The sequence below is a fragment of the Leptinotarsa decemlineata genome, unplaced genomic scaffold, assembly GCF_025532065.1.
Source record: "Leptinotarsa decemlineata unplaced genomic scaffold, Ldec_3_MD MMD2_tig00000035_RagTag_RagTag, whole genome shotgun sequence".
In the NCBI taxonomy this organism is placed as follows: Eukaryota; Metazoa; Arthropoda; class Insecta; order Coleoptera; family Chrysomelidae; genus Leptinotarsa; species Leptinotarsa decemlineata.
This window is the reverse complement of record NW_027412540.1, coordinates 1,416,732-1,705,089: the sequence shown is the minus strand read 5'-3', so window position 1 is coordinate 1,705,089 and position 288,358 is coordinate 1,416,732. Positions and strand designations below refer to the sequence as shown.

General features: G+C 34.0%; 4 protein-coding genes and 1 long non-coding RNA gene across 10 annotated transcripts; 3 read left to right on the top strand and 2 right to left on the bottom strand.

Annotated features, from left to right (window-relative positions):
- The first annotated feature begins 65,062 nt into the window (after positions 1-65,062).
- SMC1 (Structural maintenance of chromosomes 1) lies at positions 65,063-120,619 on the top strand. Its single transcript, XM_023167046.2, has 16 exons — positions 65,063-65,289; positions 65,347-65,467; positions 80,827-80,926; positions 86,192-86,340; positions 86,408-86,576; positions 86,670-86,885; positions 86,975-87,223; positions 95,477-95,691; positions 95,742-95,955; positions 96,064-96,561; positions 96,636-96,767; positions 96,824-97,145; positions 101,253-101,557; positions 103,785-103,909; positions 103,962-104,649; positions 120,385-120,619. The coding sequence occupies exons 1-16, from the start codon at positions 65,178-65,180 to the stop codon at positions 120,445-120,447; spliced, it is 3,678 nt and encodes a 1,225-aa protein (XP_023022814.1). The 5' UTR covers positions 65,063-65,177; the 3' UTR covers positions 120,448-120,619.
- On the bottom strand, positions 106,393-112,860 carry LOC141480952 (uncharacterized). The gene is made up of 2 exons (XM_074171704.1): positions 112,513-112,860; positions 106,393-112,387 (listed from the first exon to the last, which is right to left on the bottom strand). Exons 1-2 carry the CDS (start codon positions 112,858-112,860, stop codon positions 112,352-112,354), a joined length of 384 nt encoding a protein of 127 aa, XP_074027805.1. The 3' UTR covers positions 106,393-112,351.
- A 38-nt stretch (positions 120,620-120,657) lies between the features above and the next one.
- Positions 120,658-235,787, bottom strand: ago (F-box and WD-40 domain protein 7). 6 transcript variants are annotated; one of them, XM_074171699.1, is made up of 12 exons: positions 235,650-235,720; positions 235,378-235,451; positions 235,158-235,318; positions 194,444-194,673; positions 191,315-191,428; positions 185,497-185,778; positions 173,399-173,641; positions 169,820-169,999; positions 144,113-144,294; positions 141,190-141,415; positions 126,923-127,133; positions 120,658-124,281 (listed from the first exon to the last, which is right to left on the bottom strand). In XM_074171699.1, exons 3-12 carry the CDS (start codon positions 235,264-235,266, stop codon positions 123,989-123,991), a joined length of 2,070 nt encoding a protein of 689 aa, XP_074027800.1. In that variant the 5' UTR covers positions 235,267-235,318; positions 235,378-235,451; positions 235,650-235,720; the 3' UTR covers positions 120,658-123,988. The 6 variants fall into 6 exon arrangements, with proteins under 6 accessions (XP_074027800.1, XP_074027801.1, XP_074027799.1 ...); XM_074171700.1 differs by lacking the exon at positions 235,650-235,720 and adding an exon at positions 235,538-235,624; XM_074171698.1 differs by lacking the exon at positions 235,378-235,451 and having other exon boundaries at positions 235,650-235,787.
- Positions 235,761-235,999, top strand: LOC141480953 (uncharacterized). Its single transcript, XR_012464659.1, has 2 exons — positions 235,761-235,865; positions 235,921-235,999. It is a non-coding gene; the product is annotated as an uncharacterized lncRNA (long non-coding RNA).
- A 9,110-nt stretch (positions 236,000-245,109) lies between these two features.
- On the top strand, positions 245,110-287,246 carry Dis3 (exosome complex exonuclease RRP44-like protein Dis3). Its single transcript, XM_023168064.2, has 15 exons — positions 245,110-245,353; positions 245,408-245,572; positions 245,630-245,787; positions 272,037-272,212; positions 272,268-272,494; positions 277,321-277,569; positions 277,626-277,793; positions 277,842-277,988; positions 281,851-282,081; positions 282,131-282,396; positions 282,535-282,778; positions 285,583-285,827; positions 286,558-286,702; positions 286,753-286,908; positions 286,961-287,246. Exons 1-15 carry the CDS (start codon positions 245,300-245,302, stop codon positions 287,201-287,203), a joined length of 2,874 nt encoding a protein of 957 aa, XP_023023832.2. The 5' UTR covers positions 245,110-245,299; the 3' UTR covers positions 287,204-287,246.
- Positions 287,247-288,358: the final 1,112 nt, after the last annotated feature.

The window sequence follows — 288,358 nt, the reverse complement described above, 5'->3', positions numbered from 1 at the left end:
TCAAGCATCCACCACAAAAATATATTTTGTACCCATGAGCTCACATTTTTTATGAAACTGATCTGATAGATCTCTTATCCAGCAATAATACAAGATTCGTTGGTGACATTTTTAAAATTAACATGGCGTTCGAGTTTCCGCCGTGTATAAGAAGCCAACAATTTATATGTCACTTTGTTTTCAAAAATTGTTTCGAAACAACCCACCTGGACAACGAAAATAAAGCAAAAACGCACTCTAGAAATCATGTTATTGGTATCGCAGTTGGAGATAGTTCAAAGTGGCACTTTGAAAGGCATGTTAAGATTGTCGCTTGGTGGAGACTATGATCATGCGCTATCAAAAAAAATAAATTTGAAAGTTGATTCATTTCACGTGCGTCTACCAAACATTTAATATATAGAATAAGCGCTAGTAGCCTAAACTTCTTCAAATCCATTGATTTGAAGCTGTGATATGAACAAGATATATAATATGGCTATTATCACGGCAAGTGATACATTAATGGTATTCGACAAGCTCATGTTCGACCATTTCCTCATTAGCCTTCGTAAACATATATATAAACCACATGGTTCACCGTATTATAAGAATTTGGACGAAATCAGAATCCTTTTCAACTTTCAAGATCTTATACTCGATATAGCAGACAGTTACATTTATATCTAGGGAAAGTTCACGCCAAGCAATTTCACCGATTCTATAACGCTCTTGCCTTTCTATTCCAATAATTGAATTACCGTCAGTTCGTAATACAGCCTCAGATAAATGACCTGTAAAAACAACCAACAGCTACGAAAGACCGCGATACATTATCATCGGCTACCAAAACACCGACCAATCCGAGAGTATAACAAAGGATGTGACAAAATTCATATATGGAAGTATTAATAATATTCGTCTATCTTTCAACTCTGAAGTGTACTCATATGAATGTTGGAATCTGAATTTTCACAAAAAGTTAGCCTACTATGCATAAAAAAAATTCCAATGCAGCTACTACGATAGAGCTATGAGTGAACCAATGATGGATATTGGCAGTTTTCGCAACAACCCACCATTCATCATCGACTGATCCCTCCGTCCCGATGCTATGAAGATATCCACTGTCGACTTCAAAATATAGTTTGAAACACGTGAAGTCAAGCTTCCGGCACACACCAAAGTATAGGCACTCACCCTCCACGATGCTATTTTGTCCCTTAATGACTATTCAGTTCGTATCATGATAATATCGAAATGAAAATAATTATAAAATATTCGAGATTGGTAAATAAAACACTCAATTATATTTTCTGCTTTTTTTATTTGCCAAACAAATGGATATAAACAAATATTTATAATATATTAAACATATGTCAAATAATCCCAACGCTATTATCTGAAGCTACACTCTCCCTCTCTCCCACATTCTCAACTATCTCCTGCGAGTCATGACCCCATGGTCCATATTTCTCTCTGATATTATGCGACAGGTAGGTGTATATGTCGGAAAGGAGGTCCCCCAAGTCTGATGCGATCGTGTTGCAAAACTCACACAGATCATTATTTCCACAAGCACATTCATGACACAGTGCCGCACCAAGCTCATACTTCTCACTGAGCTTCAAAAGGTTTCGTACCTCTTCAGCATCATAACATACACTGAAATCGTAAATTTGATGAATGTAGAGCATCAAAACTCCACTCTTGCATCCACATATTCGTTCCAGAAAGAGCTCTGAAAATACATAAATTTCATTCAGTAGTTTGAATGAAATGTATGTTACAGAAAAAGCATTCACTTGAAATTTGACCATGTTTGAAGCGAGAGAACAAATTCATATTTCACATTAATATACCACATTTCTGCTATTAACAAATAGATCGAAGTTTTATTCAATATCGTTTTGATCAATAAGCGAGTTTTGACACCAGGATAATCCAGAAAACTTTGACCTATATATGTAAAAATTAATTTGACTTTGGACGAATTCACTTCGCGAATCATTTCTTTTGTAAAGTGTTCTGCGACACTTTCTGGAAGCCATTATTTGAAACAAGTATTACTTTTCGTTAGCGATAGTCAAATATTTTGTAGATCTAAGCGCCATAGCTTCAGATTGTTGAATTATTACAGAATTGATCTTTTCAATATCAAATTTCAAATGATCCATTCCGAATATGATGAAATTATGAAATGAAAATATTAAATATTTTCACCTGGATTGCTGGGTATACTCCTGACATAGTCCTCTGTCACTTTGCAACACTCCTTTTACTGATCTATTCGAATACGTTGGATTATTCAACTGAATGTGAAATACGGACCTTTCGAATATTTATAAAATTTAGTTACACTTTGCACTCTGTCACTTTGCAACACTACTTTTATGGATCTATTCGAATACGTTGGTTATTCAACTGAATGTGAAATACTGACCTGTTGTACATTTATAGAACTTGGTTACAGGACAGAGGGATGCTTTTTAAACACAGGTTTGGTGTTCATGGACAATCAATAAAATATCCAGCGCTGAAAATCTCAAAGTGATGTTGCTGAAGGTCGTTCAAAATCAAAGCAAATAGTCTAGAAACCACCTCGTCGACGCAGTTGAAGATTGTTCAAGGTCATTTCCTCAAAACTTCAACAAGTCACGTGACATGGCGTGTGAAACAAGGTCGTTCAAGGTCAAACACAAAACACTACTCCAAAGTCACTTCGTCCACGTCGTGAGACATAAGTCAAGGTCATTCAAGGTCAAACACAAACACCACCTCGAAGTCATCGTGGCTACGTTATGCGGTGTAGGTTCAAAACTACAAGATAGCCGCGTAATCACCGTATCGAAAATGTGGGGCGTAAATCAAGGTCATTCAAGATCAAACCCAAAACACTACACAATATTCACCTTATCTGCATCATATGGCGAAGGTCAAGGTCGTTCGAGGTCACACTCAAAACAGTGCCTCAAACTCACCTTGGCTACGTCCTGCTAGGTATGTGAAGGTCGTGTCAAGGTTAAAAGCGGTGGAGAAGGATCCAACATCGGCTTAAACCAACTACTCATTGCATAGTAATCGTTGAAACTTCTTTGATATCATAGAGCATCTTCACGTACTGGTAAAATATATTGCTTACGTTCAAATCAGATATAGTATTGCTTTAGAGTGATCGAATACATAGGTTTTCCACCCGAAGTAAGTTGAAGCTTTTTGAAAGTGAAGTTAGAGTACTACCTAACTATAATCAAGAACGTCACTCAAATTATCGGAAACATCTACATTTAAATATTCTGTTAGGTTTATATCTATTCCAGATAAAATAGAACTGGCCGATTCTTGATGAAAATCCATATTAAAAAACTAATTAATACAATTTATTGTATAATTTTCACTATAAAGGGTTTTTAATAAACCGTGACACGTGATTCGCTATACAATAGGAAGGTCAAATTTTAATTTTTAAAACTTTTCATCACTAAAACGTCACATACATTTATTGCTCCTTAATTATATTTATAATTTATATTAAACTCATCTCATCTCATTTCACTAGTAATGAAGCCCTTATTCTTATTGAAATATTTCGTGACCATGAATAAGAAATCCACCTGTGGCATATTACTTGAGTTCGCCTCAATAAAACTTTCCTGGATTGAGCACATCTTCATTCAAATCTCGAATATGAAATGCTTGGCATTTACGTGACGTTACACGAGGTATGTGTGTATCTTGATAACGGTAAACGCTATCAATTTGAAATGCACCAAGAGCAATTTGACTGACCCCCCTATTATTAACTGAAGTAGAAAGTTATTAACATTTAAGAATAATTATTAACTAGAACGAGAACGGTCCTTCTTTACTATTGTAGGAATATTTAATTTAATATTAACGAAAATTTTTGAAAAAGGAATAATTCATTTTCGAAAAATTTTGAAATACATGATCATTTAATCAAATTCTTATACGAACATAGTTCTATTTACAAGTGTAATGGAATCTTATATTCGGCCAGTATTTTGGTTAAAGTAATTTTTTTCTACTTTGAGCTTGTATACAAGTTTGCTTTTAAATTTTTCCCTATAATTCATTAAGCAAAAATCGAGAAAATTGTTTATGAGGTGAACAAAATTCAATTATCGTTTGTAATCGATATAAGGTGATCGACATAAAGCAATAAAGATATTTTCATTACTAACTTTATTGAAACAGTTTTTCGTTCCTTTTTTTTGTTTCATTGTCCGTGATTAATTGTTTATAACAAGTAAAAATACTTCAAGTTAATGGTCTTATATTGAATATGACTGTCGAATAAACTACAATTTGAAACATCTGGAGTAAAATGAATATATTGAAATTTTCTTCACTCATCGGAGCAAAAATACTGTCTCTCGGCGCGCGTTTCGCTAACTAATTTATCATTATCAATAGATGACTGAATCTCAGTCCTGATGATGCGTACTTGGTTGGCAAAACGCTTGTCGAGAGACAGTATTTTTGTACCTATGAGGAAAAATTGTTTTCAATAGATAATTTCAAGAGTTTTCATTTAACATTGGTACAACTTCGAATGTGAACGAGAACTCATCCATTAGTTAGGTAGTTTATTGTTGAATGAGTTCATTTTATTTAATAATCAAATTAAATTGAATTTTCTTCAACAATCTTGTGCCACAATTTTAATCGAATGGTTTGAAAAATGAAATGTTCATTTAGAACGATCGAGACAGGATACCTATATTTCAAAAAAGGTGTTGCACAGCTCTCGTAATACCTTGCAAATTATAACAAAAGTCATTATTATTTTTTATATTATTCACAATATAGTAACGAAAAATAGGAATAATTTGAAATTTTTCTCAACAGTTCAATCGTGGCACATGTTTCATTGTACAATAGCTTCATAAGGCGTGTTCAGAACTGAATGTGCCACTTAGTATAATAGTTATATCCTAAATGTATCAGTTAGTATTGAACACGTGTGAAGAAACTTCTGCAAAGTGAAACCCTTTTCGCGGTTTTATAAACTGTAAATATCTCACAATGAAGTGTTATTTTCATCAAGCATCGGCCAGTTCCGTCATATAATTATTTCCTGCATTTGTTAAAAAAATGAAGATGATTAATTCAATATCGAAACAAAATACTTAATTTCTCCATACGGTTTTCAACTATTGAACTTTTTTTTCTGAAAAATTTCGTATATACTTATATCAAAATGCATATGAAAAGCAAGAAAACACTAGCCTTGTTAAAGAAATACTTTCTATAATTTTGTACTTGATTGATACCTACTGATTAAAGTAAACATTTCGTACCAGACTGACAAACAAATCTTTCCAACACAATACATATAATTAGAAGAATAAAATTAGCTAAAAATTTATGTATTTTTAATATAAGAATAATCTCTTCAAAAACCTTTTCAAAAAATGGTTTAAATTTCCTGGAAAACATCATAACTTATAAGTGCTGGCAACACTGCTGTGCAGGCTTAGTGCGCATATGGCAATCAATAGCCTTGCCGGGGAACTTGTTCTCTTCTCTTCCAGTTCCTTCTTCGGATATTCCATTTTGGAGATCAGGAGAGAGAATTCTAATAAAGATAGCGTTACGATATATGAATAGGTTGAATCCTCGTCTTGGTGCTGAGGTACGCTACCAGAACTATCATATGAGAATATTATTTTGAATTCAGTGTACCGTGACACCTGACATCAGAAATGTATGTTATGACTCTACTTTGTGGTGCTGCATGCATTCATTCTGACATTGTAACTATAACGGTACATTAAGTATGCCTTCAAACAAACTTATGGATCAAAACTTGGGTTTGAAGTGCATTTCAAGAATTTTCAGGTTCCGTTTATTTCAAATACATGTTGAATTTGAAAGAATTATTAAATATTCATTTAATAGTTTAGAATCAGTTTAGATTTTTTATAAATACAGTTGGGACGATTATACATAGAATGCACGTCTGTCAACAGAATATGCGATAATCATACTTTCATACCTACCTATAAGTAGCATTATTTACTTCTACAATTGAGAAACGAAGACAAACGGTTAGCATTTGCGTTTGATCAGTGAGAGCTCTTATTTAGAGGATAACTTGCATTCAGTACATCGAAGAAAGATAGCTGAATAAATATTAGTCGAGTGGTTCATCATCTTGTCAAACGAGTATGAAATATCCAGTTTCCGCACAAGTTGTACACTATACTTTTTTACAGGAAACCAATTCAATTTACTGAAGAAGCATATAAAAAAGATGTATCACACAAAAAAAAACAAATTTTATTGAACATTTACCAAAAATATTTGAAAAATTATTATTGATGGTAATATTTGAACAATTATTCAGTACTAACAGAATACTATCATTTTCTTTCATCAAACTCTGAATGGCTTGATTATTAATTCCTCTCATATTACTATTAGTTTCCACAAATGTAGTGGAGATTGATGGACCCGTCTTGCAGTAGGAACTGAAAGTGATTCAGTGATTCCGTGCTAATTCCGGATAGTTCTGTTGAGAAGGTTGTTGCATGTTCAATAGATTGGGTTATTTGATTGGATATTTCCATTTTTTTATTGATTGACTATGCGACTGTGCTGCTTTTACAACCGCCATGCCTTTTCAGAGTCAATAAGCCACTGCCATTATACAGTAATATTGTCTGATGAACACCAGTGTAGTTTTCTGTGTTTGATAATTTCAAGAATGCAGCGATTTTGTTGGCCATTACACCAAACTTGGTAATTTCCACAACCTGGGAGGTACATTTGTCTTACCGGTAATTAACGACAATTCTGTTATTTTTATCGTCCATGGTTTTGGGACGTAAATCAGCATACTTTTTATATGTTTCATAAAATGTTCCCGTTAATGTGAAAGTTCGTGGTACTTCATTTTTAGTGTTCGGGACCTTTACAATCAATGCAGTTTTTGCATCATTCAGATCGTTCATTTTCACATTGGCTAATTCAGAGCTCCGCTTATAGCGGATGCTGAAGCAATCTAGAATTAAATACACATTCATTATTTCTCTAGTGGTGAGAACTGTATCAAAAAAATGATAATTTAGGCAATTTGTATATTTCTTCTATAAAATGAGTTTATAAATGACATTTTTAATTATGAAACATTCAAATGAGAAAAAAAAAGTTACTTCATCAGGATTCGAAGGGTATAACTATTTTGCAGGTCTGCAAGTCATCAAATTGTTCTCAGTAGACATTGCTCTCGTAATCTTCTAGGAGGACAGACATTCTTGCAGGTCGGGTCTCCCAGATATGAATCTCGACCAGATTATTCATTTTCGATAAAAAAATGTCAAACCCCCACCCAAACATTCCACAATTCTCAAAAAAATTGAAATACCTATATTTTGCAGGTCGGCAAAAACTCTTGCAGGTTGGGTCTGCCAAACATGGTCGGGTCTAGGAGACCCGACCTGCAAGAATTTCTGCCGACCTGCAGAGATTATATTCGTACATAGGTCGGGGAACATTCGGGCGGTAGGTTGGTAGGTAGGTACAGGTTAAATAAAGTAGCAAAGTAATTATCCAAACTCGTATTATTTGGTAGTAAAATTAGTAACGATGTAATAAACTGAATGACAAAACATTTCATCAACAAAACATAATCTTTTCTTTGAAAAATAAATCAATAAGTAGAAAAAACACAACATGGTGTATACTACAACAGAATCAGTCAATAAGAGATCAATATTCTAGTTATTTGATGTTGAAAACCTTTCAATATTTCTGTATATATTCATTTTGGCATTGAATAACACAAGAAAAATGTTGAAAAAAAATAGACTTATGATTTTCAACTTTTGATGTGGGTCATTAACGACCCCTTGGGCTGATAAATGTAATGAAATGTGAAAAATTCAGTAATTTTTCTCATTTATTTTGTGAAACTAACAGAGGGGTTATTATTTATGATATTTCAAAAAACATTTATCATGCAATGAAACATTGCATCGATCACAAGATTCATTTGTTTTGCTTTGACATAATGCACCTCTTCTTCTTTTTTGTGCGCATTTTATTAGATGCTGGCCGGATGAGCGAAGGCTTTGTGGTATCAATGAAGATCTTGATGGTCCTGGACATCGTAGGGGTTGACCATACTTTTTCAGTAAGGTCTGAAGGTCAAGTTATCATGTTGCATCCCAATTTTCTTGAAAGCACCCAAGCATTATTCATGGAAACGTCAAACATCCAATAGAGAATAGGTATATACCACTTTTTACCTCGGAAATCTATTCTATATTATGAGCAATGTTTCTGTCCATGAGATCGACCCTTCTCATATTTCTATTATATTGAGATATCAGGTATGGTTGAGTTACATCAATTTTAGCTTTTTGTTGTGCAGAATATATTTTTGCTGTTTGAAGCGGTGTAACACCAAATTCATTGGACATCAGAGTAACTACACTATTGTCATTCCACTGTACGGAAATGATATTATTCTTTCTGTCCGAAGCAAAATTATAAGCTCCTCTTTCTTTTTTCTTCATTGTCTTTTTATTTTCCAGCGGACATTTGTCGGTGCGATTTTCTCTTACTGTACCTATCCCACCAAATCCAATTCTTCCTTATTTAGATATCAAAGTGGCATTTGTGAAAAAGTTTTCATAATGATTTTTAAATATTCCGGAAAACAACAAAACCACAGATTCACCTAATCCTATATCTGAAACCTTAGTGTATTTTCTTATTCCCTGGTATATATCAAAATTGATACAATATAGCCACAAGGAGATGCTAAAACCCAAGCTTTGTACCCAAAACGAATAGGCTTTCAGAGTTTTCAGATTCCGAATCACTTTTTTTTTCATTTTTTTGGCTTAGATTCTGCAACAATTTTCAAAGTGCGTTTCCCTCGCTTTCGCTTTTCTTGTTTGTTCTATTTTCTCTAATTGTTTCGCATTCTGCAAATCTCCCAACTTATTCTAGCATATTTTCTTGTAATTCCGCACCATTTATGCGTATTTTCTGAAATGAAAAAAATGTTAATACATATACCTGTGAAATCAATTCGTATGCGTACGAATGTGCCCCTCAAGTAGGCGTACGAATCTGCCCCGAAGGACAAAAATGAAAGATTTTCACCTACACACAAATCATGTATAAAAACCCACAAAAAAGATACATTGTTATTATCGTGATCGAAGTTACTTAGGAGGGTCTATTCGACCCTCCACCGCAACCCGCAAGGGTTTATTGTGGCTCACACATATTCACACTAGACCATATAAACCTAGATTCTTAACGAAGCCGATTGTTTGCATGGTGAGTGGTCTTTCAGGTCAGATGGTAGCTCTGCCGAACTCTAAAAAACCTGATCAGGGTCCCCAGCGGGGCAGGCACAAAGTGCCTGTTTCATCGTTAATGAATTAGTGGGATAGTCAAGGTGCCAGATTCCCAACTTGATATCCGCGACAACCTTTCCATTTGAGGGTTTCTGCACGTCAGCTACTCCTGACGATGCCCCAGATTCAACAGTGCAGGGCCTTTTCGCCTCTGGTTCCGGTGAATCTTCACCTGAGCGCAAACGTTCGTTAACCTACTCATGGGGGTTTGTTCCTCCACCTGAGACAGATTCTGCGTACGCCGCTCAAGAATTTGGTGCAAGGCGGTTCTATAAGGTACCCCACTCTTGAGGAGACGATTCAGTCGTTTTCTGGCTGCACCGCCAGACCTTTTTTTTAGGTTCAGTTCTTGGGGAGTTGAGAATCTCTCCCAAAACTAAATTCACAGGGTGGTCAGCGGGAGTCGTAAACTCGACATCTATCTCCTCTCACTTCTCATGGAAACACCCCCGTATCTTCCGTAATATTCGAGGTAGAACGATGAAACTCTCTGGACTGATGGAAATGCTCAAAATGCACCTACCACCTGAATGGGGTTGGCCAAAGTGATATACACTGTCCGCCACTCGCGATGGAACACCCCATTTTTACGGTAAAACATATTAGGGGGCAAAATAGGCTCAGAATTCCTTCAGATTCGTGATCAGGAGTATCAACTTACTACGATTACACTTTTTCCTGAAAAAAATTCATTCCTGAAAAATCCGAATTTGTCTCACTTCTTATGGAAACACCCGTATCTTCCGTAATATTCGAGGTGGAACGATGAAACTCTCAGGACTGATGGAAATGCTCAAAATGCACCTACTACCTGAATGGGGTTGGACAAAGTGATATACACTGTCCGCCACTCGCGATGGAACACCCCATTTTTACAGTAAAACATATTAGGGGGCAAAATAGGCTCAAAATTCCTTCAGATTCGTGATCACGATACCAACTTACTACGATTACATTTTTTTCCTGAAAAAATTTCAGTCCTACAAAATCCGAATTTGTTTCACTTCTCATGAAAACACCCTCGTATCTTCCGTAATAATTGAAGTAGATTTTTTTTTGACATCAAAACATGAACGAAATTGTTTAAGAGAGACTCGACTTTTGTTTTCAGCTATAATATCCCAAGGACATTGATAACTAACGAAATAATTTTATCACAGTTTTCGAAAGCACGTTATTTGGTAACATCCCGACGCCGAAGGCGGAGGGATGTTACCTAAAATAACGTGCTTGAGGAAGTTGTGATAAAATTATGAGTTATTTATCAATGTTCGAGGGATATTCGGTGAGAAAATTTTTTGCAATTCGAACAAAATTATTTATTGAACACACAGTTATTAAAAGAACAATTCGTATAATGATATAACTCCATAAATATTTTCCAAGTGTATTTTTTACTATTGACAGTATTTTTTGGTGTATTTTCTTCAATGATTTTGTCAATTGCCGCATCATTTTGAATACCAAAGCGAGGAAGTGACATTTTCGAATTAAATTGAATTACTGAAATGTCAAACAACTTTATTGTGTTGGTTGCTTAGCAATGTCATGACATAAGTGATAACTACCCGTGAAAACTATCCATGGGTAGTTATCAGTGTAATGATGGTTTCATTGGTTATTTCGACACACATGACTAGAAATAGACAAATTTGATAGGATAATTTTTTTGGCAAAAAATTTTCACATAAATAATTTATTTTTTATTTTGTTGTCAGAAAAGTTATTCCTTCTCAATAAGAGAGAAAATGGTAATTTTGTAAGAGGAACGGAAACATGTAATCAGTGAGGTTTTAGGATGGTTAATGTTAGTTCATATTCTCATTTTCCCATTATTTAAAAAAAAACAAGGATATTTTGTGGCGAAAAATGTTATGTAGTTCAAAATTCTTTCGAAGTACTACTTTCAAAATCACATTTTCAATTAAAAAACAAAACAATCAATTTCAAATGATTTAACTGATGACAATTTTATATTTTCGTGCCTTCTATAAAATTTCCTTCCAATCGAAGACATTTTTCTATGCGCCTTCTATTATTCCCTCCAACTCTTCTCAGTTCTCTTGGTGTGATTTCTCTACACGCTTGTATAATTCTTGCACGGAGATCTTCCTTATTTGTTGGCCTATCCTTATAAACTTCATTTTTCAAGTTTATCCATAAATAAAAATTCAGTGGAGTTAAATCTGGGGATCGTGGTGGCCATACTACGAGAGGGCTATTGGGTCCTATCCATTTCATAGGTAGATTCCTATTCAACCAAACCCTTGTTATGCCACTATTGTGAACTGGTGAACCATCGAACTGAAAAATTTTGATGTGTCTCACATCCAAAGGTAGTTCTTCCAACACATCGGAAAATACATTTTCGAGAAAATCAACGAATAGTCGTTCGTTTAAATTTTGATCGAAAAAAAATGGCCCGATAATATTTTCGTTCAGGATACCACACCACACATTAACTTTCTGAGATATTTGGTATCTACAATTCATCACCCAATTTGGATTTTGTTCAGCCCAAAACCTCATGTTCTGGGAAGATACAACACCATTCGTGGTAAAGGTAGCCTCATCACTGTATAAGTTATACTTTAAAAAATTCCTGTCAATGAGATAATTTTCCTGCATCCACAAGCAATACTCCATACGGCGGATTCCATCTCCTTCGTGCAAAGTATGTGAAAATTTGGGTTTGAACGCATGCATTTTATGCCTCTTTAGATACCTTCATATTTTACTGCGGCTCATATTGAGTTGAAGCGATAAGTTCTAATTCTAGGATCAGCTTGATGAGCCGCCAATATCGTATCATCATCAATATGATGTTTTACAATTTTTCTGTCCTTTGTTACTTGGCCGGTGCTCACGAATAGATTATATATTATATGTACAGTTCCAGGGTGTACAGCTACCTCTAGCGGGTGTCTTCTATTAAATTCAGCGGCCGCTTCACGATAAGACCTCACCCCTTCACCAACAATTAAAACAATTTCAATTTTTGCTTGAAGTGACAGACGTGCCATGTTGAACTTTGTCAATCAAAATGAGCTGATATCAGTTAAAACGGGAACTTCAGAAATATTAAAATATGAACAGGAACTCACGAACAGAAAACAACTGGAACACAGGAACAATATCCAACACAAATACAGGAACAATTAACACAATGGGAACAAAAACACGGCAGAAACAACAGGAACAACGGTGATTCAAAGAACAACAATACTAGAAACAACAAATGCAATGACAACTGGTCTGGGGGTTAATACAACAAGATCTTTCAACAATATTGTCAGGTTGACAGTAAATATCAATGAGCAACTGTTTTCCTTGGTGATTTCAGGGCACCGCATGATTCAATGAAACTGATGTAATTCAATCCCTTCAAATGATTTCAGACAACAATTCAGCAATTAGATAAATTAATCTAAATTCTACCTGTTCACCGAGTGCGATTTTTTCTTTAAAAATTAACAGTTGTTTCGGTGCAATGAGTATGAAGATTAATTTTGTTTCGGATGGTAAAATGTTTCCTCAATATTGTGATGAATGACCCCTCACATTTCTTATGAGAAATGGCTTGCCTTGAATTTTGCCGAAATTTTGATATGTTGTAGTTGTTGATGTGCTGATTGAAAGTGACCACAGCCAAAGCTCAGAATTGTACAGTTTTCGAGATGTGAACCTTTGAATATAGATTTTTTTCCATTTTTTGCAGTTTTTGCTCATCAATCGAGAGCTCTCACTTCTGGTTGGGATAGAATTTGGATGTTCAGCAACCAGAATTAGTTTTACGAATAATCTTCTTCAGTTATAATAGATGCCGCCATCGATAATTTTTCATACACTGCTTCACACTATAACGATAATCTGAGAATGTGGTTCTGTGACATTTTCCTCAGATAGGCTCAAAATGGATGATAGCATCTTACAGCATCTGCATCTTTCATACCTGATAGAATGAAGGGGTTCAGGTATTGGAAGCGAACTATTTTGCGCCGTAATATGTTTTACCTAAAAATGGGGTGTTCCATCGCGAGATACGGGGGTGTTTCCATGAGAAGTGAGACAAATTCGGATTTTTCAGGACTGACATTTTTTCAGGAAAAAAGTGTATTCGTAGTAAGTTGGTAGTCCTGATCAAGAATCTGAAGGAATTTTGAGCCTATTTGGCGCTCTAATATGTTTTACCGTAAAAATGGGGTGTTCCATCGCGAGTGGCGAACAGTGTATATCACTTTGGCCAACCCCATTCAGGTGGTAAGTATATTTTGAGCATTTCCATTAGTCCTGAGAGTTTCATCGTTTTACCTCGAATATTACGGAAGATATGATGGTGTTTCCATGAGAAGTGAGGGTCCATGCAATTCATCATAATGTACTCCATCATAACACCAAAGGAGAGAAATCGCAATGCATCATAACGCTACAAGATCATAATCGTAAGCCGTCATAATCGCAATTCATCATAACGTAAAACATCAGAACGTACTTTGTCATAAAGTACAAAATCATAACGTACTTATAGAAACGTCAACCGATCATAATCGCAATGCATCATATCCACATTGTATCATAAAATCAATGTATCATATCGCTAAAGCGTAGAAACCGCATTGTACAGAATCCGTATTCCATCATAACCGTAATGTATAGAATCCGTAAAGTATCATAACGTAATCAATCATGATTTGGTTGCGCGCGCATCAAGTCTGTCTCACAATAGCTTACTGGTGTCATATTCGATGGGCCGAACACAAATATTCTAAGCAGAATAACCATCATATTCTTAGCGGAAATTTGCTATACTACGAAAGGTAGAATTTATTTCAAATGCATTTTACTTCGAGTTTCATGAAAGATAAACAAAGTTATTGAAAGGTTCAGTATAATTACTAGAGAGATGATTGATAATTATTATTATAATAATTAACTTTTTTCATTTCCATTAAACATATATAATAACAACATTTTGTAAATAGATATCAGGTACTTCAAAATGGCCGATCAGATACATAATTACATCTGTTTTAGTGTATATTGATTATAATAGACTTCCTTGTATATTAATTTAGTTCCTGTATTTCATCGTTTGTCATATTAGGTACTCTTCGTAGCGGTTCAATCTCAAAACATTGTTGATTTACGTAACTCAATAGAATCCATGTGTGTGTGTGATGAGTTCAAATGGCGTTGGTATAACCAATTTGCCAGTCTATTTTAACATGTAAAATTCCTACAATATTTTGATATTTTATAGATTTATAATACATTCTTATTTATTTCTAAAGGTTAGTATTTAGTTAGTACTAATGAGTTGTGTTTCTTTTTCTTTTCTATTTTTTATTTTTCTCTTACTATTTCATTCATTTTTCAATATTTGTTTTCATTTTCGTTTTTTTTTAACTTTTATTTTTTTTATTTTTTTATTAATTTCTTGTTTTATGTGAGTTATCTAAGAATTTCAATATGTACACATTTTTCTCTTCTCTGTTTAATTTTCCTTTTTTTTTAATTCTTTTTAATTTTTTCCCTTCTTTTTTTTTCCTTCTTTCTAAATTAACTTTTTTGATATATTCGAATAGAATTTTTAAAAGATTTGTATTTTTTCTAATGATTAGAAATTCTTCCAATCTTATTGGGAATATCATATTTTCACTTTTCAGTATTTCGTATAGGTTATCAATATGTTCTTTATTTTCGATACATTCTAGAATTAGATGATCTAACGTACCAATTTTTCAACATGAGCAATTTGGATTTTCGGCTAATCCTATTCTGAATTTATATTCTGGGTACATTGCGTGTCTAGTTCGCATTCTGCAGATTGATCTGATGAAGTTTCTGTTAATTTCATATCTGTACCACGGAGACTTTTGCGGATTCTCCTGAATTATCCTATATCTCTGACCAGAAGTTGATCCAGAGTGTAATTCCTGCCAGTGATATAACATTTCTTTCCTGAACACTTTCGTTAGATCCGTGTATGGTATTTTGATATTAGAAATATTGTTACCACCTGCTTTCTTCGCCATTTTATCCACAATTTCATTTCCCTCAATTTCTGCATGACCCTTAATCCATACAATTTCTAGAGTTTTGTTACTTTCTAGAATTTCTTCATTCAAACCAATTATATTCAAAAGAATGTGTGAAAGATTGCTGTCCATTTGTAAATTTCTGAATCTATCTACAGCACTTTTGCTATCTGTAAATATCATGAAATTCGTTTTATCATTTCCTTTAATATATTCAAGGGCTTTTTGAATAGCTACGATTTCCAAAGTATACATCGATGCCTTATCAGATAGTCTAAAAGTTTCTAAACATTTATTATTGGAATGGTAAAATGCACAAGTACATTTATCATCTATTATTGAGCCATCTGTATAGATATATTCTCTATTAGCCCATTCTTTGGACATTCGTTCTTTGAAGATATTTTGGATTGTTGAGTGAGGAAGTTCCCGTGAAGTGAGGTAGTTTGTACGTATGGAATAATTGTAATCTTGTGGTTTGCCCTGGAATAAGGGAAGTATTTCATTGGAATATATTATATCTGCAAAACTAGAAGCCTTGGTAGTGGCAAAACTTTCTTACGCCAATATTTATTGGTCAGTCCCAAAACGCTCAAGTCATGTAATTTGAGTAATAAATCACTTTTCTTGGCGTATAATTTAGTGATGAATTTGTGGCTGAGTAGTTGTCTACGCAGATGTAGTGGTGGTTCTACTGCTTCCGATTCAAGGGCTGAGATGGGTATGCTGTTGAGTAATCCTAAGCATAATCTCAGGCTTCTATTTTTTATGTTCTCAACTTTTTTCAAATTAGTTTTTGATGCATTACCGTAAAAAATACTCCCATAATCCAAAATGGACCTTATCAGGGTTTTATAAAATGTTAAAGCAGTATTCGGATCAGCGCCCCATTTATTTTTACAAAATGCTTTTATAATGTTCAAACTTTTTTCAGCTCTTACTGTAATTGTTTGTATATGTTCTTTCCAACTCAATTTCTTATCTATTACAATTGCTAAATATCTTACTGAGCTTTTGTATGGTAAAATGTATGGTCCTATTGATACTGTTGGATCTTGTTGAAAACGGCCTCGGGAAAAGGAGCACGCTGCTGATTTTTCATGTGAAACTTGCATTCCAAGATCTTTAATGTGAATTGAAGGGATTATATTTTTAGGAGTGATTAATTTTTTTGGGAAAGAAAGTTTTTGGCTTTCTACTACTCCATCTGATACAAAATATTGTATCAGATGGAGTAGTAGAAAGCCAAAAACTTTCTTTCCCAAAATCTTTAATGTATTCTCCAACTATATTCATGTTTGAGTCGAGTTCCTGTAAAGATTGCTCTATATTTTTTCCTTCGCTGTAGAAACAGAAGTCGTCCGCAAATTGAATGAGTTTGGTTGACATTGACAGAGAATGGTTTATATCTGCAGTGTAGATGATGAATAGTAAAAGGCTCAAAATACTGCCTTGTGGTAATCCAACTTGAGTATAGCGAGGTCCTAATATGTTTTCATTAATTTTAATATATATTTTTCTGTCTAGATAGAGGTTTAACATATTTTTTTAATAATGTGGGGAAAATCCATTTGTTCCATATTGCCTTTCAAAATATCCATATTCACATTATCGTATGCCTCTTGTATATCTAAAAATAATGCTGATATGGAATTTCCTTTGGTAAATGCTAAGTTTGCGTCTATTATCAGATTTGCAACAGCTTCCTTAGTACATCTTTTTTTCCTGAAGCCATATTGATTATGCGGAATGAGTTTGTTCGATTCTAACCACCTTTCAATTCTGTTTTTTATAAGTCTTTCATATGTTTTCATGACGCATGAAGCAAGAGTGATTGGTCTATAGGAGTCAACTTGATTCTCGGGTTTTTTTGGTTTGAGTACAGGTACCACTATATACTCGTGCCATTCCTGAAGGATTTCTATTTGCCCACTCCATATTCTATTAAAAATAGATAGTAATTTTTGTTTCTTTTTAATTGTCAGTTCCTCAATCATGGAGTAATGAATGTTATCCTTTCCTGGAGCTGTATTGTTATGTTGACGAAGAGCTACATTGAGTTCCATGAGAGTGAATGGTTTCTGTATTTCGTTGTTTATATGACTTTCATCAAATTCTATCAAGGGATTCACCCAGGCTGGTGCAATTTTGTTATGAAAGTCTTCTATCCACCCTTCTTCGACTATTGGATTTATATTACTTTGTTTCCGGTTTTTGAACCTATTAACTTTATTCCATATTTCTTTCATATTATTATTTCTGTTTAGCGATGAACAAAAATGTTTCCAGCTGTCTCGTTTCGCTTTATTTGTTATTTTTTTCACCATCGCATCTTGCTTTTTGTAGTTACTGAGATTTTCAATACACGGTTCATCTCTGTATTTGATATACAGTTCTTTCCTTTTCTTACATGCCCTATCACATTCATCATTCCACCAGACTTAAACAGTTTTCTTCATTGATTTATCTTTGTCGGGGTATTTGGGTATAGATTTTTCTGCGGCTTTATTCATTTCGTTTATTAGCTCTTGGTAATTCATCTCCCCTCCTTCTGTTTGTTCAAAATGGTTTGTATATTTTTTCCAGTTTGCCTTTCGAAGGTTCCATATTTTGTGTGTTCTTTTCCAAAATTTTGATGTCGCCTCCTCCATTGAGCATTTGATGAAGATTGGTAGGTGATTCGATCCGTGGGGGTCTGTACTTGTAGTCCAGGTAAAATATTGAGATATTTCCGGTGAACATAATGTGATATCTATTGCACTTCTTCTCTGGTTCAGATATGATACTAAGGTTGGTTCTCCATTGTTCAGGTATATTAGGTTGGTTTCCTCTAGGGATTCCAAAAGATTTTGGCCATATGAGTCCTTAACTTCACTACCGAATGCTGTATGGTGTGAATTAAAATCCCCTCCTATCAGACATGGTTTCGGTACGTTATTAAAAAACTGAATCCATTCTTGTTTTGAAATCATAGTTTCAGGTTTAACATATAGTGACACTATAGTTATGTTACCGATATTGCCCAATTGAACTCTCACACACACGGCAAGAAATGAAGTAATATTGGCTGGTATTTGTTCATAATGAATATTTCCTTTAACCAAAATAGCTATTCCTGCTTTACCATCATCTCGGTCCAATCGAACTACATTATAACCAGAAAAATTATAATATGTATTCGGTTTGAACCATGTTTCCGAAAGTAGTGCAAAAGAAATATCATTTTGATCAAGCAGATGTTCTAAATTGTTTTTATTTGCTACTGCTGAACGACAATTCCATTGACAAAAATTTAATTCTTTCTTTAATTTCTCGAATGTTGAATATTTGTATTATTTATTCCGATTTTTATCATTCTTAGAACATCTGCTTCATCAACCTCCAAAGAGTTTTTTCCTTCATTGTTCTTATTATTGAACTAACCAATTCTAAAACACATTTCACTAAATCCTTTTCTGTAATATTTCTTATAGTACTTATATCATGTAAATTATTTTTATACTGCGGTTTTTCTAAAATTCCTCCAACTGTTCTTGGTGTTTCAGTCGGTGAAATAATTTCTCTATGAGCCATTTGAGTATTAATTTCTGTTAATGAATACCTAGGTCGTTTTGCCCTATTCTGAAAAAGTGATCTTGATGGTCCCGCATTGGCTTCCGTCTCTATTTTTTTTAATTTACCGCTGACGGCATTTGCATAACTCTGTTTAGGATTTTTTTTTGCCACATCGTTATAGTTTATATTTAGTTCCATCATTGTAGGTTTTATGGATTTTTGTCTTTCGAACTCTGGACAAATTTTCATTTCATAAGGCAAATGTTCCCCATTACAATGCAAACAATTGATTTTTGTTAAACTTTGACATTCTGTACTCAAATGATTATTACCACATCTGCAGCATTTTGGCTTGCTTTTACACTGTTTGGCAATGTGTCCGTAACGATAACAATTATAACAAAGTAAAACTTTTTGGAAGTACTGGTAGACAGTTGTCACTACTTCATTGATATGAATTTCTTTAGGGAGCTTCTGTGTTTTAAATGTTGCCAAAACGGTTTGAGTAGATACGTAATTTACCTTTCCACTTTTCGATTGAATCGTTTGACATTTTCAACTTCAAGACTGTCGTACTGATCTAGGGGTTTGATTTTGCTCTTAACTTCCTCCTCTGTGTAATCTATAGGTATTCCCTTAATAATTCCCTGTCTATAAATCAAGAATTTTGGTAGGTATGATTTAATTTTTTTTCTTTGAACACTTTAGATTCATTCGCTTCTAAAAGATAATTTGCACTATTAAAGTCTTTGAAATTTATTCGTACTCGACTTCTACCAACCATATCAATATTTTTAATTTTTTTATCTAACAATGGACAAGTATTCAAAACAATTTCGCCAATTTTCATAGGATTTATACGCGATTCATCCGTACTCTCTATATATACTTGATACGGACCTGTATTCATATGACCATAGCGTAAATTTTGTATTTCTTTACTTTGTCCCTTATCGTTGGTTGTTGACGTTTTTTCACCTATACTCTGAATTCCATCAATATTATCTACTGTTTCCGAATCGGCTGCTAATTGTTCACCAAAATTTTCTAAAAATCTTTGTAATCTAGATGGTACTCTACTTACGTTGAATTCTGCTACTTTTGTTTTTTCTATTATTTTTTGGTTACCTATCGGGGTGTCCAATAACATGGCATCGACGTCTAATGTTATATCTCTGGATGTTGGGGTCCAATTTACATCAGGGGGTTTCCCCCCGCTATTGACACTCATAACTTCCGTAAAATTCAATTTAATTAGCGAAGTTTCTTTAAAAAACCACTATTAATGCACAACTCACTATCGAACGTTTCCGTTAGCTTCGGAGCAGGGCCGTACTGCCAATATAATCCATAATGTTAATATTTTCTACTATTTCATTGAAGCTTGTGGCTCACCGTCGTACTGTTGGATACTATTGCTTTGAAGTGACGTCATTTCTATCGGTTTCTTGAAATTGTTTGAAGAGCAGTTCTATCGAACCATTTGCCGAGACACGGGTTAATTATAACTTTTTGCTTTTTGTCTACCCTATTCGCGAAATTCGTTTTACTAGATTTGGCATCTGCCAAATTCCACAAACGACTATAGTGTTTTATTGAATTGTGATTCAAATTTGAACAAATTGTTGAAGATTGCGAGAGCTGAAAACAGTTTTTCAGATATTTTGAACTACGCTGACATTGCCAATTGGAAAATACGTATTTATGTATTAGTATTCTGAGCTGATCCTTTTTTTAAAGATGATAAAGTTTATGACTCCTGCCTACATTTCAAGTTGACCTCATTCTGAAACTATAAACAATAAAAAATATCATCACTCAATGAGAGAATTTTGTTCAAGTTGCCAACCAACATTTTTCATGAAAAATCTCTATCACTTTAATTGTAAAAATTTATATAAATTCTTGTACAGAAATGAAAACTATACCAGCTGCATATCTTATTTTTTTAAAAAAGGTCCCTATTACTATTTTATGGACACAATTAACTTTCTAGGGAATCTAGAGAATGTTGTGTGTTATGTTTGATTTCTAGGGATATTTTTGACAGATGCTATGCAATTCACCAATTTCACAACGTTCATTTTTGAGGATGGATAGAATCATTAGAATAACATGCAGTTTCTCATTTTTAATTGTTCTGGAATAATTTTTACAGTCATTAAACGAACATCTAGTTTCAGTGAGATGCTTAGCAGTTTAAGCAACCAACAGAACAAACAGAAAAAAACTAAATTCTATCTGAGCAATTATGACCAAAACTAATATGTTATGAATATATTTTCAATTTGTATACACAATTATATGAAAATTAGGACAATTGAAGCGATAGATGTATTTTCATGAAAAATGTAGGTTGACAACTCAGACGAAACTCTCCCAGAATGTGAATAAATTTTGCTGGCAAGTATTTTTTGACTACCATGAGACCTAATGTGGATCTGATCTGTGAATTATTTAAATTATCGGCTACTAGTGAGCCAATTTATTGTAAAATTCGAAATGAGATTGAGCATTTCCGACAGGAGTGTTACTTGACGCCTGACGTAATGTGGATGGCACTAATAACCGATGGGAGGATGATTTTTATTTTGAATCTGATACTGGTACTAGCTTTCGAGTTCAAAGACAGCGAATAGTAGCGGGAGGCATTTTGAATATGAAAAATATTTGCCGAGCAATCACGTAAAAAAATTCAAATAGAAATAAAGAAAATGAATCGAATGTGGACTAAATAAATATATTTGTTTGAAGGTGATTGACAATGTTTCGTGATGAATTTCACTAGTTCCGACTTCCATTGTCTATTATATAAAATGATTTGGAATCCCTGAAACAAATAAAAAGAATAATTAAAAAAGAATAGCTGAAAATAACAATTATATTAAGCAACAATAAACCTGAAATGAAATGATAGTGAAATAACCTACAAGTAAAAATATAATGATTGAATAAATAAAAATTAAAGGAATGAAAAAAGAAAATAATGAAAAAAATAAAAAAGTGTAGAGATTCCAAGTCACGTTAGTTCACGACGTTTCGATTGTTGGTATCTACAATCGTCTTCGGGTGATGACTGGACTGATTCCTCCGAGAGATGACTATTTTATAGGTCGTTGAAATACTTTCACTTTCTCTGCTTTCTATTTTCCGCTTCACTGATTCCGTGAGAGATGACCGTTTTGGCGGGAGTTGGCCATTTTTCGTTTGATGATGGGTCTCCATATGTTTGGCGTAGAAATACGAAACATATGGAGACCCATTTTCTAATTCTAGATACAATTTACGATAAAGTTTTCATGGTTGAAATCCATATTCTGGTTTGCTTTCAAATAATTGAATTAGATTTCAAAATGTATCTTCCGTTTCGTTGAAAACTTTTTTTTGTAGTGAATCACGGGTAATTGAAAATATTTAAATATTTCATCTGTAGTACAAAATTTCCCTAACACTTATAATTCTTAATATATGTTTTTATTTTGATTTTCTTTTGACCAACCTATCAAGGAGGTAACGTATAGCGCCATCTGCCCGCGAATAGCTCAAGCAATAATTGATAGTTACGTATCTGCCCGCGAATAGATCAAGAAATATCAATCTTTAGACAATGCAATGAGGTTACGTACAGCGCCATCTGCACGCGAATAGATCAAGCAATAATGCCGATAATTCTGTCAATACATATCTTGAGCTTGAGAGTTACAAACATAGGTTCAAACAAACATACATACATACATACATACAGGTGAAGCTAAAATAAAGCGTGTAATAATAATAAAAAACAAAGATAAATATTGTTCATTATCCGACAAACTTCTCATTAGATCACTTTGCATATTTGAAATATTCCAATTCTGAAGAGTTGTGATTAACCTGTCGAAATCAGAGTTAGCAAATTTAACGTTTTCAAAATTTATTGTTGTTCAGAAGTCTCATGATTTGCAGGATAGAAAAGTGATATTTTCAGATTATTACTGAAGTGTTGAAATAGCATTCTTTCTATACTTTTCAACTGTAGATAATAGCTACCTAGCAGGCTGTAAGTAAAGTTTATCGCCATCGTTACACTATTCGCGCCGAAGCCATAAACACCTATACGTTACGCCTTTGATGAATAACAATGTAAAAAGTGAGAGTTTGAAACACGAGCGTTGTTGAAACACTTCTCATCAGCCTATTTCTCTAGAAAATCTGTTTTTCCAGCTGTCGCACCCCTACGAACGATAACCCTCAGAAATCGAAACTTGTGCGAGCTACGAGGTCTTACCTTTTAACATGTGATTCCTAACACGAGTTGGACGATAGCAAGTGAAAATCGATCGTTCAGCCTGGTGCTTGAACCAACGACCACCACGGCGATCAATTCGAGTGAGTGAACAAAGCACCCACGTCGAACCGACCGGCTACCGATGTCTGTGGTAGCTATGGTTTGTAAGCTATGTAATGTTTTCACATGGTTACTCAAATGTAATAAAAATACCATGACGATATAATGAATTCTGACAAAAAAATGAATTCTGAAAAAACCCTTCACCAGAAAAATCCTGAGCCCATAGAAATAATTTCGACTAGTGCAAAAATATATTTACTTTTCATATTGGTGCTGTAAGGTCATGTTTTTCATATCGAAATCACAAGTGAAAAACAGATTTTAGTCGTCAGTATCAAAAACAAAGCTACTGTGGGAACTTGGTTATGGGTACTTATATTTGAACTTCAATGTGAACCAATTTTATTATTTGAATTTTGGAGCATATTCTTCTTAGTTGTTGACTGGACAATTTCAATAGCATTGAAAGGTTAATTATTTCGAGAGGAAAATTAATGACACAAAATAATAATATTTTATTGTTAACATAAAAAAACAGTTTTTCAAACAACGAATGTATATTCTCAGATAATAAAAAAACAACCTAAATGAAACAGTACAAAAATATTCTCAGGCAATAAAAAATCAACAAATTTGAAACAACTCAACCAGTATATATTATAAAAGCTCATCCACTTTCATAAAATTTTAAAACTAAATAAGACACAATTCATAAATAAATAACTAATGAATAAATAGCTTGATACTACAAAAGTATAAGAGTACCAAATTACAAAAGAGCACTAGTATGCAACAGTAAACAAAAGAATCTAAAAATCAATGATGTACACATGCCCAACACTTTGCTGAATTCTATCATGTAGATATAAGAAGGAATATTGTTAGAAATGAATTACTCATATTTTGAGGACTCCTTAGAAATAGCATCCAGAGAACCTGGTGTACTGGGTGATACTAATACTTCTCGTTGAAAAAAGTGGCTGTATCTGTTAGTTGACAAATTTTCAACATCTTTTAAGAGATCTTGGTCATCGGAGAAATTGAGTATTTTCTAAAGTTGGAAAGTATCAATATCATTCATTGACAAATTAAACAGTAAAGGTAAGCAATATGCATCCCGTGTGACTCCTTATGAAACCAATATCATTATTTCTCTCAAGGTACACCTCCTTCCCCACCTCATCATTTTCAGTTTGTGGTAACGATCCGTCATGAGACCTTGATTGTACCCAACACAGATTATGTGCTGCAACATATGCAGTAAAGAAATAGCAAAATGTTCTGATGTGAAAATCTCACAATAAAGTGTTTTTTGTATACGTTATAAATAAATATAATGAAATATAACAACTACACTAAATAATAATACTGAAAATCAAATAAATTCTAGTGAAATTGTGGTTCTTGGGTGAATAACACTTGTGTGGAATCATGATATTGTCTAGCTTTAAGACGGCAGAAATCTTAGCCTAACTAATGCAGAAAGTCGCTTTATTTGTATTTGGCTCACTTCGTCTTTTCAGAATCCGCAATTTCTGAGACCTAATACCATTTACAAGAATGGCACCACCACCCCGGAGCTTCAAGGGGAAGGCTTGACTGGAACTTGTCTAAGGGAAAACAATAATAATCACAGTTAATAGCAAAGTAAATAATAATTTAGTAAACATTGGTATGATTTTTTACTAGTAGAAGCATCACAGGTATATATGCATGTGTAAGTGTAAGGAATGTGTAAGTACAAAAAAACTGTAGTGTAAAAAGAAAAATACACATATTTTTTCTCAGCTAGCATCTAAAAATGTCATAACATTTGTTATAAAATATTTTCTTTGGGAATTACACGGTCATACTTGTACATACTATACAAATTGAGTGCCATTGTCAAAGAATATATCGTTGCCAGATTTGTTTTTATTTATGTATTCAGATAGAACCCAAGTTTAAATGCAATAGTCTAAAACTATATGTTGGGCAAAACTATATGTTGGGATTTTCTATTTCAAATAAAGAATTTCAAAAAAAAGTGCTCCTATGAACTAAAACAGTTATAAAAAATTCTTCAAATAACATACGTATTTGAAAACTTCAGACACAAAATAGAGGCAAATAAATCGATCTAGAATATATTCATATTCATGATAATAACCTTCAAACAGTTTTAAAGTTTAAAGAAAACACATATCGAATCAACCAATAACAATGGCTGATGGCAAATGGTTTTATGGTGTAAATGGCTCTTCAAGGCAGCCAACCGTCTCAAAATTTCACTCAACATTATAATGCAGAATTATGAAAAATTAGAAACAATGAAATAATAAATTCAAGTAATTCATCATATTCAAACTTCTTCACTGTCATAGAGCTCTTCTTAGATCTTCAATGAGTTCAAAACTTCAACTTCCGCCATTATTCCCACGTAGTATAAGCGGGCGCATGGACTATAGGATTATGAGAAAAGTAAGTTATGATACATTACGTTATGATGAAGTACGTTATGATGAAGTACGTTATGACGCATTACGGTTTCTATCGATTACGATTATGATCGTTTGATGTTATGATGCATTGCTGTTATGATGCATTGTGTTTATGATCGAATGATATTATGATGCGTTAGCGTTATGACGGAGAACGTTATGATGAAGTATATTATGATGAATTACGTTATGAAACTGTACATTATGCCGTTTCTATCTTGTACTATATGATCAATTGCGATGTCTATCGTTTGACGTTATGATGGAGTAAATTTCTGTGTATTACGATTTCTATCTTGTACATTATGATGTATTAGGTGTCCTCGAGAAGTAAGACAAATTCGGATTTTTCAGGACTGAAATTTTTTCAGGAAAAAAGTGTATTCGTATATTCGTAGTAAGTTGAGATCACGAATCTGAAGGAATTTTGAGCCTATTCTGCCCCCTAATATGTTTTACCGTAAAAATGGGGTGTTCCATCGCGAGTGGCAGAGAGTGTATATCACTTTGGCCAACCCCAATCAAGTGGTAGGTGCATTTTGAGCATTTCCATCAGTCCTGAGAGTTTCATCGTTCTACTTCGAATATTACGGAAGATACAGGGGCGTTTCCATGAAAAGTGAGACACCCTGTATAGACTCAGCGCCAGAAAGAATTTTTAAGTTTACTCTGTCCATAAAAGTTCCACGAGAAGCTAGGGAAAGAAGGTCAATCACGGCAGAGCCCCGCATTACCGTAACTAGGCGATGCTACAACGAGAGGGCGCCTGGTATCTTGAAGGTTCCGTAGAGACAGCTGAGAGGCTCAGTGTCATTTCATCCTCTCGGCACGGATACACACACCTTAGGATAAAGCCATCGTTGGGAATAGTTAGGGAATAACATACCACAAGTTATTCTTTCATTCCCGTATCCATCATAGTTACTTACCAATAATACAAAAAAAATTGCCGCTTCACATAACCACGAAACGCGAAAACATTGACAAAACATTTACTCTGAACGTGCAAAAACCTATTTCGGCCTCTCGCATCGCTCGCAATGGCCGCACAGGAGGCTAACTTTGTTGACAACTGACGGCCGCCCGAGCGTACTACACACGCAAAGCCGTAATAAATACGCCGTTTTAACAGGCGCACCGTATAGAAGTAAACACAAGTAAATTCGCTCCTCGCCATATTTGGGTCAAGATTCCCCACCTTGAATTTTATGCTCAGTCGACCTACAGCGCAACCGATTGAATCTGATCCATTTATTACCAAGCGAGCCAAATTGAGGCATGGACTATTATTACAGAGTGAGTCATTGTAAGTGGTGGTTTTGTATTTGTGGAAAATTTGTGTCTAGTTTCAAAATGAACAAGTGTCGAGCTGTGAGTTGCTGTAATTTGCAGGGTTATGTCGGCATTCATTTTTTTCGATTTCCAATTGACGAAAAAAGGTACCTTTTTCTATTATTCATTATTTAAGATTGAAGTAACGAACATATAACGAAAATCACAAAATAAATGGTTGTAGACCATATATAGTGGAGTCATTAATAAGCAGAATTTCAATTATGAATTCAATTTGATGAAATTGAACTCTACGAATAATAGGTATATGCCTCCAGTTCCACTGAAAATCCACAAAGAAAAATAATTGTTGAACCACATCAATTTTTTATTTGTATCAGTCGGAAAACAATTACTTCCACTACTTCCACACCATCCCAAGCGATTCTTTCCATCCAGACAGTCATGAATTAGCAGCCTACAATTCAATGCTGCACAGAGCATTCTCACTGCCTTTGTCTGCAGACAATCTAGCTAGGGAAATTGATACAATTACACAGATAGGACATAATAACGGTTTCAACGCAGATACTATCCAGAAGTTAGTCAGGAAACAAACTCGGAAATTCACTTGCAGATTAATATATCCTCAGGTCAAACAACCAGAAATCAAGAAATGGGTAACGCTAACATATTTTGGAAAAAGAACAGAAATTATCGCAGGTTTCTTCAGAAAAAACAATGTGGAAGTAGCATTCAGACCACATGCCAGGTTATCTCATTTTCTTTTCAATGCCAAAGATAAGGTCGACAAGTTGGAAAAATCTGGGGTTTATAAGCTTTAGTGTCCGGAGTGTAATAGTGTTTATGTGGGACAATGCGGACGAAATTTCCAAAAACGGTATGCTGAACATGAAAGGTCCTTCAGACTGGGAAAAAATGATTCGACGTTTTCAAACCATTCCTTGGCATGCAACCACAAGTTTCCGAATCTAAACGATACGGAAATTCTGCACTATGCAAGGAAGGGTTGCAAATTCAATTATTTAGAATCCTTGGAAATTCAGAAGCATAAATATTGCGAGTGCAACCTGTTAAATGACCAAATCGATTTAATTTACTCTCCGGTTTTTAAATTGGCACATGCGCATTGTGAACTGTAAATTCAGGTACTCAATTAAGTACCTGAATGGTGTATATTAGCGAATGTAATGAATCATTCTTAGTTTATTGTTTAAGTTTGAAAATGTCCATATAGGACGAAACTGCAGTAACGTTAGTTACAAATGAAAGTGGTAAAAAACATAGAAATTTTCATTTCTCTTTTAATCTGCTTTCCGTTGTTTTTCTATTGTTTTAATTCATTCTTTTGTTTTTCTAGAATGTTCTGGAGATCTTTTCTCTGTTCTTCGAGAATTTTCTGAAGTGCTTCTTCTCGATCTTTCTTTTCATTTTCGAGAATTTTCTGGAGCGCCTCTTCTCTTTCTTTCTTTTCTTTCTTTGCCCGGTACAGCTGTTCTTTGTATTGATCGCCATACCGCAACTCTAGTGCAGATATCAGATCCTCGTATTTACTCTGTTGTTCGGTGGGTATCGTTTGCAACATACCCAAGGCTAGCTCTCTCAGAGCTACGATAAGTGCTGTAGCTTTCTCTTCTTCACCCCATCCATTCGTCGTTGCCGCAGCCTCGAATTGGCGGCGGTACATGGTCCAAGACGACCGTCCATCAAAAGTCGGTGGTTTCACGGAAATTGTAGATGTGCAACCCTGTCTGGGCGATCTTGATTTTTGAGAAGCGCTATCTGTTTTTCAACTCTCTTTTCTAGTCCTATCATCTCCTCTCGTACTGTATGCACTTCTCTTTTAACCTCGTCGTCGATTTTCATGACGCTTTCCTTCAGTTTTCCTTTTAGATTTTCTTTTAGTTCTTCCATTCGTATTTCGGTTTTATGAAGCACGTGCTGGAAGAACTTGTCTTGGTGTTCTCGAACACCAAGACAAGTTCTGGAGATCTTTTCTCTGTTCTTCGAGAATTTTCTGAAGTGCTTCTTCTTGATCTTTCTTTTCATTTTCGAGAATTTTCTGGAGCGCCTCTTCTCGTTCTTTCTTTTCTACTTTTTTTTTCTCCTGCCGTCGTCTTTCCTCTTCCTGTCGTCGATTTTCCTCGACTTCTTTTTCCTCCTGTCGTCGTCTTTCCGCATCCGCAAATTAGTTTTAAATAAATTGTAACATGCCCTCCATCGTATCGTACGATGTACTTCTAGTATTCACCATAAATGCCTTATAATTTTCACAAAAATGTCTATTTATTGTTTTTATTTATCAGTAAAATTCCACTTCCGATATTTACTTGGGGTTTGTTTTTAAAACAACAACACTAATAATACTTAACAACTTTTATTTACTAATATACACAACTGCTGCACTGATTATAATTTACTTAGAATACTCGCTTGCTTGAGACTTCGAACACTCTCTTATTACTACTCCCCTCTGCCGAAGGAACTCGCTCTTTTATAGTAAGATCGATGCATCTAGAATTTCTAGAAATTCCATATCCATCGAGATGTTTCGCTCTCAGGATTGACGTTGGAATTCTTTGATCGAGACTTTTCCCGTTACGGCCTAGGGAGGCAACGCGCGTGTGACGTCATGCTCAGGTAGAGGCCAATTTTGTCAGTTACACCTTTAATATAGGGAAGAAAAGCTTTGTGGGGAACGTTATGATCTTTGGGACTGGACGAAGAAGTTTGTTGACGACGGATGGATCTGTCAATTTGATGGTCTGTGAATCCATTTTGGAGGAGAGCTGTTTTGAGTTGGGCTAGCTCTTGTGGTTTGTCGTGGTGGTCTGCGAGGTTGATAGATCTATGGATGATAGAATTCAAATCCTTTTTGTAACTTACATTAATAGTAAAATACTGAAAATGAAGGAAAATTTGTTGCATCATCAAAAAAATATATATATGTATGTGTATGTATATATATATATATATATATATATATATATATGGTATGTGGAGAGGAGAGTTTTCACATATTTTTCACTTTCCGGTCACTTCCAGTTTCAGCGGAAATGGCTCCGGTTCTGAATTTTTAAATGGAACACCCTGTATATTGTAACATTTTTGGATTTCTGAGACAATTCTGGATCAGAAACTGACATTTCCGGAAGTTTTTCAGCCTACTTGATTTTTTCAGAGTCACTTTTAAAATTGCATCTAGGTGGCCATGATCGGACGTAAACTAATCTATGGACCTCAGGTGATATCAGAAAATTGCAATAGCGGAGTTTTAGTGACTAGTGTGTTGAATATGAAGGAGACAAGTTTACAAAATAACATTTTCGTGTCTAACTATTATTTTTCAAATGGCGACCATTTTTTGACAAGCACTTTCCGGAAAAAGGATTTTTTGACGAATCTAACGTTACTAATTTATTTGCGATTGGATCAACAAATTTAACAAATTCAACTAATAATTTCAGCGATGCACTTAGATTTTTTGCAATATCCTAAGTTCTTGAATATATATATATATATATATATATATATATATATATATATATATATATATATATATATATATATATATATATATATATATATATATATCAGGGTCTCCCTGGACTTCCTCTTTTCCTCTCGGGAATGTATAGATGGGGTGAAAATATCACCAGTACTTCATATAACTTTTTTTCCTAAAAGTCTTCGTAACCAAGTTACGGGCCCTCGAAGTTACAAAATGAAAAATGTTTTTCTTTGATAACTTTTCAAGTGAATATTCAAAATCATCTAAATTTTGGTAATTGACTAAACAAATGAATTCCGTCGATGAGCTTTCATGCAGGAGTCAGTTGTTTTGCTACAAAGTCAGGAACGGACTACCCCCGATGGTCCACACCCCAAAACTTTGAAATGACAGATATTTTTCAATATTTTTCAACAAAATAAGGTTACTTGGACAATTTTATGAATAAAAGTACTCGTGTGGAAAGTCGATCGGAGCAACGAGTCTTGATAAAAATGTAGTTCTACTCGACGACATCAAACCCGCTCGTCCACCATTATTTGAAATGAATAATTATCAAAGCAGAAATAATAATGATAACGTTAATTCAACAACATTTATCCTGAGATGTCTACCATTATTCGAAAATATTAGTTTTTAAGGAAAATGAAAATGATAGGTAAAATATTCATAGCGAATTTTTATAATGCAAACACGTTTAACTAACGAAACTCAAGAGCCTCAAGAGCAAACAGAAATGAAAAATCCGCTACAGAAACTGCTCGATATGACCACCTTCTCTCTCTATACATTTTCTTAGTCTGCGAAGACACCCTCTCTGTACTTGAAATAGCATCCAGGGTCGTTTCGTATGGCTTCACAATGTAATGTTATTCTATTCAACAATGCATCTCTTGTGTGAATAGGTGTAGCGTAAACAAGGCTTTTTAGATGCCCCCACAGAAAGAAATCCAATGGATTTAAATCCGGAGACCGCGATGGCCATGAATATGGCCCACCTCTACCAATCCATCTATTGTGGAAAATATGGTTCAGATGGTCAAGCACAATCAAACTAAAATGAGGAGGAGCGCCATCATGCATAAACCACATATCTCTTCGGGTTTGCAATGGAACATGTTCCAAAAGTCCATTCAAATCGTTCTGAATGAACTCCAAATAACGTTCTCCATTCAATCGGTCCTGTAGAACGAATGGTCCTATAAGATGGTTTCCTATGATACCAGCCCAAACATTCACGTTGAATTTCCGTTGGTGTTTGGTTTGCAATATCCCATGGGGATTTTCTTCGGCCCATATATGGAGATTATGAGAGTTGATAACTCCATCTCTACTGAAACATGCTTCATCAGTGAATAAAACTCGATTAATAAAAGTCATATCATCTCTTTGCCTATCCATGAACCAATTGGCATATTCCAGTCGTGCTGGAAAATCTTGAGGTGTCATGGCATGTACCTTCTGGATGTGAAATGGGTGGAGCAGTTGTTCCCTAATTATTCTATGAATAGTGGACTTGGATGTATGGAACTGTTCTGATAGATTTCTGATGCTCATTGAAGGATCATCAGCGACGGCTTCCAAAATATTTTCCTCCAATACAACGGTACGTACAGTCCTAGGAGCGCCCTCACCACCTCGTTTTGGCAAAACTGTACCTACAATAATATCGAAATAAAACGACGTGTTCAAATTAATTATCAATTATTACATACCTGTCTCCCTCAAGCTGCGATCGACACGCTCGAATGTTTCTCTTGACGGTACCGTTCGATTGGGAAAATGCTCGGAATACAGACGACGAGCTTCTGCAGCATTACAAAATGCTCGTCCATAAAATACATGCATATCTGCATATTCATTGAATGTAAACTGTTCGGCCATATCAAAAAAATTCAAAATATCCTATAGAATATTGACAATACAATGATAGTCATATGACAACGCACCACTCAACAAAACAAAATCGCATTCAAGTTTCTCATTTTTTATCAAAACTTTCTAAAAGGTTTTTTTGTCAACATCTGTGAAAGAAATGGAACATAATTATTCCCTGGATATTTTTCACCTGATCATGTGCAGCCGTTTTTGTAGTTCATTCGTTTGCTTTTTATTAGTATAGTAAATATTTTTTCCGATGTGCGTTTTTTCAGCTAAATTTAGATTCGTGTTAAAGAATTTCTCCCATAAAATTATAATTATCAGTGAAACTCCTCAACAGTTTAGCTGTGAAGAAGAATTTGAAACATTCGAATGTTGAGTTTCATGAGATTCAGATAACTGATCAACACGAAACGTGATTATTCCACACGTATTATGTACATACAAAATATGGAATGAATTCGATATTTCATAGTAGAGTAGCTTGTTAGTTTAAAAACACCACGAATCTACAGAACTTGATATTTCTTTTGAAAAAATATCTGCTATCACAATTGTGACTTAAACTTCCATATAGGTACTGTACTTTTTGTTTACGACTTCATTTTAGCATACTTTGTATTATTCCTGTTATAAATGTTGTTGAATTAACGTTATCATTATTATTTCTGCTTTGATAATTATTCATTTCAAATAATGGTGGACGAGCGGGTTCGATGTCGTCGAGTAGAACTACATTTTTATCAAGACTCGTTGCTCCGATCGACTTTCCACACGAGTACTTTTATTCATAAAATTGTCCAAGTAACCTTATTTTGTTGAAAAATATTGAAAAATATCTGTCATTTCAAAGTTTTGGGGTGTGGACCATCGGGGGTAGTCCGTTCCTGACTTTGTAGCAAAACAACTGACTCCTGCATGAAAGCTCATCGACGGAATTCATTTGTTTAGTCAATTACCAAAATTTAGATGATTTTGAATATTCACTTGAAAAGTTATCAAAGAAAAACATTTTTCATTTTGTAACTTCGAGGGCCCGTAACTTGGTTACGAAGACTTTTAGGAAAAAAAGTTATATGAAGTACTGGTGATATTTTCACCCCATCTATACATTCCCGAGAGGAAAAGAGGAAGTCCAGGGAGACCCTGATATATATATATATATATATATATATATATATATATATATATATATATATATATATATATATATATATATATATATTTTCAAGAACTTAGGATATTGCAAAAAATCTAAGTGCATCGCTGAAATTATTAGTTGAATTTGTTAAATTTGTTGATCCAATCGCAAATAAATTAGTAACGTTAGATTCGTCAAAAAATCCTTTTTCCGGAAAGTGCTTGTCAAAAAATGGTCGCCATTTGAAAAATAATAGTTAGACACGAAAATGTTATTTTGTAAACTTGTCTCCTTCATATTCAACACACTAGTCACTAAAACTCCGCTATTGCAATTTTCTGATATCACCTGAGGTCCATAGATTAGTTTACGTCCGATCATGGCCACCTAGATGCAATTTTAAAAGTGACTCTGAAAAAATCAAGTAGGCTGAAAAACTTCCGGAAATGTCAGTTTCTGATCCAGAATTGTCTCAGAAATCCAAAAATGTTACAATATACAGGGTGTTCCATTTAAAAATTCAGAACCGGAGCCATTTCCGCTGAAACTGGAAGTGACCGGAAAGTGAAAAATATGTGAAAACTCTCCTCCCCACATACCATTTATCTGTACTAAATCTCGTTTTGATACACCTAATAGTCTAGAAGTTATGACTTGTCTAATAGATTCGTTGACACCCGGTATATATATATATATATATATATATATATATATATATATATATATATATATATATATATATGTGTGTGTGTGTGTGTGTGTGTGTGTGTGTATATAAAATAATGAAAATTATCAAAATTTGACTGACAATGTCAAATGGAAAAATTTTGAATATTACTAAATTGGAAAAATCGAAAGAATCTTTAATATAGAATTCATTTTCATAATTATAAGCATCAGTGAGAATTTTAGTGACCTTTTGAGCAATTTTACTATTTGGAGCATCAATGGAGAAAATAATGGGTCCCAGTTTCAAATCAGGTTTATGTATTTTAGGTAGTCCATAATATTTGGGTGATATGGAATTATAAATCATTTATATTTTTGCTTCATCTTCCGATACCATTTTAGATTTTTTAAAATCCGTTATGATTTTATTTGCCTTTTGTTGTATTGTTGAAACGGTATCTCTATTAAGTTTAACATAAGACTCACTATCATTAATAATCTCAAGAGATTTCTCAATATAATCAGATTTCTTCATAATAACTGTCACGTTACCTTTATCAGATCTTGTAAGTCTCAATTCTGGATGATTCTTCAAAAACTTTTTTGTTTTTTCAAATAGGAAATCAAGATGATTTTTATTGTCATGAGATTTTTGGAAAAAGTTAGTTACGATATTTGTTATCTTCGCTCTGAAAATATTCTTTTTACTATCACAAAACCCAGTTATCAAGTTTTCAATATCTGAGAGTAAATTTGGTATATTCACCTCTTTGGTAGTTGGTGGTAAGCTGAAATTGAATCCTAAGGCGAGAAAATGTTTTATATCTTCTGGTATAATGATATCTGATAAATTTTGTATCCAATTTTCTTTAGTTTTGATATCTGATTTTGAATTAAATAAATTTGAGTATATTGAGTTTATCGATATTTTTCTTTTTTATGTAATTGAAAATTTTATTGTATTTAATAGTTTGTCTCTTTTCAAATTCTCGCCAAATATTGATAGGAATTGATTCGGTAACAAATTTTGTTTGTTTGTTTGAAAGGATATTTGAATTTTTGGTATTATTTTCTATATGTGAAGGTACCACATTGTTTTTTCTGCATTGAAGGAGGAAAATTCTTCTGTTCCGATAAGATGCCAGTTTCTTGTTTGTATTACTCCATTCCTTCATTGCTCTGCTGATCTGGAAACCGTAGTTGTGTAAAGCACATGTGAAGGTATGACTTTTGTCAAACCCACAAAAAATCCTATACATGTATAACTTTCTCGTCAATTTATATGTTCAATTTATTGTTTTTCTCTTATTTTTACTGTAAGTATAATTTGTAATGTTATACAATGGCGAAAATATTCACAACTCATTAAATTATAGGCCCTAGAAGCTTCCCATTGACATTGACAATGTCAAATGGAAAAATTTTGAATATTACTAGATATTTTATTCTTCTCATCATATTTTAGTGAATGTGTAAATTTTGCTACTGTTTTCAATATCACTTTTTTCATTCATTGAGTGTTCCTCGTGATTGATATGTATCATTTCTGAAATATTTTTTCAGCTGTATTTATGTCTCTATCTAAAATTTATGGGTTTTCAAAATTAATTCTATGATCCTCTGAATCAACATGTTCAGTTAACGCAAGTTATGTGAAGAGATTTTGCAGACTATCCAAGGAACGAGTTCCTTTTTACCCATTTCCCTGAATAGGAAAACATTAGATTTAGGCAAACATATATAAATATTTTTTCTTGATTCTCAAATCCAATCCTGAATAGGATATTACATTGAATAATAACGTAAAATTTCGATGAATCTTGATTCAGAAATTGAAAATTTAATAAATAACTTTAATACTACTGTGGTTTTAGAAGAAACAATGCCTAACGGAAACCCAGAACAAATTAACGTTAGTATGCTTAGATTATATGTAGATATGATTACGCCATACGATGGCAATCAAAACGGATTAAGTCAGTTAATTTCAAATTGTGATTTTCTAAATTCTACTTATTCGAATTCAACAAATCCTATTTTCAAACAGTATTTACTGAAGGTCATTCAATCAAAATTAATTGGTAGAGCCAATCTCTTAGTAGGAAGTAGAATAGAATCAAATAACTGGGCCTTAATTAAAGAGGTGCTCATTCAATGTTTTGGAGATAAAAGAAGTTTGGAGTGTCTAGAACAAGACCTTCTTGTAGCCAGACCTTTCAAAAACGAACAACCTTTAGATTTTGCGAAAAGACTACAAGTTCTTCGTAGTCATTTTTTTTTTATTCATCAATTCGCATCAACCGCTAGGGTTATTAGCGACGGATCAGTACCTATTGAAAAATGTTGGTAATGTTTGGTACAAAAATATTGTTTTAAATACGTTGCAATATATTAATATTGTTCATAAATGAAAACAGTTTGCTGAAGTTGCAATTTTCACCCAAAATATCTTCTATTGTCTCTGAAAACTGATGATTCACCCTCTCTTGATGGTACAGTGGGCACTCACACAATATGTGTTTCACGGTTAGAGTCGTATCACATAGATAGCACACAGGTTCGTTGGAGCGAGTGATGAGATAGTCGTGAGTGATTCTAGTATGGCCTAATCTCAGTCGTGTAAGCACAACTTGATGTTTTCTGTTCTTCGGGATGGATTTGTAAGGGCAAATACTCTTCTTCACTTCATGTAGTTTGGAGTTGGAGGTGTCCCATTCAAATTGCCTTGATTTGTTTTGAAGGTGTTTTAAGAAGACCTTCATGTCTGACGGTATTATAGCTGGAAGAGCTGTGATTTCGCCTTCAGTAATCGCTCTCTTAGCTAACAAATCAGCTCTCTCATTACCTATAATTCCACAATGTGAAGGGACCCATAAAAGTCTCAAGTTGATTCCGTTATTAGAGATTCTTCGGAGTTCATGTTTTATCGATATGAGGATCGGATGGCTGGGATAGAGTTCAGAAAGAGCGAATAAAGAGCTGAGGGAATCCGTGATAATAAGACATCGTTCAATATTTTCTTCATTTGCAAACTGCATGGCTCTCCATACCGCATAGAGTTCTCCCGTAAAGACTGTGGCTGTTTCTGGAAGTTTGAATAAAACTTGATGGTTGTCTGTGGTAAAAGCAGCTCCTGTCCCTTCTTCTGTTTTCGAAGCATCTGTATAAATGCAGGTGTATCCAGCATATGTCAAGAGATGGCGATGAAAAGTTTTCGATATTGTTTGGGTGTTTGTCTCAGATTTTTTCAGGAAAGTTAAGCTAGTGTCACACTCTGGAGGAGAAATGAGCCAGGTAGGAGAAGGGGGGTTTATTAGGTTCGTATTCGCTGGAATAGATATACCACTATCGGATAGATATCTGTTCACTCTTTCGTAGAGGGGTAAATCTGTTCTGGGGTTTCTCTGGAAAGTGTTTTTGAAACGGTTGGCTATAGTGTTGAAGTGAACAGGATTTGTTGGATTCGAGGCTACTGAGAAGGCATATTGAAGTGTAAGGTACTGTCTTCTGGAAGTTAAAGATGGTTCTCCAGCTAAGCACTGTAGACTGGTTATCGGGCTGGTACAAAAAGCTCCCAAAGCTATCCTTAGTGCATTGTTCTGTATCACGTCTAGATTTCTGAGCACTGTATTTTTAGCTGAGTTATAAACGATGGCACCGTAATCCAACCTGGACCGAATGAGGGTTTTGTAAATATTAAGTAATATTGTGGTGTCCGCTCCCCAATCTTTGGATGCAATTGTCTTCATGAGGTCGAGGCTTCTCTGACAGGATTTCTTCAGGTACATGATGTGAGATTTCCAGTTGAGTTTATTGTCGAATATCATGCCTAAAAACTTCATGTTGTCAACATATTCGATAGGGCTGTTGTGGAGAATAAAATCTTTTGGATTGTCCTGTTTTGTTTTTGAGAAAATCATGCATTTAGTTTTGCTGTGAGAGAGTTGTAGACCAGTTTCGAGTGACCATTGCTCCAAATTCCTCAAAGCTGTCTGAAGACCTGTGTTCATGGTTGTTTGGATTCGGCCTTTCGTATATATGACTAGGTCATCTGCGTATAGTCTTGCCTTGATTGGAGATTTGCATCTATCGAGTATGTTGTTGATTGCCACCAAAAATAAAGTGACGCTCAATGGGGACCCTTGTGGTATACCGTTTTCCTGGATTTTTGAGCTCGATAGGTGTCCATTGGCTCTCACCTGAAAGCTCCGTTCGTGAAGAAAGTTGGATACGAAACTCAAGATATTTCCTCCTATGGACCAGCTCCACAGGGTTTTAATGATATAATATCGCCAAACAGTATCGTAAGCCTTGGTTATATCGAAGAATATTGCGATGCACATCTGTTTATTGGCGAAAGCTTCATGAATGTAGGATTCCAAGTCCACAAGGTTGTCTACAGTAGATCTTTTTTTTCTGAAACCGCTCTGTTCTGGTCTGATTAGTTGTTTCTGTTCTAAGGTCCACATTAATCTCGTATTCACTATTTTTTCCAGCAACTTACATATAGCACATGTGAGTGCAATAGGTCGGTAGGAGTCTGGCAGATTTTTTGGATTGCCACCTTTATGAATAGGGATAACTATACACTTACGCCATTTTGATGGAAAAACCTTGGTGGTCCATATTTTATTATAGATATTCAATAGGAGCTCTTTGGCGTTGTTTGGGAGATTTTTCACGAACATTATTGGGATGTTATCAGGGCCTGGTGAGGAATTTTTGGTGTTGTTGAGGGACTCGTCTAGTTCATGCATGGATATTGGAGCATTTAATGGGGTATCTTGGTCCTCGTCAAGTGGAATGGGTTCCGCTTCACAAGTGAGTTTTCTTCGTATGAATTCTGGTGCATAGTTACTGTTCTGGGAATGATGTTGGTAAGATGTTGCCAATGTTTCAACTATGTCTGCAGAAGATATCATGGATTTATTGTTATACACCAAGTTGTTTATTGTGTTGCAGCAATACTTTCCTGATATTCTCTTTACTTTATTCCAAATAACGCTAACTGGTGTCGATGTGTTGATGCTTGATACGTATTTCATCCAAGATTCCCGTTTGCTTTTTTTAATAATGTATCGTGTTCTTGCTCTCAGCCTTTTATATTCAATCAGGTTTTCGTTATTTTTATCTCTTTTAAGCTTATTGAATGCTCGCTTTGACTCTTTGAGAGCTTTCTCGCAATCCTGGGACCACCAAGGTACAGGTTTATGCTTCCGTATATGTTCTGATTTCCTTATGAATAACTCAGCGGATTGTGTTATTAGATCTGTGAACTCATCCACCAAGGCATCGATGGACAGGCTTTGGAGAATGAATGGGTCTAGTTCTGTAGTTTTTGATTCAATAAAAGATGTGAAAGCAGTCCAGTCGGCGTTTTCTAATTGCCACTTGGCAGTAGGGTTACTATCCGGAGATGGGGTGCCATCTTTTATGATTATGGGTAAATGATCACTACCAAAAGGGTATGGGAGCACTTCCCAGTTGAGAGATAATGATAAGGTAGGGTCACATAAAGATAAGTCAATAGCTGAAGATTCTCCATTATGTGCGTTGAAACGTGTGTTCTGTCCGTCATTCAGTAGATTGAGGTTTGAGTCATTGAGTATTTTTTCTATTTTTTGACCCATCTGTGTAAGTTTATTTGAACCCCAGATAGGGTTATGGGCATTAAAATCTCCTACTATAATCCTCGGTGTTGGTATTTGGTTGATTAGATCATTCAAATCATCACTACTAGGCTGTTGATCTGGTGGTATATATATGTTGCATATATGAATTTTTTGGGGTCCGTGGGTACTTACTGCTACTGCCTCCAGATCCGTTCTTAATGATAAAGGTTGTGCATCAAGTTTATCAGAGATATAAAGAGCGACTCCTCCACTTGCGCGTTGTTGATTTATTCGGTTTTTAAAAAAACTAGTGTATTTGGGAAGTTGATGTACTCTATGGTCTCGAAAATGAGTTTCCTGGAGGCAGATTATGGAGGGAGAGTGTTCTGATATGAGTAATTTCAGCATTTCCAAATGGGTGTAATACCCATTCAGATTCCACTGCATAATCGATCCGAAAATAATGGTGGTCTAGTAGGTTACTTGGGATGCGTCGGTTTCTTGAGATGCGTCGGTATCTGAAAGGGTTTCTAGAAGAAGCTGTTTTTTTATTCTGTTCTGAATTTTGGAACATCTGGCTTTGATCTTTCTATCAGTGAAAAAGGGATAAATTTTTGTCAGTATATCTAAGAGTTCGCTAACGTTGGATGTGTATGTCTTTGCTACACTCAGCGGATCTGAAGAACCATAAACATTCTCTAGAAAATGGCTGACTTCCTGATAGTTAAGAGAAAAATTTGACGCTTTATCTTCAAATACTGCTTTGGTGGGTTTCATAAGTTCTTCTATTGTAGGGAATTGTGCAATGGGTGGATTTGTTTTGACTTTTTTCTGTTTCTTCTGTTCGAAATTGGGTTTATTGAAAATTGGTTGTGGTGATGGAGTGGAGATTTCTGATAAATTGCGTTTTGAAGGTGTCGGTGTTGGTGTAGTTAATGTCATGGATATAGATGTTTCCGGTTGACTGCTAGTTGGGGGTGTCTCAATTGAAGGAGTGACTATTGGTGAAACAATTGTTGACTTGGTAAAGATTTCGTTCGGTTGGATTGATGGAATATATATGTCTCCAATCGTGTCTCCCAAAAAATTTTCATGGATGGTTGTTTGGGGAGTTTCGTTAATGTGGTTTTCTGCATCCTCATTTGGATTTTGGTTCGTCGGACAATTTTGTGCTTGGTGTCCTATCTGTTTGCATGTGAAACATGTCTGTTGATCCAACGATAAGAAAATACGATAGGAAGTTAACTCATGAGTGACTAGGATGGATTCTGGGACTCTTGCTTGGTCTGGGGGGGAAATATATGTTTGTCTGCGGAAACTGAGGATGTGCTTAAAGTCAGGATTGGTAGTACCGATTCGAAGGAAAGTAATTGGTGACACTAGTTTAATTCCCAAATTCTTGAGTTCTGTTTCTAAGATATCGTGAGGGATGGAAGGACTCACGTTTGATAAAATCAGTCTCTCGTTTGGAGTAATCAGTCTTCGAGCCTGGATAATCTGATGGTCTATTTTAATCGTTCCATGGTTGATGTTCATGAAGTTTTCTAGAATTTGTTCGCTCGCTAGATATATACAAATTCTGTTGTTAGATATTCTGGATGAGAAAATGATGTTATTTGGTTGTACGACTGCGCCGAGTGCCACAAGATAATCTTCCAGTTTAACATTTTCTAGTGCGGTGAAAATAATTGCTTGTTTCTTGGAAGGAAAAATTGATGTTGTCTGGTTGAGTACTGATGAATATGTTTTGGTGGGTTGTTGTCGTTTGTAGGTTTGTTCATTTTGAGAAACCCTGTAGTCAGAGTTTCCCTGCTGAAGGTTTGAGTCCATGTTTACAATGGGTAGGTTAGATTAGATTTTTGAATACGGTCCTGTTAGACAGTACCATATGTGACCTCGGAGCGCTGATAAGGCGCTGTCGGTCAGCCTTCGGATGAAGTATTTCGATACCGATTTTACTAATCAATGTAAAATATCTAACTCAAATAGACTTACACTTTTGGTGCTGGTTAGGTGATGTTTTAATGATGGTGTCGCACAATTTGATGAACTCAAAAACAGTTAATTAGCTATTTTCTGGCAGACTGATAAAGGCACGTACTGAAGTACTCAATATCAGGGCCGGACCGCCTTCGTAGTCATTTGATTCAAAGAATAAATTCTTATAGCATTCAAGAAATGGATGAAGCAACAAAAATTATCTATAGGCGACAATATCAAGTTATGTCATTGAGAACTCTTATCAGAAATCTCCCAGCTCCCTTACAACAAACAGTTAGATTTAAAAATCCGGACAGTATTGAAACTGCTATTAGTTATATGATAGAAGAAGAAAACTTTTTCTATGCACAAAATAATTTTAGACAACTCAGTAACCAAAACCATTCACCAAAAAATACCCCAGATCGTCCTAGACAGCAAACAACCTATTTGCAAAACCCCATTTCCAATACACAGCAATATTATCGAACATTCCAATCAAATCAATCAAACCCCCCAATACAGCGATACACGCAGACAGTCCCTAACCACCAAATTCCACCTAGTTTTCAGAATTTTCAAAATAACCCAAACAGATTTCCTAGTAAACCCATACCGATCCAACCTAGACCCACTGTCACAAAGTATCCGACAAATAGACAAGTATTCGGTCCCCCAGAAATGTACTTAAGCCCACCGGACACGTTCCGAATTATAATCCAGAACCAATGTCAACAACTTCAAGGAATACATATAAAACTTCCAACATTCCCAAATTTAATCAATTTAGACCCACGGGTCCTCAAAATTTCCAATCTGAGGAACTTTACCAAATTGACAGTAAAGAAACCTCACCCGAAAATGATGACTATTTTGACGAAACTAATCAAATTGCCCAAAACGAAAATATATACTTCGGTAATACCTAAAGCTATGATTATGAATATCCAACACACTACGATAATATCGAAGAAAAAGATATTGAACCCTCTCAACCGAACCCGGATGAAAATTTTTGGTCAACATCTCAAACCTATCCCCCTATATAAACGAGATTTTCTCGGATGCCCACTCAACCGACCTACCGTTCATTGAAATTAAAAATCCGCCTATCAAATTACTAATAGACACCGGTAGTATGAACTACATATTAAATCCAGCCATTGCAGAAAAATATTTTCCAGAATTTATATACCAAAATTCAACTAAAATCAAAACAGCTATCGGCGAGATAGAATCCTTATTTAGAGCCGAAATACCGGCCTTTCCTGAATTTAAATCTTCCAATAAAATAAATTTCATATTATTTCAATTTCATAATCAATTTGATGGGTTACTTGGCCTTAACGATATTCGAAATTTAAAATTTTCTATTGATTTTAAAAGAAACCTACTTGTTAATGAAAATCTATGCATTCCAATTTTTTATAAGTTGAATAGACAACATTTCACAATCTCAGTGGATTCACATGAAATCGCGGCTATTAAAATTCCTGTTAATTTCTATGAGGCCGATGTCATTATACCCGAGATGAAACTTGACACTCTTTATTTACCGGAAACCTTATCTACTGGAAACCTTATCTGTCTGCAAAGACAGAAATTATAAACAACACTGATACACGAGTTACCGTAGTAATAAAAACACCTATTGAAGTAATTCCTTTAACAGGGTGTCTCAAAGAAAAATTTGAATTTTTTCACGTTGAAATTTTTTTGCCTGAAAATTCAAAAATCACTTCAAAACAAAATATAGAACATCTAATTAGGGTCGATCACTTGAATTTAGAAGAAAAACAAGCAATTATTAGGCTATGTAAAGAATACACTGATATTTTTCATAAAAGCAATGAGAAACTTTCCTTTACAAATCAAGTTAAACATGAAATTAAAACAACGGACGAAGTCCCGGTCCATTCGAAATCATATCGGTACCCCTTTATTCATAAAGAAGAGGTGCAGAAGCAAATTTCAAGAATGCTGGAAGACGGAATAATACCACCCAGTCAGAGCCCATGGAGTAGTCCAATTTGGGTAGTCCCGAAGAAGACAGACGCAAGTGGTAAACAAAAGTGGCGAATTGTGGTAGACTACAGGAAAGTGAATGAAAAAACTATTGAAGACCGGTATCCCTTACCTAACATTAATGACATTCTGGACAAACTTGGACGTTGCCAATATTTTTCCACACTAGATTTGGCATCTGGCTTCCACCAGATTGAAATGGACCCCAACTCAGTTTCGAAAACTGCTTTCAGCGTTGAGCAAGGTCACTACGAGTATCTGCGCATGCCTTTTGGTTTGAGGAACGCCCCATCTACATTTCAACGTGTGATGGATGACGTCCTAAGAAATCTTGAAAAATGTTTGAAAAAAGGTGAAAAAATCGAACACAATCCTGAATTTTTGGAAACCTTCGAACTTTGCAAAAATATCTTGACTAATGACCCAATACTTCAGTACCCAGATTTTTCCAAACCATTTAATCTTACGACCGACGCATCAAATTTCGCAATTGGAGCAGTCTTAAGCCAAGGAAAAATCGGAAACGACCTACCAATAGCTTACGCCTCAAGAACACTCAACCCATCTGAGATAAATTACAGCACAATTGAAAAGGAACTTTTAGCTATTGTTTGGGCTGCCAAATACTTCCGCCCATACCTATTTGGAAGGAAATTCAACATTATAAGCGACCATAAACCACTCAAATGGTTGTTTAGTCTTAAAGATCTCAATTCAAAACTTATTCGCTGGAGGCTCAAGTTGGAAGAGTACGATTATGACATCCATTATAAAAGTGGCAAACAAAACACAAATGCTGATGCTCTTTCACGTGTTGAAATAAATGCTATTGAGAACGAATCCATTATTTGCAATCCAGGTGACATCGATGAAGAAATTGAAAATTATATACGGGATGCTTTATTAGGAATAGACCCGAATGAAATTCCACCACCAATCGAGAACAATACTAATAGTCAACCCTTAGACGAGAGACCGAACAACGAAGAAATACAAGAGATCCCCGAAAACCCCGTTGAGCAGGAGGTTACCACTGACGAAACGGTCCATTCAAATGCAGAGAATCCTGTTCTTGAAATACCGTATACAGAAAGTGTCACAAATTCATATAATAATCAAATAATGATAAGAAAGATCGATTCTAAAGCTTTCTATATGATGAAAAGCAAACCTTTCATTTCAAAATCTCGATTGACATTAAACTTCACCAAAAACCTCGAGAAAGAAATTATTGACACCTTCAAAAATTACATTGACCCGAAAAAATTATTCTGTATTTATGTCAAAGAATCAATCGAACATTTCATTCCAACGCTTGTAAGAACACTTCAAAATACATTTAAAAATAATTCCTATCATTTGGTTATTTCAAAGAAATTCGTCAAAGACCTAACAAATTCAGATGAGATAAAAAGAAATTTGAAATACCACCATGAGAGTAAATCTTGTCACCGCGGCATAAACGAAACATTCCAAGCATTAAGAAATAAATATTATTGGCCGAATATTAAAACGGATATCATCCGGTATATAAATGCTTGTGATATCTGCCAACAATCCAAATATGATAGACACCCTCCGAAAATAAAATACTCCATCACTCTCACACCCACTAAAACCTTCGAAATGATACATATTGATGTGGGTATTTCAGATTCTACAGACGAAATTTCTAACAATCTTCGATTCCTTCTCTAAGTACGGACAAGCATACATCTTAAATAGCGTCAACACCGTGAACGTAATAGAAGAACTATACCTTTTCATCACTCATTTTGGCGTACCATGTTCCATTACTTGTGATAGTGGAACCGAATTCAAATCAGAACTCTTTATGGAATTTTGCAAACTTCACAAAATTCAACTTCATGTTACTACCCCACGCAATTCGAACAGTAATAGCCCTGTTGAAAGATTTCACCTATCTCTTCTTGAAAATACTCGCGTCCTGAAACTACTACATCCCAACACACCCATAAAACAACTAGTCCAACTAGCGATTATAGGGTACAATTCGTCAATCCATTCCGTGACAAAATACTCCCCTTACGATGTAGTCTTGGATAATACAAAATCACTAGACCCTTTTGACTTAACGGACGAACACATAATCAATAACTTCATAAATGACAGGAAAAGTAGGTTGGTTACACCCTACGAGAACATCCAGAAATGTTGTCAAAATAATAAAGAACGTGTCATCAATAAAAGAAACGAGACTCGCGAAGACCCTGTAGAGTTCACAGAAAATCAAGATATATTTGTGCAAAATCGCGAAGCTGCTCGTAACAAAGTCAAACCTAGACACATTAAAAAACGAGTTTCGAAAGACCTAGGACTCAAAATTAAAACAACAACAGGAGCAATAATTCATAAATCAAAAATAAGAAAACCACCTATTCACTCTCGACGTTCTTTACAGGATGACAGAACGGACCACACCGATCCTAATAGTATCCCTTCGACTTCTCGTGATGACCCAGGTAATAACCAGCCAAGAAATTGAAATTCAACAACTCGACACTCCACTCTTACCATTAGAACTCGGAAAATCAAGAATCATTCAAACAAAACATACATTTTTACATTATATTGAAACCTCTCTCTTAGAAATGCAACTCAGAAATGTTGAATTTTTCTACAAGAGACTAATAATATCGATCAATAATAAAACTGAATTGAAAAAAGACCAGATCATTCTGAAGGATTCATTTAATCAAGCTAAATATTTCCTAACCACTACAAAAACTAAATTGAGTAATATAATTTCAAGTAATCGCAAAAAACGCGGACTAATTAATGGTCTAGGCATAACAAGTAAATGGCTTTTTGGAACGTTAGACCATGATGACGAAATTAAATACGATTCACAAATTGAAACACTATTTGAAAATCAAAATCTCTCAATCATCAAATTAAACTACATACTTCTCTTAATCAAAAACTGATCAAAAACTACAATGAAACCATAACCGAACTTCACGATAATCAAATCCTATTGAGAGATGAACTCAACCAACTGAGAGAAGAGCTCAATAACCGAACTAATAATTTATATTCATATTTTGCATCCTTCGGGGCCTTTAGCCAAATAATAGAAAATTGCCAAAGTTTGATAACATTAGTAGTGTAACAACGTATGTTCTGGCGCAATGGGAGTGGGGGTAACCTATCAACGTCATCGAAATCGACGCAGGATGGAACGAGTATAGTAGCGATTTTAGCGTGGAACTCCGCCCCTCGGCCCCCTTGGTACTCCACCTAACCTATCGGCCCCCTTGGTACTCCACCTAACCTATCAGCTCCCTCAGCCCCTTCAGTCACGTGATTTTAAATAAAAAAAGCTTATAGTTATGAGATTCGAACCTGGGTCGTCCGCGCCGTAGACTTTGTCCTTAGCCTCTACACCATCGTAAGATATTGAAGTTAACTGCGAATGTTGGGTATTTATAGCGTTAGTTTTGTCAGGACCGAAATTGACTCATTCATTATACTTGACAGCATTATTTTTTATTTCCGTAGATTGTAATCATCATTATCATATTGAAGATAGGAAAATATACTTAGATTTGGGAAATAATTAATATTTCATGTAAAGATGTGTATGTGTGTGTAAGAGCGAGAGGCGCGTGTGACGTAATCGATGCAAAGAGAGATGGAGATGGTATCGAGATTTACCGGTTGCTAGTGCAAGCAGGTGTTGCCAGTTGTACAATAAATCAATATTTATGGAGTAATGTAGCGTTGCCGGTTTGAAAATTAAGTTATAGAATACACAGAGTCATCTATGAGTCACTAGCTGAACTATCTATTGGTTGAAGAAGGACACTGTAGACACTAGACTCATGAGACTGCATCTGTCAAATGTCAATACATGCCAGCATGGCAGGTTCGGCGTTGCCAGTTGTACAATAAATCAATGTTTATGGAGTAATGTAGCGTTGCCGGTTTGAAAATTAAGTTATAGAACACACAGAGTCATCTATGAGTCACTAGCTGAACTATCTATTGGTTGAAGAAGGACACTGTAGACACTAGACTCATAAGACTGCATCTGTCAAATGTCAATACATGCCAGCATGGCAGGTTCGGCGTTGCCAGTTGTACAATAAATCAATGTTTATGGAGTAATGTAGCGTTGCCGGTTTGAAAATTAAGTTATAGAACACACAGATTCATCTATGAGTCACTAGCTGAACTATCTATTGGTTGAAGAAGGACACTGTAAACACTAGACTCATAAGACTGCATCTGTCAAATGTCAATACATGCCAGCATGGCAGGTTCGGCGTTGCCAGTTGTACAATAAATCATTGTTTATGGGGCAATGTAGCGTTGCCGGTTTTGGAATTAATCGTGAACTACTCGACGAAAATTGGAAGCGCGAAAATGATATATTTTATAATAATGAATCAGATTTAAGAAAAAATATGACAATCTGCGATCCGTCATTGTATACGGGGTGTCTCAAAATACATCATTGAAAACAAACATAACGTCGAAGTGTACAGGGTACGTCAAAATATATTTAAGAAAAAACATGTCGGTTCAACAGAAGTCTAGCATTCCAACATGTCGGAAGTCTCGTATCTTTGTTAACCAAGTTAGCATCATCAGGAGAAAGAGGAGATCCAAAAGTGTCGAGAGGTTAAGCTTTGTGGACTCAACGTGAGGGCAATGGGGGAGCGAAGTATTCGACAATGACATTTCAAAATACGTGGTTTTCCGTGCGTTTTCGATCGTTTTTCGTGCGTTCACGATCGTTTTTCGTGCGTTTACGATCGTTTTTCGTGCGTTTTCGATCGTTTTTCGTGCGTTTTCGACCGTTTTCCGTGCGTTCATTCGTTACCGTTTCATCGTTATTGTCGTAACGGTTTTTCGTGTTTCAATATGACAGTCATTTATCATTTAACGCGTTTCGCTAACCAAGTTAGCATCATTAGGAAATGATTATTTTGCGAATTTTCAGACTCTTGAACGGAACCTTGTGGAACACCCAACCTAACTTCTGTTACAGAGTAGTGTCGGTCAGCCAATCAGAATGGAGAAATCAAATATCGCTCGATTGATTGTGCTAGATGAAATTGAACTGGAGAATGAGGGTCGAATAATAATAATAATAGTGATAAAACATTAAAAGCTTGAAAGTGACGTAGTCAGCGTGATAGGTGGTGGCGTGTGTAATAATGAATGGGTTATTACAAAGAATAATAGCGCAACTGTCAGAAGGGCACTGAGTTGTATATTTACTAATAATGATCAGATCGTCGCATACGGCATGTCAAATGAAAGGATAAGAAATGGAGAATTCGTCGACAAAGAAAAAACAAATATGGCGTAATGAATATAATATCCAAGGCCGAATGTGAAATAACATAGGAAGAATTGCAAATTCAACAAACTTGTAATTAAAAAATGTTGGGTTATGAACAACTATAAGTTTATTCCAATTGCAGAAGCTTGATTCAAAACGCAGAATTTATTGACAAAGAAAATGAAAAAAATTATTAGATACTGAAACATATGATATATTTGGATTCCTTAGGGTGAGAAGGATTCGAATCCATCAAAAAACGACCACTTCCGGTTTTCACTTCCGGTCCTCCGATTTCGATGATTTCAACATCAATGGATTCGTTTAGATGTCATGAAACATAATTAATCATTTGTCGAAGCCAAAAGGACCTTATAACCTATTTTCATTATAGTAGCAGCAACAGACCGATGTGGGTACTCATTTCAAATGATGTCATTTGTAGATTATGAAAAGTATAATATCGAGCATCTAATGTGAAATAGCATAGAAAGAATGGCACATTTGAAGAAAATCATTGAACATATTTGAAATTAAAAGTTGTTGGGTTATGAACAACTACGAGTGTAATGTAATTGCAAAAGTTTGATTCAAAACACATAATTTGTTGACAAAAAAAATGAAATAATCATCGTATACTGAAACATATGGTATTTTTGGATTCCTTAGGGTGAGAAGGTTTCGAATCCGTCAAAAACAGGTCACTTCCGGTTTTTACTTCCGGTCGTCCGATTCCGATAATTTTGACATCAATGGATTCGTTTAGATGTCAAAAAACATAGTTAATCATTTTACGAAGCCAAAAGGACCTCATAACCTATTTTCGCTATACTAGTCGCAACAGGTCGATGTGGCTACTCATTTCAAATGATTTAATGTGTAGACTATGAAAAATATAATATCGAGCGCCTAACGTGAAACAGCATAGGAAGAATTGCAAAGAGAATCATTGAAAAAACTTCGGATCGTTACGTACATCATGTCAAATGAAAGAAGAAAAATTGCAGAATTCATCGACAACGAAAAAACAAATATGATGCAACATGTCAGAAGGGCACTAACCCACATCTTTATCAATGATAACTGAATCTCAACGTGCAGCACATCAAATGAAAGGGAAACGAATGCAGAATTCATCCTCAGAGAAAAAGCAAATCTGACGCAACATGTCAGAAGGGCACAAAGCCACATTTTCGTTAATAATTGTCGAATCGTCACGTACAGCACGTCAAATAAAAGGAAAAGAAATGCAAAATTCATCGACGGAGAAAAAACAAAGATGGCGCAGTATGTCAGAGTGACACTAAGCAACATCTTTGTTGATGATAGTTGGATCTCAACGTGCAGCACATCAAATGAAAGGGAAACGAATGCAGAATTCATCAACAGAGAAAAAAAAACGGAGACGATGCCAAGAGGGCCCAAAGTTGTATCTTCACTAATAATAGTCGCATCATCACATGTAGCATTTCAAATAAAATGGGGGAAAAAAAGCAGAATTCATGTGTTTGTTGCGCTATTCAAATCCAAGGTGACATGGATCAATGTCAACGCTGAATATGCATCTAACAAAGACTCTTTGATTTTCTTTTGTTTCATTTCAGAATATGTCATCACTAATTTTTATATTTAAACCCAAAGTGACATTGATCACTGTCAATGTCGAATCTACATCCGGAGATACGCAGTTCTCAAAGCGACGAAACAAAGGCTCTTTGTTTCATTTTGAAATATGTCATCACTTATTTTACTATAAATACGTCATGCATGGCGAAATGAGTTAGTTGCATCCGTTGAAAGTGATACCAGTGACAAGTGCACCGATTCTATTTGAAAGTAAGTGTTTTAGGTTTGACTTTTTCCTCAGATGAATTTATTCAAATGTAATTTATTTGAAAATTGGTGAGAATTGTTGAATCATTTGATTTCCAAAATTTTTCTCGATATATATATATATGTTGGATGATTTCAGTCAAATGTTTTACATGTCGTGGTTTGTTTGAGATAGTATTCGCATATATTGTCAATCAAAACATAAAGCTTTCATTTTTTATTTTTCACAGATGGATTTACAAAAGTTGAATGCAAGTTCGATCGTGAAGAGAAAGCCAAGTATCAAAGTAGTAGATTTGCCTGTGGAGATGCCGCAGAGGATATTCACTGCCAAAATCGTGGAAGGAAAATTTGGTGAGGCGGTCTTGTTAGATTTGGGAGATAAAGTATCATTTCTGCCCCACCGAGTGACGGAGGCGTATCGTCCTCACTTAGAAGAATTTTCATCAGGAAAATACGCTATTGTGTTCAAAGGGTTGATGGACATTGGGAAACCGAATCTTGTCGTTTCATTTGAGATTGTACAAAATTAAGGTTAGTACTGTTTCCAATTTTTTCTTTGTTTTATAGGCAAAGAGTTTTTGGGTGTATACAATATTTTTCATTCGAGTCAAAAATTCTCACTCACAGATATGATCCGCATAAAGTAGTGTTTCCATACAATATATTTCCTTCACTTAGTACGTGCAGAATATGTGTTTTAAATTCATTATTTTGAATGACACTTGATTTTTTTATTTTCATTATATGTGTAGCAATTACTTCATGGAAGACATTACCCTCTCTGTTGTCAAAAAATTTTGTTTAGTGTATGTTTTTATTAAAAAATCGAATTTATTTCAGTGTATGTTTTTATTGAAAAATCGAATTTATTTCAGAATAATACATCAACGTGTGCAGTATCAGTCAGAGTCATCTCAACAACAACATTCAAAACCGTCATAGCAACCTTTCCAGAACGAGTTTCAAATCTAAGCAGTTTCCATTTTTTTCAATCTATAGAGGCTTGAATTTGTCGATATTCAGTGATTTGTTGGACAAACTGCGTCTATTCAATATATACACAACCGTAATGAATTTGGAAGACTTTGAAGATTCATCGTGGTGTGTTCCAAAATTCACGAAAAACACGTCGTTCTGTATGGGTCATTTCAAAGGAAATTTGTTCAGCTGCAGTCTCAATAACCTTGATATTTTATATAAATGGCTTTATAATATACTACCAAAATAAATACAATACATATCACACACATCTTTTTTTGAAAATGAAAACTTATCTTATACAGGGAAAGTTGTCAAAAATGTGCAATAACAAAAAATTATATACCAGATTTTATAGAGATGAAGAAACATCATATTGAAAGATACTAAGTTGACAAAAACAGGACATTTTAGAAATAAAGGAAATAAGTTTGTCTGTCATTTTAAATTCTGATTCGTTGGGTCGATATAACAAAAAGTGGCATTTTATATCTTGAATTTTATTCAGGACACTATTATAGTTTATTGACATTTGTCATTAAATTTCAAGTATGATATTTGGAAATTCATTTCGTATTGTAGTTTTTTCGAAATTCCCTTTCAAAATAGCATCCTTTGATATAGATACCGGACGAGTTCATTATGTGTAGATAACCTGAGTTTAATTTTTATGACAATGTCGTTTGGTGTGATCACGAGTCCATTATAACAGGGAGTGAAATGAATTCTCAGACATATGAATATAACAAAGTAACGATACAGACAAATATGAAAAATCGTTATGAAATAATTCAAAGCCATGAATCGAAATACATGAATTGCTTCGATATTCTGAAACAAAAACACTCAGTATTCACAATTCTATTCATTATTCCAACTATCTTCAAAATGCACATCAAGCATTTTGTCGTAGTACGGTGACCGGAGCAAAGTTACAACTTCAGCATATGAATGTTTATAAATAGTAAGGTAGGTCAAGATCTTCAACAGGTATTACGAAATTCATTCGGTGTTCATTGATCACGAAACGGTTCGTAAGCTTTCGGAATACAATGCAAATAATTTTCTTTATGACTATTCGTTAGATATTAAATATTATTACCTCAAAATATATCGAAATCATAACACGTTTGCGATTCATTTTTTCAGTTACACTTGAAAAGTGAGTTTCAGTTTGCAGAAATAATAGCCCACACATGTTGGAAATTTTGCCATAGTGTGGTGAAAATCGTATTGAAAATTCTACGAAATATAAGCGCATACATACAGAGTGAATCAATATTTGAAATACGTCGTTTGGAACCCCCCATAACCCTTCTCTATCGAATTTTGGCAGAAATAATGCTGAGTCGTATTGTAGAGTTAACGTTCGAAATTGGGGAAAGTGAAGTATTCAACAGTTTTGCGTGCGACGGTTATGCGTGCGTTTTCGAACAGTTTACGTGCCTTTATTCGTTATCGTTTCGTCATTATTGTCGTTTTTTTTTTCCTATTTCAATATGACAGTCATTTAACACTTAACGCGTTTCGCTTACCAAGTAAGCATCATCAGGAGATGACTAAAGTTCACGCTTTGTCGTATGAAGGTTCTTTTTGCGAATTTTCAGACTCCTGAACCGAAACTTGAGGAACAATCAGCCTAACTTCTGGTACAGAGTGGTGTCGTAAGCCAATAAGACTGGAGAAATCAAATATCAGTAGAATGATGGTTTTAGATGAAATTGAACTGAGGAATGTGGGTCGAATAATAATAATAATAATGATAAAATGTTAAAACTTTGAAAGTGACGTAGTCAGCGTAGGAGGTGGTGGCGTGGTAGAAAATGTGTGAGGATTTGTGGAAATGAATGAGTTATTAGAAAAAAAATGGAGCAACTGTCAGAAGGGCACTAAGTTGTATATTCGCTGATAATAATCGAATCTTCGCTTACAGCACGTCAAATGAAAGAACAAAAAATCCAGAATTCATTGACGAGAAAATACAAAGATGGCGCAACATGTCAGAAAGACATTAAGTCACAATTTCTCTCATGATATTTGGATCTTAACGTGCAGCACATCAAATGAAAGAGAAACGAATGCAGAATGTTATCGACAAAGAAAAAACAAAGATGACGCAACATGTCAGAAAGGAACGAAGCCACATCTCCGTTAATGACAATTGAATCTCAACGTGCAGTACATTGACTGAAAAAGAAAAAAAATGCAGAATTCATCGACAGAGAAAAAAAAAACAAAGACAACGTAACATGTCAGAAGGGTAATGAGCCGTATTTTCGTTAATAATGATTTGTTCTCAACGTACAGCACATCAAATGAAATGGAAACGAATGCAGAATTCATCGACAGAGAAAAAACAAAGATGGCGCAACATGTCAGATGTGCACTAACCTGCTTCTTCGTTAATAAAAGTCGCCTCGTCACGTGCAGCATATCAAAGAAAAAATAAAAGAGGCAACCAAAAGGGCACTGAACCATATTTTCGTCAATGATAGTCGGATCGTCGCATTTGACATGATTCATTCACTCAAAACTGAAATATTCAGAAGATACCAAAGGAGATCTCACGGTGACTATAAGTTCTGGTATGCTTTGTTAGGTATCGAATGATGCGTGCAATTTCGTTAATTCCAGCGACATGATTATTCCAAGACATATTGGTGTCCATTTGAACCTCAAAAAACTTATCGAAGCAGAAGGTGGAACCCCAAAAAATAGGAGATATAGTACACCAAGTCAGTGAAGAGCGGCATTTTTCTGCCGAAAATTTTTTGAATTTCTTCAAATTTTTCCAAATATCTGTAACAGAAAGACAAAACTCAGCTGCGGAACGCTTCTATCTACTAAAGTTAAGTATGTGTCGGTAGTGTGTAACGAAGGTTTCCATTAAATTCACTGTTTGCGCCCTCTGGAGGATGTTTGTTGCGATACACCATAGATGACAATATTTATTGTTCATCATTTCGAATCCGTTGAATACAAGGGGTTTGGAAATAGAAAAAAACAACGTTTTAACGCTTTGTTGACGTGTTTGATGCTCTATGACCAACACCCGTTATCCATATTTTCATTATTATCGCGATTGTATGACCACCAAACATTCAATATTATCGGGATTGAAGGGAGCTGATAGGTTAGGTGGAGTACCAAGGTGGCCGATAGGTTAGGTGGAGTACCAAGGGGGCAAGCTGGATGGAACGAGTATCGTAGCGATTTAAGCGTGGAACTCCACCCCTCGGCCCCCTTGGTACTCCACCTAACCTATCGGCCACCTTGGTACTCCACCTAACCTATCAGCTCCCTTCAATCCCGATAATATTGAATGTTTGGTGGTCATACAATCGCGATAATAATGAAAATATGGATAACGGGTGTTGGTCATAGAGCATCAAACACGTCAACAAAGCGTTAAAACGTTGTTTTTTTCTATTTCCAAACCCCTTGTATTCAACGGATTCGAAATGATGAACAATAAATATTGTCATCTATGGTGTATCGCAACAAACATCCTCCAGAGGGCGCAAACAGTGAATTTAATGGAAACCTTCGTTACACACTACCGACACATACTTAACTTTAGTAGATAGAAGCGTTCCGCAGCTGAGTTTTGTCTTTCTGTTACAGATATTTGGAAAAATTTGAAGAAATTCAAAAAATTTTCGGCAGAAAAATGCCGCTCTTCACTGACTTGGTGTACTATATCTCCTATTTTTTGGGGTTCCACCTTCTGCTTCGATAAGTTTTTTGAGGTTCAAATGGACACCAATATGTCTTGGAATAATCATGTCGCTGGAATTAACGAAATTGCACGCATCATTCGATACCTAACAAAGCATACCAGAACTTATAGTCACCGTGAGATCTCCTTTGGTATCTTCTGAATATTTCAGTTTTGAGTGAATGAATCATGTCAAATGCGACGATCCGACTATCATTGACGAAAATATGGTTCAGTGCCCTTTTGGTTGCCTCTTTTATTTTTTCTTTGATATGCTGCACGTGACGAGGCGACTTTTATTAACGAAGAAGCAGGTTAGTGCACATCTGACATGTTGCGCCATCTTTGTTTTTTCTCTGTCGATGAATTCTGCATTCGTTTCCATTTCATTTGATGTGCTGTACGTTGAGAACAAATCATTATTAACGAAAATACGGCTCATTACCCTTCTGACATGTTACGTTGTCTTTGTTTTTTTTTTCTCTGTCGATGAATTCTGCATTTTTTTTCTTTTTCAGTCAATGTACTGCACGTTGAGATTCAATTGTCATTAACGGAGATGTGGCTTCGTTCCTTTCTGACATGTTGCGTCATCTTTGTTTTTTCTTTGTCGATAACATTCTGCATTCGTTTCTCTTTCATTTGATGTGCTGCACGTTAAGATCCAAATATCATGAGAGAAATTGTGACTTAATGTCTTTCTGACATGTTGCGCCATCTTTGTATTTTCTCGTCAATGAATTCTGGATTTTTTGTTCTTTCATTTGACGTGCTGTAAGCGAAGATTCGATTATTATCAGCGAATATACAACTTAGTGCCCTTCTGACAGTTGCTCCATTTTTTTTCTAATAACTCATTCATTTCCACAAATCCTCACACATTTTCTACCACGCCACCACCTCCTACGCTGACTACGTCACTTTCAAAGTTTTAACATTTTATCATTATTATTATTATTATTCGACCCACATTCCTCAGTTCAATTTCATCTAAAACCATCATTCTACTGATATTTGATTTCTCCAGTCTTATTGGCTTACGACACCACTCTGTACCAGAAGTTAGGCTGATTGTTCCTCAAGTTTCGGTTCAGGAGTCTGAAAATTCGCAAAAAGAACCTTCATACGACAAAGCGTGAACTTTAGTCATCTCCTGATGATGCTTACTTGGTAAGCGAAACGCGTTAAGTGTTAAATGACTGTCATATTGAAATAGGAAAAAAAAAACGACAATAATGACGAAACGATAACGAATAAAGGCACGTAAACTGTTCGAAAACGCACGCATAACCGTCGCACGCAAAACTGTTGAATACTTCACTTTCCCCAATTTCGAACGTTAACTCTACAATACGACTCAGCATTATTTCTGCCAAAATTCGATAGAGAAGGGTTATGGGGGGTTCCAAACGACGTATTTCAAATATTGATTCACTCTGTATGTATGCGCTTATATTTCGTAGAATTTTCAATACGATTTTCACCACACTATGGCAAAATTTCCAACATGTGTGGGCTATTATTTCTGCAAACTGAAACTCACTTTTCAAGTGTAACTGAAAAAATGAATCGCAAACGTGTTATGATTTCGATATATTTTGAGGTAATAATATTTAATATCTAACGAATAGTCATAAAGAAAATTATTTGCATTGTATTCCGAAAGCTTACGAACCGTTTCGTGATCAATGAACACCGAATGAATTTCGTAATACCTGTTGAAGATCTTGACCTACCTTACTATTTATAAACATTCATATGCTGAAGTTGTAACTTTGCTCCGGTCACCGTACTACGACAAAATGCTTGATGTGCATTTTGAAGATAGTTGGAATAATGAATAGAATTGTGAATACTGAGTGTTTTTGTTTCAGAATATCGAAGCAATTCATGTATTTCGATTCATGGCTTTGAATTATTTCATAACGATTTTTCATATTTGTCTGTATCGTTACTTTGTTATATTCATATGTCTGAGAATTCATTTCACTCCCTGTTATAATGGACTCGTGATCACACCAAACGACATTGTCATAAAAATTAAACTCAGGTTATCTACACATAATGAACTCGTCCGGTATCTATATCAAAGGATGCTATTTTGAAAGGGAATTTCGAAAAAACTACAATACGAAATGAATTTCCAAATATCATACTTGAAATTTAATGACAAATGTCAATAAACTATAATAGTGTCCTGAATAAAATTCAAGATATAAAATGCCACTTTTTGTTATATCGACCCAACGAATCAGAATTTAAAATGACAGACAAACTTATTTCCTTTATTTCTAAAATGTCCTGTTTTTGTCAACTTAGTATCTTTCAATATGATGTTTCTTCATCTCTATAAAATCTGGTATATAATTTTTTGTTATTGCACATTTTTGACAACTTTCCCTGTATAAGATAAGTTTTCATTTTCAAAAAAAGATGTGTGTGATATGTATTGTATTTATTTTGGTAGTATATTATAAAGCCATTTATATAAAATATCAAGGTTATTGAGACTGCAGCTGAACAAATTTCCTTTGAAATGACCCATACAGAACGACGTGTTTTTCGTGAATTTTGGAACACACCACGATGAATCTTCAAAGTCTTCCAAATTCATTACGGTTGTGTATATATTGAATAGACGCAGTTTGTCCAACAAATCACTGAATATCGACAAATTCAAGCCTCTATAGATTGAAAAAAATGGAAACTGCTTAGATTTGAAACTCGTTCTGGAAAGGTTGCTATGACGGTTTTGAATGTTGTTGTTGAGATGACTCTGACTGATACTGCACACGTTGATGTATTATTCTGAAATAAATTCGATTTTTCAATAAAAACATACACTGAAATAAATTCGATTTTTTAATAAAAACATACACTAAACAAAATTTTTTGACAACAGAGAGGGTAATGTCTTCCATGAAGTAATTGCTACACATATAATGAAAATAAAAAAATCAAGTGTCATTCAAAATAATGAATTTAAAACACATATTCTGCACGTACTAAGTGAAGGAAATATATTGTATGGAAACACTACTTTATGCGGATCATATCTGTGAGTGAGAATTTTTGACTCGAATGAAAAATATTGTATACACCCAAAAACTCTTTGCCTATAAAACAAAGAAAAAATTGGAAACAGTACTAACCTTAATTTTGTACAATCTCAAATGAAACGACAAGATTCGGTTTCCCAATGTCCATCAACCCTTTGAACACAATAGCGTATTTTCCTGATGAAAATTCTTCTAAGTGAGGACGATACGCCTCCGTCACTCGGTGGGGCAGAAATGATACTTTATCTCCCAAATCTAACAAGACCGCCTCACCAAATTTTCCTTCCACGATTTTGGCAGTGAATATCCTCTGCGGCATCTCCACAGGCAAATCTACTACTTTGATACTTGGCTTTCTCTTCACGATCGAACTTGCATTCAACTTTTGTAAATCCATCTGTGAAAAATAAAAAATGAAAGCTTTATGTTTTGATTGACAATATATGCGAATACTATCTCAAACAAACCACGACATGTAAAACATTTGACTGAAATCATCCAACATATATATATATATCGAGAAAAATTTTGGAAATCAAATGATTCAACAATTCTCACCAATTTTCAAATAAATTACATTTGAATAAATTCATCTGAGGAAAAAGTCAAACCTAAAACACTTACTTTCAAATAGAATCGGTGCACTTGTCACTGGTATCACTTTCAACGGATGCAACTAACTCATTTCGCCATGCATGACGTATTTATAGTAAAATAAGTGATGACATATTTCAAAATGAAACAAAGAGCCTTTGTTTCGTCGCTTTGAGAACTGCGTATCTCCGGATGTAGATTCGACATTGACAGTGATCAATGTCACTTTGGGTTTAAATATAAAAATTAGTGATGACATATTCTGAAATGAAACAAAAGAAAATCAAAGAGTCTTTGTTAGATGCATATTCAGCGTTGACATTGATCCATGTCACCTTGGATTTGAATAGCGCAACAAACACATGAATTCTGCTTTTTTTCCCCCATTTTATTTGAAATGCTACATGTGATGATGCGACTATTATTAGTGAAGATACAACTTTGGGCCCTCTTGGCATCGTCTCCGTTTTTTTTTCTCTGTTGATGAATTCTGCATTCGTTTCCCTTTCATTTGATGTGCTGCACGTTGAGATCCAACTATCATCAACAAAGATGTTGCTTAGTGTCACTCTGACATACTGCGCCATCTTTGTTTTTTCTCCGTCGATGAATTTTGCATTTCTTTTCCTTTTATTTGACGTGCTGTACGTGACGATTCGACAATTATTAACGAAAATGTGGCTTTGTGCCCTTCTGACATGTTGCGTCAGATTTGCTTTTTCTCTGAGGATGAATTCTGCATTCGTTTCCCTTTCATTTGATGTGCTGCACGTTGAGATTCAGTTATCATTGATAAAGATGTGGGTTAGTGCCCTTCTGACATGTTGCATCATATTTGTTTTTTCGTTGTCGATGAATTCTGCAATTTTTCTTCTTTCATTTGACATGATGTACGTAACGATCCGAAGTTTTTTCAATGATTCTCTTTGCAATTCTTCCTATGCTGTTTCACGTTAGGCGCTCGATATTATATTTTTCATAGTCTACACATTAAATCATTTGAAATGAGTAGCCACATCGACCTGTTGCGACTAGTATAGCGAAAATAGGTTATGAGGTCCTTTTGGCTTCGTAAAATGATTAACTATGTTTTTTGACATCTAAACGAATCCATTGATGTCAAAATTATCGGAATCGGACGACCGGAAGTAAAAACCGGAAGTGACCTGTTTTTGACGGATTCGAAACCTTCTCACCCTAAGGAATCCAAAAATACCATATGTTTCAGTATACGATGATTATTTCATTTTTTTTGTCAACAAATTATGTGTTTTGAATCAAACTTTTGCAATTACATTACACTCGTAGTTGTTCATAACCCAACAACTTTTAATTTCAAATATGTTCAATGATTTTCTTCAAATGTGCCATTCTTTCTATGCTATTTCACATTAGATGCTCGATATTATACTTTTCATAATCTACAAATGACATCATTTGAAATGAGTACCCACATCGGTCTGTTGCTGCTACTATAATGAAAATAGGTTATAAGGTCCTTTTGGCTTCGACAAATGATTAATTATGTTTCATGACATCTAAACGAATCCATTGATGTTGAAATCATCGAAATCGGAGGACCGGAAGTGAAAACCGGAAGTGGTCGTTTTTTGATGGATTCGAATCCTTCTCACCCTAAGGAATCCAAATATATCATATGTTTCAGTATCTAATAATTTTTTTCATTTTCTTTGTCAATAAATTCTGCGTTTTGAATCAAGCTTCTGCAATTGGAATAAACTTATAGTTGTTCATAACCCAACATTTTTTAATTACAAGTTTGTTGAATTTGCAATTCTTCCTATGTTATTTCACATTCGGCCTTGGATATTATATTCATTACGCCATATTTGTTTTTTCTTTGTCGACGAATTCTCCATTTCTTATCCTTTCATTTGACATGCCGTATGCGACGATCTGATCATTATTAGTAAATATACAACTCAGTGCCCTTCTGACAGTTGCGCTATTATTCTTTGTAATAACCCATTCATTATTACACACGCCACCACCTATCACGCTGACTACGTCACTTTCAAGCTTTTAATGTTTTATCACTATTATTATTATTATTCGACCCTCATTCTCCAGTTCAATTTCATCTAGCACAATCAATCGAGCGATATTTGATTTCTCCATTCTGATTGGCTGACCGACACTACTCTGTAACAGAAGTTAGGTTGGGTGTTCCACAAGGTTCCGTTCAAGAGTCTGAAAATTCGCAAAATAATCATTTCCTAATGATGCTAACTTGGTTAGCGAAACGCGTTAAATGATAAATGACTGTCATATTGAAACACGAAAAACCGTTACGACAATAACGATGAAACGGTAACGAATGAACGCACGGAAAACGGTCGAAAACGCACGAAAAACGATCGAAAACGCACGAAAAACGATCGTAAACGCACGAAAAACGATCGTGAACGCACGAAAAACGATCGAAAACGCACGGAAAACCACGTATTTTGAAATGTCATTGTCGAATACTTCGCTCCCCCATTGCCCTCACGTTGAGTCCACAAAGCTTAACCTCTCGACACTTTTGGATCTCCTCTTTCTCCTGATGATGCTAACTTGGTTAACAAAGATACGAGACTTCCGACATGTTGGAATGCTAGACTTCTGTTGAACCGACATGTTTTTTCTTAAATATATTTTGACGTACCCTGTACACTTCGACGTTATGTTTGTTTTCAATGATGTATTTTGAGACACCCCGTATACAATGACGGATCGCAGATTGTCATATTTTTTCTTAAATCTGATTCATTATTATAAAATATATCATTTTCGCGCTTCCAATTTTCGTCGAGTAGTTCACGATTAATTCCAAAACCGGCAACGCTACATTGCCCCATAAACAATGATTTATTGTACAACTGGCAACGCCGAACCTGCCATGCTGGCATGTATTGACATTTGACAGATGCAGTCTTATGAGTCTAGTGTTTACAGTGTCCTTCTTCAACCAATAGATAGTTCAGCTAGTGACTCATAGATGAATCTGTGTGTTCTATAACTTAATTTTCAAACCGGCAACGCTACATTACTCCATAAACATTGATTTATTGTACAACTGGCAACGCCGAACCTGCCATGCTGGCATGTATTGACATTTGACAGATGCAGTCTTATGAGTCTAGTGTCTACAGTGTCCTTCTTCAACCAATAGATAGTTCAGCTAGTGACTCATAGATGACTCTGTGTGTTCTATAACTTAATTTTCAAACCGGCAACGCTACATTACTCCATAAACATTGATTTATTGTACAACTGGCAACGCCGAACCTGCCATGCTGGCATGTATTGACATTTGACAGATGCAGTCTCATGAGTCTAGTGTCTACAGTGTCCTTCTTCAACCAATAGATAGTTCAGCTAGTGACTCATAGATGACTCTGTGTATTCTATAACTTAATTTTCAAACCGGCAACGCTACATTACTCCATAAATATTGATTTATTGTACAACTGGCAACACCTGCTTGCACTAGCAACCGGTAAATCTCGATACCATCTCCATCTCTCTTTGCATCGATTACGTCACACGCGCCTCTCGCTCTTACACACACATACACATCTTTACATGAAATATTAATTATTTCCCAAATCTAAGTATATTTTCCTATCTTCAATATGATAATGATGATTACAATCTACGGAAATAAAAAATAATGCTGTCAAGTATAATGAATGAGTCAATTTCGGTCCTGACAAAACTAACGCTATAAATACCCAACATTCGCAGTTAACTTCAATATCTTACGATGGTGTAGAGGCTAAGGACAAAGTCTACGGCGCGGACGACCCAGGTTCGAATCTCATAACTATAAGCTTTTTTTATTTAAAATCACGTGACTGAAGGGGCTGAGGGAGCTGATAGGTTAGGTGGAGTACCAAGGGGGCCGATAGGTTAGGTGGAGTACCAAGGGGGCCGAGGGGCGGAGTTCCACGCTAAAATCGCTACTATACTCGTTCCATCCTGCGTCGATTTCGATGACGTTGATAGGTTACCCCCACTCCCATTGCGCCAGAACATACGTTGTTACACTACTAACATTTCTTGACAATTTAGAAAATGCAATCATGTTTGCCAACTTAGGTTATCTCCATCCTTCAGTAATTCCAATTAACGATTTAGTAAATGCTATCGAACACATGGCCAATATCTATGGTCAAAAAAGATCCTCAAAACTCAAAATGCATACCTTTATTACCAGCTGGCAGGAACTCAAGTAAGAATTGAGAAATACAAAATTATTTTTGCAATACATATACCAATTTGTCTAGAAGACGACTTCCGAACCTATAATCTTATTAGTTTACCATACCAAAATACAATCATCACCCCCTATAAACCTTTCCTCGTACTCGGTACCGAATATCACCAGTTTGAAGATAAACCATGCCCTCAAATAGATGGTGTGTTCCTGTGCCAACATCATGACGAAACTATAATCGACACCTGTATTATTGCTCTGATGAAGGACAAAAAACCCAATTGCCTGACGAATGAAGCCATTCTGAATCACCCTATAATAGAAGAAATCAATGACCGATTTCTCCTAATCCTGCCATCCAATGAACCCGTTTTAGCCCAAACGGATTGCGAGAAAAGAAGTGTACACAGAATCGAAACAAATACTCTTCTGAAAATTCCAGAAGGCTGCAGTGTTGTTGTGAAAAACTTCACCTATAAAAACGAAGAAGAAACTATTTTGGGAAACCCACTTATCCTTCCCAAACTGAGATGGAATATGGTTTCCAAATCTAATGGTGACCAACACGAAAATAAGCCATTGATACTGAAGTCAATCAATTTCCAATCCATACGAGAACTTCAAACAGAAGCCAAGCTACTCCAAACGCCATACCTTAACCAATTAATACACCCAGCAATTTGGATTACACCCGGTGTAACTATATGCGTTCTACTCCTTACCGGATTCGCCATACTTTGGTTTTGGATGAAAAAGAAAAATGGCCATCGCAATACCAACCGACAGAAGGACCCTAAAGAAAACAACCCTTTATCCGTATTGTTTTCTCCTGAAGAGGGAGGAGTTATATGAAGAGATTTTGCAGACTATCCAAGGAAATGCAGTGCTTGCAGATTCCCACCCCGGATCCAGAAACGATTATCATCGTAACTTTTTATTCATTCATTTTGCAGATCTCGATGTGAGAAGTTCTCTAGAAATTTTATATTGCAATTTTGAGAAAAATAAATTGTTTTTAAAAACGGTTTTCGACTTCAAGGTTACTTAACTCGCACAAGAATTAACATTTCATCTCCGGTCGCTCGTATGGAAAGTAATGCGACTACTAACAGGTCTAGATATTTGTCTTATATAAATATGTTTTAGAACAATCCATACAAGAAATTCTATATACTGAAATTTAACAAAAATCCAATTTCGTATACAGAATAAAGTGTATATGGCATAAGTGATCCTGTCGAAATGTCGTGATAATATCAAAGGTAGTAGTGTAAGGGTGGTGTTGCATTTGCATTTACCTAAAAATGGGAAAATACAAATGGAAGACAATGTTCAGCACTCCGGTGACGTCATATGTAATGGATATCAGAAACTGACTCTTCCTGTTGACGAACAAAGACGAATTTTCTTGTTCTGTCAAAAATAGGTTGTCAATTGTTTCTCATTTTCACCGCAATTGTTGATATTGGCGGTTGGCGTTGGTGTTCTATATTTTTGTAGAAGGCTTTTTCATTTTTGAGTAATCAAATGATAGTGAAAAATTAAGGATAAACTCACCACAATGTCTGCAAGACTGAAACACATAGAAGTGGAAAACTTCAAATCTTATCGAGGCCGTAAAATAATCGGTCCTCTGAAACCCTTCAATGCCGTTATTGGTCCAAATGGATCAGGTAAGTATGATTTTAATGTTTTTTGTAATGGTATTCCCTACTTTGAAAGTATTTCAGGAAAGTCGAATTTCATGGATGCCATAAGTTTCGTTATGGGTGAAAAGACCCAAAGTTTGCGGGTGAAGAGGTTGAGTGATCTTATTCATGGAGCTGCCATCAGTAGACCTGTTTCAAGAAGGTAAGTTTCCTTTTATTGCTGCATTTGTAATATTTTGTCACCTTGTCTTGAACAACATTTCAATTATGTTACCAGTAACCGACTTAAGGTGAATTTAAGCACACACTTAACAAGTAGCAACAATCAATTAGCAAAGAACAAGTAGCAAAAACTATAGCATTTATGCATTCCCAATCAAAACGTCACAATAATGTAGTACGCAACCTGAACTTTTAGATTTTATCTGAAAAGAAAAGAAATTTGTAATAACGACTATTGTATATCTTTTGTATATTTTCAACACAGCATCAGTTTCCATTTTTACTGTGTGTATTCCGAAATGGGCCACGATCATTTGTGCACCAAATGCTTACTAGCCAACATCGATTCAATAGGAATAAGATAATTCATTCATCAATCGAAGATTATACAAGGCATCATACGGACACACGTGTATAAAACTTATCAGACTAGTCAAAAAAAAGAAGGTAATCTACAAATAAATGTTAAGATAGTGTATGGTCACATACAATGTAGTCAGTTTCACAATATTAAGGTATCAAGAAATATAAAATTATAAAAATTCAACATTATAAAATACTTTTTCAAGAAGGAAATTTATCAGTTCATTTTTGAATAGAATGGCATGCAAATTCACATCTATTATATCTCTCATTTTATTATAACATTTGATACCAATATGCTATGGTAAATTTTCACAGACTGAAAACCTTGCATAGGGTTGTCGAAGTCTTTCTTTATTCCTAGTATTATACATATGAGTGTCCTCATTTCTCATATTTCATTTTGGTTTCTTTTGATGTACATAATCGGCTCAAGAATATACAAACATGGAACGGTTAGTTTCATATTTGGAGACTCTTAAATGAAGGTTTACATGTTGTAGTTGGATGAGCATGACACATCATTCTTATTGTCCTTTAGTGAGATACAAATGCCCTTTCAAAGTGACAAGTTAGCCCCCAAAATATTTTAATAGTTTCAGGATGTCTGCTGATACAGTATATCGCTGATTTTTTACTATAAAGCATGAAGTACTTAGTTTTGAACATACAGTGTTTATGCATGCTTCTCATGTTAGCTCACTATCCAAAGTGACTTATAGAAACTTGATGATAGTTTCCATAGTTTGTATGGATTTACCAGATAAGGTTGAGTATAGGTCATAATCTGGATTTTTTTTTTCAAAACCCGGACATAATTGTTTTTTATTTTATTTTCAGGATGGGTCCATTTTCAAGGCTATATCTTTTTATTTCATTAGATGCCCTGTTACTTAATTTTGTCAATTGGTCAATGTTATTGTGTAACATCAGAATATTAGTGTCATTAGCATATATTATTTGTTGGAAGGTGATTGGCATTGTTTCATGATGAATTTCATTAGTTCGGACTTCCATTGTCTAATATAATGATATTATATAATATTAGACAATGGAAGTCCGAACTAATGAAATTCAGCATTTGATTTGCGGAGCTATAGGTGTCGTCTGATTGAATCTGATTTTCCGTTATTCACTAACTGTAATCTGTGTTCTGTTTGTCAAGTATGAAGCGAAACACTCCTAACCCTTCCAATTTCATGATTGTATCAAAAACACGACTGAAGTCCTAGAACATTATTTTAATCATTCAGTGCACTGAAGATAAACTCTAGGCAATTAGAAATTGCCCAGCTGGTTGATTTGTGCTTACGGATTTGCTGGGAGTTCCAAGTACTTGGTCATTCTATCACAATAAGATGCTTCGAATAGTTTAACGACTTGACTCTGTATGCATATAGCCCTTCAGTTATGTATGTCACAAGCAGAACCCTCATTTTTAAATACAGGTATACATTTTGAATCCTTAACATCTGTTCCAGATGTGAAAGATTCATTTAATAAGTATGATATAAGAGCACAGTCAGATTTGAGAATTTTTCCTTTTATGTTATCTATGCCAGCAGACTGTTGTCCTATTTATAATGGAGATTACTTCTGTGTCACTGGTGTTATGAAAAAGCTTTTGTGGAATCTGTTGATTTTTTTATCATCATTATTAGGTTTGTTGAAATTTTGTGAAGAATCTATGAAAAAGTCATTGATAAAAATACTTTTTATCATTGGATCAGTAATTGTCTGTTCTTTATTATCAGCAATCTGGACCATATATCTGCTTAGTACAGTTTTCCTCTTTAATAACTTTCCAGCCCTCTCTCATGATATTAGGCAAATTGAAAAGTATAGAAATGTAAGCTTTCACGGCTGGCTTTAATGTTTTGGTTGGTTTTTGGGTTTTGTCGTGATCTTCTTTGGTTATAATCTCCATACGTTTCAACTGCAACTGCGGTAGTCATCTTCAATGGCATGGTGAAAGTACACTTCTTAACGTATCAACTGAAACGAATTAAAAAGTCTTTCATCATTTTTTGTTTTTTACAATTTTTTACACGGTATTTATACTATTTTTTTAAACTGTTTATTTACTGCAATGTAGCTCTTGTCTTGTGTTTATTTTTTACCCTTTCCTTTTCACAACGTTGAACATGCATTTCCGTGATTTCAGGAGATTAAATTCATCTTAAACACGTTTCAAAGCTCTTCTCTGCACTACTCCTATAAGGTATTAGTTCAATGTTTACTTCATTGTTGGCAAATACAGACATTCCTCCTTTCCGATGTTTTGTCGTAGCAAAATATGAGGTGAGTTAGTTTTTAATCACAGTTGTCTTCAATTCATCTTCTGTGAGCCAGTGCTCGTCAATACAAGCGATTTTCACGTTGTGTGTCGTTAGTAGTATGTTAAGGTCATCACATTTTCCTGAAAGTCCCTGTATGTTGAAATGAGCTAGGTTGAATGCATCATCACAATTCAGTGGTGATTGGGAGGATGATAATCTTCCTGTTATATTTATAAAAAAGACCTTGGTTGGTTTGTCTGAGACTCCTCTTTTTTGGTTGCCCATCTAGAAAGTGTTTCCCTAGCTATATATGTAGCTATAGCTATATTGTGCCAATCTTATTTATAAAAATGTGAATTTGTCATTCAATAATGAGATTTGTAACATTAATAGCCACGATTAATGTCTTAATACTTTAATCAAAAGTAGTCATTACATTAAATAATTCATGTGTATTACTACAACTAGCCGGGGCAGTGTTGCCAACTACTCTACAAAATGTTACCAAATAACTACCATATAATACATCTCCCTTCTTTAAAAATCTGACTTATAAATCTAATAAGTTGAGTTTTTTAATAATACGCTCAGAAACCTTAGATCTAACAATAGGTACAGCTGTGGATTCATTATTAGATTGAACATCGTGTGAGAGGTCACTCACTTTCAAAGAAGCCCTTCTTGAAGGACTTTTCTCTACATCAGCTGGCACATCACTTTGGATATCAATATGCTTATGTTTTAAGTCACTTTTACAATGTAAGACCCAGTCACTACATGATGGTACTTATTTACAGACTCTCTAAGATCAAATCTATTTCTTATTACTAAATTACCATGTTTATCAAAAACCTTATAAGACCTTGGTTTTTCAGTTAATCGTACAATTTTTCCTGGTTCCTATTATTCATTAATATGGTTGAATACAGTTACATTTTGACCAGGTTTCAAGGGTTGAAGATCTCTGGCAGTCTTATTATAATATTTTTTATTATACTCTTGTCCTAAACAAAATCTATCATTGACTTTGTTACATAAAAATGGTTTCAACAAGTCAGCTGAAGTTGCTAACTTAGTTTTACACATTCGACTCATTAATAATTGTGCAGGGGAATAACCTATGTACTTAAGAGGGGTATTCCGATATTGCAATAATGCCTCGAATATATCTTTGCTTTCTTCTAATGATTTTTTAAGCATTTTTTTCGCAATATTCGCTGATGAGTCAAAGTATGCAAGGACAGGGGCTTTTGTTAACAAGTGTTTAAGTTGTGATAACGATTCCTCGTGATCTCTTACCCAATCCCATTCAACGTCTTGTCTTGTTCCGTAGTGGAGTAGTAACTTTGGACATATTTGGCAAAAATTTTGATTAAAACTTGGCCATGTCAAGCAATCTTAATAAATCTTTTATTTCGAGGTCTTGGCATCTCACTAATGGCATTTAAATATGACTGGCATGGTTTGACACCATCTTTGGAAAAAATCTGGCCAAGAAATTTCACCTCTTTTGATTTAAATTGAATTTTAGATTTATTAAATTTGACATTGTATTTTGACGCTCTATTGAAGACTTTTTTTAAAATGCTATCATGTTCTGCCTCTGTTTCACCTGCTATAATTAAATCATCAAAATACAGTTGAACACCTTCAATATCTAAAGAGTTCAAACATTTTTCTCTGAAAAACTTCTGGTGCTGAGCTTATACCGAATGGAAGACGACAAAATTGGTAGCGACCAAAGGGTGTACCAAAGGTACAATACTTAGATGATTGATCATCAATTTTTATCTGAAAATAGCCATCTTTCATGTCTAATACTCTAAAAAAAGATTTGTTTGTAAGTTTGCTAGCAATTTCGTCGGCTGTCGGAATCAAAAAATGCTCACGTTGTATATTATTGTTCAACATCTTAGGATCAAGACACAACCTCAAATCTCCATTCCTTTTCTCTACAATAACTAATGGATTCAGCCATTCAGTAGGCTCTTCAACTTTTCTGATTATACCTTGACCCTGAAGATCATCTAACTTGTGCTTAACTCGGTCATGAAGTGCTTGAGGTATACGTCTTACTGATTGAACATGTGGTACACTATCTTTTTTTTAAATGATTCGATGTTCATTTGGAAAACAACCTAATCCTGAAAAAACTTGAGAATACAACTTAACTACATCATTAACACTATTAAAAGTCAGTGTGCAACTGTCAATTCTCCTAATTAAGTTAAGTGCTAAACATCCTTTCAATCCTAACAAAGGCATCTGATTTTTACTATCTACAAATGATAAATATTCACAAATATATTTAACACTACATTTCAAGGAGATTTCTCCTTCAGGTCTGAGTTTGAAATCGGGGCTGCCATATGATATTAATGTCAATTTTGCTTCCATCATCTGCGCACGAGGACCTATCTTCTTTAATACGCTTAAAGGAAGCACACTCACCCCAGCTCCGGTATCTAGTTTGAAGTTGACTGCTTTACCTTCTGCTGATACTTGCTTGGTCCACATAGATTCCCTATTTGCCTGCACTTCATCAACTCTCTTTTGCAAAGAGCTTACAAAGAAACTCTCATCCTCACTCTCATTTTCAGAGTCTTCACCTACCTCCACTTGGCAAACTTGTTGTTTTCTGCTTTGGCTTGACGATACCTCTTTTCTTCTGCATACACTTGCAAAATGATTTTTGCCATGACAAATGTCATGTTTCCTTATCCTGGATTACATCTCTCAGAAGTTTATTTTCTTCTTCGAGGAATATTTTCTCGGTATAGACTGGATCGCTTTGACTTCTTTCTTTAACCTGGTTTTGATTTCCCACCACATGCTTGCAATCTCCATTTTTACAGTCATTAGTCAGTAGTTGAATATTTATTTCAGTAAATGGTTCAGTACTACTCATTACTGTCTGTTACAATTTCAGTTCCCCTAGTGAACAAAAATTTTTTGGGTTAAGTAGTTACAATTTAGTCAGAACCTGTGAGGTATGAATAAAGAAAGTCAGTATCTTGTCTACTTAGTTGTTCAGAGCGTTGAATCTATGGTATGAATTTGAATAGTGGATCGAGGGAGAAAGCTTCAACAACACCAACAGGAACTGATTTAGAAAAAAATGATAAGTTAAATTTGTGTTGTAATTATATTTCATGGGAAAGAAAGTTTTTGGCTTTCTACTTCTCCATCTTGATACAAAAAAATATTTGGGAATCTTTCAAAAAAAAAGGAAGAAAGCAATCAATTTCAAAAAACGTAACTTTATGAAGGTCTGCATGTAGATCATGTAAAGAAGTAACTTTCAGACACAAACTGGAAGAATAAGCCCTTTTGACACAGCTACTTTCATATAAACATTGAATTACACAAAAGAAAAATACTTTAGAAACAAATACTTTTATATGAACACTGAATTATACCAAAAACATTTTCTCTACTGTTTGTATTCCAAACATTCATTATGTAATTGAATCCGATATGATTTCCAGGATTCCTACATAATATACTAAATGAAAAGGTAAAATTTCACTTACACTTGCCTTATCAGCTCTTCAGTATCTAATGAGTCCAATCTACTCATGTCATCGATGACAGTACGTAATGCTATTCATTCACTTATTTGATTAAATCCTAGCCAAAGAAATCTTGTTTTAATTGAAAGGGTTATATTTTACTTTTATATGAATACTGGATTATACAAAAAAAATTATCTGTATCTCTACAGTCGGTAGCCAAGCGGTTCGGCGTGGGTGCTTTGTTCACTCACTCGAATTGACTGCCGTGTTGGTCGCTGGTTCAAGCCCTAGTCTGAACGATCGATCTTCACTTGCTACCGTCCAACCCGTGTTAAGAATCACACGTTAAAAGGTAAGACCTCGTTAATCCTTAGCTCGCACAAGTTTCGACTTCTGAGGGTTGTCGTTCGTAGGGGTGCGACAGCTGGTTAACGGAAAAACAGATTTTAAACAGACATATTTGTATAAAGTTACTTTTTTTTAATTGATTGCTTCCTTTCTCTCTTTGGAAGATTCTCACTTTTTTTTTATCAAGAAGGAGGAGTAGAAAGCCAAAAACTATAACCCTTTCAATTGATTTATCATCTTTCAGAGAAAAATACTGTTGATGTATGGTGGAAAACATTTGTAATAAAAATGTTTTTCAATACAGGGTATACTTTTTCATAGGCCATGTAAAAACGTTGATGATGATTTTTCCTAAACAAAGTGTTGCACTGAAAATCTCTTCTGGTTGTCGTGTAGAGAATTGAATTTCATGATGTTTCCAGTTAGTATTTAGATTTCATTCATACATGTTCGGACTTATACTGGTATACATAATATAATTTTAACCAACTGTGTTCAATTTTTGATAAAATAATTAATTGTATATGCGGCTGCTGATAATAAAAATTAGCTATCAATCGTTTTGTTCTGTGATTAAATCAATTTGAGGAGAGAAGGAGATAAAAGAGACAGTGATATGGAGATCCCAGAGACAACATAAATTAATTATTTTTGAGTTAGCTGTGAGCTATTTCTTTCTTGTCCATGAATCGACTCTTGGAGTGTTCACTTTACTTCTACATTTCTCTATTTAGAGAATTCACAGTCATATCCGTGCGATATGACTGTGAATACAGGATGGGGTGAAAAGTTTTGGGAAAAGGATTATCATTACATATCATTACACAAACACATTTAACTACCTATAAATAAATAATTATGTATGTACAAAAAACAAAAGGAGGGGATGACATATACCGCCCACCTTAAATACTAAGTTATTTTATTTAGTGCGGCTCGTCTAATGGTGAAAGTTATAACTTCACCACTGACCTTTTTAGTAGCCCATGAGGGGTTTTTGATGTGACAATCTGCATCACACCATCAGTACCGGGATGAACGGCGAATAAACGGCCAAGTTGTCCATGAGATGAAGGAAGTGAATAATTTTTTATCAACACCACTGAACCTACTTTTATGCTAACAGAAGACTCTGTCAAGTTTCCTTGTTGGCATAAAGTGTGGAGGTACTCTCTACTTCAGCAAGACCAGAAGTCTTGATGAAAATGCTGTACTGATTGCCAACGAGTTAATCTATTTAGTTCTAAGTGAAAAACATCTTCATCAAAAAAGTGAATTCAGGGGTCCAGGCTACTGAGTAAGGTCATTGGGCTCTGAGCTGTTGTCAACAGAAAAGACACTTAGAAATGATCTTACGAATTGCGTGTTTAGCTGATACTATCCAATATCTTTGTAGCAGAAGAAAATGAAGAATTTGAAATATGTGTTGAAGATATTGTCAGTGCGTATTTTCTGTAATTAAATAAAAAATTCTATGTTGGCTAGGCAATAATACAGGATTACATTTATCGTAGAAGAGTTGAGAGTGAATAAGTCTACCACCTACAACCCTTAACAGACATTAGTGTCAATAACTAAATTCAATCTTCGAAAAGCTTCATTTAGTTACTTACCACCAAGAAAAAACGAAATTTCTAAACTGAATATTATATTTGTGTCTGAATATGTTTAATAAGTGAGAGGGTAGCTTGATGAGTTTCATTAAATGTGAGATGGTAACAATTCCTTTGAGGATAAGGCGCTCTACCTGTTTAATAAACCGATAAATATGTCCTGGAATTCATTGATTTTTGAAGAAACAAGAACAGTTTTTCAATAAATTATCTAGAAAATTGCCTTTGGGTTGAATTATGAGAACGAATCTTTTTTTCTTCAATTCAACACTCTGGGCTTAATTTGGAAGGAATCAAGAAAGAACACCAATTTTTCTTGGATACGACTAACGTGCTTACTTACAAATGTCTTTCATCTATGCGGAGATGAAGGAATCCAACAAATAGTTGTTAATGAATCACACCAAGCAAATATATTATTTACAGAAATTTGTTTCTTGAACATATTCAAAACGAATGAAAGGAGATCAGAGAGTAAAGTTGCAGCACATAGTTCGAATTTAGATATATATATATATCATATGGAGGGGTTTCACCCCAACTAATTGCCCATATTACGCTTGAAACAAGTCAGGTTTTGTGAGAGAATACTAAAAGAGAATGAGTCTAGAGAGGAATTTTGTAAACCCAATACTTTGACATTAAAGGAATTGTCAAAATCAAGATATTTACAGTTTATTGCATCTTCTGGAGAAACCAGCAGAAAATGTACTAATATTCCAGAACCTGACCTTATTGAATAGAATAACAGTTTGTCATAATATCGTCCACGTAGGATGAGTTTTTCATGGTAATGGCTGTCGAATTGAAAGAGGGGCACTTTAGTAGCAAATGAGTTCATATCACTAACATCTTGTCTAGATAGAGAAATGTTTTGGCCTTTACTATGCCAACCTAAACGATTGCAATATTTTTTACTCAAATTATTTATTTGTGAATCGCATATATGAGGGCAGTTGACTGGGAATGTCTCCCAACAATATTAGTGAGAGTTATAGTCGATAATAATAATAATAATAATAATCTTTATTTCAGAGAGAAATTATTTCTATGAGATAGCATGTATCAAGTGAACTAATATCCACAACATGCTTGAAATAATGAATTATGAATACATAAGTAGGATTTATTGTGGCTCACACCTATTCACACTCGACCAAATAAACCCAACTTCTTAACGAAGCCGATTATTTTGTATGGTGAGTGGTCTTTCAGGTCAGATGGTGAGAGTACGAATCTGCCGAACTCAAAGAACCTGATTCGGTCCCCAGCGGGGCAGGCACAAAGTATATGCTCTGCAGTTTCATCATTTTCCAGACAGAGGCGACACACACTGTCTTCCGACAGTCCTAGTTTCTGCATGTGATGATTCAAATGACAGTGACCTGTAAGAAGGCCTGTTAGACATTGTAGTTCATCCCTGCTGTAGTCCAACAACTGTTTGGTATCAAGCTTTGAAGGGTGAATAAACGCCTTGGAGTGAGCCAATTCTGGAAATTCGGCCAGAAGTCCATACATCTTCTTGCCATCTAGGTGTTCAGTGTTTGTTTGGCAAGGCCCAAAGCGATGCCAATGACAGGTTCAGGTCCAATGAAGCCGCTTGCAGCACCCTCCTTTGCAAGAGAGTCAGCAGCTTCATTGCCTTCCAGGCCAGTATGGCCAGGAATCCAGACCAGAGACAATATGTTTAGTCTTCCTATCGAGGAGAGTCTTTTTTGGCAGTTTGCTACCAATTTAGACGTTGCTCGGTAGGAGCCAAGAGCTTCCAACGCCGCTTGACTGTCCGAGAATATTTTTATTGACTTGTGAGTGAGGTTGGATTTATCCAATCTCTCCGCACACAATTCAATAGCCTGGGTCTGCGAATGAAAACGCCTGCACCAAAACCGGAAAGTGTCTATGATCCATCTGTGAACCAACAACTATCTGCTCTTAATATTTCCTTCTCCCGCAGGATCCAGTCCTCTCTACTCGGGAATAGTATTTTATAAGGCAGTTCGTAGTTGACAGTTGGAGGCATAAAGTCAGAGGTCATTTCCAGAATGCTGTGACTTCCAATGTCAACCAACATTCTGTTGCACTCTGCATTGAATTGATTTGTGCAATTGGCAATGTGCCCAAGTCTGTATACAGTCCATCTAGCCTCTCTTTCCAGAAAAATGTGGAGAGGAGGTAGATCTAGAATGATCTCCATGGCCGCTGACGGTGTGGTACTGATGACACCACTGATAGCCAGACAAGCCTGTATCTGTAAGCCAGAGAGCTTCGCTTTGGCCGTTTTCTGTAAAGCCTTCGGCCACCAAGCAATTGCACCATAAGTGGTCATTGGTCTGACAATCATCACATAAATCCAATGGATTTGTTTGGGACCTAAACCCCAAGTTTTACCACAAATCCTTCGACATGTTCATAGAGACAGTCTGGCTTTGTGTAAAACTTTTTCCAAGTGAGCGTTTCAGGTGAGTCTTTTATCAAGGACATTGCCAAGATATTTCACCTCCGTTCCAAATGGAATGACCACACCACTGAGGGAGAGTGGCGTTAGATCGTCTAATTTCCTTCTCTTGGTGAAGGGGATTAACACAGTTTTGCTGGGGTTGACAGACATCTGCTCCCTCAGCCACTAACTGTGAACAACGTCCAACGCGCTTTGGAGGATATCACAAGCTACCCTTCCCGACGTGGACCTTGCCAGGATGACAAGGTCATCTGCATAAGCTTGCATATCAACTTTTCTTCTGTCGAGGGCATCAAGCAGACTATCCAATAGGAGCGACAACAGAAGGGGAGATAGTATCCCACCTTGACGGCAGCCCCTGGTGACCCTGAACCTGATAGCCTCGCCTTGAAGAGTCCTAGTTGCAGTTCTGTTTACTAGCATGTCATAGATCCAGCCAGTTTTGGTCGATTCTATACCCTTTCAAGCCAGAGACAATCCTATAGATTTAGGTAGTGCATTGTCAAATGCTCTTTCAATATCAAGAAATACAGCAATCACAATCTCCTTGTTGTCAAGGGATTGGGAGATTTTCTCAACTAGGTTGTTAAATGCTGAATCTGTCGATTTGCTGGTTTGATAAGCATGCTGGTGGTTATTCAGTGGGGATGCATATAATGCAACCCTCCTGATATGTTCTTCTAGTATCCTCTAAAGTCCTTCCAGCAGGAAGGATGTAAGGCTGATTGGTCGTACCGATTTGGAGTGTGGGTCTCTCCGGCCCACTTTAGGTATATATACCACCCTTGCTGCCAACCAACTGGATGGTATATAGTTCCACGCCAAACTAGCTCTATACAATTTTGTGAGAATAGGTAAAATTATTTCCAGTCTGTTTTGAAGAAGAGCTAGAAATATACCATCCTCTCCGGGAGATTTGAAGGGCTGAAAAGACTTGATAGCCCATTCAACTGCCGGTGCTGTGATAACCTTTTTTGCGACATCCCAGTCGTTCTTTTTTGGGCGTTTAGCGCCCACGAAGATGGGCGGTCTGTAGTTATCAAGAGTCAGATTTCCAGGAAAGTGGTTTTCTATCAAAAGCTCTGACGTTTCTTTACTAGAGGTCGTAAATGTTCCATCGGGTCGTTTAAGCGACCCATTTCAGCAGCCGGCTCTCTAGAGAGAATCTTGTTAGTTCTTGCGTTGCGAGGTAAATCAGAGATACTCTCACAGAACTTCCTCCAAGACTCCCGTTTTGCCTTTCTAATTTTCTTGTTGTATGTCGTTAGAGTGGTTTTTTAAAGCTCCCAGTTATCTGACTCTTTAGCTCGATTGAATAGTTTATTTTCAAGGCTTTTGTTCCACCAAAAAGAGTTGCGGTTATCTCTTTTGACCCTCAGTGGACAGTTCTCATGGTAGGATGAGATCACTGCTTCGCGAAATTGCGTCGCTACAGTATCCATATCATTACAACTGTGAATAGTACTGAATCCGTCCTCAAAGTACGATTGGGGGGAGTTTTTATACCCCCTCCAGTCAGTAGATTTTGAGTCACGATATTCCACTATTGGTCTCAGACCTGTTTCAATATTGAAAAGAATATATCTATGGTCTGAACAAGAAGGTTCAGTAGATACAGACCAATGGTGTATCTTGTTGCTCAATGAATGTGAGCTGATGGTTAAATCTAATACCTCTTGCCTATTACTAGTGACAAAAGTTAAATCCGAGCCCTCATTAATTACAGACGGCCCTCCCCTAGTATATAATCAAAGAGTAACTCACCCCTACGGTTTATATTTGTGCTGCCCCACGCTGTATGGTGTGAATAGGCGTCACATCCCATTACTATTTGTAGTTTGTTCCTTTTGCTATAGTCGATAAGTCGTCTAACAGCAAGAGGAGGTACAGTATCCGAATCTCCCGGAAAGTAGGCGGAGCAGGCGATAAAATTCGTCTTACCCTTCTTGCCCGATAGGGAAATTTGGATGGCTACCACGTCTTGGGTGCAGAAGCCTCTAAGCAAAAAATGGTTAATACCTTTCCTGATGACCAGACATGCTCTGGGTTTCACCCCAGGGCACGCTATTACCTCACTAGGAATATATATATATATATATATATATATATATATATATATATATATATATATATATATATATATATATATATATATATATATATATATATATCTGGCAGCTTTACTCTATTCGCGGATGATATTGTGGAAGGAAAAAAACACAGAAAAGCTACATAAAAAGATATCTGATTTAGAAATGGTAAAAAATTGGTATGATGCTAATTTATTATCCTTGAATATCTCCAAAACAAATATAATAACATTTAAATGTCTGCTAAATGAACTGTCAATAGACAATGATATCTTGGAAAACAAATTGAATACAAAATTTCTTGGTGTCTATTGATAATAGGCTCAAATTTGATGAACACGTCAGGCAACTCAAGAGTAAAATCTCCTCCGGATGTTATGCAGTGAGGGTGGTTTTTAACGAGCTGGGTTTTCACACAGCAAAAACAGTTTACTACGCTTTAATTGAATCCCAAATAAGAAATGGAATACCATTTTGGGGAACATGCTCATCTGTGTTGATATTACAGAAAAGGGCAGTTAGATATATCTGTAAAGTCAAACCTAGGGAGTCATGCAGAAATTATTTTGCGGCCAATAAGATTTTTACCGTCGTTGCACTGTTCATTCTTGAAACTGTATGTTTGGTGCACAAACATAAAACGGAGTTTGACTTTGTCTTTTCTCCTTATGCTACTCGTAATAGCATATTTAATATAAGACTTCCTATACCTAACACAACATTAATCAAGGATTCCATTTTTTATAATGCTGGAAAATTATTCAATCACTTACCAGTAGATATAAGGTCTCCAAATCTGACCAACGTACAATTCAAGAAAGCAGTTAGAAATTTGCTAGCTGATAGACCCTATTATAGCTTGCAAGAGTATTTTAATGAATCATTTTAAAAGTGTATTCCATTTTATATTTATTTTTATTGTATTTGTACCTGTTTTATTCAAACCTTTATTAATTGCCAGTTTTTATCTATACACCATTAGTTATGCTTATATTTATACCTACAAAGCTTTGTCGATGGGATACAAAATCTTCTGACAATAAAGTATATTTTGATTTGATTGGATTTTGATTGCTCAGTCCGGTTACTCGGCCTGTATTTCCTGTCCATGGTTCCTGCAGGAAGGCAAGGTCGATTAATTCATCCTTGAAGTTTTTTCCAAGGACGTATGAAGCGGCCTTGGCATGTTGTAAGTTTGCCTGCAAACACTTGAAGATAACAAGTGTTGCCGCAAACTTAGAACTCCTCGTCCTACGAGGAAGAAGATGAGGGGTCCTTAAGGAAACCTCCACCCTCTCCCGAGATCGAGGGTAGGCTCAGATGATGAGGTGTGGACACCTGCTGTCTCTGAGTTGCCTGCTGATTTATTGGCTCTCTTTGACGAGACGATTTTCGTCTTCGCTTTCAGAGAGCCACGTCCAGCCTTTTTTCCCGGTTTACTCGACGAGACGTTGGCCGTCTTCGTCTCCTGAGAAACACCTGTTTTCCCGGCCTTGGGCTGGGTGTGAACCGGTGGTTGAACACTAATGTGACTCGTTTGGGTAGTTTCCTGCTGGGAGGGTGCCCGGGTTTTAGGGCGGAATAAGACCTGCCCAAAACCAAAATGTGGTCTGAAACCCGTCCTCGCCAGCACGGCCATGGATCCATCGTCTACAGCGAAGGTCCATGTGACTTTTCCTTGTGGAGGATCGTCCACTCCAAGGTTGACAGACCATGGTTCATTTTCCTCAATCTAGTGAGGACCTGTTCGGAGGTCAGTCTGTGACTGCCTCCGTCAGGTAGGTAAGCAACACAGATGTGTGGCTTCGGAAGTTGGTCTCCTGTGACGCAATTTAGGGAAACGCCCTCCCACGGTTGCAGTACGCCGCTCAAGAACCAAGGTACTCCGCTCTTGAGGAGACGACTCAGTCGTTTCCTGGCTGCACCACTAAACTTTTTCCTAGGTTCAGTTTTTGAATCAGGGTTTGGAGAGTTGAGAAGCTCTCGCTCCTGATCTAAACTTACAGGGAAGTCAGCTGGAGTCGTAAGCTCGACATCCATCTCCTCTGTAGACTCAGCGTCAGAAAAAAAATTTAAATTTACTCTGTCCATAAAAGTCCCACGAGTAGCTAGGGAAAGAAGGTCAATCACGGCAGAGCCCCACATTATCGTCACAAGGCGATGCTACGACGAGAGGGCGCCCGGTATCTCGAAGGTTCTGTTAGAGACAGCTGATAGGCTCAGTGTCATTCATCCTCTCGGCACGAATACACACACCTTAGGATTAAGCCATCGTTGGGATGCTATTCAGTTAGGGAATAACAGAACCACACGTGATTCTGTCATTCCCGTATCCAGCGTACGTGGAAGCAGGCATTCGATGGCTGGTTTGCTCAACCCCCACATCCCACGCCAAAGCACTTGCCGAAAACAGCATGCACAGTGGTTCAGGCAGTGAAAGATGAACAAGAACAGCCAACCCGTATAAGTAGGTCTGACTGCCAAATTTTAACTTCAGATTTGTGATCAGGGGTCACAAATACTTGGGCTACATGAAAAATGTTCTACTGAAATATAGCTTTATTTTCATGCTCATAGTTGACCTTACCAAATATGCTGTAGACATCTGAGGCTTTAATATTAATCTTTAAAAAACATGCAGTTTAAACATTTTGTAAAGTGATAATTTTTCAGTGCTTCTGTTGCTGCGGTGTTTTTGCTTGATGATGGGAAAGAAATTGCATTCCAACGTTCTGTACAAGGGTCTTCTTCTGAGTATAGAATCAATGGAAACGTAAGTATTTGGATGGTTTTTCATTTTACACTAGTAATTTGTGTGCTATAATGATAGAATGCTTTATTATCCATAAAATAGAGATCTGAGTGGTAAAGCTGTGAAAATTACCTATACAACTACATACTATACAAGCCACAATATACTTTAATCTCAATAAATCAAATTTTGAACTTAGTCAGCTATTTGTCGTGGTGAATCAATTTATTTGCGAAAACAAAGAAAAGTTTTAATTGGTGCTAAAGTTGCCATAAATGAAAAACAGCAAAAATGCAGATTTAAATTCATCATCCGGAGGTAAAACTGAAACTTCTGGCGTAGAATAAATCCAAAAACAAGCACTTTTCCCAATTACCAGAAATACGATAAGTCTTCCTGACGCGCGTTTCACCAACCAAGTTGGCGTTTTCAGGAGATAAAGAAAACTGTTTTCTTCTGAAGACATCCAAGGATAGTAACTCCTCGTTGTTTTCATTCCATATGTAAACTCAATATTGGGTGATATGTTATTGAGAATGTTATTAAAATTACTTCTCCACCGAGGCCATTGACCCCCAGAAAATCACTCAAATTTTGAATATGGGATGAAATTGACTTGACACTTGATGAACATGTATAACTTATCAAAGTAACATTTTATTGTAAGATTTCCACTAAACAGTTTACAAAACTGCAACATGTGTTTCGCTATACAATAGCTTTATCAGGCGTTTTCATACTCAACATTTTCAGTATGAAAACGCTCGAAAAAGATATTGTAAATTGTCTAGTTTAAATCTAACAATGAAGTGTTAATTGAATAAATATTGAATGGGTTTTGGTATAGAGAAACTTCGGAACAAGGAAGATACAAGATCCGTTAAAATAAAAAGTTAATATTCAAATTTCGCGAGCTATGTACATTCGATTAGCGATTTTTAAATATTTTTTATGTTAGTACACTCGTCTCGAAGATATGTTCACAGTTTCAGATGTTTTGCGTTTATAGTTTGTTGGTGAGATGCATAAAAGTTAGAAATGTTTTACGTGCTCGGCAATTTTTGAAAAAAATGGATCAGAGAATTTGCATCAAATTTTGTGTAAAAAATGTAGTTAAGTGCTGAAAAGCACTTGAAATGTTGACAGTGGCATGTGTTGATTGTACTTTTATTCAGAAATATGTTTACAAGTGTTACAAGCTTTTAAGAGAAGGTCGAGAAGATGTAAATGACGACACTCGCCCTGGACGCCCCAGCACATCAATAACCGATGAAAATGTTCAAAGAGTGAAAAAAAAGATTATGGAGAATCGTCGAATCACTATTAGAGAAGCTGCTGATAATGTCGGCATATGAAGCATGATGAAGCGTATGGCAGAGAAGTGGGTTCCAAAATTGCTGAATTTTGACCAAAAAAGAACCGTTGCATGAGCATCGCTCAGGAGTTGTTGAATGACGTCAACGGCGATCCAGATTTGCTCAAAAAGCAAGTCATGGTTTATGACATCGAAACCTACGTTCAATCGTCCCAATGGAAGAGCCCAGGATCAAAGATCAAAAAAAGCACCAGGAACAAAGATCAAAAAAGCACGCAAAGTTCGATCAAATATCAAGGTTGTGCTTATTGTTTTCTTCAATTACCGTGACGTAGTACATCAGGATTTCTTGCCACATAGTCGTACGGTCAATAATGAGTATTATCTTGAAGTTATGCGCACTTGCGAGAAGCAATACGAAGAAAACGTCCGGTATTCTGGAAAAACAATTGTGTGTCCAAAAACAACATAATCATGCCTCACCCACCGTATTCACCAGATTTGATCCCCTGCGACTTCTTCCTGTCCCTAAGCGTTTTGCCATGATTGAGGAGATAAAACCGAATCGCTGAGAGAGCTCAAGGACATACCAAGAAGTGTATATCAGAACTGCTTCGAGAATTGGGAAAAACGCCGGCACACGTGTATTTTATCTGAGGGGGACTACTTTGAAGGGGACAAAATATAAATTAATAAATAATTAAACATTTTTTGAGAAACATTAAAGTCCATTCTATTTTTTTTAAAAGACAAATGATACAAAAATATCTCGATTGTGCCACTTTACATCCTTGACTTTCTACATAAAATCCAGTGAATTAGCAACACAAATCCAAATACTGAACGAAAGTCATTTTTTATAGACGAAAATCAGTTTTTATCGACCTCCTTTAGGTATTTTCACCTTCCACAATTTGAAAAATATGAAAATTGTAATGGAGAACTTGATAATAATAATATAATAATTCATTCATCAGTAAATAATAATAGATAAATATGAAGTGTAGTATGTGGGATACATTATACTTTCATGGATAAATATATACTTCCCTAATTGAATAGAACTGGCCAATGCTTAATGAAAATCCATATTAATATGGAGATACTTCCCACTGAGGGTGAAACACTGTGTGTGGGTAAAGAACATATAAAGAATAGGACAATTATTCTACACGTGTAGAAATGGCAAACTTTTTAGTTCACCCCCTCGGCAGATATCAAATGAAAACGGAGGCAGATTCTAGCCTTCGAAACGTTAAAATAAGTTATGTATTTTTGGGAGAGAAAGTTTTTGGCTTTCTACTACTCCATCTTGATACAAAAAAAAAGGATGAGGGAATCTTCCAAAAAAAGGAACGAAGTAATCAATTTGAAAATAAGTAACTCTATACATGGATGTGTAGATCATGCAAAGAAGTAACTTTCAGACACAAACTGAAAGAAAGTCCTCCTGAAACAGCTACTTTCATATAAACATAGAATTACACGAAAGAAAAAAATTCTTTCGAAACAAATACTTCTATATGAACACTGAATTATACAGAAGATACTTTTCTCTACTCAGTTTGTATTTCAAATATTCGTTGTGGAATAATATCTTAATAATATCATGGAATAATATCTGAATAATATCATGTGAATTATATCTGATTTTTATTCCACAACGAATATTTGAAATACAAACTGAGTAGAGAAAAGTATCTTCTGTATAATTCAGTGTTCATATAGAAGTATTTGTTTCGAAAGAATTTTTTTCTTTCGTGTAATTCAATGTTTATATGAAAGTAGCTGTTTCAGGAGGACTTTCTTTCAGTTTGTGTCTGAAAGTTACTTCTTTGCATGATCTACACATCCATGTATTGAGTTACTTATTTTCAAATTGATTACATCCTTCCTTTCTTTGGAAGATTCCCTCATCCTTTTTTTTTGTATCAAGATGGAGTAGTAGAAAGCCAAAAACTTTCTCTCCTAAAAATATAACCCCTTCAATTCAAGTTATGTATAATTTCTAGGCTCTCTTTTTTTATGATAGGTAGAACTATTGAATACAAGTTACTGATAAATAGAACATTTTTCTTTGTGAACAGTAACTCATCGGGGTGAACTAAAAAGTTTGCCATTTCCATTATAATTTTCATATTTTTCAGATTGTGGAAGGTAAAAATACCCAAAGAAGGTTGATAAAAATTCAAACTCAATTGTGAGATTGAGAGAGTTTCAAACTGTTTGGTTAGCCTTTAGCAATTTTATAAGTAGGGAAACCATCAATGAGTTCCTTGGTGGTTCATTATAGAGAACGTTCTCAATTAAATTATCAATTTTCTCAAAGTAAACAGACTTGTTCAATATCACAACCTGATTGCCTTTGCTTCCGATAGAAAACATCTTTCTCCTTAAATATTTTGATTTTTTTTTTTTCATTCTTTTGTACATTAATCATTATTTTTCACAAGTTATTGGAAATTTCAATAAATTGATGGATGTAGCCGTTACTACGTGGTAGGAAATCATAATGAAAAGAGAAATGAAAATGTCTATGTTTTTCAACACTTTCATTTGTAACTAACGTTACTGCAGTTTCGTCCTATACGGACATTTTCAAACTTATACAATAAACTAACAATGATTCATTACATTCCATATATAGGACGAAACTGCAGTAACGTTAGTTACAAATAAAAGTGGCAAAAAAACATAGAAGTTTTCATTTCTTTTTTCATATTGGAAATTTGTTTTTTTGCAAGCCGCACGAACAAACTCTTTCAATAGCAGAGACAATTGGTCTGAAGACTTGGTGTCAACTCTTAATAACAGATTCCCAAATATCAAGCTCACATATGATATTGAAAACAACGAGGGGATTCCATTAGTGATTAGAATTAACCACGGTTTAGAATTTGATATCTACAGAAAGAATACCAGTAATTTTAGATATATTCCCGATATCTCACACCATTGGCCACACCACAAAATGGCATGTCTAAACTTTCTTGTTGATAGTGTTATTACATTCCCCTTGAGTAAAGAAAGGCATGCTATTGAGAAAAATGTTATCAGGGACATAGCCAAAAGCAACAGGTATTCTCCAAATCTAGTAGATAAGTTGATTAAGAAACATAAATTTGGGGAGAATCTTATTAAATTTTCGACTTTTCAAAGACTTCAATTCATAGTTTATTGTCCATCCATATGAACCAAGATACACTAACGGATTGGCATTGAGTCTAGTATGGGAATGCCATTAAGAACTGAAGAAACTATTGAAAGGACTAAATTGACTCTATATGGATTGTCAGTACACTCACGTATCATAGACAACGAAAAAGCTGATGAGTGTGGAAGATACGTATCATCAACTCCAGATATAGACCCTAAAAAAGCTGTGAGAGTACCAATGTTTTTGATATGGAACCAGATTGGCTGTGAGCCTATAAGAAACATAAAAAGTTTTGACAAAATGGATCTGGTGTTCATCAAATGGTTTTGGTGATGGATATACAAACATGTTGTCAATGACTCGATGGAGTAACCGATGAATTGGCAAATGATTAGATGTCAATCAATGTACACCGATGTACTAACAGTTGATTTTGAAAATTATTGCATGTGTAAACACTGTTAACGTCACAAGGTGTTGCTTCGCTGTAGGGAGTTGTTTTATAGCCTCAAATTAGTTTTGCGAAAAGAAAAATTTTAACATTTTTATTGTAGTTGTGTTTTCATGTACTCCAATATTTATTCATTATTATCAGTTTTGAAAATAAGTGAACATTCCCTATTACACTTTTATCTACTCTCTATTAAAAATGAAGTGTGCATATCAGAGCGGCATTATTGGAGTTCATAATGTCGATTAGGCTTGCACGTATATTAAAGGCCTATAATGTATTTATAATGATTCTACTATACATAGGTACAGAATTAGATATCAAAAATAAAATGCATTAATTACAAAATTCAATATTTTTTAGGTTGTGTCCACCAATGAATATCTCTCAGAACTGGAAAAATTGAAGATAAATGTTAAAGCAAAAAATTTTTTGGTTTTTCAAGGTGCAGTTGAATCTGTTGCAATGAAAAATCCAAAAGAAATGACAGCTCTTTTTGAAGAAATCAGTGGGTTAGTAAATATCTACCTCATCACTAGAGCTTGTCACAATCAGTATTGAACTTTTTTTAAATTATAGATCTGGAGCACTGAAAGAAGAATATGTGAGGCTGCAGCAAGAGATGCAGAAAGCTCAAGAAGAAATAAATTTTGCCTATCAAAAGAAGAAAGGAATAAATGCCGAAAAAAAAGAAGCTAGGCTTGAAAAAGAGGAAGCAGATAAATATGCTAGACTAAAAGATGATTTGGTAAGAAAATAAGTTGTGAATGTGTGTGTGTGTGTCAAACTCCCTAATTAATTCAAGTGCTAACGAGAAGATATTGATTTATATTTCTTACAGAATGACAAACTAGTTGAACATCAGTTATTCAAACTATTCCATAATGAAAGGGAAATGAAAAACCTTGAACAAGACCTAAAATCTAAACAAAAGGAAGTTGATAAGATAGAGAAGAAAAAAGAAAAACTTGAAGACACCCTAAAAGAAAAAAAGAAAGAGCACGGAAAGTACAATAGAGAACTTGCCAAAATAGAACAGGATATACGTGAGGTTGAGGTAATGTGTTGATTGATGAAATATTGCATTGAATTTGAATCTATGTACCAATGTTTTGTAACGAAATTACCCAATGTATATATTTTAAGGTGGAGATCTCCAAAAAAAAACCCCAGTTCATCAAAGCCAAGGAGAGAGTTACTCATATGCAAAAGAAACTAGATGGGGCAATAAAGACTCTTGAACAGGCCAGAAAAGCTCATGAAGCTCATATGAATGACATTAAAAAACTTGAGGATGAATTGGCTAGTGTTGAGGATAAGAAGAAAGATTATGAAGCGAAGATAGCTGGGGAGTCTCAGAGTCAAGGAAAAGATGTTCAATTAGAGGATGCACAGGTAACTTACTTATATTTCGTTTTTATGACAAGATTTAGGATATTGATTTGATCGTGATTATCTGAAACGACAGTTTACATTATGAAGCACTATATACTTAAGATTAATATAAAAATAATAATAATTTTGTAATAACATAAAGTACAAGCAACGTTACGAAGAATGTAATGAACAAATAACTATAAAATTTCACAATCAAGAAACACACCGAAAGTATAGTAGTAGTAATCTTTATTATAGGATACATCCTATGATATGATATAACGTGTATCAGTTGAATCAAAAATACAATAAGTAAAAGTAAAATATACATAAAAATTTAAAAACAATCCAGAAACCCTCATTTCATCCTTTTCTGAATTCATTGTGATACTATCATCAACAGAATTGTGTATCCACGGACCTGAGGTTGAAATTTCCAACGAAAGATGATACATGAAAACTGGTTATATAATTATCAACATACATAAAATGAATTCTTCAGTTTTTCTGCTGTCTCTCTCAGTTACCCTCTGGAGCTTGACTCAAAGTGGCTGCTAATAGAAATGGACTGGGCTTCACCCCGAAAACAAGTCTACAATGTCTGTAAATTTTCAATTCACGTTTCCGGACATCTCTCCACTACAGAAACCTCAAAAAGTCTCTATCCTTGAGATTCACACATATTTGTAAAAACTATTTCTCTATAGCTGTAGTGACTCCAACGTAACACAAGTCGATTAACTACTTCAGCATAAAAATTGTGTGCTCGGGATTCGATGAAATCGACAAAAGCTGTTTTTGTCTGGTCCTGATTGGCGAAGGTTCTACCGATGAGAAAATTATTGAAGTGTTTGAAAAGATGGTAGTCGATTGACAAGAAGTCTAGAGAGTATGGTGGGTGGGGATCCTCATTGATTATGTATGTCCATTAGATAATAAGTATTCCTCAATGTATGTGGATGCAAAATGGAAATTCAACTACAATTTCTTTATTGAAGAGTATATTTGCTTCTTGCGATACAGAGCAACACCTTTGCTTTATGACAAATCTCCAGAATTATATTTACATTGAAAAATGTGGATTTGATTAGATACAATTTTTCCCTATGATTCTCAAGTGGTTACTCCTCCGTCACGCTCTTTTCAAGTGGGAGAGAGGGTCCAGATCAGAATGTTAATCAACAACAAAAATGTTTGGTGATTTCGGGAAGTTGAAAAGAAGCTTGGTAAACTCCATTCCTTGATTATCCTCGGTTCAGAAAGAACTATATCCAGCCCAAGTCAATCTTTTGAAGTTCCTCGGTTACCTGCAAAAACAGAAAATTATTCAAATCAATCAAGTCAACCCTTCAATATTCCTCCAAGAGCAGAAGATAATCATCCAAAATCAAATGCCAAAAAGACCAAAGTACCTGTGATTGCACCATCCTCCAGTACGACCTAGTATGAGAGACAACTACCCGTTCAATTCTGGGATTATGATATGTAGCTAACACTTGTTCCAGATTAGTGGGGAAGATTAGGATGATTCTTCTATTACTCTGTATGTTGTTTCCGACACAAACAGTTCATTTGTTATACTTGTAGAAATTGTAAATAGTGTCAATTGTCAATGTCAGTTGTATTTTCGTATCCTACGTTTTACATTGAATAAAAATATACAAAAGTAATGCTCATTTAAAATTGAAGTTTTTTTGTTATTTTTTAGAGTTTCGGTAATTTGATGATCAACAAATAGAAGGTATATGTTTAATGTCATAAAAAATACATCTTGTCGACAAACATATTTTTGCAAAAAAAAATAACTATAAATATTAATAAATTGTTGAGTAAATATATAAATGTACTAATATACACAAATGAGCACATACACAAACAGTATATTCGTTAAAGAATAATCTTGTACATAGGTAAAACTATGATTGAGTAATTTTTGTATAAATGTATATTACTTTCTTTATGTTCTACAAAATCTACACCAAGTATCTGAATAGAAATAGTTTTATTCATCACTAAAATTTTCACACATACATAATTACAAGACTAAATACGTGAGAAAACTTATTGGACTAGTCAAAAGTAAAACGCTAAAAGCAAAACAAAACTGTTTGATCTTGAACAAACTTAAAAGAGAAGACTACATGTATAAAATAAACTAAGTCATTTATCTAAGCACTAAAAGCAAGAAATTCATCCATACTGTAGAAGCAGTTATCCAACAAGAAATCATAGTTCATTCCTCATTACAGTTCTACTTTTATTGATCCCTATAAAAGTTGTTATTTTATTGAAACATTTAATACCTAAGTATTTTGGGAAATTTTGACTCACACTCAAGCGAGAGTAGGAGTGGTATAAAGTATGTTCACCCCGAGTAGCGTAATTATGTATATCAGAGTTTTTTGGATATAGGTGTTTATTATCATAGATAAATAACACTAGCTGTAATATGTATAAGCACGGCAATGGTAGGATGTTGAATTTTTTAAACAGTGGTTTACAAGAGTCCAGTGGACGAGACTTGTCCATACAGCGAATGACTCTTTTCTGAACCTTAAAAATGCGGTCAGTATATGCAGAGTTACCCCAGAAGATCAATCCATACTGTATTCTTGATTGTACCAGTCCATGATACATGAGTTTTATAACTTCTGTAGAGACAGTGTCTCGCAGATTCCGAATTGCATAGTTTGCACTGCCAACCTTTACACATAAACTGTCAATATGAGCCTCCCATGTTAGCTTTTGATCCAGGAGTATTCCTAAAAATCTAGCTACCTGGCAGTATTCCAGAGTTTCACCACACATATTGATGTTGTTCAATAGATCTGGATTCGAAGTACCGTTCTTAGGTAAAAAATTGATAAACATAGTTTTCTTTATATTGCAGACAAGGTCATTGTCGCTACAGTATTTACTGAATTCATCACATGCATAATTACCCAAGTTTACCAGACTTCCCAAGGTTTTATGGGCTAAGAGTATATTTGTGTCATCAGCATAAAGTATCATTCTATTTGGTTTGGTACAGGTATCGTAGATGTCATTTGAAAATATTATAAAAAGAGTTGGTCCCAATATAGACCCCTGGAGCACTCCTAACTCAGCACTCTTACAGTCAGATTTGCTATTATTTATTACTGTCACTTGAGAACGATTTGTCAAATATGATACTATCCAATCATGTGGTATACCACGAATTCCTATGCTGTATAATTTACGAAAAAGTAAGTTGTGGTTAACCATATCAAATGCACGAAATTAACACGAAATGTGTTAATATCACAAAATACTAATATTTTCAGTAGAGTTTTCCATGTACAAATCCCAGGAGTTTGAGAAAAACTCAAACTTTCCCCTCCAACCCCTATTTCGACGCTCGCTGTGTTTAATCAAGAGTAAAATCAAAAATAGGAATTATTTAAGAAAAATGAGCTGATGCCGACCTCAAACTGTAATTAAATTATTCTTTCCTAATTCAAAACTCATAAAGTTCCTCAGAAAAGATGAATATTCCAGAAACAAATAATAAAATTTCCTATAACTTCTTAGTTTCGAAGATATTAGAGAAATAAAGTCAAAAATCTTTTTGCTAGTATATTATTATAGCAAATTTTCGAAATAACATCCGAAATTTGTTAAGAACTTCAAGAAACACCGATTTATATTCTTGATCATTTCCAATAGTTGAAACCAGAGGTCTAAAACAAAGCATTCTTATTCCAACAACCAGGCATCACTGTTACGATCTGCCATCAGCGGCAGTACGCTGAACTACAAATCAATTGTTGGACTCAGCTGCCCCTCAAAAACAAGTCTGAGTATATTCGAGAAGGGAGAAGGAAATATTAAGAGCAGATAGTTGTTGGTTCACAGATGGATCAAAAACACCTTCCGGTTCTGGTGCAGGTGTTTTCAGTCGCAGACCCAGGACAGAGATATCAATCTGCCTAAGAACCTATGCGACTGAATGTCTAGCAAAAATCTACGCTATTGAATTGTGTGCAGAGAGATTGGAAGAATCCAACCTCATACACAAGTCAATAAAAATATTCTCGGACAGTCAAGCGCCTTTGGAAGCTCTTGGCTCCTACCGAACAACGTCTAAATTGGTAGGAAATTGTCAAAAACGGCTCTCCTTGATAAGAAGACTTAACAGATTGACTCTGGTCTGGATTCCTGGCCATACTGGCCTGGAAGGCAATGAGGCTGCTGACTCCTTTGCAAAGGAGGGTGCTGTAAGCAGCTTCATCGGACCAGAACCTGTTATTGGCATCGCTTTAGGCTTTGCCAAACAAAGATTGAACACATAGATGGCAAGAATCTTCCAGGATTGGCTCACTACAAGGCGTTTATTCACCCTTCGAAGCTTGATACCAAACAGTTGTTGGACTACAATAGGGATAAAATACGATGTCTATAAGGCCTTCTTACAGGTCACTGTCATTTGAATCATCATATGCAGAGACTCGGACTGTCAGAAGACAGTGTGTGTCGCTCTGTTTGGAAAATGATGAAACACCAGAGCCCATACTTTGTGCCTGCCCCGCTGGGGTCCGAATCAGGTTTTTAGAGTTCGGCAGAGCCGTACTCTTACCATCTAACCTGAGCGACCACTCACCATACAAACTAATTGGCTTCGTTAAGAAGCTGGGTTTATTTGATCGAGTGTGAATAGGTATGAGTCACAATAAACCCTTGCAGGTTGCGGTGGAGGGTTGAATCTAGACCCACTCACTTTGGACCTAACCTTATCTAACATATTCGAGAATGTAAAACTGAAGCCTGAATATAAATAATCTTTTTTCTTTTCTGAAGGTGCTTACAGCCCAATAAAATTTACTCAATCTTTAATACTTTCAGTCATGTTTCTCAGTTTAATATATAATAGTCAGATAGTCCAAAATCATAAGTTCGTGGCTTCCTTATAGTTGAGAAACTTTACAGAACGCTGCTTAAACCCTAAACCATCTACAGGAGTCATGTAAAATAATATAAGACCGCCAAAACGCGATTCCACCGCAAAAGAACTAGTTGACTTCATATTTTTCATGAATGTCCGTAGTATAGGAAACAAAAACCATCTTTTAGAGCTGGAATTAAACGAGAGAAACTTCTACTTCATTGCAATAGTAGAAACATGGGCTAAGGATACTGAAGTGTGTAATATCTCAATCAATGGATTCAAACTGATAACTTACTATGGTAGGTCGATCCTCCGTGGAGGTGGCTGTGCCATTTACGCTAGGAAAGATATTGAGGCAGACATAATAGATGTCAGAGAATACAGTTCTGAATAAGATTTTGAGGCATGCTGCCTGAAATGGACCTCAAATGGGGAGAAGCATGTCATTATGAACATATACAGAGCTCCCACTGGAAACTTTCAATTATTCGTCTCTAGACTGGAAACAACTCTCAACACCTGCTTTTCAGTAGACGCAAGTATCTGGGTTACCGGCGATTTTAATATAAACTTTAATACTCCTTCCCTAGAAGCAAGAGAAATCATAAATATTATGTCTCAATTTGGACTTGATGAATTGGTTTTCGAAAATACCAGAGTAACTGATCACAGTAGTACCAGAATTGACAACATTTTTGGGAATGTTAAAGCAAAGATAACCCTAACGGATACATCTCTGTCGGATCACAAATCGATAATGGTAATGGTTAATATAAATGAGTTAAATAAAACTATTAAAACATCACAGACATATAGTCGATACTTTAACTACAAAAACAAACAGAAGTTTTCAGAAATGTTGAAATTCGAGACCTGGAGTGAGATATATGAAACGAATGAACCCGACGAGATGTTCAACCTCTTTTTCAAAAGATTTAAAATTATATTTGACCAGTGTTTCCCCTTCACTTACAGAAAGCATAAAAATGGCCACAGAAGAACCAGCTGGGTGACAGACGATCTCAAGGATTCTAGCAAAAAGTTGAAAGATCTATATATCCTACAAAAACAACATTATGAACTTCGTGAAAGTTATAAGATCAAGAAAAACCAACATTCACGTCTAGTAGAAGAATGTAAAAAACAATACTTTTGTGAAAAATAGCACAGTCAAAAAATAAAAGTAAAACCTCATTTAAAATTATAAACACACTCAGAAATAAAGAAATAACTAAGGATAACATGAAAATCGTAAATAATTCTGTAAAGAAATCTCAAATCCTCAAAAAATTGCAGATATCTTCAACAACTTCTTTATGGAAGCTCCAAAAAAAGTAATTAAACTAATACCTCAAGTCCACAACTTCAATTTTACGGGAAAAAGTATTCCAGATTCCATCATTCTATTGCCGTTTAGCGATGCAGAAATCTGTTTAAAATCTGTTTCTGTTTAAAATATGTTTTTCCGTTAACCAGCTGTCGCACCCCTACGAACGACAACCCTCAGAAGTCGAAACTTGTGCGAGCTAAGGATTAACGAGGTCTTACCTTTTAACGTGTGATTCCTAACATTCCTAACAAATGTCTACTATAATAAAAAAACTAAAAAATAAAATGTCAACAGGTCCAGACGAAATTCCTGCCAGTATTGTGAGAGAATTTGACAAAGAGTTGGCCATACCTATCGCACACATAATGAACCAATCACTGGAAACAGGGATATTTCCTAGTCATATGAAGTCAGCAAAAATTACACCGATACATAAAAAGAAAGAAAAATGAAGTATTGAAAAGTATAGGCCAGTATCAGGGATTTCTCCTTTCGCTAAGATCTTCGAATACTGCATGCTCGACAGAATCACTTCATTCATTAACAGATATAATATACTGCCTGAACAACAACATGGCTTTAGAAAAGGAAAATCCACTGAAACGGCGACACTTGATTTCCATAACAAAATTATCAACGAAATTGATAACGGTCAAATACCAATAGGGCTTTTCTGTGATCTAAGTAGGGCCTTTGACTGCGTTCCTCATGAGGCTTTACTTAAAAAACTCTGGCTGGTAGGAATTAGGGGTACAGCGGCAAAATGGTTTACCTCATACCTGTCAGATATAAGTCAATTCGTTCAAATATCTCATAATGAACCAGATGGGTCAATAAGTAGGTATTGCTCAGGACATGTAAGGATGGAAGTAGGTGTTCCGCAAGGTAGCATACTAGCCCCAATACTGTTTTCACTATACACTGCTGATCTAGTTGAATATATACCAGACTACAATATAACTAAGTACGCTGATGATTCAGCCTTTATAGTGCACCGAGAATGCATCAAGGCCATTGAAGATGACTGCACCACATTACTAGGGAAACTAGGGGAGTGGTTCTCCGCCAACCGACTGTTTCTCAATTTGGGAAAAACCGAATTTGTGATCTTTCATACCAGGCAATGGGCTATCGATAAACACGTTTCAGTAAAACTAGACAATATCTACATCAACCAAAATATGCATGTGAAATTTTTAGGAATGACTTTAGGAGATACGCTTCACTGGCATGTACATGTAACTAGTATGATAAAGAAAATAAACACAAAAATATATCAAATTCGTTGTATCCGAAACACTGTTATTAAGGATTGCTTGAGAAATTTCTATTTTGCCGAAATTCAGTCAGTTTTGGTCTACGGCATATTACTGTGGGGAGCAATGCCGGCAGCACATGGTCTATTCCTATCCCAGAAAAGAGCGATAAGAACTATAATGGAAAAGCCTAAAAAAAAACTCATGCAAATCCCTATTCGCTGAATTGAATGTCCTCCCATTAGCCTGTCTATCTATTGGAAATAGTATGTCATATCTACAGAATAAGAAACGCACTTCCAAAATACTATGATGTACACCCATATCAGACTAGGTCTAAAAACCTGATCTATCCCAGAGCTGACAGTCTTGATCTGGTATCACGGGGACCAAATTCGATAGGCATAAAAGTATACAATAAGCTGCCAGAGAACATCAGAAATGAAACTACATTCTTCAGATTCCGAAGCGCCATGAAAAAATTCTTACATACACATAAATCTATTTTATGATTTAAATGAATTTCTCGATATGAAATAATACTCTGACCACTGTATATATGTGTTAATTATTTTTGAACTTTTTTACTTGTTAAGTTGTTTGTAATGTAACTTTATAATTGACATGTTCTATGCCCAACAGGGCCTATGAATGAAATAAATGATTCTGATTCTGAAACATGTGTTACTGTGCGTCAGGACTAGTCTTACAATCAGCTGCTCATTCAAAGTTCACTGGTCAGACTAGACTTGATGACTATGAATATTGCTACATTATAGGTGAGAGAATATCATAGACTGAAAGAAGAAGCAGCCAAACGATCTGCTAGATACATGCAAGAACTGGACTCCGTTAATAGGGAGCAAAAAGCAGACCAAGATCGTTTGGATAATGTATCTAGAATGAGAACAGATGCTGAAAACAAGCATAGGCAGAAGCTTCACGAGAAAGAGGAAATGGAGAAGCGAATTGAGAAATTAGCCGAGCACATAAAGTAATGCCTTTTTTTGCAAACCACTTTTATACTAATTTTTTTTTTTGTAGATCAAGTGAACAGGCTCTTCAAGATCAAAGACAATTGAGGGAAGATTTGCAGTCTGATGTTGGTTCTTCCAAGCACCGTGTCCATGAAATTCAAAAACAATTGGATGATGTTGCAGAGCAACTGGGAGATGCTAGAACTGATAAGCACGAAGATGCCAGAAGAAAGAAAAAACAAGAGATAGTTGAGAGATTCAAGAGTAATTATCCCGGAGTTGTAAGTTTTAGAAATTTTTGGAATACAATTTGAAAAAAAGTCAAAATGTTACTTTGTTTATGGGCCATATTTAATAATTTATTTCAAAAATGACTTGTATGATTTCAGTACGATAGAATGATCAACATGTGTCATCCAATCCACAAACGGTATAATGTAGCCATTACCAAAAACCTTGGAAAGTATATGGATGCCATTGTTGTCGACACTGAACACACTGGAAGGCAGTGCATTAAATATCTCAAAGAACAAATGCTGGAGCCTGAAACCTTCCTACCTCTTGATTATCTTCAGGTAAAACCAGTCAAGGAGAGGTTAAGAAGCATAACTGAACCTAAGGGTGTGAAATTAATATTCGATGTACTTCAATTTGAGCCCCAAGCCATAGCAAAAGCAGTGATGTTTGCTACAAATAATGCCTTAGTTTGTGAAACCCCTGAAGATGCCATGAAAGTTGCATATGAACTTGGTGGTAGATTAGATGCAGTTGCTTTAGATGGAACATACTACCAGAAATCTGGAATTATTTCTGGTGGTAGTCTGGATCTTGCCAGGAAAGCCAAAAGATGGGACGAAAAACATATGGCTCAGCTCAAAGCTCAAAAGGTAACTATTTTTCATATCTCTTTTTTTGTTGTTGCCACAAATATTGAAATAATCTATTTTGTTTCATTTCTTAGGAAAAATTAACTGACGAACTAAGAGAATCAATGAAAAAATCTCGAAAGGAATCTGAACTAAATACGGTTGATTCCCAAATAAGAGGTTTGGAAACCAGGTTGAGATATGCTAAAACTGATATGGAAAGTACTGTGAGTAGATGAAAAATTCAGCAATCAACAACTATACTGGAGTTATATTGTTTCAGAAAAAACAAATAAACATAGTAGAGCGTGAGTTAGGTCGCCTCAATGAAGATATGAAAAAGTATGGACCTCAAATCGAGCTCATAGAAAAAAGCATGCAAACACGTGAACAACAAATTGAAGAGATCAAGTTAAAAATGAACTGCCTTGAGGATGATGTTTTCTCTGACTTTTGCAGAGAAATTGGAGTTCGTAACATAAGACAGTATGAAGACAGAGAACTTCGGGCTCAAGAAGAAAGGAAGAAGAAGAGACTGGAATTTGAAAAACAAATTAATAGAATTTCCAGTAATTTGGATTTTGAACGAAGCCGAGATACTCAAAGTAAGTTTATCTCATATAATACTGGAAACATATTCTCATACAATAACAAGCAAAATGTATGAACAGTGAGTAACACTTACACCGTTTGTTCAATGACTAGTTGAATTAATCTATTGTTGAAATTCATTTAAAGGTCTAACAATTTGTGCCAGGAAGTTTTAAACATGATTTAGGAGAACTTCTCACATTCAAGTTTGTTGAAAAGGTTAGGTACTGTATGAAAGTAATTCTTATGGTAAAGAGCAGTTGAATTGAGGTAATATTTCATCTTCTCTGTATTTATACTCTTTCTAACATATTATTTTTAAAAAATATTTTTAAATAATTTCCAATTTTTTTTGGTCTCGCCCCATTCTATAATTCCATAAGTTGTTATGCTAGGGCAAAGTAGTGTATCTCCAAATGATTTATACAGATATATTGTTTAAGATATTTGAATTTTGGTAATAATATTCATTGTTGTTCAACATATAAATGATGGGGTCATTCCTTTAGTTTACAGTGGAGGTAGTGTACAAGAAAGTAAAATTAATATTTCAAAAGATCTTAAATAAATATCATTATGTCTTCAATGTCATTAAATTTCCAGAAATCTTCTATATGTTTATTTTAAAAAGATCTTTATTGATTGATTTGAAAAATCCATTTAGATTTCATAATGAAAATATGAAATGATCTCCTAGTGCGCAACATTTCTTAGTCTTATTTCAGATGAAAATGTATCATGGAGGCAATATATTGAAACAAAAAGAAGAACAAGAACTCCCATTATTGGATTTTTTCATTAGTTTGCTCAGAAATTCAATATCTAATATCAAAAAACAAATTATTTATTAAAACCAATTGAAAAACTTAATAAAATTATAAAGTCTATATTCATGTTAAACTACAAGGAGCCTACAATCAACTTGTATGAACCAAAAAAACTAATAGATTGATCATAACTTTTTTCAGTTCTTTGATGTTTGTCTCTTTTAAGGTTAAAGTGTGTGTGATTTTTATGCTTCTCAGGTATTTTAGGGGATCTTGTGAGGGTGCAGTATTTAGCGTCAGTTTCTCAGCAAATGGACATAAAATATTATTAGCTAATATGTGTGATTGATGACTTGTTTACTTTATGGTAATTCATGATCACTTAAATGAAATGAATAAAAACACTTTCCTCTAAATATCACTGGAAAATTTTAATTATAGGACCGGTTTTGGATTTGATCCCATTATCAAGTATAATATACTTGATATTGTTGGTGATATATACTTGATAATGGGACCAAACCCGAAACTGATCGTATAAATAAAATTTTCCGGTGGTATTTAGACAAAAGTGTTTTTATTCAATTCATTTAAATTATTAACTAAATCAGGGATCATAGAAAACTTTTTGTTTTTGGTACTATGACCTTTCCCGCGAAGTTCATTAATATATATGATGAGACACGCCCAAAGAAGCCACTGTATGGCGAAACACGTGTTGTGTTTTTGTAAAAGTTTTCAGTGAAAACCTCACAATGAAGTGTTTTTTTTTAATAACTTCATTAATATTTTGCCAAGTTTCTACACTTTTTTTACTAGCTTCACTAACTTTGTTACACTAAAGCATTGACTTTGATTTCTTCAAGTCATTTATGTGTCCTCACACATTTGTGAGGAAATAATTATTGAAACATTTTCTTATATAATGTAGGCGTGTGTGTGTATGCGTGCGTGTGTGTTCGGAAAGGTTTCTGCAGTCAGGGTGTTGGGCCTCAATCTATCTATTCTCCAGTTCCTGTCGCATGTCTCTGTAAGGGTCTCAACCTGCCTACCCACAGACGAACATACAGGAACTAGCAGTAAGTCATTAATGGCCGAGATGGTAGCCGGTTGAGTTGGCGTGAGTGGTTTATTCCACTCATTCAATCGACCGATAGGTGAAACGGTGATTCGAGCCCAGAGGCCAGACAATTCATTTTATCTGCCTATCGTCCATCCCGTGCTGGGGATCGCACATTAAAAGATCAATCCTTTGCTCGCACAGATATGTATTTAACTTATACTGAAATATTATAGTATAGGTAATTATCAGTAACTTAGTATTGAAAAATTATTGGCATAAATTCTTATTTTCTTTACTTTTTATGAATATTGATTTCTGTTCATTATTGTATAGTATAATTTTATAAATGAATGAAAACCGTTTTCATACACAATATTGATTTATTTAAAAAAAGTAAGATGATAATGACCTGATATTGATATCCCCATTTATAATCCTTATATCATAAGGAATTTACTTTTGACATTTCATGAAAAATGCCTTCAACTGATCATTGAAAGATAATTGAGAATTATAAGGAGGTCTAGATATTGCTTTTATATTGTTACGTTTTCCCCTTGGGTTGGCCAATAACTGACTACACTGAACAATAAACAAACTTAACTTCATTTTACCTTAAATGCAACAAACACTTCAACTAAAACTTCAACTATTATTCGAATGTCTATCGCCTTACTAGATCGCTTCGCGTACCGCACTGTCACGTCTACTTGACTGTCTCAATGAGCGAGTGGATGGCGCTTATATTTGGCAATCGAAGGCGCTGGAACATTCCTAGGAATTCCATCGAAGTCGGTAGCATTATTCTCGCTGCATCTAGAACCGCAGCAAAAATCGTACATTCGCGCGCTCTTAAGATACGTATTCACCAAAAAAGCGAGCACGAGCGAACAAGAGTGAAGGAGCATTCTGCATCAATAATCGTCTGGTGAGTACGGGCTAGCGAGCGAGCGAATTTATGCTTGTTCGCGTTCAGAAAAGATCGAGAAGAAGGCAGTATATCAAGGTGCGTATTCACCAAAAAAGCGAGAACGAGCGAACATGAACGAACACGAGCAAACATACACGAATGCACGCTCATGCTTGATCGTGCTCGCTTTTTTGGTAAATACGCACCTTCATTCCATCGGATTGTGGGCGAAGAGCTTGTTCTTGTCTTCTTTATTCCCAATAAAATCATCATTTACTATCGTGGAGCTGTTTGAGGATATTCGGGATACCTATCTTTGGAAGGATTATCTGGGATTTGTGGGTTCTTCCATCCGGGCTTTCCCATTCCTCCAGGCGTTGGCAGAATTTGCATCCGGATGTCAAGCATGGTTTTCTTGAGAGGCTATCTGCTTTTCCGTGACTTTTTTCTTTTCCATGTTGAATTTCGAAATCGTAAATTTGTAACTTTTCGATCCACCTGGCTATTTGTCCTTCTGAGGTATTGAAGTTGAAAAGTCACCAAAGTGCTGAGTGGTCTGAGCTGATCAAAAATTTACGACCATATAAAAAGGAGTGGGAGTGATCCATCGCTTTGATCACTGTGGGTTATTTTCTCCTGACGCATTAATTTCTTTCGGATGTTCCCAGGGACTTACCAAAATAGCTGATGACAACTTCTTCATCTTGTTTCTGGAAAAGTACTGCTCCTATTCCATGTTGGTATGCATCCGTGTCCAGTATAAACAAGCCCTCCTCTTTTGGGTATGCCAGGATCGGTACGCTGGTCAAATTTCTCTTCAGGGTAGCAAATGCTTGCTGGCAATCTGAGGACCAAACAAAGGGTGTTCTCTTTTCAGTTGAGCTCTGCAACGGTTTGGTAATTTTACAAAGTCCTTCACGAAACGCCGGTAATAGCTACGGAGTCCAAGAAAACTTCTTACATTGTGTTTGGTCTTCGCTGTTGGCCATTCTTGCACTGCCTTGATTTTCTCTGGATTTATTTCAACTTCTTCTGAAGACACAACGTAAAATTTCCCTCGTTTCCAACCTTCAATAATTTGTTTCTTATGTCCACCACGAAATCGTAGGGGAACTTGATGCCTAGTCCGAAAATGAATTCGTTGACGATGTTGGCCACTAATACCCTAGTTTCTATTTTGGCAGTTTCCAAGCCGATATGAAGCCATGCTGATTTGATGACAGAATTATTTGTAGTGATGTAGTTTTCATATTTATTGAGTGGATCAGCATAGCAGATGTCAATTTTCTAAGAAAAAGTCCATATTCTTTGGACAGAGGAGAGCAAAATATGTCAATAAAAATAATTGAGTAATAATTCATAACTATTCAATACTTTACAGACAATGTGAGTCGTTGGGAACGCACTGTCAATGATGAGGAGGAAAAACTGGAAACATGCAAGAAACAGGAGTCAAAACAGAGAGATGAAATCGACAAAGATTTGCAGCAAGTAGAGCAGTTGAAAGCTTTGAAATTGAACAAGAAACAGGAAGTAGAAGCTGCTGAAGAAGAAGTTGGCAAAGCCCGAAGAGAAGTTGGATCTGTTGCAAAGGATGTGCAGGCTGCTCAGAAATCAACGGTTTCCCTTGAAGGCAAGATTGAGAGTAAGAAAAGTGAAAGGCATACTATTCTTATGCAGTGCAAGGTTAGTTTTTTCTTCAGTAATTCCTATTTCGAACAATTTCAAGAATCTTGCATATTTTTCAACTCCTACAATATTTTATAATATAATTTAATATGTCATTATTATCTAATGTCAATCAAGAGATTTGTTATCCCCAAGAGGAAGCTGACTCAACTTTTGATATTAATTTATCCGAGTCTATACAGATATAGTCTAATAACATATACACAATCCTATCTGAAGTACTCTAAGACCTAACCTAACATATATTAAGATAAAAAGACATACATTATAGGACACAAAAATGAAATAATGCAATAGCATTAGTAAAAAAATTACTTCATCTTCTAAAGACGCCAACTTGGTGGTTGGTGAAACGTGTGTCGAGAATAGTATTGCAGTTCTGGAAAAAGATCTTATTTTGGATATATTTTATGCCAGAGATTTCAGTTTTACCTTTTAACTATTCGAAAGGCAAGTCTGAGTATAAGTATGCATTGCATCTCCCCTTACGAAAATTTATCTATAGGATCAATAGAAAACTGAAACCTTGTCCATCCAAGATAACAAGCGTCTCACACACATATTTTCCACATGAGAAGGACAGTTTATGTATTTCGGAGACTACATTAAGGGTCTCCTCAAAAAGTGTGATAAGTGAAAGTGTATCCCGTTAGATATTAATTGAGAGTCCTAGAGTTGACTCAGTGGCAGATTCACTAGTAGGCTTGAGCCTAGGGCGGCGGATTTTCAAGGGCGGCAAATTTGTGCCAAACATTTTTTTTGTCTTACAGAAATAAAAAATAAATAAATACCTAAATACCATTAGGTTCCACCACTTAACTGAACCTGTCAAAGTGGGGAATTTAACATTTGTCAATCTGCTAATACTTTTTTTATACTACGTTGGAATTGGCCGCGGTGGTAGTGCGCCCGACTCACAATCGGAAGACCGTGGGTTCGATTCCTGTCTCGACCAGATATTTTTCTCGAGAGAATTTATCAGGTTAAAGCTGGGATGATTCTGCAACAGAGTTAGGAATCAAACGTTAAAAGGTAAGACCTCGTTAGTCCTTAGCTCGCACAAGTTTCTCAACTTCTGAGAGTTGTCGTTCGTATGGGGGCGACAGCTGATTAACGGAAAAACAGATTTGTGTTGGTAGTCTTATTTGGAGTGCGGTGCGGGACGTGCGGGAACAAATGACGATCATTCGCTAAGAGTGTCTGGCCAAAATGAAAGCGCGGTGAGCGGTTGGATCGCCGAGGGAGCCGAACGTTACGTTACGTGTGGCAGCACTGAGTTCGGGAGCAAGAGAGAAAGTCACCTTGGATAATTGCGTCTTGCAATTTCTAATTAAGTATTTAGTGGGTTGTATACACAATTTGTCAATCATTTATCAAAAATTAGTACAAGTATTCTTATATAGTTTAATAATTGTGATGAATATACCAAGTGTTTAGAAACTGTACAGTTATTTTTGGAATCCAATGATGTTAAAAACAGATTATAAACATATTTTTTTAACATCATTTTGAAACTCAGAAAATTTACTAAACTCGTTTAGAATAAGTTTAGAAAATGTACTACAGGTTTAGAATGATTGTAATCGGTTCTTAATTTTTCATAAGATATGAATTTTTTTAAAATCAAAATCATTTTTTAGTCTTTTAATTCTAAAATATTTTGGTCCACCGTCTTTTGTCCGTGTAGGGTATCGAAATGCAGAGATCAGAAGGAGCGGCTAAATTTGAATAGCCTACTGGCGGCAAATGTGTTGATCCGCCACTGAGTTGACTAGTAGTTTTCTTCATCTCCTGAAGACGCCAACTCGGTTGGAGAAACGTGTTTCTAAAAGAATATTGCATTTCTGGTTTTTGGGAAAAGTGCTTGTTTCGAATTTCTTCAGAGTATATCAAAATCAGAACATACTTTATTGTTGAAATAACATAATTCTTATTTAAAAAGTCAGTTGCAGTATATAGTTGTGTTACCATTTTTCATGTAGATTTTGTGTAGACTTTTCATATGAGTCTGCAACCACATAAACTTCATATTCAACAAAGTGTTGAAAACTTTCTGAAGAATTTGTATTGAATTCTGTCTCTACATCTTTTCAAGAAGGTAATACCTTCATGAACAACAAATGTTTGATTAGCTGGTTTCACTTTCCTTTACTGAAGTTTATTTTAAATCATTTTGAAATATTCTATTCAAAGCTCTATCTCTAGGTTGTCATGTCAATTTCAGATGGATGATATAGCCATACCTATGATAGTTGGTAATATGGAAGATATTGCTGCAGGTGACCCTTCCCAATCTTCTTCGGGAGCAGATACTAATAGCACCATTCATCAGTATGAAAAAGAGGCAAGGTAACTACAAGCATAACTTGACCTTCAGACTTTGATATTTTATTTGTTCCAGAATAAAAATTGATTATGAAAGTTTATCAGATAATCTGAAAGATCTCGAAGAAAAAGATGAAATCAAAAAGATGGCTGACAAGCTCATGAAATCCATTCATAACCTACAAGACACACTCACCAAGATTCAGGCACCTAACATGAAAGCCATAGAAAAACTTCAGTTGGCTTGTGGAAAATTACAATCCACCAATGAAGAATTCCAAAAACTCCAGAAGCAGAACAATAAATCAAAGGCTGCTTTCGAAAGAATCAAACAACAAAGATATGAGCGCTTTACAAAATGTTTTGATCACGTTTCTAATGAAATTGACAACATATACAAGGCATTGGCTCAAAATCAGTCCGCTCAGGCATTCTTGGGTGCCGAAAATCCCGAAGAACCTTATTTGGATGGAATAAACTACAACTGTGTAGCTCCAGGAAAACGTTTCCAGCCAATGTCTAATTTGTCAGGAGGGGAAAAGACTGTAGCTGCACTAGCTTTACTGTTTGCCATCCACAGTTATCAACCTGCTCCATTTTTTGTGCTGGACGAGGTGGATGCAGCTTTAGATAACACAAATATTGGCAAAGTGGCGAAATATATCAGAGAGAAGACAGAGTCTTTACAAACAATTGTTATTTCTTTAAAAGAGGAGTTTTATTCACATGCCGATGCACTAATAGGGATTTGCCCTGAGATAAAGGTGAGATATGTACTTCAAATATATGCCCTTTGTATTATAAAATGCCATCAGAATTGTCCCGGGATTGACTGAGAGGGCATGCTGTCGTTTTTTGTCATTCCACAGTGTATTATCGGAAGCGTTTTTCAAGTCTTCTCCAAAATAAAAGGAAATGTGAAACGCCATGGGTGATAAAATTTAAAATCTTCCTTTAAAAACCTTGACTCACTAAATTGTATAAAGAAATTGAGTTTTTTTGTTAATGAAAATACACCAGTCTCCTCTAGACTAATTTTTCTATAATTTTCGCAAGTGCTATTATCATGTCATGTCATGTCTCCATTTTCATAGAAAGAAATCACATTAGAGGTTTTTAGAAAATTTGTATTGATAAAGCATTGTATTATTAGGCAGGTTTTTGGCCATTTTTAACTCTTGAAGATTTGTTTTATCTGTTATATTAATATCAATTAAATTAACTACTCGATCATGAGAAGTGTGAATGTTATCTAACAATTTTTCTTCAATTGAGCAGAAATAATAATTGAATTTACTCGAGATTAATGGAGTATTCAATTTTTGCTTTCCACTCTTAACCCTTAAACTATCAATTACTTCCAAGTTCCTTTTGATTTACTTGATTTTTTTATTCTGTTCGTGTAGGGGATAGTTTTTGCTATTTTAATGTTAATGTTATATTGATTTTGCACTGTAGGTGAAATATTGTAAGAAATATACTGGCGTCAATTTTGGAATGTATTACCAACAAAGATTTCTTGCAGGTTCACTTATGCTTTTTGTAATCAACTTTTTTGAATTTTTTTTAAATTATTATTCTTTGATTTAGAAATGTTTTGTTGAATGAATACAATAACATACGATAGTGTTCTACAAAAGGTTCTTTAGATAATAGAATTTGGTTACAGTTAGTTGAAACACACAAATCACAGAACCCACTGTGAGTTGCAGCACAATAGTCTTCCATATTTGAGCTTCATATTGAATGGTGCTTTGTTGAAAAATGGTTCTAACATATATTCTCTATGACAGGTACGGATCTGCTGAGGGTTTATCATAAGGTGTTTCCTGCAGGTAGTGTTTGTCTTCAAAAAACACCTAACCAGTGATTGAAAACTTCTAATATGGAGTTGGAATAGCTTCAAAGTAAGACTAGGATCAACTAAAAGTTCTGGTTTATTATAACAAACTCAACTTTACAAAATATTCAATTTGACATTCACATTATCTATTATACCTAATGATCCAATAATATTTCAATAAAAAAAAATTATAACGATTCACAACATACTTCCCACCTTGAGTTACAAATTTTGAGTAGGGTAACTCAACTCAAATTTCAAATTGTTAACTTTGATGGGGGTTTAACTTTTCCACCACACCTCGTGACTACAACAGATTCGTCATCAGGTCTGGATAGAAAATCATCTTCATTGGTTTCTCTGGGATCTTTGGTTCTTTTCTGCTGAATCTTTCCTTTTTGTTCTTCAATTCTATGTGCCTCTTTCAAATCTATTTCATCTTCTCGACAATTAGTTACCAGTGAATAGATTCTTTGTAGCGGTCTTTATGAAGTACCTGTGGCTATTCTCAGGAGAAAAACGCGAACAATTTTATAAGTCAATTTTCGGAAGAAATCAATTCTTGCAACATCAGTTGACTTTCATTCTTCCCATTTTTATGTGAGCAGTTGAAAATAAATCTTTGTATTCAACATAAAATTCTAATAATTTTTTCGAATCCACAAAATCATTCATGGTACCAAGAATAATCTTGTCGAGAATATGATATTGAAGAAGTAATACATCTTCTTTTCTCTCTATTGACCATATCTTCTTCGACAATATAATTTTGTGTGGGCCAATCATCAGAAGATTTTTCAAGCCATGTAGGACCCTTCCACCGTTTTGATTCAATTGAATGTTTTGGAAAACATCCTCTGAAAGGAAGATCGGCTGGATTAGAGTCACCTGAAAGATGAAACCATGCTTCCTTTTTGGCAAGTTTTCGTATTTCTTCTACCCGATTCCATATAAAAGGTTTCCAATGATCTTGTTTTTGAATCCATGCTGAAATAGTTATCGAATCAGTCCACCAAAAAACTGATACACCCGATGACTATTTTCAGTTGGTGTCTTCCATAATCTTGTTCCAATCATGGCTGCCAATGTATGTATGTATGTATGTATATAGCAGGGAGGGTGAGTGTATACCCACAGCACTTAGGCCACATGTGACCCATTGTACATCCTTCTGAGGAGTTGTCCTCATAGGTCATCGTCCATCCTGTCCTTTCCAGGAAGGTGGACAGGTCACTAGGAAACATCTTCTTTATATCAGCAGGTGTAGGCCAAGACTCGCCGAACACACGCTCTCTTTGGCAACCTTGAGGTATCTCACGGCGGCCTCCTCGAAGGTTTTGGAAGGTCCAGCAACATTACTGTCGTTGCGCGGCTTTTTCAACCTTTCTGGGGTTCCCCTAATGGAGGTGTTCAAGGTTTCTTCCGGTTCCCCAAGGGGATCGTTCGTAACCCTGCGGCCATTCAGCTGTCGGAACGATTCCTTACACCTTAGCTTGGGTAGGCTGGTCCACGGTGGCATGTTTCGCAAAGGCTTTTGGGGAGTTTCAGTTCCCCTCACCATACTTATTTCTGCCACTGACCAGGAGTCCGGCGATCCCGTCCGTAAACATATTGGCTTCCCGGACAGGGCCCCCAGTCCCCTGGCCGTTCCCCTATCTGCCACCTGGGGACTTGCCCGATAGATAACCCAACCCACGGGATGGTTGCCAATAATTCTAGGCGAGGTATGTCAATTGAATAAATAGAAGAAACTCGAGATTTGGCTTCAACCAACTGTACACTATATTCAGATCTAAAAAAAATGGCTGTTACATAAGAATAATGACTTGCATCACAAAATACTATATTAATATGAATAACAACTGAAGGAATTTATCCCTACCAAAAACAAAACAAAGAATGAATGTGTATGAAAGGTTTCTCAGAATTCTTAGCATGTTCCTGTTTTTGTTTCACTTGGTTAGGTTGATTTAAACGAGGTCTTAACTGGTCTCCATGCTTTCTTTTTGTCGTTCCATTCACCTCAATAATATATGAATAAGGTCCAGTTTGATCCAATACTGTTCCTGGTGTGGATCCTTTACCAAGTGGATTATTCATCCAAACTGTCTGATTAGGATTAAATATCGAGTCCTTTGAACCACGATTATGATTTCGTTTCTGATCAAGTGTAGCTTTATCAATGTTTTGTAATAAGTCAGGTTTCAATTGCTCGCACAGAATGCATAAATTTCATCCAAACATCAATTCGTTCGGAGCCCTGCTTGTTGAACGTTTTATAGTATTACGATAAGTCATCAAGAAACTTCGTAAACGTTCATATTGATTCTTCTCTTGTCCACTAGCTGACATGCGATCTTCAAAAGTCTTCACTGCTCTTTCTGCAAGTCCGTTTCTCTTGCAAAATAATCCGAACTCTTCAGCAGTTAACTGAAGACCATTATCTGACAATTATTTTCAGATAACCTAATCTCGAAAACTCTTCACGAAACTCGTTTATTGTTGATAATATCGGAAAAATCTCTAGCCAGCGTGTATAAGCATCTACTATGATTAGCCACATTTTTTCTTTGAAAGGTCCGGCAAAGTCTATATGCACACGCGACCATGGTTCTGAAGGAGCACTCCATGGATAAAATGGAAGTTTTTGATCATTTTGTTTAGATTCTTGACAAGGAGTACATGTTTTAACGAAAATTACGATGTCATTGTCCACGTTCGGCCTGTACACATGTAAACATGCACTGGACTGCATGGCAGTTATACCAGGGTGTCCATCATAAAGCATCATCAATACCTCACGTCGAAGTACTTCTGGAATACATATTCTTCCTTTCTTAAGAAGAATATTTTCTTCAAACAAAAGTTCCTCACGTTTTTCGAATTACGGAAGAATTTCGTTAGGTAGTTGTCTTTTATCAGGCCAACGGGATTGTATGTATCTTATAACTCTGATGAGAATAACATCACTCGATATTTTTGACTGTAAAACTTTCTTTGTGATGAAGGGTGGTGTAGTCTAAGATGCAGAAATTGACTTCTTTTAGGTAGTCCAGCTTCTTCCAAAGGTGATGCTTTTGTATCAGGACGTGATAATGCGCCTGCAGGTGCATTTTCTTTACCTGGCTGGTACGTTATGTCAAAATCAAAGCTATTCAATGTCATGGCTTATCTGAGAAGTCTATTACTAGCAATCTTTGGTGTTTCATGGTATTTACTAAATATTCTTTCTAGAGGCTTGTGGTCTGTTAATAGTGTAAAATGTCTTCCATATAGATAAAGGTGGAATTTTGTATCTGCAAACACGATTCCTACTTTATCTGTAGTGGAATATTGGGTTTCTGCATCACTCAAAATGTGTGGAGCATAAGCAATTGGTTTGAGTTGTTTGTTAGGGAAGTCGTGGAATAAGACTGACCCAATACCCTTTGAACTCGCATTACTTGTAACTACTACTGGCAATTCATGATTGAAACGTACCAGAGTATCTGATGAACTAAGGATGTTCTTTAATTCATGGAATCATTTTTCATCATCAACTGTCCACTTGAATGTTGAGTTGTTTTTCAGGGTTTCTGTATAATGGAACGCAAATAACATGTAAATCTGTTATAAAACGTCCATAATAAGTTATCGATTCCAAAAAAGATCTGAACTCACGTATAGGGGAAAGTGGGGCAGGTTCAACCATGAAATCAGCTGTAGCGTAATGAAATATGAATAATAAGATTATTAAAGATGGCGTCGAGTGAGGACGTGAACTGTGGCATCTGTAGTGCTAAATGCAATAGTTCATCTATTTTGTGCACAAAGTGTTCAAAATGGCATCATTCGAAGTGTATACAAATGTCGGCGCAGCAACTTAATTACTATAACACGGAACTCAAAAGCGAAAATGGTAAAAGATGGATGTGCAAATAATCTGGTAATTTGGAGGTTATGTCGACTGATAATCACAACAAAGGAAAAAAACTGGATAATGAAGACGAACTGGATGAAAATTCAGGTAGACAATGTACCCTTAACGATGTAATGATAGCTGTAAATGAAATGAAGAATAAATTGTTTGAAATGGATAAAAACTACTCTGATTTAATGATCAAATACAAAGAACAAATCGATGTCAATAAAGCACTACAAAACGAAATAAGAGACCTGAAAAAACAACTAAACCATGAAATTGATGTCAGGGAACAGAAGGAACTAAATAACAACATTATTATTAAGGAAATTCCGGAATCAGAAAGTGTAGAAAACCTAATGGAGATCGTGAAAAAAATGGGTAGTATACAGACGGAAAATAAAAATCTTAGAGTATATAGGCTTGGGAAAGGATCCAAATATCCAGCACCAATAAAAGTCTGTTTTGAAAATCCACAAAGTAAGGAGAAGTTTTGGCAAGTTACCAGAAAAAAGAGAATTACTACCAAAGATCTCGGTTTCGATAACCCATCGATTGAACCTATATGCGTTGACCATCACCTTACAAAGAGAAAACAGGAGCTATATAAAAAGGCTAGGAATTTCAGAAAGGAACACAATTTCAGGTTTATCTGGGTCAAGGATGGAAACATTTTCCTGAAGAAGGACGAAGGTAGCAAAGTTAACCTGATTAATGACGAAGATGACTTGAAAAACTGGTTCTTAGGCTGGCAAACAAACTTCACATTTGTTATGCTAATATGCAAAGTTTGCGTAATAACTTGGACGAACTACATTGTTTTATAAAAAAAATGGCTGTGATATCTTGGTATTGACGGAGACATGGCTGTCTGAGAATGAAGTTCAATTTTTTTATCTAGATGGATTTGTGGCTGTTCATTCCTGCAGAGGAGGAGCTGGAGGTGTTTCAGTATATATTTGTGAACATATTGATTTCAGTGTGATAGAAAAAGTTGATGGTTCTGATCAATATAATTTAATGGCAGTTTTCTTAAAATCTTTAAATCTGCAAATATATGGTATGTATAGACCACCGAAATATCAGTTTAGGGAATTTATCTATATATTTCAGAATATATTATGTAACAAAAAGAATAAAACTATTTTACTGGGAGATATGAATGTCAATCTTCTCAATGCAGATTCAGAGGAAACAAAAGAATACATTGATGTGGTAACTACAAGTGGTTTTAGAGTATGTAACATAGTTGACCAGAATAATGCGACTCGACAAACAAGCAAAACGAATTCTCTACTGGATCATGTCCTGGTTAATAAAAATATTAAGTGTGATGTCTCAATATACAACTATGCTCTATCTGATCATAAGCCCTTAAATATCAATGACATTTTTAAAGGAAAGATCCCAGTTTGTCGCTGTTGGTGAGAGCATGAGTGAGTATATAAAAAAAAAAGATTGTGGCGTACCACAGGGTTCCGTTTTGGGGCCCCTTTTCTATACACTGTACAGTGTACACTGTACTATTTAAACAAAAAAATTCAATTTGTGGAAATATTGAATTAAGAATAAATAACTTACCCTTAATGAATGTTGCAAAAACCAAGTATTTGGGACTCATAATAGATGATAAGTTAAACTGGTTAGGACACATAGAACATATTAATGATAAAATTGTACCAATGTTAGGAGCTCTATATAGGTGTTCCAGTTACTTGAGTTTCAATAATAGATACTTGGTTTACAATGCATATATATTGACGAATCTTAGGTATCTGTTAATCATATGGGGCATTACTGATTTCAAAAAAATTCAAACGCTACAAAATAAATCAATAAATATTCTATTTCAAATTCCATTTCGAACCCACACAAATGATTTATTCTCACAGACTGAACTACACTCAATTAAATATCTACTTCAACTTGAGCAATGCAAGAACATATATAAAATAAAAAACAAAACGATCTACTAGTCAACAACCAGTTTTATGAGTATAATACAAGGGGTAGAAATGACTTACACCTTAGCATGGTAAGAACGAATAAAGGATTATACAATCCTTTTACACAGGCTATAAAAGTCTTCAATGAATTACCTGTCCATATACGTGAGTTGCCGGGCTATAGTTCATTCATCAATAGTTTAAAAGAACATGTGAGCCTCGAGGCACATGTCTGATATTTTGATACTATGAGCTTAGTAGTGGTCTACTAGTTTTTATGTTTCACTTGTCATGTTGAATGTTTGTGAATCCCGAGACCAGCATTCTTGCTGATTAGGGAGAATAACAACATATTTTATATTTATAATATCTTAACTATATTGAACTGTACGCTGTTGTTATAATTAAAAAAAAAAAAAAAATCATTTTGAATTATTAACATTACCAAACGGTTGAATCTGCCCCTATGGTATGATACTTTCAACCGATGGTATGTAAATCAATAAATGATTCTTGTGGTAGTTTTACAGATATTTACTCAGTTTATATACTATGTAAGTCACATTTATACTTATCAAATTCACATGTTAAGTGGAAAAATCTATTTTGAATGAAAGTAATGATAATGTTCTGACCATTTTGGCTGCTCTAGGTGCTGTCAGCTTCAACACTGTATCGCAGCGATTAACAATTGATGTATCTTCCACAGCTGGATAATAAAACTTATCACTTGGTACCTTATGGCATAATGAGGTTGATGATTTCTATTTCAATTTCTACGTAATGAACGACGCACAGAACGGTAAAAGCACCTAAAACGTGGTCAAAAATAAATTATCACTTTTTTAAAATATTATGGATAGAAATTGACATATTGTGATATTCTTAATATAAAAAAAAGACAAATCAATAATGAAGATACCCAACCATACCCAACCTTAGGAATATCCACGAGTAATCCCAACTTGTCTTTAAAATCTTTTTGAATTTGTTTCTTTACATTTTTGTTCGTTACGCGACTCTTGTAGACTTTACCATGTAGTAAAGTCTCACCATTAAGCCATTCGTGGTCTTTTTCTGAGAAACGACTTTCTGTACTATTACAAGCAATCCATTTACGTTTATATACCACTTTAAAAGTCTTAACTACTTTTTGAAGTTCATCACTTTTTTCCGGGGGGGCACTTGGTTGTTTCAACCTATTTTTCATCCAAATCCTGTAGCTTTCTGTCAAACAATCGCTGTGGACCTGCTCTAATAAGCTCGTGTAGTTTTTTCTTATCATATATGTAACAGAAGGTCCACAATCTGTAACAATTGATAAAATATCACTTAAAACTCTAACAGAAAAATTCTATGAAATGTGAATACTTGTGAATGATTTTGCTTCATAAACTTATTCTAGAAACTTTGAAGTGTCATAAAAGTAATTATTATTTTGTTGCAATTAGTTGCACATATTCAAAATGTCTACGATTGCTGAAGAATGACGAAAAATACAAGTTTTATTTTTATACAAATGATTTTACACTCTATATTCGAAAATAAAGCCTATTAAATAAAACTTATGTATCTTAAAATGTAGTGCATACCTTGACCAACAACATCCAACCAATATATCACAAATTATAAATTATTTAATAAGCAAACAAATGATATTCAGGGGTTATTTAAAACAAACAGATGCTTGGTGAACAAACGCTAGATTTCAACTGCTCTCACGTCACAAATAATGGACATACACAGGTAATGATGGTCACAAAGGATGACCCATTTATCTATCTATCTGAATGTCCATTATTGCCTGTGACAATTGAAGTTGACAAATTTCATTTATGGCCAGGTTTTAAGTTATTTTACCGCTATGTGCGACCGACTACTGATCTGTTTCAGTACTGATTGTGCTTGGTCGTCGATTATTTTTACTTGCAGTTTTGCCCTTCTTATTTTGTTCAGAAGAAACTTCTCATTTCCCTTCGTTTTTTTATATCTTCCTTTTTTTTTCTCTACGATTCTCCTTTTCCTGTTCAATCTGTTCAAGTAAAATAATAATTCAAAACATAATATTTTTGAAGTTATAATAAAATTTACCTTGGTTGGAAGTAATGATATTCCATAAACTTACAGATTTCATTGGAGCACTAGAATTTGATGGTAACTCAGCATTATTTAAAGATTGATCTGTTCTTTCATCGTCAACAGACTGGTCATCTATAATTTCATTATTACTAACAGCGGAATCATCAACTAATTGGCCATCATTCTTATATAAATTCTCATAACTTGCTTGAAAATCTTCTTCTTTGAATGCTGAAGTATTTACTGACCAATGTCCTGGATTTTCAAACCCTTTGGTAATGTTCTTTTGTGTGATAGCAGCTTGATAGTAGTGATTGACATAATCGAATGATTCTGAGAATCGAATGATGAGTACTCGAGTGATCCCAAAAATCGAAATATCATTCAAATAGTATCCGAATATCATTCGGATACTACGTCACTCGTCACTCACCGCTTTAATTCGAGATCCAGCGATGCGAGCAATAAACACGCAATCACTCGATGCTCTTGAGGTCATGTGCCATGTGAAACGTCCACATTAATTCGCTTTGAAGTTGCTATTCGTTTGAAGGCGGGAATCGTGAATCAGCTACATGAAGAAATTCGGAATGAACTGGATTTTTTTATGAATTAGGATTTTTTGAATTTGTCGCACTAAGAATACAAACAGAGAACATTGAAATTGAAACAGTGGTAATAATTTTTCAGTTTGGAGGATTCGAAGCCGTTGCAACGAAATTTCTGTTATTATTCACACATTCCACTATTTTTTTCTACTCTTACTTATTGTGTAGTTGATACCTATATTCCGTTATTATTAGGTACTGTTTTGATATTGAATAATGCGGCCTGGAGCTAAGAAATCTATTGTTTGGGAACATTTCGACAAAATAGAAGATGGTCAAGTTCAGTGTCGAATTTGCAAGAGAGTTCTCAGGTTTTTTAGTAACACTACAAATTTAAACTAACATATAATTTATTTTCATTTTTGTGAGGACTTTCATTTTTTGTTTATGTTTTCAACATATTTTAACAAGCCACCATTAAATTTCAATAAAGTTTGTAATTTTAATTATTCAAAGTCAACAAATTTCTGAACATTCTCAGCCCAAACCTGTATTTCACCACATCCTACAAAGAAGTGTCGGTATATAGGCCGGCACACTACTAATTTGATTCGATACATACAACATTCCAATGATCTGAATCATTTAAATGTTTCCATTTGACATCTCGAGTGATTGCAATAATTGATGGACCGATTATTTTTAATTCGAATAATCCCATTACTACTTGATAGACAATCTAGGTCAACTGAGGATAACATGACCGCCTTGTTATCGACAGAAATTAATGGATTCAATTGAGATATGGGATTCATGATTATCTAACATAATGAGATTGTAACTTTCAGTTGAGCAGTTTGTTTGTCTTTGAATATGCTCCAGAACTTTAGGAAATAGATCGGAAGTCATCCAACCACTACGATGCAAACAAAAGTTATCAATTCCCCTCTGTCAGAAGCTGTTAGACTGACTTGTTTTTCACCATTAGTGGTAACCACTTTTATAGGCTTCATCACAGTCGTTACCCCTGTCTCCTCTAAATTAAAAATTTGCTCTGGTTTGAAATTGTGTTTTTTAATAACAGCAGTGTAGTTTTTTAAAAAACTTAGCAAATATTGTTTTACAACTTGTCAAGCTAGTATTTTCAGGCTTTCTCAATGAGATCTGGTTTTTATTTCTTCACATGAATGCTCTTACCCAATATTTACAATTTGGTGAGGAACTGGCGTACTCAAATGCCAATGTTTGAATTTGCAAATATGTTAAACCGTAGTTCATATTTGAACACTTTTGATGTAATTAACTAATTGTGCTTTCTGTTCGTTATAAAAAAACTTGTCATTCGGTATATTTGCTTGAATATACATTTGAATGATCTTCTATGCTTTCATTACCAGAATCATCATATTAATATATTTTAGATAATATTAATTGAATTTAGATAACTTTGATTTCACCAAACATTTCTTTTATTGCATATGTATCCGTAGGTGTGAAGAAGAAAGTAGAAGGTACTGCAAGGTACTTTAAGTATAACATCAAATCATTGTAAAAAATGACCCTATGTTATACTTGAAGAAGAAAAAAATGTTTGATAACTCTTTCCGACAGGGCTTTGAGTGCGTTGGCGGAGGCAATAAAGTTCTCATTCTCCAAAGGTATGTTCCTACCGTGTCTAAAAATTGCCACAATCATTCCTTTACATAAAGGAGGCGATCTTGACAACCCAGCTAATTTAGGCTAATTCCTTTGCTACCCGTCTTGTCTGAAGTTAAAGAAAAACTTGTAAAAAAACGAGTGATATCCTTCCTCAAGAAAAACAATATAATAAAATTATTCAGTTTGGCTTTGTCTTCAAAATGAACACAAGACGCTATATTTTAGCTCCTGGAAAACCTGTACACCAATCTTAATGAAAGAGAATCTTCGACGGCCACGTTTTGTGACCTAACCAAGGCCTTCGATTATGTAGACCACATGCTACTTCTTCGCAAGCTAGAAGTTTACGGATTCAGAGGATCTGCATTACTTTTATTTGAGGCGTACCTTTCTTATCGGCGACAGAATGTTCTATGAGATGGAATTTCATCAGAGGAACGTTTTATTGGCGGTGGGGTCCCACAATGTTCTGTTTTGGGATTGGTGTTGTTTTTTACTTATGTCAATGACTTAGTCCATGTGGACATGACTGGTAAATTCACAAGTTTCGCTGATGACACCACTATCCTCTGGCATAGTAATACCGCCTCAAATTTACTTGATCAAATCATATTGCCATAAGAAGGTTGAAAGACTGGTGTGATTCTAATCTTTTATCATTCAACATTGACAAAACAAATGTCACGTTTAGATGTAGCATAGGAAAAGTACTCTAGGAAAATATGAAAATTGAAAATTTGGAGGAAAACAAATTTTTAGAGCAAATTAAAATCGAAAATTTTATTTCCATGTCGACTTTTTATGTAAAAGACTAGCAGTATGATATCATGCAGTGAGAGTTGTTGCAAGAGAGTTAGATACTACTATTACAAGATCACTTTATTTTGCACAAATTGAGTCCTATTTATGTTATGGAATTTGTTTCTGGGGAAATTATGCACAATTTCGTTTCAATATTGTATTCTCTCTACAAAAAAGATCCATCAGATATTTATGCCAGGCTTGCTACAGGTATTCATGCCGCCCATTTTTTGTGAAGCAAAAAATTCTGACCTCAGTATGTCTTTTTATTTTGGAAACAGTGTGTCTTATCCACAAAAAATATAAAAATCAATTTAATACCACCTCAACTTATAGTACACGCCAGTCTTACTTCATTTCCCTCCAACACCTACTCTAGCCCTTACACAAAATTCTATTATTTTCAATAGCAATAAGTTATTTAATCACCTTCCCATTAATTTAAGGCGAATATATAATGAAAAGTAATTCAGAAAGAAAGTAAAAGAATTCCTTGTTGGGAGGCCGTATTATAGTGTGGACGAATTCTACTAAGGCTCTATCGAGTAATTGGCATGTAGCTTTGTGTAAACAAGTTATTGAAATCAACACGAAATGGCTATCAATGTTCATTACTTAGCATTATATATTTACATTTACTCAATATTCATATCTGTTTAAAATCTGTTTTTCCGTTAATCAGCCGTCGCCCCCATACGAACGACAACTCTCAGAAGTTGAGAAACTTGTGATTCCTAACACGGTTGCAGAATCATCCCAGCTTCAACCAGATAAATTATTTCGAGAAAAATATCTGGTCGACGCGGGAATCGAACCCACGACCTTCCGATCGTAAGTCGGGCGCACTACCACCGCGGCCAATTCCACAACAATTCATGTATATGTATATTCATGTACTTATATTTGTATCTATTCAGCTGGGCTCTGCTATTGTCTCTAATCATTATTTTAAAGCTTATATTTGTTAATTCAACGTTCCATATACACGTTTTAATTTACTTGACTTTGCCAATTAGATGTTCAGATCTTGGGTAACAAAGCATATTTTGATTGGATTTGATAATTCTAGTGGCTTATGATGCACTGTTTGGAACCTTTGGTGTAGTAATGGATATTACTGGAGTTTTTTCCCAACACTAAATCGTTATTTTCAACACCTCGACACGTGTTTCGATCTCCAGTAATATTAATTCTAGTGGCGTATATTTTTATTTCAATTCTTGAATACAGTGTTCCACGTTTCACATTAAATCGTATGGCAGCTTGTCTTTGAGACATGTGTTTTCTGATAATCTGGTTTAAAGCACATTCCATATGATTCTCACTTATATTATCTATTTGTCTTCTTTTTGTGAACACGTACCATCTGAAATGTAGAATATACACACTGATCAGAATGGATCAGGGCACATTCAACCACCGGTTGAATATGCCCTATGTATCCAACCAGCTATAGCTGGTTGAAAGTTCCTCCCCTGTATTTGTTGGGATTCGTCATTATTTACTTCCAAACGTTTCAATTTGAGGTTAGAACAGCCTTGCAATATTAATTCGGTACAATATGGAGAGCTAATGACAAATTTGGTATTTATAGTTTATTAAATATGTGAGTGTTATTATAAAATTTTAAAAAAATGTAAAAATTTACCTTAATATCACAAATATTGCACTTTATTTTTTATCTTAACCAGCAACTTCCACAGAGCAACTAAAGTACACATGAAGTATCGGTGGGTTGAAACAAATTCGCAGTATTATTCACGAGCAGAAAGTTTGAAACGTAAGTGAATTATGGCAACTTGTTGAATGTGCCCCGTGGTTGAATTTACCCCACTTTTACCTATTTGTAGGACTTGGCATATCATTTATAGCTTCAATGCATTCTGATGTAGAATGTTATCCTTCTGCATCAATTTTGTGACCCAAAACTGTTACACAGCTTTATAACCATCTACACTTCGATTATTGTGTTCCAACTTTCTAAAACTTGTTTTAGTCGTACCATATGTAAATCCTTATTGGGTGCAATTATTAAAATATTCAAATAGCACAATGTTTCTTCAATATCTGCTTGAAGTTGGTCCTTTAAGTTTTGCGATAATAACCTCGGATTGTTGATGTAACTGAATATTTCCTTGAATCAGAAAGATATGCAGCTGAAGATATGCATCCTTCAGATCGATTTTGAAAAAATATCTGCCTCCGCTGAGTTTTGACATTATATATTCAAAGCATATGGATTTATCGTTACTGAAAAATCCCCATAAATACGAATGTTTTCATTCAAATTGATTGCCAAAACTATGGGTGTTGCCCATTCATATCCAGCTCATCTTCTGCAACTAAACGATACAGTTCAGCCCTCACCTGTTCTTGTAAGACTATAAGAACTGGTCTTGGTGTAACTGCTTTCGATACAACATTTTCTTTCACGTGTATCTCAACTAAGTGTTCACGAACTGCTCCAATTTTTCCATTAAATAAATCACTAAATTCCTCAAATATAGCTTCATGTTCTGAAACGTGATTAAGGTTGATTTCTGTATCCAAAATAATGTATGAATTCTTTGTCCGATTTTCGAGTGGTTGGATTTTTTTTGTTTTTTCTTTCTTGAATTCAGCATAGCTCTTCTGGTGGAAGAGGTATGTTGAAAGCAATACAGCAATCGAGACCAAATATAGGAATGTCGACTGTAGCGAAGCCTGTTCCAAAATAAGTCCTGTTGCTTCAATTTCTTTTAGGGCCTTTAGCCAGGCCATGTTGTTGATACCAATAACTAGTTGATCTCGAAGATGTAACTTGAAACTATTGGAAAATTCACAATTTTTTGCCAGTCCACAGAGAATGTTCATGAACTGCGTAATGGTTTAAGTGTCCCTCGATAACGAAGGGCAAATGCTACTCTTTCAGACAAAATATATTTTGTCTTACCATATTTGTTTAGTACTTTCACGATATTGTTAAAAGATTTGGTTGTCACTTCATCTGGCTTAAAATGATCAACCAAAATTTTAAAATGTTCAGGTCCTACCTTGCTCAAAAGCAAAATACGTCGTTTCACTTTAGTAGGCTCATCATTTGTGTCCAGACCATGAAGTTGTAATTCCATTTCGAAAAGTTATATGTAATACTCCCAGCCCTCTTTTTCCGGAGAAAATGCATATTGGCTAAATGAGCATTATTGTTTAAATAATCCATTTTTTCAAAATAAGTGTTTTCTACTTCTACTTACGGAAACTTCAACAAAACGTCTAACTGTCACAAAATATGTAATTACCAAAACTACTCACAAACGTCAACGTGAAAAAAGCAAAATATTCGTAATAACTTCAATATGCATCGATTATCAAATAATCGACTTGAAGTTTTCAAGTCCAAATATTTAGAATCTTTAAAAGAGAAAAAGACGTGTAGGTGGCGCCTCCTACGAGTAAGATCAATAAGAACATCAGGTTCGAATTCGACACCTCAAAAACCTCCTATTACCAAGTTTCGTTTAATTAAGTTCAGTATTTCAAAAGTTATTTGAAAAAAAAACGAAAATTAAACTTCAACATCCTGTATCTTGGAAACGAAGCGTTTCCGGACATTTATTTATTTGGACAATTCATATTAGAATATTGTGAGGAATCACCTCCTGAAGTTTGTCAAAGTACTTTTGAATCACCCTGTATAGCACATATGTAAAAATATGAAAATTTATTGAAATTTTTTGTTACAGCCTGCTGACTGCCTCATTAGTCAAGTACTCACTTTCGATTTGACCAACTATGAACAATTTTAACCAGGAAAAAAGAAAACTTTGTTTTGTATAAAATAATGTTTTTCAAACATATTCCTAAGGATATTGTTTTTTTCTTTAAAGGTTATTCTATATTTTGTAGTTTTATGTATGAGTATTTGAAATCAAATGTAAATTTTTCATTAATGTTAAATAAATGTTTTGTATTTTTTCATATCGACCAGGTTCGGGGTGAATTAAATTGGTTCTGGAATAATTTAATAGTTTTATTAAAATAAATATAACAAATACACTTGAAATTATAACATTAACAACACCAGACTTTGAAATTTTACAACTGCTTCTCCAAAACGGAAAAAATTGATTGTGTGTAACTGCCTATGAACATGAACTGAATTTCCATAAAGAAATTATATGGAATCTCCTCATTCGTAAAAAATGACATTTATCAACCCTCAAACTACCACTTCTTTTGTTTCACGTCTCACTGATCAGTATTTTTTGTTCTAACGAAAATGTTAAGAAAAATATGATATTGAAGTACAATGGAGTCAAAATAATGCTTTTCTTATCCAGGGAATGCTGTGAAAATTGAAATGTTCCTGGTCATAATAGAAAACCTAACACATCAAATTAAAATTGAAATTTGCCTTTGGTGCATGATTAAGAAAGTGGCGACTGGGGCTATGATAATCTGAATTTCATACCATAATAATTTTCATTTACCAAAATATTTTCAATAGGGAATACATATTGTAATCAATCAACAAAAAAAAACTATGGGCAGGAGTCTCGAGTTAATTCCACAACTATCAATACTATCATGACTCTTTTGGAACTTAAAATATTTTTAAAAAACAATGACCTGAATGATTTATACTTAAAATAAATTTTGACTACTACTGGAAAAATTATTGCAAAAAGAAACAGACCTGTGAGGCAGGTTTTGCAAATTTGACTAATATAGTAAGGAGGTAGAAAAAATAATGAAGCTTTCTTTACATTTTGATTATCAACTACATTTTAGAAAATATGGCTACCTATAAAATGTTAGATTTTCTTTCGAGTTGTACAGATGATCACCAATATTATTCAGTCACTACCGTTATTATCATTATGTCATGGGCGATGAAACAAGTATTGAATTAAAATGGAATATACCAAGATTTCACTGGGTGTGATGTCATGACATTTTATTAACAACTATGTACAATCAAGTTTTAACTACGACACGAATATTGAGCTTGAACCACATCTTCCCAATGCCATGCAAAAAAAACAGCATATTATTAATCAAGTACAGGATAATCCTCTGATGACCTGTCTAGTTTACTTTTTATCGAGTTATTCAAAATCTGTTATAACACCTAGAGTTATTTACATGTTAGTTACTTCCACGGTTGGAGAAAATATGACAATAAATTGATAGATGTAGCCGTTACTACGTGGTACGAGATCATCATGAAAAGTTTCATTTTTCAAAAAAATGATAAAGCTATTTTCTGGACTTTTTGTCAGTAATAGACATTTATTAGTGGTGAGGAAACATAAGTAATATCTGGGGTTCTAACCCTGATGAAGTGTGCTGTGAACACAAATAGAACCATGCATATATAACTCCACCCCCTTTGATAATGTTGGAAAGGAAAGCTTGAAAACATGTGTCATGCAGTCGACAAACTTCAAGAATAGTATCAAGGAAGTAGTAGCTACATAGAAATTAATGTTCAAAATCACATCTAATCGATTTTTCCTTTCAGAGAATTTTAGTAAACTAGACTGGTTTTACAAAAAGGTGATGTATATTAATATCCCAATATCAGAGAAAACCTGAATGATTGTATATCTTAATGTGGTACTTTCTTAACTTTCATGAATCTTAAAAATTACTATCAGTCTCTCTGGTGCAATATAATCAATCTGTAAAAAATAATTTAAGGAACAGAGATTCATTCATCAGCATTCAAAGAAAACAATTATTCAGTCATCATTCACATCAATAAGAATTGTTCCATAAGTATAAATACCTTTTCAGAAGAGACATTCATCAGGCAGCACTTTAATATTCATGGGTCATTAGTGTTAAGGGGGATTAATGTCATTTTCAACATCAAGTTCAAATATTTAAATTTTTTCCATATATGGTTTTATTGCAGTAAGAAATTATCACGAATGACATCTAGGCAGGTAGTTAAAGCTAATATTCAAATTAGCTTTATTTTACCTTTATTTTCAAAATTGTCATCTGGCAATGAAAGTTCATTGGTCCTGTTACATTTTGAGTGTCTCTTCTGTGAAGGTATTCTGAATCAAAGCCTAGATATTATCGAAAATAATTTGGTTGCAGAATGATCAAATTGAGAGTGCAAAAGTAAACAAAAGACGCGATAGTTTTTTTATTGAAGTATACCGATCAACAAGAAAAATCAGTAAAAAAAACAAAGGTTTAACCAGTAACAATTTTTTTCATCACCATTGTGAAACATATTTTAATGAAAACATTTGTTGTTGTGAATTTATAATAAAAGATGGACCATATAATTTATTTTCAATATTACAACTTATTTTTCTCAGATTGTTCCATTTTGAATAAAGCTTTGAATAGGAACTATAAGAATGAAAAAAAATTTAAAAAGCGGGATTGATGTTTTTCTGTATTTTGGTTATTGAATATCAGCCTTATATGTAATAGGACGCAAAAACCGTCATATGAAAACATCTGACACTCTCCAAAAGTAATGAAAAATAACAATGAATTTGTACTCAAATTTGCAGCAAAAGTTTAAAACAAAACAATAAGCACCAGATTATTTTAGATTAGGATTTCCCAGAGGGGTTGATGACTTATAACTATTGATACTTGCCAATGGGATAATACCAGAGATGCCGCCTGCGAGTATTTGAGGTTAGACAAATAGGTGGAATAAGCGTGGTATATCACAGTTCAACATTTGTTTGGTGTTACTTCATCCTCTGATCTACAGTGAAAACACTGAATGTTCTACAGCACATTCAACTTCAAAATGCTGGTACATATATGAAATACAAATTCTGATAGGTAATAGCTAAATATACTTCACGTTTATATGAATGAACTAGTTTAGTGGTCTTTTGACTAGACCACGGGAATACAGATTTATGTAATTTAAAAAAAGATACTGAAGGAACATTATTTGATATTGAAAAATATCAATCATTAAATTTCTAGTCTGCACATGAAAATTAATAAATTTATGAAACATAAAATCCACTTTTCTTCAACCCAACCATGAATACTATTCACAAAAATTAGTCTTTTTTCACTACCGAGTCAAAAATTCATAGGAGAAAATCTTGAGATTCGCTAAGCAAATTTTTTGTAAAATATGTTTAAAAATATACATTCTACCAATAATCCCAAAATGAGCTGAATGTGCTGCCAAAATTCGGTTTCCAATGTTCAGATTATACATAAAAACCGACCCGTTCGAAACGCCCTATTCGAACAGGTGACATCTTGGGTCCCCTAATTTCAACAAACGCACGGGCATCATTCACTCTCTTCAATTAAGCATACCACTAAAATTTTTTGAGTCCTCAGTAATTACCTAGACACGACGGTCGTGCCAGCAGTCAGATCGACATCAAAATCTAATACTAACAATTTGGTCTCCTCGGTACCGTTACGGCTCCCCACGGCACACACGAGCTTAGTGTCTGTGGCGCGGATACGCCAGACTACACCACCAGCGCCGCCACTTTCTAGTGCAACAAGATTACGGATGAATTTGCCTGTCTGCACATCCCACAGCTTGACGGTGCCGTCATCTGAAGATGTTATCACGAAGCGGTTGTTGAATTGAAGACAAGTTACAGCAGACAGGTGTTTGTTACGACCTATGGCAGAAAGATTTTACATTAGAATTTATTCAATTTAGCAAACTACCATTGACGTATTTTCTATTTTTGACCTTTTTGAAAGATTTTTTTGTTCAATACTTTGCGCAAGATATTTGTATTGACAAACCATAATAATGATAATAATGGTAGCATTTATTGCCATTTATTGCCCCTTACAGAGTAAAATTAGAATAACAAAAGTTACAGAAAAAGAAAAATAATGCTACTACAAAAATAGTCAAGTCAAGTCAAAAATGTTTATTGGCTTTTAAGATTAATTACAAAATATTGTGAATGTGTTTTGAGTGGGGCCCTGCTATAGGCTTATGCCTCTTCAGGGTCACAAAAATAGAAAACAAGCATGTCTAATTTGCTTCAAGTTATCCCAGATTAAATCATAATAGTGAAAATTTTATTAAAATTATGACACATTGTGTCATTGTGTAGTTCTTGCTCGGGAATTTTTCTGCCTAAGAATTGTGTTACCTTGAAATTTAGTTGGCTTAGTAGATCAGTACAGTCAATAAAATTATAAACCATTTTATGGAGGCATGAAATAGATGCTAAACATATTCTAAACTCCAAGTTTTCAAAGTCGAGTCTGTCCTTCATTAACTGGTAATATGTTCCCTGCTGTAGATATATAGTGTCAACTTTAAAGGCAAAATATTTGAGGAACTTTTTCAATCCTTATAATGTGTGAAGCTTAGTGAGGACTCCATAAAGAAGAACAACATTCTAACTTTGACCTGACATAAGAAAAAAAAGAGTTTTCAAGCCAATAATGTTGGTACATTTCTGCAATTGTACAGTATAAAACCATACATCCTAGATGCTTCTGAAAGTATAAGATCAATGTGCCGAAGAAAACTCAGTTCAGAATCAAAAACATTCCCCAGATCAACGGTCGGCAACAGGCGGACCGCGAAACGTCGAACCTCGGAGCCCTGAATATTGTAATGTTTTGTATTCCAAGTATAAATCAATACGTAGATAAGATATACTTTACCTTCAATTATTGAAATAATATTTTCAAGCCACATAGAACTTAACAAAGTACTTATTTTATTTTAAGTTGCCTAGTTAACTTGTTTTACAAATACCTACAGTTTTCTATCTAGCCTGTGTGTACGTGTGTATTTGTGCAAATTGGTTATAATTTTAAATCTTTATTACACACACAAAACATCCAAAGGTTGAACCACATACTATTTTAACGGAAATATGCACTTTCAACCCAGCAATGATTGGCAAAGAAAAGGGTGTAGTAAAGAGAATCAGGGATAAAAACCCAGGTCTAATATAGTATCACTGCTTAATTCACCAGGTAGCCCTTTGTTGTAAACTTAGTGCTACACTGAAAGAAGTGATAGACAGCTTGGTCAAGTTGAATTATTTTGTGAGATCTCATTCTGCTCTTCAGCATCGACCTTTCAGTGTATTCTGACTTACTGCAACATAACAATGTTCATTGACTAAGTAAAGGTCAAGCTATTGAACGTTTCTGGCTAAATTGTGTTTGTGAAATTTCTGGCCGATCTCAAGAACAAATTTGCTACAAGATTCAAAGACTTTACAGAGGTGGGCAAGCTATCACTGTTTTTTAAATCGCCATTCGAAGTTGATGTAGCGGCAGAATGAACAGATGTGGCTGCCAAGTTGTTAAATCTGTCAAAGCCATCACTTCATCAAATAAAGATGATTGATTCGCAAAAAGATGTATCTTTGCAAATGTATAAAACAGTATGCCCTGAAGAATTTTGGGTCAAACATGTTCCAGAAAAATATGAAAATTGCAACTAGCTATTAATTTGGCCACTATGTTTGACTCGGCATATGTATGTGAAACATCTTTATCAAAGAATGTTTTGTAAACAAATATCATTCAAGATTAACGGACGCCTACCTAGAATACACACTTCGAATTTGCTTTTCCTCTCGAGAACCAAACTATAAAAAACCGGCTCAAGACCGTCTATGTAGTTTCTCACATTAATTTGAGGTCTGGTGTTTTATAATTGAGAATTTGATTTGAAAACAAAATAATACATAGGTAGCACTTCATTATTATCACTTCTTTTTTTCTGGACCTTGTTAAAATTTTCCCACAGTATCCGGACCCCACCTAAAACTACTTGGCGACCCCTGCCCCAGATCTTTTATGGAAGTATAAGACAGTTCCATTCAAATAAGATTCCTTTGACTGGGATCAAATCAATTAAGCCAAAGAATGTCATTTCGTTCTGTCAGATGATATGAGTACATTTAACTCATTCGTGGAATGAAGTTGTAATGTTATGAATGAATTGAGTGTATCATCTTGTATTGTTATCCAGATTGGTGCTGAAGAGGCTATAAGGAGAGTGTCTTATTCCGAATCTTCGATGTCCGCCATTGCGGATGACAGTGTTCAATGTAAGTGAGATTTACATTTCATATACTATATTGTGTAGCAAGCAATCCTGTGAATTATATCTTATTCAATTTCGTAACGAATGTTTGGAGTATAAACCATATAGGAAAAAATGTGTTTTGAATAACTGAATTCCATACAAAAGTAGTTGTTTCGAAAGCACTTTTTCTATAAAAATAAAATTTTGCTTCAAAATGTATCATTTCATAATGAAAGCTACCTCACCTGAAAGCGTCTGAAGACATTGGCCAGTCACTATGTCCCATACCTTGACTGTTGAATCAGCATTGCCTGATACCAGGATATTATTTCTTAGTTCCATGCCAGATGTTAATGATTGATGGCCCATTAAAGTGTGTTTGCAGGCGCCAGACTCTACTTCCCAGACTCTTATGCTAGTGTCCAAGGAACCACTCACCACATGTACACCATCGAACTAAAACAAAAAAGCGTTGTTTTTTTTCAAATTTGTTAAATCAAAACAAATATTTCAAGACAAGACAAAGGAGAGCTGATCTTATTATAGTAACTATTGGAATCGTCCTCATTCGATGTTTATAATCACCAATATTCGGAATTCAACAACATAGGAACTCAACGAATATCTCAAACCTTTTACTAAGTAATCATAGGACAAATGTATTTAAAGAAATTTATTTCAGACAAGAAATAGGGTATGTGCATATATACAAAATTTTGCATATGTTTATAAAATATAGAAAATTCATTCACAATCATTTACAAGTATGTTTATTTATTTCAATATTTGGGTTTATACAATGTAATAGATTGTGTGTATACAATATTTATTGGTTGTGCAGTATTTCATGCTATTTTGGGGGGTTTTTAACTTCCGTAATCTAAAAAGTAAAATAAACAGAATCAATAGAGAATACGTTAAAGCAAAAGTTCATCCCCAGTCCAATCAATTAGTAACTTATCACTTTTATAAATTTAAATAAATTCAAACTTCTGTATCATATTACAAACGCTAGTTTCTTTGTATTTAACGATTAATGGAAAAGTGAAATGTATATACTTAATAAATTGATGGATGTAGCCGTTACTACGTGGTAGGAAATCATAATGAAGAAAAGAGAATTGAAATTTTCTGTTTTCACCACTTTTATTTGTAACTAACGTTACTACAGTTTCGTCCTATAAGGATATTTTCAAACTTATACATTAAAGTAACAATGGTTCATTACATTGAATGTTTTTTAACTGGAGTGATAATCAAAGAATGTAAACTTTCCGTGGCCGTGATCTGCAGGTTTTTAGGCCTGACGCTTCATCTATTAGTGCGGTAGACATTATCAATGGCGATGTGGTAACGGTCGCAGTGCCCGAGTTGGTGCTCGAATTGTTGTTTTCTCAATGTTCCGAACGCAGTAACTACAATGCTGTTATTTGACTGGTTTTATATTATCATTATTAGTGGACGTGACTTGGTTTCTCTCAATTGGATGACTTGACCTTGTTTGTGTACCTTCAAGAACAAGTAGCCAGACTTTATTAATGTTCATTGCCCCTTTCCTATTGAAATTATCCATGTGTTTTTTAATTCATATTGCCTCTCTATATACTTTCGGATAGTTTTATCAAGTATAAAAATTTTTAGAACTATCAATAGAAAATAAGACAGATTTGAAGATAATGTTCTCTCATCCCAAATATGAAAAAAGTTAATAAAGAGTTAATAATTTGGCCAATGATTACTAGAAAATGATTTCGATCTTATGGTATTTTTCGACGACTGTCGACTGTCTTGAGATATCGCCCTTTAAATTATTGCTAATTATTAAGAAACAGAAATTGAAGAAAATGAAGCTCTAGATGTTATGAATCAGCACCATAATGGTGCTGACATCAGAATATATTATGTGTGCTGGAAACCACGATTTTTTTAATGCTGCATAATTATAAAAATATCCTTGGAATGTTTGCAATATTATTGTTTTGTAACAGAATCAAAGGTTTTTTTTAATCGCAAAAATTACTTGAAAACGGTGAGGAATCGGACCCCAGGTATATACACTTTTTTATCAAAAATCATCTTTCAGTTTCGACTGTGACTTAAGAAACATTGGAAAATATGAAGTCTGTTGACATAATTTGCCTTTATATCAACAACTGGTAGGACATGCATCGTGATTTGTAATATCATTTTTAAATATTAATTTTCTTGTCTTTTATGCAATTGCAATTTGAAATACAAACAAGTAAAGCCCAATAAAGTATCCAACAACAAATTTCATAATACAAAAAATATTTGGTGTCCTACCAATCAATAACAATGGAGAACAAATACTAAATAACTGTTGACCTAATAGAGGCATGGAGAAAACATTGAAATTATCACAGTATTTGTTGAACAAAACACATATCCTAGTAATTGGAGAATTTTTATCTAAATTTGTATTATAACTTGTACTATAGTCCATTCGGTATTAACCGAGAGTGAAAGAATTTCAATAATGCAAACATGCTGGTACATCAAAGAAAGCAAAATGTCTTCTCAAGTCACTGAGATATGTCCCTTGATGACGCCACTAAGGAGCTATTGAAATAGTGATTTGCGACAAAAAACTTCAAAAGCAGCGGCTGACGCTGTTTATCAAATTGCGTTAAAAATAGTAATAGGCGTCGGACTGGGGGTATTAATATAAATTTTCCAATGATATATTCTATATGATGCGAAGATAAAACTGATGTTTAAATATTTCAGTTTGAGGACAATTTATATTTGAAATAGTTTTTTATTTACGATTGTTACCTTCTACAGATCTATAAAATAATCAGAATATTAAATTTAAAAATATATACAAATGTAGAAATGCAATGTAGAAAGGACAAAAAAAATTACTGTATTCGATAAATTAGATTTTTTTAAAAAAGTTTTGGATTGTTCAACATTCCGGCTTCAAATTTGAAGTCATTTTCAAGAACTATAAAAGTGTGGCTGTACTGAGAGACATACTTTAGGGTTTTGATGTTCTGGTCTTGCCAAACCTTCGAGATGGTATAACCCTCATTGACCCATGTTTCATCCAAATGAAAAATAGATTACCCAGTGTTCTGGCTTTCTTTACAGTGTACTGTTCTCCTAATAGAATTCTTGACTTCTTCGTTGATAACTAAACACTTTTTGCCAATGGATACTTTCGACTCCAAAAAGCTGTTGTTTTCCTTGAGTTTCCTAAGGATTCTAAAAACTGTCAATATATTGACACCGGTTATACTCGCTCATTTTTGCACTACTTCCTCCTTACTTTTTATTTCGAGCGGATATTGTATTCTTGAAGAGTTATAAACATTTATAACAATTGTTTTTTCATTTATATTTAAAGCCGACTGTTTGGGATGCTTCATGGTTCCTGAACAACTATCTTCCATGTTGTATAGCTTTTTATTCAACTCGCTCTCGAAGTAAACTGAAGAATATCACTAAGAATAAGACTAACCCCTCTACCATGAGCTTTAAACTACCAACAGAATATAATGTGATATTTTCTTCATATAGAAAAAGCCAAGTCGGTCATATTGATGGCTTCAAATTTTTTTTTCAATATCCTTCAACTAAATACTTATTTGTTGGAGAATGTCATGATTACTACTGAACATATTTTCACATTTGTTATTTTGTTATGAATGAGATTTTTCAAGAATACATTTTGTATATTCATTTATTCAAATCGTTGACAGTAAATGATTTGAATGCATGACACTGATATATATATATATATATATATATATATATATATATATATATATATATATATATATATATATAATTTAATGAGTTGTGAATATTTTCGCCATTGAATAACATTACAAATCGTACTTACAGTAAAAATGAGAGAAAAACAATAAATTGAACATATAAATTGACGAGAAAGTTATACATGTATAGGATTTTTTGTGGGTTTGACAAATGTCATACCTTCACATAAATGTCATTTTTCAATGGGTATGATGATTTCATAATTTTTGACTCTATAGAAAGAGTTATTGATTGATACAATTTTCATTATTATTATGTTTTTGATGTAGTTCCAGTAAATTACTGTATATACTGCTGAAATTATCAATGTCAGTTTTCTTATTCATACAATCAGAAGACTTATTAATTTCAACCATTTCAAGAAAAAGGCGTTTGGAAACATTTTTTTCTGTATGTAAAACTTTGATATTGGAGTAATTTGGTTTATGTCCTGTTTCTATAGAGTGTTGTGCTAATGCACATGATTTCTTATTAAGCTTTATATCACTTTTATGTGAAGTTACTCTATCATTAAGAATTCTAGATGTTGTTCCAATATAATTCAAGTTACAATTGTTACAAGGAATGTCATAAATCACATTTGACTTTTTTGTAGTATCCGTTTTATCTTTCAATTTAGTATTCAAATTCTTTATAGTTTTAATATTTTTTTGGCATATTTTGTTCATTATGAAAAAGTTTTATGATATTTGAAGATAAATTTCCAAGGTTAGGTATAGAGTTATAAGAAATATTGATAGGTGAACTATCATTAGATACATTTCTGTTAATTACATCGCAATTTGTATTACTGCCAGTATTGAAAATTATTTTATTAAGAAGTTTTCTGGGATAAGAATTTTCGATTAATATGTCTCTAAGAAGTCTTTTTTGCTTGAGGGAAGGGTGTACTAATTTTTCTATTCTTTTTTTCAAACAGAGTATTAAATTAATTTTAGCAGATTTTTTATGAAAGGAATAGTAATTGATATATCTTCCTGAATTAGTAGGTTTGACAAACCAATCTGTAATCAACGAATTATCAGTTTTACGGATAAATCTTGTATCAAGAAAAGGAAGGGTCTGAATATTTTCTATTTCGATAGTGAATTGTAACTTTTTATCATATTTATTGACATCAAGAATTTCATTAGATTTGTCATAAGGTATTGCACAGATGACATCGTCAACATATTTCTTTAAAAAAGGAATTTCAAAACTCAATTTAGAAAGTATGTTTTCAAAAAGATCGTCCATTACGTATTGAGCTATAATAGGAGAAATAGTAGCTCCCATTGGTGTACCAAGAATTTGTTTATAGTATTTACCTTCGAAAGAGAAATAATTTGAGTTGAAGATGAAACCAATTATTTCAATAATTTTTTTTTGGTTTATTGAACATTTTTTATTTATATCATTCCATCTTTCAATAATACTTTTTTCCACTAGATGCATAGGTATATTGCTAAAAAGTGAAATCACATCAAGGCTGATGAGAATATAACCTGGAGGTAGTGATTTTTCATTTATAAAATTGGAAAAATCGAAAGAATATTTAATATAGAATTCATTTTCATAATTATAAGCATCAGTGAGAATGTTAGTGACCTTTTGAGCAATTTTACTATTTGGAGCATCAATGGAGAAAATAATGGGTCCCAGTTTCAAATCAGGTTTATGTATTTTAGGTAGTCCATAATATTTGGGTGATATGGAATTATAAATCATTTACATTTTTGCTTCATCCTCCGATATCATTTTAGATTTTTTGAATCCGTTATGATTTTATTTGCCTTTTGTTGTATTGTTGAAACGGTATCTCTATTAAGTTTAACATAAGACTCACTATCATTAATAATCTCAAGAGATTTCTCAATATAATCAGATTTCTTCATAATAACTGTCACGTTACTTTTATCAGATCTTGTAAGTCTCAATTCTGGATGATTCTTCAAAAACTTTTTTGTTTTTTCAAATAGGAAATCAAGATGATTTTTATTGTCATGAGGTTTTTGGAAAAAGTTAGTTACGATATTTGTTATCTTCGCTCTGAAAATATTCTTTTTACTATCACAAAACCCAGTTATCAAGTTTTCAATATCTGAGAGTAAATTTGGTATATTCACCTCTTTGGTAGTTGGTGGTAAGCTGAAATTGAATCCTAAGGCGAGAAAATGTTTTATATCTTCTGGTATAATGATATCTGATAAATTTTGTATCCAATTTTCTTTAGTTTTGATATCTGATTTTGAATTACATTTGAGTATATTGAGTTTATCGATATTTTTCTTTTTTATGTCATTGAAAATTTTATTGTATTTAATAGTTTGTCTCTTTTCAAATTCTCGCCAAATATTGATAGGAATTGATTCGGTAACAAGTTTTGTTTGTTTGTTTGAAATGTTCTCTAAATTTTTCAAATCATTATGTGTGATTTTAATTTCAAGATTTAATATTTTTTTCTTCGAGTTGTCATTGAAATTATGGATGTCATAAGAATTTTTCCTATTTGTAGAATTGAAAAGGATATTTGAATTTTTGGTATTATTTTCTATATGTGAAGGTACCACATTGTTTTTTCTGCATTAAAGGAGGAAAATTCTTCTGTTCCGATAAGATGCCAGTTTCTTGTTTGTATTACTCAATTCCTTCATTGCTCTGCTGATCTGGAAACCGTAGTTGTGTAAAGCACATGTGAAGGTATGACATTTGTCAAACCCACAAAAAATCCTTGGAAAGCAATGGTTCATATAGTTTCAGCTCATGAGAACTTTGTATAGCAAATTAAATGTTGTACAATGGCTTCGCAACCACTTTTCCTTAAAAAAAACACCAGAAAATCGAATTGAAGTAAACAAAATGCTGTTTTTAAATGGAAAGCAAAAAATCTAATTCACTTAAAAATTTTTTATAACGAAAATATTTTTCATTTCTATGTAATATCAGATTTTCAGGTAGTAAAGAAGAAGAAAAAATATTACTCACTTGACTTAAGTGAAAAACTGACATAACTTTTAAACTGTTGAAGATACGATGATAGACATTCAAGACGTTTTTATAAAGGATTAGGTGATATTTGGAATGAATTAGAGATCAAGTTTGGGTGGCTTCAAAAAACAAAAAAAAAATCAATTCTATTATTTGGTCGAAAACAAATTAGTTAGAAATTGTATAACTTTTTGAAAAATCAAGATGAAAATTTCTTTCCAACGGGACTACCACTCGTAGTATTGGGATAACAGCATGATGTATTCAAATGTTGAAATTGATAACAAATACTTTAAAAAAATATTTCATGTCGAATACCGTTTTCAGCGCCGATGCATCCATGCCGTAACTGCCATGCACCCAATTTTCGGCGTTGAATTAATTATTATAAATTAATAATTGGAGTAGAGTTTCAAGAATTAGGACGTTTCAATTGTGAATTTCTTCCTAGCTTAGGATCCTTTTCCTGAAAAGTTATTAACAAAAAAACTGAATGTTTTTTTTAATCTCAATTCGTTAATAACAATTACTTTTTTATGTGCCATAAAATCAATTAAATACATTTTCTACGTGTTATTTGGAATCAATGAGCTATAGCTCATATTTCTAGGAGCTTCAGTTCTCTTATACACGAATTTCAACTTGTGTACCAAACTATTTCTTGACAACGTGCTTGTTATAGTACGAAGTTTGTTCTTCGAATAGTCAAAGGAAGAAGGGAAATTGGTTTTGTAATAGACCTCTTTCACCAATTGAGCAAACAATGCGTCCAAATGAAATAATTCAAGATATGACAATTTCAGCATCTGATGAAAGTCATCGCGATGACTCCATATAGGCCGTACAAGAGGTAATTATGAATTTTATTTCTGCTAATTCGGTTTTTTGTGAATATAACAAATGAGAGTACCACTTTCAACATTTTTAAGACTTGAATATATTTTTTTTGCTTTTATTCTTCAGCATGATGAATTATGTTTTCATTCACAGGAAGTTACCGCCGTCAATTCAGACTTGATAACTGATTCAGCAGCCAGTGATTCATTCCCGAGTATTATTGATAATTCTGATATTGATCCAGATTTTTCCATCAGCCCTTCATATTCTGAGGTAAGAATAACATTTTATCAGCTGTTTGGAAGCATAAGATGAGTTATAATACTACTCATTACTTCTGATAATATTGATACTAATAAAGAAAATAATGAATAATAATTATAATTACTCTCAGGGCAAACGATTCTCAGTCCCAATTATTACGGTCATGATGAGTGGTCTTTATTTGATTATATTGGCATGCCTTACGAATGGGTCTGAGCTAAGGATACAAGACTTGACTAGCAACCCCTTTTTTCATGAAAAATCAAAAGAAATATTAATGAAAATAATGAATGATAATAATCATAATTTGGAACCATGAGCGAAGAACTAGAGCAATGGCTAAGACCCGACTTTCAACCCCAGGGTTCTTAGTTCAAACCCATGTTCATCTAGATATTATCCATTTGACAGGACTACGAATAGCTAAGAAGCTCTCTAGTTGGCTCAGAAAATTTTTATTATATCCTTCATAGAACACGTGGCTAATAATGACCATATTAGTTAATGCCTTTGACAGCAAAGAAAAATTTAGGCACTAGGTGTCCTAGGTACCCGAGACCTAATGTATTTACAGTTGGCATGTCCCTTTCCCAGACGAAGGCCCGCAGGAAAAATTTGAAAAAAAAGTAATACAGAGTAAAAGGAATGGATGGAATTCGAAATGAAGAAAGCTTTCTAAATTAAAACGATTAATTGCGCCTGGCCCAGCACATGCTTTGAGCTTTTTGAATAGGTGAATAATTATAATAATAATAAAATGTCTGATTCCTATCTTGGCTAGACAATTCGTTGTTCATTTCATACCCTCAGGCAGATACATGCTAATGTAGATCTCCTCGAGTGAGATGATATTCGTCTAGAAGATATCAGCTCCGGGTGACACAAATATTGTCTTAAACGACGAGGAAACATCGATGAAATGTCAAAATTTGGTCTGGCCTTTTTATCTAATTTCCGATACTATGTCCACTGCCAAGACCGATAATCATGTACCTTGAAAAGGTGCAATGAATAAAAATGACATCCTCCTGCATTTGTCTGACCAAAATTTCTGCCGGCATAATTTTGAAATTAGAGATTAGAAAGGGGATAATTCCACAATGAAAACATACATTTTTATTGTTCAAGTATCTCAAAAGTTCGTTACATGAAATATCATCGTTTGATAATTCATATAGTAAGAGGAGTTATTGTTGATAATTAATGCTGTCATGCAATTATAACTGTATTATTAATAATAGTAACACATCTCCTTGTAATCACTATTATGAGTCAACCCAGAAGCAAAGTTTGTTTGGATTATTATTTGCCTATTTCAAAACAGAAGTTTTAAAAGTTTGTTCAATGAAAAACCAACTCATGTTGATTTTTATTTGCAGGACTCGAAATCTTCATTTGTCAGTTCGATCAGAGATGATTCATCGAAGGCTAGCCCAAAAATTCCAGTAGCACCCCTTATTGAGTATTCTTCACAAAGCACCACCACAAACCAGAAAAAAAATGACAATTCCAATGACCCTGATGATCGGTTTTATGGAAAAAGAAAGCGACAAAAAGACTTTTGCTTCTACTGTGAAACTTTGGCCCAAAGTTTCGCACGTCATGTTACTAGAAACCATTCACAAGAACTAGATGTTCAGAAAATACTATCTCTTCCTACGAAAAATAAGAACAGGAAAGATCTACTGACAGATTTACAAAAGAAAGGAAATTATTCGTATTCAAATAAAAACCAGAAAGCTGTAAAAAAAGGATCTCGGAAGCAAAATCTACTTCCATGCAGTGGATGTTTGGGATTCTATTCGGCAGATCATTTATGGCGACACCGGAAAAAGTGCACAAAAATATTTCCACCAACCACCAACGGACAAAACCTTCTCCTGAGACATCTTACGATAGATTCTGATTTGCGAGAAAAGGTTTTTTCCCCGGATGAGGGCAGATGATGTTTCTTTGACTCACTCATTTGTGAATTTGGTTCGCGTTATCTGAAAGTACATAGAGAATCACATTTCATTAATGTTGTTTCAAGGAAAATGAGAGAACTTGCTAGGTTTCTGATTGAAATGAGAAAACTTGATTCGAATATAACAACTCTGTTCAGTGTTCTGAAACCACAAAACTTCGACCTAATTATTCAAGCAACAAAAACTGTTGCAAAGTACGACATTGATAAGGAATCATACAAATCTCCTTCATATGCTATGAATTTTGGCACTTCCATTAAACAGCGCTGTGGAATAGCAATATATCATGCATTGAAGAGAAAAGATGCATATGAAACTGTTAGTTCTGCAGAAACTGAAGCTGAACTGAAGACGGTTATTCAGTTGGAGACTGCTCACTGGAAATTCCATATATCAACTCTAGCGGCAAATGACTTGAGTATTAAAAAATGGAATCGAGTCACTCTAATACCATTTGCAAGTGATATAAAACTTCTGAAAGAATATTTGGTGATGAAAGGTAATGAAGCAGTTAGCAAATTGGTTGATGAACCTGATGAGACATACTACAAAATTCTGATGGAAACAGTTTATTGTAGAATTATCTTGTTGAACCGCAAGAGGCCTGGAGAACTTCAACGGATGATGTTGGATACCTATGAAAACTCTTTGACAAATGTCAAAAACCAAAATTATGAGGAGTTTTCTGAAGCGATTAGTCCAACTGAAAAGATTTTGATGAAACATTTCAAGAGAGTGGTGATTCGGGGCAAAAGAGGACGTGGGGTGCCGGTATTGCTCAGTAAAGAAATTCAAGAGCACTCTGAAGTTTTATTGAAATATAAAACAATCTTTACTTTTTCGAACAAACAACATCCAAAGTACCAATATGTGGTTACAAAGTACTCAAAAAAATATGCGAAAGAATGTGGAGCAAAAAATCATCATGCAATTACCTCTACAAAACTAAGAAAGCATCTCGCAACTCTCTCTCAAATCTTTGATATGAATGAAAACGACTTAGAACAACTAGCTACTTTTATGGGTCACACTCTAGGCGTACACAGACAAAATTATAGATTACCAGATGTTTTTCAAACCGCGAAAATAGCTAAAATACTTTATCTGATTTCCTTTTTTAAAGATCATATAATAAAAAAGAAACCACCAAAGCGTCATGAGTGTGAGGAATTGATAGAGAAGTATCCTCAACTATCGAACAAAAACTGGCTTAAAATAAAGGTCTTCATTCAGAATAAATATCGATAACTTGTCATTTATTGAAATATTATCTGAAATTTGGATACTAATGAGTCCGTAGTAAGTTACTGTATGTGTATTTCCAAGTGTTCAATAAAAAATTTGATACTTTTACAGTTTAATTGGAACCTATCGTTATGATTTCCTGATTTGTACCTCTTCAATAATATCATCTGGATATTTCCAAATTGAACATAAGGGTGTTGAATTGTATCTGAAGGAGACCTGTACAAAAGGTAGCATATAAATACTTATGCAAGTGTTTGATGTGTCGCAAAAACGGGAGTTGATGTCCATTCATGAGTTAATAATCTGCAGACCAGTTTTAAGTTCACTTAATGCAGGATAGATCATAATCTTCAACCTGCAAGCTACTGAATACAGATAAAGATATCAAAACAAGCTCTATACCATCACCTTTTGAATCAATGATTATGATATACCCTGCCCTGATGAGGATTAATGAACCCGAAATTGTTCTGTGAGTAACTGCTTATTTCTGGTAGATCGTTGGGGTACATGATAAAAAAAATTGGGATACAAAAATGAATAAATCATAACGGTTTGTTAAGATTTTATAGTTAAATAATAAATCAAATATATTTCTAAAAAAAAATATCCAAGGCAGTGGAGATGATTTCAGAGTATATTATCAAGTTCGTCTCAATAACTTATTTTGAGAAAAAACCGTGGTGAGGTTCTATAACTGATAACCTGAAAGAATGAAATAAAATACGATATATTAAGACTTCTAGTAGTTTGCTGAAGACGGATAGTTTGCTAATACTCCAGTTAATTTCGACTGAATTTCCTTAATTGTAATTAACTCTTGGATGAAGCCATCCCAAATGGTTGGGAATTTATATATATATATATATATATATATATATATATATATATATATATATATATATATATATATATATATATATATATATACAGTACTAGTCAAAAGTCCCCTTCCCCCCTCGTATCTTTGGAACGGGTATATTTATAATAATGAAATTTGGAGGGTGGAAATAAACGGATGTAGGCTTCTTAACTGGTCATAACAGGTGACGCAATAGTCATAAATGACGTCACAAGGCCACTGTGACCAAAAATTTTAAATGGGACCCTATGGCAAGTGACAGCTCGTTTGAAAGGTATTGAAAATACCTATTCAGTCATACCAATTTTGTTTGGGTTTCGGCTGATTTTGATTGATAAATTGAAGAAATACGAAAATTATTGTTTCGCATTTAATTAATAAAGATTTTAAAGTACGCCTCTGGTTCATTGTCAAAAAGGTTGACGTGTTTGAATTATCTACTTGTCAAAAGTGTTTATACCTTGAAAATTTACCTAAGCTATTGTTTAACGAGACGTTTAAGTGTTTACATAGGCAAAATGGTACGTACTGTAGCCGACAAAGTAGCAGCTATCTTAATAATTGGTGAATGTAGAAACAATTTCCATGCAGCGGAACGACTGTTTAATGAGAGGTACCCCGATCGCCCTATATCGAGGGTTTATTTGAGGGAGCTTCTTCGGAAGTTTGAAGCATCAGGTAGTGTTCAAGATGCCAAACGATCTGGTCGACCAACAATTAGTGATGACAAAAAAATTGACATACTTGGAGAAATGGTAGTGAACCCTACTTCTTCCACAGCCCAAGTTGCGTCTATCTGTGAAGTCAGTCAAAGGACAGTACATAGGGTGTTGGCTAAATACAAGCTTCATCCATACAAATTAAAAATGGTGCACCAACTTTCAGATGATGACCCCGTCCGAAGACTAGAATTCTGTGAAACTATGTCCGATAAAATGAACCAACCAATGAACTACATACCGAGAATTTGTTTTAGTGACGAAAGTACTTTCTTTCTCAATGGAAATGTTAACACTCAAAATGTGAGGTATTGGAGTGACACAAATCCTCACATCTTTCGTGAAAAACATACTCAATTTCCAGAAAAAGTAAATGTTTGGGCAGGTATTTTGGGAAACCACATAGTTGGGCCTCTTTTTCTCAATGCTAACTTAACCGGTGAATTGTATCTGGAGATGTTACAAACTGATATTGAGGCGTTAATTCTTGAAATTCTAGAAGATAATCCAGGTGAATTCGACAACTTGGAAATAACGTTTCAACAAGATGGTGCTCCTGCACACTATTACGGTGCAGTAAGACGTTACCTAGATGAAGAATATCGTGGTAGATGGATTGGACGACGAGGTTCGATCGAATGGCCAGCTCGGTCACCGGACCTTACACCATTAGATTTTTTCTATGGGGGTACTTGAAATCTAAGGTTTACGCTACAGCACCTGACAGTATTGCCATTCTGAAACAACGAATTGTTGAAGAATGTAGGGCAATTTCCGCTGACACACTGGGACGAGTACGACAAGAGTTTAGCAATAGGATGCATTACTGCCAGGAAGTAGATGGAGCACATTTTGAACACTTATTATAATAACTGGTTCTTAAATCTTTATTAATTAAATGCGAAACTATAATTTTCGTATTTCTTCAATTTATCAATCAAAATCAGCCGAAACCCAAACAAAATTGGTATGACTGAATAGGTATTTTCAATACCTTTCAAACGAGCTGTCACTTGCCATAGGGTCCCATTTAAAATTTTTGGTCACAGTGGCCTTGTGACGTCATTTATGACTATTGCGTCACCTGTTATGACCAGTTAAGAAGCCTACATCCGTTTATTTCCACACTCCAAATTTCATTATTATAAGTATACCCGTTCAAAAGATACGAGGGGGGGAGGGGACTTTTGACTAGCACTGTATATATATATATATATATATATATATATATATATATATATATATATATATATATATATATATATATATACTGCTGTAGTTTCTCTTATTTCCTGACAGACTATAGTGAGTAACTGCTTATTTCTGGTAGATCGTTGGGGTACATGATAAAAAAAATTGGGATACAAAAATGAATAAATCATAACGGTTTGTTAAGATTTTATAGTTAAATAATAAATCAAATATATTTCTACGTTGTTCTAAAAAAAAAATATCCAAGGCAGTGGAGATGATTTCAGAGTATATTATCAAGTTCGTCTTAATAACTTATTTTGAGAAAAAACCGTGGTGAGGTTCTATAACTGATAACCTGAAAGAATGAAATAAAATACGATATATTAAGACTTCTAGTAGTTTGCTGAAGACGGATAGTTTGCTAATACTCCAGTTAATTTCGACTGAATTTCCTTAATTGTAATTAACTCTTGGATGAAGCCATCCCAAATGGTTGGGAATTTACTGAAAATACTACTCATTACCAAGTAGTAAATTACCTTTTGTTGCAAATAACTCCAAAAAAATAATATTGAAAACAAAATTGAATCAACGAAAAAATTGATACCAATATTTTCAAAAGCTACTTCAAATTCAAAAATAGTTCTTACTTGGAGTGAATATACCCTGTTAGTATGTCCTTGTAAGGTATGCAGGCATTCTTCAGTCTCAGGGTTCCACACTTTCACCATACAGTCGTAAGCTCCAGACACGACCAGTCTTCCATCATATTGTACACACCTAACAGCAGCTATATGTCCTACCAGGACATGAAGGAAATCACCAGTCTCAATATCCCATAATCTCAATGTAGCATCTCTCGAGCCACTGACGACCCTGTTATGAAAATTAAGTTTACAAAAATATAGATTCTCGTACATGAAAATAGCATTTTTATGAAAAATGAAAAAGGAAAATTGTTTAGACACCCTAAGAGATCTGCCTGGTAACGAAATCTTAGAAAGTATAAATATTTATAAATTTTTTTAGGCTGAATGTAGATGATTAATGAAGTTCAAGGCCCATACAATAAACTTAAGGAAGAAGCTTGCCTTCGGCTGTTACACGCTGAGAGTCATTTCTACAGAACTAGGCTATGCCCATTCAAGAACAGCCAATTTTACTCTCATAGATTCCCATATTAGATACGGAATTGCCTTCTGTGGAGTCTGCTCCAGAGACCTATTTCAAATGATTTTTGTATACTAGGCTCTAGAGCCTAGATGATGATAGTACAACCAGCTATCGAAAGCGCTCGCATATAATTAAATAGAAGTTATAAAGCTTCAAATCCTTTTTGTGATTTACATTAATATTAAAATACTGAAAATAATGATGATAATAAATAAAATAGTGCCGTGTTTACTTGACATTTTTAACTATAGTAAAACCAATAATGATTAAGAGTAAAGCGCGTGGTCATATCTAAATTTTACATTACCAGTTTATAGCAGAATCAAAATATAGTAAGCAGTAGAGTTGTAGGTTGTGGCAAATTATAGATAATACACAATACTAGTACGATTAAAAGGTATTATTTATGACAAAAATCAGTAATGAGCTTGTAATGAGTAATACTTATAAATTTCCTGATTACTGATCAGTTAAAATTCATTATTTTCTGTATAGTGTTAGATATTTATTACAACTAGTGGCAACGCTGTACGCAACGATATTTCTGTCTTTGTCACTTTACCGTAACTTCCATCTCATCGTTGCAGTCCTCACTAATCTTGCAGCCATGAGCGTATCATTGGTTTGTGAATTATACAGCGTGAATTGTACGTTTTACAGTTAAGTTAGTCAGCAATCGACGTGTTGTGACGTGTTCATGGGGACGTACAAACGCCAAAAACTAGTAGCGGACGAAAAAAAATCACAGTTGATGAAGAAGCCAAAACCAGTATACGCAGAACTATTCAGTTTCTTTTTCAGAAATGAGCTGCCCACACTACAAACAGTTCTGGAGGCACTTAGCGATCATGAATTGGTCCCAAAAATGGGTAAAGAAACTTTTAGGAAACTTGTACACGAAATGAAATTTACGTACGGAAAAGTTGACAGGAAAAGCATTCTCATTGAACGTCAAGAAATAATAGCATGGAGAAGAAACTATCTAAGAAAAATTGACGAATTTCGGAAGCTCAAAAAAAAATTGTACTTCATGGACGAGACATGGGTTAACCAAGGACATACGGTCAAAAAAGTATGGCAGAATGGTAATATAACAAGTGCACGACAAGCCTTCATTGAAGGTTTGTCAGTTGGGCTAAAACAGCCATCTGGAAAAGGTAGTCGTCTGATAGTTACGCATATAGGAAGCGACAGTGGATTTTTACCAAATGGTGAATTAATATTTAAATCTAAGAAAACAGGTGACTATCATGAAGAGATGAATGCGGAGGTGTTTGAAAAATGGTTTGAAGGCATCATTCAACTTGTGGAACCTGGGTCTGTCATCGTCATGGACAATGCCCCATACCATAGTCAACATTTAGAACCATTACCGAAACAATCATGGAAAAAAGCAGCAATTCAAGAATGGTTAATTAATAAGAACATCCAATATAACAAAGATAGTTTAAAGGCAGAACTACTTCAGCTAACAAAATTACACACAGACAAATATAAAAAATTCGCAGTGGATGAAATGGCGTTAAGTCGTGGAATTACAGTTTTAAGGTTACCACCATACCACTGCGAATTAAAGAAGCTATTCGAACTGTTTCTACAGAAGACTGAAAGAAATGCATGCAGCATGTTTTAAAAGAAGAACGATTTGCTGTCAACTGGGCTTACTTCTACTCTCAATCATTATTGGTTTTAGTATACACATTATTCTCACTTCAAAACAACTGGTATATACGTACGCAAGTGCACGTGATAATTTTTGAGGTTAGATTGCTAGACGACGACGCGGTGTCGGAGCATGTAGGAAAAGAGGGGCGATGATGTTCTGTCGTCCGGGTTGAACAGCTTTGTAATTTTCATCTTTTTGACGTTTCGGCTTCTGATTTGAATTCATTTGCAAGAACCACTTGGAACTGAAATCATATGACTCGACGACGGGATCGTAATCTTTCTAACTCCAAAGTCTCTCACTGTCTTTCTTCTCTCTTTTTTCAACTCAAGGTGTTCAGGGCCAGCAAGGGCTGGAAGTAGACAGTTTGCTTGGGCGTAGGCAGCTTGAGACTTGCGAAGACCAGCGGCGAGACTTGGGAAGTATGCATATTTAAACCCTGGCGTCAAGTCACAAAACCCTTGAATCTAAGGACACCACTACTGTATACCTGTCCAACAGCAAAAATACTAAACCCAAACAACTAAGTGATCAGTGTTCACTTGGAGCTGAACAGAGGAAGAACAAAACCAGTGACGAGACTTGGAAATGGTTTAAAGCAGAAGCTGAAACGTTGAAAAATTTAAATTACAGACGTGGTTCAACCCGGACGACAGTACGTCATCAATTATTAACTTCAAATGGTTGGCATTATGTACGCCAATCAAAATACAATGGAGTTTTCTACAACTCACTTTTTCCCATGTAAATGCATACACCTAACCGTTGATGTGTGACCGTAGAGAGTATGTATGCAAACACCAGTGTCTGCATCCCAAACTTTCAATGTTCTGTCCGTGCTGCCACTTATTATTGTACTGCCTGACATTTGTGATGACCAGACTCCTCCTGTATGGCCAACGAGAGTTCTTAAACACTAAAATAGATAAAAAAAAACGGAAATAGTCAATTATTAAATGTATTCAGTATATACCTTTCAATATTTTAGACAATATAAATATACAGAGTGTTTTTTAATAGCATGCTAATATTCAAGAAGATTCAATTCATCGGAATTTATGTCCAAAAGTTTCCGGAGATGTAGTGATATACATTAAAAAAAAAATTGAATTCTCAATACATAAAACAGTTTTGGGAAAGATTTGGCTTTCTTTTTCTTCATCTCTATACAAAAAAAAGGGGGATGTGCTTTAGACTACACGACTCAAGTATAACTTCTTTATATCTATCTATATGTATGTATATATGCAGGAACAATTTTCCCTTAGCAGAGTAGAAAGCCAAGGAATCTGCCATATCTGTATTTTTATGACATTATTGTGTATAAGCATGGTATTGTGCGCCTTTGTCAATTCAATCTCCGTGACAAGATTTGGAATGTTTTGAAAATGTATTGGAATATAAAATGATTAAAAAGAAAATTCCAGAAGCAGCGGCAAAAAAATTTAGCACTCATCTCTGGTATTTGTCTGAAGAATATATTTGTTTATCACTTTTCTTATGCATTGTAAATGATAGGCGTCAGTCCATTCAACCTACTGTGTAGGTATATTAGAGATTGGCTTGAACGTTTAAAGTTCATTTCTTTAGATTTGTAAATGATAATGCTGAACGAGGAGTTCAATTGATGAAATCACATAATCAGAGTTTAACTTATAATGAGGAACAGAAACAATACTTATTGCATAGAAAGTGATTTCCGAATGCTAATAAGTAAACATTATTGTTACCACCAACTCAGAAATGAAACAAAAAATAATAATTTCAGTAATTCTATCAATTTATACTCATAAACTGAAGTTTATATTTATTCACTAAATAGAAATTATTATTATATAAATATTATTATAAATATAAATTTAATAACTTCACAGCGTCTATTGTAAATGATATTTACTGTGAGATTGAAATTTTCCAGTCTCTAGAAAATTAGGTTTCAATTGACATGTACCATTCCAGCTCTACAACTCAAAAACTGTTGATTGGATAGTGTTGGCTCAAATGAACTTTTTTGCAAAAAAATTTTTTTTATACCGAAAAATCGAGTTGAGACAAAAAAAAATGCCCATGTTATTTATATTTGAAATCGAATTTTCAATTGAGTGAAGTCTCTAATCAACTTAAATGAAAAACCCTAATAAACATATAATGATTTTCTACAAATATTTAAATTTATTATGGGTTTTCATTGATAAATCAACATTTTTGATAGATTTTTCATTTATATTTATTATTTTCATTATCAGATACATCAGTGATTACTGTGGTTGATTGTAAGACCGAGGCAATAGGTTTATGGTATGAGAAATAATATACATATGTTTTCGAATGAAAATTAGAAAGATATCTAGAAAAAACTGCATCAATTGTTGTACATTGTCTTGTGGTAGGCTCATTTCGGGTATTATTCACTTGTAGTTTTAATTTTTCTTATAGAAAGTTTACCAAGAGTCGTCTATCTCCGGACGCGAAATTAATACTGAAATCTCCTGCTAAAATTAGTGGCAACGTGTGATAGTTTTCTCATAATTCTCCACAGCCTACTCGTACGTAAATGTGTGCTCGCAAGTGCACGTAAAGAAGTTTTACTTCAACGTTCGCCTCACCATCACACTTTTCGATACGCATTTACCAGCTTACTCCCAAAGTCTAGCGGAAATTGAAAATGTTTACTTAAAAAATGTGGGAATCTTCCAAAGATAGGAAGGAAGCAATCAATTTCAAAAAATTAACTCTATACAAAGATGTGTAGATCATTCAAAAAAGTAACATAAACTGGAGAAAAAGCTCTCTCAAAACAACTACTTTCATACAAATATTGAATTAATCTCTCCTAAAAATATACCCCTTTCAATTTAAATAAAACATTTGTACTTGAAGGCAATTATTAGTGTGAGGTTGTGAAGATTACTTTAGGATCTAGTATTTTCTTGGTTAGAAATTTTATCACCCTCCATCAAGTTCTGATGCTAAGTTTTTTGAAGATTTTGGAGAATTATGTGACAGTTTGGTGACATCTAATAAGAAATGTATTTTATTGGGAGATTTCAACTTATATTATGTGAAGAATTATTATTATTATTATGGAAGTAAATTTTATTAAAACAACGATAAAAATAAAATAAAAACAACAATAAAAATCAATTGGCGCTCCGGGGCGATTTCATTGATTCCAGTGGCGCATTTACTTTTTCAGCTGCAGGAAAGCCCGAAAAAACCTGCAGCACCACATCATCTGAAGATATTGATCTAACAATGTCCTCTCTCTTATAAAACAAAATGTAGGGTGTCTCCATAGGCTCCAATAAATTCAATGCATCGCCAGAACACTTCGTGACACGACTATCGTCAAACTTAAACCAGTCCGTTTCTTCTATGACCAAGGCGTAATATTGACCAAATTCAACGCCAGAAACACAGTGAACAATGACTGCATGAATATTATAATAGTGGTCTGCTAGGTTGAAATGTTCATCTATTTCGAACCTTCCAAAGAGTTTCTTGCTTCCGTTAGAGGTTGAGTCTTGTTTGAAAATCATCAGTGTTATTATTAGATTGACTGGAGCCTCAGCTATACTTGTTTCCTTAGTCAGTTAGTTTGGCGCATGTTTGACAATATAGTCGATCATCACCTGTTAAAAATTCCATTTTCAGATGATTTAACAATAAGCTTTGCACGGACTGGTTATTAGTCGTATTAGGAAAAGCTAGATGAAGAATAATTTTGTGAGGAAAATAAAAAATATAGATATATAATCTATATTTATATCAACATATATAACCAAAAAATCGATATCGTCACAAATACCAAATACACAGGAATTCAACTCAACAAATCAATTATTCTACTCTATGAATTCAGGTAAAATAAGTCAATTGCAAAATAAAGGAATGAGAATTACTGTAGAATGTGATAAATATTTACCAATCAATATAATGTTATCATCTTTACAGTGGCTGACGGTATATCAAAGATTATTGTATCCTCCTTATTGCAAACAAATGGTCACCTATAACTATGAAATTCATGAATATTTCACTCTGAATTTTATTAGTTCGGACTTCTATTGTCTAATATGATTTGAAATCTTTGAAAGAAATAAAATTAAAATGAATAGCTAAACATAACAATTATATTGAACAATGAATACAATAAAATGATAATAATCGAAAAATTGAAAACTGAACAATTAAAAATAAAAAAAAATCAAACCAAGTTACTTCGCAACGTTTTGATTGTAAGTAACTATAATCATTTCCGAGTGATGAGTAGACTATTCCTCCGAGAGACGACTATTTGTAGGTCATTCTTACGCTATCACCTATCCCCTCTTCTCTCTCTTAGCTTCACCGGTTTAGTGGGAGTCGACAGTTTTTCCGCTTGACTATAGTTTTCCATGTGTTGCGTATCTCTACGCTAGCTGGGCTAACCGCTATTCAATTTAATTTTTAATTTTATTTCTTCTTTCAGAAATTTCAAATCAATTATATCATATTAGATAACGGAAATCCGAACTAGTAAAATTCATCATGAAACCACTTTCAAAGTACAATTTGTTTCATCTAATTGTATGTATTTATAGAATACACATAAGAAATAGTGAATATTATTTATGAAATTATTGTATATTTTTATTTCTTTTAATAAATTGATGGTATACAAATGTTCTAGTCTCCGATCATAATATATTAGCACTTGCAGAAACAACAGAACCCATGTATGAAAAAATAATCAAATGGGCTGATAAAAATCATTTAGCACTAAATATAAGCAGAGCAGCATTAGTAAAATTATCAATACATAACACCACTGAAACTCTGAAAATATATGAAGATAGCCAACTAGAGGTGACATACAACCCTAAAAAAAATGCTAGGTGTAATTCTAGATCATAAGCTCAATTGGATTCCTCATATAGATTCACTATATGATAAACTACGAAAGAACTTGAAGAATGTATGAGATGTGTCTAAGTTCATAAGAATAGAGAAAAATTAAGGACAAACCAAAAAGACCACCCATACGCAACTCAGAAGAGTCACCTATACCTCGGACCTAAACTATATAACATGAATGAAAATTAAAACTTCCTATGTTGAATTGATTTTTGAATGTGCCAGCATAATCAATATGAATTATTTTTCAATTCTTTTGAGGCGAGTCCTAGGGATGTACTTACTAGAACAACTTTGGGAGGATCAGATCAAACTGAGGCATAGTTTTCACATTCTTTAACCAACCTCTCAATATCCCAATTTAAACTTGCTTAGTAGACCTAACGGTAAACAAGTTGCTTCATCTAAGTGATTCTAAGCTAAGCTGATTCTGTGATAAAAAGTCTAGAACAAAAATTCAATCTTGGCGAAAAACAATACAATGTGATAATATTGATTATGTATGCACCTTCAGTTGGACGAATTCTTTACACAAGATGAGGGACTGCCAATGGGATCGCCACTTTCACCAGTCATAGCCAACATATATATGGAGTGGTTTGAAACTCTGGCCATTGAAGAAGCCCACAAGAAACCTCGAGTCTGGTTGAGATATGTTGACGACACCTTCATAATATGGAACCATGGGAATACTGAACTAGACGCGTTCCTGAAACACATCAACAGCGTGAGACCTTCCATCAATTTCACAATGGAGAAGGAAATCCACAACGAATTGCCATTCTTAGACGTTTTGGTGAAGAGGACCGACACTAAGTGGGAAACATCTGTATACCGAAAACCCACTCATACGGGACAGTATCTGAACCACGAATCCAACCACCATCAATCGACTAAAAGAGGAATCATCAAGACTCTATTAGACCGTGCTTTTGGGCTTTGTAATACGAAGGAAGGTCTCGAGAAGGAACTAGACATCATCAAAAATGATCATCAACGGAATGGCTACTCCAAAGCGATGGTAGAAAAGACTTTAGCTAAAAGACAGCAGGAGTCTCGCAAGGAAGAGAAACCGTCACAACCAGTGCTTGCACTTCCCTACATCAGAGGATTATCGAAGAGGATAAGAAGAATTGGTTCCAAGTACAACATCAGAACCTGCTTCAGATCTGGTAACCTTATCCGTAGCAGCCTCACGACAACCAGGCCACCAAACGCGGACTGCGATTCCAAGAATTGCATTTACCGGATACCCTGTGAGTGCGGAAAATCCTATATTGGTGAAACTAAGAGGCCATTGAATGTTCGCATTGCCGAGCACAAGAAACACACACAGCGAGGGGAAACCAGCAAATCAGGAATAGCAGACCATGTTTGGACCCATCAACACAACATCGAGTGGTCCCAAGCTGAGATCTTGCACAGAGGGGAACATTGGTTTAGGAGAAAATTCAAGGAAGCCGCATACATGTTGTCCAACAACGTATTCAGCCAAGCCAGCATAGAAATACGCAACATATGGAAACCCATATCAAGCGAAAAATAACCAACACCCGCCAAAACGGTCATCTCCCACGGAACCAGTGAAGCGGAAAATGGAAAGCGGGGATAAGTGAAAGTACTGGAACGACCTATAAATAGTCATCTCTCGGAGGAATCAGTCCAGTCATCACCCGAAGACGATTGTAGATACTAACAATCGAAACGTCGTGAACTAACGTGACTTGGAATCTCTCCCCTTTTTATTTTTATTTTCTTTTTTCATTTCTTTATTTTATTTATTCAATTGTTCTATTTTTACTTGTATTTTATTTCACTATTATTTCATTTTAGGTTTATTTTGGTTAATATAATTGTTATTTTCAGCTATTCATTTTCAATTCTTCTTTTTTAGTTGGTTCAGGGATTTCAAATCATTTTATAAAGTAGACAATGGAAGTCCGAACTAGTGAAATTTAAACCATACTGACTCTTGTATGGCTGAAGATATATGGTCATATTTTAGGATACCAAACGAAAAACGTAGGCAGCTATTCTGAACTTGCTATAGACGAAGATTGTCTTAAAACAGGTCCATAAACACTGTCGCAATAAGAAATTTTTGACATGATTAGTGACTCGCATAGTCTCATTTTCAAGTTTGTGTTAAGCAAATCACAATTTGGAAACAGCTGCCTGAGGACGATATAAGAAATTTGGTTCAGATAGCTGACATGTTTAGTTGAACGAAGTTCTAGATCAAACCACAATTTTTCAGCTTGGTCACGGAGGGAAATATTTCATTTTCGATTTGCAGACTTGAAAAGTGGAGTTGGTGAGCTCTCTTTCTTCTTGGGTCCAAACATTATTATTGCAGATTCATTAGGATTAAGCTCGAGCTTATGGGCTGTAGAAATGTCGAAGATGGCTTGAAGATCCTTATTAATATATGACTGGGCTTAGGTAGAATCACGAGGCGAAAAAGAAAAATATAACTGCGTATCGTTGGCATAGTGATTTATATTGCATTTTTAACAAACTAATAAAAATTGCAGATGTATAAACTTAAAAGTGAGGGCCCAAGCCACAACAACTTTTTGAGTACGATTTTTTAGATACTTTCCTAAGTGTGACACTGCTTTCCGAGAAAACCCAAAGTAGACTAGTTTGTCACACAAAATCTCGTGATCAATAGTGTCGAATACTTTGCTATAATCCAAAAGTACTAAACAGGTCACATTCTCCTCATATACAGCTTTTAAAAAATCGTCGGTAATTGATAGAAGAGCCGTGGTGGTACTCTGCTGTGATCTGAATCCTGATTGAACAGATATATTATAATATGATTTTCATTGACATATTTATTAATCTGATCTTTCAGTATCAATTCCACTACTTCAGAGAGACACGGGAGAATTGTAATTTGTCTCAGATTGGAAAGGGCTGTAGATGAGTTACACTTAGCCAGAGGAATAACCAATCCATTGTTCCAAAATTTTGGAAATTGGCAACTTGTTATGATGTAGTTTATGAGCCACATCTGATGCACAGGTGTTTTATATACAGGCTGATTCACGGTGGATGGCACATTAGACGTTTCTGGTGAACCAGACAACGGATCACTTTGAAAATTTAATGGAGGGCATATTCGGACATTCTCTAGCCAACTAAAATATTTTCGACAATGCGGTGTTGCCGCTTCTATTAGAAAGCAGTAGCAACTTTGATTTTTCAAATGGAACACTCTGTATATAATATTATTTTTGGAATCTCGAACAATTGCCCGACAACTTTTCTTGATATTTCCCTATACCTATCTGTTACCGTTTTCGAAATAAAAATTAATTTCAATTTTTTTCTTCGAAAATCATGACTTCTAAAAATGCCGATATCTTTTAGTTAAGAAGTACTATGATATCGAAATTTGGTTTGGAGTTAGGTGATACTTGGACACTTCCCACACGTCAGCCTAATCTCCGTTACTTCAATACAGGGTGGTAAAAAAATACAGTTTTTTCGTTTGCTTGAAAAAGTTGCTGAAATTTGATTATTTTAAATGGAACACCCTGTATATTATTGAAAATTCGGAAAGCTGCTGAAATTTGCTTTCTTTCTATGTATATCATACCTATACCTAACTAGTCAAGTTTCGGACTTATGAACATTTATTTGTGAAAATGTCCCTTCAGAATGGTATTTCCATTCGGTATTTGGTAAGCAGACCATGATTACTATTTGACAGTAGCGTTGTGACATTCTCCTAATAATATCGACATTTTCGTCACTTCAGAAGTTGCAAATACCTTCAAAACGATGGAACAAAACTATTCAAACGAAGTTCTTATGAATTTGTTTATTATTTTTGGAGAGTGTGACAAAATTATCAGCAGAACATGTAGAAAGTTCAATGAAATGTATCCGAATCTACCGCCAATGAACCTCAAGAAATTTATACGAATTCAGAACAATTTCAATGCATTTGGATCAACTTTAAAAGCACCAAGAAACTTGCCTCGACCCGTAACTTTCGAAGACAACCAGATTAATGTCTTAGCATATTTTCACGCATTTTCCGAGTCATCGATAAGAAGTGCTGAAGAAGATTTGGGTATAAAATATTCATCGGTTCAAAGAATCTTGCGAAGACATAAAATGCATGATTATAAATTCACCAAAATTCAAGCAATGAAGCCTCAAGATCCTCAACAGAGAGTAGAATTTTGTGAAATGTTGTTGACACGCATTCAAGAAGATCCACTTTTTTTAAATAAAATTATTTGGACTGATGAATCGAAATTTTCGAGAGAAGGGATTTTCAATAGAAAAAATCGTCATTATTGGTCCAGTGAAAATCCTCACGTCACAAAAGAAGCCGGATTTCAAGAAAAAATTAGTTTTAATGTCTTCTGCATGTTGATGGACAACAAATTGAGGTACGTGATATACGAGGAGTCATCAACATCCAGAAGCTACGTGAATATTTTGGAGAATACTGTAGACAGTTTCGTGGATAATCTGCCACTCGAAGATTATCGAAACTGTTGGTACCAACTAGACGGAGCTCCTGCACATTGCACAAGAGAAGTGAGCGCAGAACTGGATAGACTATTTGACGATCGGTGGATGAGGCGCTTGGGACCATGGAATTGGCCAGCGAGATCACCCGATCTTAATCCATTAGATTTTTATTTGTGGGGAATGTTTAAAGAAAAAGTTTACAAAATACCCGTGCATTCGAGAGATGAATTGTTAGAAAGGATTGCCCAAACATTTGAAGATTTGGATCCCAATGAAATCAGATCTGCCACTACGAAAGCAGTCAACACCCGCATTCTAAAGTGCTTGGAAGTGAACGGCCAGCGATTCGAACATATTTTGAAATATTCCACATGATTGTTTTACTTTTTTATAATTATTCATATCAATATTTCCAATTTCAAGTTTCTTGGTGCTTTTTTAAAGTTTATCCAAACATATTGAAATTGTTCTGAATTCGTATAAATTTCTTGAGGTTCATTGGCGGTAGATTCGGATACATTTCATTGAACTTTCTACATGTTCTGCTGATAATTTTGTCACACTCTCCAAAAATAATAAACAAATTCATAAGAACTTCGTTTGAATAGTTTTGTTCCATCGTTTTGAAGGTATTTGCAACTTCTGAAGTGACGAAAATGTCGATATTATTAGGAGAATGTCACAACGCTACTGTCAAATAGTAATCATGGCCTGCTTACCAAATACCGAATGGAAATACCATTCTGAAGGGACATTTTCACAAATAAATGTTCATAAGTCCGAAACTTGACTAGTTAGGTATAGGTATGATATACATAGAAAGAAAGCAAATTTCAGCAGCTTTCCGAATTTTCAATAATATACAGGGTGTTCCATTTAAAATAATCAAATTTCAGCAACTTTTTCAAGCAAACGAAAAAACTGTATTTTTTTACCACCCTGTATTGAAGTAACGGAGATTAGGCTGACGTGTGAGAAGTGTCCAAGTATCACCTAACTCCAAACCAAATTTCGATATCATAGTACTTCTTAACTAAAAGATATCGGCATTTTTAGAAGTCATGATTTTCGAAGAAAAAAATTGAAATTAATTTTTATTTCGAAAACGGTAACAGATAGGTATAGGGAAATATCAAGAAAAGTTGTCGGGCAATTGTTCGAGATTCCAAAAATAATATTATATACAGAGTGTTCCATTTGAAAAATCAAAGTTGCTACTGCTTTCTAATAGAAGCGGCAACACCGCATTGTCGAAAATATTTTAGTTGGCTAGAGAATGTCCGAATATGCCCTCCATTAAATTTTCAAAGTGATCCGTTGTCTGGTTCACCAGAAACGTCTAATGTGCCATCCACCGTGAATCAGCCTGTATAATGTTCCATAATTTAGGTAAAAATATTCACCTGGACTGAACGATCTGTGACCTTGTTTTGGACTAAAACGATTTCTGGTCTGATTGTAATGGCGACCTTCAATTTCATTGATGTTATTTGAATTCAAGTCGGTAAAGCTCGAGTTGGGTCGATGTAAAAAGTTTATACTCTCTATCTTTGAAGCTTCGACAATACGGCTGTCCCATAACAAAACACAACAACTAAGATTTTGGTCAAAACGCAGGTTTATCAGGTTTTGTAGTTGCTATGTTTTGTTGAACATTTCGGTATTGTACGAACTAAAATCGTACAATAAATAATGAAAATACAATGCATTCAAAACACAGCAACTGCTCCCCTGAAATCTATTTTACCAGTACAAAACACAGTATTCATCAAATCCTATATCAAAACACAGTAACTGATGGGCAGTTACTGCGTTTTGTTACGGTTTTTGTTGTTACTGTGTTTTGTTGTGGGAAATTTGTAGAATTCGGTATCAAGTGGGGTATCCCCACCATTATAATTTAGAAGTTAACTGCACGTGCAAGTCAGTCTCTATACTCTATGGTCAGTCTGGGCAAACCAATCGTCGTGGAAGGATGTCGTCGCCGAGCAGTAGATAGATAGATGTATTAAAGCTTTCAATTTAAACAATTGATAAAACTCAAGTCATAAAAATGATTACATTAACAATACAAATGTCAGTTAATATTAATATAAATAAAAGCACGTGGTATAGGTAAATACAATAAGTATATGAAAATGACAGGAACAAATAAGTAAATATCACAGATAAAGATTGATGAGTAGAATGTAATATTGAAGTTACTAGGAAGCTTAAATTTGATATAGACTGAAAATGGTTATTTGTCCATGAATTCTTGTAATGAATATGGCTCAATGTCACACAACAGATCGAAAACACGTTTTTTTAAATTTGTCTTTGTCCGATCTTCTTTGATAATCAAGGGTAAATGTTGTAGAATTTAATTGATGCGTAATGCGACCCATGCTCTGTGTTTTTCAATCTATGTTCAGGAACAATATAATTGGATTTCTGTCGGGTGGAATACTCATGTCTATATTTGTCATCTTCAAAATTCGATTTGTTCTCGTTTACAAAAAGTAAACAAACATAAATATATATAGCATATACAGTAAGCATTTTGTTACCCTTGAAGGTACCACGACAAGTATCTGTGTAATTCATATTGAACATTGTTTTCAATATACGTTTCTGCATTATGAAAATACGTTCCAGTTGTGTACTCCCTCCCCATACTAATATTCCATATTTCAGTAGAGGATAAACAGTCCCATAATATGCCGTTTTCAGTGCATCGATTTTCAAGTGATGTCTCAACACTCGAATTGCATAACACTTATTTGCTAGTTTTTTTGCAAGATAGTCAATATGTACCTTATAATTCAGTTTATCATCTATATAAATTCCTGATAGTTTTGTACTCATTGAAGTATCTAGTCTTTCACTACTGAGCTGAAAATACTCCGGAATAGAAATATTCATGTGAACAGTTTTAAACAAAATGCAGTCTGTTTTAGATGTGTTTAACAATAACTTGTTGGTATTGAAATATGTGGATGCTATAGAAATGCTATTTGAAATGAATTTTTCCAAGTTGAGGTTCCTGTTTACTGGTACAATGAGATTGGAATCATCTGCATAGCTCACAACTTTATTACTTGATTTTTTGTAAATGTCAGAGAAATCATTTATGTATATAATAAATAGTAAAGGTCCAAGTACACTTCCCTGTGGTACGCCTTTTTCTATTTCAGTGAAGTCTGAGAAAAATTTATTATTTTGTTGCCTAATATGTACTTTTTGCATCCTGTTACTCAAATACGATTTCAAGAGATCCACGGCATTTCCTCTTATTCCGTAATTGAAAAGCTTTCGAAGTAAAATGGAATGATCAACACAGTCGAACGCTTTACTGAGATCCAGGAAGACGCCACAGGCACAAGAGTTTTGTTCAATTAAATATTGAATTTCATTCACAAACTTGCACAAGGCTGTTTCGGTACTTTTCCCTTTAAGAAAACCATATTGGAAATCATTGAACAAACCATGTGCCACAAAAAAATTCATAATTCTCATTGATATAATAACTTCAAATAGTTTGGAGAAAGCTGTTAACAAACTTATTGGTCTGTAATTATTCATGTCATTTTGTTTACCTTTTTTATGTATGGGGATAACTACGGACACTTTCATTTGATCTGGATAGGTACCAGATACTAGGCAATCATTAAAAATGTGACAGAGAACTGGTAATAAGGACGGAATACACTTTTTTAGAATTTTTGATGGTACATTGTCTATACCACTGCTCATTTTATTTTTGAGTTTATAGCTGGATTGGATTATTTCTTCTTCACTCACTGGATGAAGAAATATCAAGTTGTGGTTTGTTTTGCTAGGGGTAAGATTTTCTCTGTTATGAAAACTCTCGATAGCTTGTGCAGAGTTTACAAAATGGGCATTAAAATCATTCGCTAGATTCACTCCGTCCCCATGAGTATTAGGTAAAACAGTGTTGCTATTTCCTGCCTTGTTGTTGAGGGAATTTATTACATTACAGGTGGTTCTTGATTTGTTGTCACTTTCTTCAATCATATTTTTGAAATAGTCACTTTATGATTGATTCAAAAGTAGTCTGTATGATTCCCTGTATTCATTGTTTATATTTTTGAATTGTTCATTACCAAGAGCCATTACTTGCAAGGTGCTTACTTTTTCTTTCATCTTTCTGATTTCTTCATTTAACATCCACTTTTTGTTTTTCATTGGATTCTTTTTAATTTTTTTGGTTGGAAAGAAAGAGTTGAAAAGCTCACAAAATTTACTTGAGAAGATATTCCATTTCGAATTAGTTTCAGCTTCACTAACAACCTGATACCAAGTGAGTCGTCCTATTTCAGATATGAAATTGTTAATAGTACTCTCTGAAAATAGTCTTTTATAAATTAAATTGTAATTTTTGGTACTCATCGAGCCCAACTTATAACAATGGTTATAAGTTGGGCTTGATGGTCTGAGATGCATGAGTCTATAACATTTGAGGTATAGTTTAGTTCCTTTCTGATAATAATATTATCAATACATGTTCCAGATCTGTTGGTTACATGACTATATTCATTAACAGTTAGGACAGCGTCAAAACAGTTTAAGATATCTAAGAATTCAAATTTATCTTGTGATTCTACAATAAAATTCAAATTAAAGTCCCCAGCTATAATGAACAAGCCATTACTTCTTAGGAGTAACGAAAGTAAAGAGAACATTTTCTCAAAAAACAATGAAAAATCACCATTTTGGGGGCGATATATGAATGAATGAATGCGTTTATTTAGGAAATCCTAATATACATTCAATAATAATAATAATATACAAAAATAATAATATACAATAATAATAATAATAAATCAGTAAACAATAATAATATGTCCTTAAACAACAATAATAATAACTAATAACTAGAGTCATACCTAACAATGTTGAGAAATAAAATAGAAAAGGAAACAAAATTCAAAGTTAACTAACTATTTATTTATACTAACAATTTAAAACATACTGATACATGATAATAAATGTTAAGGTTTTAAGACTACTGATGTTCTGCATAATTGAGTCTTTTCCTACAAAATTGTGTTTGTTTTAATATCGTTGTTTAGTTTAGATTTAAATATATAAATACTTTCTCTTTGTTTTATGTCTCTTGGCAGCTTATTAAAATGGTTTAAACCTTTTTAAAACAATATTTTCATTGAGCTGGTTAATCTGCATCTTGGCAAGTGAAAAAGATACCTTTGTCTTGTCTTGTAGTTGTGAGTACTATCACGATAAGTAATGAATTCATCAAAATAAGATGGTAATATATTATTAATAGTCTTAAAAATAAATATCATTGCTGATCTATAGAACCTTTCTTGTATTGATAACCATTGTAATGCGTCGAGCATAAACTTTATGCTTGTATAATGATTACATTTTAATATGACTCTCATTCCACGATTTTGTAGTTTTTGTAAAGTCAAAATTTTGTTTTGATCACACCCATATACCCATATGTACAACAATATTCGAAATGAGGCTGAATGATTGTGTTATATATAGTGACCTTGGAAGAAACTGACAAATGATGAGAGATTCGAGTAAAAAAGTAAAGTTTCTTTGATATTTTTTTAGTTATGTATTTGAAGTGTGCATCATAAGATAAACAGTTGTCTAACATGAATCCCAGGTATTTAATTTCGGTTACAAATTCAATTTTTTCTTTATTAATTCCAAAGAATAGTAATTTATGTTTGTATATTTATATATATTTACATACTATAAGGTATATAGAATTGTCCAGATGAAATTCAGCACCAGCACATTCAAAATTATTTGTGATTGATAAGTCACAAATATTTTTTCTCGAATGACCTTCAATAAAATCCTTGCAGTAAATAGCAGCACCACCATGTCTACCTTCTTCACGTCAAAAACTAGATATTAATTTACAACTATTTACACCAATAACATTCAGTTCATCTTCACAGCAGCAATGTTCGGTGAGGCATAAGAAATGTATATCATAATCCATTAAAAATATTTCTAGTTCATTTATACTGGTTCTCAGGCATTGAATGTTTTGATGTAGAAGACTTTTATTGTTTGATGGAAGAGTCAAGGAATTTTCAGCTAGAATAGAATTTGAGATAGTCTGGGGTATAAAAAATGTTGTGCATTGGTTTCATAGAGGGTTTACTCTAGCTGAGAGAGCCGTGGATACAAGATAGTATCCAATGACGCATTTCCATCATTTCCTCCTATTATATATCCATTTTCTCTGTGTTCGGATATGTGAAGGTCCTCTGAATTTATCTTCTCACTATTGGTTGTTTTTTCCACTTTTTTTACAGTAGGTTTCATATCAAGCCTAGTTTCAATAAAAGTCGCTATTACCCTGCTCAAAAAGTATGTACCAGTTTTCTTCAGGTCATAGCCATTACTAAAATAGTTCGATTTCCTAAGGTGATTATTGCACTCAAAAACATGTGTTGATGGCGACTGCAAATTATGAATTGCCTTTGATAAAGATAAATCAATTTCATAAATCTTATTGTTTTTACCCTTATTGAAACAATAAGGTTCAGTCATGACAATGGTGTTCGTATGTGTCAAAGTATTTAAAAAACATTTCATTTTTTTCACATCAGTGTTTTTGGGCCATAATAGTCGAATATCTGACTCCGTCAGATTCATTGGACTTTTTACTAGTGTCTGCTTTGAAAGTGTGAAAAATTGAGTCAGGTGGGGCAGCATGACCTGTGTTCCTTGATCACATGTATTAAATTTGATGTTTATCGACGCCACTGGTTTGTTCATCTGTTATTGTGGATTTATGAATATATATGACACTAGTTTGAGTACTTACAGAGTTTCGTGGTTCTTTTACAATAATCTGTTTTTGCAATTCCTTTATCTTATCTTCCATTTCTTTCACCGTATTTTTTTGAGTTTCTAACAGGATATTCAAATCAGTTTCCATGTCCATAGCTTGTTGCAGATAATGATCCTTTTCTTTTATCAGCTTATTAATATATTTTTTATTCATCTCAACTTCCTCAACTAGTTCATTTATTGTTTTTTCCAGCATGCTGGTTTCTTCCTCCTGGGAGGGTACACTATTATCTTTACAGCAGATTATTTTGTTTCCATTCACAAAAACTACTTTTTTCTTGAAATTTGTTAACAAACAACTCTTATGGAAAACACTTGAACACTTTGTGCACGCATATTGCAGTAAAGGTTTATTTTTACAACATTTATAATTGAAAGTCAGAGAGCACTGAGATTGTGTTGTTCCTGCCATGACTCGATATTAACGTATTGTTGCAGTATTGTTGCATCGTGCAGTTCGCGAACTAAACGTTTGGTTAATTCTGCTCGTTTTCGCGCCACGAAGGTAAATATATCAACACGACATTGGCATGAAATATTATCCTTAATTTTTTTTTATCTTTTAGGATATCAACTCATCACCACTACAACTTTTTCCTGTAATTAAGTATGAAACTTCATCATTATTTACCAGCAACATTAAAAGTAAAGATCAGAAAGAAATTTACCTAGACAGACTGAAGAAATTTTGTGACATTAATGATTTTTGCGTTAAAACTTTCTTGAAAGCCCGGTTGATGATAGTGATCTAGAAAAAGATTACAAGCCTAGCGACAGCAGCAGCAGCGAAAGCGATGATGACGTTGTGGAATCTGAGAGTATAACGAGAGTAAAAATATCACATTTCGAAGAAAATATATCCATTTTTGAACAAAAATAAGTGATATAACTCAACATTATAAAAATGTTAAGTTCCTCAGTGGAATTATCTTTGTTCAATTTGTTAAATTTTTTTTGTTTACAATACAATACAACACTTATCTATTTTTAGAGCGAAACGAAGTGTGATATAAGGAATGAAGGAGATGGTCAAAATGAAACGGAAGTTTCGAATTTTACTAATAAGGTGCCTGAACTTACGGTTTAGTGGTAAAATTTATTTACCAGTTCATAATCCAAAGGTTGTATATGTTATATTTTTTCAGAACAACACTGTTCAGGAAAATCTAAACAATCAAGAAGATATAGAAGATCAAAGTACTGGAGAATTGATAACAAATGGAAGAAGACCAGTGGGAGTGGAAAAAATCAATAGAGACAAAAATATGCATCCTATGAGTGCTATTTGTGGGGGTAAATGCAGAAAGCTGTGTAGTCTTACAGAAGAACATCGTCATGATATCTGGAACAAGTACTGGAACTAATATTAAATGTTTGCTCAACCACTTGCGTCTACTTGTGTAGACAAGTAGACGCAAGTGGTTGAGCAAACATTTAATATTAGTTCCAGTAAAACGAAGAAGCACTTCATCCGAACATCCAAGATTTTACGCTACCACTTACAGATTATACTGAAATAGCAGTATGCAGACTGACGTTCCTAAATACTTTTGAATATTCTAGTGATTCAGTTATAACTGAATTAGTTCACACAATGAAAGCGAGCCCATGCGGAGATCAAGTGAAAGAGCGTAGAGGATGAAGCCATAGACCGGAAGTTGATCGAGATTTAATAAGAAACCACATTGAATCGTTTAAGCCCTGCGTGAGTCATTATAGAAGGAAGAACGCTCCTAATGTGAGATATTTACCCAGGGACCTCACAATCAAAATCATGTACGATGATTTTGTATTAAAACATCTGAATATATGTAAAGTTGAGGTTTATAGGCAGGTTATGAAAAAAATGAATATTTCTCTTCGTCAACTCAAGTCGGATGGCTGTAAAGAGTGTTCATCTCCAAGAATCATTTTGGAAAACGAAGATAGTGAAAACATCCAAAATAAATTCGATGTACACCATGCCAAAGCTACAAAAGAAAATTTAGAATATAAAAAGAACTCAGATGAAACAACAGATGCATGTTCAACAAGTAAACGGGTTTACTCTATGGGTTTACAAAAAGTGATTATTTTACCCATAATGCCCCAAATCAAGACTGCATTTTTCACAAGTCGACTGGTGGTTTTCAATCAAACGTTTGCCACTCTAGGCAAAAATCACTCTAATAAAAGTTACTGTGTGCTATGGCACGAAGCCTTAGGAGGACGCAGAGCTGAAGCGCTTGTTGATGCTATGTTCAAAGTTATTGAGAAGGAAAGGGATTCTATGGATTTTGTATTTTGGGCTGATAATTGTACTGCTCAGAATAAGAACTGGGTTCTGTACACCTCACTTGTGACTGAAGTGAATCGTGTAACTGGTCTGAATAAAATTGTGATTCGATATCTCACCAAAGGCCATACCCATATGAGCGCAAACAACATCCACGGTAATATCGAGCAGAAACTCTTACGGAAGAGGAACATATATAATTTCCAGGAATTGGTAGAAGCTATCGAATCATCCAGAACAAAATTAGAAGTTCTACAATTGAATGAGTTTCACATGTGGCCAAATTAGAAAAGAAGTGCAAGAAAGCAAGATGATCCATTGAAGACTTTTCTTCTGAATGAATTAGTTGAAGTATGTTTCACAAAAGGAAGCCAGTGTATGCAATATAAAACAGATTTTTCAGATGAATATAAGGTATTGGATTTTATACAGAAAAAGCATAACCCTATGACTTTTAGGCCACAAACTCTGCCCACCCGTGGCATTGCAGTATCCAAAAAAGCAAAACTGCTCAAAGATCTGGTACCACTAATGCCCAGTAGCAGAAGGGTATTTTGGGAAACAATGCCAGAATCCGAAGCTTCTATGGACTTGGTCAGTGCTGAACAAGAAGTCGCAGATATAGATTCTGACATTTGAATATGCGGATTACACTTGATTTAATTTTTGATATTTGTTTCGTTAAAACAATTATAGAAGTTTGAGTTATTTTTGTAAGTTTGAAAAAATTTTGTTAAGTTTATTTTTGAAATAAAGAATCAAAATCATGTTTTACGAGTTACTGTTTTGTTTAATGTTTGATGTTGCGAAAAGTCAAACATCTAAAGCAAATTTTCTTACTTCAAAACAAAGTAAAGTCATTTACTGTGCTCCATTTACAGATAATTTTCTTATTTCAAAACAAAGCAAAGGCAGTTATTGTGTTTTGACAAATTATTATCTCAATCATTTTTGAAAACATATCATGCATAACCTATATTTTAGCTGCCAAACTATTGATTTGATTGACTATTCTCTTGAAATCCTCATAAAAACAATGCTATAGTTCATTCTCAAACACCATTAAAATTTTGGAACAAGATCTTCATTTATTTTCTGTGGCTCAAAACTTATTATAAGTCGATTTTTCTCCATTGTAATGTTAATGTAGTTACTGTGTTTTGTTATGGGACAGCCAAATAATACCGATACCAGAAAATATCTTTTCATATAAAGAAGAAAAAAATAGGTTCATACTAAAGATATCAATGAAAATTATACCCTCTTTTAGCCTATACTCTGAAAATTAAGCCTTGAGGACATGTTCATATGAGTTCTTTTTTCTCGAATGAACCCAAAAATAACTAAATGCGTATACTCACAACTGCATTATCTTATTTCTACTTGGGGATCAGCCAATGGATCCCTAATAACACCTTTGAAATATTTACAAAATGAAACTAATAAATGCATATAAAAAATATTATAATCGGAAACAGTAAATTTGTGTAAACCAAAAAATTTATTTGATTTGAACACGCTAAATAAACAAAAAACTTCACATTTGACTATTTGCTAATATTCATTATTCTATTTGTTTTCCTATTTGACATTTTATAATTTTTTGCAATTTGTATTTTAGTTTTTAATATCTATTCATAAACTAAATGTTGACTGCCCATATTAATTATTTGTGTTTTCTTGTTCAATATTTCATTATTTTGTTAAATTTGTATGTTCAGTTAATTTATTCAATCCCTATGCATAAACATTCGATGTATGCAGATGTGTGTGTGGTTTAAAATTTTTTGGCTTTGGGAGAACCAATTAGCCAGACTGTTTTAATGAAAAACTATTTGAAAGTAACATTGAGTAGTAGCTCAAACATAGATTTTTTCCCTCGTTTTTTGCTTTTTGAATTTTCATTTCTGTTTGTTTTTGTATTTTTTTTCTTTTCTTTTTGTTTTTGCATTTTGATTTTTTTTGTATTTTTATTTTCAAATAAGTGTTTTATCTTGATTTGTTTTATATTTTTGGTTCCCTTATTATTTTTTTTTGTTAATTTTTTTTTCATTTTATATAGATTTTTTTTTCAATGCGTTTGTACATAATATGATTCAATTTCTGTTTACATTTGAATATATTTTTAGTAGTACTATAACTATATTTACAATCAATCATTCATACTTTAATTTTGCATCTTATTAGATGATTGTATAATAATTTGTATATATTTCTGTTGTTTGAAGTTAACATACAATTTAAGTTTATTGGAAAAAAAAAATTATGAAATTTCAATTCAGAGTAAAGGGTATTTATACTGTGGATGTGGTGCGAACACTCCAACATGATGTGATTGAGATCGCCATAACGTCCACATTAGCATAGAGGATTATCTGTTAATCCAATTTTGAATTTGTAAGCTGGGCAGATAGCGTGATTTGATCGTAAACGGTTTATTGTATTTATGTATTTTCTGTCGCTCTCTTGTTCAAACCATCTCTTTCCAATAATCTTTGGGAAGAGCTGTTTGAAGTTTTTGCCTGTCCGAGATTCATTGAATTGATTTTGCCAAATTTCATTCAAATCTTTCTTGTAAATTCGATTCAAATCGGTATGTGGAATAAAGGTGTGAATGGACTCTTCTCCTGTTTCAGTGGCTTGCTTTGCTAATCTATCTACTACCTCATTTCCTTTTATTCCGGAATGTCCTTTTATCCAAATTATAGATATCTTCCTATTTTGTAAGAGAATTGATTTATGGGCTCTGGCGATTTCTATTTCCAATTCAGAAAATAGATTAAGATTTCGGAAATTTTTCAGTCGATCCACGGCACTCTTGCTATCAGTGAAAATTATTGAATGAATGCTGTTTTGTGTCAGAATATATTGCATTGCCAAAAGTATGGCTTTCAATTCTGCAGTGTAGATGGATGCTTCATTGGGAAGTATATACATTTCGAAATATTTGGTATTTGAATGATAGAATATTTTTGATCCATCTGTGTAGATATAATCTGCATTTGGCCACAGCCTCTTGATTGTTTCTGAAAACTCTCCCTCACAACTTATATTATTTCTTTCCAAATAATGTACTTTAAACTCGTGGGATATTATGTCGTAATCTTCTGTATAGTATGGAAGGTTATAGGTTTTGTAGATCGTTTTGTCATAAGAAGACGATCTGGTGAAACTTTCTACCAACAAATTCGTTTTCTTTATCTGCCAGTATCGATGAGTGAGTGTGAAAATTGTAAGTTGATGAAGTTTGGGAATCAAATTTGAAGATTTTGCTTTGATTCTTGTCACAAATTTGTTACTGAGCAGTTGTCTTCTTAAGTCTAATGGAGGTTCCTTAGCTTCGGCTTCCATAACTGATATTGGCGTTGACGGGAGATACCCCAGACATATCCTCAGACATTTATTTTTCATTACTTCCAATTTCTTCAAGTGAGTATCTGTAGAACTTCCATAAAAAATACTTCCGTAGTCTAATATTGAACGTATGAATGCTCTATAAAATATTAGGGCAATATTTGGATCTGCACCCCATTTTGTTCCACAAAAGGCTCTAAGGATATTAATACCCTTTTCTGCTTTCTGTCGAATTTGAGTTATATGGTGTTTCCATGTCAGAGATTTATCTAGGATAATGCCCAAGTATTTGACTGACGGTCGAATTGGTAGGACCCACGGTCCAGATTTTGTATGAGATGAAAATTGTATTCTTTTTCTGGTGAATATGCAAATCTCTGACTTTTTTCCGCAATCATCAATCCGTTTTTGTCCATCCACTTATTTACATTTTCCATCTCTCTTGCCAAGTTTTCAAGTGACTTTTCAAAAGACAAATTTTGTGTGTATATGCAAATGTCATCTGCATATTGTATTATCTGAGAGTCTGTTTCAATACATTTTTCTAAATCTCTTGTATATAATATATACAGAAGAGGACTCAGAATGATTCCTTGGGGTATTCCTAAAGATGTTTTACGAGGAATAGAAATAGTTTCGCCAATTTTCAAATATATTTGTCTTTCTGAAAACAACATAACCAGAAGGTAACATATATTTTTGGGGATTTTGGTTTCTACAAGTTTTTCAAAAAGTAATTTCAATTGAACATTATCATAGGCTGCTTGAATGTCTAAAAATGCTGCTGTGGTGGTTTTACTTTCCGTGAATCCTATATGAATATCCATAACGATCTGAGAAACTGCTTCCTGAGTAGATCTGCCTCGTCTAAATCCATATTGAGATGCAGGTAATATTGATGTTCGTTCTAACCAATGTTCCAATCTGTTCTTTATTATTCTTTCGAAAGTTTTCAATATACAAGAAGCAAGCGAGATGGGTCGATAAGAATTTTCATCATTTTTAGTTCTTCCTTGTTTATGAATCGGCAGAATCAAGTAGTCTTTCCATTCATGAGGAATAGGTATTTCATTATTCAATATTTGATTAAAAATGTCTAGAATGGATTTTTTATGTGGTTCTGTCATGTGGTATAGCATGGAGTATGAAATATTGTCCTTGCCTGGGGCAGTGTTATGTGTGTGTTTCAAAGCCTTATTCAACTCCCACATTTCAATGTTTCTCGATAGATGGCTATGTTCATGATTACGTTGATCTACTTGAGTTGTAAGGAACATCTGATTAACTGAGTTGGGAGCTATTTTATTATGAAATTTGTCTAGCCATTCCTCTTCAGGATCTATTAGAGATACGTTACCCATTCTTCTATTCTTAAATCTGTTTACACGTTGCCAGATGTCTCTCATAGGTATTGTTCTATTGAGACCTTCACAATAAGCTTGCCAGCTACTTCTTTTGCTCTGTTTCAAAATTCGTTTCGAAATTGCATCTGCTTTTTTATACTCCAATAGATTCAACTGGTTAGGATTGTGTTTGAAGCGAATGTATGCTTCTCTCCTGTTAGTTATTGCTGCATCACATTCCTCATTCCACCATAGTTTTGGAGTATGTGGAGAGGTCTTTCTAGAACTTTTATTTTTTGGTATAGACTGCGAAGCAGCAAAATTAATAATTTCTATAAGCCGATGATAATAAGGAGCAGGTTCTATTGAATCAAGCGTATCTCGATATTGGGACCAATTGGCTTTTTTTAAATTCCATATTTTATGAATTTTTTCCTCAGATATATTATGTGAGTAGATACTCTCGATGATTATTGGAAGATGATCTGAGCCATGGGGATCATCAAGTGTCTCCCAACGAAATAAGTCACTTATGTCAGAGGAGCATATCGTCACATCTATGGCAATACATCTTCGACTTGTAGCAAGGGTCTTGGATCCATCATTTAAATAGATTAAATTACTACTTTCAATAGCATCTAGTAGATTTTTTCCATGTGTCGTCAAATTCATTACCCCATGCCACGTGATGTGCATTAAAATATCCTGCTATGAAGCAAGGTTTTGGAATATCATTAAAAAATTTAACCCATTCTTGACTACTAATGTATGTTTGGGGTTTAACGTAAAGTGAAACTAAATGAAGTTTGTTATGGTTGGATAAAATGTTTGCTGACACAGCTATGGCTGATATATTATTGGAGTTATTTAGATTTATTTCTTTATATTTTATTTTTGTTTTAGTTAATATGGCTACTCCTCCTTTACCATCATTTCTGTCTTTCCGTATACAATTAAATTTGAGTTCTGTGATAGACTTCGTACGTGTTGGAAGTGTATCTCAGAGTGTCTTATTAAAACAAATTCATTTGTATCAGCTCGTTTATTTCAAATCTTATACTTAGATAATATCGTGTGTATTGAGTTCTTTGAAACTACAAAGTGATGTCTAGTGTAAATGGGGGTAAACCCCCCGAACCACCTCCTAATTCAACCCCTCCTCATGTGTCAACATATATGGATACAGTATCACCAATAATAGGTAACAATAATATTTTTAATATGAAAAGAGCAGAAAAAATTGCAGAATACGTCAATAGAAAAAGCGGATTAGAACCTCTCGACGAAAACCAACAAAAAATAGGTAATGAAAACATTCCAAAACAATTGATTGATAGGTACAGTATGTCGGATACAGGACCATATCAAATTTATGTGGAGAATAATAGCGATGATTTTCGTGGAAGAATCAATGCTGTAAAGGTAGGTGATATAATTCTTTCAAATTTTCCTGAAGTGGATAATAAGATTATTAGCTTAGACTCGATAGGAAGAAACAGAATCAGAATAAAAATGAAAGATTACAAATCTGCTAACTATCTTATTGATCAAAAAAATTCACCTAGTTTGAAAAATAATAATTTGGAATTATATATTCCCAGATTCATTGTCGTACGGCAAGGGGTTATTAGGGATATAGATACCGTTTTTTCGGAAGAATTTATTGAAAACAAAATCAAACCATTTGATATGCTTTGCAATTTTCATGTCGAGAATATAAGACGAATGAATAAAAAAATTACAAAAGACAATAAAACAGAATATGTTGCTACAAAATTGTGTATAATTACTTTTAGAAATCAGGTATTCCCAAAATATATTTCAATTAATAGAGTGAGAATTGAAGTTGAACCCTACATTCAAAAAGTGTTATTATGCTATAACTGTTTTCGATATGGGCACTTAGGAAAACAATGTAAGAGTAAACCACGCTGCATTCAATGTGGCGAACAGCACAGTTCTTCAGACTGTCAAAATTCTAATCCCGATCCAAAATGTTTCAACTGCGGTGGATCTCACTTAAGTACAAATATGAAAATATGTCCGGAATTCAAAAGGCAAAAACAAATCAAACAAGCAATGTCAAACCTCAATATAAATTACCATGACGCATGTCAAAAAGTTCCAAAATCATCATATGCTAGCATATTGAATAACCCAAACCAACAGGTGAATTCCACATTACAACCTAATACATCGCATCAAAGATCAGTTATTGAACAATCCTTTACTCCGAATCAATTTCAGAATGCTCAACAAACACCTCACTTGCATAAATCTCACAAATTACATGAACAGGGAACTCCTGCAAAACGCTTAAGACCATCCAGTCCAGATCCTATATACGAAGCACACAAAAATATAATACAACCTATATCAACACACAATGAAGAAGGCGGAATTTTAAAAAAAACCTGCATATTTGCGAAACACAAATCAAAATAGCTCAAACATTGAGGAAATTCCTAATCTTACTAATATTATTTTAGAATTAGTTACCCATGTAATAAACATAATGAAAACTTCGAATAATTTTGATATTCACGAATCAGACCTTGTAAATATAATCAGTACGCAGTTAAATGTAAATGTGTCATCAAATTCGCAGCCCCAATGAATCATATCAAAATTTGCCAATGGAATTGTCGTTCTGCGATTGCAAATAAAGGAAATTTAGAATATCTTCTTGCTCAAAACCAAATTTCATTTGCCTTACTTTCAGAAACATGGTTCAAACCACAAACATACTATAAATTCGCGGGATGTATGCAGATCTTGTTCTCGTTTATGTTGACAGCTTCAATCTCATTGAAAAGCGTATTGGAAGTATTTCAACCATTATTTAATGAATACAATAAAAATATATTCAAAAGTAGCACTTTTCCCAATCACCAGAAATGCAATACTCTATATGCGTTTCACAAACCAATTTGGCTTCTTCAGGAGATGAAGATTGTGAAAACTTTTTGTTTTGGAATCATTCCACGCCAGAGGTTCTAGTTTTACCTTTCATTAAGTGAAAATATGAATTAAGGTAAAATATCTCAAAAATTTATATGATCAATTGATTAGCACTACACTATTCTTATTCAGTTTATAATTTTTTTTTCAGAGATGAGTTAGTTTTCATCAATTAAATTGAATGAGAGTGGATTTGAAATGAAATTAGTGCCCTGAATTGATCTATTCATATTCAGTATCTAAAGTAACTTAGTGTACATACAAACCTTTCCCGTGGTTGCTGACCAAACCTTAAGGGTATTGTCATCAGATCCACTGACAATACGACTACCGCAAAACTGAAGACAGGTAATGACATGATCATCATGTCCTTTCAGAACCTTTGGTGGCCTAATTGGTTTTGATCTCCAGTTCATTTGAATAGATTGATGCCTCACGTAAGCTGCCTATAAAATGAAATAGAAACTTACGGTATCAAGCCTGTTTTGTTTTTATTGAAGCAACTTTGAGTAGAGTGGGCATGCTGGGTTGTTTTTCCAGGTGTTCATTCATTGGGAGTGCTGCAAAGGTTGGCGTTTTGCCATCACCTCACCTGTAAGCCCATGGATATTTTCTATTATGTAAACTTATGAGGTTCATTGATACAGACGTGTTACTGCTTCCATTTCGTAAGAAGTAACTCCTGGTAAAACAATCCAGCATATTCCACCATATGATGCTATTCATAATAACAAACCCTTGCCTCTCAAATGGGACCAACCATTTTGTAAGAAATGTGGCAAATAACGCAGCCGTGGTCTGCAAGTTTTTATATCTGATTTTTTGTCATTTACTGCTGCAGACATCAAAGGTAATGTGTCAACTGTTGAAGTGATCTACCTTACTGCGATACACAAACTAAAAATCGTCCTGGTGCGTTTGTACTTATAATGGAACTGAGTGTCGGATAGCCGACTGCTCTTGTACCTGATTGGTCTGACCCATCTTAAATAATTGACTTCGACTGTTGCCGCATCGCCTTTGATAATGTCCGCTGCTGTAGCAGACGAAACGTCGGTATAAGAACCTGCAGACTAATAAACCGAGAAACATCGGACAATGTGTTAGACACCGGCCGTGAAAGCCGGTGAATGAACACACCATAGAAAATATTTAGACACCGGCCGTGAAAGCCGGTGAATGAACATACCATAGAAAATATTATATCTCAAGATGTTTTTCTGAAATTAATCGTTTCAAAAATTCAACGTGAGGTATTAGGTTTAAATTGAAAGGGATATACTTCAAGGAGAGATTAGTTTTTGAAAAGAAAGGTTTGGCATTCTACCCCTCCACATTTATAAAAAAAATGTGGAAAACATTATTTGGAAGAGAAGTATAAAGCCAAAACGATTCTTTCTCACGCGTTAGGTATTCCAATTTCTTATGAAATGAGAAATTTCTTTGATATAATTAAAATGCTCGTCAATCATAATACCTAAATTTCTGATAGAATCAGTTTCACAAATTTTGAACTTGCCATGGGACATTAATTCGCTAGTGAATTCAACAAATTGGTGAAGGTATAAATTTATGGTGAGTGAATTTTTTGTCAGACCAAATTTTTTTTATAACAATTCGTCTCATTTCTTCCTAATTCAGAACATCATAATATACTAAAATATCATCCATGCCAAATTATGGATATTTCCTTTGCACTGTAAATTAAAAAAATCGAAGGTATATGTTTAAATAGTGGAAGTCCTAATCGCTACCTCTAGGTACTCCAAAATTTAAAATGATGAAAACACTAATAGATTCGTTCATATGAAGTGTTATATTCTATCAAGTAAATCAATATATGAATCCTCCTTTCGAAACTAATAAGTTATTTTGGGTAGAAGCTCATTCAACGAGTCATAAATAAGATATATGAGATGAAAAGTTGCATCTTCAGTTGACATATTTTCTAAAAATGCGAATAGTTTATAGGACAAAACATTCAAGTGATTAACCCATTAACGCCAAGAAATCAAATAGAATGGGGAATGTTCCTCAATTTGGGTTATTACAGCAAATGCAAATTTGAACAAAATAAAGTTGAGTTTAATTCATGAGTTTTTCAAATTCACTTCGAAAAGTATTCAAATTGATGTTTCAAATGTTGGGTTTTAATTTTTAAAGGGATTTGTTTCTAATTCACATATTGGCAACAGCGCCTATATCAAGTTGAAATAATTTATACGTACCTAGATATTCTACTTTAAAAAAGGAAAATTATCTTTATAAATCAACAGTTAACTTATGATGCACTGTTTGGAACCTTTGGCGTAGTAATGAATATTACTGGAGTTTTTTTCCAACACCAAATCGTTATTTTTAACACCTCGACATGTGTCAAACTGTTTTAACTTTCCTCTTTGAAGATGATCACTTGGTGATCGAAACACGTGTCGAGGTGTTAAAAATAACGATTTGGTGTTGGGAAAAAACTCCAGTAATATTCATCAATAATTTAGGCAAAATATAAATTATAGTTCAATACCACCTCCACAAGCCACATAAACAACAGTTGTTTTGTTATTTATATAGAGGAAGATAGGTTAGGTGCACAAAATGTCATATATCACAGAATGTCTCGGAACTCGGAACAAGTAAACAGAACAGCACGCCTCTGAAATATGTCATCTTTGTTTGTCTCATACAGGTAACAGATTATTTGAACTTTATTAGCTATAACCGATGTTGCCAAATGGTGAAATAGAAACGAATCCCTTTAAATGTTGAATGCATTATTTCATTCCTCTTTTTTAAGTATTTAAATAATTTTGTAAAGAAAAAGGTTGAAATGATAAGTTTAAAATGCGTTGTTTTAGAGCTCTTTTATGAAAACTACTTGATTTTCGTCAGGAGGAACATTCCCCATTATATAATGAAACCTATTTCAGAAAAAAATTCTTGAAAGAAAAAAGCAAACTAAAAAATGAGTGTTTCTTTTTGGGATGGACCTTCAAGAGTTAACTCTTTGAAATTTCAAAAGGTTATTAACATCTGGAAAAGTCATGAATAAAAGTACAATGATTGAATTAAATTTTTATTGCTTATGAAATTGTGTAAAACAGTATATGCCAAGACTACAATTGCACATGCAGAACATTGTTGTGCGTCGGCTTTTACATTGCTCACCACATCTTCTTTTACCTTCAGGCAGAGGAATAACAAACTCTTCAGCTGTTCAGTTTTGTCTTCATACTTGATAACTTTTTCATCAGTTTAATCTCTTAATACATACATTTTTTTGTTTTTATATCAACTGAATTTGGATCAAAACTTGGAATAATAAAAAAAAAAATCTATGTTAGCATTTTTTGGTTCCGTAGGTATTGAGGAAAAACCGGAATTTTATTATTCTTCATTTTCAGAAATATGGGAAATATATTTACATTTTCATACAGCACCTTTCATTGTACTAACATAACTGTTGAGACTGACGGGGTATTATTCTTTCAGGCAGAATACCTTTCTTATTCAACATTCTTTTTCATAAGTTCTGGCTCATATTTCATTTCATGTTGTTTTATAATTTGTATTACTTTTTTTTTATATACTAACAATTTCAAGTTATATCTCTAATTAATACATTTTTCAAGAAGTTGACTTGTCTACACATGAATTAATCATTTTCAAAATTTATATTTAATAATGCTTTTATATTTTTCTCTCTATTTGCACACTAATTTGTACCAATTGTCTATGACTTGTCACAAATGTATATTCATAACGTGATTAAATAAAAATCCATCTATCTATAATTAATTTGACATACACCTTTACGAAAAAAAAAAATTAACAAATGGCCTCCTTACCTTCCAAGGTGACATATGCAAGTTGGGAGACCTTGGTGACACTCTCTTTTTTGGAATCTCGACTATACCGGCATATTTACATTTCTCTTTCCATAAAAGATTATCTTCCGCCAAAAACCTCCAACTACGGCAAGTCTGACCAGCTCTTAGCAGATCTCTGGGTTCGAGGAAGGATAGTACGTTCAAGGCAAGTTCTTTTGGCAGTAATGATATAAAATCCCTTTGGAATTGAGGTTCAATAGCCTAGAAGTAATACAATGTTAATGAAAAATGAGAATATTTCAACTTTATTTGGAAAACTGTAACCCAAAATATGCAATAATCAAGTTCAAGAATATTAACTATATGGATAGTACCCATTCTTTCATGTGAGATATCTGAAATAAATATCAAGTATCAAAATGATTTCAAATGAGGGAAGAATGGAGTGAAATGAAGAGAGAGGATTATTTTCTAATTTTATACAGAGCGGTTATGAAAACAATTTAGAAGTAAAATACCTCACATTTAGGGAAAACTTCCCTTAAGTTGAGATTGTTACCATGGGTGACTTCAATGTTCAAGATTCGCCATCACCTACAGTCGGGGAAAATATTATTCTGATTGTAAAAGACTAGTTATCAATTTGCTCACTATGTTTGGCTGGACATACATTGTGAAACATCTTTCTCCAAGATGAATTTTTTGAAAAACAAATATTGTTCGAGAACAGACGCTCACCTAGAAGACACATTTCGAATTTGCTGTTCCTCTCTATAACTAAACTATAAAAAACTGGCTCAAGACCGTCGGTGTAGTTTCTCAAATTAATAAGAGGTCTTGTATTTCTTTTATAATTCAGAATGTGATTTGAAACCAAAATAATATGTAGAACTTTTATATTAATATTTGTTTTTTTTTTCTGGACCTCATTAAAATTTTCCCACAGTATCCGGACTCCACCTAAAACTATTTGCCGATCCCTGGTCTATAGATTCTCTCCGACTTTTATTTAATAATGTTATAAGGCATTTTTTCTGCAGTACAAATAATTTCTGAGCTGCTTATGCTGAATCCCATAATAAGTTTTCATATGGGAGTCGTGACTGAATTTCAGCATAATAATTTTTGTTTAGTACGGACAATTTGAGAACTCTTTGTAGGCATTTCAGTTGCTATATTTTGCTGTTCAGTTTGAACATTGTTTCTCTGATATGGAACTCCCAATCTACTCGTAATATGTCATTCATAATTATGCCTAAAAATTCTAAGCTTTTCTAACAATTGATCACGTGGAACACTATCGAACGTTTTGCTCAGATCACAGAATATTCTATATGGACACCTTTTTTTGTCCAATTCATTTATTTTCATAATTCAACCGCGTTATTTCTCAACTGAATCTCTCCGATACTCATTCTATCCTTCTATGCATCGATTACGTCGCACACGTCTCTCAACAGCAACAACAGAAACATATATAGACACATAAACGAATTGGACAAAAAACAGGGTCCATATATAATATTCTGTGATCTGAGCAGAGCGTTTGATAGTGTTCCACGTGATCAATTGTTAGAAAAGCTGAGAATTTTTAGGCATAATTATGAATGACATATTACGAGTAGATTGGGAGTTCCTTATCGGAAAAACAATGTCCAAACTAAACATAAAATATAACAACTGAAATGCCTACAAAGAGTTCTCAAATTGTCTGTACTAAACAAAAATTATTATGCTGAAATTCAGTCACGACTCCCATATGAAAACTTATTATGGGATTCGGCATTAGCAGCTCAGAAATTATTTGTACTGCAGAAAAAATGCCTTATAACATGATTAAATAAAAGTCGGAGAGAATCTATAGACCAGGGATCGGCAAGTAGTTTTAGGTGGAGTCCGGATACTGTGGGAAAATTTTAACGGGGTCCAGAAAAAAAAAACAAATATTAATATAAAAGTTCTACATATTATTTTGGTTTCAAATCACATTCTGAATTATAAAAGAAATACAAGACCTCTTATCAATGTGAGAAACTACACCGACGGTCTTGAGCCAGTTTTTTATAGTTTGGTTATCGAGAGGAACAGCAAATTCGAAAGATGGTTCTAGGTGAGCGTCTGTTCTCGAACAATATTTGTTTTTCAAAAAATTCATCTTTGAGAAAGATGTTTCACAATGTATGTCGAGCCAAACATAGTGGCCAAATTGATAGCTAGGTCTTTTACAATTTTCATATTTTTCTGGGATATGTTTGGCCCAAATTTCTTCAGTGGAAACTGTTCTATACATTCGCAAAGACACATCTTGTAAATCAATTATCTTCATTTGAAGTGATGGCTTCGACAGATTAAACAACTTGGCAGCCACATCTGTCCATTTTGCCGCTGCATCAATTTCAAATGGAGATTTAAGAAACGGAGATAGCTTACCTATCTCTGCAAAGTCTTGGAATCTTGTAGCAAATTCTTTCTCAAGATCGGCCAGAAATTTTACAAACCCTGCAATGTCTTATAGATAGATAGATAGATAGATAGATAATTTATTGGTGTTTTATACATTCATCAGTATTTACGCAAGTCAATATGTACATATAATTAAAATTAGTATATGTCAGGCATCTATTAATATTTACATAAACTAGATGCTTACAATTCATAGAACAAGTTTTTTTCTTTTTTTATAAAAAATATTTATATCTTATACCTAAGTACATTTGACGACGAGCACATTTAAAAACGAAGCAGTAAAATTTAAAATTGGGTATTTTCAAACAACGACAAATGCCTATATGCTCAAGGAACTTATATCACAGTGCAGGAATTCTTCGGTGCTGAAGAAGGCGTTTTCCATTAAAAAATATTTTATCCTGATTTTGAATATGTTAATAGGTAGAAATTAAATTTTTGGTGGTAATTTATTGTAAAATTTCACAGACCAAAAATTTGGTCCATTTTGACATCTTTTTAAGCGGCAGTAGTTTGTACTCAAATCATTTTTATGCCTAGTGTTGTAGTCGTGCACATTTTCAAAACTTTCATACTGAGATAGATTATTTTTTATATATATTAAATTTTCCATGATATATAGAGAAGGAAAGGTTAGTATTTTTAATGTAATGAATGAATTTCGACATTCATCTCTGTAGCCGATATTGTCTAATATTCTAATTGCTTTCCTTTGGTGTCGGAATATTCTATCAGAATCGTTGCATATCCCCAGGCGACAATACCATAAGAAATGATGGATTCATACAAGAAAAAATATGCCGTTCAAAGAGTTGCTTTTCAAACTTGTCTGGAGAGGTTTCTTACTAAAAATAGATTTCTCATTAGCTTTTTTGATAGGTAATTTATATGATGATCCCATTTTAACTCACTGCGAATTTCTTAGGGTGAATACCATGTTTTGGGTTTGGTTTTTATTCAGATATAATTCGTTTGCATTGAACCACCTTTCAGTTTGTGACTGTGCTTCAGAGGATAATATAAGTACCTCATCTAGAGTTTTAGCATTTGTTTGGATTGTAGTATCGTCTGCATATAGAATATATAACGGGTTCTCCCAATATGGTAGGTCATTAATGAAAATTATAAATAGTAGAGGTCCCAAAATAGATCCTTGCGGTACATCAGTTGTAATTTTTTTTTCTTGTTGATAGAGAATTGCCCACTTTCACAGTTTGAAATCGATTTTTCAAGTATGAGTTGATCAACTTTATAGTGTTGTCAGAAAAATTATATAGTTTTAATTTATTCAAGAGAATTTCATGTGATACACAATCAAATGCTTTGCTTAGATCACAAAAAGTTATTTCTGAATACTCTAGTTTTTCAAAAGTTGTTATTTTGTTGTTAAGATCTAGTATCGCCATTTCAGTGTTTCTACCTTTTCGGAATCCATACTGGCTGTCTGTGAATATGTTATGATTCTCAAAATGATGTACAATTTGTAGAGCTATACATTTTTCAAATATTTTTGATATTATTGGTAGCAGAGATATTGGTCGGTAGTTTGTAGGATCATTTGTATTTCCACTTTTGAAGATAGGTATTACTAATGCTTCTTTCAAGACGGAGGGGAAAATGCACTCTTTTGTACACTGGTTCAGCAGTTTAGTTAGAGGGATTAGAATTAAATTTGATATGCATTTGATCACTTCAACATTCAGTCCATATATATCTCAGCTGGGTTTATTTTTCAATGACTTTATTACATCTCTAACTTCATTGTAGGTAAATTCTGTTAGAGTAAAATGTTCAAAATTCAAATTGTTTAGTTTTTTGAGAGGGTTCAAGTTTGAACTATCTATTTTTTGGATTAGGTTTTTTGCATTATTTACAAAGTAGGCATTGAAGGTGTTTGGTGAGACTGGTGGGTCTTTACTTCGTTGTTCTCTGTTTTTGTTTTCCTTTATGATATTCCACATGCATTTATTTTGATTTTTCGATTTTTTTATATGATTATCATTACATTCCCTTTTAGCACATACAATAGTTTTTTTGAATATTTTTTCATATTGTTTAGTTGTTGTTTGAGATTATCAGAAGGATACTCTGTATATATTTCATTCAAGAGGTGTAGCTGGTCCCGCATGTTTCTTATTTCGCCATTAATCCATGTATTATTCGCTTTTTTGTTTCTAATATCATATCTTTTTTCAGGAAATGAGTCCATGAATGCTTTTTCTAATATACCAATGAGAATTTTCATTTTATCATCAGTTTTTATGTTGTCATCAATAAATGGCCAATCTGTGTTTTCAATGATGTTGTAGAATAGAAATCCACCCGAATCTGTTATAGGTCGGCATATCTTTTTATTTATTTTCAATTTGTTCTGATGTATTTCCAATTTCAAGATTTGTCCGTGATGGTCAGATAAACCTGTTTCTATTGTTGTTGTTTCGTAGGGATAAGATGTAAAATTTATGAATATATTATCAATACAATTTTCTCCCCTAGTAGGACAGATAATCATATTCTGAAAACCGAAAGACTTAAGCAGATCACATAGGGCTATATTTTCCTTGTATTTTGTGCCAAAGAGTACATTGAAATCTCCAGCCAATATGATATGTTTTGTGCAATCTAATTTTTTGAAAATATTTTCTAGTGAGTTCAAAAAGATGTCAAAATCTCCATTTGGGGATCTGTAAATGGAAAGAATAAATATATAATAGTTTTCTATGAGAGCACCACAAATTTCAAAACTTTTTTCGGTACAAAAAGGGCTCAAATGATACAGAGATATTACATTCAAGTTCGGCTTACAGAGAATAGCTGTTCCACCATGTATGAATTTTTTCCTGCAAAAAGAAGATACAACAACATAATCATTGATGCGTAGGAACTCCATCTCTTCATAATTTAGAAAGTGCTCCGAGAAACAGCAGATATCGAAATTTTTGTCAATCAAGAATGATTCAAGTTCATTTGATTTGTTTCAGATTGATTGAATATTCAGTTGCAGGCATTGTATGTTGTAATCAATTTTTTCTTTCACTGATGATTTATTTGTTGAGATTTTGTTACATTTCGTTCGGCGCTTCTTGGCTCAGGCGAGGGTATAAAAAATTATATTGTGTACCGGCTGCTTTTTTCTCAGCTTCCATGAATTCCTCAGCAAGTGAAGGTTGTCCTTGATGTAAGATTTCTATGTGTCGTGTTTCATTTTCTTCTCTTTTTGAGTTTGTTAGTGTATTTCCATTGTGTTCTTTCACTGGAAATGAGTCAGATTTTATTTTGATGTATTTTCCTAGTAATTTACAGATATACCACTTCCCAGTTTTATTGATACTTCTATTATCTCGATGGTAGTTTCTTTGCTGAAGTATATTATTACATTCTACAACAGTTGATATAAGACCGGTATTGAATGCTTCTTTTGAAAGAGTGCTGTTATCGATGTATATTTTATTATTCATGTTCTTACAGTCATATCTGTACGGTTCAGTGATAATTAAAATGTTTGTATTAAGCAGTGTGTCTGCAAGTTCTTTGACTGGGAATCTATGTGTCTTGTTCGGCCATATTATGACAGTATCGCTTTTTGTGAAATGTTGGCCATTATTTATCGTCGTATATATTAATTCAGCTTCCGAACAATTTGGTTTCAAGATTGATTGCACTGAGTAACTGTTTGCTAGTTGTCTTCTTAGGAAGTCTGACATGTTTCGACCGTTATTTCCAGCAATAAAGACAATTTTTTGGCTTGCTTCTGTTATTGTAAATACTTCATTTAAATGTGATTTCTGTTTTCTCCATTCACTTCCTCTGTCGATTGATTTTTCTTCACAATAGATATTTTTTTCTTTTACAATTTCATTTGTGCCTCTTACGTCATTGATATTCGAGATGGATGGGTCGGTGAAGGTGGATTTACTTGCTGTTTTTCTTTTGTTATATGTTTGTGTGTCTACATGTTTTGTTGGTTTGTTTTGTTTCTCTCTCTCGTTCTTGAAGAGTTTAATTTGTTCCTTTAGTTCGGAGATTAGGATTTCTTTCTGTTCCAATAAAGTATTCATTTCTGATTCATTTTTCATTGCTTCTTCAACAAATAATTCATGTTGTCTTTTTAGTTCACTTATGTGTTTATTTTTGTTTTGGCTGTCATCGTGTAATTCCATTATTGTTTTCTCTATAATACTGACCTCAATGTCCTGAGTATCTGCCTCACTGAGTTGTTCAGTACAACAGATAATTCTGTTGCCATCTTGCCTCTTCAGTTTTCTGTACCTTGGTAGACAGCTTTTATGAAAAACGCTGTGGCATCTTGTACAGATGTAGTGACAAAAAGACTTGTTTTTACAGCATTTGAAGGAGCTATTTGAACTCATTTCTGTACTGGTTGCCATCTCACAGTAAAGATAAAAATGGTAAGGATTCGGAGAAATTTGCCTAATTTTCCTGGAGTACGATCAGATAGCTCGATATTGGGTTTTTGTTTGTACTTTTTGCTGAAACCATAAGAAGCTTATCTTCTTGCTTGAAATTGGCGGTTTTTGTTGTTGGTTTTTGATTGGAATGGGCCAAAAATGCAACAAAATTGCACTTTTGCTGAAAACTTTTTCATGGAAATGATGCACTGTTTTTTACAGGGTTTGTTCTCATTGACTACTGGACCAAAACTTCAACTTTTCATTCACACCATGTCCACTACTAATTTTGATATTATTGGAGAGTACACAAACACATGTCAACACTTTAACGTATATACTATACTTCTTCAGAGGTCTCCTTTTTTAGTTCAAGAATTGTCGGAAAATTAATAAATTCTTTTTTAACAATATCTTTTTCAAAAATATCCAGCTTACGATGAAAAGCAGACACGCTTTTTATCAGATCACATATTAATTTTCCATTTCCTTGTAACTCTGTATTGAGAGCATTTAAATATTTTAAAATATCTTTCAGAAAAGCCACAATCAGCATATTGCGCTCGTTTTTTATAAACTCAAAGTGCTTTCTGGCTCCATGCGTATCCAAGTTTTGCAAGAAGTAGGATACTTGTTCTTTTATTAGCCAGAAACGTTCAATTATTTGACCTTTACTTAGCCAACGAACATTGTTTTGTTGTAGTAAGTCAGAAAACGCAGAATCACATTCAGAAAAGAACTCTTTGTAATGTTGGTGCTGAAGAGCAGAATGGGATCTCATAAAATTCATCAACTTGTCCAAGTTGTCCATCACTTCTTTGAGTGTAGCACTAAGTTTCCCACAAAGTTGACATTTGTTCATCATCAACAATGTCACATGATTCATCAAGTCCTATGGCATAGCAAGGTGCCTTTTGCAGAAGTTCAAGAAGAGCGTTTTTAATGTCAGCAGCTAAAATTTCAGTTCTTCAAGTATTACTTCTCGCTGACAATAGAATACTTTGAATTGCAGAGACATCTTTTTTTTCAAAAAGTGACGTAACAACTGCCAACATACATTCCTTTACTATCTCAGTATCTGAAAATGGTTTCTGGTGTTTATTAAGTGTCCAGCACACAGGTAACACTGCTTCTGTGGATTTTTCTTGGTCGCTCATGCAACGAACTAGTAATTTTGTACTCTTTTCCTAAGAACTGAGATATGCCTTAATTTTTTTTTACGAGCCTGACTACCAAGAGGAAAGTTTTTGTGGAATTGATAATGAGTTTTTTCGTAGTGTCGCTTCAAATTTCCACTTTTAACAATAGCAACAGTTTTATTGCATATAAGGCACACTGGAACCGCTTGAGGCCTATCAGACAGCGTAAAACAATATTGTTCAATCCATTCTGCCAAAAACCTTCTATTTTCACTATCGACTTTTCGTTTTTTAGGATCCATATCAATGTAGGTACAGAAAGATTTTTTTATCAAACGAACGAAAACGACAGAAATCATAAAACAAATATCCGGTTACTCCGTTGTTTGTGCTGCAACTGATGATTGGTAGTCTGCTTTCCCACTCCCCCACTATCGATTTCGATACGCGCTCGTGCTTGTGTTTGTTTCAACAAAACAAAGCACGCTGAAGTAAGCGTGTGCTGTGGAATGCTCCCGCACATATTTCCGAAAAAATGGTACTAAGTTCAATCTATGGATGTTTTGTGTGCATAAAAGACATTTGAAAATATTTAAATCACATCAGTCTGATTCGCGCACACACACAGGCTAGATAGGAAACTTATCAGTAGTAGGTAAAATATGTTAACTAGGCAATTTGAAATAGAATACGTACTAAGTTAGATTTAAAAAACTTATAAATAGAGTTTATTCTATGATTTTCACTATAAGGGTTTTACAAAAACCGCGACACGTGTTTCGCTATACAATAGCTTCTTCAAGCATAACTAAAGTTACTTCTAAATTACACCTTATATACTAGCCAGTATCGGCTTTTTGGCCTTGTGGTATTTTAAGTTACTTCTAAAGTGTTCCATTTCAAATCAAAACATTTGGTTTTTCAACCAATGTTTAAAAGAAGAAGTGTTCCCGAGATTTGTCTGATTGAAGACCAATAACATAAGGTACGCTGCATTAGAAGGAAGTAAACATGGAAAATCAAATGGATAAAAATGGAGTGAAAGATACAGTACAGCAAAAGAGATGTTGCCAACATCTATCTTAAAGTGGTTCATACACAACTGTTGTGCAAACTCCACTACATTGAATTTCAAGTCATAGACTCGGATATTCGTGATAAAGTCAATGGTATCATACATAAGAAGTTTTCAACCCAGAGAAAGAAATTAGATGTTTTAATTCGGAGCAAGCCACCGAAGAAAAAAAAAAGGTCAAAGACATTGACCTATTTTCACATCATAGGTTCTTTAACAGATTTGTCAATCTCACGAACACTAGTTTCACAGAACAGGAAACTCATCTATTAGAAAAAGGTCTCAATTACAATATTAAACCCAACATAAATTCGACAAATTTAGAAGTCTTGGGAAATGATACAGATATCGCGTTGATGGGGACATGCTACGCCAATAAACATATTGCTGCAGAAATTTTAAAATCTGAAAAGATGCATAAGGGTAGGTTCAATCCGGAATTGAAACTAGTGAAATCCATAAAAGAGAAATCAGCAGAAGATAACATTGTTTTTACCCGAGCTGATAAAGGAAAAACGGTCATAGCCATGAACAAAGAAGAATACGTGGAGAAGACTTTAGACTTTCTAAATGCTGGCATGTATGATAGTCTCAGAAACGACCCCACCCATTTATATCAGAAAGAAGTCAAGGAAACTTTTAAAAATATTCATTGTGTCTCATGGATGAAAAGGAAAAATTCAGATCGTTAGTCATGAACCCACAACCACCGAAATTGTATTCATTGGTTAAATTACACAAAGATAACTACCCGATAAGACCGGTAGTTTCTTTCGTCACAGCTCCTTCAGTTAAAATATCCGAAAAACTCATTGCAATTATTCAAAACCACACCAATTTCAAATCAAAATTCAGTTTGAAGAATTCATACCATTTGATCAATGATATTCAAGATATTACACTCCCGGATAATGCCAAATTGATTTCATTCGATGTAAAGAATCTGTTTCCCAGTATCCCTCCGAATGAAACGATTATTTTGGTGGAGAATCTATTGGACAAAAACTCTGTCAATCCAGTAGTGAAAAATGAAATATTAGACTTGCTTACGGTATGTTTGTCACAGAATTAATTCCAATTCAATGACAAGTTTTACTCATCTTGCAAAGGTCTCATAATGGGAAACCCACTTAGTCCTATTCTGGCAGAGATTTTCATGGACGATTTGGAGAGAAGAATACACAGTAACCCATTGGTAAGAAGTTTTCTGTATTGGTATAGATATGTGGATGATATTCTGGTATGTTTTACGGGAACGAACAGACAGTTGACAAACTTTTTGAAGTTCATAAATTCTTTTCACCCATCTATCACATTCACAGTGGAGATGGAACAGGACGAATCTATACATTTTCTGGATTTGACAATAGCGAAAGTTAACAACAAACATGATTTTTCAATTTATCGTAAACCGGCACATACAGATATTATCATTCATAATTCGTCCACCCACCCATATCAGCATAAGGTAGCAGCTTTCAACAGTATGATCCACAGACTGATAAATGTACCCTTGTCAGAAGCGAATTTCAATAAAGAACTGAATATAATAAAGCAAATAGCCGTCAACAATGATTATGATAGTGGCCTGATACATTCTTTATTTTCAAAGAAGTTATACAGTCAAGCTTTGAAAGAAGTTTACCCAATTCGTAGAAAGGAGGATAAAAGTTATAGAACCTTAACCTACTTAGGCCAACCGACTACAAATATTTCAGATTTTCTGCACAGCAAAGGTGTAAATACTGCTTTCAAAACCAACAACAACTTGGGTATGTATATTAAAAATAATAAAGATAAAAGTTCAGTTTTAGAAAAATCAGGAGTGTATAAATTATTGTGTGGGTCATGTCCGATGTTTTATATAGGTCAAACTGGAAGAACATTTAAAACCCGCATAAAGGAACACAAATATAGTTTTCAGAACGGAAAAATAAATTCCACATATGCCAGGCATCTTCTCAGAGGGACATGAGTTCGACCATGAATACAAACCCCTCCATTTCCAGAAGAAAGGTTTGAAACTTAACCTGTTGGAGAGTATGGAAATAAACAAATTCAAAAACTCTCACCATCTTATGAACGATCAAACTGAATTGAATAATTCGCCTTTATTGAATTTGTTCACACGCAGGTAATAATAGTAAGGTATATTTACAGGTAGACTTTCGAAAAATGTATTGATACCTGACTTTTTCAGGTAGATTTATTACTTAGGTAGACGAATAGTTACTAGGTTATAGTATATAAGGTGTAATTTAGAAGTAACTTTAGTTATGCTTGAAGAAGCTATTGTATAGCGAAACACGTGTCGCGGTTTTTGTAAAACCCTTATGGTGAAAATCATAGTATTTGTGTTATTTTAATTGAGGTATTGTATACCTCATCTAATTTTTATATGTACTTGGTATGTAATACATTATTTGGGGCGGTCCGCGGGTCAACCTTTCGCGGTCCGTTTACGGACCGCGGTTCGCCTGTTGCTGACTGCTACTATAGACCATTATTTGCCAATCTGAAAATACTTCCTCTCTCTTGCCTGTATATTCTAGAACTATCTTGTAACATTTTCAAAAATAAAAAAAGCATTAGCATTCATAGTAATGATCACAGTTATTCAACGAGATTTAACCACCATCTAAAAATACCTCAAAATAATTTGTATGAAACTCTCAATGGACCCATCTCTGATGGTGTAAGGATTTACAATAAATTTCTAGAATCAATTAAAAAGGAAACTACTGTCTTTCAAATTCAGAAAATATCTCGAAACTTTTGTTGTCAAAAATGTTTTATAGTATCAAAGAATTTTATACCAGGTAATTAGATACTTTCACTCAATAATAAATTTCAATTTACTTAATATACACTATTTCTAAAATTGTCAATTTTAAATGTGAATTTACTATAGATAACGTGTTTTATATTACTTTCACTGTAATCTCTAAAACCAATAAATGAAATGATAATATTATAAAAAATCTGTGTGAAACTATACTATCAATACTATTACAATAAAAGACATACCTGCATCATATGGCGCACTTGAGTCGGTTCACATCTCTCAATCAATTCATTAATAGCCATTATCCTTTCAGCATTAGACCAAGTACTGAACTGTGAGAGCCATTCCGACATCTCAGGTGGAGGATTATCTTTGGTAGGAATAACAGCCCTGGGGCGGCCACTAGGAGTGCATGGCCCCAGAGAGGGCACGTTGGTTTTGTTATCAGACATTGTGCTGCAGGGTGATTCTGGTTGGCGTTTCTTGGTTGGATATCCATTATTGACATCCAACTTACGTTTACGCTAAAATCACACAAAAAAAGAATATTCAAAAGACAACTGAATATCTCATGAAATTATTTTTGGATTTTGCTATACCTGGTCAGAGAGAAGATTAAACATTTAATCATGGTTAGTCAACACTGAAGTGATACTAACTCTAGTCAAGAATTGTTCATCATTTTGTGATCAAGATTTTGTGTGAATTTGATACATAATGGTCCTGAATTTGCATCAAAAACACTTGAAGAATTTTTTTGCAAGCAATAATTAGGCTCAGACAACACAATCCAAACATTTATATTGTTTCTCACACATAAACCTAAATGTATGGTAGATTTATATGACTACCTACTTAAACACTTCTCAAAAGAGTATACCCTCAGGAGGAATAACAAATACATACAATAAAATTTTGAGAAACTATTTCACCTTAGTTATTATATTATAGATACAACTTACTATGCCTATCCAACAAAAACACTTAACCTACACATTGGAAAAATGAAATTTTTTAATAAATATTTCTCATCTTCCAATCGGCATGCCAATATAATTGAAGTTGTGGATTATATGTCGGTACCATGATCTAGGAAAATGTTTGGATATACCCTTTATACTTTCAACACCTCTGACTTTCTCAATGATGTTAGACAACTTTGCCATAAAACTTGACATAAGGCATTTCATGTAACCATAGTAAGAACATCTGCTATTAAAGATCTGGTACTTTACTATAGATAGTACCACGCACATTAGCTCTATATTATTCACCTACATTAATTATCTTTTAGAGATGATTTGCAGTATCGAGGTAATTTCGAGGTACAAGTTTGTGATTTCATAGCTTTTCAATGGGATGAAACATTAATTCTCGCCTATATGAGTGCCTCTATCGAGATATTCCTAGGAAAGTGACCAATGCATGAGTAAACTCAACCGAAAACAAAACAGATCAAATGTCTTCAAGACAAATTTGTTCATTATTTGCCATCGAACACTATTGCAAATATCTTTAGCAAATATCTTGGTCGGTCGGTAGCCAAGCGGTTCGGCGTGGGTGATTTGTTCACTCACTCGAATTGACTGCCGTGTTGGTCGGTGGTTCAAGCCCTAGTCTGAACGATCGATCTTCACTTGCTAGGGTCCAACCCGTGTTAGGAATCACACGTTAAAAGGTAAGACCTCGTTAATCCTTAGCTCGCACAAGTTTCGACTTCTGAGGGTTGTCGTTCGTAGGGGTGCGACAGCTGGTTAACGGAAAAACAGATTTTATAGTCTATTTCAAAAGAGTGTAGAGTAATAAAATCTCATTAAGTATTCAAAAGCGTTACAGGGTGATCCGTCAATAAATTCTGTCACTTCCCTAGTCCGCATTGCAAAATTATGTCGTTTCATAAAGAGCAGGTAGGTATCACCCTGTTTTAAGGGATTTGTCCATTGTTATCGACGGATAAATACTGAGCCAGAGGCGCGCTAGTGGGATAATTGCCAAAAGAATATGCATTCATAAAAATTATATTAAAGGAAATAAAAATTTAATACAACAGAACAGTGTTATTAAAAAAATATAAAATGTAACAATAAAATATATACGAACCGAAATCGGGAAATACTCACAAGCACACACGAACGAACTTTACGTATTGAAACACTTGTGGGGACTTTAAATCAATTTATTCACAAAAACGACAAGAACTTTACTGGATACGTTATTACAATTTGACACTTGAACAATACTAAAACTGTGAACTTCCCTTAACGTTTAACAACACTCTATTTATACCCTAATTGAATGTTCTAGAGATTACTAGGTACAATTTTCGAGAACCTTCCGAGAAAATAATTATTCAGACTACCCTTAATTCTAAACCCTAACCTAAGCAAAAGTGTCACTGTCACTGATACACTGGTCTCTGTCCAGATTGCTTATCCCGCTACAGTATATTTACAATTCAATTAAATTATTCTACATCAGTATAGTCTTCATCCGAAGAACTGTCATCATCCCCTGGTGTTATAATTATAGGGTCAACCACCTGATCGACCAAGTTGTCCAGTTCCCACATTTTATCTTCCTCTTTTAAAACATGCTGGATTGCTTTTTGCCAGTTTTCTGATGTGATTTCCATAATGGCTTGATCAAACAATACCTTGACATCTTTCATTTTAAATGTGGTATTGTGCCTTGCAACATATCCTTTAACTTGTGCCCATATAAGTTCTATAGGATTTAATTCGCAATGATATGGCGGTAGGCGCAGCACAGTTACTTTATACTTTTCTGCTACATCTTCTACGGCATATTTCATGAAGCGAGATTTATGTTGTTTTACTATGGCTAGTAGTTCCTTCTTTACTGAATTCGTCTCAAACTGAATATCTTTATTTGACAGCCAGTTAATAATTTCTTGCTTTCTCCAAGCTGAAGTTGGTACCTTCTCTAAGCGCCTTGAATGGTAGCTTGCATTATCCATAACCACGACCGAATCAGCTGAAAGATATTTTAACATTTCCCCGAAGTAGTCTTCGAAGACATCCGAATTCATGTCCTCATGATAATCTCCCGTCCGGCACGACTCAAAGCTTAACAAACCTTCTTTTAAAAATCCGTCTTCGCTTCCAATGTGAGCAATTATAAGCCTCTTCCCTTTTCCCGAAGGCACTTTAATACCCGTCGAAAGGCCTTCTATGAAAGCTTGGCGAGAACTTGTTATATTTTTATCTTGCCACATTTTTTTGACTATATAACCTTCGTTTATCCACGTCTCATCAAGATAAAAAATTTTCTTTTGCTCTCTGCGGTACTGCTTTATAGTTGTCAAATATTTTCGTCTCCAGCAAACAATTTCATCACTTTCCAGTAATAGTGCAGACAAACTAGGGTGATCGTGTTTTATGCAATCATATACATTTAAAATTATAACTTTTTCGCAAACAGATAGCGGAGAATTTTTTACACTTCTTTTCTTTGGAGTAAATGTCCCCATTTTATAACTTTTTCACTATTTCTATATCACAATATCACTGTACGTTCAATCGGTGTAGTAACAATTACTATTATAACTCGAATGTTTAAGACACCATTACAATATATTTAAACCCTTTTTCTTAATTACCTGGGTTTAATAGGTATTGCATGATTGGTGGGCAGGGTCAAAAAGGGATTATTATAATGACATGGCACCTCGGAACTAAGTGTTAACCCTTTTTTGAGAAATCATGCTCAAGTATATGAACCCAAATTGCATATTAAATAAGTTTACAAGAACCACTAAAATTAATCTTAATCTTTTTTTAAGAAATTTTACTTACCTAAATACATGTAGGTACTTAGTTTTAGACCAAATTACTTCCCAAAAATGGCCTTTTATTATTATCTATGTCTGTAATTTTTAATTTACTTTAATTATTAAGTTTAATAATCCTAAGATTTGCCTACGCCCATAGACGACAACGAAATTCAGGCAAATTTTATGACACTTCATGATTTATTACTCTACACTCTTTTGAAATAGACTATAAACGTATTTAAATAGATAGTTCCCAAAATTCATTCATCTATGAAAGAATTGGTGATGTGCACCCTACCATCTTTCTGGAACCAATGAGCTCAACTGTTTCTTAATTCAATAGCTTCAGGAAAAATTCTCGAAAGAATTAGCAAGTTTTAACGTCACTGAAAATATATAAAAAATATAAATAGTAAAAGCACTCCGGATGGCTTATATTTTGATCTTTCGAAAACATCGTGACATACATAAACTATAAGACTATGGCACCAGAGAAATATGCAATAATTGACAAATCGTACCCAAGCCATCTGTATCAAAGAAAACGGTAGACAATATAATTCAAGAGAAACTACTGTAGGGGAGTGCCGCGGGGCTCGATATTGAGGCCAATTATTTTTTCAATATATGCCACTCACCTACCAAAAACCTCTCAATCCCGGATTGATATAAAAATTTGCAGATGATACATCAGTAATGACCCGTGGGCAAAATAATGTACAGCTATCGGAAATGGCAACAATGATTGATCCCAAAATGAATGACTGGTGCAGAAAGTTTCCTTGAAACTTTATAAAAATGAAACTGATACAATTATGAATTCAAGAGCCTTAGACTTGTCATCAAAAACCAAATGAAAGCTGCATATGATATTTTTTTGAATTCTATAAAGGAATCTGTAGTGACTAATCCTCAATCATTGTGGTCATATGTACATTCCAAGAATAGAACTTCCCATATTCCAGGTAGGATGAAATATGATGACTTTGCTATTGATTCTCCAGATGAAATTGTACATAGTTTTTCAATTTTTTTCACAGTACATATTCACACTCTGCAGTTGATGAAAATACTTTGCATCCATGCTTATCAAATTCAAATTGTTTTTATAATAATATAAACGAACAGGAAATCTTGATTGCAGCACGTTTTCTTTCATTTTATAATTTTGTTATTCATTTTCTCAAATTGTAACTTTGTAATTATAAGAATCTATGTTACTTTTTTAACATACTTAGTTAACCCTGTAAATGGTTTTTAACTGTTGGGTAATAAAGGCTATTATTATTATTATGAATCCCTTTATGATAGGTTTTCTAGCTGTTACGCTTGACCCATGTCTTAATTTGGAAAATCACAAAAATGTATCAGACAGTTCGATTTGTAGGTTAATTTACTACATAAGAGATCAAATATCAATCAACAGCATAAAGATTTATTACTTCACACATGTTCAATTAATTATCACATATGTAATAATTTTCAGAGACACTTCCACTAGTGCAAACAAAATATTGCATCACATAAAAAAGTATAAAATGATGCATGTTGAAAATTGGGTACACATGTTCACACGCGAATCATATCAGAAATCTAGAAATACTCACTGTGCCCTCATTAAATTTTTTACCTCTTGTTATGTTTGTCAAAAAGAAGCCCCCCTTTTTCTTGCAATTACGACTCATATACTATTGACATGGAGATAACGATCAGATGGTGAAATAACCTTGCTATACCCACTCATAAATCCAACTAGTTTGAGGCTGATACTGACTACCAAGCTATGAAGGCATATAACTATTTACCAACAAAAATAAAGGACTTTCAAAAGGCTGTCAAAAACATCTGAAGGAAAACACTTATTTTCTTCTGCCTGTTGGCATCCCTGAGGCGTTTCATGATATTTTTATTTTACTGATTGTATTTTTTATTCAACTGATACATGTAATATATTTTGAATATGTTTTTGATAGTGAAATTTGCTTTATTATGTGCTCATTTCCTTTCTTCGTGAAGTTGCTTGTACTTTGTACTTTATGATAATAAAAAGCTTTTCATTATATTGTGGAACATTAAAGGACACTAAATGATTGACAAATTTTAGAGCATAAAATTAGATGATGACAGTCCACTTGAAAAAACCAAGGTCTTGATAATCAAACATTTTTTGGATTTGTTTCCATGTTTAAACCTTGGACAATATAAGATTCAATGTAAATTGATTACACAAAGTGAAAAAAACAAATCCACAATATTTTTCCGCCTACCAGAATTCTCTCAGTTGAATCCGATATGCTCCTGTTCAATTTGGAACTTCTTGGAGTCACTGTCTGACCTAAAAGACAATTGCTCTGCTCTTCACCACCACTGCTGTCGTCCAACTAAAAAAATAAAAATTCAATGAAAAACTATTTGATCATTACAAAAAAATGAAAATTCCATAAACTTGGTCCCATTTTTAAAAAACAGTATGTCTAACAGTTGTTATTTATTATAGTAATGTATATGTAGCTGACAGTATTGTACTGATAGTCATAAAAGTATATGTTTCCTCAGCTCTTCTGTACAGTAGTTTAGCAAAAAAAGGAAAATGTCTTCAGAAAGTGATGGTAGTTACTAGTAAATGGAAGTGGATGACAATGGTACATGGAAAAAAGTAAGGCACAAAAGAAAATCCAAATCAAAGGCTGAAAATGAACAAAAGAGAAAGAAAATACTAACTTTAGCTGAGATCAACTATATTATTTTGGGCAATAACACCAGTACTACAAGTCAAACTCTTACAAAAACCACAGAGATAAAAACCAAACAAAAACAACCTACTAATAAAAACCAACAAACAAGAAAACTGGTTATCTTTCGCAGCCGAGATTTTCAGTGTTATTATCTTCATTTGGATTTGAAGGCATTCGTAGTTTGGAACTGCATTCTTATGTTTCGCCAGCACTAGAGACTGGCTTCTTCAAGAGGTTTATTCATCTTGATAGGTGTTTGTAGAAACAAAAACCAAAACTAACAAAACACTTTGTACTGAAATTGGGAGATCATACTGAAGAATGTTCACCGAATACTAAACAAACCTACAGGTGGGTCACTCCAACAATGTAAACCAGATATTAACATTGGCAAAGTAAATGCTCTGCAATTAATCATCAACTCAATGAACGTATCCATTTCACAATTCCGTTTAGAAAGAAAACTACACATATTTTTGGTTTACTTTCATCCCAACTTTAGGGTGGAAAAAAAGGTGACTTTAATGCAAATAATAGGTTCAAACGAAGGCTCCCACCTTCCTAATGTCAAACTACTTGGACTCAACTTCTGATATAATTTTCTACTCTCAAAACCTTGCGAACTTTATTCAAATAAAGGAAATCTTAGACCTGGGTTCAGACCACCTGGGACTAGAACTCACACTAAACCTGAATAGTCAACCACAAAATGATACAATTGTGGAATTTAACTTCCACAAAACCAATATCTACAAAATTAATGAAAAAATGGTGAGTTCCTGGAAATTATAAATGAACAAAATATAACCAAATAACATAACCAATTTCAACGAGAAAGTAACTGAACTCTTTCTAGAAAATATATCAAATATTAAACGCTTCCATCCATCATCAGCCTGATAAAAAAAGAAAGATATAACATGACTAGAAAATCAATTGTGAACCCCAGCCACAACTCGGAAATAAAAAACTCAAGACATACACAAGTTAATAAAAGCAAACTTATTGAGCTTAATGGATAAGAGTTTGAAAGGTTTATACGAATAGGAATAAGAGGAATATTTCCAAATAACGTCAAAAATGCCTATTATTTTTATAAACAAATGCAAATAACTGATCAAAGATAGTTTCAAATTTGTTGAAAGGCTCATTTGAAAGATCTATCAATTCTCTATAATAATGTATTCAATGTTTATTTTCATATCTTCAATAGTTTCAAAGTTATAAATTTTTTTAGTTTACAAATTGAGTGCTTCAGACAACTTTTGTAGTACATACAATAAAAAAATTTTAAAAAATTTCAGAAGTTTGAAATGTATGATCAGTTCAAGATAACGGGTTGGAATCGTTTCCAACAAATTGTTTAGTTAATAAACAATAACATTATCAATATATTTTTTGTTAATTTGTAGAGGAATGTCAGTTATGATTTTTAAATTAGAAAACATTTCTTAACTAATCATTTGAATAAAAATTACTGGAGTTCTATCCCAACAGCAAACTGTTATTCTTAACACCTTGACACGTGTTTCAATCACCAAGTGATCATCTTCAAGAGGAGTCTTATTTATACCATAGATAACTCTGTTAGGTACTTGATTCTTAATTGCCTTGAAATTAATTTTACAATTTTGCCTCATCTACTAGTCAGGTAAATTTGATAACCAAAAATATTATTTCAACAAGCTATACAGTAAACTATTAGGTATTGGTCCACCATGGTTATTCATAATATTATTATGTTGACTTATTTCTGAGCTAGGCATCTAGTTTGAATTAAGAATGAAGGAAATCTTGACTTATTGAACACGAAGAAGATTTTCAAGAAACTAAGTATTTAAAACAAGTCATACACTACAGAGCATTTTAAAAAAATCCAAAGGACAAAGTCAAAAGTTTGGACTGCGATGTGAGTCCTTAGATCGCAGGACTTGCACCTAGTGTTCGATGGCAAATGATGAACAAATCTGTCTTGAAGATATTAGATCTGTTTTGTTTTCGGTTGAGTTTACTCATGCATTGGTCACTCGCCTAGGAGTATCTCAATAGAGGCACTCATATGGGCATGTGTAAGAACACACCTAAAGAAGCCATTATATTGCGAAACACGTGATCCGTTTTTATGAAACTGTTTAGTGAAAATCTTAGAATAAAGTGTTTTTTGAATAAGTTACTTACGGATTTTCATCAAGTATCGGCCAATTCCATTATACAGCAACTCGTGTTTCGCTATACAATAGTTTCTTCAAGTGTTTTCATACATTTTTTTGAAAATTGATACAGTAAGCATTGCCATGTGGCAATGCTATCCACTGGCTGGGAACTAATGTCACCGGGATATTTAAAAAAAAATCTTCAATAAGGGTTTTTCATTAGATGTACCTGGTACAAAAAACATGATTTGAAAAAAAATTCGGCCCCTAATCGGTTAACTACATCTAGAATGTCGCGACTAAACGATGAGAGGGTTTTTCAGTCATAAGATTTTTCAAAAATCATTGTTTGAAAGAATGTTGAATATGAAAAATTACATGTTTTCTTCAAAATATCCGACAATACAATTCTTCAATGTCGATAGTAGGTTACATATTTTACACTAAAATTGAGACTATCAAGAAGCTCTTAAATTTAAAAGTTACACAGAAATCCTTTTCAACTTACATTTTCAACTGACTCTTCAGAAAAATTTTGATCTACACAGTCTTCCCAGGAATCCTCTTTGTGATCATCATCATCATCATGTTCATGTTTATTCTGGTAATCCTCACAATCTTGAATCAAGCCAAGCTCATTCAGAAAATTATTTTTCTCTAGTATCTCTACTTCTTCAATATTGTAGTTATCTTCGTTCACTGTTATACCTTTCGGGTCTATATTCCTTTGCGAAGTACCTAGAAAGTGGTTTATTAGAACTAACATATAATAAGTAACGATCATAATTCAGTTCTAGAAAAAAAATGTCTGAATGGTTTAGCATTCTTCTGCATATGAGAAAAAGCCATATTATTTCGGTAATCTGAAAACTAATTTACCCATTCAACCAGAATAGGAAAATTATATAACACACAAAGATAGATAGATTTATTGAAGCTTCCAATTACAATTGATAAAACTCATGTCAGAAAAATGATTACAATAATAACACAAATGTCTCTTAATATTAGAATAATTAAAATCACGTGATATAGGTAAATACAATGAGTATATAAAAAAGAGAAAGGAAAATAAGTAATCACAGATATAGATTATTGAGTATAACGTAGCATTGAAGTTTTTAGGAAGCTTACATTTAATACAAACTGAAAAAGGTCATTTGTCCATGTAGTATCACGGTTGTTATCAGTATCCATTAAGGTTGTTATTCATTTGAACTGCCTATTTCAAGCGAAATGTCTTTTTTGAACTATGAAGAATTCATTTTCGACTTTAAAAAAGCAGATATCAGGGTTATCAATAATTACTTTGCTAGTGTTGACTGGGATAACTATTTGTGTAAAACAGATACCAACTTAGCTTTGGAACAATTTTACGATATCATTTATTCAGCTATGACTCTATTTATACCTATTAAACTTAGAAAACATTCTATTTACCCTTCTTGGTATACTTTTGAACTGAAACACTGTATATTTAAAAAAAAGAAAGCTCATAAGTTGTTCAAAATAACTAATGATGACAGAAATTACATGCAATTTTCTGAATTGAGATCCAAGTGTAAAATTTTAACGAAACAATGCTATACAGAATATTTATCGAAAATCGAAAACAATATCATTAATGATTCACGTACCTTCTGGAAATATGCCAGTTTAAAAAATAATGCCAACTCTTATCCATCTTCAGCATCTTATAATGATGAAGTGAGCAATAATGATATCGATATTGTGAATCTTTTTGCTAAATTTTTTGCATCTGTGTATATTGAGTTCGACCACCAAACAATAACTATGCCAATTTTGAATGCACCCAATCTCAACAAATGTCATGTTAGTTTAGTTGAAGTTTTTAATGAAATGAGTAAGCTCAAAAATAGTTTCAGTTCTGGACCAGATGGTGTTCCATCATTTTTACTCAAGAAATGTGTTTGTACCTTGAGTACTCCAATATACTTTTTATTTAACTTATCTTTGGATTCTGGCGAGTTTCCTGTGTTCTGGAAAAACAGTTTCATCAAACCCATTCACAAATCAGGGGATAGATGTAATGTAAAAATTATAGAAGTATAAGTATTCCATCAGTCATCTCCAAAATATTTGATTGTCTTGTAACAAAACAACTTTCTTGGCATTGCTCCAGCAGTCTAACTAATCAACAACATAGCTTTTCAAAAGGTTAGTCCACAGCGACGAATTTATTATATCAATCAATCAATCAATCAATCAATCAAACTGTACTTTATTGTCCAAGAATAATTATTCTTATTGACAAAGTGAGTAGATAACAATGAGAGACAAAAAATATGAAAATATAAAATGTAAAGATGAATAATTATATATATATATATATATATATATATATATATATATATATATATATATATATATATATATACAGTGTGACCCATTTAAAATGGAACCACCCCTGTAGAATGTGCATTTTTCAATCAATCTCAATTTTTTTTTATTGAAATATTAAGCATGAAAAACTGTATCTTGACACTAACTTTCACAATTTTAGTTTCATTTCCAAGGCACTCTATGGTTTTTTTTGTTTGTCAAAAACGGCAAAAGTTTATTAGGCAATTTTTGTTTTCAAATTTGACTACACCACTGGATTCGTAGTCGTTATAAATCAAAACTGTCAAATTTTCATTAAAAAATATTTGTTAACAACGAAGTTACAACAACTTCAATTTTGGAAACAAAGTATTTGTTTGTAATTTTTATTCAGATTATAGACATATTTGAGATCTGACAACACTGTCATCACCAAGTAGAACACCAGTGAATTTGTACAGTGAAAATCCGAAGTCAACAGCTCAATGCGTTCTACAGTTATAACTCCTGAAAATATGGTAATGTGAGAGATTTGTGGTGCAAGCGTTTTGTAATAAAAATCTGACTACGCCACTGGATTTGTGGATAATATTCCCTTAAAATCATTCATTTGAGTGTAGGTTACGAGAAGTGTATTCTAGAATAACAGAAAATTAAAAATTCATTTTCAAGTTATGCAGTACTTAGTACATTCTTCCGCATAGCCGCTAAAATCAAATTGATTTAAAGCATGGAAATCATTTATTCAATAATAAAACAGAGAGCAGGACAAAAATTGTTCCCTGTAAATTCTTCATAACTCAGCTAAAACAATCTTTTAGAGGAGATATCAATAATTTGAGGAAGCTGAACTCATTATGCAAAGGTTTTATAATAAATCAACAGTAGGCTGTGATTTTGACAGTTAATCATAAATAAAATAATAGTTGTTAGTTACGTGCATTTAATAATGGCTTTGCAATTATCATTAGAAGAAAGAATTGAAATTGTGAGAATTTCTGGGGACAATTATCATAGTGAAAGAGAAGCAGCTAGGATATTTAATCACAGACATCCAAATCGACTTCCCATTGACAGAAGCACCGTCAGTAAAATTAACAAAACATTTAAAGAAACCGGTGCAGTCAGCAAACATATTTTAAAAAATAATCACCGAAGCAGAAATTTAAACGAAGGTGCTGTTTTAGATTATTTTAGATACCACCCAAACAGAAGTTTACGAGTCGCCAGTTTGGATTTAAACTTACCGAGAGAGACTATTCGACGATGTCTTAAACAAAACAAAATGAGAGCATTTAAACCTAAATTTCTTCACTCTTTAAAGGCAGGTGATGAAGTGAAACGTATGGAATTTTGTTTGTGGGCACAAGGCGAGTACCTGAATACAAGAAATTTTTTAAACTGCATAATGTTTAGTGATGAAGCTTCTTTCAGCACCAATGGGGTAGTTTCATCGCAAAATGCTCGGTATTGGGCTACGGAAAATCCGCACTGGATCATAAATTGTAAAAGTCAATATTCCGAAAAAGTTAACGTTTGGTGTGGTATAGTACAAAATAGAATAATAGGTCCATATTTTCTTGATGGAAACATAAACGGGCAAAATTTTTTGGAATTTCTAAATAACCAATTATCGGACGAAATAGATGAAATGCCTCTTGCGGAACAAGTAAATTTATATTTTCAGCTCGACGGCTGTTCCGTGCACAATTCGAGGATTGTTAAAGAGTGGCTAAATAACCAGTTTCCAAATCATTGGATAGGACGAGGTAGTGACTTAATTGAATGGCCACCTAGATCGCCTGATCTAACAATATTAGACTTTTTTCTGTGGGGTATTCTGACACAAAAAGTATACAGAACGGGTTTGATGTCGTCTAGTGAAACTACATTTTTATCAAGACTCGTTGCTCCGATCTACTTTCCACACGAGTACTTTTATTCATAAAATTGTCCAAGTAACCTTAATTTGTTGAAAAATATTGAGGTGTGGACCATCGGGGGTAGTCCGTTCCTGACTTTGTAGCAAAACAACTGACTCCTGCATGAAAGCTCATCGACGGAATTCATTTGTTTAGTCAATTACCAAAATTTGGATGATTTTGAATATTCACTTGAAAAGTTATCAAAGAAAAACATTTTTCATTTTGTAACTTCGAGGGCCCTTAACTTGGTTACGAAGACTTTTAGGAAAAAAAGTTATATGAAGTACTGGTGATATTTTGACCCCATCTATACATTCCCGAGAGGAAAAGAGGAAGTCCAGGGACACCCTGTATATATATAATTATTCATCTTTACATTTTATATATATATATACAGTGTGACCCATTTAAAATGGAAGCACCCCTGTAGAATGTGCATTTTTCAATCAATCTCAATTTTTTTTTAATGAAATATTAAGCATGAAAAACTGTATCTTGACACTAACTTTCACAATTTTAGTTTTATTTCCAAGGCACTCTATGGTTTTTTTTGTTTGTCAAAAACGGCAAAAGTTTATTAGGCAATTTTTGTTTTCAAATTTGACTACACCACTGGATTCGTAGTCGTTATGAATCAAAACTGTCAAATTTTCATTAAAAAATATTTGTTAACAACGAAGTTACAACAACTTCAATTTTGGAAACAAAGTATTTGTTTGTAATTTTTATTCAGATTACAGACATATTTGAGATCTGACAACACTGTCATCACCAAGTAGAACACCAGTGAATTTGTACAGTGAAAATCCGAAGTCAACAGCTCAATGCGTTCTACAGTTATAACTCCTGAAAATATGGTAATGTGAGAGATTTGTGGTGCAAGCGTTTTGTAATAAAAATCTGACTACGCTACTGGATTTGTGGATAATATTCCCTTAAAATCATTCATTTGAGTGTAGGTTACGAGAAGTGAAAATTAAAATAAAAATTGAATAATTGAATAACAGAAAATTAAAATTTCATTTTCAAGTTACGCAGTAGTAGACCAAGTTCAGAATCTCATGTCATGGGATCTCCCAATTGCGCTTTTACCAAATCTTGATAGAATCTTGAAGTATTAATGGTCATACTTGTAAGCATTTTGGAAGTTTCCCAATAATAAATAATAGTACTTTTGTAACAGCGCACCTGGAAAATCACATTTTATGAGATTCTGAACTTACTCTACTTTCTTCTATAGCTGATGAAAACAAAATGTATACAAACAAGTTTCAAAGTATTTATTCAACAATTAATTGCCATTGAGAAAAAACTGATACTAAAATAAACATTGATTTAAAACTAAACATTCAAATTTTTGTGGCTTCTACCAAACCTCCATTAAGTTCAATACATTTATCGTATCTCTTCCGAATATTGTTTACACTATTTCTTATTTGTTGAACTGTAATTTCGGCACAAGCTTGTCGTATTCTTTGCATGAGTTCAGCTCGATTCGTTGATCTTGTTCTGTATACTTTTTGTGTCAGAATACCCCACAGAAAAAAGTCTAATATTGTTAGATCAGGCGATCTAGGTGGCCATTCAATTAAGTCACTACCTCGTCCTCGTCGTTATTTAGCCACTCTTTAACAATCCTCGAATTGTGCACGGAACAGCCGTCGAGCTGAAAATATAAATTTACTTGTTCCGCAAGAGGCATTTCATCTATTTTGTCCGATAATTGGTTATTTAGAAATTCCAAAAAATTTTGCCCGTTTATGTTTCCATCAAAAAAATATGGACCTATTATTCTATTTTGTACTATACCACACCAAACGTTAATTTTTTCGGAATATTGACTTTTACAATTTATGATCCAGTGCGGATTTTCCGTAGCCCAATACCGAGCATTTTGCGATGAAACTACCCCATTGGTGCTGAAAGAAGCTTCATCACTAAACATTATGCAGTTTAAAAAATTTCTTGTATTCAGGTACTCGCCTTGTGCCCACAAACAAAATTCCATACGTTTCACTTCATTACCTGCCTTTAAAGAGTGAAGAAATTTAGGTTTAAATGCTCTCATTTTGTTTTGTTTAAGACATCGTCGAATAGTCTCTCTCGGTAAGTTTAAATCCAAACTGGCGACTCGTAAACTTCTGTTTGGGTGGTTTCTAAAATAATCTAAAACAGCACCTTCGTTTAAATTTCTTCTTCGGTGATTATTTTTTAAAATATGTTTGCTGACTGCACCGGTTTCTTTAAATGTTTTGTTAATTTTACTGACGGTGCTTCTGTCAATGGGAAGTCGATTTGGATGTCTGTGATTAAATATCCTAGCTGCTTCTCTTTCACTATGATAATTGTCCCCAGAAATTCTCACAATTTCAATTCTTTCTTCTAATGATAATTGCAAAGCCATTATTAAATGCACGTAACTAACAACTATTATTTTATTTATGATTAACTGTCAAAATCACAGCCTACTGTTGATTTATTATAAAATCTTTGCATAATGAGTTCAGCTTCCTCAAATTATTGATATCTCCTCTAAAATATTGTTTTAGCTGAGTTATGAAGAATTTACAAGGAACAATTTTTGTCCTGCTCTCTGTTTTATTATTGAATAAATGATTTCCATGCTTTAAATCAATTTGATTTTAGCGGCTATGCGGAAGAATGTACTAAGTACTGCATAACTTGAAAATGAATTTTTAATTTTCTGTTATTCTAGAATACACTTCTCGTAACCTACACTCAAATGGATGATTTTAAAGGAATATTATCCACAAATCCAGTGGCGTAGTCAGATTTTTATTACAAAACGCTTGCACCACAAATCTCTCACATTACCATATTTTCAGGAGTTATAACTGTAGAACGCATTGAGCTGTTGACTTCGGATTTTCACTGTACAAATTCACTGGTGTTCTACTTGGTGATGACAGTGTTGTCAGATCTCAAATATGTCTATAATCTGAATAAAAATTACAAACAAATACTTTGTTTCCAAAATTGAAGTTGTTGTAACTTCGTTGTTAACAAATATTTTTTAATGAAAATTTGACAGTTTTGATTTATAACGACTACGAATCCAGTGGTGTAGTCAAATTTGAAAACAAAAATTGCCTAATAAACTTTTGCCGTTTTTGACAAACAAAAAAAACCATAGAGTGCCTTGGAAATGAAACTAAAATTGTGAAAGTTAGTGTCAAGATACAGTTTTTCATGCTTAATATTTCAATAAAAAAAAATTGAGATTGATTGAAAAATGCACATTCTACAGGGGTGGTTCCATTTTAAATGGGTCACACTGTATATATATATATATATATATATATATATATATATATATATATATATATATATATATATATATATATAAAATGTCCATATAAATAAACACAACCATGACAAATAGAATGATGACATTCACTCACATATATTCGAAACTAATTACAAAACAATATCTAGACATGAAGTTGATACCTATATCTTTATGCAAATATAAATTATTAAAAATGGTCATTGTAATATTCTTGCAGGTCATAATACGCTTTTGAAATGAGAAATACTTTTATCTCCTTCCTGTATTTTTTTTATTTCCGGTTGCTTTAAAATGTTCAGGCAAATGATTGTACATTTTTTTGCTTTCGTATATTATTGAATTTTTAATTTGAGTCGACCTAGGTATTGGCAGGGTGATATGGCAGTTATTTCTGGTGTACCTGGGATTTAATGGGTTATCATTCGATAAATGTCGGTTGTGAATCAAGCATACAGTCTCCATAATGAAAAGGCATGTAAGCGTAAGAATTTGATGCTTGATGAATAGTGGTCTACAGTGATCCCTTGCTTTGGCCTTGTACAAATAACGGATTGCTCTCTTCTGTAGAATGAACACAGAATTCTATAAGGTTTTCCTACAAAAACCCCAAAAGGGTAGTTCGTATCTAATATGGGATTCTATGAGTGAAAAATATGTGTTTCTGCCAATAGCTGTACCAAGCTCGTTTGTCACTATCAGAAGGATATATTGGCTGCATTTGAGAAGCGGGGTCAGGTCCATTCAATATATACAGATTTTTCAAAGGCCTTTGATAGGGTCAACAATAATATATTGCTAAATAAACTTGAATCTTTTGGATTAAACGGTACTATACTATAGTGGGTTGAAAGCTTTTTGAAAGAGAGAATTCAGTGGGTAAAAATCAACAATTATATTTCTCATACAATTATTGTTTCGTCTGGGGTTCCTCAAGGCAGTCATTGTGAACCAATGTTGTTTAATATTTTTGTCAATGATCTTATTGATGAAATAACTGATTCTAAAGGATTACTTTTTGCTGATGACTTTAAGTTATATCGCTCACTCCAATCTGTAGATGATTGTCTGTTACCTTGTGGCCCGCGGAGCCTAGCAAATTTTTTTAAAGTAAAAAAAAATTAATACTAAAATTACCCTATCATACCTACTATAAAAAGCAAACAAACACTTCTTCTCTTTTACGTTTAAAATCAAAACATGCTTTATCTACATAAAGTGGGGCTGACTTTAACGTCACTACGACACTAAACATGCAAATAAGTTTGATAAGTACAAAGGTCAATCAAGCCATTTTCAGACGGTGAAATTGTTAAAGAGTGCTTGGAAAGTGTCGCGGAAATTGTGTGTCCAGAAAAGAAGAAGGATTTCTCAAAAATAAGCCTATCTCGTCAAACTATTACAAGACGTGTGGATGATATTTGCCTGCACATTGAACATAATTTTAAAAAACGTGCATCTGAGTTTATATATTATTCTCTGGCATTGGACGAAAGTATGGATATGACAGATACTGTACAAGTGGCGATCTTTATCAGAGGTACTTGTGATATACTGTTTGGAACCTTTGGTGTAGTAATGAATATTACTGGAGTTTTTTCCCAACACCAAATCGTTATTTTTACACCTCGACACGTGTTTCGATCACCAAGTGATCATCTTCAAGAGGAAGATAAAAATAATAACTACTCAAAACTAAAGCTACTTATACAAATCAGGTACATCATACAGGTAGGTAATCAGTAATACCACCCATACAAGTGTACCACCCTAAATTAATTTTACAATTGGCCTTTCTATTATTTACAATATGTCCTTATGTATGTTTAAATGTTACAGCTACATATAGAACAATTTTCAGCTATATAAAATTAGTTTCACAATACTGCCTATCTAAATATACACACATCGGAAAAGTCTAGGGATATTTTTATAACATACTAAATATCATAAAAATAAATGCATGAGGTCGTTTAATTTCGATCAAATTGGTACACTCGACCACCCTGTAGATTTCTATGGGTTGAACAAAGCTTGCAAAAACGGTAACTAATTTTTTATCAAGTTTTTTACAAACTGTAGGTTTTCGGCTAAAATGAATAATCTGAAATTGTCGAGTTTGTACATTCTATGCAGTTCTTGCTCAGCAATTAAACTGAAAATATTGTGCTTTAACATGGAACGCCATCACTTACCATTGGCTGAGATGAATAGAGCTGTAGGGCTTCTTCAAGGTGGCATGCGACAAAATGATGTAGCTCTTCGTTTGGGGGTCTCCCAAAGTGTTTATCAGTCGATTGTGGCGGCGTTTCCGTGAAACTGGCAGTCCAGCCGAACAACATCCAGGGCGAGGACGTGCTACAACTGCAGTTCAAGACCGATTTTTGGTCTTAACCGCAAGAAGACAACCGACAATCACAGCACCTGAGTTGGTTAACGTGTTGTAACAGACGCACCAGGTAACCATTGGTCGTGATACTGTCAGAAATCGACTACATGAAGCAGATCTCCACAACAGAAGGCCACTTAGATGTCCACCTTTGTCGAGAGGCAATCGCGGTAGAAGATTAGAGTGGTGTCAAGAACATCAAAACTGGGATGCAAATGATTGGGCCACAGTTTTGTTTACAGACGAATCCAGATTCTTGTCGAGTAAGACTGTGGAGACGACCTGGAAATAATGAACGTTTGAGACACGTCCAGGAAGTCCACACTTACAGAGGTGGTACAGTAATGCTATGGGGCGGAATCGTGATCGGCAGCAGAACCGATCTCGTTTTTCCAAATCGCTCCCTCACAGCTCGACAGTACCTCGACACCATTCTTCTACCTATCGTCCGTCCGTTTGCTGGTGCTGTTGGTGAAAACTTCCACCTAATGCACGATAATGCTCGTCCACATGTCGCGCGTCTAGTGACTGACTGGCTCATCAACAAAGGAGTTGATGTATTGCCATGGCCAGCACAATCACCGGACCTGAATCCCATCGAGCATGTGTGGGGCATGCTTCAACGAAGAATTACTCCGCATATGGGGAACATTCACACAACGTTTCAATTGAGAGAGCTTTTAATCGCTGAATGGGCAAATGTACCTCAACAAGACATTGACAATCTCATTTTGTCGATGCACGATAGACGTAGGGCCGTAATAAACCAGCGTGGAGGTCATACTTTGTACTGATTCCAATTTTTTTTGTATTATGATTTTTTTTGGGGGTGCCAAAGAAGAGCCATATTTTTTTTTAGTTTTGCTTATTTGCGCACTCAGTATTTTTGACCATTTAATAAATTTTGTTGTAAGTTACATTCGTTTAATAATCACCCGTCAACTTTTTTTTCCTATAGTAATATAAAAAAAAAATATTGCCATTTTTAAAAATATCCCTAAACTTTTCCGATGTGTGTATTTACAATGTGTCTTTTTGTAGTAATCAGTAAACCCAACAATATTATTTCAACACGCTATATAGTATGCTATTTGGTATTGGTCCGTCGTCGTTATTCATAATATTATTATGTTTACTTATTTCCACACTCTCATAGGCATCTAGTTGCCTGTTGTTATTAACTTGTCTAACTAATCTTAAAGAACTGAAGTCTATGGAATGGTTTTGTTGCAAAATATGATGGGCGACTGCTGATTTTTCAAATCTTCCACACTTAAAATATGGAAGATTTGAAAAATCAGCATACATAAGGACATATTGTAAATAATAGAAAGGCCAATTGTAAAATTAATTTAGGGTGGTACACTTGTATGGGTGGTATTACTGATTACCTACCTGTATTATGTACCTGATTAGTATAAGTAGCTTTAGTTTTGAGTAGTTATTAGTTTTATCTTCCTCTTGAAGATGATCACTTGGTGATCGAAACACGTGTCGAGGTGTAAAAATAACGATTTGGTGTTGGGAAAAAACTCCAGTAATATTTATCAGAGGTGTTGATGCCCACTTTAATAAAACGGAAGAACTAACAGCAATGTATCCACTCAAGGATACCACTAAATCACGAGATTTATTAGAGGCTGTTTAATTAACCATAGACCGCTTTTCATTACAATTAAACAACTTGTCGGGTGTAACAACTGAGGGTGCTCCAGCAATGGTTGGGAAACATGAAGGTTTGGTAAAACTGATTGAAAATGAGGCCTGTAAAGTTGGCAATACGTCGATGCTAAATTTTCATTGTATTATTCATCAAGAGAATTTGTGTGCTAAATCTCTCAAACTAGATCATGTTATGAAGGTAGTTGTCAAAATAGTGAACTTTATTAAGTCGAAAGGTTTGAACCACCGTCAGTTTCAAGAATTTCTTAAATCCTTGGACTCAGAATATGGTGATGTTTTGTTTTATGCAGAAGTAGGATGGCTGACCCATGCCTAAATGTTGAAAAGAGTTTTTGATTTGAGGCAAGAAATACAATAATTTTTTGAAAGCAAATCCAGGAGTATTTCCGAGTTTCAAAAGTGGGTATCCGACTTTGCATTTCTGGTAGATGTAACTAGCCACTTTAATGAACTCAATATTCGTTTACAAGGCAAATGTCAATTGATTAATGACATGTATGATCTTTTTTCTGCGTTTCAAATGAAACTTGTGCTTTGGGAACAGCAGCTACGTACTAAAAACTTCACTCATTTTTCTACACTTTCAGATCGACCAGATATCACATCAGAGATAGCGGCTAAATACGCATCTCTAACATCTGATTTAAAAACTGAATTCGAAAGCCGATTCCTAGATTTTGATAAGCATCGACTGCTTTTTTCTGCATTTGTAACACCATTTTCTACAGATGTAAGTTTCTTGCCGGGTCATTTACAAATGGAATGTTGCGAAATGCAATGTTATGTACAGCTTAAAGAGAAATTCAATCAGGTTGGCTTGGAAGAATTCTGTAAAAATTATTTTGATAAAGAGAAATATCCTGCGTTTTACAAACATTATCTGTTCATGATTTCATTATTTGGTAACACTTACATGTGTGAACAACTTTTAAGTAGAATGAAGCATATTATATCTCAAATGAGAACACGGATTACTGACGCTCATCTTGAAAATTGTTTGCGGGTAGCAACGACATCAGTCGAAGTTGACATTGATCAGCTTAGCTCCGATAAACAAAGTCAGATATCGCATTAATTTACTATTTAGTTACCTAACAGAATTATGGAGAATTAAAATGTGTAACTTAAAGTTCGAGAATTATGCAGAAATAAAAACTGCCACTTTTAAATTAGGAATGCAAGTAGGTCTTTACCATAACAGTGACGTTCGATCTATTCTTCATTTAACTCCTTTGGAAAATAGGCGTATTCAAATAGATTTACCTTTTTTATATAAAATACTGTCAGGGCACTTTTATTGTCCTGAACCACTCAGTTTGATTAATTTTAAGGTGAAGCAATGTGGAACAAGAGATGATACATCTGTCTTCATGGTGAACAGGCACGTGACAAACTATGGACACTATAGTCCTCTATCAAGAATTCTGAGAGAGGCTAACGAGTCAGGTCTCAATTTTTTCCATAACTCTTTGGAAGTATTTGAACAGGAGGCCAAGGATTATGTATTTTCTATTTAATTATGTTTTTACTATGTTGGTTGTTAATGCGATTATATATCAGTTTTAGTTGGTTTTTACTGTGTAGGGTATTAATTATATAATTTTGTATTCGATCATTGTAATACAGGGGTTTCCCGTTTATACTGAATAAATAAATACTTGTAATGAATATGGCTCAACGTTACACAACAGATCGAAAACACGTTTTTTTAAAGTTTGTCTTGTCCGATCTTTTTTGATAATCAAGGGTAAATGGTTTTAAAATTTAATTGATGCGTAATGCGGCCCATGCTCTGTATTTTTCAATCTTTGTTTGGGAACAATATAAATGGATTTCTGTCTGGTGGAATACTCATGTCTATATTTGTCATCTTCAAAATTCGATTTGCTCTCATGTACAAAAAGTACACAAACATAAATATATATATAGCATATACAGTAAGCATTTTGTTACCCTTGAAGGTACCACGACAAGTATCTGTGTAATTCATATTGAACATTGTTTTCAAGATACGTTTTTGCATTATGAAAATACGTTCTAGTTGTGTACTCCCTCCCCATACTAATATTCCATATTTCAGCAGAGGATAAACAGTCTCATAATATATCGTTTTCAGTACATCGATTTTCAAGCGACTCAACACTCTAATTGCATAACATTTATTTGCTAGTTTTTCTGCGAGATAGTCAATATGTACCTCATAATTAAGTTTACCATCTATATGACATTGCAACCACATCATTTGGTTGTATACACATCGACTGTGGGTTTTCCATTATTTCACAAGTGAAATATTCATTATTATTCTCAACTAATTTTGAGGATATTTTGCTGAAATAATTATTGAATTTATTCGATATATCGATTGAATCACTCTGTATGTCACAGCTTTGCCTCTTTACTTTGGCGGTAATTTCGTTGCAGATACTCCACATACATTTTGTTTTCAGAATTTTTTATACGCTCTTTATAATTTTCCTGTTTTGACGATATTAACAACTTACCACACTCAGTTTTTGATTGCAAGTATTCATATTTGATACTTCCATTCGTTTTGGATAGACATAGTAATGTATCTAACCTACTTTTGCATTCCTTAATTTGAGAATTCGAGTAACAATTTTTGTACGGAAATGTATGTATTTGATTGGAAAACATTCGTTGACAATATTTATAAAGTTATTGATGAACATCACCCATTGTTGTTTATTTACTTGCTCATGTTGTATTTCATAGACCTCTGCCCAATCCTCATTATTTAGTTTTTCGACAAATTTTTTTATGGCTTCCTCTGTGAAACATCTTTTGTGTGTACCTTTCATTGAGTTTTGCAGATTGAGTTTACATGTAATCATTTGGGCTGTATGATCTGAAGCATGAGTCTCAAGTACTTTTGTAATGTAAGTACCCCTATAATTTGTAAAGATATTATTAATGCAACTTTTGGAATTTTTTGTTATGCGTGTATATTCATCAATAACTTCATATACATCAAAGGAGCTAGCTAGAGCTAATAGTTTTGATTTTTCATTATTATTTTCTTTCAGTTCAATGTTGTAATCACCTGCTATAAAGACTAATTTATTATCACTTGTGACTTTTGTTAACAAATATTCAAATTTATCAAAAAATATACTCATTGAACCTCCACAAGGTCTATATAAAGATACAACTATCATTTTTTTATCAGAAAGGGAAACTTCAATACCTGAACATTCGAAATTTCCTTCAACTGACAGTTTAGATATATCCTTTAAACTTTTATAGTTTACCCCATTTTTACAATATATAACACTTCCCCCATGTTTTTTTCTGTACAACAGAAGGATGCTGCTAGATTGAATTTTTCTATTCCAATACATTCCAGTTGGGTAGTTGATTTCCAATGCTCAGTAACACATAAAAAATGGCAGTCACTATTGTTCGCCAAAAAATGTTCTATTTTCTCCACACTGTTTCCTATGGATTGTATGTTTTGGTGCATAAGACCAATATCTCTAAAATTGTGTTTAAGCTGTGAAGAACTTACTTCAATATTTGATTTTTTTATTGAAAATCCTCTGCACTAGTGCTGTACTGATTGAACTTACGAAAGTTGAACCTACGAAATGTTACTGATTTGAGCCATACTGCAGGGTTGTAAATACTATCTTTGAATTTATAATCAATCCCGAACATGATACATTTGTTCTGACTCTCTTCTGTGGGAAGTTCTTTTACCCTTATTTCTGCACCTTTAAAAGAATCTTGGGCTTTTATATGATTTTCTATTTTTTAAGGAGTAACATGCCTTCTCACTCTGTATAAGTACCTACAGCCATATTTTTCTAGGGACTCCAAAATCTTCCGAGGAATCACTTTCCCCAAAAGTTTTTTTCAATGGCCTCCATTTCTTATATGTGATATGCTTGAAATTATCACTCTCCAATTCTTCTCTTTCTTGCGTTAAATGCACTATTTCTAACATTTTTTCTCTTTATGCCTGTTGGAGTTTTTGATTGAAATTTTTTCGTACCGCTCCCGTATTTCCAACACTCGCAGATTGATTCGGCAGCGACGTGGATGTTTGATCAGTTGAAATTCCCATTGTCAAGGTCTTGTTTTGTTGATTTGAAAACGTTTTGTTTACTGCTGTTTTTTGTAGAACTTGTTTATATGTACGAGTATTCACATTATCTGTTGGTTTTTGTTGGTGCTGTGTTTTTGCTTCCAATTCCATTTTCATCAGTTTTTCTTCTAGAATATTGTTGCTTCTTAATAATTTGGTGTTTTCTAATAGAAGATTATATTTTTCATCTTTTTCCTTTAAAAGTGATTTCAACATACGGACTTCAATTTGAAGCTCAATTTCCTTGTTACCATTTACATCTTTATCACATTGTTGGCAGATGATTCTGGTATCACATAATTTTCTTACACTCCAATTTCATTTTCCCAGCACAGGATAAATGAAATATGTTTCCGCATATAATGCAGACAAAATTTTTTGTTGATTTTGATTGGCAACATTTGAATTGCTTTTCTCTAAAGTTTTCATCACTTATTTTACAGAGCTGAGTTATCGCGTGACTACTAGTCACGCTTTCCTGTGGTAGCCTTTTTTAATTTTTTTTTTAAACATTACTATTTTTTTCACATCGGTATCCTTGGGCCATAATAGTAGAATATCTGGCTCCATCAGTTTGTATGCATTTTCCTGTGCAGTTTTTAGCAATTCGTCGTTGCAAGCATTTGTTTTTATCAAAGCCTGGATTGCAGAGTTTTGATGGGTTTGAATATCAAGTGAAGTAACTTGGTTTGGAATATTTCAATTTAAATTTTCATTTCTTGTTAATAATTTTTTAATTTTCATCTCATGTTAATATTTCAATTTTTTTTTGTTGTGGCTTGTAGTTTCATTTCATTGTAATTTCAGTTTTTTTTTGCTTAATATAATTGTTATTTTTCAGCTAATCTTTTTTAATTTTTTTACAGATTCTTTCAGGAATTTCATTTCATCTCTTGTTAATAGTTCAATTTTTTGTTGTTGTATTGTTGCTTGTATTTTATTTCATTGTAATTTCAATTTTTTTGCTTTATATAATTTTTATTTTTCAGCCAACCTTTTTAATTATTTACAGATTTTTTCAGGGATTTCAAATCAATTTATATCATATTAGACAATGGAAGTCCGAACTAATGAAATGCACCATGAAACATTGTCAATCACCTTCAAAAAAACATTTACCATGGTAATTAGAGATGATACTTATTCTGTTTGTTTTTATTACGTCCAGATTCATTGAACTTTTTACTAGAGTCTGCTTTGAAAGTGTGAAAAACTAAGTCAAGTGGAAGCAGCATGACCTGTGTTCCTTGATTGCGTGTTTTAATTTCCTGTTTATCGACGCCATTGGTTTGTTCATCTGTTGAAGATTTATTAAAATATATGACACTAGTTTGAGTACTTACAGCTTTTGGGTTATTTTACAATAATCTGTTTTTGCAATTTCTTTATCTTGTCTTCCATTTCTTTCAGTGTTTTTTTTGAGTTTCTCTAATAGGATATTCATGTCAGTTTCCATGTCCATAGCTTGTTGTCGATAATGATCCTTTTTTTGTCAGCTTATCAATATATTTTTTATTCATCTCACCTTCCTCAACTAAATTATTTATTGTTTTTTTTCCAGCATGCTGCTTTCTTCCTCCTGGGCAGGTGCACTATTATCTTTACAACAGATTATTTTGTTTTCATTCACAAAAACTACTTCTTTCTTGACATTTGTTATGGAAAACACTTGAACACTGTGCACACATATTGCAGTAAAAGTTTATTTTTACAACATTGATAATTAAAAGTCACAGAGCACTGAGATTGTGTTGTTCCTGCCATGACCATAAACACACATCTAATGAAGAAAAAACACTTTTCCCACACATCAGAATAGTTATAATTCTGCCTATCAGAAAAAATACATTCTAATTACTGAATAAACTGAAGGTCTTATGTACTATTTGAAGAAGATACTTAAACTGAATGAATAAATGTACGTCATATAAATGGACAAAATATAAATTTACTTTTATGAATAATATAAAGACACATCAACATAACCAAATAGAAACATTTGGCTAACCTGAGAAGTAAATGTCTCCTTGAAATATTCTTCTATAGTGGAAATAATAATAGACTTTCTCAATCATGAGCGGTTTTACATCTTTCCTGAATTTACTGGGTTTACTTTATATATCCCTTAAAAATAGAGGAAGATAAAATGTAATAATCTTAGAATATAAATATGAAAAAATACAAATTATGAAACGACAACAAAAATTAATTGGCGCTCCGGGGCGACTTGATTGATTCCAGTAGCGCATTTGCTTTTTCAGATGCAGGAAAACAGAAAAACCTGCAGCACCACATCATCTAAAGATCTTGATCTGCCAATGTCCTCTCTTTCATAGAATAAATGTAGGGTGTCTCTAGAGGCTCCAATAAATTCAACCAGTCCGTTTTATCTTTGACCAATGCGTAATAATGACCAGATTTGAAGAGAAAATTAGGAATGAAATAGAATGAGTTCAAATTCAAATTTATTAGAATTAAAACTTACGAATACATATATATATATATATATATATATATATATATATATATATATATATATATATATAAACGACAACCCTCAGATGTTGAAAATTGAAATGTTGGAAATATATATATATATATATATATATGGCTGCACCATACTGATGATGGGCCAAAAGCCCGAAACACGTGTCTATGGTTTGCCAATTTTTTGAGTGCTATGTCCGATCAATAATTTCTTTATCTATATCAAGACACTCGTAACCTTCGTATTTGTATTATTTCCTGAACTCGGATGTCACGCAGGTAGCTATAGCTGCCTCCGTGGAGATTTTGATAGTTTTCTTGTAAACACAAGATCTATCAACTGAAACCACAAATGTGCGTCTGGCTCCTACTGGTAGCTCCGTGCATTTGTATTTCTTTCTTCTGGTAACCAAGTGTTGCTGTAATATATATATATATATATATATATATATATATATATATATTGTGGTTCCTATTTTCAAAAAAGGCGATAAAAATTTGGTAAATAACTACAGACCAATTTCCCTTATCACGCATTTATCAAAAATATTTGAAAAATTGCTTAAGAATAGGTTAACATCTTTCATAAAAAAATACAAACTCCTTTCTCCAAATCAATTTGGATTTAAAGAAAACACATCTACCGAAGATGCCATTCTAAGTCTGACTAATAAAATTTATAAAGCCTTAGATGAAGGAAAACCATGCATATGCTTGTTTATCGACTTAACCAAAGCATTCGATACAGTCAGTCATCCGCGACTTCTACAAACTTTGGAGGATCTAGGTATAAGAGGAAACTGTTTGAAAATATTCAAGAGCTATCTCAGCAAGAGAACACAGGTCGTTAGAGTGGCTAACGTGCTGAGCAATCAAAAAGAGATTGAATATGGTGTTCCTCAGGGCACAGTCCTGGGTCCTATTTTGTTTAATCTATACATCAATAGCATATTCTCACTTAAATGCGAAGGGGAATTTACAGGTTATGCGGACGACACAGCAATTTTCTACAGGGGCGAAACATGGGCAGAATTGAAACTCAAAGTACAGAAAGATTTCGCTTTCATAAAAAAGCATTTCGACCACCTTCTACTAACCATGAATTTTGGGAAAACCCACTATCTACCTTTTAGTGCTACAAAGTCGGGCATGCCAACTTTTCAACAATTAGAAATAGAAACTAGTGACGGTATGCTGACTATTCAATCTGTTGATAAAATGAAATACTTGGGGTTGATTATTGACGGACATCTTAGATGGAACCTCCACATCAATTATGTGGTTAAAAAATTACAGTGCATCATATATAAATTTAAAATCCTCAAAAAATGCCTGCCATATACGCAATTGAAAATCCTGTATTATGGCCTTGTAGAGAGTCATGTGCGATATGGCATGTTAGTATGGGGTGGCGCACTTCGGATCCACATCAATCCGTTAGAGATCCTTCAAAAAAGAATATTGAAATTGATTACATCTAATAATGGCAGGTACTCCTCCAATCAATTATTCAAAGATTGTCAAGTAATGGACATCCGCCAACTATTCTACTTTCGTGTGAATCTCAAGTATCATTTCAATGATAAATATCGAGTAGAACTGCCTGAGCATAATTATAATACCCGTAATAAAAATAGTCACCCTCTCCCGCTTGTAACGAAATCACTGTGCCAAAGAGCATATTCATACATTTCCATCAAATGTTATAACAGCCTACCTGAAACAATTATAAATATTCCTAGCAAATGGAAGTTTAAAAAGAAACTTAAAGAATTCATACTGGAAAACGATCGATGTAAAATCAATTCATTAATAGAAAAACATTGAAATCCACAAAAAGCTACTAATAAACCACACTTAATTTGAAATCATGTCACGATTCATATTGTATGACTCATGAAAGTACAATTTATGTTACATAGGAAAGAAAAAAAAAAAAAAAAGAAAAAAAAAAAAAAAAAAAAAATACTGAAATGTATATCTTAGTATCTATATAGACTTAATCTCTGTTGTCTTTTGTTTCATGTCACTTATTCATCAATTTTATATTTTATATTGTTTACATGTCAATTTTAAATTAATTGTGACAAACGGATATATCGTTTTATACCATTATTGTTATGTATATACTATTACTACTTTATTTTATTATATTATTTTACATACCTGTTATTTTCCAGAAAAAAATCGTTTGTTATTCTCTATTTATTAACGAAACAAGTGATGCATCACTTATCGTTTGCCTTACTTTATTCAATTACTTTGCAATTGTGTGTACTATTTATTCATTTTTTTATTCGTGAATAAAGTATTATTATTATTATTATTATTATTATATATATATATATATATATATATATATATATATATACATCCCGATATCAATATGGCATCCATACATTGAATGCGCTGATAGGGCGTCCATCATAATTTGAAGAATTTACCGAATATATTTCATGGTAAGTACTAGAAAACTGATTTCTGTAGGCTGGAATGACATTTTTACCACCATAAAAAAATTGAGTTCACTATTGATTCGATAGTAGAGCGTCCGTCCGTCAAACATTCATAAGAACTCCTCAGTATACACCATCATCAGACATCTGATTGATAATAGGGAGTCCAATAAGTATATTTTCATACATGAAATAGATTATTGGGAATCCTTACAACGTTGCCAATATTTACCGCATTAAATGTAGGCAGCAAGTGGGTTTTAATTTCTTCACATCTGTTTTTCAACAAGCGTTGTGCCAACGACAAATTGCGTATGGATTTCAGGTAGCCGGTATGTATTTCATTTTTACATAGGTACAAAGTGATATTGACTGATCATGAAAAGTTTATTCCATAACGAAATTTTCAATATCATTCGATAATTTTTGTCTTGGTTGGCATATTTCCATTTTAACACTGTATGATATTTAAGCGAGCCGAATATAATGATAGGAGAAGTGAAACCGACACATGCATGGTGTGATTATTGAAAGTTCAACTTTAATTACAAAAAGTTCATTGTATATTTCCATTAGAAAACAGCAAGAATTCAAAGTATTCAAACTAGTTGAAGACGCCAAAATGACAGACGATAGGATAAATAATATGAATTACCAAAGAATGTAAATATTCACGGCCGTAGATGACAGTGTAAAATCTGTTTTCAGCGTTTGCGTGGTTTGCAGGTTTTTATGCCTGACGTTTCGTCTACTACTGCGGTATACATTATCAGAGGCGATGTGGTAACGGTTGCAAAGCCCGAGTTCGTGGTCGAGTTGTTGTTCCCGTTAACTGAGTTATTGAGCATTGAAAAATTTGGTTGTTGAAAATTGGACGTGCCTGAGTGTTTTGTTGAGCACAGTCATATTTACTCAGTGTCATATTTATTCCATTTGGCTGATACACACTACACAGGATAGCCATCTAGAAGGCATCAAGACCTGTCAAGATTCATTTCCGTGTATGGTATACGATTTTTCGAGTCATGCATTTTTCAATATTTCTTTAAGGACTGACCTAAATATTTTTTAATTTTTTCTAGAGTTTTTCGTTTTTAATACGCTTTTATTAGGTCGACCTGTATGTATGTATGTAACTATGTAGTCAAATCTAAGAAAACTAATTTAACCATCTTTTAAAGATCGTAGCGTTATGAAAATTGGCAGTTTTATGTGATTTTGATGACAATATGGTAGGTACTCTGGAGCTGATCTGATGATGGAGCCGGAAGATAGGCACTAGGATTCCATGATGAAATATCGTATCATAGTCGTGTTTGGTCTTGTAATGAACGTGAATCTCTTTTTATCAATGTGCTCCACAAGATCACATTATAAAAGTTCAAAAACATTATATTTTGTTCATTATGATTTTTTTTAGTAACATAACATATTGTTTTAATTTTTCTATATATTTATCATTATATCCTGTTTCTGTATCAAATAAAGACATTCGGTAAGTTGAACAAACTGTTTTAGCGCAATTTGTTTATAAATTGTGTATGACCGTATGGGAATTCAAAAAATTTTTATCTTCATAATATGATATTCAGAAAAAAATACGATTTTTAATTGTTTATGAACGTTTTTTTATATATCTCGAATGTTCAAATGATTATTCGGAGAATGTTTTCTATTTTGAAAATCATAATTGACATTTCTCTACAAATTGACAGAAACATTTTTCATAATTAATTTTATCATTTATTACCAAAACAATTTATTATTAACGCATTCTTAACCGTCAGAGTTAGTATCTGAGTTTGATACGTAGAATGCCTGAATCAGTTTTCGATATACTGGATGGTTAGTATTTTGTTGATCAACAATCATGCCGTACTCGAAGTTGAAATTGTCATCATCCCAACAACATCGGATGCACTCATCACTGTTTTTCTACTGCTTTAAGTTTTACTGCAGTTAGATACCTACTATGCAACTACAATGAACTAGTTTCAGTAATTCTAAACCTGCCAATGATTATGGTGTTTTCATGGGCAAAAACAGAGTCTCTGTTTTTTCTCATCCCCAATCTGTAGCTGTTGAAAGATTGTTAAGCTATGTTTGAACTTGACTAATCTGATCAAGAAGTGCTTTTTTCCGAACTTTCTTCAGCAGTCTCCGAAAATTATGGTTGAGGTGTCATTCGATTCGGAATAGCGTCTAGAAAGTTTTTGGGAACGGACAACTTTCGGAAATGAAAATAGCAAAAGTTATAAACAATTTAGTGGAAAATAAAAAACGGGTTTAGTTATTTCAAAACTAATTGAGATTTTCAAATTCGAAAATAGGAAGAAATTTTCTATAATAAAGTCTTAACTCCCGGAACTGTATGACCAATATTTATAATTTTCCCGAAGCCCTGAAAATGAGATCGTAATCGGATGTTTGGCCGCCGTGAACCGTGCCTGTTTGGGCCGTTTTTACAAAAAAAAATTTGGCATATAAAATTTATAAATCAAGGAATGAAAGAATTCAGGCAGATACTCAAATGCTAAATTAACAATAATCTGTCGGTGAAAATGTTTATTGCAATTATTCGATTTATTACGCTATTGTTAATATTTTTATTTTCACCACTAGTTGACAATTTTTTTTAAAATGTTTTTAAATGTTTTCAATTATTTGGAACAAAAAAAAATTAAAATTTTTAAAATTTTTCATTGTTTTATAAATAAACAATTTGTAATAAACAAATGAATTTTTTCATTTCATTTTTGTTCTTGTTGCAATTAATGAATGAAAAACAACCCTGTATTTTTTTTTAATTTTTTTAATTTTTTATCGAATTTTATAAATTTTGGCGCTCTATAATCAATCTATTTTTTCATCATTTAAATTATTATATTCATTAAACTAATGGAGATACAATGAAAAATCGCTAGACTCATTTTTTCTCCATTAATAAAAGAATATATTCAGCTGAAGTTTGATTTTTTTTATAAAATTATTCATTCGAATTATTCTAATTTTTTACAAATTTTTTTTTTGAAATATTGACAATTAGTGGTAAAAAAATTGTAAATTAACAAATGCGGTTTTTTGCATTGCACACAATTTTTCAAGAAACGCTATTTTTTTTTAATCATAATTTTTATTAAAGATTAGGATCCAAAATAAATTCAAATATGTTATAAACGCATTTGTTTATAACAAATTTTTAAACAATAGGTGATGAAAAAAATATTTTTATGTAGCTTCTGATTTGAAAAAAAAATATACTAATAATAATAATCAAAAAAAAATTGTTCTTCGATTATTTAATAAACTTTTTAATTCAAAAATGCAGTAAATGGTTAATAAATAACTGAAAAATAATAATTTTTCAATATTTTGGAAGTAAATCAATTCCTAACCGTTATAATCATAACTCTATGGAAGGAAAAAAATTCCACACTTTTAGTTTGAAAAATATCACACTTGCAATAATGATAATCGAGTGATAAAAAATTGTTAATTAACAATAGCATAATAAATCTAATAATTGCATTAAAAATTTTTTACCGACAGATTACTGTTAATTTATCTTTTGAGTATATGACTGAATTTTTTCATTCCTCAATTTATATATTTTATATGCTATAAATTTTTTTTTGTAAAATTAACCTAAACACGCACGGCCTACACGCGGCTAAACACCCGATTTAGAGCTCTATTTCAGAGCTCCGGGAAAATTATAAATATTGGTCCTACAGTTCCGGTAGTCAGGACTTTTCGATAGGAAATTTCTTCCTCTTTTCGAATTTTTTTTTTTCGATTTTGAAAATTCCAATTAGTTTTTGAGATATTTCCAAAAAACTGGACCCATTTTTTATTTTTCACTAAATTGTTTATAACTTTCGCAATTTTCATTTCCGAAAGTCATTCCGAAACATTGGCAAATGTTTCTCTGGAAATAGCTCAGCATTCTTGGATTATTCTTTCCTTCAGTGGCTTTATTGAATCAGATTGCGTCGTCTTTAAAACAACCTATTTTAAGTAAGTGGCCCAGAGGAAAAAATCTAGAGGAGATAGGTCCAGGGATGTGAGAGGCCATTCAGTAGAATCTCTTCTTCCAATACATTGATCAGCATAATTATTATCTAACCATTGAATAACTGGAACTACAAAATAATAAGGTTCCCCATTCTGTTGAAAATGTAATACATTTTCTTTCAAAGATAAATTGCCGTGTATGTCTCTGTGATTCTCTAATTCATGAACTATCCGAGGTTCGATAGATCTTTCTAGCATGTGATCATACATTTCGCCATTTACATTTTCTTCTATATACAGTGTGTAACAACGAAAACCTAACAGAGCCGTTTTTGAATATAAAAAGTAAGATTTTCAAAAAAGCTCGGACACGTCGATTTCTAATTGAAGGGGGACACCTTTCAGACTAATCAGATTTTTTGTAGTACGCACCCCCTCAGAGAGGTGCGTCCGACGACCTTTATTTAGATGGGGAAAGTAGGTCGAGTGGCACCTTGTTTTAAAGGTCTTTCGAATACCTTCACAACTCTGTTAAAAGAAAATTTTTGTAACGATTAGTTTTCGAGATAATTTGAAGTTAAAATTGCCATGTTGATAATACATTAGACAGACCACTCGGTAACTTGTATGCCTAAATAAAAAAAATTTTAAGCAGTTCTTCTTATCAATTTTTTGTTAAATAACAACGTTCGATTGTTTTGTTGAAACGGGTCGTGTATTGTTATTTGTTTAAACATTTCTTTCACTACTGCCGAAAGGGTTTCAGTTATTGCTTCATTTTTTGGCAACGACCAAAATGCTAATAAAACATCAATTTTATTTAACGAGCAAAAACCTGGTAAACACCACGTTCTGGATTTGGTCACAAAATTCAGGGAGACAGGTTCGGTTTTAAATGAAAAAAGTGATGTTCAGAGAAGGGTAGTGAATGACGATAATGCGATTGTAGTGTTTGGTCAAGTCATCGCCAATCCCAGGTTAAGTACCAGAGGTTTATCCGCAATGGCAGGAATAAGCCATATGATCGCATGGAGAATCCTTAAAAACCACAAATACCATCCTTACAAAATTAAACTTGTTCGTGAACTCAATGAGGATGATTTTGACCGAAGACAGGAGTTTTGTGAGGGCATGAGTGAAATATTAATGCAAAATCCCGAACTGCTTTATAACATCTGTTATTCGGACGAAAGCTCATTTTATTCAAATGGTTGCGTGAACCGTTACAATTGCCGTTATTGGTCGGATGAAAACCCAAGACAATACGCAGAAATACATACCCAACATCCCCAAAAGTTGAATATCTGGGCCGGAATATTAGGCAATCATATTATAGGTTCATTTTTCATTGATGGAAATTCAACCGGTGATTCTTATTAACAACTTCTTGAAGAGGCAATTCAACCTTCATAAGTAGGTGCCACTCAATTTACCTAAAATGTAATGGTGGTAACCAACCCCATCCCCCGGAGAAATCTCCTCGTAATAAACAAATAATTCGACATCAAATGGACACGTATTAGCAGGTTGTCATAAAAAGCAAAAATTTATTTTTTTTATGAGAGTTCTGAACGTAACTTGCACCTTAAAAACAATTTGATTTATTTTAAAAAGAGTTGAACTCAATGCAAATACCTTTAAAACTTCAAATTATCTCGAAAACTAATCGTCACAAAAATTTTCTGTTGACAGAGTAGTAAAGGTATTCGAAAGACCTCTAAAACAAGGTGCCACTCTCCTTCCCTATCTATCCCTATCTATTATCGAGACGAATAAAAAAAAATAGAAGAGGCGTAAAATATTCAAGTCTTAATATTAATGCTACGATGGTAAAAATCATGTTTTTGAAAATTTACTAAATTAATAATAGAAAATAAAATTTATTCTGAATGAATTCTTTTATTTGATGAACCAAAACTTACTGCATCGAATGTAGCTTTGAAGAGTACCATTGAAGAGCATATCTTAAGAGCTTTCAGATAATGTATCACAAGTAGGTGGTTGCCTTTCAAAAATATGAAGTTGTGGTGGCTGGGGGCAAGGGTGTGAGAGAAAAAACAAGTTAGTCATCACATCATTTGTTTCTCCCTTTGTATTATGAAAGTTGTTTTCAGCGATTTCTTATATTTTATTTGGTTGCTCAGAGATAGACCTTGTAAGTTTTCAAATTGTCACCCTGTGTATGAAACCGGCGCCGACCTACAAACACACCAAATCAACGATATTTCTAACAAATCATTGAGACTTCCCTCTCGCAAAAACTATTGCATTGTTGTCAGTTATATGGACGCCTCATAATCGCTCACATGTATGAAAAATATACGGCACAAGTATACGCGTACCTCCCGAGCGCCACCAAAATAAAAAAGACTCAACTAGAATATACGCCAATACATATAATTTTGACAATGAAATTGATAAATAGGCGCCCATCTGAAATTTTGTCAGATGGAAGATAGGGAACCTCTGAACTGCCTGGCATGGTGAAACAATTCGGCGTCCATATATGGACGCCTCATTGAAACCGGACGCCCGATTGATAGAAAATTGTAAATGTACGGAAGCTCTATTGATTGTTGGATATATATATATATATATATATATATATATATATATATATATATATATATATATATATATATATATATATATATATATATACTCAGCAAAATTGATTAACGGGGTCTCTCAGTCAAAAAATCAAATTTCTGTTCTACTTTGCCAAGCTTTAGCTTCTAATGGGAAGCTTCTTCAGGGCTTATAATTTATCGAGTTGTTGGTTTTTTTTGGCATCGAAAAACATTACAATTCATACTACAGTAAAAATGAGTTAAAAACAATAAATTGAACATATAAACTGACGGAGAAGGTTGAACATGCATAAGATTATTTTGGGTTTGACAAATGTCATACCTTCACATAAATGTCATTTTTCAATGGGTACGCAAAATCTCGTCGATCCATCTTTTTTAGTAACTAACACAACAGGTGACGACTAGGGACTGTTTGATTCCTCGATTACTCCTTCCTCCAAAATATCCTTAACAATGGATGCAGCTTCGTCTTGTCTTGCTTTACTAAGGGAACACGTCTCGGTGATTGACGTATGAGCTTGGCATCACCAGTATCGATGCGATGTTGAACTAAATCCGTTCGACCAATGATTTTGCCCTTCACTAACATATCGTTCTCTTCCTCGACGAATCGTGTGGTCTTGCATAGTTCTTCTTCAGACAGATGGTTCCACGTCTTCTTGAAAAAGTCTATGAGTTCCTTTGCGGATTGTTGAGCACGCTGTAAAGGTATTTCTTGCTCGATTCTGGCGATTTTCAGGATCGGTTCGAAGGTGCCTATTACTAGCTCTTTCTTGAGAGTCGCTGAATATTCACCAGCAAGAATCTTGTCTTTTTCCTGTTTTTTCTGAATACCTAGTAATAATTTACGGTCTTCATTTCCGCGTAACTTTTCTTCCTCCCTCCGTCGTTCATCTTCTTCATTTCGCCGTTTTCGTTCTTCCGCCAGGCCCGCTTGCAAAGCCTCTTCCATCTCGTCGTAATCGACACTTCTTGGTTTCACCATAAAACAGAAAATTTTCAGTCAATTATTCCACTTCCGACACCAAATGTTACGTTTTTCCCCGTGGGTTCACCAATAATTGACTACACTGAATAATCAAACTTAATTTTATTTCAGTTTAAATATACAAATACTTCAACTATTATATGAATGTATATCGCCTTACTAGATCACTTCGCGTACCGCACTGTAACGTCCACTTGACTGTCCCGATATCCTCGTGGTTATCCTTCAAATGTCGTAATCGAATGTTGTCGAAATTTCTCCGAAGTATCGAAGTCGGTAACATTATTCTCGCTGTTTCTCGATTGGCGGGGAATCATCGCGCGCTCTTAGCCCCGTCACGCCTGGTTTATGGCTACCAGCGGCGGCCGGCGTTATTTTCTTGCGGGCATGATTTACAACTATAACAATGGATATTTAGCATCCCACGCTTTTTCACAATAAAATTAATTTTTTCGTAAATAGATTTATTCTAATTTCAAACTTATTAAAAGTCATTAGTAACATCTAATTATAGTACTTATGATGCACTGTTTGGAACCTTTGGTGTAGTAATGAATATTACTGGAGTTTTTTCCCAACACCAAATCGTTATTTTTAACACCTCGACACGTGTTTCGATCACCAAGTGATCATCTTCAAAGAGGAAGATTAAAACTGTTTTCCTCTTCCTCTTTGAAGATTAAAACCGTTTTCCTCTTCTTCTTTGAAGATGATTAAAACTGTTTTAATCTTCCTCTTTGAAGATGATCACTTGGTGATCGAAACACGTGTCGAGGTGTTAAAAATAACGATTTGGGGTTGAGAAAAAACTCCAGTAATATTCATCTAATTATAGGACTTATAGATGTTGAACACAATTTTTATTTTTTAGTTTGTGTTGCTATAAAGCGTGCTTTTTTTGTGATAGTGAAATATGTTGTGATATTTTTGAAAATAAGGTTTGTGAAGATCAAATTGTTAGGTGTAGTTTTTGAAATTAATATGAGGTCCTTCAAATGTAGTCTGCATCATATAATTCTTGAAGAACATATCATCGATCAAAAACTAGAGAACAAATTTTTGGGTCTCAACATAGATAACAAATTGAAAAATGGAACCCATATCATTATACTATGAAAAATTAGCCTCAAGCGATATCTTTAACTCTTTGAGCTGTCGCTCAGCCAGAAAAGCATACTTAGCACTTTGAGAATCCCTCTTCGTATTTCAATCATCTCCCCCTTTCAATCAAAAAGTTAACCTTCCACACACAGTTTCGAAAGAAAGAAAAAACTTCTGCTAGATAAAGCTTAATTTAAGAGCCACCGGTAGACAGCTGTTTCAGCCTATATTGGGTATTGTCAGTACCTGCCAGGCGGTCCTCGATTGAAGACAAAATGTGAATAACCATGAAAAGCACGTGTTAAAAATAACTCCGTAAACACAAGCGAGACATAAGGGGAACCACCTATTGGTGTGATACCTAAGTCAACTTGCCAAGTTTTTATGCCAGTGTTGGTGGTTTGACCAATCAACCGACAACTGCAGTAGCAGAAATTTGGGAAGCTATCCTGGAATACAATGGGAAAAAATCCACGTTTTTATAAATGTACGAAATCGAGAAAGGTTAAGGCAGGTAAGTGACTCCACTCAAACAGTTTGAGTAGAGCCTTGAAGATGATAGAAAGCGCTCGCATATAATAAATAGAAGTTATAAAGCTTGTGACATATATTAATATTAAAATACTGAAAATAAAGGAAAATTAGTTGCATCATTCAAATATATATATATATATATATATATATATATATATATATATATATATATATATATATATATATATATATAATCTAGAAAGGTTAATGCAGTCAAGCTGCTGGAAAATAAATTCCATGAAAATCAAAAATGAATAGATAAGTACTTTTTGATCATTCCCATATTGATTTCAATTTAAGAGCCACCGGTAGACAGCTGTTTCAGCCTATTGGGCATCGTCAGTACCGGGCAGGCGGTCCTCGATTGAAGACAAAATGAGAAAAACCAAGAAAGTACTTGATAAAAATAGCTGCGTAAACGCAAGCGAAACATAAGTGGAACCACCTATTGGTGTGACACCCAAGTCAACTTGCCAAGTTTTTATGTCAGTGTTGGTGGTTTGACCAATCAACCGACAACTGCGGTAGCAGAAATTTGGGAAGCTAACCTGAAATGCCATCGGAAAACGAATCCACATGTTTCTAGAAATGATATGAAATCTAGAAAGGTTAATGCAGTCAAGAAACATGTGGATTCGTTTTCCGATGGCATTTCAGGTTAGCTTCCCAAATTTCTGCTACCGCAGTTGTCGGTTGATTGGTCAAACCACCAACACTGACATAAAAACTTGGCAAGTTGACTTGGGTGTCACACCAATAGGTGGTTCCACTTATGTTTCGCTTGCGTTTACGCAGCTATTTTTATCAAGTACTTTCTTGGTTTTTCTCATTTTGTCTTCAATCGAGGACCGCCTGCCCGGTACTGACGATGCCCAATAGGCTGAAACAGCTGTCTACCGGTGGCTCTTAAATTGAAATCAATATGGGAATGATTAAAAAAGTACTTATCTATTCATTTTTTATATATATATATATATATATATATATATATATATATATATATATATATATATATATACATATAAAGTGGATAATCTTAGCGACTGGAGAAATGTACAGCAAAATGGATTAAAGGACGATCTTTTTGAAAACATACTTCCCAAACTGAATTTTGAAATTCCCTTTTTAAATACGTTGACGATGTCATTTGTGCAATATCTTATGACAAATCTAATGAATTTCTTGATGTTGTCAATAGATATGATAAAAATTTACAATTCACTATCGAAATAGAAAATAATCAGACCCTTCCTTTTCTTGATACAAGAGTTATCCGTAAAACTGATAATTCCTTGATTACTGATTGGTATGTCAAATCTACTAATTCAGGAAGATATATTAATTACTATTCTTTTCATAAAAAATCAGTTAAAATCAATTTAATACTCTGTTTGAAAAAAAGAATAGACAAATTAGTACACCCTTCCCTCAAGCAAAAAAATCTCAAACTTCTTAGAGACATATTGATCGAAAATTCTTATCCCAGAAAACTTCTTAATAAAATAATTTTCAATACTGGCAATAATACAAATTCCAATGTAATCAACAGAAATGTATGTAATGATAGTTTACCTATCAATTTTTCTTATAAATCTATACCTACCTAACCTTGGAAATGTATCTTCAAATATCATAAAACTATTTCATAATAAATAAAATATCAAAATATGCCAAAAAAATATTAAAACTATAAAGAATTTGAATACTAAATTGAAAGATAAAACGGATACCACCAAAAAGTCAAATGTGATTTATAATATTCCTTGTAACAACTGTAACTTGGATTATATTGGAACAACATCTAGAATTCTTAATGATAGAATAACTTCACATAAAAGTGATATAAAGCTTAATAAAAAATCATGCGCATTAGCACAACATTCTATATAAACCAAATTACTCTAATATCAAAGTTTTACATACAGAAAAAAAAATTCTAAACGCCTTTTTTTGAAATGGTTGAAATTAATAAGTCTTCTGTTTGTATGAATAAGAAAACTGACATTATAATCTCAGCAATATATACAGTAACTTACTGGAACCACATCAAAAACATGATAATAATGAAAATTGTATCAATCAATAACTCTTTCTCAAAGTCAAAGATTATGAAATCATCATACCCATTGAAAAATGACATTTATGTGAAGGTATGACATTTGTCAAACCCAAAATAATCTTATGCATGTTCAACCTTCTCCGTCAGTTTATATGTTCAATTTATTGTTTTTAACTCATTTTTACTGTAGTATGAATTGTAATGTTTTTCGATGCCAAAAAAACCAACAACTCGATAAATTATAAGCCCTGAAGAAGCTTCCCATTAGAAGCTAAAGCTTGGCAAAGTAGAACAGAAATTTGATTTTTTGATATATATATATATATATATATATATATATATATATATATATATATATATATATATATATATATATATATATATATATGTATATATATATATATATATATATATATATATATATATATATATATATATATACACAGCAAAATTGATTAACGGGGTCTCTCAGTCAAACTGTTTGAGTGGAGTCACTTACCTGCCTTAACCTTTCTCGATTTCGTACATTTATAAAAACGTGGATTTTTTCCCATTGTATTCCAGGATAGCTTCCCAAATTTCTGCTACTGCAGTTGTCGGTTGATTGGTCAAACCACCAACACTGGCATAAAAACTTGGCAAGTTGACTTAGGTATCACACCAATAGGTGGTTCCCCTTATGTCTCGCTTGTGTTTACGGAGTTATTTTTAACACGTGCTTTTCATGGTTATTCACATTTTGTCTTCAATCGAGGACCGCCTGGCAGGTACTGACAATACCCAATATAGGCTGAAACAGCTGTCTACCGGTGGCTCTTAAATTAAGCTTTATCTAGCAGAAGTTTTTTCTTTCTTTCGAAACTGTGTGTGGAAGGTTAACTTTTTGATTGAAAGGGGGAGATGATTGAAATACGAAGAGGGATTCTCAAAGTGCTAAGTATGCTTTTCTGGCTGAGCGACAGCTCAAAGAGTTAAAGATATCGCTTGAGGCTAATTTTTCATAGTATAATGATATGGGTTCCATTTTTCAATTTGTTATCTATGTTGAGACCCAAAAATTTGTTCTCTAGTTTTTGATCGATGATATGTTCTTCAAGAATTATATGATGCAGACTACATTTGAAGGACCTCATATTAATTTCAAAAACTACACCTAACAATTTGATCTTCACAAACCTTATTTTCAAAAATATCACAACATATTTCACTATCACAAAAAAAGCACGCTTTATAGCAACACAAACTAAAAAATAAAAATTGTGTTCAACATCTATAAGTCCTATAATTAGATGAATATTACTGGAGTTTTTTCTCAACCCCAAATCGTTATTTTTAACACCTCGACACGTGTTTCGATCACCAAGTGATCATCTTCAAAGAGGAAGATTAAAACAGTTTTAATCATCTTCAAAGAAGAAGAGGAAAACAGTTTTAATCTTCAAAGAGGAAGAGGAAAACAGTTTTAATCTTCCTCTTTGAAGATGATCACTTGGTGATCGAAACACGTGTCGAGGTGTTAAAAATAACGATTTGGTGTTGGGAAAAAACTCCAGTAATATTCATTACTACACCAAAGGTTCCAAACAGTGCATCATAAGTACTATAATTAGATGTTACTAATGACTTTTAATAAGTTTGAAATTAGAATAAATCTATTTACGAAAAAATTAATTTTATTGTGAAAAAGCGTGGGATGCTAAATATCCATTGTTATAGTTGTAAATCATGCCCGCAAGAAAATAACGCCGGCCGCCGCTGGTAGCCATAAACCAGGCGTGACGGGGCTAAGAGCGCGCGATGATTCCCCGCCAATCGAGAAACAGCGAGAATAATGTTACCGACTTCGATACTTCGGAGAAATTTCGACAACATTCGATTACGACATTTGAAGGATAACCACGAGGATATCGGGACAGTCAAGTGGACGTTACAGTGCGGTACGCGAAGTGATCTAGTAAGGCGATATACATTCATATAATAGTTGAAGTATTTGTATATTTAAACTGAAATAAAATTAAGTTTGATTATTCAGTGTAGTCAATTATTGGTGAACCCACGGGGAAAAACGTAACATTTGGTGTCGGAAGTGGAATAATTGACTGAAAATTTTCTGTTTTATGGTGAAACCAAGAAGTGTCGATTACGACGAGATGGAAGAGGCTTTGCAAGCGGGCCTGGCGGAAGAACGAAAACGGCGAAATGAAGAAGATGAACGACGGAGGGAGGAAGAAAAGTTACGCGGAAATGAAGACCGTAAATTATTACTAGGTATTCAGAAAAAACAGGAAAAAGACAAGATTCTTGCTGGTGAATATTCAGCGACTCTCAAGAAAGAGCTAGTAATAGGCACCTTCGAACCGATCCTGAAAATCGCCAGAATCGAGCAAGAAATACCTTTACAGCGTGCTCAACAATCCGCAAAGGAACTCATAGACTTTTTCAAGAAGACGTGGAACCATCTGTCTGAAGAAGAACTATGCAAGACCACACGATTCGTCGAGGAAGAGAACGATATGTTAGTGAAGGGCAAAATCATTGGTCGAACGGATTTAGTTCAACATCGCATCGATACTGGTGATGCCAAGCTCATACGTCAATCACCGAGACGTGTTCCCTTAGTAAAGCAAGACAAGACGAAGCTGCATCCATTGTTAAGGATATTTTGGAGGAAGGAGTAATCGAGGAATCAAACAGTCCCTAGTCGTCACCTGTTGTGTTAGTTACTAAAAAAGATGGATCGACGAGATTTTGCGTAGACTACAGAAGGCTTTATGATGTCACCAGAAAGGATAGTTACCCTTTCCCTAAAATAGATGACACCCTGAACATCTTGGCCGAATGCAGATGGTTCTCAACATTAGATCTGAAAAGCGGATATTGACCGGTGACGTTAGCCTCGAGGATAAAGAGAAGACTGCCTTTTCCACAGGGAATGGATTATACCAGTTCAAGTTTTGGCCTTTTGGATTATGCAACGCACCCGCAACATTTGAACGCTTGATAGAGTTGGTGTTGAGAGGACCCGCAACATTTGAACGCTTGATAGAGTTGGTGTTGAGAGGACTTACCTGGAAAACATGCTTGATCTAACTTGATGACATTATAGTTGCCGGAAAAAGTTTTAACGAACATCTGTCAAACTTGAGGAGTGTTTTCACGAAGCTACGTAATGCTCATTTGCAGATCAATCCCAAAAAGTGCCGCCACTTCAAGGAAAAGGTGAATTTCTTGGGACACGTTGTCTTCAAAAGAAGTTGAAAACAGTTGAAAATCAAGGCAGTGCAAGAATGGTCAACACCGAAGAGCAAGTACGACGTAAGAAGCTTCCTTGGACTCTGTAGATATTACCGGCCCTTCGTGAAGGACTTTGGAAAAATCGCCAGACCGCTGCATAGCTTAACAGAAAAGAGAACACCTTTCGTTTGGTTTTTAAACTGCCAGCAAGCATTTGAAGAGACATTTGACCAGCGCACCGGTCCTGGCGTACCCAAAGGAGGAGGGCTTTTTTATACTTGACACGGATGCATCGCAACATGGAATAAGAGCAGTACTTCCCCAGATACAAGAGAAAGAAGAAGTCGTCATCAGCTATTTTAGTAAGTCCCTGGGAATGTCCGAAAGAAATTACTGCGTTACTAGAAAAGAACTCCTTGCAGTAGTCAAAGCGGTGGATCACTACCACTCCTTTTTATATGGCCGTAAAGGAAAGGGTCACGGAAACGCAGATAGCCTCTTAAGAAGACCATTCCTGACACCCGAATGCAAATTTTGCCAACGCCAGGAGGACAAGGAAACCCAATTACCAGAAGAAGAACTTCCCACCAGACGTGATGAGGTAGCGGACACAGACTCCTTTGTGGACAGCTCTGATAGGGAAATAAGCTCCCCTACCATCCGCCGCTTCGGGTTCCTTCTGCCCGGAGGGTAGCAACCTGTAAGGGTCCCTTGTTCAGGGATACGGACAGCCAATTTGAGGAATCACCTGACTATGGTGTGGTACGGTCGTTAACAGCCTCTGAGGATGTCACTACTTTCCTGACGAGGCAAGACATCGTAGCGCAGAAAGAGGATCCTGTCTTGAAAACTGTACAAGAATGGATTGCCAAAGCAGCGAGTCCGGAATGGCAAGAAATTTTCAAGCACAGCCAGCAGGAAAAGGGTTACTGGCGCCAATGGGACTCCATGAGCATTCGTGATGACCTACTCACTCGGAAATGGGAAAAGACCGGATGGAAGAACCCACAGACTGCAGATGATCCTTCCTAAGACGTGAATCCCGAGTATCCCCGAACAGCTTCACGATGGTCGCACTGGAGGGCATTTCGGAGTAAATAGAACTCTAGCGAGAGTACGTAAGAGGTACTATTGGGTCAATTGCCGTCGAGACGTGGAAGAGTGGTGTAAGCACTGTGACCTGTGCTATTCGAGAAAGGGTCCGAAGACATGGCAAAGAAGAAAGTTGAAGCAGTACCTCAGTGGTTGCCCTTTCGAGAGAATCACAGTCGACATTTTAGGACCACTCCCTATGACATCTAGTAACAAGTACCTTATGGTTGTGATGGACTTCTCCAAATGGCCTGAAGTAGTAGCCTTACCCAACTAAAAGGCTAAAATGGTGGCAGAAGCCCTGTTGCAGAACGTAAATGCCAGACACGGAGTACCCCAAGAACTACGCTCGGATCAGGGCCGCAACTTCGAATCGGATTTATGGAAGGAAATGATGACTCTGTTGGGAATAAAGAATGGTCGAGAGGCATAATCGCACCATCAATAACTACCTCTCGATGTTTGTCTCCGAAAACCAAAGAGACTGGGATAAACTGGTTCCTCTTTTTCTGTTGGCATACAGGAGCTCTAAACATGACGCGACTGGTTGTCCATATTGTTAACTGGTAGAGAACTGAAGCTTCCGATTGCTGTATTGTGTGGCAGTTCTTTCGGTGATAAGATTTGACAAAAAGTCGCTGCCAGTGAGCTTCAAGAAGGGCGATGCAGTGTGGCTCTACCAACCCCAACGACGGAAAGGTTTGTGTCCCAAATTGCAGAGACCATGGCAAGGAACTTACATGGTAACCAAAAAGATAAACGATCTGGTGTACAGAATCCAATTGTCATGCACCCAGACGCAAGCCTGAAGTTGTCCACATAGAGAGGCTGAGTCCTTACATGGGTCGTGATGTCCCCTCTTGGAATGTTGTTAGGAGCGAACAACCTCAGGGAAGGGGGTAATGTTGTAAATCCTGCCCGAAAGAAAATAACGCCGGCCGCCGCTGGTAGCCATAAACCAGGCGTGACGGGGAAGAACCCAAGAGAGCGCGAGTGCATGATGATTCCCCGCCAATCGAGAAACAGCGAGAGTAATGTTACCGACTTCGATAGAACTTCGGAGAAATTTCGACATTTGACTACGATATTTGAAGGCTAACCACCAGGATATCGGGACAGTCAAGTACACATTCAAGTGGACGTTACAGTGCGGTACGCGAAGTGATCTAGTAAGGCGATAGACATTCAAATAATATTTGTAGTTTTGTTTGAAGTATTTGTATATTTAAAGTGAAATAAACTTAAGTTTGATTATTCAGTGTAGTCATTTATCGGTGAACCCACGGGGAAAAACGTAACATTATAAATACTTGGTTAGAAGCTGTTTCCCAAATTGGAGCCATAATAAAAATATAATTTAAAGCATCCCACGCTTCTTTACAAAAAAATTTTTTGTTTTATAAATAAATTTATGCTGATTTCAGGCTTATTAAAAGCCATTAGTTACATCGAGCCATAGGACTTATTATCGATGTTAAACACAATTTTAAATTTAAAAAGCAAATGCGCCACTGGAATCAATGAAGTCGCCCCGGAGCGCCAATTAATTTTTATTGTTGTTTTATAATTTCACAAATAATATAATTTTGGTTTCGAATTATTTAGTATTTTTTAGTTTGTGTTGCTAAGAGGGTTGCCTTTTATATTTCGGGATTAGAGAACAAAAACAAGTATTAATCATCGAAAATCAATTTATTGTTTTTCAAAATATTCCCCATGAAGATCTATACACTTTTGCATGCGTTTGAACCAATTGTCAACGCACTTTTGCCACTCTGATTGAGGTATCTACAAAACATGCATTCTGAATGCAGCAACCGCTTCTTCAGGTGTCGAAAAACGTTGACCTCTCAATTTGTTTTTTACGTGAGGGAATAAAAAGAACTCATTCGGTGCCAAGTCAGGACTATACGGCGGATGACTCATCAAATCGATGTTTTGGGTGCTCAAAAATGCAGTTGTTTGAGCCGATGTGTGAGAGCTCGCATTGTTGTGGTGAAGAGTGATCCGTCTTCGGCGGTTGATTTTCCTGATTTCTTGGAAGACAACTAGCAAACTTTTGTTGGATTTGGCTCATCTTGAAACGCCCATACAGTCGACTGCTGTTTATTTTCGGGCTCATACGCGTAAATCCACGATTCATCACCTGTCACGATGTTATAGACGTGTTTTGAAGCACCGAAATCGTATTTTTTGAGCATTTTCTTCAACCAATCGACACGAGCCTTTTTTTGAGCGATTGACAAATTGTGTGGGATCCAACTGAACAAATTTTTTTGACAGTCAAATATTTATGCAATATTGAATATATGCTGGTCCCACTGATGCCTAAGGTTGTCTCAATCTCATGGTAGGTCACATGACGATCTTGCAATATCAGTTCGCGCACAGCATCAATGGTTTTCGAAACAACAACTGATTTTGGACGACCTTCACTAAATTCGTCAAAGTGAACTATGACCACGATTGAATTCACCATATCATCAATGAACACTGGTCCTTGATGGAGCTTCATCGCCAAAAACTGAATTGAGTTCATCCATGCACTGTTGCTGAGTTAATCCACGTCGAAAGTTGTAAAAAATAATCGCACGAAAATGTACACGATTTAATTCCATTTTTGGGCCGAGATAAATCTTTTAAGTCACTGTAAACAACACAAATAGTGCGTGTATGTCAAAACATTCTGAGTATGTATAAGCTCAAAAATGTCCAACTTTATGATAGAGCTGTCAGTTGCCAGATTGCAACACTAGGGTTGCCAAATCCCAAAACATACAAGGCAACCCTCTTATCAAAGGGTGTTTTTTCAGTTTTTCAAAATATTATTTAAAAGATAGCAAAAGGCCGAGGACAGATTCCTGAGGTACTCGGCATTTAATGCTCATTTAATCTGAAGTTGAACTTTTGAAATTCACTTCTTGAAGACGATCTGAGAGATTTTAATCAAACCACAATATTTTGAGATAAACACAGTCGAATGCTTTCATCAGATCACAAAATACTGCCACTGCAGCCTCACCAAGATTCAGCTGAAGGTACAGTTCTCCTAGAATAGCAAACATTGCATCATTTGTGGTCTTAGAAACTTGAATGTCATATTGATTGGCGTGAAGAATGTGATTTTTGTCAAGAAAAGTTAGCATTCGCTTTTTCATTAATTTTTCAATAATTTAAGATAGACTTTGCAGTAAAGAAATAGTCCTAAAGTTCACGGGTATATTGGAATCATCAATTTTTAGGCAATCTGGAAAAATAGCATTTATAGATTTATTTATAGCTTCTGCTAAGATATCTAATACATCGTTTGGCAGTCAAATAAATATTTCAAGTGAGAGATCATCCCATCCTAAAGAATTTTCATTTTTTAATGCCAGAGAGTATTTCTTTTATTCCGTTTCCAGAGGTAGCTGAAATAATTTGGTATGACTAAATGCCTAAGGTAACTCATTGGATTTGATGTTTTTTTGCTATTTTTTGAGCAATGGAACAGTACTAAATGTTTAATTTGTTTGAACTCAGTTCACTATCAACAAAATATGTTTTGTTTTTTCCTTTTAATTCATTAACAATTTTCTACCCTGCTGTTTATTATTTGCATTTTATATTGGATTGCTGTAATACATTGTTTTCGCATTTTCAATGATTTTTCTATAAATATTTTGACAATTCGAGAAAGGACACAGTTCACTCATTGATTAAGCGGCAGACACCAAGATTATGCAATTTTTGTTTATATGAAAGAGCTACTGACCAAGTCGAAAACTCTAGTAATATTTAAAAATTGGATAAACTTGGTGTCTGTGGCCCAATCAATGAGTGGACTGTGTCCTTTCTCGAATGAAGAAAGTTCACTGTCAAGATTAAAGACATCATCTCGAAAAAATTTGAAACAGATATAGGTACACTGCAAAAAAATGTTTGAACACTAGTTTTATTCTTTTTTTTGTATTTGTATTTCATGATGTATTTGCTTCAAATCTCGGGATCAGCTGCTGATAATGCTGATGATGAATAATAACGTACTACTGTCCTAACAATTTTGTTATTTAGATTATCATATTGTATATTCTTATTTTTTTTTTAATAAAAAAATGGAGTACAATCATCACAGTGAATTCTGGAATGAATTGTAAAAAGTTGATTCAACTCTTTTATAGTTGAAGACAAAAAGTCACATTTTATGTGAAATCCGAATCAAGTTATTTACCGGCATCTGTAAAATTAAATTTATTGTAGAACATTTTATTATATCAGTCAGTTACCACTTAACATCTTTCTATATATTTTTTCAAGGCAGGGGGTCATATTCAGTCAGTTTCTAAAGAGATATTTGATATCAATTTGTTTCATTGATAATACTTGTCTCATTTTATTGTATTCGGTGGTTACTTTTTCAGATAATTCGTTGAGGTAAACAGATTTCCGAGAAATCGTTCATACTTTTATTGTTAACCAAAAGAAAAATTCCAACTATTAATATTTGTTTTCTCAAATATTCCTAATAACCATCAAGTTTATGAACAAATTGTATGGGATTTTTTCATAGTACCATAGTACTTTTGGAGGTTACCAAAATTACTTCTACTACTACTAGACTACTAAAAAACATGTGGCAGTTATTCAGCCTATGAAATGACCACTGTAACTATCATATCAAAAGAAAATGCATATGATTATAATTACAAACATATAAAGATTTTTTCATGTGGGCAGGTATATGTGTGGGTTAATATATTTGTTCACACATACACCCAAGTGCTACTTAGGTGTATATGTGTGTTTAGATATTTTTCCTCCACCACAAATGGGATTGAATTCATTTAATTTATATTGAACTGGTTCATTTTCACCAAATGTATTTTCAGGTCCTAAAAGGACTGTACCTGATTTAAAAATCATACATACCTGGATTATTCTCCTCACATAAGGATTCTAAACAAACAGTCTCTGTTGGACTGGGGCTAGTACAGTCTTGTTTAGGAAGTTCTGGATTCCTGTCGATACATTCTGCCATTCTATCTACCTATCTACAGGCTACAATCATCAAACCTCTCACAACACATTTCCTAGATGAAAAAAATAAATTATTAATAATGGCCTTCCAAAAATATAAGATATTCTTTACCACATGCTTTTAAAGTAATTGCTAATAGAATTCCATGAACATTATTGAATTATAGTAAATTTTTGATATATGTACTGTAACCAAAAATGCTGACTTAAAGGTGAACAATGAACTGAATAAAATCGAAATGAACATAAATAAATACTAGCTGAAACCATACCAACTTGGCCAAGCCCGAAAAAATTTAAACATCTCAAGTTAACTAACTACATCAGATGGTCTGATGGTAGCCTTATAATTTGCAAGTAAAAATGTTTGTTAAAATTTTATACCCTTTCAAAGAAATACACAAATGGCCATCTTAAAATATATACAATTCATTAGCACCTTGGCACCATTACCAGATTACAAATATCACGATTCACGATAAAACTGACAGAACACACAAAACCAAAACCTTTAGAATATTGTTCTGTGATCTGTCGTCAATCCACTGAAAAAACATGTGAATCTGGCCCCGGAGAAAATATACGCGGTAAAAGGTCAAGGTGAGTCAAGTTTGTTTTTTCAAACATTTATTATATTTTTTTCTCCACTTTTTAGAAAGATGTTCCTGAATTACAAATCAGTTTATTGAATAACTCAAAAGTAGAGGTTTCTAATGACATAAATGGGCTATCAATCACCATACCAGGGTTGTGCTGACAGGAAAAAATTTTGTAATGATCAAACCTGTGAAAATGTAATGAATTGTAATGACAGTTGATGTTGCCAACATAAACTTGGTGTAATGTAGAGAAACCCTATATTTAAATGACTCAATTTTCATATTTAGTCGTTTTCAAAAATAAAAGATTGAAAATGGGTGAACATTAAAAAATAAAACACATTATATTATAATAAAAAAAAATTATATTTATTTTTTCGTGCAAAATCAAACTGAAATACTTCACGTAAAACATGTATCAAAGATAAAACTAGCATGTCACTGACAGTGGTGACAGTGACAGAGTTCAGGTTCAGAGTCAGATGTCACTGATCACTGACGCCAGTTTGTGACAGGTTTCACAGTCAACTGTCTGTTATATCTCTTTCTCTCTCTAGTTTGGGTGTTACTCAACTGTCAATTATCATTTCTCAACAGATAACAGATGTCTCTTAGAAATCTTAGCATACTTCTTCTCAAAATGGATGTGACCTGACCGCAGAAGTCATCTGTGACGTGACCTTGATTAGATTCAGGAAATGTAATGATTTTAGCTATATTTTGAAATGTACGCAATGATGTAATGATAGAAGTGAATTGTAATGAAATCATTACAATTATAATGATCAGCACAACGCTGCACCATACGCTCTCTAAAGTATATTGTAAATAAATATAAATCACAAAATCCCTAATTATTCGACTACAATAGTGATTTTGATAGAATTATGGAATTTTGGGACTATAGTGGTTGCTATCTTCAGATTCTTTTTTCAAGAAAATAATTTTCATCAGGAAAATATGCTGTCGTTTTTTTTTCATTTGGAATTGTACGAAATTTCGATTAGTATTGCTTTCCCATTTGTTCACCGTTCAATATGTAGAGTTTGTGATTATATGATCCATCCGCATGAAGTACTGTTTTTATACAATATTTTTCCTTCGTTTAGTACGTGCAGAATATATGTTTTGAATTCCTTGTTTTGAATGACAGTCGAATTTTTATTTCAATTACAAGTGTAGCTCATTCATTTTTTACCATCATGAAAGATATTACCCTCATTGCCGATAAAAATATTATTTTGTTGTATGTCTGTATTGAAAATCGAATTTATATCAGAACAATACATCAACGTGTGCATCAGTATTAGTTCAGAGTTATCTCAACAACAGCATCCAAAACGGTATTAGCAACTTTTCCAGAATGAGTTTCAAATCTCAGCAGCTTCCACAATACATTAGCGTGTGCAATATCAGTTCACAGTCATCTCAACAACAGCATCCAAAACCATTTATGAGCAACCTTTCCACAACCAGTTTCAAATCTCAACAGTTTCCATTTTTTTTAGTCTATAGTTGCATATTATGAGACTAGCAGTCGTCGATATTCAAGGATTTGTTATTGAGAAACAATGGGGAATGTTCCTCCTGACGAAAATCAAGTAGTTTTCATAAAAGAGTTCTACAACAACGCATTTTAAACTTATCATTTCAACCTTTTTCTTTAAAAAATTATTTAAATACTTAAAAAAGAGAAATGAAATAATTCATTCAACATTTAAAGGGATTCGTTTCTATTTCACCATTTGGCAACATCGGTTATAGCTAATAAAGGACAATGAATCTGTTACCTGTATGAGACAAACAAAGATGACATATTTCAGAGGCGTGCTGTTCTGTTTACTTATGTTCCGAGTTCCGAGACATTTTGTGTCATATAACATTTTGTGCATCTAACCTATCTTCCTCTATATAAATAAATAACGAAACAACTGTTGTTTATATGGCTTGTGGAGGTGGTATTGAACTATAATTTACATTTTGCCTTGATTGTTGATTTATAAAGATAATTTTCCTTTTTTAAAGTAGAATATCTAGGTAACCTGATCTCCGATTTAACATTCTAGGCGCTGTTGCCAATATGTGAATTAGAAACAAATCCCTTTAAAAATTAAAACCCAACATTTGAAACATCAATTTGAATACTTTTCGAAGTGAATTTGAAAAACTCATGAATCAAACTCCACTTTATTTTGTTCAAACTTGCATTTGCTGTAATAACCCAAATTGAGGAACATTCCCCATTCCACCCCAAGGAGATTGCCATCAAGATCGGTAATCAATGTAACAATTTTCTGATTTTAACGCCGAAATCATTCTTCTTCTTTAGCAAAAACGATAGAAAAGGCGTTGCATATGTGGAAAAAAACATTAATGGTTTGAAATATTCTTCAGGCTTCGTGGAATATCATCTACTGAATAGCATCCTCAAGGAATATCTACATAATGTTGATATCATTTATGTGCGTGGTCATCAGAAAAAAAAGCCTTTCTGGATGACAGACTGCACCTATTCAATATATACACAACCGTTGTGAATTTCGAAGAATTTGAAGATTCATGTTGATGTGTTCCAAAATTGGAGAAAAACACGCCGTTCTGCATGCATCATTCCAAAAGAAATTTGTTCAGCTGCAGTCTCAATAACGTTGATATTTTATATAAATGGCTTTATAATATATATTTTATAATATATATAATATATATTTTTAATAAAATGCATGTCACACACATCTTTGTTTGATGTCGAAAATATGAAATAACAAAAATGATATACAAGGGTTTATAGTGATGAATAAACATCATGTTGAAAGATACAAGGTTGGTAAAAAACAACTCACATACATAGGACATTTTAAAAATAAAGAAAAAGTGTTTGTGTGTCAGTCTGAATTGTTACCACATTTTATCTCAAAACCCCAACTCAAATGTCAACAAAATGAGTTAGACAAAATGCAAAATTGAAAAAGGTTGACTGATGATTCGTTGGGTCTTTTCAAGAGAAGCTGTATTTTATATTTTGAATTCATTCGGGAAATTATTATAGATGATTGATATATTGATATTAGACATTAAATATAAATTACGATATTTGGAAATTCATTTCGTGTTGTAGTTTTATCGAAATTCCTATTCAAAATAGCATTTTTTGATATAGATACCGGACGAGTTCTTTTGTGTAGGTAACCTGAGTTTTATTTGTACAAGTCAAAGGCGTTAGGTGTGGTGACGAGTTCATCATGAAAAAAGGGGGTAAGGTGGATTCTGAGACAAGTTCAAGTAATTTTCTGTCGAAATCCATAGCAGTTCAAGAGGGAATAATAATACTCAGACATTCAAAATTTCTATTTAAATTTTTTGGGAAAGAAAGTTTTTGGCTTTCTACTACTCCATCTTGATACAAAAAATGTGGGAATCTTCCAAAGAAAGGAAGGAAGTAATCAATTTTAAAATAAGTAACTCTATACATCATGCAAAGAAGTAACTTTCAGACACAAACTGGAAGAAAAAGCCCTCCTGAAACAGCTACTTTCATATAAACATTGGATTACACGAAAGAAAAATTCTCTCGAAACAAATACTTTTATATGAACACTGAATTATACAGAAGACACTATTCTCTACTCATACTCTACATTCTTTATGGAATAAAATCAGATAACATTCATAGGAATTCTACATTAAATGAATGGTAAAAAATTAAAATAAAATCATTTTTCTAGATATCGGACGAGTCCATTATTTCTGCATGAGATATTAATTATATTCGCGAGTCCATTATAAAAGGAAGTGAGGTGAATTCTTGGACATATAAACATTTCAAAGTAACGATACTGTCAAATATGGAAAATCGTCATATAATTCAAATCCATTCAAGCAAATACATGAATTGGAAGATATTTCAACCTCAACTTTGATATTCCAAAACAAAAACACTCAGTATTCACAGTTCTATCTTTATTATTCCAAGGTCATAGATATCAAAATTGATATGATTACAAGATATGCTTAATTCAGATGCGTATTGAGCATTTTATCTCAGTACGGTGACCGGAGAAAAGTTACAACCTCAGCATATGAATTTTTATGAATATTGAGAGAGGTCAAGATCATCAACGGGTATTAGAAATTCATTCGGTATTCATTGATCACTCTCCGAAAACGGAGCTTTCGGAATGCAAAGTAAATAATTTTCTTCGTGACTATTCATTTGATATAAAATAACATTACCCCAAAATATATCGACATCATAACACGTTTGCGGTTGATTTATCAATTTATCACTTCGTGTCATTACATTTGGAAACTGAGTTTTAGTTTGGAGAAATAATAGCCCACACATGTTGGAAAGTTTGTCATGGTGTGGTGGTCGCCAATAGAAAACATTTGTCATCCAATTGGTTCAAAATCCAATTTCATTTTGTTCAATCGAATATAATTAGGGGATTTGGACTTAATTATCCGTTGAGTTATCGATTTTTGAGTTCGTTCGAATAAATAATTCAAAGAAAAATACAGACATAAAGAGTGTGATGAAAATATATTATACAGCGAGACAGCCAAATACAGGTTATTAAATGCGAGACAAAGTTGAAAATAATTGAAAAATAACGTTATACAGGGATACAGGGTGACAAAATGAACGAAAACGGTTGAGAAATACAGAAAATATACAAGGTGATGTGAATATATTAAACAGCGAGACAAGGAAATTTATGTTACTGAATGTGGAACGAGGTGGATAATAATACAAAACACTAACAACGTTGTACATGGAGACAGAAAGCTCCACACAGTGGTTGAGATTCACATTATTGGTTGTACTTTAAGCTTATTCGGGACATAAACCAACACTCACAAAGTACCTAAAATTGAGCCCAAGTGACTGTAAGTAAAGTAAAACCCCAACAACTTCCAATCTCCAGCGACAGATATGGACTCTTTTCCCATGAAGAAATGTTATCCCCTCGCAACTATGACATAACAGTCCTTGAGTATGAAGTGTAAATATTGGGATCATAACAGAAAAACATAGCCATTTCAGACGTCTCAGAATTTTTAAGCTCTATGCCGCTCATTTCAAGCGTTGTTTCGTTCGTTTCAAACGCTATTTCGATTATTTCAAGCGCCATTTCCGCTATTCAAAGCATTGTTTCGATCGTTTCAAGCGTTATTTCGATCGTTTCAAGCACTATTTTCACCGTTTTGAGCTTTGTTTTGATCGTTTTATAAGCCATTTTGAACGTTTCAAGTGCTATTTCGATCGTTTCAAGCGCTATTTCGCCCGTTTCAAGCGTTATTTCGATCGTTCCAAGCACTATTTCACCCGTTGCAAGCGTTTGATCCCATCCAGAGCAGTTTTTTCGTCAAACTTTGTGGTTATCAACCCCCAAAAAGGGGAGATATAATGCCCCAAGTCAGCGCAGAGCGGCATTTTTCTGTGATAAAATGTTTGAATTTCTTCAAAATGTTCAAATATCTGTAATAGAAACTAAAATCTCAGCTGCGCGAACGCTTTTATTTTCTAACGTTAAGTATGTGTCGGTAGGGTGTAACGAAGTTCACCATGAAATCCACTCGTTGCGCATGACCAGCACCCATGTACACATTGAAGGATCGCACGTTGAAATGTTAGAATCATGTTAAACTGCCATGTTTTACGTTTCTCATTAGGATCGCACGTTGAAACGCTAGACATCCGTTAAACCAACATGTTTTTTAAATGATGTATTTCCACGTACCCTGTACACTTCGACGCCATAGTTTTTTTTTAATAATATATTTTGAGACAACGTTACAGCCTCGGTAAACTATCACGTTTTTTTCTTAAATGATGTATTCTGCCACACCTTGTACGCATTAACGTCATGTTTACCCTTCAATGATGTATTTTGAGACACCCTGTATACTCTACTGAATGTCCGTGACATTTCCGCCATGTTTTTTCTCTTCATTCTGATTATTTATTCATCATTACTTTCGAGCTTCCAATATACAATTTTTATCGAGTCGTATTCTTGACCCTTCATGCTCAATTTTGAAACCGGCAACGCCTCAAACAACAATTTACTTTACAACCGATAACACCGAACCTGCCATGCTTGCGTTGGCGACGTATCAACTCGATACTATCGCTCCACCTCTCTTTGCATAGATTACGTCACACGTGTCTCTCTCACTCTTACACACACAAACAAACACATTTTATAAAATATCAATTCTTTCCCAAATCTAATGATATTTTCCATCTACATGCAAATGACGTCACAATTTCCCTAAAATTCTACGAAAACCAAAAAACGCGGTTGAGTATAGAAAATGAGTCAATTTCGGTCCCGACAAAACAACCGCCATAAATATCAACAATTATCAATTACTCCCAATATTCCACGTTGGTGTCGAGGATAAGAACAACGTCTACCACGCCGACGACCTGGGTTCGATTCTCATACCGATAAACTTTTCTTCAATTGAATTTCTCCCAATTGTCGATGATCACGTGACTGGTATGTGGCAAGTGGGCTCAGGTTTGAAGGCCCAAGAGGTGAGGTGGAGTCCTACGGGGGCTAAGGGTCTGGGGATAAGTCCCAAGGGGGCCCGAGAGGATGAGGGGGTGTCCCAAGTGGGCCCACGCTCTTCGAATCTTATTATACTTATTCCATCCTGCATCGATTATGTCACACGTTTCTCTCTCCCACTCTTCGAAACACACCTACCTTGAGTTGGGTGTTCCACAAGGTTCCGATCGGATGTCATGAAAATTGGTAAAAAAAATCATCTACTGAGTATTCTCAAACCTAGTTCTGTTTTCGGTAGTGGGAGTTTTGCGCCACTGCCGGTAGACGAGAATTTTGGAGGCGAGAGCTTGCTCGCAATTTTTGTTGAACTAAGGTTTAACGTTATAAGGTCGTTTCATTGAAAAAGGAATATCTGCATCCATGGATGATAGAATAACTTCCGTGATTTGAGAAGCACAAATCGATGGATCTTCAGAACTGAAACAAACATCTAGCCAGGGACAATTTCGGAAATGGTCTTGAAGATCCTCCCATTAGAATTGATCCCCAACATTTATCGGTAATTCACTCAACACTGAAATGAGTTTGTGGTCAGAAGATCCCAATGGAGACCTTTCGGTGACTGTGTAAATTACTGGATTAGTTGTTAGGTATAAATCCACAAGACCAGCATATTCTCCATCACGGTCAGGAATCTTGGTTGGCTCATTTATAATTTGAGTAAGTCCGCTGTTTATTGCGAAAGTCTCAGCTTCGCGACATTGTTCGTCGTTGATATTTGAAAATTTGAGCCATTTTATATTGTAGACATTGAAGTCATCGAATATGGAAATCACAGTAGAATCATATTAGACAATGAAAGGAATTGAAAAACATCAATGTTTTCATTTGAAAAACGAAAAAAGGTTCTACGGAATTGAGGATGTTGTGAGACGTTCCAAATGAAGGCGGGTAAGATGTGAGGTTATTTCTGTTTCCCAGCGGGTATTTTGACGATTCTGTTTTAGTAATACTGATTATAACTTTATAATAAAACGGAACATGGCCTAGAAACCCTAAACAAACCATAGATGTTTTTTGCCGCTCAAGTAATCAAAACGTATTTGTCTGTGATTCAAATACATTCATTCTGGCGTTGAAACGATAAAGTCACATCAACTACGATTTAAAACATCTTCATCATGATTCAAATCAAAACTAGCGTGAGGTTGACTGGATTTGACATCTGACACAAACTGAATCATTCCATTCTGGCAAATCTCATTATTAATGACGTAACTATGAATCGTTTTTGAATCCACAATTGAATACGATTAAATGCCAGAAAACACCTTATATTTTTCTCGAATGTCCAATTAGTACTACTTCTGAAAATGATTAAAACCAATTCATACAGAAAGGAATACCAGCTCCTCTGAATATGTCTACAGTCTTGGGAAGATTAAATGTTAGCATAATAAAAATTATATGCAAATTCATGAAGTGTAACCATATTAAATTATAATAGTGGTGGGGGGCACACCTACACCTTTTCCCAAATATATTCTTTTCAATACTAGTATCAAATAACCTTTGTATGCTTTATTTGTCCGGTGAATACCTACTAACAAGTTAAGATAGAACGTAGATTCTCGTGTCAAAAGTTACAATTACGCAACAACAATTCAATTGACGTTGACTAAGGGCCGGTTTATCAATCGCCAGCTAACTTCATTTGACTAATGGTTTTGTCTTAGCTCCTAGTCAAACTGTTTTTCGTTATCATGTTACCATCAACTGGTAGCTGAAGTCTCGGTGACCGTAACAGTCGCTAGAAAGTGATAGTTTTTTTATTTAAGCTGACAGTTATGTCACAGAATATCAGTTCCGATATTCTGTGGTTATGTGGTCGCGCATGCGAAATTAGGTTATTTATGTTTTTTGTGATAATTTGAGAAATACTTTTTGCAAGTAAAGGGTTAATTACTATAATTGTTTGATTAAAGAAGTTTTCCATTTGTTGAATGACGAAGATGAGGATATATTGGAGTTCAAAGAAGACCTTACATTGTTAATGAACGTAATGATGCTTTCAAAGAATTACATGAGGTAGAGACTTACAGGTCCTGATGTAGAGGAATTAAAATCAAATTCAACTCTTTTCCAGGCCTCTTCTTCCATGTGATGGCATCAGTTTTTTTTTGCACTCAATGATAAATTTATAGGAATTGTCAATTTTTATTAGGAGTGATCTGTCTGTTTCGGTAAAATTGGATGTTCTTTTATTGCTCATTTTCGTTTTTCATATGCCCTCTCAACTCATATAGGTTATTATGTATAACTCATGAACTTTTTGTTAGCAGTTGTCATTTTTGAAAATCAATCATCCAATAAAAACAAGCCCCTGAAATAGTCACTTATGCCAACCTTAGGTAACTAACCGTTATTAAACATTAGCATCAGTCAGGGTATGATAAACGATTTGAGTAGTAACTGCAACATTGACTATCAGCTAAGCTTAGCTTCGAGGTAGCTAACAGGAGCATTTAACTACATATTGATAAACCGGCCCTAAGCGTCTATCAACAACATAAACACGTAGTTTGTTTTGACAAGATATACGTCTCCGGACGAAGCGATTATTGCATAACCATTTCGTATTAGTCTATTATATACGGCATAATATTAATATAGGAGGAGAGACTGGTCTACTGCGCCCTAAGGGCAGCAAAGACCGAAAAAAAGAAGAAGAAGAAGATAACCTTGTACTCAGTTTTGTATGTAGTATGTAATGTTTCCAAAATAACGGTGTACTCTTTGAAAATACCTAGAAAAACAAGCTGGAATAGCAGCATCCTATGTTGTAGCGAGTAGGTGTATCTGGTGTATTAATCTTTGATATTTTCGAAGATACGTGATTGTATCTCATTGCTTGGAAATGTTCACTACTAAAGCATTTATTAAGAAGACTAGAATAGGAAACTTTTTGAAGGTAAAATTAGTCAATACAGGTTTACCTAAATAAATGTGATACTTTCTATTGCAGAATGTGAGAGAACATTATATTCGAGATGACATATATTGTGGAATTCCAATATGTTCAAAATGTAGTTTTATCAATTCCAACTTATCTAGAAATCATGTTAATAGTTGTTCACTTGTGAACCATAATCATTACTTGATATTGGACACCAATATTATTCTAGATCAGGTACAATATGTTCTTTTCAATTAATTTATATATAATTTTTCATCAACTATCTTACAGATGGACGTTCTAGAGGAGCCTGTACTTGGAAATGTAATCATACTACATACTGTTTTGAAAGAAGTTAAACACCGCAGTTTGCCAATTTACAAACGGCTGCACAGTATCATAGAAAATCCCACTAGACATTTTTATGTCTTTACAAATGATCACCACAAGTAAAGATTTTTGTATTGATAAGTAATCTATTGAATTTTTTCAGGATTTTTTCAGAGACTACACCGTAACTTTTACTTTATTGAAGCCACACAAAAACTAACGCATCACTTACATTTTGTAATTTATAGGAAAATTTATTACTTTTCAGCAGCACTTTGTATAATTTGTGATGGAATATGGCTAAAAATATCATTTGCACATGAGTAGAAATGTTTTTAGTGTTTCCAAAAAAATAAAGTCAGGCTATTATTTGCTCAAGAACACTGACTAGGGTGTGAGCAAATGGTGCAAAATGCTTTTCCCAGATGATTCCTGATTCAGCTATACGAATCAGATTAACTTATGCCAGTATATAGGAAAGCTAGTGGGTGCTATGCGCATTAATATTTTCAAGATACCGAAGGTTTTAGGGAACAATTAGATAATTATGGTGTGAGAAGAGTTTTATGTCATAGTTATAAGTATGAAGCCTGCAACAGCAGATATAAGAGACATTTTAGAGGACCACGTCTTCCTAATGCACCATTTATCAGCCATCATTTTTTACCAGCGTGAAGTTGGCATTTACTTTTCAGCAGTCACTTTGATTGCAGCACACAAATTAGCAGTTTTGTTGGTGAGAAAACAATATTTGCAATAGTTACTGACAGCTTAAAATTTACAGAGTATATTAGAAAACATCTTAGGAACATACATTTGCAAAAGGTATGAGCGGGTGTAATCTATCCCTGAATATTAAAGACCAGACATAAACCCTTTGACAATTCACAGATTATGGTAGAAGACACCTTAGGAATATTCAGTATCGATTTCATCAATTTGTTAGTGGTTAAGGGGATTTAGTACACCCCTAAATGATAAGTCATTTTATAGTCTGGTAGAGATGGCCACATTTTCTTCAAGTGAGTTTTTACAATTATATTGATGATGAAAAATACGAAAAAAAGAATGTAACTATCCTTACTTAAAAGTGAAAACCATCAAAGAGAGATCAAATCAAAATATGCTTTATTACCCAAGATCTGAACATCTTCTTGGCAAATTCAAAGTAAAATGTGTATATGGGACAATTAATAAATATAAACTATAAAATAATGCTTAGAGACAAGAGCAGAGTACATGGACAGAACAATATTGAGCCCAGCTGAACAGATACAAATATAAGTATATGAATATAGAGTAAATGTAAATATATTATGCTACATAATGAACATTGATAGCCATTTCGTGTTGATTTCAATAACTTGTTTACACAAAGCTACATGCCAATTACTCGATAGAACCTTGGTAGAATTCGTCCACACTATAATAGGGCCTCCCAACAAGGAATTCTTTTACTTCCTTTCTGAATTATTTTTCATTATATATTTGCCTTAAATTAATGGGAAGGTGATTGAATTACTTCTTGCTATTGAAAATAATAGAATTTTGTGTAAGGGCAGTAGGTGTTGGAGGGAAATGAAGTAAGACTGACGTGTACTATAAGTTGAGGTGGTATTAAATTGATTTTTATATTTTTTGTGGATGAGACACACTGTTTCCAAAATAAAAAGACATACTGAGGTCAGAATTTTTTGCTTCACAAATAATGGGCGGCATGAATACCTGTAGCTAGCCTTGCATAAATATCTGATGGATCTTTTTTGTAGAGAGAATACCATATTGAAACGAAATTGTGCACAATTTCCCCAGAAACAAATTGCATAACGTAAATAGGATTCAATTTGTGCAAAATAAACTGATCTTGTGATAGTAGTGTCTTAACTTTCTTGCAGTGAGAGGCATGACATCCTGCTGCTAGTCTTTTACATAAATAGTCGACATGGGAATCAAATTTTAGGTTTTCATCAATGAAGAGCCCTAAAAATTTGTTTTTTTCCAAATTTTCAATTTTTACATTTTCCAAGAGTACTCCTATGTTACATCTAAACGTGACCACATTTGTTTTGTCGATGTTGAATGATAAAAGATTAGAATCACACCACTCTTTCACCCTTCTTATGTCGACGATGATTTGATCAAGTAAAATTGAGGCGGTATTGCTATGCCAGAGGATAGTGGTATCGTCAGCGAAACATGTGAATTTACCACTTATGTCAACATGGAGTAAGTCATTGACATAAATGAGAAACAACACCGGTCCCAAAACGGAACCTTGTTGGACCCCACTGCCAATGAAACGTTTCTCTGATGAAATTTCATCTAATAGAACATTCTGCCGCCGATGAGAAAGGTACGTCTCAAACCAAAGTAATGCAGATCCTCTAAATCAGTAAACTTCTAGCTTGCGAAGAAGTAGCATGTTGTCTACACATTTGAAGGCCTTGGTTAGGTCACAAAACATGGCCACCGCATAGAGAATGGAGATAATATTCCGATATAAAATTTCATAATATTAATCTCTCCCAGCTGTCTACACAGTAGGCTCTGGTAAACCTCTGTCGGAAAACAACTATTTTTTTGCTAGTACCACGCTGGATATTGAATTATATCTGACAGACATTTATGCAAGATACCTCACACAGAGGTTAGTCTTGCAGATGTTTCTTGATCGTGCAGCAGTGGGACCATGTTGAGATTATTCAAGTAGATAACTTGCAGACCGCGATTTCGCGGTATTATCTCTCGTCAGTACAGGAAAGATCCTACCCAGACAGCAAAGTGCCTGGGACTCAGTGTTGCCACAAGCTATTTTTCCATCGAGGTAGATTTCTCGAAGGGAGCGGGGTAGAACCGGGGTGGATCCACATTCACATGATGACACCAATCACAGTGACGCATTGACGTATACGTCGTTCTTTATTCTATGATAAATTTGACGATCGTAATCAAAAACATAAGTCACATGTCATCGCATCCAAATTTGGGATCGATGTGTTTTCAAACCATTTCTCGATAATATTAGCAGTCCTCAAGTTTTTTCCATATAACTTCAAAGAATTCGGATTCCATCCTTTACTTCCTTCGCAATGCACAATGATTAGTCGTGATCTTTTGTAGGCTTGATAGGCGTACACATTCTCAAAACATCAGTCCACCCTTTCGTAACTGTGTCGTGAGTATCATACCAAGTTTCATCCGAATAGAAAATTTGCCGTTATTGTTGTCTATATTTATTTATTTATTCATTTATCCTGAATATATACAGACAGAGTCCAATTACATATACACAGTACCTAAACTACACTAAACCTAACACATATATAGATAAAAAGATACAATTGACAATAAAATTATTATAAATATAAAATCCCTATAATGAAATATATGAAATCATTGCAAATAGGTGTTAAAAAATATAGGAAATAGATACGGGCTAGTGTGTAAATTCATAATATATATGTCATATCTTTAAAAATAAAAGAAACATGTAACATTAATTCATTCTTATTGAATAGTGAATAACAGAGATCTGAGATTGGTTGGGGTAATGTTTAAAATATCGATATCAGTGTTTTCAACTAATTTGTTTGTAGTTATCAAGGAGCAATCAACTGGAGAATTTACGTTGAAGTTATGAAATATGCAATCTCTTCGCCTCAGGCGGATATCTGGTATACTGAAATTGATGGAAGCGAGTACATCAGGAAGAAAAATGTTGTTTCGTAATAAATTGAATATGAATAATATTTGAAAATTTTCTCGACGTTTCTTAAGGGTGCTTAAATTAAAATCTTCCATTTGTTTTACATAGGATATCATAAAAGGGTATATTCCATATTTTTTTAGATACATTGACCTGAGATATCGTTTTTGTACCTTTTCCAGCATATCAGAATGCGTCAGCGTTTGGGGTGACCATATTACACATGCATATTCGAGTTTTGAACGAATGTAAGAATTAAAAAGTACTTCATAAGTCTTAAAGGTGAATTCATGACAAGTCCTGAGGATGAATCCAAGCCGTCTGAAACATTCCGCTTGCAGTCTTTCAATATGTTCATTGAAGTTGAAGTTTGAAGTAAACACTACACCTAGATCCTTGATTTCATTGACTCTCTCGATAGGAATATTATCAATGTTATAGAGTCTCTTGAAAGGGTTTCTTTTCCTGGTAAAAGTTATTATTCTACATTTGGATACATTCAAAGCCAGGTCATTATCCTTACAGAAAGCAGATATGGAGATAATGTCATTTTGTATGAAATCAGTATCTTCAAATGATTTGATGGATCTGTAAATTTTCAAGTCATCAGCGTATAACACAAATTTTGTATACCTAATATAATTAGATATATAGTTGACAAACATAACAAAGAGCAAAGGACCTAGTATTGAGCCCTGTGGTACACCCGAAGATGTTATGAAGGTATTTGATTTTCTATCGTTGAATTTCACAAAATTCTCGCGATTCGAAAGATACGACTTGAGTAAAGATGATAAGTTTTCTGAAAAAGAATATGCATGCAATTTCTTTATCAAGATATTGTGGTTGACCTTATCAAAGGCTTTTGCTAAGTCGGTATATATCGTGTCAACTTGAAATTCAATATTATTACCAATATAATCACTAATGAGGATTAAATTTGTAATAGTTGATTTTTTTGGTACAAAACCATGTTGTTCGTTAATTATGACTGGAGACACATGATGATATATCCGATTATATAAAACTTTTTCAAAGATTTTTGATGGCGATGGCAGAACTGTAATGGGCCTATAGTTACAAACTAAACTAGTGTTTCCTGATTTATCTATGGGTGTTATGCGACCAATTTTAAACTTGTCTGGGAATATCTTGTTTCTTATTGAGGCGTTGAATATTTTCTGTAGTGGTATTAAAAGACTGTCAGTATAGGCTTTAAAGAAATAAGCAGGAATACCATCAACACCTATAGCAGACCTAGGCTTCAATGTTTTAATGGCTTCGGCTATTTCAGACTGAGTAATATTTGAAATGTTCAAATGATCTAAGTCATAACTCTGGTAATGCAGATCAGTTGGTGGTGGGGCACTATCAGTGTAAACAGACTTGAAGTAATCAGCAAATGCATTAGCGATATCGACTTCATTATCAAAATACTGATTTTCATAAGAAAATCTGTAGGCAATATTAGAGTTTTGTCGCTTATTTTTTATGTGGTTCCAGAAATTATTCGGATTATTATTGATGTCTTCTTCAATATTTGATAGGTAGTTAGAGTAATTTTCTTTTATAGCCAATTTAACATCTTTTCTCAACTCTTGGTATCTAAGTAAATAAGAAGAATTTTTTTTCGATTTTTTGAAATATTTGCTTTTTAATTTTATTTTCTCAATCTCTTGTATACCAGACCGGATATTTGTTGTTATCGAGTTTTTTCTTGACAGGTACGCATTGATCAAGAATGTCATATAGAATTTTATAAAACTGATCTACACACAGGTTAGGATTGTCTGCGGAAGTAATTTGAGACCAATCACAATTGCTCAATAATGGATATAACTTTATATAGTCTCCCTTTTTAAAATTATAGTTGTGAAGATTTTGATCCTTACCATTACTATTAAAAACAGGCTTAACATTTAAATTAAAATATATTTCTAATGGGGGATGGTAATTATCCACACTTACGAGGGGTGTCTGTGATTTTGTCACCTTTGCTTCTGTTACATTCGTCAATACCAGATCTAATGTGTTATTCGTGTAATTTAAAATGTTATTCAAAGAGTACAAATCATACCGGCTGACTATATCATGAATAATTTTAGCTTTGGTTGACCCCTGATTAAGTGAATAAGATGCTCCATCAATTTCAGGAACGTTGAAATCACCTACAACAAACAGATTGCAAACTTGTAAGTCGTCATGTTGCTCTAAAAAATTTAAAAATTTCTCATACACTGATAGGTTCGAACCAGATTTTATATAAATACAACATATCACCAGAAATGTTCCATTTATATTTAGCTTTGTACAAATAGACTGAAAGTCTACATTATCACTTTTCAGAGTCAATGTTGGTTTATATTTCTTTTTTACGCAGCACATTACGCCGCCTCCTCGTTTTACTCCAGCCTCTTCATAATTTCTATCATTCCTGAATATAATATATCGTTCGTCACACATCTCAAAGTCATAAACAGAGTCATTGAGCCACGTCTCTGATAAACAAATGACATCGAAGTTATTTGCCAAGGAATTCTCATAAAATTCCTTAGTTTTAGTTCTCAATCCTCTTACATTTTGATAAAAAATCAGGATATGTTTGTGATCATTAATAATCTGGTCTAGGTCTGGATGACTTCTGTTATTCGATAATCTAAAAAAGATGGTCTTGCCTCTTCAACATTGTTGACATTTTCATTATTTGATTCAGGGTTGCCCAGACCACTGTTTATTACATCTCTAATGTTATATTTCTCGTAATATTTATTGAAATCAAACCTTCGGTAGTGCACGCCTCGCGGCCAGAAATTGGGGTTATATAACGTGTTTTTATATTTAAAATCTGTTACAACTAGAAAGCATTTGTATTTTCTATTGGTTGGTTGTAAAAGCCTCACGATAAACTCTTTTTTATTATCATCGGTTTTGGAACTGAGAAAAGATAATATATCTTCCTCTATTACGTCACCTCCTACTTTGTATAAATAAATGTAGCATTTTGGGTTTGCACCTTTGAAGTTGCCACTATGTTCCTCAGACTGTCCTACATTTTTCCTAGTTGATTTTTTACGCTTCCTCCTCTGCACTGTCCATTCCTCATGGGTATCACTTGCTATTGTCTGAGATTCTAGGTTTATGATGTCTGTCATTATAGCTCTTTGATGTTTTTCTATATCAGGTTTGACTTACTGATGGCGCTGAAATAGGACTTTTTTGTTGTGTAACAATATCCGTGTGATTTTGTTTGATATTTTCCGGCATTTTGATTAAGTTGGCCACCCTGTCTTTTAAAGGTTCCTGATTTTTGTTGAGATTAGGATTATCTGCCAATACTCCAGTTTTTTGTTTGGAGATTCCATGGTTGTTATCTCTTATTTTTTGTGATCCTCTATCAGTTGATGTTGATGGTTTTTGTAGACCTAATGCTTTTTCGGCTGATTTATTTTTATAACACTTACATATTTCTTTGCTTGGTTCTAATCTAAATTTTATAATATTTATTTCACTCAACAGTAACTGAAATTTAGTTTCCATGGCTGATTTTATTTCTTCTACCGTCGATTTCAAGGCATCCTTGAAGATTTCTTGATTTTTAAAATTCTGTTCTGCCTGTGGCTTGTTGGCGTTTTCAGAGTCTAAATTGTGTAGTTTCTCTTTTAGGAAGTTAATGTGTTCCTGCAATTCTTTATTTACGTCTTTAAGGATTTTATTTTCCCAGTTCAGACTTTCAATTTGGATTTGATATGATGGTAAGTCATTTTCATTTTCGTTTGTCTGGTTCTCCAGGAATTCTGGATTTCCGCAACACTTTTTCCTTCTCTCTATAGCAGCACAGCTTGGGTGAAAATACACTTTACAACCATTGCACTGAATTTTGTTTTTAATTACACCTTTTTTACAATAAAAACAGTCGAGATTGGTAGAGAGGCTTGGCTTCTCCGCCATCTTGTTTTCACATTTATTCAGTTATTCGTTCTAAGTATTTGTTCCACTATTCTTCTGCTTTCCATAACAGCTTGACGTTTGTTTATTATTTCAAATCTAAATCCTAGTTTCTTTATCCAATTCTGAAGAGTTTTGTCACACCAGCTCACGTTATGGCCAGAAATATTCAATTTATTCCTTATGATTTCGGTTGTAGGAATCTCATTGCTTTTTTCAATGATTTTATTAGATGAACATGTGAAGGTTTTGGTAATCCTGTATCACATCGCGTCTTACGTTCATAAGGTTTGTTTTTGACTATTTTACGTACAGTTGAGAATTTCGGTCAAATCTGATGTTGCTTGTAGTAGTTTGTTTCCCTCGAAACCAAACTTGAGATGTAGATTCTTATATAAATTGAAACAAACTCTCTGTGTTTCTGTATTTAAATGTATCCGAATCTTATTCACTTGTATCTCTTTTTCGCATTTTTCACCATCGCTATTGGAATCACTACACTGGAAAAAGTCTGCGTTGTTATCACACTCGTTATTAATATTAGTACTTGGTCAAAGACGCCACATTTTAAACAGCTAACAAAAATTTTAAGTAATTCTAACTGCACCAATATCGAATTTTAACACTCAAATCGCGATCAGTTCCTGAACTGAACACGACGGCTATAACCAAAGGCCTTATTCCCCGATTTCTATTCGTCACCGTAACATGACTTCAAATTTAATTTTAACTCGGTTAGTAAAAATTATCCAATTCGAATCGCCACGTCTTCAGTCCACGTGGACTATTTTGCTGCCGGTTCATTTCTATGTGTTGGTTTTTTTGGCCTTCGATAGTGCCGACAACTTTAAGAGTGCACAATATCGGTTACTTTTACCATACATATAACTACATTTACATCACAGGCTGAGATTACACATAATATAAACAATTCCATATTTACGTTATCAACTTTAACTAAAAATGTCGAATGTAATATCACAAACATCAAACTCAGTACTCAGTCACAAATTATCGGAACTATCGGTGTAAGAGTCTTACAGTAAGACACAATCCAAGGAACCGCTGCCAGCGGCACCAGACACTCAGTCTACGCCAACATTGCCAAGGGTACTCGGCTCGTGTAACGCGGTAGATTCAAAATCAAACCTCAAATATTAGTTCATTTTTTTCAATTTTTATTTTACATTCTTTTGTTTTATACCTGAGCGGGGTAGATTTACTTGAGGGGAGCGAGAGGGTGAAATCAAGTTCAAGAGTGGTAGAACTACCCCGTACGGGGTAGCTGTGGCAACAGTGCTGGGACTTGATTAATTTCAAAAAGGCTACGCTATATGAAACCTTTGTCTAAGAGAAAGATTGTTAACTAGTAACAACTCCATCTTGTGAACAAATCCCCAAACGGGGAAGAAACATCACATGTACCAAAACTAACAGAATTAAAAAATGAAAACTATCGAGGAGAGATGCATACGTATAAGAAAATAACTATTTCGTAATTAAAATTCAGAATACTAATCGCTCCCAACTACCTGCACAGGAGGCTCTGGTAAACGTCTGTCAGAAAACAAATACTTTCCCGGCTAATACCATGCTGAATATTGAATTATATACGTCACAGAGGTTAGTCTCACAGATGTTTTTTTTTCATCTATTTCCAGGCTTGACGAGAGGTAATACTTCGAAACCGCGATCTTCAGGTGATATACTTGAATGATTTCAGCATGGTTCTGCTGCTGGATGAATGAGAAACATGCAAGACTAACCTCTATGAAGTATCTTGCATAAATGTCTATCAAATATAATTCAATATCCAGCGTGATATTAGCCGGGGAAGTAGTTGTTTTCCAACAAATGTTTACCAGATCCTACTCTGTAGGTAGTTTGAAATTTTATTTTGAAATATTTATTTTCTTATTCTATCTTTATTTGTACTTGTTATACTTTAATTAAAACAAAATCATAAATAGACGTAATTGGCAAATAATAAAAGAAACTCCACTGGCCATAGAGTATTCGGGAGATGGCCATAATAGTGAGTGATGGCTATACCTATTTCTAGGTGATGGCCACAAGGATGGCACATGCAGTTTTCGTGCCAATCAGTCTTCAGTCTTTTCAGTTTTACCATAGTTCGCATCATGCCCTTTGCAACAGTTTTTAGAGTCAAGATATTTTTATTGACCCGTTTGTACATGTTCAGGACATGTAAGTAAACTGTCAATCTGTTTATATCGTTTTTTAACTTGATTTGTTTTACTGATTGGAATGGGGTTCAGATTGAGTACTATTTCTGATAGTATTTCTTGAAGTGTTTCAAATTCTTGTGAAGTGCTAGGTTGCGTTAGGTCATAAAGTTATTTTGAGATTTGATATGAGCTGGACAAGCTGTTTTTTTTGCACAACTAGCAGTTGGGAAGTTCTAAATGTTCAAAGGGGGTAACACGTTTATTGGTAGAAGTCAGTTTTTCCCTCTCTTTTTGTGAAGATAATGCATATGCAAATTCAAGTATTGCTAATCGATTTAGGGAAAATTCACCTGTGGCTTTGAATGCTGAAATGATACTTTGTGAAGTGGCTGTTTCACTTCAAGCTACAATCAGTAACTTCGTTTCAGTCACATTTCGCTTCAGTCACATTCAGCATGATACATAGAAGAAGGTTTTAAGAGATTTAAAAATGTCTCTGTCGAGTGGCTGTAAATAGTGTGAAGTGGTTCTCGGCATAGAAACGAGTACAATGTCATTTTCTAAAGCATTCTGTTCCATTTCTACTGATGTGCAGTGGGTACAATGAACGTCCATGAGCAATAAAGTTTTTGATGAAGGTTTTCTTGGATAAAAGTGATATTTCATTTCAACCACTAAAAAAATTTCTCTGGGTTAATATATGCTGACTTTTGCGTTGACAACAGGCAGACTCCAGGTGGCATACCATCTTGGAACTCTGATTTCTTATTTTTACCTTTCATGATGCATGCTTCTGCTTTACAACAAGCATTAACAGTGATTGATTCACCTTTTCCTGTGCATGTAACTGTTGATATTGCTTCTCCAACCTTATGAGAGAGAGGACATTGTTAGATCAAGATCTTCAGATGATGTGGTGCTGCAGGTTTTTCCGGGTTTTCCTGCAGCTGAAAAAGCAAATGCGCCACTGGAATCAATGAAGTCGCCCCGGAGCGCTAATTAATTTTTATTGTTGTATTTATTTTATTTTAATGTCATAAATTATAAACTTTCTCAACAAGTATGTGATTTGGCTGATTATTAAGTTGCAGACCAGTCTTGTCTTTTCCATGTTGAGTACATGACCTGGTTTATCAAAGAGTTCAAGTTCTCATATAGCTTCTTTCAACAGTTTAAAATAATTATTGACATTTTTTTTCCTTCCGATTCCCTGATATGTAAGAATGCCTAGATAAGAACATGCTCAGCCAGTCATAACCAGCTTTTTTGGTTATTTCGTGGAATTTATGTTTGGCTCCAAGTTGAACTGCAAAATGATGCGTATGCTCCGAATATCTTCAATTGTCAATGGAAACCCATTTTCTGCATTCTTTTAATACATTTGATAAGTCTTTTTTTGTTATCATTTCCAAGAACACAAGAAGGTCCCATATTCACTTTTTCATTGTTTTTAGATACAAGTCTTCTTTCTAATGTTTCTCAAGAATACTTACTGTATAAAGTAATGCCCTTGGAACAGATATATTGTCGCTCTGAACGGCATTCATTACAGATCATAACTGCTCCTCTGTCCGATTGGCATAAAGAACAGAAGCACGTTTGTGAACGTTCAGCATCTGAAACAATAAATGAATAAATGAAACATTAATTAAAAAAATTACATAAATATTACACAAGTAAATAAGTGCCACTTTATGGAAGCACAGTTGTAGAAACACACAACTCGTAAAAAGTTCAACCAAATCAGGTACCTGCTCACTAAGCATAAAAATAAAATTAGTTCATAAAATATAAAAATATTTTTTGCTTACCTTCTTCGTGTTTTTTGACATTACACTGGCACACAATCGGACATAACATCACATCAAATCCTTTACAAATGAATGATATTAATATGAAATGTTCATAAGAAGTCTCCCGAAACATTGTGTCAATTTCAAGCTAGCAGTATTTTTATTGAGTAACTATCATTATTCAATGTAACCTTTTTGAAAATTGATGAAATTTACATAAAATATTCCTGGGGTATCTCCTACCATAATCTTTGAAGTTCAAGCTGGCAATAATTTTCTGAAAGGACTTATGTCCTGCCTTTAGAATTTACTTTTCCTGTCAGATAACACTGTCTCTCTGATGAGATTGATGCATTGTTTGTAAGATGGTTCCTAATACACTCTGTGAATTTCAAACTGGCAGTATTTTTATGAAGCGACTTTCTTCAGTTGGAGGATGGATTACAGCTCCTTTGCAAATTGATGAAGTTAAAATTGAAGATTCCTGTGAATTTCAAGCTGGCAGTAATTTTCTGAAAGGGCTTATTCTTCAATATTCAGGAGCAGATTAAACCTCCTCATCTCTTTACTTTTCAATAGAGTCTAGTCAGGCGAATTTTGAAACAGCTCACTATCAACAAGTAATTAAGTGCCTGTTATCGGAATTAAAAAGTGCACATATGAACTCGCACTAGTATTTTGCTAACTTTTCAACCTGTCTCATAAGAAAGGGGTTTTTTCCTCTTGGGAGATTGCTCGCCTTCAGCCTATTCCCAAAAAGGGCAAAAAAAATCTTCCAAATAATTATAATCCAGTCGCTTTGCTCTCAGTGATATCAAAAATTATGTAGAAAGTCGTAAACCACCATACCCTCAAATATTTGGAAGGCTTAAAAATTTTGAGAGATTATCAATATGGCTTTCGGAAACAACTATCAACAGGCGACCTTCTATTGTATGCCACTCATATTTAGAATAACGCAATCGAGAAACATGGAGAATCAAGAACTGTTGCGCTTGATATTTCTAAGGCCTTTGACAGTGTGTGGCATGAGGGTTTGCTGGCCAAACTTCGATTATATGGTTTGTCGGATCATTTTTGTATATGGCTCTTCAGCTTCTTGAAAGAACGTTCCCTACAAGTGGCCGTCGATGGATATCTCTCGAATACTTTCACCATTAACGCTGGTGTTCCTCAGGGTTCCATATTGTCTCCAACTCTCTTTTTATTGTATATCAACGACTCATTGGAAAAAACCAACTCCGATATATTGCTTTGATGACGACAGCACACTTGTCTCGTCATTCCATTTGGATTCCAGAACATCAGCTACGGGGGTACATCTTCAGCGACAGCAGGAGGTTGCATATCTTAATGAGGATCTTGAAGTTATTCTGAATTAGGGTGAAAGTAACGAGGTTCAATTCAATGTCACAAAAACACAGGCATCGGTTTTCTCCAAGAAGATAAACGTCTCCGAACCGGAGACAATTCAGCTTTCTGCTTCGATAAGTTTGTTGGGGGGTTAAAATGGACACCAATATGTCTTGGCCCAATCATGTCGCTGGAATTGCAAAGGCTGCTTCAAAGCTTGGGAACACTGTTCCGAACCAGAAAACTGTACACACCTCAGCAACTTTTGATGCTTTATAAAGCTCAGATCAGACCTTCTTTGGAGTATTGTTCTCCAAATCCAATGTGAATCGCTACTTTCGCACAGGCACCGTTCTGAGAGTGCCTTAAGGATTTTTCTGTAGTGATTGTGTTTCCTACTATACTCTGAATTTAAGCTGAGCATTTTTTTGTAAAGTGACTTACATCCGATTTACATTATTCGAGGGTGGATTACACCCTCTCATAACCTTTACAAATCTCTGAAATGGATAAGGAGTGTTAAAAGAGTGTTTTCTGATGTGCCATATAAGTTTCAGATTTTTTATATAAGAAATGGCTATATTAAGAGATTGTTTTTTCTTTGATGCAACGGTAATTTGGTTGCAGGAATCAAAGTGGCTCTGAAATGTGGTTGCTAACTTCACATCAGTCAGTTTTTTTCGTGCATGATACCAGATCCATAACTGAAAACCTTTAAGAGGTCAGGAGGTATCAAAAAATTATTAATTACTCATCGTATAAAATGAATCACTAAAACTTGTAATAATTTTTTTTAATTAAAAATGGTTGTTGTGGTGTGTATTTCAGCTAATTATTGAACTAGGTAATTCATATTCCATTGTTTAAGACAATTTACTTTATTGAAAAATTCAAGTTGTCTAGATTCCTAATTTTTCTCAAACAGTGGGGACGTAAATATTCCACCCCCCTCCTACTTTCAAATGGGGCAAGATATCTGAGTCTTACAAAATTGTTGTAAAAAAGAATTATTTTAGTACTTTTTAATGAAAAAAACCAATAGTGTGACATGATTTTTCGCCGAGATGGCGCTATCAAATTTTTTCCAATTAGAGAGGCGGGCCTTATGACATTTCATATAAAAAATATTTCAATTCTCTGTATATTGACCTTTTTTTTTAATTTCGATAACTTGTTGTTGAGTTATTGATGTTTCATTTTGGAACTGGGAATTTCGTAACTCTGCCACCCTATGTCAGATTTTTTTAAATAAATGTTGATTAGAAAGAGAAATAAATTAGTAACATTGTTTGCAATAGATACGTGTATCCCGTATCGCCCCAGGTTGCGTAATTTAAATTTTTGATTTGATATAGCCCTGAAGGAAAAAATCGAGAGGAGTCGAATCGATTGATTGAGTATGCCACTCCACCGGGCATCTACATGCCCGGTTATTGTCTCATCCAGCCAGTTTCTTACAGGCACAAAAAATGTGAGGATGCATCATCTTGTTGGAAAACAATTTTATTTTCGAAGTCATCTTGATTGTTGGCCACAGTTTTTTGGATCCATCGATGAATGAGGTTTTAAGAATTTCCTGTCTTCAGTCCATAGGGATGAATGTTTTCAGAGGTATTTTTTGAGAGTGGTTTTTGAGATGTTCTCATGAGCAACTCCAGCTACACTTTCAGTTGTTTGAAATTTCTCAACCGATTCCCTAAGATATTTTCGGCAGATCGGATTTTCCGGAAATTTTGCATTGAATACCCTTTTTGTCTCGTGAAAATTACTGCCGGCCTCGGCGTAAATAAGGATTGCTTTTGTTTTTTTTTTTCTCTTAAGATCTGACTCAAACCATTTTTCTAAATTTTAACAAAATAAAATGAAGCAAATCCTCAAAATTAATAGTGACAGCTGAGAAGCTCTGTTACTAGGGAAACATGTTCTGGATACTAATCTATATATACGATCACAAAAAAATCCTAAATCGGATCATAAACAAAATGTTATTCTAAATAGGTACTATTCATTTCCATGAACAATTTCTTTCTATTTTCTCTTATGCATTACAATCTTTGTATAACCTTGATAACCAACTCAAGAGCTGTTTCAACCCTCTTTTGGTTGCAAAGTTACGAATTATCATTTTTCTTAATCTCAATTCATATAACAATAACTCCGCAACCGGTTATCCAAATTCGAATGAGTAAAGTTCGTATAGAGAATGAAATATATTTCAACGAAGGATCACAAGACTACCCTTTCTATTTGAAAATAAAATTTGATAGCGCCTTCTCTGCGGCGAAAGATCTCACACTATTGCTTTTTTTATCAAAACGTACTAAAGATGGTTCTTTTTCATATAAATTTCTATCAACTTTGATCTCATTTCGAGAAAAATTTGTTGGATAACAGGATCAATCATTTCAGAAAAACCATTGTTTTTTAGCCAACGTTTCGAATTCAATTGAATTCTTTTTCGGGGCTCTTTAACAATGAATTTTATTAAACATATCTGCCACTAACTTTACAACTGACTTGTTTTCATGTTGTAAGCAGTGATACTAGAATTGTAATAAAATTACCCACTGAAAACAAGTTTTTCATGTTAAATTAAAATCATCAGACATGTTAAGACATAAGAAAAATAAAAAACTCTGTAGCAAACAAAATATTTATGATCAACAACACACAAATGACATGAAAGAAACAAATGACTTCATCTATAATTCTGATGAGGCCATATCTATTTTCATTGATGTAAGAATTAGAATAGAAAAAAAATGAACAGACTGACTGACTCGTTACTTGATGAAAATAAATAACACTATCCATGATAATAATTACACAATTTTCACAAACATTTTTATTTCTAGACACGTAGAAATTCATTTCTACTGTTAAAGCTACGGTGTTAGCAAAATGCGTTTAGAAATAAAAATGTTTGTGTAAATTGTGTAATTATTATCATGGATAGGAAAAAATTATTTCGGTATTTTACTGATTAAGTTGAAATATGCAGTATTGAGGCCAACGACATCACTTCTAGTGTTGACACTATCGTGTGTTTGAGGATATGAATCATTTCAGTCAAAATTATTTTCAATGTATAATTGATATATGTTAAAATAACTTTCTATTTTTTAGTTATATTAGCGAGAGATTAGACCAAAAAAAATATTAAATGAACATTAGACCACAAAATCAGTTTGATGATTTTGGAATTTAACTTGCTCATTATTTGTAACCATTTATTGACGTATGAGAATACATTTCACCTTATATTTTTCTGATTATTAATTATGGAAGTCATAATACCCTAATAGAGTTCATAATTGGCGACGAAATGTGAATTTGAACAGATGTTCTTGAGGCTTAAGATAGTACTTATTCATTTGTTTTATTAATGGTTAAACCATTAATACAAGTTGGCATATTGTAAAATAGATAATTTAACCCACTTGAATCTGCTAATAAGAATATATAAATAAAAATAATTTCACTTACGGCTCCATTTTGATTTTTTGCTTTATAGAAGCATAGAAAGAACCAAATAATTCAATCTGATGACTATATTTATTGTCATACCTAGTAATTTTATTAAAGGGTGCATGTAGAGAATACTGAGTGTTTGTATGCAATATTTTGGTATTTCCGGTTTGTCTACAGAATAATGGTACTGAATTCCTTGATTTTCTACTTCACTTCCTGAACTAGATTAGATTGTCGGGGAGCTAGCCCATGGCCTGATTCACTTCGACCTTTTCAGATCTACTCTGATGCTTCTTGGTTGTTTAAGCTCATTGTCTAGCTTGATCTCTTTCATGAGACTTCATAGACTTGACACTAACCCCTTCATATAGCTGGCAGCTTCTGGTTTCTCTTCCCCGCATCTTGCGTGTCTCAGCCTTGCTATTGCTTCGCATTCACAGAGCACATGCAATGCGGTTTCTTCCTCTTCTTGACAGAACCTGCATTGGATAGCTTTTATCAGACCCATGATGCTCATATTTTTCCTGAGTCGGATATGCCCCACCACTGTCCTTACAACCTTATGGTTGTATCTGTATCTGGGCGATGGTTTCTTTATGAACTTTTTCTCCTGCCTCATTCCTGAAGCTTATTCCACCAACCTATCGATTCGGCTTGCATCCATGAATTTATGTATGTCATTATACATGCTTTCGCTATCCCGCAGAAGGGGTCTGAGCAGATCTTAGCCATCGGCCTCTTCATTGCCCTTGTGACCCTCATGTCTAGGTACCCAAGAGAGAGACCTTATTTTGGATGCTTAGCTTCTTGAGTGCCTTCAGTCCCACCAGTGCCATGAGTGCCCACCTGTCTTGAGAAGACTTGAAATGAGCTGAGGGACTTAATTGCCGCCTGGCTGTCGGAGAAAATGGCAATGGTTTTATTTGTGACCTGCCTGTTTATTTCCCCTATACAGTGTTCGAAAGCCGCTACTTCTGCCTGGAACGCAGTTGCATTATGTCCGACACTGAGTGCCATTCTCGTCTTTGCTCTGCCTCCGTATATACCAGCTTCCACTCCTTGGCTCTTTGAGCCATCTGTATACCAAGTTTCTTCCGCTTTTACCGGTGGGCCGTTTTGCAAGTCCTCTCTACTTGGTACGATGATTTAGAAATATTTTTGAAAGTTGTACTGCGGAACTGTGGTATCCACGGGCATTCCTAGTATTGGATCTGCCTTAGTTCATTGTAGTTTCAAGTATTCTGCACCGTGTGTCTGGCTGATTGGGGTTTGCCCCTGCATTACCCTGTGTGTCACCAGTCGAGTTTATCTTTGTATGTAGATGTGCAATGGTGGAAGTCCCAGTAGGACCTCAAGCGCTGCAGTTGGGGTCATTCTCATGGCTCCCGCGACACTTGCACGCCAGCCTTTTTATGCCGCCTAATAGCCTAGATATACCCGATTGCTTTGTTCTTATCCATCAAGTCACTACACCGTATGTTATCATGGGTCTCACTACCCTTGTATATAACCATAGTATCATTTTTAGGTTCAGCCCCCAGTTTTTTCCGCACATTCTTCTGCAGATTCCCAGGGCCATTCTGGCCTTATATGATGTTTTTTTTGATGCGGAGTTCCACGTGAGCCTGTGATCGAAAGTCACACCTAAGTATTTGACTTCCGTGGCGAAAGGGATCTCCACTTCATTGACTATTGGTGGTTTTAGTCCTCTCATCACTCTTTTCCTTGTGAACACGAAGACAGTGTTTTTTTGGGCATTAACTGAGAGGTTCTCATGCTCGCACCATCTGCCGACGATGTTCAAGGATCTTTGCATGCGCTACCAACGGAATATCATGTGGAATTAGACGTTCAGGTTGATTAGAATTAGCGTGCTTTTGACACATTTCACATTTATGAACCAAATTTTCAGTTTGTTGATTCATTCTGAAAGTCCATATAACTTGGTTATAATTTCAGATTTCTGCAAATAATCCCACTGATTTTTTTACGTGATAATGCAAATGGTATTATTCTGACATGTTCAATTTTAGATACAGCATGTTCAGAAATTTCAATGTGAAAAGGTTTACCAAGTTTGCATACACCTTCAAATACATTTCTATATTCATTCATCATTCGATCATCAATAAATTCGACTTTTTTGATCGATTTTATGGCAAACCAAGAATAGACCTAGTATTACTATCAACAATGAAAAATTTCGAATTGTATTCATTATTTTTGAACAAAACTGTAAGTTGACAACAACCCAAAATATTCAGTTTATCATAGGTATACGACATTAAATTCTCATTGGATTGTGAAACTATTTCAGGATCTATTCCTGCATCAATTTTATTATTAGTAATTTTATTTTCAATTTCACAGATCAATTGGAATTTGCTTTAGAATCAAATGTATCAATACTCATAAATTAATTCATCTTCATTTTCTGAACTATTCTGAAATAATTTCAGAATCCAATGATAATTTAATATCGTATGCTTGGAGATAAATAGAATATTTTGAGTTGTTGTCAACTTATAGTATTGTTCAAAAATAATGAATATAATTTGATATTTTTCATTGTGATATGTTGGGTGTTATGTTGTCAGTTTTATCGAAAGAGTGGTTCAATGAATCGATTTCAACAGTACACTTTCTATGATATTTGGTCATATCTTCTTCCGCTAACTTGATCTCCCTACTTGAAGAATCCCTTTCAACAGTTGACAAATAACTGTCCGTCAAGATCATCATTTCAATTTTTTGATCTAATAGCCCTACTTTTCCTCAAACTTTCGAAAATCTCTGAGCTTGTAGCATCTTTTTCACCCATTTCCATAGTCGGTACAAACTAGGTTTTGTCACGGTCGCTAAAATGTTCGTCTTCGAAAAACTCCTACATACCGTAATTGAAAACGTCAAATATCGAGTTGGAATAGTTTCAAAATAAGACTAGTCAACAAAAAAGTTCTGGTATATTAAGTTACGAAAAATCACTCTGACATATCAAAATCCTCAATTATATTGAGTGATCCAAATATTTTACTAAGATATACAGGGTTATCTGCATGCAATTTGAGAAAACCCTCAAACTGTAACATGTTGACGTCAGTTTAGCAACGATACTTTTTACTCTGTCGAAGAGTTTTTACATTTTAATGTTAATATAATTATAATTGGAGAATATAAAAAGAGAATTGAAACTTTCTATGTTTTTTACCACTTTTATTTGTAACTAACGTTACTGCAGTTTCGTTAATGTATAAGTTTGAAAATGTCCTTATAGGACGAAACTGCAGTAACATTAGTTACAAATAAAAGTGGTAAAAACAGAAAGTTGCAATTCTCTTTTCTTCATTATGATTTCCTACCAAGTAGTAACGGCTACATCCATTGTATATGATATTTTTTCATGATAATTCAATTCTATGTATTTATCTAACATGATGATTCCAACGTTAATAATCATTTATTTGCAACCCTAAAAATTTCACATGTAAAAGTTGTTGATTTTTGTGTCAGTACGCTTTCTAAAATTTGGCGTATTTTTTAAGAGCAGAACATTTATTTTATTCTCATTTGGAGTTTACTTGATCACAAAAACCAATCCTTAATAATTTTAGCAAAGCTGTCAGGTTATCAGTCATCATCATCTGCATAGCTTGAGGTCATGTTTTTCTATTAGATTCGTAATTTCACACAGAGTGATTTAAGATTTTGTGCCAAGATGTGTTAACATGTAGTTTGGAAGTTATAGACAATTCAGTGAAATGAACAAATGGGGTTCGTTTTTTGCTAATGAGAAATATTAATAGAATTCTTACCTTAGGGTTTGTGTAGACCGGCTCTTTGTTGAATAAAGATCATTTCAGGGATGGAACAAATGAAGGTAAAGATAACTGGACGTTTAAACAAAAACTGAACTAATGTAGCTCATTGCACTATTTGATAACGTTTTACTTTTTGAATTATGGCTTTCAAACAAAGGCAATTTCAGAATGGTAAATACATCACTGAACAAATAAGAGTTTTGACGCGTAGATGATTTCCGGAAACAATTTTTGCCTTCCAATACTGTTGCACCGAGATTTTTAGTTCAAATTGAGAGATGAATATGGTTCGGTTTGCGCACGCGATGCCTTAGAAAATAATTAAGCACTCGGTGAGTAGTTGAATAAACAATAATCAACAAAAAAAATCATCGTAATTTTCCTCTCAAATATTTTTTTATCAATTTACATATTTTCCAAAATTGAAGAATAACATGAAAACCTCGACAGTGTTTGAATTTTCAGCCGGGATTTTTTGGAACTATTCTTTGAGGGCTTCAGAAAAGATCCCCGTTGGAGGAACAATCATAAATGTTGAAAAAATCAGTAGTATAAATAGCGTCAAACAATTTTTTTTCAAATATTCCGATTGATTTGTTTTCTTATTGGTAAACGCTACATAAATCTGTTTAAAATCTGTTTTTCCGTTAATCAGCTGTCGCCCCCATACGAACGACAACTCTCAGAAATTGAGAAACTTGTACGAGCTAAGGACTAACGAGGTCTTTTAACGTGTGATGCCTAACACGTTTATATTATTTTTAATTTTTGTTTTAAAAATTGTTATAAACAAATTAATCGTTTATGAGAAAATGGAATTTTTTTGGGGAAAATCTGACGAATAATGCAAATAGTGTATTTAAAAGAATCGTTTCTTTTCTTCAACTTTTTTAAAAAACACATCTAATCCTTCAATTCTGGGGTCATATGGAAGTATAATGAACTTTGAATCCATATCTTTTTTTGAAAAGTCGAAGATCTAAGAAGATTCCCCCTAAATTCACGTTTCCTAATTATCTACACATCTACATCTCATACTCTTCTTTACTCAAGCCCATGGACGAGAAAGTTTAGACCTGCTATTTTGTGTTGTGGATAACGGTGTGAGCTCTCAGGAATATATCTCAAAAGTACTGATATTCTTTTTGTAGACATAAAATTCTAGACCTTGGTTACTTCTAATCACCAACACATCCAAGAACGGGAACTCCTCGTTGTTTTCAATTCCATATGCGAACTTAATATTTGGGTATCTGTTGTTAAGGGTTGATACAAAGTCTTCTACCTTTGATTTCTATGTATCAAAATTCACAAATACATCGTCTAGATATTGTTCCAAGATTTTGGAAGATAATCTCAGGTTTCTAATCTTACAGGTCCTAAAATATACGGTCTACTAAAAATTCACAAGCCTGGCAAGTTGTCTCTCCGTTAGTCGAATTGAATGACACATCAATCATAATTTTCAATATAGACGAACTGAAATTATGTGAAGTGGCACTTGCGATAATGACTATAGGAATAGGAATAAGAATTTAAGAATATTGAATTAAGAATTTGAATATTTTGCGGTTTTCACTTTATATACTCGTGGTTTTGTTGTTTTACTGATGTGATGTTTGAATAATTTTGTTGTTCATTATTCATTGCCAATTTTTCTTCAAGTATTATTACTTGCTCCTCATCTGCAATTATATATACATATATATATATATATATATATATATATATATATATATATATATATATATATATATATATATATATATATATATATATATATATATATATATATATATGTATATACAGTGTGACCCATTTAAAATGGAACCACCCCTGTAGAATGTGCATTTTTCAATCAATCTCAATTTTTTTTTATTGAAATATTAAGCATGAAAAACTGTATCTTGACACTAACTTTCACAATTTTAGTTTCATTTCCAAGGCACTCTATGGTTTTTTTTGTTTGTCAAAAACGGCAAAAGTTTATTAGGCAATTTTTGTTTTCAAATTTGACTACACCACTGGATTCGTAGTCGTTATAAATCAAAACTGTCAAATTTTCATTAAAAAATATTTGTTAACAACGAAGTTACAACAACTTCAATTTTGGAAACAAAGTATTTGTTTGTAATTTTTATTCAGATTATAGACATATTTGAGATCTGACAACACTGTCATCACCAAGTAGAACATCAGTGAATTTGTACAGTGAAAATCCGAAGTCAACAGCTCAATGCGTTCTACAGTTATAACTCCTGAAAATATGGTAATGTGAGAGATTTGTGGTGCAAGCGTTTTGTAATAAAAATCTGACTACGCCACTGGATTTGTGGATAATATTCCCTTGAAATCATTCATTTGAGTGTAGGTTACGAGAAGTGTATTCTAGAATAACAGAAAATTAAAAATTCATTTTCAAGTTATGCAGTACTCAGTACATTCTTCCGCATAGCCGCTAAAATCAAATTGATTTAAAGCATGGAAATCATTTATTCAATAATAAAACAGAGAGCAGGACAAAAATTGTTCCCTGTAAATTCTTCATAACTCAGCTAAAACAATCTTTTAGAGGAGATATCAATAATTTGAGGAAGCTGAACTCATTATGCAAAGGTTTTATAATAAATCAACAGTAGGCTGTGATTTTGACAGTTAATCATAAATAAAATAATAGTTGTTAGTTACGTGCATTTAATAATGGCTTTGCAATTATCATTAGAAGAAAGAATTGAAATTGTGAGAATTTCTGGGGACAATTATCATAGTGAAAGAGAAGCAGCTAGGATATTTAATCACAGACATCCAAATCGACTTCCCATTGACAGAAGCACCGTCAGTAAAATTAACAAAACATTTAAAGAAACCGGTGCAGTCAGCAAACATATTTTAAAAAATAATCACCGAAGAAGAAATTTAAACGAAGGTGCTGTTTTAGATTATTTTAGAAACCACCCAAACAGAAGTTTACGAGTCGCCAGTTTGGATTTAAACTTACCGAGAGAGACTATTCGACGATGTCTTAAACAAAACAAAATGAGAGCATTTAAACCTAAATTTCTTCACTCTTTAAAGGCAGGTGATGAAGTGAAACGTATGGAATTTTGTTTGTGGGCACAAGGCGAGTACCTGAATACAAGAAATTTTTTAAACTGCATAATGTTTAGTGATGAAGCTTCTTTCAGCACCAATGGGGTAGTTTCATCGCAAAATGCTCGGTATTGGGCTACGGAAAATCCGCACTGGATCATAAATTGTAAAAGTCAATATTCCGAAAAAGTTAACGTTTGGTGTGGTATAGTACAAAATAGAATAATAGGTCCATATTTTTTTGATGGAAACATAAACGGGCAAAATTTTTTGGAATTTCTAAATAACCAATTATCGGACGAAATAGATGAAATGCCTCTTGCGGAACAAGAAATTTATATTTTCAGCTCGACGGCTGTTCCGTGCACAATTCGAGGATTGTTAAAGAGTGGCTAAATAACCAGTTTCCAAATCATTGGATAGGACGAGGTAGTGACTTGATTGAATGGCCACCTAGATCGCCTGATCTAACAATATTAGACTTTTTTCTGTGGGGTATTCTGACACAAAAAGTATACAGAACAAGACCAACGAATCGAGCTGAACTCATGCAAAGGATACGACAAGCTTGTGCCGAAATTACAGTTCAACAAATAAGAAATAGTGTAAACAATATTCGGAAGAGATACGATAAATGTATTGAACTTAATGGAGGTTTGGTAGAAGCCACAAAAATTTGAATGTTTAGTTTTAAATCAATGTTTATTTTAGTATCAGTTTTTTCTTAATGGCAATTAATTGTTGAATAAATACTTTGAAACTTGTTAGTATACATTTTGTTTTCATCAGCTATAGAAGAAGGTAGAGTAAGTTCAGAATCTCATAAAATGTGATTTTCCAGGTGCGCTGTTACAAAAGTACTATTATTTATTATTGGGAAACTTCCAAAAAGCTTACAAGTATGACCATTAATACTTCAAGATTCTATCAAGATTTGGTAAAAGCGCAATTGGGAGATCCCATGACATGAGATTCTGAACTTGGTCTACTACTGCGTAACTTGAAAATGAACTTTTAATTTTCTGTTATTCAATTATTCAATTTTTATTTTAATTTTCACTTCTCGTAACCTACACTCAAATGAATGATTTTAAGGGAATATTATCCACAAATCCAGTGGCGTAGTCAGATTTTTATTACAAAACGCTTGCACCACAAATCTCTCACATTACCATATTTTCAGGAGTTATAACTGTAGAACGCATTGAGCTGTTGACTTCGGATTTTCACTGTACAAATTCACTGGTGTTCTACTTGGTGATGACAGTGTTGTCAGATCTCAAATATGTCTATAATCTGAATAAAAATTACAAACAAATACTTTGTTTCCAAAATTGAAGTTGTTGTAACTTCGTTGTTAACAAATATTTTTTAATGAAAATTTGACAGTTTTGATTTATAACGACTACGAATCCAGTGGTGTAGTTAAATTTGAAAACAAAAATTGCCTAATAAACTTTTGCCGTTTTTGACAAACAAAAAAAACCATAGAGTGCCTTGGAAATGAAACTAAAATTGTGAAAGTTAGTGTCAAGATACAGTTTTTCATGCTTAATATTTCAATAAAAAAAAATTGAGATTGATTGAAAAATGCACATTCTACAGGGGTGGTTCCATTTTAAATGGGTCACACTGTATATATATATATATATATATATATATATATATATATATATATATATATATATATATATATATATGTATATATATATATATGTATATATATATATATATATATATATATATATATATATATATATATATATATATATATATATGTATATATATATATATAAAAAACCTTCGAGCCGCATTGATGTTAGTCGAGTCCCAGGCACAGTGTTGAATGAGTTGGATCTTTCTTGTACTGGTCTGTAGGTGATCTACTGCTTTGATTTTAGCGTGGTCCAGCTGCTGATGTACGAGAAGAATTTGCAAAACTAACCTCTGTGAAGTATATATCTGTCGGCATATATGTCCAACGTGGTACTAGCCGGGAAAGTAGTTGTTTTCCGGTAGACATTTACCAAAACCTATAGTGTAGGTATGCTGGGAGAGAAGAATGTTTTGAGATTTCATTTTGAAATATTTATTTTCATATACGAGTGTATCTCTCGTTGATGCAGTCTTTGAACTAATTTGATGTCTCTTACATGGGATGTTCCTTCCCCGGATTTTGGGCTTCATTCACGAGATGGGGATTGTTCTAGTTAAAATTATTTCTCTTAGAAGATTTCATACATACAGTAGAGCTGTGTTGAAGTCGAATCCAGTCACACTGATGTTTGGATCGGATCTTTCATGAACTGATAAGAGGTAATACCTCGAAACCCTTAGGCGATCTACTCGATTGATTTCAGCGTGATCTTGCTGCTGGACGAACAAGAAACATCTGCAAAACAACCTCTGTGAGGTATCTTGCATAAATATATGTCGGATATAATTCATTGTCCAACATAGTATTAGCCAGGGAAGTAGTTGGTTTCCGGTAGACATTTACCAGAACCTACTGTGTACGTTTGCAGAGGTGAATGTTTTAATTTGAAATATTTATTTTCTCAAATTAATCTTTTTTAACAAATTCTCAAAGTTATTTCAAGTGTTAGAAATGAGGTATTTGGTACATAATAATTTTTATTTAGAATATCTGTTTTGTTTATTACATTCATACTCCAGTCGATATTGCCTTGAGCAATTGATACGTATATATAAATAATATGTGTAATATTAGCATGCTCTCATAGCAAGTATATAATAATAATATTTATTTCACTTGTTGAACAGTATGAAAGCATTGCAATAAACATTTACTTACAGTAACAAGGAAGACGGCTATGTATCGAGTAGGGAATGAAAAGCCTGAAGTCTTTTAATTTTTTCCCATTTGAACGAAGACCTATCTATCTACCTATCGTATGAACGCAATCATTGATTATCATTGTGACAACTTTCTTAGAGTGAAAATAAAATAAAAAGCAAATCAACCATCAAACTGTGTTTCAGAGATACGTACATCAAACAAAATGATGGAGAACTGATTAATGATTATAATGACCGGAGTATTAGAAAAGCATGTGCATGGTATTCGTCACATGTTCCCGAAGATAAATTCATATTTTTGAGTGATGATGTGAATAATAGAACTATAGCTATAGAAGAAGGAATATCCTCATACTCAAGTATGTATAATTACCTTTACATATTCATAAATATTGATTATTGTATTTTTCCAAGTAAACGACTATGTGAAGCATTTAGAAAATGGAACATTGCTTGAAGATAAACTATCAAGAAAATATTTTCACATAGATAGCAACACCAAAGATGTTTTTCCTCCTCATTTAACCAATACTGAACTTTTGAATGGAGTAAAAGAAGGAAAGCTGTATCAAGGCACATTTCGTGCATCCAGAGATAATTTTTTAGAAGGCTTTGTGAATGTTGAAGCACTGGATGATGCAGTAGGTATTTTTCAAATGAAACTGATCTTGTTTTAAAAAATATTGAAAATATTTTAACCAAAGAAATACTTCGAATAAAACTGAAAATATCAATCTACCAGTTGAATTGATTAAGGCTTTCACGGCCGAGGTTTTCAGTGTTACTATCTTCATTTGGGTTTGAAGGCCGTCATAGTTTGGAACTGCATCCTAAAATTTCGCCAGCACGAGTGGCTGGCTTCTTCAGAGGTTTATTCATCTTGATGATTCACCGATGAATGGTGATTTCTAGTTCGTAGGTTGTATTTATGTTGACTCCAGGTAGTCCGCCTCTCTTGTTGATGTGTTACTATTAGCCGAAGTGTTATTACCTGTTAATGGTGTATCTATTCCCGCTGTACCTGTTAGCGGCTTGTTATTGGTTACGGTACCAATACTTGACTTATTAATGAGTGAACTGTCGTCTTTAAGAGCCGTAACATTGCATTGCGCTGAAGTCACTTTAGCATCTTTGAGTATGAGATTCCAAATCCGGTTAAGCGTTACCGCCTCCTCTTTTCTGTTGTAGTTCTCTGTATGTTTATGGATTTCTCTCCTCCCTCCCGTACAAGCCAACTGTGGTATCCATGATCGGGGGCAAGTAGTTTCACATATCCAAACAGTATTGTATGATCTCCTTCACTAAGCGCGTGTTCCGCTACTGCCGATTCGTTTATTCGACCTGATCTACAGTTTCTCCTATGTTCATTCAGCCTAGTACTCACGGATCTTTTGGTGGTACCGATATAAGCTTTTCCGCAGGTGCATGGTATACGGTATACCCCTGTGGCTGATAGTGGTGCTCTTTTGTCTTTCGCAGATCTAAGGCTTTCTTATATTTTCCTGGTAGGCTTGAACACTGTTTTTATGTTATGCTTCCCTAAGATTTTTCCGATTTTGACTTGTGGAAGTCAAAATAGGGAGGAAACTCAAACGGTTGCACGTGCATTTCTACCGTACATCCCTAGGGTTACAGACAGAATCGGAAAAATCTTAGGGAAGCATAAAATAAAAACAGTGTTCAAGCCCACCAGGAAAATACAACAAAGCTTTAGATCTGCGAAAAGAGATCCACTATCAGCTGTGGGAGTATATCATGTACCATGCACCTGCGGAAAAGTTTATATCGGTATCACCAAAACATCCGTGGGTACAAGGCAGAATGAACATGAAACTGTAGATTAGGTCAAATAGACAAATCGGCACAGTAGGGAACACGCGCTTAGTGGAGGAGATCACATGATACTGTTTGAAAATGTGAAACTACTTGCCATAGAAATCCATAAACATACGGAGAACTACAACAGAAAAGAGGAGGTGGTAACGCTTAACCGGATTTGGAATCCCATACTCAAAGATGCTAAAGTGACAACAGCGCAATGCAATGTTACGGCTCTTAGAGACGACAGTTCACTCATTAATAAGTAAAGTATTGATACCGTAACCAATAACAACCCGCTAACAGGTACAGCGGGAATAGATACATCATTAACAGGTAATAACACTTCGGCCAATAGCCACACATCTACAAGAGAGGCGTACTACCTGAGTCAACTTAAATACGAATTAGAAATCACCAGTCATCGGTGAATCATCAAGATGAATAAACCTCTGAAGAAGCCAGCCACTTGTGCTGGTGAAACGTTAGGATGCAGTTCCAAATTACTAAAACCTTCAAACCTGAATGAAGATACTAACACTGAGAATCTACCAGTTACTTTACCAATTTCCTGATGGATATCGATATACATCTAATGTAATTCAATATCTTGAAGTGTTAATCATGAAGTAGTGTTGTTGCTTCTTGTTTCATTTTGAAGTATTAGTTTTAATAATATGTTTATGTCTTCTTAACTCGGTCGTTTGGATTGTTTTAGAGATTCTCTTCTATCCAAAAAGCTATACATGGGATGCTTGTTCCCTGTTAGGACTTTGTTTAAAAACAAATCAGTTCATTTATTTATTCCATAGATGTAGAAATTGTCACAGACAAGATATATTGAGAATTATAACCAGTGTCAAGACTCTTTATGTTTTCAAACTAACTGAATATTTTTGATCGACTTATTCCGTTATCAAAAAATATGATGAATATATAACAGATCAACAACATTTCAGAATAAAAGTATCAGTCAACAAACTTTTGACTTTTATTAACCCCCTAATGGTAAAGGTATGGCTTGAAACTATTGAGATATATATAGTAGATTAGGCATATCAGACTCCTATTGCTACTTTCATTGGAATAATTTATTTATTCACAACTGGGAAAACTCGAATACAATTTACGAAGCATTCAAACTAATTCCACAAAGTGTAATTCACACAAGAGTTTAATGACTCGGTTGACTTTTGAAAGAATTCACATTGCCTAATCTTAACATACATGAGTCTGGCGAATAAGAGCCATAGTTTTTTGAATGGTATGGTACATAAAATAGGTTTTTATACCTCGTTGGTCTAACGAATCTAAACGCTTTTTTTCTAGTACTCTGCCCAGTTCCTTTCATTCAACTTTTTTTACAAGTGCCATGTTATTTCAACCCATTATGTTTATGAATTGGAGGCTGATCTACTGAAATTCATTGCGTAACATTTGCTTTTTTGAAGGTACAGACAATTATCTTCATACTGTTACGTATTTCCCCGCGATTTTCCCAATAAATGACTGCACTGATCAATAATCAAACTTAACTTTATTTCACTTTTAATACAAATACTTTAAGTAAAACTTCAACTCCGCATACCGCAATTTTACTTCAACTTGACTATATCGATATGCTCGTAGGTAGCGTAGGATTCCTCAGGATTTCCATCGAAACGGCGCAAACATTAAACAACCGCGAAACGCCGGCTGGGCTGCCTTGGCCACATCACAGTTGTTTTACGACGGCCAGCGGCGGCCGCGTTATCTTTTTTTATGGGATGATTCACAACAATACCAATCAGCAATGCCATTCAGGTCTTTTGGGAGAAGATATGCATCTTTCATACATTTTGAATTATGAACATAATGTGCAGTGGTCAATGAACAGCAGTGGTCCACAATGGAATCCTCGTGGCACTCCTGATTTCACATGTATAGGTTCAGAAACTATGTTCTCTATGGAAAACGACAAAATGAGTAACTAGTAAACCATTTGAGCATGTTACCAGTGATATGCACATAATTCAGAGGCATTCGAGAAGTCTGTGTTCTGGAATAATCAGTGGTTTACAAATATTTATGAATTTTTCAGTGGTTAGGGCATCAACAAGGATGTTGGTACATCTCTATAGTTATCAACTCTTTCTTTGGGACCGCTTTTATAAAGTGGAAATATAAAGCTATATTTACATAAATCAGGGAATTTTCCACAGGTTAATGACTTGTTGAATGAAAGAAAAAGGAAATGCCTCCATGACTTCCAAAGAAAAATTCGTTTTCATTTCACAAATAGCTTTGAAAGTACTTGACAGTTCAAAATCGCATGTGGAAAAATTTGTAGTCATGTCATAATGAAAACTGTTATTGGGGACTACGTTTTGTTCAACATACACCATTGAGAAATAGTCAGCAAACAGTTTTACATCAGTGGATAAATCGTTATTATGGAAAATTGAATGAAGAATATTTAGTGTTGAAATACAGGCTTAATTCAATATTGTTAAGGTAACATTCATAGCAAGCTTTTGTAAGAGCCCTTCCAGTGAGATCTTAGTTGAGTAAAAATTTAGTCATTATTATTGTGAAATTTCTTGAATTCATTATGATATTGTTTTTTCATTATTATCTATTGTTTCAATTCGGGTGAGAACCATCTAGGAGAATTGGAAGGTTTGTAGGAACAAATATATCGATTCCTTGTCAAATAATTTCATATAATTTTAAGGCATCTAAATTAAGGTAAATGTACACGAACCAATGGTGCCACAAAAAATATGTGTTTTAATGTTCAACACCATGCAGTGTGAATCAGTAAGAGATATACTTGAAAAAATGTATGCAAATGATTATTGCATAATCCACATGTTAGTTTACGATTTTTGTTGCTAGACATTATATTCCCATCACATTTGCCACAGTAGCGGCCATATTGCCCTTGAAAAACTACGCCACTGGTTTATTTGGGTTCATAGTTTGTAAAAAGCGAAAGATGGAGTTTTACGTACTAGTAACTAAAAGTCAACTAGATGGATAAATGAAATAGGGCCACAAGAACGAGGTATTCATATTCTACACAGTTGATTCGGTTTTAATTAACTGAAAATAACTTTAATGCTTTTTTGCAACTTTGTTGTATGACCAGAATTGTAAAATCGACTAATAATAATATCATCAATATTACTGGAGTTTTTTTCTAACACCAAATAGTTATTTTAACACCTCAACACGTTTTTTGATCACCAAGTGATCATCGTCAAGAGGAAGAGTTTGTTCTTCCAAGTGATCATCTTCAAGAGGAAGAGTAACGGTTTGTTGTTGGGAAAAAACTCCAGTAATATTCATAACTACACCAAAGGTTCCAGACAGTGCATCACAAATAATATCATCAAAGAAAAGAAAGATGCAGGTAAAGACAAATTGTATACACAGAAAAAAATAAAGTTACATTAAACCATTCTTTGTTTGCTAATGCTAGATATATTCAAAAACATTGGAACATCAAAAAGGGATTGAATGTTAAAATGTTTCTTTTATTTGTATGTCTTATAAAAGTTCATATTTGTTTCAAATGTTGGCTAGTTTGCATCTATCTGCACTTGCAGCAGTTTTTTCTCTAATCCTGATATCAAGAAATGAGTCGCCATAACATATTTGATTGCAGGTTCTTGTTCAAGGACGGTCGGGTTTGAATCGCGCCGTTGATGGTGATATAGTGGTTGTAGAACTGTTTGCAGAGCAAGATTGGATATCACCCAGTGAAATAGTTCTTGAAGATGAGGGAGTGGCAGAAGAAAATATCGATGAGGTGGAAATAAAAGAACAAGAATTGAAAAAATCCACCCACAAAAAGAAGGGGGAGATAAAACCCACTGGTAGAGTTGTTGGTATAATCAGGAGGAAATGGAGACAAGTATGTTAAATAACAACAAGCCTGATATTAGTTATGAATTTTAAATGTATTTTTAGTACTGTGGTATACTACAAGGTGGTATGGATGGTGTTTTCCAATTATTTATACCTGCTGATAAAAGTATTCCAAAAATAAGAATAGAAACAAGGCAGGCCGAATTTCTAAGGACACAAAAACTTATAGTAGCTATCGATTCGTGGCCAAGACATTCTAGGTATCCCCATGTATGTATGAAATCTCTTTTTTACAAGATAATATGAGAATATTTTTAGGGGCACTTTGTAAGAGCTCTGGGTAAAATTGGTGACCAAAATACTGAGAATGAAGTTGTGCTGTTGGAGCATGATGTACCTCATAGCCAGTTTTCAGAAGAGGTCCTCAGCTGTCTTCCAAAATTACCTTGGATTATTACAGAAGAGGTAATGAATAGGACATGTTTTGACTTTCCTTGTCTAAGAATATTACTGGAGTTTTTTCCCAACACCAAATCGTTATTTTTAACACCTTGACACGTGTTTCGATCACCAAGTGAGCATCTTCAAGAGGAGTTTAGTCTTTCTCTTGAAGATAATCACTTGGTGATCGAAACACGTGTTGAGATGTTAAAAATAACGATTTGGTGTTGGGAGAAAACTCCAGTAATATTCATTACTACACCAGAGGTTCCAAACAGTGCATCACAAGTTGGCTAAGAAACTGAAAATTTCAAATTTATTTTTTTGTTTTATCCTCTTTAGTTCTCAATTTCAAATTTTTTCTTTGGCTATGGCTAACAATCACAATGCTACTGATAGTACTAAGAGTTTTGGCAATTCGATGACCACTAAGTAAATTATAATTTTTTTATTTTGGCCCTGATGATAGTGCAAAGCAATTCTCACCCTTTACCACAACTATTACTCGAAATTTCAAAATATAATAATTCATGAACCTTAGATAAATATATATCACAACTCTCTAATAGGTATTCCTAATGGAGTTTTCCATGTCGTTCAAGAAAAACTTGAAAATTTCTTATCCCACTCCAAGAGCGATAAAAAATATGAATTGTTGTTTTAAGAAAAATGAGCTGGTATTCACCTCAACCTGTGGACGAATTTATTTATTTTTTAATAACAGATCTTATGAAGTTACTTGAGAGAAGATGAATATCTGTCGATCTATCACTCATTGATATATCTGTCTTTGTGCTCGATTCATTTCAAAATAGATGTTGATGATGCCAAACTTTCAACATATCTGTAATGTCATGTCCAAAGCTGAAGGTAATGATAAGAGTGACATTCGAAGTAGATACTTCTTTATTTCAATTAATCTAATGGCTCGAATACAGACTTTATATAAAAATATACAGTGTATAAGTTTCACCACATATCAGCAAAACTGGTTCATCTTCTGTAGGTAACTATATAAATATTTCATGAATTTTCACTATCTATTTTGTGTTTAAACTATTTGGATTCTTGTTGATTCCAAAAATTTCGAAAAAGGGCCTTTTCAATTTGTGGCTTTCTGATTATACTTTCGTTTAATCAAATTTAATTTTGAGGGAGTTGTTTCAATATAATTTACATCACAATTATTACCAGGTACCTATGTTACGGACAACATTTGATTTTTTAAAAACAGGTGTGAAATATTACAAACGTGATCTATGGTTTTTATTCCAATCATTTTGATACTCCGAAACATTTGATTATGTTTAATATTGCTTTTCCAGTTTTGGGAAATGAATAATATTTTAAGCTTTCGTTCATCTGACTTATTAATAGTATTACTTTCATTTACTTCATAACTTCACATCTTTAACATTATTATACATTCTTACATCTTACATATTTAACATTGTTATATAATTCAATTCAGACATTTCAGTTCTCAAGTTACTTAAGTACTTCGGGGTAACTGGAAAATATATGCATATCTTTAATTTGTGCCTTTTTTTTCAATTTACTCTAATTTCATATTCTGTAATGTCATGTCCAAAGCTGAAGGTAATGATAAGAGTGACATTCGAAGTAGATACTTTTTTATTTCAATGAATCTAATGGCTTGATTACACACTTTATATATAAATATACAGTGTATAAGTTTCACCACATATCAGCGAAACTGGTTCATCTTCTGTAGGTAACTATATAAATATTTCATGAATTTTCACTATCTATTTTGTGTTTAAACTATTTGGATTCTTGTTAATTCCAAAAATGTCAAAAAAGGTCTTTTTCAATATGTTACTTTCTGATTATACTTTCGTTTAATCAAATTTAATTTTGAGGGAGTTGTTTCAATATAATTTACATCACAATTATTACGAGGTATGTTACGGACACCATTTGATTTTTTTAAAAACAGGTGTGGAATAGTACAAACGTGATCTATGGTTTTTATTCCAATCATTTTGATACTCCGAAACATTTGATTATGTTTAATATTGATTTTCCAGTTTTGGAAAATCAAAAATATTGATTTTCCAGTTTTGGAAAATGAATAATATTTTAAGCTTTCGTTTACTTGACTATTAGTAATATTACTTACATTTACTTCATAACTCCTCATCTTTAACATTATTATACATTCTTACATATTTACTTACATCTTACATATTTAACATTATTATATCATTCAATTCAGACATTTCAGTTCTCAACTTACTTATGTACTTCGGGGTAACTGGAAAATATATGCAGATCTATCTTTAATTTGGGCCTTTCTTTTTCAATTTACTCTAATTTCATATTACTGGAGCTCTATCCCAACACCAAACCGTTATTTTTAACACCTCGACACTCGTTTCAATCACCAAGTGATCATCTTCAAGAGGGAGATTAAACTAAATCTAAATACAATGTTCTTATTCATACCAGATACCTCTACTAGGTACCTGCGTCTTAATTGTCTTTAAATTAATTTCACAATGTTGCCTTATCTACTAGTCAGATAAATCTGAACAAATTGTTTTGTTAGTTAATTTAATTAAATCTGATAATTAAAAATATTATTTTAACAAGCTACACAGTAAACTATTAGGTATTGATCCACCATCGTTATTCATAATATTATTATGTTGACTTATTTCTAAACTCTCATAGGCATCTAGATGCCTTTTGATGTTGATTGAGGAGAGAAGGCTAAATTAAATTTTTTCCTATAAAAGTTTATTTTTTTCAAATCCATTATAAATATTTTCATTAATTACTCTTTTTTTACTATGCACGCGCCACATTTGAGATTCTAAATGTATATCTAAGTGTAATGGATATAATAATAGAAAATAATAAGAAGAAATTTTTAAATATATCAATAATTAAAATAAGTTTCAAATATAAAAGCAATTTCGATAATGAACTGAAAACAAATTCAAATTAACAGGGATTCACCATTATCAAATCTGTTTACCGTGCCATTATAGTTTCATATAGCGTTTTTCTGGAGGGTATGTGACAGTTAACTACAACTTCAGACACTCAAACTTTTTCCAATTTTTAAATGAGGAACTTTTTCCATAATCCACAAGAACAGATAATATTATCAAAATAATGGTGTTTTATAGTACTGAATAATTTCTTCAACACTAGCTATTATTGTGTAGTCACTTTATTTTACTTGTACAAATAATAATAATAAAAAAAAATTAGATTTCACAATTTTAACTAATTTAAGCTACTTGCATATATTATCTGTCACTGTTCTTGCATCTTTTTATTATGTCTACTTAACTTCTAATAACATGTATATATACACTAACTATAGATAAGCACAGTTGCTTTATGTTCTGTTCTGACTAGTCTGATAAAGTTTTATACTGTATGTACCACATGTATAAAATCTTTTAATGATGAATAAATTTCTATTCTATTCTATTCTATTCTTATATTTCGACCTAAAACTACTCTACAATTTCAACACAATATTTGTTTTTTTTTATAACAATAACTTTTGACCATGATGGATCAATTATATCACATCTAAATCGATCACAATTGATCATGCTGAATATATTAATTATGTGGTGTATTCATCCAGTCAAAAGTTTTTCTGAAATCAATATTTTGGATCATGTCAGGGTGCTTGCTTGCTAGAGAGTGTGAAGCAACCAACACTTACAACTTTTTCAATTTTCAACCTGCTGGAATTTATTTGTGTCTGGCAAGCGTTTTACAATCCTCAATTGAAGACAAGATCAGGAACACAGGCAAATGCAGACAACATAAAGTTGAACCACCTAGCGATAACCCTTCTTGTTTCAAACTATTTTACTTACCATCTTATTTATTTTAGGATGAGAAACGACGTGTGGACCTCAGACATATTGACATTTGTTCAGTTGATCCTCCAGGATGTACAGATATTGATGATGCATTGCATTGTCGTCCTATAACAGACAATAAATTGGAAGTTGGGGTCCATATTGCTGACGTATCACATTTCATTCGGCCTGGCACTGCTCTCGATATTGAAGCTGCTTCTCGAGCCACAACTGTATATTTAGTGAATAAAAGAATCGATATGGTGAGATTTTCAAAGCTTGCTTATAGCTTGTAAACATATATATTTCTAGGTGCCAGAACTTTTGAGTTCCAATTTGTGTTCTCTCAGGGGTGGAGAGGAGCGTTTCGCATTTTCTTGTATTTGGGAGATGGACATGAAGGCCAATATTTTGAATACCAGGTTTCACAAAAGTATAATTAGATCTAAGGCGGCCATGACATACGAAGAGGCTCAAATCATTATTGACGACAAAAGCAAGACAGATAGTATAGCAGAATCTTTAAGATATCTAAATATGCTGGCCAAAATACTAAAAAAAAGGCGGTTAGAAAAAGGGTATGCTCTTTAATTCATATCAACGAATATTTTTGATGAAATTCTGGATCTGACAATATACGTTTTCTCAGAAAAAACAAATGTTTCAAAATAAATTTGTGAAATATTGAAAAAATAACATTTGCTTTTTAATTTTAGGGCATTGGTTTTGGCATCTCCAGAAGTGAAAATCCAAATGGACTCTGAAACCATGGAACCACTTGATGTGGAAGTAAAAAAATTGTTTGAAACCAATTCAATGGTTGAAGAATTCATGTTGTTGGCAAATATTAGTGTTGCCGAGAAGATACTAGAAGATTTTCCCGAATGTTCGATGCTCAGGAGACACCCTACTCCACCTAACTCTAATTTTGATCCATTAGTGAAAGCTGGAAAACATCTTGTGAGTATCAGAATATTAGGAAAATTTAAATTTATCTTGATTTGTGCATATGTTCTCTTTTCACTTATTTATTTATTTATTTATTTTATTTATTTACGACAATGCCTATTTTTAACAAGATAATTAACAAGTTCACATATATGTATTTAACAGTAATCTAAGCTAGGTTTAAGGAAAAAATATATAAAATAAAATTAAAAAAAATCGTAAAAATAATGAATTACAATCTTTTCAGTCTTTTTAAATGTTTCCAAAGAAGAATTAAACAATTCTAAATCTACATTGTATGTATTTGCAAGTCTCAAAATTTTACCTACAGATTCATTCTGGCCATAGTTGGTGTGACAAAAGGGTACTTTGAAGATTTCCCAATTTCTTGTTCTCCTTGGATTCACATTTAAAGTTATAAGTTCGACAAGTTCTGGGGAATTGATGCTACCATTGATTATTTTATGAATTAGTGTAAGATCTGCTTCTAATCTTCTATGAGCCAGATTATTCGAATTAAGAATGTCCAATATAATTGTATAGTTTATATGCAGAGTACCTTAAAAACTTATTTTGAACACTTTCAAACATATCAATGTCCACATGATATGAAGGGCACCAAATTGTGGAATTGTATTCGATTAGTGATCTGACAATTGAACAATATATGATTTTTATTGAAGCGAGAGATAATTAATTTGCAGATCTAAGAATGAAACCTAACATTTTTAACGCTTTAGAAGTAATATTTGCAATATGGGGTTTAAATGACTTTTTGGGTCGAGAGTGATTCCTAAATCTCTGATTGTGTTTGTTGTTTTCAGTTCTGATTGATTGATTTTATATGGCCAGTTAATGGGATTTTTGTTTCAAAAAGAAGTAAATTTTTGACATTTGTCTATATTTAATTGCAGTAAATTTATATCACACCAGCGAACAAAGTTAGATAAATTGTACTGTAATAATTTTGTATCAGTCATGAGTAACTTTAAACATCTTCAGGTCATCAGCAAACGAAAGAAATTCACTATAAAGAATAACATCCTTCAAGTCATTCACAAATGAAATTGTGATTGAGGAAGATACTGAGTTACCATATTTTACAATTTGTACTTTGCAGGCTATATAATTTTCAATCCATTTCAGAATGTTTTCTTGAATACCCAAAGCGTTTAGTTTATGCAACAACAAATTGTGGTGTACTCGGTCAAATGCCTTTGAAAAATCTGTGTAAATAGAATCCACCTGGTGTCTATTTTCGAAGGCATTTATTATACAGTGTTGATAAATGAGCAGATTTGTGCTGGTAGATCTACCACTACTGAATTCATGTTGTTGATTAATGGGTATATGTCTACAATCCCATGTTAGCTTTTCTGTAATTAGGCAGTCTAACAATTTGGGTAATACTGATTGATTACAGACTGCTCGATAATTTTTTATATCATTATGTGATCCACTTTTATAGATAGGTTTTAAAAAACTGTTTTTCCAATAATCTGGAAAGATCGACGATTTCAAGGAAATATTGAATATCATGTGAATCGGTTTTACAAGGGTGAAAATACATTTTTTGATTAGGAATAGCTGGATTCCATCAGGACCTGTAGACAATTTCCCAGGTAATGACATGACTAGATCGATTATTTCTTTATATAACTATAACGCTATAACTACATATATCAACCGTCTTACTAAATTAATATTCTGAAATTTGGTTAACTGTTTCATCACTGTAGACTGATGAGAAATATTCTGCAAAAAGATTTACAATATCATTACTATTTTCACTGACAGAGTCATCATAATACATTTTAGATGGTAAGGAGTGTGATTTTTTTATTATTAATATAATTCCAGAAGCTTCTAGGATTATTGTTGATGTTATTCTCTATTTTATTTATGTATACTTGATGGCAAGTGTTTCTCAAAGCTTTGCACTTATCTCTCAAATAACAAAATTCTTCATATTTATAAAAATTTCCATTTTTGTATTCTCTTTGAACCTATTTCTTCTTGAAAACTAATTTTTTCAGCTCAGAATTGAACCATATTGGGAAAGTAGAAGCTTTATATTTTTTTAGTGGAACATAGTACTCCAGCGCTGTATAGAGAATATTGTAAAAATTTGTATTTAAATCTTCATTCTTCAGTATTTCGGGATCCCATATTCCATAAAAGTATTCATCATATTTTAGATATTTCTTTGTATCATTTTTTAAATGAAAACATACCGAAGAATGATGTAATGTGTTTTGAAAAATTGGGTCCGATGGATTTTGAACAGACATATTTATGAATGATGAAAAAATTAAATCTAAGTAAACATTTCTTGAATTTGGAATATCATTTATTTGATATAAATTATAGAAACTAAATGAATGTAATAAAGCTAGTGCAGGTGAGTTTTCTGGACAATCAACATTCAGACCAAGCTCTCCATTAAACCAAAATGCGTCAGGTATATTATAGTCACCACAAAGGATAATCTTGCCAGTACAGTATTTTTCTAAAATATAATCAACGGTAGCGGCATTTTCCATTTGAGTATTCAATACAGAAGAAGTAGGAATATATACACCACCGATAATGATTGTTGAAGTGCCGTGATCTCCATGCTTAATATGTGATAAACCTAAGTTGAGAGTATGCAAGTGAAATTGGCAATTCATATTTCCTTTGAACATATTTGTAATTTTTTGTAACCTAATATAACTATAAGTAAGCATGGACATTTAGTTTGCTAGTACCTTTCGCCCTTTCCACTTTCCAATGGCACATTGATAAAGGCACAAACTCAATTCGCATGTTTGTAGGGCTTCGACATACATACCAACTCTGGCAAAAATCTTGCTAAGTCCTTAGATGAAGCTGTTAGGATTGATAATCCGTATTTCAATACGATGCTGCGAATTCTTGCAACACGATGCATGCTCCAAGCTGTCTATTTTGCCAGTGGCACCTTGCAGAAAGAGGAATACTTCCATTACGGCCTGGCTGTGCCTCTTTATACTCACTTCACTTCACCCATCAGGAGATATGCAGACATTATTGTACATAGGTAATCATTTTAAAATGTATCTTTATTCGAAAAAATTAATAAAACTCGATTCATTTCAATACTCTTGGTATGGCACACAAAATAAACAGGCCGTTTTTTATGACGCTATTGATATCTTGGAAACGATAAGACCTACAAAGTCGGTTAAATTGGACAAAACTTTCCTAATTTGGGGAACTAGAATAATCTCATTTCAGATTGAGAATACCAGTGCTTGTTTTTAAAATATTCGCCAAAAACTAGAATTTGCGAAATTCGTTTTTTTGGCTCTGCCGCCTCCATTTCGAGTGATATAAAAAAAGCAGAGGAACTTTCAATACTGTTTCGCATCGCAAATTGGTAAACCAATATAAATATCAGATTATGGCAAATATGAAACAGTATGGAAAGTTCCTCTGCTTTTTTTATACCACTCAAAACGGATGCGGCAGAACCAAAAAAAGAAATTTGCAAATTCTAGTTTTTGACGAATATTTTAAAAACGACCATTGATATTCTCGATCTGAAAAGACATTATTATAGCTCCCCAAAATAGAAAACTTTCATCCAATTAACCCGACCGTGTGGATCTTACCATTTCCAAGATAGCAATAGTGGGATCAGCTTGAAAAAATGGCTTGTTTATTTGAACAAATTCAAACTGTTTTTGACCTATGTAAGCACCATTGTATGAGGCAACAATGAAATATCCTGTTCAAATCTGATGAAAATAATTTTTGTAACCTTTCAGGTTATTGGCAGTGACTTGCGGATCAGATTCTACTTATCCTGATTTGCTTGACAAACAAAAAACTAGTAATTTGTGCCAGAATTTGAATTATCGAAATCGAATGGCCCAGTATGCAGGAAGAGCTTCTGTTGCCTTCAATACTCATGTAAGAATCTTTATCGTCAAAATTTCAAAAACTAGTTGTCTTTTTTTTAGCTTTTCTTCAAAGGAAAATTGCAAGACGAAGAAGGTTATATCTTGTATGTAAGAAAAAATGCTCTTCAGATTTTAATACCAAAATATGGCTTGGAATGTACATTGTTTTTGTCACAAAAAGGAGAAACATCTAATATCTTTGAATACAATGAAGAGGTTCATAATTTTCATTCAAATCATCATGCACTACATTTTTTTTTTCTTTTAGGATCAAACTCAAAAAGCTGGCAACATAATTCTTCACACATTTGACCCAGTGAAAGTGAGGTTGAGTCTAAATTGTGACAACGTCCAACATGAAAAGTTTGTTTTGATGCTTGTTTTTCCATTTATCGAAGGATTCAGTGTTCCACCACTTGATGAATTGGAGAATATGCAAACAGAAGACAATGAGAAGAAAAGAAAATCACGCACAGAAGGCAATAAAAAGAAGAGTAAGAGAAAGGTGTGATATTTTAAATTTGTGACTTTTTTGAATAAATTGATGACCAAAATGTTGTGATTCAAATGTCAGTTTAGACAAACACAAAACAATACCTGTCTGTCAGTGCAAAATATGAACTCACAATACTAAAACATCAGGCACTTGATTACCCAATTCTTGAAAAAACAATACAAATTGTCTCAGAGTTCTATTCAATTCCCAGTAGTACTCCATTCGACCACTGGCTGCTCTTGCACCTGGTTTTATGTCTTTTATGTATCTGTTTGGCTTAATAGGATGCTTCCAGAATAGAAATATAAGGTTTTTTAAAATATATTCAAGTAAAGTATTGATGTGGGTAACGTTTGTCAGTGGGTTATAAATCCCATTTCCCCAAAAAACAAATATCCTAATGATTCCAATTTCGTTAACTTTCTTGCCTATTCATCATTTGTGGTAATTAAGCTACAATACAGTCGGTAGCCAGGCGGTTCAACGTGGGTGCTTTGTTCAGTCACTCGAATTGACTGCCGTGTTGGTCGGTGGTTTAAGCCCTAGTCTGAACGATCGATTTTTACTTGCTATCGTCCAACCCGTGCTAGAAATCACACGTTAAAAGGTAAGACCCCGTTAATCTTTAGCCCGCACAAGTTCCTATTTCTGAGATTTGTCTTTCATAGGGTTGCGACAGCTGGTTAGTGGGAAAACAGATTTTGAACAGATTTTTTAAACAGATACATCACCTTCTTTGAAGCTTCCTGACCTCATTCTTGCTAAATTATCCTCTTCTCAATATGTATATGATAAACATTTGGGGATCAAGGGATTCATCATGCCCTACCAGAAGGGTATTATTGGTAGTCAGGTAATGACTATATAGAGGTTCTTAAGATCACATGTAGAACCTTTTACAAGGTGTACATTCCTATCTTCAAATTGATTAAAACAAAGTGTGTGTAATATATCAACGAAATTTTTTCATTCGTTTAAAAGACCTATTGATGCCATTATGTATGGAATCATCGTTTAAATGTCCGCCAGGGTTTCTCTGGGTGGAGCATATCTGGAAAGTCCAATTTTCCATGACTCTGGCGCATAAATCAGGCCGAATTTGTCAGATGGCATAGGTTATGTTGGCTTTGAGAACCGCTGGGATTTGTGACTTATTCGCATACACCTGCG

Excerpts from the sequence above, each read along its gene's own strand:
- ago (XM_074171698.1), bottom strand. The coding sequence starts at position 235,266 with ATGGCAGAATGTATCGACAGGAATCCAGAACTTCCTAAACAAGACTGT. Across the intron at positions 173,642-185,496 it reads AAGTGCGCCATATGATGCAG|GCTATTGAACCTCAATTCCA; the intron begins GTATGTCTTTTA and ends TATTACTTCTAG. Across the intron at positions 141,416-144,112 it reads ATGCATTTACATGGGAAAAA|GGTCGTCAGTGGCTCGAGAG; the intron begins GTGAGTTGTAGA and ends TTTTCATAACAG.
- SMC1 (XM_023167046.2), top strand. The coding sequence starts at position 65,178 with ATGTCTGCAAGACTGAAACACATAGAAGTGGAAAACTTCAAATCTTAT. Across the intron at positions 65,290-65,346 it reads TATTGGTCCAAATGGATCAG|GAAAGTCGAATTTCATGGAT; the intron begins GTAAGTATGATT and ends AAAGTATTTCAG. Across the intron at positions 103,910-103,961 it reads CAGTATGAAAAAGAGGCAAG|AATAAAAATTGATTATGAAA; the intron begins GTAACTACAAGC and ends TATTTGTTCCAG.
- Dis3 (XM_023168064.2), top strand. The coding sequence starts at position 245,300 with ATGTTCACTACTAAAGCATTTATTAAGAAGACTAGAATAGGAAACTTT. Across the intron at positions 245,354-245,407 it reads GAATAGGAAACTTTTTGAAG|AATGTGAGAGAACATTATAT; the intron begins GTAAAATTAGTC and ends TTTCTATTGCAG. Across the intron at positions 245,788-272,036 it reads TTTACAAATGATCACCACAA|AGATACGTACATCAAACAAA; the intron begins GTAAAGATTTTT and ends ACTGTGTTTCAG.
- LOC141480952 (XM_074171704.1), bottom strand. The coding sequence starts at position 112,860 with ATGATAAGAAAAAACTACACGAGCTTATTAGAGCAGGTCCACAGCGAT. Across the intron at positions 112,388-112,512 it reads TACTCGTGGATATTCCTAAG|GTGCTTTTACCGTTCTGTGC; the intron begins GTTGGGTATGGT and ends ACCACGTTTTAG.